The 214,979-nt window shown below is 54.4% G+C and overlaps 5 protein-coding genes across 15 annotated transcripts; 2 read left to right on the top strand and 3 right to left on the bottom strand.

Annotated features, from left to right (window-relative positions):
- Positions 1-15,288: 15,288 nt before the first annotated feature.
- HDLBP (high density lipoprotein binding protein) lies at positions 15,289-71,578 on the bottom strand. Of its 5 annotated transcripts, none has more exons than XM_065917209.1 (28): positions 71,560-71,578; positions 39,579-39,646; positions 38,561-38,673; positions 36,892-37,049; positions 35,961-36,176; positions 31,333-31,539; positions 30,872-31,087; positions 30,218-30,424; positions 29,983-30,090; positions 29,190-29,294; positions 28,837-28,915; positions 27,381-27,520; positions 26,618-26,722; positions 26,382-26,495; positions 25,557-25,643; positions 25,294-25,425; positions 23,101-23,319; positions 20,935-21,156; positions 20,630-20,848; positions 20,201-20,339; positions 19,143-19,297; positions 18,399-18,503; positions 18,100-18,234; positions 17,128-17,271; positions 16,333-16,518; positions 15,963-16,079; positions 15,753-15,881; positions 15,289-15,666 (listed from the first exon to the last, which is right to left on the bottom strand). In XM_065917209.1, exons 3-28 carry the CDS (start codon positions 38,634-38,636, stop codon positions 15,580-15,582), a joined length of 3,807 nt encoding a protein of 1,268 aa, XP_065773281.1. In that variant the 5' UTR covers positions 38,637-38,673; positions 39,579-39,646; positions 71,560-71,578; the 3' UTR covers positions 15,289-15,579. The 5 variants fall into 5 exon arrangements, with proteins under 5 accessions (XP_065773281.1, XP_065773278.1, XP_065773280.1 ...); XM_065917206.1 differs by lacking the exon at positions 71,560-71,578 and adding an exon at positions 70,890-71,038; XM_065917208.1 differs by lacking the exon at positions 71,560-71,578 and adding an exon at positions 70,890-71,015 and having other exon boundaries at positions 39,579-39,643.
- Positions 70,820-98,509, top strand: SEPTIN2 (septin 2). Of its 2 annotated transcripts, none has more exons than XM_065917213.1 (13): positions 70,820-70,930; positions 77,989-78,018; positions 79,349-79,469; positions 87,058-87,144; positions 87,799-87,922; positions 88,848-88,982; positions 89,127-89,244; positions 91,235-91,336; positions 91,951-92,096; positions 92,523-92,606; positions 93,416-93,473; positions 94,307-94,409; positions 96,729-98,509. In XM_065917213.1, exons 2-12 carry the CDS (start codon positions 78,010-78,012, stop codon positions 94,406-94,408), a joined length of 1,086 nt encoding a protein of 361 aa, XP_065773285.1. In that variant the 5' UTR covers positions 70,820-70,930; positions 77,989-78,009; the 3' UTR covers position 94,409; positions 96,729-98,509. The 2 variants fall into 2 exon arrangements, with proteins under 2 accessions (XP_065773285.1, XP_065773284.1); XM_065917212.1 differs by lacking the exon at positions 70,820-70,930 and adding an exon at positions 71,174-71,269.
- Positions 94,972-95,474, bottom strand: LOC136155467 (large ribosomal subunit protein eL39-like). The gene has a single exon (XM_065917214.1). The coding sequence runs from the start codon at positions 95,449-95,451 to the stop codon at positions 95,221-95,223; it is 231 nt and encodes a 76-aa protein (XP_065773286.1). The 5' UTR covers positions 95,452-95,474; the 3' UTR covers positions 94,972-95,220.
- A 1,414-nt stretch (positions 98,510-99,923) lies between the features above and the next one.
- FARP2 (FERM, ARH/RhoGEF and pleckstrin domain protein 2) lies at positions 99,924-189,871 on the top strand. 4 transcript variants are annotated; one of them, XM_065917215.1, is made up of 29 exons: positions 99,924-99,990; positions 110,992-111,208; positions 138,897-139,001; positions 140,141-140,183; positions 141,314-141,392; positions 143,549-143,646; positions 145,678-145,792; positions 150,371-150,518; positions 157,919-158,014; positions 159,619-159,782; positions 160,101-160,169; positions 160,783-160,840; positions 162,449-162,683; positions 170,159-170,322; positions 171,983-172,048; positions 172,587-172,676; positions 173,246-173,379; positions 178,205-178,286; positions 179,208-179,457; positions 180,212-180,342; positions 183,360-183,428; positions 183,814-183,903; positions 186,724-186,744; positions 186,910-186,992; positions 187,564-187,682; positions 187,905-188,068; positions 188,699-188,806; positions 188,909-189,060; positions 189,297-189,871. In XM_065917215.1, the coding sequence occupies exons 2-29, from the start codon at positions 111,020-111,022 to the stop codon at positions 189,364-189,366; spliced, it is 3,192 nt and encodes a 1,063-aa protein (XP_065773287.1). In that variant the 5' UTR covers positions 99,924-99,990; positions 110,992-111,019; the 3' UTR covers positions 189,367-189,871. The 4 variants fall into 4 exon arrangements, with proteins under 4 accessions (XP_065773287.1, XP_065773288.1, XP_065773289.1 ...); XM_065917216.1 differs by lacking the exon at positions 186,724-186,744; XM_065917217.1 differs by lacking the exon at positions 171,983-172,048.
- Positions 189,872-189,888: 17 nt separating this feature from the next.
- STK25 (serine/threonine kinase 25) lies at positions 189,889-199,529 on the bottom strand. Of its 3 annotated transcripts, none has more exons than XM_065917220.1 (12): positions 199,412-199,529; positions 198,857-198,980; positions 195,083-195,313; positions 194,474-194,530; positions 193,752-193,860; positions 193,068-193,225; positions 192,788-192,973; positions 192,227-192,372; positions 192,002-192,116; positions 191,761-191,832; positions 190,552-190,688; positions 189,889-190,419 (listed from the first exon to the last, which is right to left on the bottom strand). In XM_065917220.1, exons 2-12 carry the CDS (start codon positions 198,884-198,886, stop codon positions 190,380-190,382), a joined length of 1,281 nt encoding a protein of 426 aa, XP_065773292.1. In that variant the 5' UTR covers positions 198,887-198,980; positions 199,412-199,529; the 3' UTR covers positions 189,889-190,379. The 3 variants fall into 3 exon arrangements, with proteins under 3 accessions (XP_065773292.1, XP_065773291.1, XP_065773293.1); XM_065917219.1 differs by having other exon boundaries at positions 199,350-199,505; XM_065917221.1 differs by lacking the exon at positions 199,412-199,529 and adding an exon at positions 199,199-199,249.
- Between the last annotated feature and the right edge of the window lie 15,450 nt (positions 199,530-214,979).

A 214,979-nucleotide genomic window follows, 5' to 3' on the forward strand; every position in this document is an offset into this window, starting at 1 on the left:
CAGGAGCCACCCTGTGCTCACCCACCCCACCTCCGGTGTTAAAGTTTTGGTGTAGACGTGACACTGGTCATCCTGACTCTCTGTGTTGGCAGCCTTTCCCGTGCAGCCTGTGGGTTGTAACACTTGGTGTCACTTAGATGCTCCAGCCGGGTGGAGGCAGCTGTGTCCGGGCTGTGGCGCCCTGCACTCAACCCTCTGCCCCGACCCCCTGGGTCGCCCCCCCCCGGTCCGCCACCCTCCTTTCTGACCAGCAGCCTCCGGTCCACGGGGCAGGCTCTGCCGTCAGAGTCACCGGCCCTGAGGTCAGTCACATCCCTGTGTTTCCTGGTTGTCTCTGGATGCATTTCACGCCACAAAACACAGCTCGGCTTTGTCTGTTTGAACCTGACGGAAGGACTCGGAGCCGCTCCTCCTGACACGGCAGCTGCGAGACCCACGCGCGTCACAGGGGCGGCTGCGCTCGCCCGCGGTCCTGGGTGAAGCACCTCCATCTCCCTCTATCCCCGGGTGCGCAGACAGGGGCTGCTGTGACTGCTCACGGTGCGCGTGCCTGCGGGGCTGGCTCCGGAGGCTAAGCCGGGCCACACGGGTGCCCGGCTGCGCCCCGCTGACAGCGGGAACCCCTGTGGACACTTGCTGGCATCAGTCTCACAGTCTGCCGAGTGAGCAGAGCTGCCGTCTGCAGCCGCGTCTCCCCGAGTCCTAGAGACACGCGACGTTTCTGCTCGCTCGCAGGCTCTGTGTGTCCCCAGGCGTGTGAACAGCCGTCTTGTCTCTTCTGCACTTTCGCTGCTGGGCCATCCACCTTGTTAGCATCAATGCTGGGCGCTTGGGTCCTGGACACTTCTGGCCTGGCCGTCCTGGGCACCAGCATCGCTATGTCCCGGCTGACGGACCATGTGGCATCCCCTCCGCCTCGTGTTGTTTCCTACCCTCTGGAACAGGCAGGGTGCCCCCTCTGCCCACCGCCCCCTGCCCCTGGCTGGCCATGCTCCCTTGCAGAGCCGCATAGAAGCCAGCAGACACGCACGGGGTGAGACTGGGGCTGAGACTCCCCATTGATTGGGACCTACTCAACAGTCTGATGAGGGGAGAGGCTGAAAAGCACCCTGTGTCATGGAAACAGGTGGCGCACAGGTGTGGACACGTGACTTTGCTGGACCTCCCTCCAGACCGCTCGCCCTGAGTGGGCACGGGGGACCCCACGGGGGCGGCACGGGTGGCATCCACCACCCACTGCCCAGCGCCCTCAGCCCTCAGAGCAGATGAAGCCTCAGCCTCAGCACACGTCTCAGCCAGCGGGGACGCACGTGCCCACCTCTGGCCAGGGGCGGGGCCTTGGCCTCAGCCTTGGGGGAGCCCTAAGGGCTGAGATGGGAGCCACAGCTGAGAGTCACTGAGGGGGCCATTTGGGACAGCCGGGGTGCTCAACAGGGACGCTGGGCCCTGGGGCTGAAGGTCCCCAGCTCAGGACTCCGGGGGAGCCTGGGACACCTCCGCACACAGGCACTGGCCACACCCTTCCATTCGCATACACCCCATGTGGACACTTCTGTTGTACGTGCATGATGTCAACAGATGCCCCATGGCTTGTCAGAGGCAGAGACGTGTGGTCATTACCTCCGGAAGCTGTTTCTTGCCCACGAGACCAGGACAGCTGGTGGCCCCGGTGGCCTTGCAGTGACTGTCATTGTTCGGCGGCTTCTAGAGGCAGGTCCACAGGTCAACCTGCTATTTATCACGTGGGTTTAAAATAGCGTGGTGAGTTTTTACCATAGCTACGGAAACACCTCTTTGCTCAGTGTGAATGGACACACACATACACTCATGCACACACACAGTGCACCCACACAGCAGGCATGCACGCATGTGCACTCCCATGTGCAAAGATGCCCGCATATGCCGCGGGCACACAAACCTGTGCACACACGCGTGCACCCCAGGCTCTCACGGAGCCCGCGGTCCCCGCTGCATGACGTGAAGGCCGAGGACCCCGAGGTGCACCACTTCCTCCTGCATGCCCCCGGGCCGTGCTCTGCTCCCACGCGGAGGATCTGCATCTGAAGCTGCCCCTGCGGGCGGCGCCCCCCGAGGCAGGATTGGGGCGGGGGGGGGGGCAGTGTCTGCAGCAGCCAAGGCAGCCTGGACCCCCAACCCGGACCCTCCAGGCCTCCCGCTGAGGGCCCACCCGGCCAGCCTCAGGAGGACAGGCCTGGGGCTTCTCTGCGGCCCAGGCTGTGGGTGGGCCAGGACCGTCGTGGTGTGGGGGTAGACAAGGGGACGCCACCGCTCTCACGCTCCTTCCTGCTGAGATGGTTCTGGGCCTCGAAGCAGCCCTGGGGCCCGGGGCCCGGAGAGGGAGGGGCTCACCTGGTCTACACGGGGTGCACAGCTGGGCCATGGTGGGCGGGAGCAAAGCCGCACACCCCCACAGCACTGGCACCCGAGTCCCCTCAGGATGGGGGGCAACCGACCATCCCTCCCAGGAGACGCAACTGGGCCTCTGACTGGCCGGCCGCCTGCTGGAGTGGCTGGGCATCCCCAGCAGCCTGCTGAGGCCATGCCTGACGTGCCCCAGAGTCACACTCCTGCTGGTTCAGTGAGCAAGCTGTCCAGTAAGGGGGCTCCGCCAGTCCCCGACAGCCTCAGGCGGGGCCCAGGGAGTGGAGGTGAGAGAATCACCAAGTGGGTGAACCAGAACCTGCCGCTCTCCCCGAACTCTCCCCCGGACACTAGCCCACCCCCGCCCAGCTCCGAGTCCGCAGTGGGCGGGCGGGCGACCCGGGACTTCCTCTCACACAGAAAATCCAAGAGGCCGCTCCACACTGTTCCTGGAGTCCTTCCCTTGGCCCATGACTCCCCGAAGCCGGTCACAGTCTCACCCAGCATGCAGGTTATGGTGGCACCCAGGCCTGGGGGGGACCCGAATGGGTGCCCAGCACCAGAGACCCCCACACTGAGGACACCTCCCTTCTGGCTGGGGGGCAGACTCGTGCCCCACCCAAGGGCTTCCCGAGGTTCTGGGTCCGGGGCAGGCCCTGCAGTCAGCCACCGGCCAGACACCTCCTGGAGAGAGGGCTTGGGTGCCACGCCCGGAGCTCCCGGGCACCCAGACGGCAGTGGGCTCGTCGGCCCAAGCACCGCCACCGCCCTGCCCTGGGGGTGTCCATGCCATCCAAGAACCTCCCGTGACTTCAGGAGAGGAAGAGCCCCACGCAGGAGCCGCCCATGTGGCCAGAGGCAAGGCTGCCCTGAGGGCCCAGCGGAGGCCTAGGCAGCTGGGCTCCGAGTCTTCGCGCCTGCGGGTCCCTCAGGGGGACAGCCGTGCCCCCTTCTTCCCCAGTGCCCACGGGCACCAGACGGTGAATGGGGGTCCCAACCATGCTCAAAGCCTGTGGCCCAGACCCCGGACCCCTAGCAGGGAGCAGAGGCCTCTGTGGACATCAGAAGGCTGGCCTGTGTTGTCCAGGGCAGGGAGGCCCCACAGCTGGGAGCCCGTCCCCACCTTGCCGCTCCGGGCCCACAGGCCCCCAGAGCCCCAGTGGACATCACCTTCAGGGACTGGTGGGACTTGCCAAAGCCACGGTGCCCGCGCAGGTGTGGGTCCAGCAGGTCAGTGAGCACGGAGGCCAAGGGGGCAGTGTCCCTGAGAACTGCAAGCAGGGCCGGCCGGCAGCAGGGGAGGGCTGGGACGGGTCTGCCCAGGAGAACTGGCCCCTGCAGACCAAAGGGCATGGCCACGTGGGCTGCCCAGCAGGGCCTGGGCCCCCCTCCCGACACAGGCCTCCCGTCAGGGGGACGGCTGCCCATGGCGAGGGGCCAGCGCAGGCTGTACTTGGAGGGGCATGGGGTCAAACCCAGACTAAACCCCGCGAGCCAGCCTCCCGGCCAAGGCCTGCCAAGTGTGAGAACACCGCCGCCGGGGCCTGTATTCGGAGAGTCAGGGCCCCAGGAGGCTGTTGTGGGCTCAGCCCCTAGACAGGAGGACCCGCGAGTCCCTGCCGTGCCATCACACTACCCGTGACAGACCTCCCACTTGACCCCCAGCTGCGCGAGACCCAACCCTGAACTCCACCACCACTGAGGATGATCCCTAATTCCCTGAGAGGAACCACCTGCACCAGGTGCTGGCCAGCTCAGTGGTGGTCCTGACAGTGGTGAGGGTCCCCACTGTCGGGCGCTGTCCATCAGGCCACTGTCCTCCGAGCCTCAGCGAGCAGTAGCACCCCCTCCCCACCGTGGGGCAGGGCGTGATGTTGTCTCTGGGACCCAGGAGGCCCTCGCTGTCCTCAGAAAGGCCATGGTGTTCCTGGGCTCCAGGGAGGGGCTGAGCTAGGGATCTGGGCCCTAAGAGGCAGGTGTGTGTAGGGCAGGGGGCTGGGGCATGCTTCAAGCACAGGTCCCCTCACCCTGTCTTGCCCTCTAGTCACAGGGACTTCTTAACTGACCCCCTTCGGAGATCTCAAGAACTTCCAGGTTCACCTAGTGAGATGGGGGCCGGCTGACAACAAGGCACAGAGGCCCCTGTGCCGCCCAGAGGCCGCAGAGTCGCCTACCTCTAAGTCTAAACGACTGCCCTTCCCGCCTCTCCCTGCCCAGCCACCTCCTGCTGCCCAGCAACCCGCCAGGAGAGGCTGGGCGCACAGCCTGGTCTGGGAGTGGAACAGCATGTGGCTGTGGCCTGAGGGTGCTGGGGTGTCAGGCTGCAGCCGCAAGGCTCACGTACCCGCTGCCCCGCAGGTGGCCGTGGTGCTCTGTGCCAGGGGTCCATCACTGTGTACTGGGCCATCCTGGTGTTCGGGTCGGACAACAGCGTCCTCGCAGCCTGGGTGAGCTTCCATCCCTGCTCCTGCCGGCTGGCTGGGTGGTGGGCACTGGTTCCCTCCTCCATCACCCTGCCGTCCCCCATAGGCTTCCCGCATCGCCAGCCTCACGGGTCCGTGGTGCACCTCGTCTTCATCCTCATGCTCTCCAAGATCTACGTGGCCTCGGGCACACGTCCTGACGAGATGTGATGAGTACTGACAGCGCTGGGCGCCGGCCAGTCAGATCCTTTTCTCATGAGTGAGGCGCTGCTCGGACGCGTCCCTTCCTCCCTGTGAAGCCCCTTAAACAGCAGTGAGCGCGGCCTCGGCGGGGGCGGGTCGCTCCCCCTTCGGTGACCCCCCTTCCGTTTCCCAAGACAAATCCATCCGTCCACGAACTGCACAAATAGCAGCCCTGGTGTCGGGACGGGACAGAGCCCGGCGCACACCGGGGAGACCGGGGTAGGGTGCGGGGGAGACCGTGCGGGAGGCCAGGGACAGCGCCCTGGGGAGCCGCCCGCAATGTCCCTGCGACGGCGGGGCCTGGGAGTGTCCTCCAGCCGGCCTCCGGGGGCCCGCCGCCGTCTCGGCGCCTCCTTGTCGGGCACCTCTGGCGCCCAGCGCCCCAGACCCGTGCCCAGCCCGCTTCCGGAGCCGCATCGTGTTAATTCCTACCGGCACTTGCACTGCTCCTCCCCTACGCGGAGTGCTTCCAGAAGGCCCTGAAGTCAGAGCTTTGGGAACGCGCCCTCCGCTGCCTCCTGAACGGATCTCTTTGAACGCCCGGCGGCGGGCTCTTTCCTCACTCCCTGAGCCGGGGCGGTGCCTGACGCAGGCGCCCGCTGTGCCCTAGAGGGGCCCCCACGTCGAGTCTGAGCGCACTGTCACCCGCAGGGCGTCCATCCTCCAGTTCGTCAGCTTCCACTCGCCGGTCTACACATTCTTCTTCAAGAGCAGGTTAGCGCCTGCGCCGGCCACACCTGCCAGCCCCGCCCACACCCCGCCCACACCCCGCCCCGGTCACACCCACTTCCGATTAGCCACGCCCCTCCTCAGTACGCCCCGCCCACGCCCTCTAGGCCCGCCCTGGCCACGCCTCCGCTCCTCCTCAGCCCGCCCCCCCATGCCCCGCCCACGCTCTCCTGGGCCCGCCTCGGCCTCACCCTGATCCGCCTCAGCCCGCCCTAGCCCCGCCCACTCCCTACTGGCCCGCCCCCCCCTACTCAACCCGCCCCTTCCCCGCCCGCTCCCGGCTGACCCCGCCTCGGCCCGCCCCTGCCCCGCCTAATCCCGGATGGCCCCGCCCATCCTTAGCCCTGGCCCCGCCCCTCCTCGATCCCACCCGCCCACAAGCATCGGCCACGCCCCAGTGGCCAAGCCCCGTCGCTCTCGCTGCGCCCCACCACACGTGGCCCGGCCACGCCTCACACGACGGTCACGCCCGCGCCCCGCCCCCTGTGGCCCTGACACCGCCCAGAAACTCGGGGGAGGTTGGCGGGCACCGGGGTCGCTCCCCGATCCCCGCCGTGCCCCCACCCCGCCGTGGTTCCGCCAGGTGGGCCTCGGGCGGCCGCGGGAGCGGAGGCTTGGCTCTCCCCAGGTTCGGCGGCTACCCCGGCAACTGCCACACCTTGCTCGGGGTCCGCAATGAGGAGGTGAGCGCGGAGAGCCGGCGGTGCCCCTCCCCGGACCCCACTCAGACAGCCGTCCACAGAAGCTCACAATCCGCTTGTCCCCGCTGGCACCCCATTCGCACCCGAACCCAGCCCCAGTCACTGGCATGGGCCATGAGCCGCCGTCGCTGCCACAAGCTCGGTCAGCAAGCTGGAGGTGCAGAGGCTGACGGCCCCCCACGGGGCTTCTCCCCAAGGCGCCGCCGCCCCCCGTCAGCACAGGCAGGCTCACCTGCAGCTCTGAGAGTCAGGGGACCTGTTTTCTGGATAGCGGAAGCTGGTTTCCTGCGGGATGAGCCCTCGCTGCTGTGCGGGGTCTCCAAGAGCAGACCCCAAGGAAAGGCCCAGCTTCAGTTCACTGGTGCGGATGCCACCCTGGGAAGCATGCAGGGGGCAGGGGCTGTGCAGAAGGAGGTGCTCCTAGCAGCACTTGAGTGGGGGCTCACCACTGTGGGCTTGTGAACTCAACTCTGCCCCAACCCGCCTGAGACACTGTAGAAGAACTCTCAAAATGACCATCTGGTCCCTTCCTGGCTGAGGGCCAAGGAGGCACAGGTAGGGGTCCAGACGTTGCCATGGAACATCTCCCCTGAAAGCCCCTCTGCTCCCATTAGTTGCAGGAGGAGGGAGAACAGCAACTTTCCATGGGTCAGAGCTGTGACCCAGCCTGACATTGCCTGCAAAGGGGCTGTCCCTAGGGACCCTCTCCAGGTTCACACTGTCGGGGAGACAGAGCAGATGGGCTGACACTCGGCCCAGGAGTGTGCATGGCACACAGCAGGCAAGCAGGCGGTATGCGGTTATCAACAGGAAAAGCTCCCAACTCAAAATGGTTCCAGCAAAAAATGCAGTTTCGTGGGCTCCTCTATTGAAAATACAGGACTCTGTGAGCTCAGGTATGGCTGGAACCAGGTGTTTGAACAATTTTGCACTGCTTTCCCCAGCACTGGCTGTGTTTTCAGGCAGATTTTCCTCTCCTGATAGGGAAGACATCTTGCTTCAGCTGTGGGCTGACGTCCCGAGAGCTCAGGACAACACCCTCTACTTAATACCCAGCACAAGGTACGTCATCCCACAGGTCCCCCAAGAGCCCCGGGACCCGCCTCTCACTGGCGTCATCAGGTCCCTGCTTGGTGAGGCCTGCCTGCATCCTGGGTCTGCCCTAGATCCACAGGCTAGGGTCAACCCCATGTGACTCCACGTGGTTCCCCAAAGAGCCCAGGGTGCCACACGGCCATGCCTCTGATGTCCTGTAACATCTGCCCACTGGACCTGGGGAAGACTGTGGGGGCTTGAGTGAGCTCAGGAGGGGGAAGGAAGGGAAGGAGGGTCTCTGCAGTCAAGATGCCCCTGGCCTATCGGAAAGGGCGTGGCAGGGGCCACCTTGGAAGCCTGGAAAAGAATGGACGCCTTGAGGCTGGTCCCTCCCACAAGCTAACCTGAAGGGCGGGCGCTGCAGTGTACAGCTGGGGACTGCCTTGCCGAGCTGGCCCAGGAGCTCCTGGTCACCATGGTGGGCAAGCAGGTCATCAAGCCATGCAGGAGATTCCTGTGCCTGTGCTCCCCGGGGTGAGTCTCCCACCCCACCCCACCCTCCTGGAAAGCATCCAGGGACTATGGGACTGGGGAGTGTCTGGGGCAGCCAGCCCCGCCAGAAGTTGTGGGGAAGGCGGGTCCCGCCCACCTGGACCCCAGGGACTCAGGCACGTCCAGGGGGGGCTCGGCCCAGCTACTGACCCACAGGCTCTCCGACGCCCCCACCCTGTGTCGCTGCTGCAGGCGCACACTGGGGTCTCTTGCCCCGAGGCTGCCTCTGGAGGGCAGGAGGCCTGGGTTCCTGGGCGCTGCCCCAACCACCGGTCCATCCTGTCTGTAGCCCACTGGGGCTGGGCCAGGCGTTCTTTGGGGAGGGAGGAGCAAGGAGAGGCCCTAGGCTTCTGGTGCCCTTAATGGGGACACTGGGATCCCATCCCCTGGTTCCACCCACTGGCACCACTGTGGCTGCAATCAAGGCAACCGGGACCCACCCCCCCCCCGCCAGGCCAGAGCCCTCGCACTGCCCCACCCAGGGATGGCCTCACATCCAGCCCAAGGCGAGACCCAAGCTGACCTTCAGCAGCCCCTGCACACCTCATCTCCCCGGAGACTTCCCGGGCACCACAAATCACGGCTGTCAGACCGTAGCCCAATCACGTGCCCTCTGTGGCGTGGTCCTGAGTCTCAGGGCAGGCGGTGCTGGGAAACTGAATTCAGGATTACAGCAGGCAGGGTGTAGCCAGACGAGTGCAAGTGTGGGCAGAGAAGCGCGCACACGCTCGTGTCCGGGATCCTCATCCGCTCCCTCCCTGACGTAGCTCCTGCCACCTCCTCTTGCCCAAGGGAGCTTGGGGGGGAGGCTGGCACCCTGCCCCACCAGGGGGATGTGGATGCTGAAGGCCTGCCCCTCGTGCTGCACACCCTGGGCCCCAGGCCTCCAGCTCCTGCTGCCTTTCCCTGCAGGGCAACCAGGGGAGGGCTCAGGAAAACAGGGCCATCTTCCTGATGTTTCCTTTTTGTTTAACCCTGGTGTTTCTGTCTCCAGGAAGCTAAAGTCCTGCTGGCAGGGGTTCCGGCTCCATTCTGAGAAGAGGAAGGCAGCGGTTTCCCTGGCGGCTAGCCAGGTGCTCTGGGAGGTAGAGGCGGACTACCAGCTTTTGCCCTTCGAAGGCCTGTTTGACGGGTACCTCAAGATGGGCAGGGGCCGTGGTAGGGGCTGTCACCACCAGCACCGTGGGGAAGGGTAACTGCACCACCAAGGGGCCTTCCAGCCTCAGCATTCCTGCCTGCATCTGCCTTGAAATACGATGTAGGGATGGGTGTGACAGGGAGTCCCTGATGGAGCCTGGTGGGGGGAGATCAGGAAACGAATGGTGGGGCCATGGCGGGGAGCACTCAAGAAAGGCTGGCTGAGGGCAGGAGGGGCAGCGCTCCAGGCCCAGTGACTCAGAGAGGACCTGGGGCCACTGACGGGGCTCGCTTGGAGTGGCCTTCATCTCCTCCCAGCCCCGAACGCCAGGGCCAGAGTCTGGTGCAGGACGTGAGGAGAGCAGTGAGGGTGGTCAGGCCTGGGCGAGGCTGCACGGAGGCGGCAATGGCCTGGAGAGCTGGACTTCTCCGGACAGTTTTTCGATGCCCACACTCTTTGCTGGACCCTCCAGTGCCCTTGCCAGGAGGGGGCCTGTGTCTGGGGCTTATCCCCCGCATGGATGTGGTGATTGCACTTTTTGAGGCCAGGGTCTGCATCTCATGCGGCCTTTCTGTTTGATGACAGAGGGGAGAACCACAGCACAGTCAAAAGTGCTGCATCTGAGCAAGGCAGGCATTGCTCTGAGCTCCTGGCGGCCAGAGCAACAGGGGTGACGGCAGTGGCTTCGTTCTGTGGATGAAGAGGGCAGAAAGCGCACAGGGAGGGACATGCTTCCTCATGATAACGTGAGCGGGTGACCACTGGACGAAAGGCCTCCGGGCCCCAGGCTCTCCTTAGGAATCTGACGTAAGAGCCAGAAGCCCCCTTCAAGGAGCCCCTTCCGAGAATCTTGCCAAGAGTTCACAGGGCGGGCGCGGCACTGGGAAGGACAGTTAGAGTCCCAGACCACAGGCAGCAGGGGGAGGCCGGGGATGGCCAGAAACACACCCAGCGCTGTGAGAGCAGATCGGGGAGGCTTCCTGGAGAAGGGGGCCTTGCCTTGGAGCCTGCGGGATGAGTAAAAGCAGGGCCTGTGGGCACAGGCAGGGGTGGGCCCCCGGCCTCCCTGAAGGGCGTGGTGAAGTATTTACTGTGGGCAGTGTCTGGCCACTGGTCGCAGGTGCGCGTGGTCCTTATCACCGGATGAAACCAGGCGGGCGGAAGTCAGGGTCACGCGCCGTGGCCACCGGAGGGCCTGGCGGTGACCCTTATCCCCGCAGTCCCGCAGTTCGGCTTCATTACCACCTTCGGGGCCGCCTGCCTGCTCGCGCTGCTCTTCGCGCTGCTCAGCAATTGGGTGGAGATCCGCCTGGACGCGCGCCAGTTCATCCGCCTGGTGGCCGAGCGCGCGCAGGACAAGGGCATCTTGTTCCACATGCTGGAGGCATCCCGCACCTGGCGGGCATCAGCATCGTGAGCGCGGGGCCTGGCGGGGGCGGTCCCCCGGGAGAACTGGCCGACCGGGGCGCGTGGACCTGCGCTCACTCGCCGGCCGCCCGGGTGTTCCTGCTGGCCTTCTCGGCCCAATTCCTGCCGCGTGCCCACTACCAGTCAGCTTCAGCGCAGCGCGCAGCCGCCTGTGCGGGTGAGGGCGCCGGGGGCGGGGTTCCCAGGGAGGGGCGGGGCGGCATCCGCAGCGGCCAGGTTGGGAGGGCCCGGCTCCCCGAACTACCGCCTCCGGAGCTGCATTGCGGGAGGGGATCAGCCGGTGCAGGGACGGCACTTCCAGTGCCCGCGGGCTGAACTCAGCGGCGGGGAGCGGGTGGCGGGCTGAGAGGGGCGCTGGCACCTCAACCTGCCCCCCACCGCCGCGTGGCTCCCACAGGTATCGGGCCTTCCGGCAGGATGATGCACATTATTCCCGGACCTACTGGACTCTAGCGCCACCTGTTCGGCCCTCGTCACGGTGTTCGAGGTGCCGAGGCCCGCAGGATGCTGGGCCCTGCTCCCACCCCAGGGCTCCGCCCAAGGTCAGTGCGTGATCCGCTGGGTGGGCATGCGGGAGGCCGCAGGCCAGCGCCTCTGCTGTCCTCCTGCGGGCAGAAGGCGGCCCTCTGTGTCTTCGCCTCCCGGCCTGGCCTCTGTCCAGAGTACCCTGGACACTGCAGGGTCCGTGGAAGCTGGGGTGGTCTGCTTTGCGGCCTCTGCCTCTTCGGGAGTTTCCTTTCCGGCACTGATGCTTGATGTCCAGCTCAGCCCACGCCTGCAGAGCCCTTGCCCACCTCTGGCCCCACTCTGGCACGTGTGCCGAGGGGTGGGGGTGCGTGGCCCCCCACAACCCCCCTGCTGCCACCCAGCACGTGGGGTTCTGCGCTGGCGGCTCCTCGACCTGGTGGAAACCGACATCCCTGAGTCTGTGGTGATCAGGTGAAGCGGCACTACAGCGCCAAGCAGACGCTGGTTGAGAACTAGGTGAGCCCGCACGCCCACCCCCGCCCGCACTGCGCCGCAGTCAGAGTCTAATCACGGTCCTCCTCTCTGTCCTTTCCTGAAAACAGGCTCTCTGTGGAACAACCGGAGTAAAAGAGAACCAAGTCTTGGGCTCAGAGACGAGTCCGGGCCCAGATCCTAGCTTGCCAGGAGCTGGAGTCACAGCTCGCCCCACAGAAGGCGGCTGAGGGGCCTGGAGGCGGGGTGGGGGGTGATGCGTCAAAGGCTTCCCACCTCAGAGGCCACCGCCCCGCTCCTGGCCCCTCAGGCCTGTCTGCCTCCCAGGCCCTGGCGTGGGCTGGCCCCATGGCCCGCTGACCCCAGTCAGGGCTCCTGGAAGGTGGGGCGCTTTCCCTGCCATCTCCCGCACAACCTCACCTCCCCCCTTACCCAGCGGGCGGGGCGGGATGGCTCCATAGCTGAGGTGCTGCCTCCCCCGCCTTCGCCTGCCCCCCCTCGCCTGGCCTCGCAGGCAGGCACGGGAGGTGGCCTCCACCAGCTTCACACGTCCGCCCCCCTTAGCCCTGGACGGGGCTCATCTCCCCGCAAGCTGGTGGGCTTGGGGTCCTCCGTCTGGCCCTCCCTGTACCTGCTGCCCCTCAAATGGTGGCGCCCCTCTCCAGCCAGCCCCGCAGCTTCCTACCCGGTCCAGGTGGGGTCCAGCCTGCCCCTCACATACCCCAGCTGGCAGCCCCAAACCAGACTGTTCTGGGCCACAGCCGCGAGCCTGCTGACCCCGCCCCCGGACCCCTGCAGCCCCCTCCTCTGACAAGGCCCGCAGTTCCACCTCCTCACTGCTCCCGGCGCCTGTCCACAGCCTCCGAGCAGCCCGTTCAGCGCTTCCTGTGGCAGCGCCTGGCTACCACCAGCCTGGGGCCAGCAGCAGCCTCCCGGTGGCGAGCACCTTGATGGGGAAGGTTTGGAGGGAGAGTGAACTCTATTCCTTGAAGCCCTCAGGGGAAAGGACATTCACTCCCGTGACGCTTGGTGGCTCTCCTTCCGCAAGTCTTCCCGTCTATCTGCATGGGATTATCTTCAGGACGGGGAGCTTCACGGCACCTGCAGCTGGACTTCACCACCGCCTGTCTTCGTGAGCGCCCTGCGTCCGCCTCCTCTGAGCTCCGATTACACAGTGCCCCCAGCCTCGCCGGCGGCTCACTGCCCTCTGCTCCGTGGCGGCAAGTCCCGCAGTACAGACGCCGGGAGACGGTGCCCGCTTTTGACTCTCAGGGGAGCGGTCCTTGAGGTCACAGCACTGTCAGCAAGGACACATGGTCCTTCAAGTGCTTTGACGCGCCGCAGTCCGCCAAGCTTCTCCTCAGAACTGCCAGTCGGCGCCTTTGTAACACCCACAGATCCGGGCCTCGGGAAGCCCCAGGAAACTCGTGACCAGGGAGGGGCTGAGACCAAGGGGCAGGTGCTTGCTCGCCGTCGAGAAAATGAGCCGTCCTTCTCTTTGTGGGCAGCGGGGCTGTGTGCACCATGTCCTTGTTACAAAATCCACAGGCAAGTTTTCTTCCAGATGGTTGTTTCTGTTGTCTCAGACTTTTAAAAGCAAACTCAAGGAAACATAAGAAATCTTGGGTTTGCATGAAGTGAGCACATCAGCGTGACGAGCATTCATACAGACACAGCCCCGGGCACTGGGGTGGGGTGCCTGGAAGGGCCTGCCCACACCGCCTTCCTTTCCCGCCTGGAGTGGTCCCACCTTGGCCTCAGGGACGGGACCCCGAGGTGTGACCTCCTCTGCGGGGCGCACCACCATGAGCCTTCCCGACAGCGCTGTGCTGTGTGACGCCCCCTGAGTGAAGACCACTGAGCCATCCGGCCTGGCTGCCAGGGCTGACCGCGCTGCCATCAAACGTCCACACCCCCTGGTGTCCTGGAAGATGTCAGTCACCGTCCGCCCCCAACACTGACGCCTCCCGGCACCCTGGCTCCTGCGAGGCCATTAGTCCAGGGCTGAGAACCCTGTGCCAGCTGGGGGGCCGCACCAAGCGTCTGTGGGGTGCGCAGTGACCCTCCAGAGCATGCCAGGCATGCCTGGTTCCCCGAGGCTGAGCTCGGCAGGGCGTGATAAGACGAGTCTCAGCACACTGTATCCAGTTTGGGTTTTATTTTAGAATTTATAAAATTCCAGTGTCATCCATATTCATGAGCCTCCACACATGTTTGCATATAATCTCCAGATTTCAAAGTTAAGGCCAAGGGATGGATGGTAGCTACGGACACATGTGACACGGAAGACACTCGAAGAGGGCATGGGGCACACGCCCCGTCCCGCCAGGTGCACGCAGCCCCGGAGGCCGCAGGGCAGTCACCACGCGACCTTCAGCCACCACCAGAGCAGACACAGTCAAGGCCGGGGGTTCGCAATGAACGCACATGTGCGAAGCCTCTCGTGGGAATTTAAAAAGGCCCCTTTGGGGAGGGGAGGGTGGAGGCTGCAGAGGACCTTGCAGGAAAGACGGAGGAGCTGTGGGCAGACTCCCCGGGAGCCGGGGGCCAGCGGGAGGGAGCTGACCGCGGAGAGGCCCTGAGACCCTGCAGGTGGAGGAGGGGCTCCCAGGGACGGGCCACCCTGGGGAGGCAAGAGGGCCCCCTTCCGTCCTCCCCGGCCATTGGCTCTGCCTCGTCTGGGGCCGCACACACGCCCCATCGGCCATGCCTGTGGACGGGCACATTCAAGGCCGCGTGGGCCAGTGGGCACTTGCAGTGGGGAGACTACTCTTGGTCTGTTCAGGAATTAAAGTCAAGATGACAGCCTGAGTTAATAAACTGAAAGAAAAACCTCCCATGGGGTGGAGGTGGGGGAGAAGGTGGGCTAAGCAGTGGTGACTCTCCCAAGGACACAGTCAGCTTCTCCAGGAGGTTGGGGACCAGAGACCGGACAACTCAAGAGTGGCCCGTCACCTCCGTGGGGACAGACGGCCCAGGGCCCAGGGCCCCATCTTTCCCCTCACCAAGCACCCTGCCCTGCGGAGGCCTGGGGCTGACGCCCAGACCATCCTACCAGACACCTGGGCAGGACCAGGTCCTCCGCCAGATGGGACAGCAGCTTATCGCTCACACATGCATCCACGGACGCCCGGGGGGCTGGCCTGCGCACCCCCAACTCTGGACACTGGGGGTGGGGCAGGGTGCGGCCTGGAGCCCAGGGTGCCAGCTTCTGGCCCCGAGGCCATAGCGAACACCAGAACCCAGTGGACTGGGGGGCCAGGGGCGGGCAGGGGCGTGGGGCACAGCCGCTGGGCGCCAGAGAGCTGAAGGTGGTGCAGAAACACAAGCAGGCCTGCGGCAGGGAGCGGGGCCCTCTGTGGAGGAGTGGGGGGCCCAGCTCCCTCACCCCTGCCTGCACTCCTCAGAGCCCTGCCATGCGGCCTTGCCTCTGCCTGCAAGGCTGGGTGGTCTGGGGTGCAGACCCTGACACAGAGGCCGGGCCGTGTGAGAGCCGACCCCCGTCTGCCATCGGGTCCTTGGGCAGCCCCGGGCTCTCAATTGGGCCCGGGACACCCCATGTGTGCGCAGGGCCTTCCCCCTGACCTCAGGGTCTGGGTCGGTGGGGTTTCCAGCAGCTGGAAGAGGCGGGTGGTCCTCGGGGAGGAGGTCTGCAGCAGGCAGGGGAGAGGGACGTGGGAAAGGACGAGGGCAAACGTTTGGCTTTTATAAAGTCAAGGAAATTTATTTCCTGAGGTCATGACAGGAAGCAGGCGTGGCTGCAGCTGCGGGCTCTCCCGGCGGGGCGGGAGCTTGGCCGCTGTGCGGGGTGACTCCGAACCACGGTCTCCTTAGTGTTCACGAGGTGCCGAGTGCAGGGCCAGGCCGGGCCGGGGCCGCCGGCTTCGCCGTGAGACCTCAGGGCGGGCGGGATCGACATGTACGCGGGGTCCAGCTGCTGGGTCAGAGTGAGGCGGACCCTCGCGGGGCAGGTGCTGCTCCTTGGTCATTATCGCTTGGGGCCCCACGGAAGTGTCTTGGGGGCCACCTGAGCCCCGAAGCTGGGGAACTCCTCAGAGCTGCTCATATCGGGAGCCTGTGGGGGAGCACATGGCTTGAGGGACAGCGCCCTACAGCGGCCCCGGATTGCACGAGCGCGGGTTGCTAGGGGCAAGGCCTCACCTTCTCGCTGCTGCTGGCGGTCCAGGGGGCGTCGCGTACGACAAAGCCCTTGGACGGCGCCTTGGACTCCTCGTGGGCAGGGGGCTTCAGGTACAGCTGCAGCGCCTCGCTGTCCACCACGTCAGCCAGCTGTGGGCACAGGCGGCGTCAGTCTGCGGCAGGGGCCCGTCACCCCGGCCCATCGGGGCCAGCTGCCCCTGCAGGACTCACGTATTCCTCCTCCAGGTTGAGGATGTGGTCGATGGCCTCCTCCACGTTCTCTGGGAGCCCCGTCACAGTCACGCAGTTGGGGTCGGGCGCCCCGCTCTGCGGGAAGCGGATGTCCACCTGGACGCAGAGCACACAGAGCCAGGGTGGGTGAGGGCCCCGCCGTGCGTGCGCCAACGGCCCCTTCAGTGGAGGCCTCCTCGCTCCGTGGGCGCAGAGCCGCCTGCCACTCACTGCCCTGTAGGGTCAGCTGCCCCGCTGTGACCCACAGCGCCTCACTACCTGAGCCTGGGGTCTCCAATGGTTTGGGGGAGTCCATCTCCCCGCCTACTCTGAGGGCGAGCCATGCTCCAGGCTCAGCTTAGGGACTCACCTTGAACTCATCCATGATTTTGCGGATGGCTTTGCCACGGGCACCGATGATGCGGGCGTGAACGCGGTGGTCTAGCGGAACATCCTCAGAAACCATCTGTTCAAGCTCACCCACGATCTTCAGGATGGCGTCCCGGGCAGCCTCTGTGTTCTTCTCATAGCCTGTGATGGTGATTTGGTCCTGTGGCTGAGAAAGGATCTGGTCAGAAGAGGGTACCCCAGGGACACCTGCCTGCGAGCCCCGGCCTGGGGGCACCCTCCACGAGCAGCAGATGCTCGCTGGCGGGCTGAGGGCCAAGCGCGGACGCTGTGCCTGAAGGGGAGACTGGCGGCCCGGCAGGGTGGCAGCACCCTCTCCTTCCCCCAGACTCCCCGAGAAGGACAGTCGCCACCACGGGCTGAGGGTGCAAACACAGACGAGCTGACGCTGGATGGCCAGGGCGCAGGGAAGGCCCTCCACTGGAGACTGAGGCCTGCAGAGAAGGTGCAGACGCCGCGGCTGGCACCCCCACCCAGAGCAAATGTGACGCCAGACCCGTAAATACCAGCAGAAGAAATGGGAAACTCAAGGCAGAAAGAAGGAAAGTAGAAATTCCAACTCGAGGCCATGCCCCTCAGAACAGGAAGAAATACAACCCTGGAGAAGGGCACGTCACGATGCCAAGGACCCGAGGACAACAATGAACATCTGGGCATTAGACAGAGGAGCAGGAACTGAGAGCGGCCCCAGGAGAGGGGCCCTCCCAGGAGAGAGGAGACTCTAGGCCACATCAGGGCAGGCCCTCCGGCCCCCTACCTGGCTCCCGTCATCCTTATCAGGGAACTGGATGTTCACGTCATGCTCCAGGCGGATCTGGGTGATCACCGCCCCCTTCCTCCCGATGATCTTGGGGTGGTATTTGGGGTCCACAGTGACACTCAGCTTAAAGCTCCGTAAAGCCTGCCAATGAGGCAAGGCGCAGTGAGGCGGGAGCACTTCCACCCCGGCCCTCACCACCGCCACCGCGCTGTCCTCTGCCCACAGGCATCACGTCACCTCTGCACCAAGAACGAGGCTCAGCTTTGCAGCTGAGCTCTGCCGCCCTCCCCCCAGCAACCGAAACAAGGGGCCGAGGATGCCGCTCCCGCGAGCACAGCGCCCGCCCGGCTCCACCTCCTGAGCCTGAGATGCAAACAAGTGAGTGTGCAGAGAGCTGGGCTTAGGGTGGTGGGACGTGAGCAGGCGCCAAATCCCCAAACCAAACAGAAACTGCAGACGCATGAAAGGGAACAGAAGTGCAAGGGAACGCCCACAACTAGAGGCCTGGGCAGGGGGGACCCCAAGGCCGGCACCGCGGCCATGGCCGAGCTGAGGTGCGCGGGCTCCCGACGGCCCCACACTGTCCCCGCCCTGCATCACGCCGGCTTCTCGCGTCCCCGACACCAAGGAGACAGCACCCAGGGTGCTGGCGGGGCCTGCCCGAGTCCAGGGGCACACGCTGGGGGTCTCTCCTGGAACTGGCCCCCAGGCCTCCCCAGCCGAACCCTCCCAGTAAGGCTGGCAAAGGTCTTCCTGTTTACTTAAGACACAGCTAACAACACAAAGTCCAGCTCTCGCCGTTTTGGTAAGAGGGGGCCAGGCGCCCGACACCACCTGCGACGGGCGCTCCCGGCCCGTGGGACCCTGGGCTGGTGACGCAGGGTCACCCAGCCCAGTCTCTGCCGCCTCACTTCCCTGCTGAGGGGCAGCCTGGGTGTGAGGGGCTCGGACCGGACACCTGGCCCTCACCCGGTCCTCCTGCTCAGCCTGCAGCTCCTTCACCCGCTCCAGGAGCCCCGCCTTGGCCCGGTCCAAGTTGGCAGCCAGGCCCGTGATGGCGATGATGTCAGACTGCAGCTCCGGTGCCGGGACGTGAATGTTCACCTGCGTGGAGACAGGGCAGCCTGCTGCAGAGGGCATCCGTGGGACACGGCCCAGCCTCGGGGTGAGGAGGGTGGGGGGAGGGCTCAGCTCGCAGAGTGTGCAGGAGCATGGCACCCCTCCCCAGCACCTGGCGTCCAGCGAGACGACCTGCAAAGTGGCTGTACCTCAAACTCGTCCATCATCTTGCGTATCCCACTTCCCTTCTGGCCGATGATGTAGCGGTGAAGGTCATAGGGCACCTCCACTTCAATGGTGACAGGAACCAGCGCCTGCAGGACAGGGCTGGGGTCAGGCCTGAGGGTGGGGTGGGGAGCCCGTGGGCTCAGCAGCAGGCCTTTCTGGGGCACAGGAGAAGAGTTGTATGGGAATGAGATGCTCTCTAGAACCTTCCATGCTGCCCCAGCTGGGCAGAGCGCCACTTTCTATGTGAGGGGACGCGGGAAACGGTGTGGGGTGCAGCCATCCCTAGGAGAAGCAGAGACATGGAAGCCCAGGGCCTCAGGGTCTGGGAGCCCCCCTCTGTGGGGGCTGGGGCCACACAGAGGCGCACCCTGATCCCGGCCGCGCAGAGACCCTAGAGAAGGTCAGAGCGACGGGATGCCGCCTGGGACCACGGCCCCCTCCTGGGGCAGCGCTGACGACCCGACCCGTGCCGCCTCTGCAGCCTGCTCACCCTAGGTGACCCACTTGTCTCTCGCTTGTCCCCACATCACAACAGGCCCCCATCCTGCCCGCTGCGGGGGGCTCACTGAGCGCTGACCCTCGGGACCCTGCACACCGGGGGTGGGGGGGGTGCTTGTCCATGGCCCCAGGCCAGCAGCTCTGCCCAAAGCAGCGGTGCTCAGGTCTCAGATCTGCATCTGCTCCTTGCTGAGGACCAGGGGCGGGGCTGGGTGGGGCATGCGCACCTCCAGGGCTTCCTTGGCCGCCTCGCACTTCTCCTTCCGGCCCGAAATGACGATGATGTCGCACCTCCTGGGGGAGCCGGGCTCGGCCTCCTTGGCTTCTCTCCCCTCCGCGGCATCCTCGCCGTTCTCGTGGACAGGGGGCTCCATGCTGTGCCCTGGGGAGATGGAGGGGCAGCTCAGGCTGCGCGCGCCCAGGGCTCAGCACCTGCCTCGGGGGCTGCGGGGGAAGGCGGGGCAGGGCCCGCTGTGCCAGAGAAGAAGAGACCACCGCCGGGGCGGAGGTGGCTTGAGAAGACAACTGAATGGAGACGAGGTAACTGCTCTCATGTCAGGAAGACAGCAAGCAAAGTGCAAGCACGCGGGGCCAGAACTGGCTGGATGGTCCAGTCAGGCCACGTTTTCCCAGTATGACCAAAACAAACCAAACACTCATGGAGCAAGACAGCGTCCAGCAGAGCAGAACACAGACGCAACCGCCAAAGGCAGCAGTGACCCGGGAGGGGCTGGGGCGGGCCTGGCAGCCGAACCCACAGGAGGACCCCAGGACTACATGGCTCTGAGCTGACGGGTCGCACGAGCCACAGTCACCCTGACGACCATCGAGTGTCCTCGTACTTGTGGGGAAGCCGTGTGGGTAAGGGGTGGGCCTGAAGCGGACACTCAAGTGTGACTCAGAAAGAACAAGTGTGCCCTGTGTAAGCCAGGGGGTGAAGGCAGGTGTATCTTTACATCAGCCTGTGCAATTCTTCTTTAATGTGAAACTGTTTCAAAATTAGAGAGTAAACATTAGAGTGTGAAACATAAATGCAATAAATGATTTAACTTGTAGCCCAAGCTCTTCATAGGAAAATAGGAGATTCACTTCCTCCCCACATGGGAGGCTACAGATGCTCAGCTCTCCAGGCCAGTTCACCAGCAGCTGGGAACCCTGAGGACATCTGAAGGGCCCGTCGTCTCCCTGCGACCACGACATAGCCCGCTCCGACAGACCAGGGACCCTGAGCCTCTGGAAGCCCCCGGACAGCCAAGAGCCGCCACCTCCCCCAGCCAGGACCCACCTGGGTTCTCCTCTCTGTCTGGGAATTTAATCTGAACGTTATAGTCCCGGGTGATCTGCTGGATCTTGGAACCTTTAGGGCCCATGACTGATCGATGGAATTTCTGGGGTATGGTGCATTCTATGGTCACCTGGGCTTCCTGGGAGGAGACAGAGCAAAACGGAGAAGTAAAGGCCAAGGTCAGTTGCTCAGGACCAAGTTCACGTCCGCACCACGTCTGTCTCCCTCCTCCAAGGCCTCTGGTGGGAAGAGTGGCGGGGGGCAGGGCCACAGGGGAGGCTCCCCGCCCCCCGCCAGGGGCCCTCAGAGGCTGGGCTCTTGTCTGCCTGCCCCCCTGGAGGAGGGAGGCCCCCGCAGAGAACCCGCCCGGCCCCCCCAGAGAGCAGCTTCTGCGTCAGGGCCTGGAGTCCGCCGAGCCTGGGCGCCCACCAGGTCCTCGATGATCTCCTGGATGCGCTTCTTGGCTGCCTCCACGCAGTCCTTGGCGCCCTTGAGGGTGACCTTGTCGCTCTGCGTGCCGGAGCGTGGGAAGCTGACCATCACCCCGCCGTACTCCTCGGCAATCTCCCGCAGCACCTGGCCTCTCCGGATGACGAAGTGGCGGTGGTGTTTGGGGTCCACCAGCATGCAGTCTTCAACCACGTTGTCCTGGGGCGTCGGGAAGGTTGCTGCGTGAGCCCCTGCCCGCCTGCCTCCCGGGACCAGGCCGGCCCAGCCCCGCCCACCTGGCTCACCAGGTTCTGGATGAGCGCCTCCAGCTCCCGCTGGGCCTCCCTGACGGCATCCTCCTTCCCGATGATGGTGATCAGGTCCTGCTCGCGGTCCTCAGCCGCCGGGAAGACGATGCGCGCCCCGGTGCTGTCCCGCACCTTGCGGATCTTCCCACCCCCTTTGCCAATGAGGAACTTGTGATACTCGGGCTTGGCGCGGATGTCCACGGTGAAGCTCTTGGTTTGCTGCAGAAACCAACCAGCTTCGTTGGTCTGGAGATACCTGTGCAGCCCCAGGGACAGCGGGGTGGGCGAGTTCTCCTCACACTGCCACCCACGACTGTCCAAACGGGGCTGCTCGGATCTCAGCACGGACCCAGACCAGGCAGCACGTGCACTCCCTTCCCTCCACAAAGGAGAACCTCAGTCCTGCTCCGACAGCAGCCTGCGCCTCTGTAAGCTGTTCCCACCTCCCTCCGCAAGGGGACGCTGCGGGGACGGCGGCACCTGCCCAGACCCTGTCCAGGCCTGCCTGGGCGCCCCCACTCCTCCCAACCCGGGCCAACAGTGCCTTGTGCAGCACTCGCTCCCAGGGCTGCAGGCGACCCAGGCACCCAGCTCAGAGACAGCCAAGCCAACTGAGGCCTTATCTGACCATGAAACCAGAGCACAGCAGAGGTCATGGCCCAGTGACCTCTGCAGAGAGATCCTCTGCAGTGGGTCTGCAGCACTCAAGGGGACACACCCCCAGGCAGACAAGCCCACCCTGGGCAGTCTCTCCTTTTTCTTGTCGTAAAGCCTGTCCCCAAGCTGAATAGCAAATAACTGAATTGTTATCTGTTAAGTGCTGGTTTCACAAAACACCAGTTGAGAGTCTTCAACGTTTCAGACGCTCAAACAGCAGCATTTAAAAAAAATTTACAAGTCAGGGAGCTCATCCCTGCAGTGTGATAAAAGGTGACACATCATCACCAGGTGGGCCCCTCCAAAAACCTCATGGGCGGCCAAGCCCCAAATCAGCTTTGTATTTATATTAGAGAGAGACCAGGCAAGCCTCTCAACAGACCGCACGCCCACTCCTCATAAAACTCTCTGCAAACCCAGCACAGAAGGGAACTTCCTCAGCTGGAAGAGCTGCCAAAGATCCAGCCCGCCTCACACCATGGCGGGGGACCCGGCCCACCTCACACTGCGGCGGGAGACAGAGGGCCTCCTCGAGCCCCCAGCCAGCCAGGCTGTCTGCTGGCCATGCTGCCAAACAGCACACAGGAAGCCCAAGCAACACCATGAAAGGAGACACGCAAGCGCATGTGTCAGCAAGAAAGAACTGCAATTGCCCATTCGCAGATGGTGTGCTTCACACAGAAAACGCGTCAGAATCCACAAGCAAAGGTACTGGCACTAGTAAGTGGGCTGTAGACCAGAAACATGGCCCACACGCAAAAATCTAGTCTACTCCTGTATGTGGCAATAAATGGAAATGGGTAAAAAAGTGTCATTTATGACACCACTGAAAATCAAAAAAGACATGAACCAAACATGATGAGCAAGATTTTCACACTAAGAATGACAGAGCACCAGTGAAAAATCAAGCAGTGTAAACCCTGGAGGACTCCAAATTGTAGGGGTGGCAGTCCTCCGGGATCTGCTCTTCACACTCAATACAGCTCCAGTCGGAATCCCAGACACTTTCCCCCGAGAGACTGACGGGCTGGTTCCAAACGCACGTGGGAAGGCAAAGGGCCGGGAGCAGCCAGAGCACAACGCTGGAGGACCCTGAGCTGCCCCGTGAAGTCAGCCGTGCCCCGCCATGCTGCTGAAACAGAGCGGAGGCTGGCAACAGCCGCAGGGGGCTGTGACAAAGGGCAGAGGCGAATGAGGTAGTGGAGACCCACGGGAAGCAATGCCTGCCAAAGGACTTTATCTGAGTGGTGGTCCCATGAATGTAGGCCTGTTAACTCAGAACTACACACGGAGACTTTCTGTATACAAATCATACTTATGAGGGAAAAAGCCCCAAATAACGAACCCAACAGCAAATTTTCTCCACTGAACATGCAGGCATTTGGCCTGGAGAGGCCCTTCAGTAGACACGCGTGTGTGCACAGACGTGCTCTAACCTGACGCAGAGACAGGCTGTGCAGGGCCTCCGGCGGGACGTGAGGACAGACCGGCCCAAGCGGCACTCACCTTCTCCTCCGCCAGGTGCAGCAGCTGCTTCCGAGCTTTCTCCACGTCTGAGGACGGGCCCCTGATGACCACGGTGTCGCTGCCTGAGCCCTCCACGGGGAAGTGAATGTGCACCCCGCCGCACTCCTCCATGATGGAGCGGATGAGGCGGCCCTTGGTGCCGATGAGCGAGTTGTGCAGTCGTGCAGGGATGGACACCTCCACCTCGGCGATGTTGGCCTGAAATCACACACAACACAAGGGAGCAGGCCTGTGTGGCCAGAAGGGCAGGCCCGCCGCAGAGCCCCAGGGCCAGCCTGCCCGAGTGCCCTGTAAGCCAGGACCCTGCCCCGAGTTAAGGTGGGACTGCACCCTCCTCCGCAGGGCGTGGTGGCAAGATGCCGGAGGTGGAGCCAGCAGGCCGCTGCCGGACCTGCTCCTTGCCAAGTCCCATACCAAGGACACAGTGCTGCCATCCAGGGGGCAGGCAGCTGGGGCCCTGCAGGCTCCCGGCGGTACGTGCAGGGAGCCCGGCTGCGCTGGGGAAGCCATTGGCTCTCGACTTGGCACTGTGACCCCACCTGACAAGTCTGAACAGCAAGCCCAAAGGGAGCAAAGTGTTGTGAAATAACTAAACAAAGCTTGAAGATCCATGATAGGAATGCAGAAAATACCTATTATACACCAAAGTAAACTTCATAATATCTGGCATCCAATAAAAACAAACAAAAAAGAACAAACAAAAAAACTGGGCATGCAAAGAAATAAAAAACAAGCCATCATGGGAATGAATAATGGAAAACAACCCGAAATGAGATGTTAGATGTTAGAGCCAGTGGTCTAGGACACTAAAGCAGGTATTTTCACTAGATTGCACATGGTCAAGAAGCCAAAGGCAAGGATGATCGTGTCAAGCATGAAAACAAAGGATTGAAACTGGACTTACAGAGGTGAGGACAACAAATGGAAAGTGACTTTAAACATTACTGATTCTTTGTTTCTTAGGTTGGATTTCTTTTTTGGCCACTCTGCGCGGCATGTGGGATCTTATCAACAGTGCCCCAGCCAGGGACTGACCCTGCTCCCTCCATACTTGGAGTGCAGTCTTAGCCCCACCAGGGAGGTCCCCAAATCGTTCCAGATTTCAGGACAACTCTAAACTCACATATCCAAGAAGTCTGAGGAACTCTAAGCAAAGAAACATAAATGAAATGACACTAAGACACATCAGAACTTGCTAAAAGACTGGTATGATCATCAAACAAGCCAGAAGAGCGAGGATGGCAGCTCTCTTATGAACCACACGAGAGACACGCAGGCAAAGGACGGAGCGAAGCCTGCCAGCCTGAGGTGTGGAGGCTGCTGGGGACGCAGGTGGTGCAGCCACCATGGGAGACGCTCCTTACAAGAACACGCACTGCTCTTACTACACAGTCTATCTTACTGCCAAGTGAAAAAAGCCAATCTGAAAACGGCACATGTTATTCCAACTACATGACATTCTGGAAAGGCCGACCGTGGGGCCAGTGAAGGATCAGGGTTTGCGTGGGCTGGAGGAGGCAGGGATAAATGGCTGGAGCAGAAGGTACGTTTATGTGCTAAGTACGTATGTACTGACTTTTTGTTATTATTTGAACCTTCTAAAAGATAACTGAACATTTAAAAGCAAAGGTTAAGGAAGCATGTTGGGCTTACAACGTGGGGACCGCACAGCAGTTGGTCCTCACCCTGCATCCCAAGCAGCACTGAGTCACCTGAAGGTGCCCCAACCCCTGGAGCAACCACCGACACCAAACAAGAAAACCCACAGGTCACAAAGGGGGTAAACGGAGCCACGAAACACCAGTCACAGGCCCAAAGTGGGGAACGGAGCCACCGAACACCCAGTCCAGAAGAGGGCTGGAGAAAACAAAGCAGACGGCAGAGACAACAGACAGAACAAATCCCAACATGCTGCGGGCTGTCGCCAAAACAAGGGGGGCAGGGGGGCAAGGGTGTTTGGAGAAGGCCAGCACATGCACGGGACCCACACGGACACTGTGGAGGTGACCCCCGAGGAGCAGACATACGCTAAAACTTAGGTTGCACTCTTTAAATCTGCAGTTTCTTGCCTTTTACTCTCAAAAAACCCCCCAAAGAGAAAGAAAGTGCGAGCTTCCCGGTGCCGGGCGACAGGTGGCAGGCTGCTGGGCCCTGCCCGCGCACACCCCTTACCAGGTCCTTCTGGATGGACAGGATGCGGCTGCGGGCGGCCTCGCAGTTGGCCCGCTTGCCAGTGATGACGATGGTCTCCGAGTTGCTGTTCTCTGCCGGAAGGTCGATTTTGGTGTTGCTTTCTTCCCGAATCTGCAAGGCGAGAGGACTGTGAGAAGGTGATGCCACCCCCCTGCTCCCGCATTAAAACCTAGGCCAGCTTGGGGCAGGGCTCAGGGCAGGGCTCGGGGCAGGGTGTGCAGGGGCGAGGCGTGGGCGGTCACCTTTTTAATGTTTGCACCTCCTTTCCCGATGATGTTCTTGTGGAACTGTTTGAAGATCGGAACAGAAATCGAATAGCTGTTTTCCACCTTAAAATGAGGGAGGCACAGTGAGTCGAGTGACGTGACCCTCCGGCCCGAAGGCGAGACTAGAGGATGGGCTCCTGTGACGCGGACAGGCCAGGGCCCACCCCCTCCCTGTTCGACCCTGAGGTTTGCCAGGAGCCGGGAGGTAACTGAGCCCACAGCCGACTAACCAACCAGCATGCCCGGCCGGCTGCCGCGGGCCCTTGCACAGGCACCCGCCCCCGTGGCTCACAGCCTGGACAGACCCAGAGGCCGCGACTCCAGCCCGGGTGTGAGTGCAGCACACGAGGAGGGTCGCGGGACTTCCCGCCACCGGGCAGCACCTCCTGAGGGGGTCACGCCAAGCCCCAGAAAGCCCCTGGGAAGCCCCGGGGCCCTGGCCGCCCACCCCCACCCCCTCGCCACTTTCCAGGCCACTTCTTCACGTTCCAAGTTTTGAGAAAAATGACCAATCAGTAAACGATGCCTCGTGCAACTGAGCAGACCCCTCTGCTTCCTGGGTAGGAGAATTTCTCTCTCAAGGTATCTGAGGACCCCCCAGGAAACAAAGTAACCTGCATGGCAAGGTGGCCCCCCACTCTGACCCCACCGGACAAAGAGCTTATGACCCTTTCTGTGGTCTGAACGCTGAGGGCAGGTTGCCTCAATGCCTAAGTGTCCTCCCTGAAGTGGGTTTGGGCACCCCCAGGTCCACACCACCCCAGACACTGTTCCTACAGAAGACGGAATGTGCCCCCTTACCAAGTCTGCCACCATCTTCTGCATGTATTTTGTACATTTTTCCACCTCATTCTTGGGCCCTCTGAGTTGGACAATATCGCTTTTTTGTGCTGGGTCTGGAAAGTTAATGATAACCTAGAACAAATAAATGGGAGATCAAGTTTGATAATCAACAAGGACTAGACATCATAATACTGAACCCCTTTTTCCAACTGCTGATTATACGGCAGTAAAGGGCGCCGCTGGGGACGCTTTACCTCTGGGAATTTGTCCCGAATTTCACGAATCCGTTCACCCTTCTGCCCGATGATTGTGCGATGAAATCTCTGCTCAATGATTAGATCCTTGGTACGCTCATTTTCCTAAAAACACGACAGACCACACTGAGGGGGGGGTCAGGAGCAGCCCCAGGCGTCGCCCTGGCAGAGCGCCCCTACAGGGCACCCGCGGTCTCTACCAGCGGCCACACCGCACACCCCTCTGGGAGCAGAGCACGGGGCGAAGCTGAGCGGGGCCCTCCACCCGGCAGCGTGCCCGCAGAGCTCATCAGCACGTCTGCCTGCAGTCAGGAGCTGGGCTTCCCGCAGTGAATGGCTCAGACGTTCCCCTGCGTTGATAACCACAGGAGAGGCCGCAAGCCGGGCAGCCCACGGCCTCCTCCAGGGGCCGGCTCCCCCGTCAGGGGAAACCGCACAGAGAAGCAAGCAGAGCTGGGGCACGGGGACACGCCAACAGCCAAGCAGCCCCCGCCCACAACGCCAGGGTTCTGGATCAGACACGCAGAGCAAGGAGACATCCGTCTGCTCCCGCATGGAGGCTGCAGCTTGGTCTGGAGGACGGGAGAGACGTGCCACCCCACCCCCGTGCAGACAACACAGGCCCTGAGCCTCAACCGCAGCTGCATGATGGAACCACCACATAGGAATCACTGGGGCGCCAGCACAGCCCTGCCGTCACACGCTGTGGCGGGGAAGGCCGCAGACCTGCTGCAGGGGCGCAGTGCAGGCCGGCCAGGCTTACCATGCGGGAGGCGAGCTCCAGCAGCTCCCGCTTGGCCTGCCGCACGCCCTGCGGGTCGCCCTCGATGCGGATCAGGCTGCTCTTCTCACTGTCGGGAGGGATGCGCACGGACACCTTGCACTGGTCCTTGATCCTATTTACTGGGGACACAGACGGCACGCTGCACGCAGGGCCTCCCGGTCCCGACCCAGCAACCGCCCCACAGGGTTCAAGGGCAACGAGGCCTTCCCGCGCCCCACGAGGAGCTGGGGGTGACCCCACCCAGGGGAACCACACACCGGTGCCTCCCTGGGAACTCTTCACGCCCAGGGTGAGGGCCCCCCAGCCCCCGATACACAGCTGGGTTGGGCATGGCTGGGGCGTTTCTAATGTTGACAGGGAGCACTTTGGCAACTCATATTCCAGTTAAAAAAAAAAATACTGTCAAAAAGGTACAATAAAAAACAAGCCATGAAAACCCAGAAGATTCCACATTACCTGAAGAGCACCCCCACTGACCCCCATGGAGCCCCATGGGGGCTATGCTGTCTGGACAGACTCCACCCCTCACTGTCTTTGCAAAACCAGTGTGTTGTTCAAAGCCCTCCTACCCCCCCTCTCAAAGAGGCCCAGGTGGGCCCACCAGAAACAGGGTCAGCCCTCCGCACAGTGGACAGTAAAGGGGACCCAGACCCTCAGCGGGGCGCCGGGGGGCTGTGCACACACAGACACAGTGGGAGCGGCCCGCCTGGGGCGGCCTCTGGGGGGGCGCGGCTGCCCTCGGCTGGTCCTCGCAGGACAAGCGCCAAGGGCACCGCAGGCAGGCAGCAGAGTTCACAGGAGAGAAAACCTAGGTGAGCAAGGGAGCCAGGAGGAAGCAGGCCAGACACCAAAGCGGCCTGTCCTTCCGGGAACAGACCAGGCGTCAGGGTCAGAAATTCCTACACCTCCTGTGGAAGGTGAGCGCGTGGGCTGAGCAGCAGGCATCAGCGTGGCTCCTGTACGGAGCCTGGCACATGGGCTTGATGCTGAGGAAGCCACGGCAGCGACTTGCCCCCATGGACTCTGAGCAAGCAGGACTGCACAGTGGGGAGCTCAGGAGGGCAGGCTCACAGAGTGCCCGGGGTCACGGCCAGTGGCAGGCTGCCCAGGGCTGGAGAGCACCGTGGGGCCGTGTAGTCACACTGAGGGGAGGAATAGATTCTAAACCACGCCGACACCCGTGGACGCAGGCCGAGCGCTCTCTGGGCAGCTCCGAGGTCACCGCTCAGGGCTCTGGCCTCAGCTGAGGCCGCTCGCCCTGCAGGCGAGTGGTCAGCGGCGCCTGCACGAACTCTGGTGGGCAGATCCCAGCCCTGCAGGTCTGGCTCAACACAAGGACACGGCTCTGAGCAACTTCAGTGCCAGCCTCAGGGGGGAGCCTTGTTCAAGACTCTGCAGGGGACCCCCTGGCGCCTTGGAGAGCCCCCTCACTCACTGTTGGCTCCGCTCTTCCCAATGAGGTGTCTGTGGAACTTGTGGTCGATGTTGATCTCCACATAATCCATCCGGTTAATCTGTGGGGGGAGCACAGAGCAGGCCATGGAGACCGGAGTCCACGACATGCGCCCAGATCTCCCCACAGACAGGCAGGCCACCAGGATCGAAGTCTGGAGGCCAGTGGCAGCCACCGCCCTGCTCCCTCAGTTGCAGGCCCCCCGAGAGACCCTCCTTCTGGGCACGGGCCCTCTCCCCAGGCTGTCCTGAACTCCGGGACTTCCCCAGTCCCCTGAGGCCTCGTTGGCTGTGCCTGCATGGCCAGCGCTTGGGGCGTGGCTGGGGACCCCTCACCAGGTCCTTGACCATGGCCTCGATCTGCTCCTGGGCCACGCTGACGTCCTCCGTGGGGCCTTCCAGCGTGATCTTGTCCTCACCCTCCGTGAACTCGATGTGGACCTGCCGCACCAACACGGGCCTAGCTGTGAGGACAGCACGGCGCAGAAGCCCCTCCGGAGCCCCGGCTGCTCTCGGGGGCTGCAGCCCACCCACAGGCTCCAGGACAGGTGAGGGGGGCGTGCGGACGACTGCGGCTTTGGTAGGAAACACCCTGTGCCAACAGCGTGGCCCACTGCGTGTCACCAGAACCACTGCAGAAGCACCCAACACCGCACTGCTCACGCCGCCCCGCGGGGACCAGCACTCTAAGCAGAACAGGAACAAGTCACCATGCACAGGGTCCCTGCCAGGGTCGCTGGATCTCCTGCAGCCCCGGAGCACTGAGGACTGGAGCACCGAGGGGCCTCCCCGAGCACTGGGGACTGCCGGACGGAGGGGCCCTCCTCCGCCACCTCCACGGCCCAAGCACTTGCTCCGCACCACAGGCTTCTCAGGCGTAACTACTCACAAGTCACAACACCGTTCACAGCTAAATGAGACGCTTCTTGAGACACTCTCCCAAAGGAACATGGATGTTTGAAAAAAAAAGTGTTCTGCTCTCCCTAGTAACCGAGGACCAGCTGACAATCACACAACAGCTCATCTCTAAAACTCGCCGGTGGTCTTCAGAGGCACCCCCAGGACAAAACCAGTGCCGGAGAGGGGACGACCCCATCCACCAGGCACAGCAGAAAACAGCCCCCCTCACCTTTGGCATCTGCTGAGTGATTTTGGCCAGGTTCTGCCCTTTCTTGCCGATGATGAATCGGTGGAGCCAGGAGGGAGCAGAGACGGAGGAGACGGTGAAACTGTTGGCCTAGGGAACCAGGAAACAAACCCATGGGCCTGCAGAGTCCGGTCCCGTGCCCACCAGGCCGCGGGGCTTGCCGGGGTGAGCGCTCCCTGCACCCCCACCCCGGTCCTGTAACCGCTGGGGAGGTCACCTTGGCGTAGACCTCAGTCAGCGCCTGCCCCAGCTTCTCGGGCTCGCCTCGCAGTATCACCGTCTCGGAGGCGCTGTCCGAGGGCGGGATCTCCACAGAGACCCCGGTTCTCTCCAGGATCTCCTGCAGGGAGTTGCCCTTGGGACCAATGACATACTTGTGCTGGGACTTCTTCACCTCCACTGCGATGGTCGTGGTCTTCTTTTTCTAAGTAGGAGCACCGTGCACAAGGGTGTTAAAGTGAGGGGCAGGGAGCAAGGCACAGGGACCCGACTGCAGTGACTGAGCCCCCAAAGTGAAGATGATGACCAGCCAATCCCCGGAAACTCTGCTCATCATCAACTGGGTCCTCTCCTCAGAAGAACGACTGCAGAATTTAAGTCAATCTGACTAACCATCGCAACTAGGAAGAAACAAACAGGCCACATCCTCTCCCCAAATAAAGGAACCAGCTTCAGACCCCAAAGCCCACTGTCTCGAGCTCCCAGCTCCCTCAGAGGCCTGGTCAGCCGTGGGCAGGGAGCCCTCCACACGCAGTGCAGGGGAGCATAGGAGGGGATCGCCCCTGGGAACCAGGGCAACTGAAGCTGAGCTGGCATCACTAAAAGGCCTGGCCATGGCCAGGGTGGGCGGTCCTCCCTCCCCCGCCGCTACCTTCTCCTCATAAATCTTCTTGACACGAGCCACGGCCTGGGCCAGCTGCTCCTTCTCGCCGGTGAAGACGATCTCGGTGCGGCTGACGCTGGGCGGCGGGATGTTGATGCGTGTCCCCGTCTCCTGCATGATCTCGCTCACCAGCCGGTTGTAAGGCCCCGCAATGAAGGGGTGGAAGGCCTTCTCCACCTCGAGCCGCTCTACAGCACGTTTGTCCTGGGTGGGAGGGGCAGATGTGAGGGCCCGCCTGGGAGTGGATGGGGTGGGTCTGTCTCTCTCACACACACACACAGGTGGGAAGGGCAGGCGTGGGGGCCCAGCTAGGGGTTGGGGGGATCATACCCACACTGTGATACACCCACAGCGCACACACAGGCGGGAAGGGCAGGCGTGGGGGCCCGGCTAGGGGTGGTGGGCTCACACCCACACTGACACTACCCACACACATGGGCCAGCCTCACCTGCTCCGCGGAGATCAGCAGCACCTCGTGGCGTGCCTTCTCGATGCCCTCCTTGGTGCCCGTGATCCTGATCTGATTGCTGGCGTCATCCGGGCGTGGGATCTGGATCTTGGTTGCAGTTTTTAGCTCCAAGTCTTGCAATTTCTCTCCATTTTTGCCAATAACAAAGCGATGGTGCTCTTTGGGAATGGCAACGGTTGCGGAAGCCTATGGCAAGAAAAGGACCAAAGAAAACAAAAACACTTGGAGGTTCCAGAAAAGCCGCTTATCCACGGCACTCTCCCTTGTCAGGATGCCCATCCCGCTGATGCCTGCCTCACCAGCCCCGGGCCCTGCTTGAGAACAGGCTCGGCTGAAGCATCCCCTCTGGGCAGCGGGCCCCAGGGAGTGAGGAACAAGCCTCCCAGCTTCAGCTATCGGTTCTCCACCCGGCCCAGCTCTGAGCCAGTTCCCGGCTCAGTGGCGCCGCATGCCTGGCGGGCCGCAGCCGGAGAGCAGGCACACGCTGACTAACCAGGTTAGCTTCTGTTTCTGCAGCAGGACGCTCCTCCTGTCAGACATGAGCCCTGCATGTAGTTATAAACTCTTCCTCCCTCTCTCTCACAACCGGTTAAAACAGATAACTCATGTGGGGAAACAAAATGAAAATAATCGAAATCCTCAAACTGCCAGAAGTTCAGCAGCTTTCTGAGGTCACAGGGAAACTCTGGAAGGGGAGAGAGGTCTCCAGTGTTTCTCAATCTACACAGAAAGCAGTCATCAGTCAAGAGGACTTTGAAAAAGAATAAAGGAAAAGAATGGTGCAGGGTTCCCGACACTAGAGCAGCAGGAAACCCCTGACCAGCCAGCCTTCCTCCTCCTCCAGGGGCTCAATCTCAGAGAAGAGTGTTCAACAGTTACAAAAGAAACGTCAGATTCTATCACAGGCAATATCAAGATCCTCACTTCCCAAATGGCACACAAAGTGGTGAGCAAATGAGGTTTATTCTAAAAATGGCTCAATATTAGAAAATCCACTTATATAATCCATCATGTTTCTAGATCTAAGAAGAGAAAAACCAATCAACCCTGTAAAATTTACATCCTCTCATGACAAAAATTTGCAAGAAAACAGAAACCAGAGGATACCTATTTTTAACACAAAGCACAGACACATGCTCGACCCTGAAGCTGCACTTGGAGGAGACATGCAGGTCAAGGCCCTGCATGCCCACCCTCTGCCCAGAGTGCTTCCCTCGAGAGGAGACACGACAGAGCAGCGCAGATGCAGGCCGGACAGAAAGAGGTGCAAGACTGTACACAGGGATGGTGGGAGAGACCACGACTTCACCCAACTCTCATGACTGCAGCAGGAAGAAAAGTTAGCTCTCACTCAGACTGACAACACACGGTTAGGAGACGCGACAGGAAGACCACTCGTCTCAGTGGCTGGACACAGAACAGAGGCGGCGGGACACGTGCCTCCCAGGCCAGAGCACAGCCCTGGGGAGTCTAACACCGCTCGGGGCAGAGAGTAGATGAGCACACTTGCAGGGCAGAACAGAAGGGAACAGAAAGGACATCCTGAACAAGAGCAGTGACTGGACTCGATGCTGCAGTCTAAAACCATTACCACTAAAACAAGCAACACGAGCACGTGGAGGGACAGGCTAGCTCAAAACCCAGGAACAGACCCAAGTCAGCACAAAAATTTAGGGCTTGATGAAAAAACTGCCACTGCAGAAAAACTTTTAATTCACACAAATTCCAAACAGATCAGGAACTGAAATACAACGTCTTTATAATCATCTAACAAAATAAGAATAAACTTCCTTACAACCCAAAAGTAAAAGGAAACCTTCCTAGCAACAACTAAAAAAAAAAAAAGAAGAATTAATGAATTTGACTACGTAAGAATGAACCTCACACAGCAAAACATACCAAGATCAAAATACAGATGGCAAACGTGGACACACTGGTAACGTACATTACTGATAAAGGGCTTTCAAGAGCACGTCAAGCCAGATGGACAACTTGAACGTGACAGCAGAGGGAAGAGAACAGACCGTGCACAGAGAAAATGTAAATCAAGAGTATTAGCAGCCTCCTTTCAGAGTCCAAAGCCTGAGCACTTGATGGCCTGGCGAGGCTGTGAGAAAGCCAAGGGGCAGATACACGCACAGCGCCGAGGGGAGGTGTGTCTGCTGCTTCAGCAAAACCCCAGATGCAGCCACCCTCTGAACCCCTCTCACTGCTAGCAAAGCTCCCCCAAGACACACTGAGCGAAACAGCAAACCGCATGTGCACGCAGCGCTTGACTGGGACACAGTCCCACATGTCCACGCACATCTCAGCACAGCCGAGTCCAGGCAACGGTCTAGGGGACGGGAGCCACCGCCCGCTGCTGTGCGCACCACCCAGGACCCGCTGCACCGAGAGGCAGCCTCCTGCCTCAGCGGAAGAGCACACCCGCAAAGACCAAGCATGGCCCCCCGCAGGGAGAACAGGGCCAGGAGGGCTTATACGGCGCTCTCTCGGCAATCACAGGTTTAAGCACTTTTTAGAAAACTGAAAGCTTCCCAGGTGGCTCAATGGGTAAGTAAAAAATCCGCCCGCCAATGCAGAAGACTCAGGAGACCTGACTTCAATCCTTGGGTTGGGCGATCCCCTGGAGTAGGAAACAGCAACCCACTCCAGCATTCTTGCCTGGAGAATCCCATGGACAGAGGAGTCTGGCGGGCTACAATCCATGAGGTCACAGAGTTAGGCACAACTGAGCACGCAGGCTTAAAAAATGTAAATAAACTAAAAACAAGTGAACCTAACTATGTATCAAGATAAAAGCATAACTTATAAAAAAAAAAAAAAAAAAAAGCATAACTTATGTATCAAGATGATAGCATAACCTTGATAGAGAATTATTTCAGTGATCTCAAAGCGTAAACATCTTTCATCTTAAATACACACTTGAGTTTGAACTCATGCAACTTCCCACTATGAACCTCCAGGGCTCTGGGATATTCAGGTCTGTGGGAGCAGACAGTGAAGATCAGGTCACACATCTCTCTGTGTTAGAAATAAGGAAGTGGTTCAGATGAACGCTTATGTCAGAAAGCGGCAGGGTGCCCACTTGAAGGAGCTCCCTCATCAGAGATGAGGCAAGTTCTGCAGAAAACACAACTAATCAACACCCCAGAAGTTCACAATGACACTAAAAAGATGCACAGACCACCAGTGAAGATGCCAGAGCGCCAATTTGGTCTAAAAAACCAAGGGGAAAAGGACCAACAACGGATTGCGCGTCTCTCACCTCAAAGTCCTGTCCTGACGATTTGGGAGCCAAGGTCTCCGAACTGCATGAACCTGGGCAGCAATGAGCAAGGCTGACAGAACGACTAGACAAGAGAATGGCCAGACCACCTGAGGATGGCAGCAGGTACAGGAGCACCACCCACGTTTTCTCGCCGTATAAGACAGACTTGGAGCAGCCAGGCCCCAGATCTGCCCCCACTGCACAGGAAAAATGTGGGGCAGCGGGACAACCAAATCCCTGTGTGTCCCCCAAACAGACCAGCGGCACTAAAAAAGAGGTGAGCGGGGCCCTGCTGAGGAATGAGCGAGCAGGCAGCTGCATCTGGACACGGAGGAAGAACCCAGCAGAGAAGGAGTGTCTAAGATGAGCGGGAAGACCTCACGCTGCCTGGGCTGACGTGGGGACATTAGGAAACCACTGTCGACTTTGAGAAGTGAGTTAACGACACGTGGTTATGTTCAATGAAACAGAAGAGAGGGAGCCCACACAAAATTATCCGCAGGAGAACGTGTCTGGGATTTGCTGTAAAGTAAAAGTGGGGGGCAGGAGAAACGCCTCAGATGCTCAATGAAAACCCACCTCAACGCTCACCAGCCAGCAGAGCCGCCGGCACCAGCCACAACATGCAAAAACGTATATACATTTTCCACTCCCTACACTGGACAGCTGACAAATTACCTGAACGTGCCCTTCAGCTGTGAGTGTGAGGGCCCGGGGTTCCACAGTGCAGTGCTCCCACTAAGCCCCCCATGCATCAGACTCCCATCTCTGAACCCCTACACTGAGACTAGCTCCCCCAAGGCTCAACAGACTCAGCAACAGGTAGAAAGAACCCTCATTTCTAACTGAGCCCACCTAAAGCTCCGTCATACATTTTAATAAACAGTCACTGCATTCACTTCAGTGTAACTCATCAATCACCGATTTACTTCTTTATGACAATACTTCCCCAATCAACTCCAAGTTCTGGTATCAGATGCCTAAGGACTATGGCACTGGTGATTTCCCAAGCCCGGGGCGGGGAGTGTGTGTTTAAATAGCACACGTGCTTGCTGGCCCTCAGAGCCGGAACTGGCTCACCTGGCTCATCGACACACGCGTGTCCTCACCCCACCGTCTGGGCATTTAGCTCTTAGCTTCCGCACCTGCAGAGCAAAGCCAGCGGCGTCCTAGGCCTATGACCGAGCCACTGGTTTTCCACTAGCAGAGTCAGGAGGCCCTGAATGCTGTTGTCCTACCTGAACCCTCCAGCCCTGCCCACTGCGGGAGAGAGCATGACGGAGCCGGAGCCACAGGGCCAGACGCCCTTCCGGGGAGGCCCACTGGGAGCACGCACCTGAGTCTGCAGTCGGGCCACAATGTCCTTCCGGGCTTTCATGACAGCGTCCAGCTTCCCCGAAACCATGATGGAGAGGCCCTGGTCTTTGGCGAGAGACAGCTCCAGGTGAGCGCCGGTTCTCTGCATGATCTCAAGACAGATTTTTGCTTGTTCACCTTCTCCAAACTGGTTCATGTCCTTGTATTTCCTCTCCTCCAGCGGTACATGGAACACCTGCTCAGAAAAGGTCAAAAAGGGAAGGTTAAGAGGAGACAGAAGTGTCTAGGAACCGCGTAAAGAACTGTCACCCCTCCTTACTGCTCCAAGGTCTAGGAGGACAGTTAAGAGACCAGCAGGAAGTGCCCCAGGGCAGGAGGCTGCTGTCCTAGTGAAGTGGAAACCCCCCACCCCAAGTACAAATGAAGACATGGGGCATCACACAGCAGGAGGCAAGGTCAGCAAAGGAAGTAAACTGGGAGGTGGGGCGGCTGGGGCGTGAGCCAAAGGGAGGGCCCGGCTGGCCACGCAGGGAGGCGCCAAGTGGAGCAGGGGCGTGCGCAGCAGGGGGGGACTGGGAACAGCGGGCGCGGACCCCTGCCCACCCTGGGCTGGGACGAGGAGACGGGGCAGGGTCTGCAGGAGGAAGAGCTCTGACCTATGTCCCGGGCTGGGCCCAGGGTTGCGGGGGGAGACTGCCTTAACCCAGAGGCCCCTTTTCACGCCCAAAGCAATCTCATATTTGATGTTCAAGAACCCTCTCAGGATTTCCCTGGTGGTCCAGTGGTCAGGCTTCTTTCTTTTCACTGCCAAAGGCCCAGGTTCAACCCCTGGTCAGGGAACGAGGAGTCTGCAAGCCTCTTGGCCAAAACCAAAACCAACCAAACCGCCTCCCATCAGCTGCCACGGGTTCCTACTTGGAGCAGCAGGTGAAGTGGGACGGAGCATTTACCTGAGTGATGACTGAAGCCTTGATGGGCCGGATCTTGTTACTCCAGGCGCCAGCCGGCTCCTGGGAGTTTTCCAGGCAGGCTGCTTTCTCGGGGAGAGGGGGGAAGGCATCCTTGTAGGTTGGAGGGTCACTCTCCTCTTCAGAAGTTAAAGTGGCAACTGGACCGGCCAACACAGATCAGGAGTATTAGATGGAGAAAACACGAGGAGTGCTTTAATGCCAAGAAGAGACAGCACTAGCAGCTGAAAACGACCCCTCACTCGGCCACAGGGAAGGGCCCCCAAGGCCAGCAGGCCCAGCACCCTCAAGTTCAGCGTGTGCACTGGCCAGGCCACTCTGGACCTGAGGGCACCCCAGCCCCTGCACAGCCTCCCCAGGAGTCTCAGCTCAGACCCTGGGCCCCACAACTCCCTGTGGGGTGAGCTCCTGGAAGGCAGGCCGTGGCACAGATTTTTCATCCCTCAAGATGTTCTAATCTTGTATTCTTAAGAAAAAAATCCCTCCCCCCCCCCCCCCCAATGCCTGGCACATGGCCAGCTCTTAAACCTGCAGGAGAAAACAAGGCTGCGGCCCAGACTACCCATGAGGACCTGGAGGCAGACTGCAGCCAGCACCCAGCGTCACAGGCGATGCCGGAAGGGCTCTCGTGGGAGCGGCCGTCTCTGCGCCCCCGCCACCCACAGGGAATACCCGGGGGAATCAGGGTCCCTGCACCCCCAGCTCCACCCTCAGGCCCTCACCGTCCACATGCTGACCCACCAACACCACAACGCCAGCGGGAACGTGTCTGGGTCATGCCTGGGGGTCCTGGGCTGGGCAGGGGCCAATAGCAGAGGGACGGCCTCTGGGGTCAGGCAGGCCTGTGTGCACTCCGAGGTCACCACTTCCAGCCATGTGGCCAGGCTGCCCCGGAGGCCAGGAAAGGTTCTGTGTGAGCAGCTGCTGGAGCCCAGCAGGGCTTGCTCCCTCCCCGGGCGGATGTGGACCCCACAGAGTCTTGGATCACGTGGCAGACCCAGCCTGCAGGCACTGAGGACCAAAGCAGGCGGCTAGTTCTGGTCTCCATTGCCTGGAGATGAGCCACTCGAAATGCGGCTGCTGTGACTAATGAAATACATCTTTAATTTTAATTAAACTTTAGAACTGATACTCAATTCCATTACTGGAAAACTTTAAGGAGTGTTAGGAACAGCAAAGAGTAGAACAAGGTACTCATTCAACTGAAAATTTTATAAAATCTAAGCCCAGATGAAGGGCTTTGGATGAACCTGGAGCCCTCAAATCAAGCTGTCCTGCAGCCATAAATACGCATCATATTCTGAAGGGACAGAAAACACTGTCAGGCGGATGTCTGAATGCCTACACTAGACGCCAAAAAGACGTGGCGCATGTGTCACGCCCGGGTCCCATCTCTGCCAGCCACCCCGAGTCCAGTTCAGCAGAGTGAGGGAGAGAGGAATGCTGAAAGAGCACCCGTTAGTCCCCAAGGCCAGGTCCCTGGCTTGCTACACTGTCCGCATTCTGAGTCTCACTGTTGTTGATCCGTCCGCCACCCATGGCCAACCTCACTCTGCAGACGAGGGCAGTGGAAACAGAGCCTGCGGCGCCGCGGCTCAGGGCACAGGGCGCAGAGGCACCTCCGCAACCAGCAGAGTGCGGGGGCGCTCACCTTTGATCTGTTGCGGAACCAGCCCACTGCGGTGCTCAGCAAAGCTCTCCTGGGTCAGGACTGCAACGGAGCTCATGGTTGGTCTCAGGCCGCCACTCGATCCGGGTGAGCCACTGCAAGGGGCGAGGGGCAGAGGCAGGCCCAGGGCGGCCACTCAGGGCGTGCGCAGCTAAGGGCGGCCGCTCTACCGCGCGGCCGATGGCGGGGGCCCCAAGACTCAGACTAGGGTGCCAAACGGAGGACCGCGCCCCTGCCCGAGACGGAGCAGATCCAGGCTCCGGCCGACAGGCTTGGTGCAGGGGCCCCATCCGAACCCCCGCCCCACACGGGGCGCCCCGGCCCCAGCCCCAGATCCACCCCAGGGGCTCTGGTAACAGCTGTCTCAGTTACTTGGTTAATCTGCTGTCGCCACACCTCCTGCACGATAGGACAGGAGCTACTAGGAGACGCGGGAGAGTAGCCTGCCTGCTCTGGGGACGAGGGTGACAGCACGGGTGGCAGTGCGGGCACCTCCCAGCTGTGGGGGGACTTGGGCACACGGCTCTCAGAGCCATAGCGCCCGTGTGGAATGGGGCTCAGCGGCACGGGGGAGCCCTCCCCAACCCCAGGTGCGCCCCCACACTGCCGCAGAGAGGAGCACCCTGTGCTCACAAATCTCACCCCCAGGGTTTCTATGCCACCGAGGCAAAAAAATCTGAGTCAAGTAATTTTTAGTGAGTTTTTTCCATCCCTTTTACAATTCAGTAAGACCCCTCCCCAAATTAAAAAAACTAAGCTCTGGAAGCAAGGTCCAAGTTCAGATACCCTCAGCAAACACAAAAGTAGAAAAGATTAAAAGCAGATGGAGACCGGATGGGCCATCCACCAGAAGGGCACAAGTGCACGCTCGGCTCCACACTGGGAGGTGAGCGACAGGGCTCCTCTCTCAAGAGCGGCTCGCAGCTTAAGGACCATACACAACCAAAGAGGGCAGACACACAGCCCAGGGCCAGGAAGCCTTGAGACAGGACACACTTACCAGCAAAACGGTCAGTAGCCAGAAGGTCCGTCCTGAGGCCGCCTCTGTCAGCCTGCCAGCTTTTGCTGCTGTGGGGCAGGAAAAGAGAGGGGAAGGAGAAAACCAGAGAAAAGTTACTTATCTGCATCCGACAACCCAGATCCTTTTGCCTCTCAACCAGAAAAGGTCAAAGTGGTATTTACACTTTGGCTACTAACCAATACTAGGAAAATTTCTTGGGGCCAAAAAAAAAAAAAAGAAACCCCAAAGGAAGAAGCCCTTCCCGTAGGCCGTGTGCTTCAGACACACTGCAGCAAAGCCTGAGCTAGAACTGCAGAGGAAGCTTCCCGGGGACCCAAGGAGTGATCCCTTAACTGCCGCAACTTTTACACGTAACCACTTCGAAGTAAAACTCTCACAAAACTGATGTTTGCTACCCTTGGGGGTAAGTGTTTTTTTCTGTCCTCCTCTTGCTCATCTCTGCTGAGACAGAAGGAAGAGGGTCTGCAACACCGTGTCCTGACGGAGTGAGCGCAGCCGGATAGGGCGCTCCTCCTCAGGGAGACGGAGGGCTACTATCTAAGAGTGCCCCTGTCTCTGGCAGTTACTTTGTTCTTGCTGTTATCCTGGAAAAGTTCTTCGGTCCCTTATAATCCACTGGGGGTTTAGAAACCAGGCCATAAAACAGCAGGGCCGGAAAGAACTTTCAAAGGCCATCCTGGGAGAACCAAGAACTGCTCAGTCAGGAAGGAGGGTGTGGGTCACCTGGCCGTGGGGGACCTCAGGATGGCGAGGCTGTCCGATAGGTGACTGGCCGCTGCACGCAGGCCGCCACATGCACTTGACAAAGTGGACGTGTGGCATGGGTGGGCACGGTCCAGAATGGGAGAATTCAGTGACAAGAGTGCCCCACCGAACTGGAGAGGAACACCTCCTCCAATCTCGCTCATAATGCAAGTGTGCTCAGGAGCTTGGAAGCTGGTGCACAGCCCTTGCGGTTGCGCCAGTGACTCTGGATTTAAAAGGTCTCAATGTCCCAGCTGGGCACACAGACCTGTGGTATTTCAGGATTTAAAAAACACAAAACCCCAAAATCCTCTCAACGTAAGGACTTGAGTCACATGGGGGAAGTTCTGTGAGCCAGAGGCCAGCCCCTCTCTGCGGGCCCAGTCCCATCAAACACACACGACATGTGATCCTCAAGGGGTAAGCGTGGATACAAAATGACTGAGGCCATTTTATTTAAAGACAAATTCTAACCTGCAGGTCTCAATGACTAAGGCAAGGAAGAAGGAAATCCTTTCCATTAAATCACACCGTCAGGGACGCACGTCCACACCGGGCCCCAGCAGGGGTGAAAGGTGAGCTGCCCTGGGCCCCCCGGGCCCTATCAGCCTACACACGGCCCACCCAGACAAGGACATGGGTGCTCCCGGGGAAGCGCCACAGCCGCCAGGACCCAGGGTCCCACCCACTCTCCTGGCAGGCCCGCACCTGCTGACCTTCCACCTGAAGAGCCTCCCACACCGGGTGCCGACAGCGTCTCAAAACCCACTCACACCCGCCCTCTGAGAGGCAGGTTCGTGCCCCGAGACCACCCCAATGCCAGGCCATCCCCCCGGCCTCGCGCCGACAGTCCCCCTGCCTTCCTGGACAGGGCAGGCTGCGCAGCAAGGCAGCCACGCCACGCCCGCTCCAGCCACAGGGCTGTGCCACCCCCACCCCGCACCTGGGGTCACACACCAGGCCGGCTCCCGCGGCTCCCTGCTGAGGCCGCTAGTGCTCGGTCCAAGCCAGCTGCCCTACTGACCCTCAGTCCACGTGGCTCGTGGAGGAACAGCCTATCAGGGCCCCCAACACTCTCACATGTGCACAGGCCCTTGGGCACTTAAGTGCACAGAGTGGACCCACAGAATACTCCAAGCTGGTTTGACAGGATACACTGGTCTGTAGTCTCCGCATTTCGAGCAGAGGTTTTCACAGCTGGGGGTGAATGGACCACGGTGAGCCTCAGATGAACATCAGGGCTGATCTCACCAAAGCAGGCTTCTATTTTTCTTATAAACGTCTCAAGATCCTGTCTTAAGCATCCACCTTAGAGTCGACCTGATAAGCCATGTGCAGTCCTCAGTCCTGAGGCTCTGGGCCATCACCAGCCCTCCTGCTGTGCCCCCTCCCAAGAAACTGTCCCCTGCAACACGAGGCCCACCCCCGGAGGCCTTTCAACCCCCTCTGAGCCTTCCTGGAGGAAGGCTGCCTCTATCTGGGTGCCCTCACCAGCCATCTCAAGTCCCAGGAGACCTTAACGAGGAGCAGAGGCTAAATACAGCTGTCGCAGCTCCTCACTTGGCTTGATGCTGCCGCTCCGATCAGGACTGAGAGAGACCCTAATGTCTGAGCAATGCTGGGGCCAGTTGGGCCGCTGCTCCCCCTGGAGCTGTCAGAACACCCCGTCTGCTGCTTCTTCCCCCAGAGAACAGGCCCACCTTCCCCACCAGACTCCTTCAGGCACGGGAAGCCCATTTACCACCTGGCCATGACTCCCTTCATCATTGGGGTGCTCTCAATGCCTCCAAACCTGCCCGTCCCTCCATCACTGTGGGCACTCTTAATGACTTCCCCCGAGGGAAGCATTCAGGCCCACCCAATGCAGATCTCAAACCACCCTCAGCGTGGACTTTAGTCTTGTTTCTCAGAATATAAATACCCGCAGCAAAAACCCACATTTCAAAGTGGAACTTTGTAAGAAGCAGAACTAGAGGCAAAGAGGGAAGGCTAGACAGAAGCAGAGATGCTTCTCTTCTGCCCCCGCCATCCCAGAGCAGGCTAGTGCCCCCACAGGATGGATGGTTAGGGACTGGCCTCCCCATGGGAAGTCATGGCATACGTAAACATGCCACATATGTTCGGTCCTAACGAAGGTACAACAGACAAATTTTTAAGAAAAGGATTTTGTTTTTTCCTTGTAAACAAGAAAATTTAAGTTGATCCCCTTGTATATTTTCAATTACACATTCAAAAGAAAGTCTTCTGCAAAGGGAACTCAGGAGTGGCAGTCCAGAAAAAACTTTTTCTCCGCCAACGAATGCGACCTCAGCGCTTCCTGTACCTACTGGGCAGGACAGCGCGGAGGGCACCAGGAAACCCGGGACACCCAGGGCTTCGGTCCTCCTCCTGCAAAGTTACGATTCTCTGCTCTAACCCCAGAGCAAGCTTGTAAGGACAAGACTTTCAGAGTGCTTTCAAGAGACAGAGCAAACTTGAGAGGAAGCAGCCCGGCTCGCACGGCTCAGGCCGCGCTCCAGCCGCACCGGCCGCGGGAGGGACTCGCAGATGCCACCTCAGCACGGCCCTCCCACCGGCCACGCGGGCCCGCGGGCGGGGACAGGCTTAAAGGGGCAGCGCGCCGGCCGCCCTGCCTCCCGCCCGGGTTCGGTACTTTTCCGTGCGGTCCTTCTCGTCCGCGGGCCCCGGGACGCGTCCGAGCGGCGCTGAGGCCGCGAGGGGAGCGGCGCGCCCGGCCAAGCAGGCCGGCGGCCGCAGGTGGAGGTGAGGCGGCGCGACCCGGCCCGCCGCCCAGCCGCAGCCCCGGCCCTGGCCCGCCGCCCCCGCCGGGCTGGGGGAGGGGCGCGCCGGCCGCGAGCGGCGGGGGAGGGGGCGGCGGGCCGCCCACGTCACCGGCCTGGCGCAGGTTGGGGCGCCCCGCGGCTCCAGGGCAGGGGCGCAGGGACCGGGCCGCACACGCGGGGGACGGCCGGAGGGCGGGGGGGCGGCGGGCCGGCGCGGCGGGACTCGGGAAACTTTCTCGCTCGGCCGGTGGCAGCGCCGCGGCCCATGCGCACTGGTGACACGTAGCCGCCCCTCCCCGGCCGGCAGGGGGGCGCCCCGTGGGGCCAGGGGCCGTGGTGGCGGGGGCGGTGGGGGGGGGGGGGGGCCGCTGTGCGGCCGCAGCCAGGGCCCCCCACCCCCCGCCTCGCCCGGTGCTCCACGTCGGCAGCCGGGCGCCCCAACGTCCCGGCACGGCACCGGCCCCGTGCCCCGGCCTGCTCACCCCGCGCGGCGCCTGCCCGTCCGTGCGTCTGTCCGCTCGCCGCGGGAGAGGCCGGGACCCCCGCTCGCACGCCGCTCCCGCAGGCAGGCTCCTCCGGTAGGCGCCCGGGCCCCTGCGGCTATATAGGGCGGCGGCTCCAATCCCGCCCGGACACGTCAGACCGCGGCCGCCCCGCCCGCCGCCGGCCAGCGCCACCCCGCCCGCCGCGCTCCGCGCCTGGAGGCTACCCTGCTCCAGAGGGGCGTCGGGGTCGGGCACGACCACCACCTGCACAAAGCGCGGGCAGGGGCGGGGTCTGGCAGCGGGGTCCCCGACACCGCACCCCCCCCCCAAAAAGAAACAGGACACCTCGAGGGACAACACAAAGGGAATTAGCTGCCGGCCCCAACCATTTACAACTTCCAAAGGCCGGACCAAAAGCGGGCCTGGCCAACTCCGGAGAAACAGCGCACCGTCCCAAACTGTGGACCCAAACACTCTCCCTCTGTCCTGCGCTTGTGTGAAATACCCCTCCTCGGCTCCGTGGCTCCGGGTTTCATTCCCTACAGAAACGCAGGCCCTCCTTCCTGTAAGGACTCTACCCCAGTTATCTCTGCCGCCTCACAGGCAACAAGCGCCTGCCTGCGAGGCGCCAGCCCTAACAACAGGAGGAGAACGGAGTCCCTCCCCTCGGGGGCTGAGGGCAAGCCAGGTCTGCACTCCTCTGTAATATGCCTCCACAACAGAGGCTCCTTCTTTTAGTCAGGGCTCCAGCTTCCCTTGTGTCTCAGATGGTAAAGAATCCACCTGCAGTGCAGAAGACTTGGCTTCAATCCCAGGGTTGGGAAGATCCCCTGAAGCAGAGGCTCCCCACTCCAGTATTCTGGCCTGGAGAATTCCATGGACTGTATAGTCCATGGGGTCGCGAAGAGCTGGACAGGACTAAGCGAGTTTCACTCCAGGCCTAGACAGAGGGACATGCAGGAGATCACGCAAAATTGGCCCAGAGGTGAGGGCAGGCACCAGCAGGAGGGGCAGGTAGGCGCAGAGGCACTCCCCCCGCCCCCCGAACTCTGTCAGTATATACAGAATGGGGGGGGGGGTCCTCACAGCAGCTGTTCATTCAGTCTAAAGGTGACTACAGCTTTCCGTTATCACTGGCAGTGGAAAACGCACTGAGCGGACATATTAGGCCAGTAGCACCAGAAGTTCTCTATTAACTGGAGAAGGCTGAAGGCCATCAACAGAAGCCAAGACAGGCAGGGAAGCTCTTGCGGGCACTCACTGAGATGGAGGGCCTGAATGTCTACACTGCTAAGGCGAACTGTGATGCAAAAACTCAGATACAATGTCTGACATGCCCACTGGATGGCCAAATGGGGACCTAAGTAGGCAACTGCATATACGAGGTGAAGGCCAGGGAGAAGCCCAGCACAGTGGACCGCAGCACTTCATGACCTCACTGGGGGAAGAAGCCACGGAGCTGAGGACATGGTCATCGGAGCTGTCCCCTAAGACCCAGGATGGTACCTGGGCAGGCGGTAAAAGACTGCAAGTTAAAAAAAAAATCAAGAGATGGAACAAATCAAAGAGGTTAAGAACTTCAGATAAGAGGATGAGGAAGTCCAACACACGTCTAATAGGCAGTCCACAAGAGGAAACTACAAAGGACAGAGAAGAAATATTGGAAAAATACTGGAAAAAATTCTAGACTATAAAGTTATTATATTTCCCTCTCCTCCTCAAAAGAGAACAGGGGCCAGCAGTGTTTTGGTGTAGAACAGTGAAGTCTCAAAAATGCCCGAGAGTAGATTTTAAAAGCAACCAGAGAGAAGTATCAATAACCTCAGATACGCAGATGATACCACCCTTATGGCAGAAAGCGAGGAAGAACTAAAGAGCCTCTTGATGAAACTGAAAGAGGAGAGTGAAAATGTTGGCTTGAAACTCAACATTCAGAAAACTAAGATCATGGCATCTGGTCCCATCACTTCATGGCAAATAGATGGGCAAACAATGAAAACAGTGGCTGACTTTATTTTGGGGGGGCTCCAAAATCACTTCAGATGGTGACTTTAGCCATGAAATTAAAAGACGCTTGCTCCTTGGAAGAAAAGCTATGACCAACCTACACAGCATATTAAAAAGCAGAGACATTACTTTGCCAACAAAGGTCCATCTAGTCAAAGCTATGATTTTTCCAGTAGTCATGTATGGATGTGAGACTTGGACTATATAGAAAGCTGAGTGCCAAAGAATTGATGCTTTTGAACTGTGGTGTTGGAGAAGACTCTTGAGAGTCCCTTGGACTGCAAGGAGATCCAACCAATCTACCCTAAAGGAAATCAGTCCTGAATATTCATTGGAAGGACTGATGCTGAAGCTGAAACTCCAATACTTTGGCCACCTGATGCAAAGAAATGACTCACTGGAAAAGACCCTGATGCCAGGTAAGACTGAGGGCAGGAGGAGAAGGGGACAACAGAGGATGAGATGGTTGGATGCCATTACCGACTTGATGGACATGAGTTTTAGTAAACTCCGGGTGTTGGTGATGGACAGGGAGGCCTGATGTGCTGCAGTCCATGCGGTCGAAAAGAGTTGGACACGCCTGAGCGACTGAACTGAACTGAGAAAGAAATGACTGGTAACTTATGAAACAACACCTAGAAATTGTGCTGAAGGAAGTAACTGTCAACTTGCAATTCTTTATCTTATTTAAGAATGACACAGACACATTCAGACAGAAATAGAGCAATTACTATCAATGGATAACTGCTGAAACAACTGGTAAAGGACATATTTCACCAACAATAAAATGAAAGTCAGGTTAATTTTAGTCCTTGTTAAATGAATGATAAAAATTACATCTATTAAAACAGAAACAATTTTTAAACTTTCAAGCCAAAAATCAAATTCTCATTCAAATGGAAATGAAGTGTTAGTTGCTCTTTACAGCCCCACGGACTGTAGCCCACAAGGCTCCTCTGTCCATGGAATTCTTCTGGCAAGAGTACTGGAGGGGTTGCCATTTCCTACACCAGGGAATCTTCCTGACCCAAGGATTGAACCTGCATCTCCTGCGTCATAGGCAGATTCTTTACCATCTGAACCACCAGGAAGTCATTGGCAATGTTCTAGAACTTGGATCAGACTGTAGGTTCAGAAATAATCATACATTATTACTTACTGGTTGTTATTTTGTATTACTAATTCCCAAGTAAAAGAGAAAAAAGAAAACCCTGGGAAGCAAGAGAAGTAAAAAAGAAGCAATTTAAAAGCAAGGTAAATAAAGCTTTTATGCAGGGGAAGAAATGAATCCAGATGTGGAAGTAATCTAATGTTAGTATATACTACTACCCAGTTACAAAGTCCAGATATAAGCTATTTAAGAACCCCAAACTACAAGGACACAGACGCTTAAAGTGAAAAGATGGACGTGGAAGAAGTACTCCAGGCAACTACCAACCAAACTAAAGCTGGGCAATCTGGGTCATTTTCAGATAAAACAGACTGTAGGATAAAAGGCATTAGTGACAGCAAAGAAGGTCAAGAATAAAAAAATCAACTCTGATAATGTATGTATCCAATTGTAGCTACAAAGTATATCAAGTAAAAACTGAAGGTTATTATAAATTGATATAGCCAAGATTACAGGGGAAGACTGACTCAACTCTTGGTTAACAGATTATGGAGATTAAAAATGCACAGAAAATTAAAACAATGCAATTAAAACCTACTTTATTGGACTTATATAATCCTTTGCCCAATGACTAGAAAGCACATTCTTCCAAGAATACATTTAGCTTTTTACAAAATCGACCAGGAACTAAGGCCAAAAAAATTTTTTTTCAACAAATGGCCAAAAAATTACATATTCTGTGACCACAACACAATTAATTAGAAGTTAAAATGTTTGAAAGTGTAGAAGTTTTAAAACTTGCTCCTAAATAACTCATGGATCAAAGAAGATCTGAATAGTATCTTAGCCATCATACTAGAGAAGAGGAAAATGTAAAAACTAGCTAGTTAACTTCTTCTGAAATTAAAAAAAACAATAAACCTAAAGGAAATAGGAATAAAGAAATCAATGGACACACAGCACAGAGAATAAACTGAGCTAAATCTAAAAAAGCTAGTTAGATCTCCAGAAAAAATGATCAATTAAAAAAAACAGAATAGGCAAAAATAGGTGATAATAAGAATTCAAAGAATTTAGTTTGCTAGATTATTTTAGCAAATAAAAACTAAAGAGCCTTTTGATGAAACTGAAAAGAGGAGAGTGAAAATATTGGCTTGAAACTCAACATTCAGAAAACTAAGATCATGGCATCCGGTCCCATCACTTCATGGCAAATAGATGGGCAAACAATGGAAATTGGCTTTATTTTGGGGGGCTCCAAAATCATTTCAGATGGTGACTTTAGCCATGAAATTAAAAGATGCTTGCTCCTTGGAAGAAAAGCTATGACCAACCTACACAGCATATTAAAAAGCAGAGACATTACTTTACCAACAAAGGTCCATCTAGTCAAAGCTATGGTTTTTCCAGTAGTCATGTATGGATGTGAGACTTGGACTAAGCTGAGTGCCAAAGAATTGATGCTTTTGAACTGTGGTGTTGGAGAAAACTCTTGAGAGTCCCTTGGACTGCAAAGAGATTCAACCAGTCTACCCTAAAGGAAATCAGTCCTGAATATTCATTGGAAGGACTGATGCTGAAGCTGAAACTCCAATACTTTGGCCACCTGATTTGAAGAGCTAACTCACTGAAAAATATCCGGATTCCGAGAAAGGCCGAAGGCAGAGGGAGAAGGAGGCCACAGTGGAAGAGATGGCTGGATGCCATTACCGACTCGATGGACATGAGTTTTAGTAAACTCCGGGCGTTGGTGATGGACAGGGAGGCCTGGCGTGCTTCAGTCCAGGGGCCACAGAGTCGGGCACGTCTGAGTGACTGAGTGAACTGAAGTGACTGAAGAATTCAAAGGGGGGGGTCAAAAGCTCCAACTACAGAGACTCTGGGATATCAAAAACTTACATGAAATGGGCAATTTTTAGGAAAATAAGTTACCCAAACTGAATCTGTTAGGAAAAGAAAGTTTAAATAACCAACACTCTCCAATATTTGAAGACACAAACATAAAAGTCACAACAAAAAGGCAGACCCAGATAGTTCTGTAAGGAAGCTCCAAAAAATTGTCTTCCCAACTTACTCACAAAGCCAGGGAATTTCAATACCTCCCAGATGAAAAAATGTGTGAATTTCATCTAGGTACTTAAAAACAAAAGCCTAAAATAACCTAGCAAACCGATTCAAAGATGTAAAAACAAATGTATTAATATATAATAATAAAGTAAAGTTTAATCCAATTATGCAAGGTGGTGACAGTATCAGGAAAATAGATTAAAATAATTCACCACATTATTAGCACTGGAGCAGGAATGATTTGATCATCTCAAACCATTCAAATAAAGAATGTGGTTTATTTGAGGATAAAGAATAAAGAGATAGTTTGCCCACTCCTGATAAGAAGTAGGAATGCAAGGACACATTCCCTAACTCAATGATGGGTACCTCATCAGAGGCACTCATCCTGGGAACACGAGGAGACAGGCTGTTGAGCTTTTTCTATTCAAACCTGCAGAGGGAATCTAACCAGGGCAGAAAGGTAGGAAGACAGCAGGCATGACTGGACATAAGGCTGCCAGTGTCAGACAGTACAGCTGTCCAGTACAAGATCCAGGAGGGTCTATATGAACACACTGTTAGAGTTAAACCAAGAACTCAGTAAGTTTTCTGGAAACAAGATCAGCACACAAAATCAATTATGTTCCAAAATGTCACCAACAGACTGTTAAGAATAAATCTCCAATAAATGGAGAATACTGTAAAAACCTTTGTCAAAATACAGAAAAAAACAAAATAAATGGAGAAATGACCTGCTCATCTATATAGTAAATCTAAATTAAACATACAGACTGCAATTCTCTAGTTAAGTAGAATAACTAGGAAAATAATTTCTATTTTTCTGCATAGAAATTCAGTGCAAACCCTACTTAAATCCCAAGAGGGCTATGCACATGCATGTGTGTATAATTTTGTAATCAGATTTTATATAATTTTCATTTATACAGTATTTCTATATACATGTACATAAATATTTTATAACTGTCATAAAACCATGTGTACATATATACACTTTTGCAAAGTCTAAAATACAGTTTTTTGGAGACAGTACAATAAACAATGTAAAACATTAACGACTTTCTGTTGATTACACGTGGAAATGATAATATTTTGCATTAGGTTAAACAATACATTGTCAAACTTAAATTTCACTTGCTTCATTTCACATTTTTAAAGTGGATACTAGAAAATTTTAAATTATATATGTAGCTCTTATGAACAGCAGTGCTACACTGTTGGTTTTCCAAACCAAGGCAGAAAGAAACATAACCTGACAAAATATTTTTCTTATTAATAAACTTTGTAAAATAAAAAATGAGTATTTGTCTTAGTCATGAAAATACCTCCTCTACCACAAGCACCTGAGGGGCAGAGGGTAGAGTCTCAAAGATCTTAGAAAGAAGTGACTAAGTGGTTTACAGTACTTCTTCCAATCACTCTAATAGAGTCATTTTTTTAAAAAAAGGCAAAAGATACAAAGATCTTTCATAGACATGAAGGAAACATTCAATTTGTAATTAAAAAAAAAAAAGTTTGTAGGATGAGACTGTATATTTCACCTCTCAAATTGACAAAAAAACAAACAAAAAAAACCTTTGAGGCCAGCAATGGTGTGAGCACACTGGTGTGGCTGGAAGGAGGACCGAGTGGCCTCTCCGAGGACCAGTCTGATCACACATTGTAATTTAAATGCAATTTCCCTTCTTCTTAGAGCTCCTACATATACCCAAAGATACAAGTACTGTTTGCATTCTCGCAGGAGTGAAAGGCTGGCCGTCTGTGTTGATCCTAGCAGGAGGAGAACGGTAGCCTCCTGACTGATGTCCACACACGTCTGAGTCTCCATTCTCCCAGCAGCTATGCCTGAGCCACTGCCTCCACGACCCCCTGATCCCAGCCATGCCTGCGACACTGCACGCACGCTCCCCACCACGCTCATGCCAGGCTTGCTTCTCATTTAATCACCTCATGTAAAAATACCACCAAACAAGGAAACAAAAGCAAAAAGAAATGTTTCTTGAACACCTGAACACTGCTTCCCACCCTGACGTGACTGTCCTAGACGACGCGTCAGGAGTCCGGCTCACCTAAGGCAGGGCTGTGGAGAGACCCTCCGCAGGCGCTCAGGGACCCGCCGCCCTGGGTCAGAGGACTGGTCGGCATCCGTGCAGCAGAGGGGCCGCTCTCCACTGTGCTGATGCTACGTGACCAGCTGTGTCAGAGACACGTCTGTCCACATGAAGCACCTCTAGGACACCCGGGCGCACGGTCGGACGCGGAGCGGTGGAAGAGCCGGGCCACGGAGGAGCGCCCTCACGGAGGTGAAGAGACAGCAGGTTTGTGGCGCTGGGAGGGGAGCGCACAGAAAAGCGCACACTCCATACGCCTCTTACAGAGATGATGGACGGACACCGGCTACAGACGCAGGCGAGTGCGCACTGGGAGAAGCTCCAGACCACACAGCGCGCCTCACTCTCCAGCGGGGACCCCCGCCTGGAGGAGGTGGAAGGGCTCTTCCACTGAAGCCGCTCAGCTACAACAGGAGAGCAGAAGCCAGGGTCACAGGCCTTTCTTCTGTGGTCTCAGACCATGTTAAGAGCAACAAGCCTCGTCCGCGGTGATGTCTGAGTGAGAGGCTGCTGAGCAGAGAGGATGAGGCTCTCCCCTAACCCCGTGAAACCTTGGGGATCGAGAGGCACCAGAGCGCAGCCTCTCCGTGTCTGGAGGACACAAGGGCCGAGCCCTGCCAGCAGCACAACCAGGCGAGCACAAACTCCCTCCGCCTCGGGCCATGGGGCGCGCCCTCGGGGCCTCGCGCTTGGTAACAGGGGCAGGCCCTTCCCGGGGAGACCAAGACGCCTCCCCACGCCTCACTGGGCGACCGTCTGCATCAGAGGACTCCTCTGTGCTCCACCTTTGATTGTGTCATTAGAAAAACCAACACCTGCTTCCAGGTGCAGGCCATGCTTCAGAGCAGCCTTTCCACACACAGGCGTTGGGGACTCTGTCTGGAGGAGTAGGGGCAGGAAGGTGCGGCTGCAGGAGGGCTCTGGCAGGCTCCCCCCAGTCCTGCGATTAAACTACAGGAAACAAAATAATCCCACATCTGACATAGGGCAATATACTTGGAGGTGTTTTTCTTCCTACAATTCACATACAAAAGTTCCATGAGCTAGAATGAGCTTAGCTCAAGTTTATAAGAAACTCTGCTATGAATATAGAGCCAGCTAAAGCTACACTTGAATATTTAAGAATTAGAACCAGTTCTGTCCAAACAGAAATGGAATGCTTTTCTACAAAGGAAGGAACAGAAAAACCTTGTCTTCAGATTTTCTCCTCTCCAGGAGTAGCCTTGGTGGGCACTTGTCTGCTTGGTGACCCTAGGCGCATCACACCCTTCAAAGGCCATGTTTTCTCATCTGTCAGGAGGAGATGGAGAATTCTGTCAAGCCCAAACTAAATGGAAATTTGAAGGTGCAATGTTTGGTGGAGAGGTGGATGAATCAGAACTTCCCAGCCAGGCTGAAACAGTTTTTGCCTGGTCATCAAAGGAGCATACGGTCTTGGTTATCCTGAGGGAAGATTTATGCTGGACGCTTCTCACCAAGTGCTGCTTTCAGTTGGTTTAATCTGGAGCAGGACTTATTGGAATAATAGTTTGGTTTTCCAGAAGGAGCTCACAATAGAGGACTTTCCCTTCCAATCTCACCATATACACATCACTGTCACTGGATGAGGATCGGCCTGTGGTGTGGTTGGTGGTACTTATCTCACTTGCCCCACAATCTCCTCCATTCCACATTATTGTACAGTATCCACTTTTCATTGCCCTTCAGTTTGTTTTTAAAATGGAGAATTTTTGTTACATTTAAGTAGAGACCTGCCTGCAGCAATAAGGTGAAAAAGGTGTTTTTTTTCTTCACTTAACTTATATAGAACCTAAAACATCAAGCTGGTGCAAATGATTTTCAATGCTTGATATGGATGTTTCAAGTATGTCAGCTATCTCCAGTGTGGTATAACATTGACTGTTTTCAATTAATGTCTTGATTTGACTGCTGTCAACTTCAACTGGTTTACCCGACCAAGGAACATCGTCTAGAGAGAATCTCCAGCACCAAATTTTGAAAACCACTTTTGATACATTTCATTAGTGACAGCACCTTCTCCATACACTGCACAAATCTCTTTTTGAGTTTCAGTTGTGTTTTTACCATTTCTTTAAATAATAAAGCCTAATATGGCAAAAATGTTGCTTTTCTTTCATCTTCAATATTAAAACGGCTACACAGAAATTCACCAATTTTGGTTTTTTAAATGCACATTGAAAGGACAGCTGTCACAGTATAACCTAACAATTGTTTCCAACGAAGTTAGACAATTAAGTGCTGCTAGTCATCATACAGGAAAAAACGAGCTAACTTTTTGGCCAACCCAATACCATGATTCTCTTTGCCTCTACTGTTGTTCAGCAGCAAAGTCATGTCCGACTCCTTGTAACCCCATGGACTGCAGCACACCAGGGTTCCCTGTCTTTCACTACCTCCCAGAGTTTGCTCAAATTCATGTCCACTGAATTGGTGATGCCATCCAACCATCTCATCCCCTGTCATCCCCTTCTCGTCTTGCTCTCAATCTTTCCCAGCATCAGGGTCTTTTCCAGTGAGTCGGCTCTTCACACCAGGTGGTCAAAGTATTGGAGCTTCAGCTTCTGCACCAGTCCTTCCAATGACTATTCAGAACTGATTTCCTTTAGGATTGACTGGTTTGATCCCCTTGTAGTCCAAGGGACTCTCAAGAGTCTTCTCCAACACCACAATTTGAAAGCATCAATTCTTCAGCACCCAGCCTTCTTTATGGTTCAACTCTCATATCCAAACATGACTACTGGAAGAACTACAGCTTTGACTGTATGGACCCTTTGCCTCTAGAACCATATAAATCAGAGAAAAATAAACTCTAAAAGCAATTAAGTCCTGCTTCTTTATCTTGATGCTGGTTATATGGGAGGTTCAGATACTGTTCATGGCTCCAGTGAATCTTCACTAAAGATTTGCATAGTTCTCTGTATGTTTGCCGTACTTCATTAACATTTTTACTAAAAAAACTGGAAAGCAACCTAAATCACACGGCATAAGCATCAGAGAAAACACAGCCTTAAAACACAGTAATGTGACAGCATATTCCAAGGGGGATATAACCAGAAACATTAATTACTGTTGTTCTAAAACTATTTCATATTGTTGGATAAGGTCATCATCCTTAAAGCCAATTTCCAGCATGCAGATTGTTACCTGAACTGGAAACACCTAAATTCATCACTGCTTCCCAGGCCTGTCTGCTACGAGAGGCAATGCGGTGCCTGAGCACACCGACCGTGCTCCTCAAACACCATCCCCCACTCCGAGAGAAGACGGCTGCATCCCAGCCCCAAGATGGGACAGTGTGCTACGGCAGAGAGCAAGGATGCATCACACACCAAAGGGATCACCTCCAAAGGATGCGGAAGTCAACTTGCAGGAACAATCTGGACATCAAAAGAACTGTTTCAGGATTTCCCTGGTAGTACAGGGGATAAGGCAAGGGACACGGGTTTGATCCCTGGTCCGGCAAGATCCGGGAGAAGGAAATTGCAACCCACTCCAGTATTCTTGCCTGGAAAACCCTGTGGCCAGAGGAGCCTGGAGGGCTGCTTCCATAGGATCGCACAGAGTCGGCCACGACTGAAGTGACTTAGCAGCAGCAACAGCCGGCAAGACCTCACATGCGCAAAGCACCTAAGCCTGTGTGCCACAACCACTGATCCCACACTCTGGAGTCCTCGAGCCGCAACTGACGAGCCCATGTGCTGCAACTACTGAGGCCTGTGGGTCCAGAGTCCGTGCTCCACAACGAGAAGCCACCGCAGGGGGAAGTGCGTGCGCCACAGCAAAGAGCAGCACGGCCCACCACACCAGAGGAAACCCCTGGACAACACTGAGCGCCTAGCAACAAAGATAAGATGAAGAAAACACCGCTCCAGGGGCGGAGAGACAGCTGTGCATATGTTTTATATATGTGTGTGTGTATATACACACACACACAAGTCTATAATACTGGGGGAAGCAACAAAAATGCATTGTTGCTTCAGAAGTTGCTCATCCAAATATACTCTAAATATGAATAAATGAAAAGAAACAATTTCTCCTTTCTCTCCAATAGGAACTGTATTTCAAAGTAATCAGAATTAGTAAAAGAAAACTTCATATAAAAATGCCAATAAATAAATGCAGAAACAAAACTAGAAAAACCTTCATTTTGCAACTGTCAACTGTAGGCTAGATCATGGCCCTAAAGACATCCAATGTGCACAGCCCTGGAACCTGTAAATGGAAACCATGAACTACCTTAAGAGCACTGAGATGGGAAGATTATGTAACAAGGGGCACTCACACATGCAGGCGGGTACAGCAAGCTGTGAAAATCAAGAAATGGATTCTCTCCAGAACCCCCTGAAGGAAGCCCTGCTGACACCTCAATCTGACCCCATGGAGGCTGAGTTCAGCCAAGTTCCTGGTGACTTGTTACATCAGCAACAGGAAAATAATACACCAACCAAACAGGGGAAACAAGCAAGAGGGCTGTTGAGCCATTAGATGATGGGCGATAAAGAAACTTCATGAGGGGCAGAATCAGCCTGCTGACACTGCATTCACTGATCAACTGTAACACAGCGAACAGAAAGACAGCCAGACACCACGCCTCCTGGCAGAATGCACATGCGCTACCCAGCACAATCCAGGCTGTGTTCTTGACACCCTCCCTACTCCGTCTTTGCAAAAACAAACAAAACCCCCAAACTCGAAACACCCCTCCCCAGTGAATTAAGCATCCAGATCTAGCTACCAGTTTAGAGGAAATAATGAGGGTCAGAGGACACGCCACCACGACAAACAACTGACCCAGTCCAGAATGTGGAGACCTTGTAAAAGCAGTTTCTGACATTTGGAGAAAACTGAACACAGAATAGATACTGGATGATAGTAACAAAATGTAGCTAATTTTGTTAGGTGTAATTACTTTAAAGCCCTCATCTGTTGAAGATACATGCTAAAGTATTTATAACTGACATGAAAAGTGGGCTTTGCCTTAAAATATTCAAAGTTCACAAGTGTGGAACAAGCAGGGAAGATGAATAACAATGGCAAAACGCTGACCACTGTTGAAGTTGTGACAGGTATATGAAGCTTCCACATCCTCTGTTATCTGGGGTGTGTTTGAAGCTTTTTCTAACAACAAGGGGTTCAGAAAAGGAAAAGGTCAAAGAGCACTACTTAGCAGGGTGCACAAAGCTACTGCGGGTGAATCACACTTGAAAATTCTATAAATTTTATAAATGAAGATAAACGAGCCAATACGCATTTAAGATGGCAAACAAATATCAAAGAAAGTACATGGAATAAATAAAGAGTTGGTGAAATAGAAAACAAAAACAAGCAAAATACAGCTGATATGGTAAATCAAAACCAAAATCAGAAAAAAAAAAAACAACTAAAATCAATTTCCCTGAAAAAAGCAATTAACTCTTTCAAGTCCGTCCAACAAGAGAAGTGCACACACAAGACAAGCTCACAATGACAGGACACTCGGTGCCTAGTGCTGAAATGAGAACGGGGCTATAAGTGGCAGTAATTATATCTTCTGGTAGCTCCCAAAGAAGAGCTTCTTTGCCCCATGAGAGCTCCAGGAATTACTCTTGTGTCCCATTGGCATTGGTTGGGTTCTGAGCCCGTCAGGGGCCAAGGGGATGGAGCACGTCTGTTAGCTACAGGTAACCAGCGTGCTCCCACAAACTGAGCCACTTCATCCCCAACACATGGCCTGCACATGGTAGAAAGGGTGGCTCCCCCAAACAATGAAAGGATGCTGCAGAGAAAAGACTACCAACTACAAACCAGTTTACAAACATAAAATTTAAAACACCAGCCCTATAAATCCACTCTAAAATTCAGAGAACAAGGCACCATAAGCAGGTCTGTGCTAGGGATGCAGTAAGGATTCATTATTAGGTAATGTAATCTCACATGCAGAGCTCAGAGGAGGCGCACAAACATATATACAGAACTGAAAGATGGCCATTTAAAAAAGCCCAGCTGGCTGATGAAACTCAGCATCTATTCCTTACTTCCTAAGGAATATAACTTCAGGAAGGAAATCGCCACATGAAGAACATTTCCCAGAAGTAAAACATACCACATTTACTGAAAAGCCAAAATTATCCTATTAAGTAACAAACCAGCAAAGATGTCTATTAATACTATGGCCAAACACTGTCAAACATGCAACTTAAGATGAAATAATTAAGCTAAGAGACAAACGCCACTATCTGCAGATGACCACCTGTTTAGAAAACCCCTCTGTTATAATGAAGAGCTAGGAAAACTGAAGGAACTTTCAGTGTTAGCAAATCAAAACACACACTAGATGCCTGAGTCATGGAGCAATTTCATCATCGAGGAGACTTCACCACCGAGATGTCTCTTTTCCCCCCAAGTTCATCTACACCCCCAAAGAAATGCCAAATAACATCTGTGGTCAGCAAAGTATGGCCACCCAAAGACACCAGGTCCTGCTATTTGGAATTTAAACGTTACTTTACCTGGAAAAAAAAGTCTTTCCAGAAGTGACTGAGGACTACCCTGAATTATCTGAGTGGGTCCATTACAAGTATCCTTCTGAAAGAGAGGAAGAGACAACACAGAGGTCAAGGCTGACACGCGGATGGAGGCAGAGCCGGGACACACAAGCCAAGCACACAGCAGTAGCCACGAGAAGCTGGAGGCAGGAGCCCCAGAGGGACAGCAGGCTGTCAGGTTTCAGATTCCAGCTGCAGAACTGAGAGAATAAATTTCTGTTGTTTTAAGCTATTACATTTGTCGTAACTTACTTTGGCAGCCATAGGAAATGTAACACAGGTCCCAGCAGGTTTTTAAGTGGGGGATTCAACCTAAAATTAGCAAAGCACACCATAAAGCAAGAGTCATTAGTACTTGGGGTTTTGGCTAAGGAAGAGGAAAATGGATAAATGAAACAAACTCAGGTGTATCTGTGAGTTTAGCATCTGAAACAAATGCCACTTCAAGTCAGCAAGGAAGGATGGACTAGACAATCAACAGAACTGGGTCCATTTGCAAGCCATTTTGAAAAACATATAAAGACTGATCCCCACCTCACAATAGATGCCAAAGCAAATTTCAGCTGGATTAGAAACCTGAAGGTAAAGAATTAAGCCTGAGGAACAGGAAGACTGGGGAGGAAAGCCTACTGATGATCCAGACTACAGAGGCCACAAAGGAAAATACGGACTCACTAGAGTTTATGAGAGCTTCAGGGTTTCACACAGTGAAGGCGATCTAATGCAGAAGTCAGGGTACACAGGGTTCTTCTCTGGCTGGAAAACATCTGAACATATACCTCACAGAAAACTAACACACACTACATAAACACATGAATTCATGTGTTCATCCTCATTTAGTCCTTATGCTATGAGGTCAACAAAGATGAACAAAAGCGATGCAACTGGTTCTGAAACGGTAAGGAAAACAGGCTCCTAGATCACTGAGGATGTGTAAAATTACAAGCAATTTAAAAACATATAACAAACAACAGACACACACAATCAAATTCAGTGGTAACATCCAAAGAAGCTGCTCACCAGAAGCAGCAGCACAGAACACAGGAGTAAGAAGGCTCACAGGAGCACCGTGACATGCAGAGAACGGGAAAAACACGTGTGCACCGTGGGAAAGTGGTCACGGACTGCACAGTGACACGCCAACACCATACAGCAGGTGTCACCACCAGTGAAGCAGCGGCTCAGGCACCAGCCTCAGGAGGGCAAAACGGCAGTGCAGAGAAGGCTGTTCTTAAAGCTGGGACAGAGCTCCACGTAAGGGCATGCAGAGCTGCACCAAAGAGCAAGAGCTACACGCAAGCGGTGGGGACTCACCGAGTCAGGACACGGGACCGCCTTTAAGAGGCTTCCAGTGGCCAAAGACAGGACCACACGAACACCAAAATAAATAACAATAAAAAATAACAACCAGCTGAATAAAATGGGAAACTCTTAGCCTAGACTGATAGAAATAAACCTGTAAACTGAGAGGACCTGATAGGAAGAGATACCTAGTTTCAAAAGCACCCCCCCCCACACACACTTGTTAACCACAAAGACTTCACAGCAGAGAAGCCGGGCAGACACCACCTTCACCCAGTGACCCGTCCCCGGGAAGCGGACAAACGGAAACTGTGCCGTTGGACGCAAGGCCAAGAGAAGGCCCAGCACGCCTTCTGTGCCGTTCCAGCCGAAGACGCAAAACCTGAATCTAACCAAAAGAAAACCGACAAGCCCACTCTGACAGACACTGTGCAAAATGACTGCTTGAGACCATTATGTGTGAAGGTCAGGAAAGCCAAGGCAAGATGGAGCAAATGTGAACCGGTCTGAAGGTCGCTAAGGATTCATGTCAGTGGTTGTACTAAGTGTCCTGTTTGCATGAAACACACTGAAACGGCCAGGGTTTCACGTCCCCAAGTTACCTGCAGGTGGTTCAGAAAAATTTGTTTTGCACCATAACTGAAACTGCCCTGAAAGTATGAGTTAAAATTTTTTTTCTTAAATATTTAAATGGAGAATAGTACTACTTTTGTTATTAGAAAAAATAAACACCTTAATTGGAAACAAACACACTGATGTAGGAGAGGGGTGGCAAATAACACCATTCAACTCAAAGTCAAAACCCAATTTTAATTATATACATTTAACTATGTGTTCACTTCACCAACAAAGGTCCTATGGTTTTTCCAGTAGTCACATACAGATGTGAGGGCTGAAACATAAAGAGGGCTGAGTGCCGAAGAATTAATGCTTTTAAACTGTGGTGCTGGAGAAGACTCTTGAGAGTCCCTTGGACTGCAAGGAGATCCAACCAGTCCATCCTAAATGAGATCAGTCCTGAATGTTCATCAGGAAGGCTGACGGTGAAGCTGAAGCCCCAATACCTTGGCCAGGCGATGCAGACAACTCACTGGAAAAGACCCTGATGCTGGGAAAGACTGAGGGCAGGAGGAGAAGGGGGCAACAGAGGATGAGGTGGTTAGGGTGCACCATTCCCTAATGGACATGAATTTGAACAAGCTCCGGGAGACAGTGGACAGAGGAGCCTGGCGTGTTGCAGTCCGTGGGGTGGCCAAGAATCGGACACGACAGTCACTGAACAACAGCTGAGCTCACCTTATTTAGATCAATGCACTTTTCACCCACATTTTATGCAGCATAACAAAGTCTCCAGCTTAATGTGATATACTGTGACAATACCAGAGCTTGTTACATGCTATTTTTTTCAGAGTTCCTGAAAGTGGACTTTTAAACCATCAGACAAGGAAGCTGCTGACAGTACACCTCCACGTGCTAAGCAGCACACCTCAAACAACGCCAGGGTCCCCACAGTGACTGCCAGTGGGCGCCCTCAGAGGAGGCAGGAGGCCTGACGGGGTCCAGAGGCGCTCTCAGAGCTTCTCAGACACCACGTCCAGAAAGGATGCACCCTTGGAGCCAGCCACCAATCACAGTCTGCTCTCTGACCAAGAAGCAAAACTGAGCCAGCAGCATGGAACCAGCCACGCCGCGTGAAGGGAACGTCGCCCAGGGAGAGAGCAGAGACATTCAGGCTGGGCAGGGAGGCCGCCCACCCTATCAGCAACGGCTAAAAGAGGAGACACGGCACCACCACTGCAGGACTGGGGTGAGGAGACCAGGAGACAAGAAAAGGGACATTGTGGAATTAAAAGAGCCCCGTTATAAGCCTCCTAATGCATATAAACAAGTTCTTAATAGGGTGAAACAAAAACCACACACCTTCAATGAAGCCACAGACTAACAGATAACAGGAACCCAGTAACTACCCACGTGAGTCTGGGCGGGAAGCCCTCCCACGCTACGTCTCCCTCAAAGGTTTAGTCCCAACACGACGCACACAGTGTGGAGCCATCCAGAGGAAGTCAGGACTGTAGCTCACGCTCGGGTGCTCCAGCCCACGGCAGCGCTGGCAGGCAGGCACACCTGAAGCCCCAGTGACGGAGGACAAGAGGCCGCCACACCTCACCGCTCCAGGAGCGAGCGCGCCTCCCGGGCCGGGGGGAGCCGAGGGTGTTTCCAAAGATCACGGAAGGCTGCCTCTCCCAGCAGCACCATCCCATCGCCTCTGCCCCATCTTTCAGAAAGAACCACACGCACCAATCTCAAGGGTACGCGATCCTCATCTCCAGCACCTGTGAAACTACGGGACAGCCCCCAACAGCAGCAAGTCTGAGGTCACTCTGCCTGCAGCTGGACCTGGTCTGGATGCTGCAGAAACCGCCAGGCTGACTGGAGCGGCCCAGGGGCCTGGGTCACAGGCAGCCTGGCAGCTCTGCTGAGCTCACTGCTGCGGTGACAAAGACAACACAGAACTTTGGTCTCAGGGGCGGGAGAGTCAGCTCCAAGCAAAAGCAAACGTGTCAAAATAGAAGCCTTGTTTCTAAAGGAAAAAATTTGTTCTTCAAGGTGATCTCACACACACTGATTCAAGCCAGGAGCACCTAACTAATCTTATACTCAGGAGAAAAAGTCAAAACTGCCAATATAATTCAGTAATTCTATCTGAAAGATATTTATAAATGAGCCAAGTATTAATGAAATGAGAAAGCTACCATGTAACAGTGAAATGAATAGTTGTTGTTGAGTCACTAAGTCGTATCTGACTCTTCGCAACCACATGGACAGTAGCCATCCAGGCTCCTCTGTCCAAGGGGCTCTCCCGGCAAGAATACCAGAGTGGGTTGCCATTTCCTTCTCCAGGGGATCTTCTCAGACCATGGATCAAACCTGCATCTCCTGTACTGGCAGGCAGATTCTTTACCACTGAGCCATCAGGGAAGCCAGTAACACATACAAAATAAAACCAAGTACGATAATGCATTATCTTTGATTTTGTTCACAGTGGCCAGCAAACCTGGGAGTCCACCCCAAACTGTCATCACCTAACACCCTACGTCCAAGGGTCAGGGCACCACCTCACAGTGGTTAAGAGCGAGTTTACAGCCCCAACAGACAGTCCATGGCCTCCTATTCACAAGCAACAGGACACCACCAAGAGAAGCATGGCTGTAACTGTCAGAAGAACACATCAGAAAAGCAGAAAGAACAGAGAACACCTCATCCTCCTTATCCTCCTTTATTCTTCCTTAATTTTAGAGAGAGTTAAAGGAAGGACGAGTGCTCTCGGCTCTACGTTCTAAAGGCATCAGAACCCACACCCTGTCTGCTAAGAAGTGAGCCCTGAGGGGCAGAACCGCTTCTCTGAAGTCACTCACCTCAACCAGAGTCTCAAAAACAGCAGAAAATGCCAAACGCACGCCACCTTTTCCAAACTGGTTTCTAACTCTACACTTGCACGGCTGTCTCTGCCCCTCTGGTCTCTCCTGGCGCTGAGAGGCCGGGCCCTTCTGAGGGCAGCAAGTGCTGCGCTGGGCCATCTCCCCCAGGCTGTCTGCTGTGGCAACCCCATCAGGAGGGCTCTCCAGGGGTCTGGGGGGCCTCCCGAGGGGCAGGGAGGTTGCCAGGCAGGCGGCGCTCCCCAGGCACCTGCGAGCGGCCTGCTCTCCCCCCGGAGCACATGCCCAGGGTCTGCAGGACAGATGCAGGGGGCCAGGGCAGAGCCCTCCCTCCCAGCCCCCTTCTCTAACCCCAGTCGCCCAGGCCACATGATACCTGGGGGGCGGGAGGGGCCCACCTCTGTGTCTGTGCCACGGAACTTCCCTGGAGGGCACGCCGGTTTAAGCATCAGAGCCAACACTGCATGCAGACAGCCCCTGACCAAAGTTGTTTCCTCCCTCCACAAAGAAACCAGAGGTAGCCTGGGCCAGTCCATCCTGTCCAGAAGCTATGAGTGGGGGTGCTGACCTGAGGCAAGCAGACAGTGCACCCTGCCCACCGAGAGAGCGGCCGCCGCTGAGACACAGGGCCCTCCCTGCCCATCTCGGCGAAGGCTACTGCCCCACCTCGGGAGCTCCGTCCCCACGCTCAGCCCCACCCCAATCAGCACACAGGGCCCTCCCTGCCCATCTCAGCGAAGGCTACTGCCCCACCTCGGGAGCTTGGTCCCCACGCTCAGCCCCGCCCCAATCAGCTGCCAGATTGCGGAAAGAAAGCAACGGAGCAGATAAGGGTGGGAGAGCAGAAACATCGGGCCGCAGGACACTCGGCTTCCCGGGGTCCAGTGGCCCGGGTGCGAGCTGACCCGCCACATGAGGCCGTGCGCACTGGCCCAGGCCCACACCTGCCCGGAGGAGGCCGCTCCGGACCCTTCTGTGCAGGCAGAGCCCACACCAGCACCTCCAGGGGTGGTGGGGCCCGCGCGCCTCGAAAGCTGCCACGGCCTGCAGCAGCCCCTGCAACTCAGCAAAATGAGTCAAGGACACGGTGCAGAAGCCACACTGTCCCCCCTTAGGTCACCCCTCTGAACACAGGGCGCCAGCTACCGCCCAGGGTCCACAACTAGAACAAGCCTACCAGCGGCTCCTCCTGCAGCCCAGATGAAGCTGGGGAAAGCCAAGAGGGGGCGACCCCACAGCCTGCGGAGTCTTAAGGTGATGTCGGGGGGTGGGGGGGGGGGGCAGCCACGGGCGGTGAGCTGGGCACAGCAACAGAAGGTGGAAGACGAGTCCAGCAGCGTGGAAAGAGAGCCAAGCCGACAGGGGCCGCGTGTCACTGCAGGCGCCGGCCCCTGTGCGCTCAGTGTATGCAGGCCTGGGGGCCCTGATTTGTTCACTTCCTCCCAGGAAACCTGCTGACAGGTATGCACTTTGTGAAAAATAAGTGCCTGAAGATGGACTCGATGATAATCAAAATTCTAAAAGGCACAGAACAATTTTCCAGTGTCTACTTTGAGGCAGAATGCCTACCTTGTTGCAGAGGCCTGGCGGGCCCCAGTCCTGAACGCTCTATCACCTCTGGAGATACTGAGAGGAAACACGAGCTAAGGTGTCTAGGCTGAATGTTTAAGTGTGCAAACTTCTGAGACTGAGGACCAGGGCAGACCCTGAATCCTTGCGGTGTGCTCATCCCTGAACTGCAAAGGGAGCAGACACTACTACCCGCCCTCTGGTGTCACTGTGAGGATTACAGGACCTCACACGCAGAGCGCTTAACCCGGCCTGGCAGAGTAAGCTGGGGGGATTTTATGTTACCAGGGCCTCCTCGGTGGCTGTGACAGCAGGACTCCAGCAGTGCACACGGTGTGGCCTTAACTCAGCCACGCTTCCGTCTAATTTTTTTCATTTATTTATTTTTTTAATCTTTTTTTTAAAAACTCAATCACTGTTGCCAGGGGCTTCAACCCCCAGGCTCCTCTCTCCTCGACTGAAAAACCCAGACATCACATTAAAAAGCAGAGACATTACTTTGCTGACAGAGGTTCGTACAGTCAAGGCTATGGTTTTCCCAGTGGTCATGTATGGATGTGAGAGTTGGAACATAAAGAAAGCTGAGCGCCAAAGAATTGATGCTTTTGAACTGTGGTGTTGCAGAACACTCTTGAGAGTCCCCTGGACTGCAAGGAGAGCCAACCAGTCCATCCTAAAGGAGATCAGTCCTGAATATTCATTGGAAGGACTGATGCTGAAGCTGAAACTCCAATACTTTGGCCACCTGATATGAAGAACTGACTCACTGGAAAAGACCCTGATGCTGGGAAAAATTGAAGGCGGGAGGAGAAGGGGATGACAGAGGATGAGATGGCTGGATGGCATCACCGACTCAATGGACATGAGTTTGGGTAAACTCCGGTAGTTGGTGATGGACAGGAAGGCCTGGTGTGCTGCAGTCCATGGTGTCGCAGAGTCGGACACGACTGAGCGACTGAACTGAACCGAGCTACTGAAACACTCCACGACATCTGGGTGTACCTGTACCCCTCACTCTCATCAACTAAAATGTTCATGTTTATTTTCCCCATCTGTAGGGGAAATATGATTTTAATGTCATCTTCAATCATAAGCAACTAAAATCTTGCTCTGCACATTGCCATGTGAACTTCTTGACTGTGAAGACTGACCTATTCACAGCCTCCATCCACGTTCCTACCAGGGTGCTTGAGTACACATTTAAGACAAGGTAAAATGCACAGCTGGGCTACAAACAATGGAGCAAACAGAAGAATAAGGAATATAAACAAAACTCCAAGTTGTAAGCTAAAATAACATTGCTAAAGGATGCCCAAACAAAAGTAGTAAGGAAACACTATCAAAAAAGACCATTTTTTGTTTTGCCTCTCAGGCCTCTTGGCTGAAGGCAGTGGTTTTTTCCCCCTCTGGAAAAGGGAACCTGAATCCCTGCCCTGGGGACGCCAGAAACAGCAGTGTTGGAAAGTCACTCTGCAGGCAGGGGAAGGAAGTTCCTACACAGCCATTGCTGAGGTCCTGGCCTTCTCCTCTCACTGGAGGCCCCTTAAAGACAGGAAGCCAGGCAAGAGTCTGGGAGGTGTTTTTCTGGAGAATCCAGAGAGACCCGAAGAAGCCAACAGGGTGCTGTACGGAACAGCCCAGCCAGGTGCCTCCACAGTGAGTGTCACAGTAGGCAGGCCCCAACCAGCCACGAGGCCAGGGTCCCTCTGACATGTAAGCAGACAAGCAAACTTCACTGGAGAGCCCAGAAAAGGCTCTGACCCCCTGAAAGCCAAAACCCCAACACAAAAAGCAACCAGAAGCAAGCGGTGACTTCAGGGAAAACTCTCTAATGTCCTCAGAGAGAACAGAGAAGATATTACATCCATGAAACAAAAACAGGAGGTTATAAGATAGGAACAAAAAGATTAAAAGAAAGTGCTAAGAAATAAAGTGAGAAAAACTCAATACAAGGGCTATAAGAATGTTTCCAGAAAGAAATGGGAAGTCAAAGGAAATCAGACTGCCAATCCAGAAAGTCCAATAGTTGAAATTCTAGAAAGAAGTGAGAGAACGGAAAGAAATCAAACCAATCAAGAAAAACACCCAGCACTGAAACTCAGAAGTTTCCAAAATAAAGGAGCCCAAAGGGCCGGCAAGACATTAGATGAAAACAGACTGCAAGAGACATGAATGCACTGTGTATTTTGCATTTCACACAAAATCCTGCAAGCTTCAAAGAAAACACAGTCAGATATAAAGGCTCAAGAATCAGAACTTCTAACACTTCAAGAATAACACTGAGAAATGGAAAATGGGGGCAACCGATGTCCAACCTCTCACTTGAGTACAAGGGCCGAACAACACACTCCAGATATCCAGGCTCTCAAAATTTTATTCACCAGGCAATTCCTTGAGGAAGTGCTCCATCAAAATGAGAAGGGGGAGAAAAAAAATCAAGAATGAGAAAGACAGGGGTTCCAAGAAACCAAAGGCAGTGAGGCCTGCAGTGAGGTTCCAGCAGGCAGGAGGCCTGGGCCAACAGAGCCTGATCAGATGAAAGCCGGAGTCTCTTGAAGGAGATTTAGACAACTGGTGAACTGAGGGTTTAATTTTAGCAGCAAATACATAGAAAACTAAGAAAACAACCAAAACCACTCATATGAACTTTAGGGAAAACAAAAACTCCAGAAGTCTCATCATACCATTTGGCACAGCTGCTAATAGTATACCAGTAGTCATGAATACTAAATACCCAACAAGCAAATTAAAAGTGCACCTACTTTGGGCATTTGTCTGCGCAGAAAAGGCAGAGGGTTGAATGAAAACAAGAAATGCTGCATCTCCTGTTAAGTGAAGAGACGATGTGTGGGACAGAGAGGGAAGAGAAGTAAGTAAGCAAGTCAGGCACGGATGGGAGAGGTGGCATAAAAAATGGGTGTCCTGGAATATGAGCCAGTTGAAATGAGGTAGATGAACCTAGAGCCTGTTATACACAGTAAAATCAAGTCAGAAAGAGAAAAACAAATATTTTATATTTACATACACATATATATAGAATCTAGGAAAATGGTTCTAATGAGCCTATTTGCAGGGCAGGAATAGACACACAGAGGTAGAGAACAGACTTGTGGGCACATTGGGGGTGGGGAGGTGGGTAGGACAAACAGAGAGGACCATTGAAATATATACTATATGTTAAATAGGTAGTATGACAACATTTATTTGCCAACAAAGGTCCGTATAGTCAAAGCTATGGTTTTTCCAGTAGTCATGTATGGATGTGAGAGTTGGATCATAAAGCTAAAGAATTGATGCTTTTGAACTGTGGTGTTTGAGAAGACTCTTGAGGGTCCCTTGGACTGCAAGGAGATCAAACAAGTCAATCCTAAAGAAAAGAAACCTGACTATTCATTGAAAGGACTGATGCTGAAGCTGGAGTTCCAATACTTTGGCCACCTGATGTGAAGAGCTGACTCATTAGAAAAGACCCTGATGCCAGGAAAGACTGAAGGTAGGAGGAGAGGGGGATGACAGAGGATGAGATGGCTGGATGGCATCACCGACTCCATGGACATGAGTTTGAGGAAGCTCTGGGAGATGGTGAAGGACAGGGAAGCCTGGTGTGCTGCAGTCCATGGGGTCGCAAAGAGTTGGACACGACTGAGCGACTGAACAAGAAAAACAGCTAGTGGGAAGCTGCTGTGTAACACGGAGCTCAACCCTGTGCTCTGTGACAACCCAGAGGGGTGGACGAGGGCATGAGGGAGGCTCAAGCGGTCAGGCCTACTTACGGATACTGACCTATGACTGGTTCACATTGCTGCTGTTGTATGACAGAAACCAACAACACTGTAAATAAAGCAATTAGCCTCCAAATAAAAATAAGTTAAAAAGATAAGGACAGGTGTTCTGCAGTGGAGGACATGTGATCAGAGGAAGGAAACAGATAGTTTTTCTTTCATTCATGTCTTTCCAGGTTTATTTGACCTTTTAAGAGGTGCATGAAGATATAATCCTGGTTTGAAGTAAAATTAATGTTTAACTTTAAAAACCATGGGTGCCAATAAACAGTATTAGGGGAGAGCATGAATGGCCAATGCACTACCATCAAACTAACAGCAAGCATCAACAAGATGACTAACACAACAGTGTGCCTAGACAAGCCTGGCTCATCAAACGGTATCAAGGAACGTGCACTCGCCTGGTAAACAGCAGCTGACTAGAAATATCATCCCTAAAATATCTCTGATATTAAAATACAAAAAGGTAAAAAGAGATGAAAATCTTACTTCAGCTCAAAACAACTTATATAATTGAATTTTTTTTTTTTATAATCGAGTTTTTAAACGGCATACACATGAAAAAAGTTTAGTTCTTTTCTTGGTCTTCAAATATTCAATGTTGTGGCACTTTTATAATTCAAGAGAAAAAATACATTAAGGTTCTTTCTATACTTGATCAAAAAGTTTTACAACATGTATCTTGGACTTTTTGCCACCAAAAGTCAGCAACTGAGAGTTGAGCAGTGTGTTGTTTCTTCCAGGAGCTGGGTTATTTCTTCATAGGAAAAGAAAGTGCCCTCCTCTGATCATCAGCCCTGTGAGATGAATGTGTGCTGAATGGGTCACACCAAATATATAAATATGTAAGTACCATGTGGCACTTTATAAAGGGTTCTCAGTCATTAACAGTGAATCTGTGAGATCCAGTTGTGACTAAACATCACCAAGTCATTTTGGGGGACAGTGTAATCAGTTCTAATCCTGTCCAAGTCAGAGTGTTCACCAACCCTGTGACACCAAGTCAGAGAGCTTAAAACAAGCAGTATACCAAATTCTCAACCTCTTGAGAGTATGCCACCTCCAATACCAGCTGCTTGTCCCCTTTTGCATAAGCTAGTCCCTTCTAGCACAGTCCACCTGGAAAAACTCCTATTCATCTTCTAAACCCCAGTTTCAGCACAATGTTCTTCTTTGTGAAGATTTTCCAACAGGCAATCCCTGCCCCCTTTTCCTACTTTCACGAAAGTGAAAGTGCTTGTTGCTCAGTTGTATCCAACTCTTTATGACCCTATAGACTGTAGCCCACCAGGCTCCTCTGCCCATGGAATTCTCCAGGCAAGAATACTGGAGTGGGTTGCCATGCTCTCCTCCAGGGGATCTTCCTGACCCAGGGATAGAACCCAGCTCTCCTGCATTGCAGGCAGATTCTTTACTGTCTGAGCCAGCAGGGAAACACCTTTCCTACTCCATACCTTGTACATACTTCCATTGCTGCACTTAGAACACTGTAACCTACTCCTTTACAAGGCAATCTCCCCTATTAGACCACAAACTGCCCGAGAAAAAGAAAAAAAAAAAAGTCTATGTCCTCCTTACCTACGCATCCTTAGAAATCTTAAGAGTATGGCACACTGCCATTTCCAGTAAGTTTTTAAAAAATATTTTCTACCCTTGAAGTCAAGTCATGAGGTGAAAGTCAGACCACCAGAAATCCCAAACAATAAAACCCAAGGAGAAACAAAATACTTGATGGTTCAAGAAGAAATTCTCCCATCAGAATGCTGAGAGGTCAACCTGGCCCCTTGGAGGGCACACTGTGACAAGGAGCCAGCGGGGTCTCGAGTGCCCAGGAATGTGGGCCAGTGACATCTTAGGAGAGCTTTCCTTCACTCAGGTGACCTCAGTCTGATTAGAGAGGAGGTAAGCCCTGAAAGGGCATGACACAGACGGAACTAACAGCAGTTACAGGAAGTTTCATCTTCAGTGTTTCCAATGGCTTTCAAATGTCCTTCAAGACTTGAAGGGGTATACTCAGTTTTCTCCAAACCTAAAATTCTGGTGATAAGCGGGTGGTTAATGTCTCAGATCCGGAGAACTGGGAGTTCAAACAACGGAAGCCATTCTGAACCAAATAGCTTCTGAACTACTTTAGGACTCTAATATATTAAACCGTACTTCTTGAGCTGAGCGTTGGGGTGCTTCGTGCTCAGAGTCATCAAACACCACCCTAAGCACTAGACTTCGTCCAACGTCTCATTAGCCCAGGTTGCTCCCAGAAACCCACATGGAGCTTGTTCTGTAGAAGAGTACTAGCAGCTGCCTCAGACAAAATCCTAACTGTGACGCACCCCGTCGTAACAGGGCCTCAGAGAGCCACCTGCCAAGGAAGCGCCCGTCCCGTCGTGTCCTGCTGCGGGCACCGCCGTAGGTGCCGGCGATCCTGAAAGCAGCCGAAGACACGAACCGAGTACCTCAAGGGTAAACCACCCTGTTCCTGAGGATTCCGCTAAGATTCACCTACATTCCTTCGGACCGTGCTTAATGACACAGAGGCCGGCCTTCCACCGGTTTTACGTGGCGCCAGGACGCCACGCAGGGACTGCCCTCCCCGTCCCCAGTGGGCCGGGAGGGGACGCCCGGCCCTGAGCGCTTCACTTTCCAAAGACGTCTAGTCAGGACGCCCTTCGGGCACAACACCTTCGGGCTCCCCGCGCCGCGAGGGCGCCCCGCGGAAACTCCAGAGTTGTGTTTACTGACAGTCGAGGCATTCGCGCCCAGCCTCCCGGCCAGCTCCCGGGCCTGCAGGTCGCGGGAGCCGGGGCAAACCGGCCAGACCCGGCCGGCCCCCGCCGGGCACGTCGCCCTCCCGCCCCGAGCCGCGCAGCCGCAGTTGGCTCGGAGGAGCCCCCAGGCCTCACCTAGCGCAAGACAGGGGCCGCCCACCCGCCCGCCCTCCCGTCACGAGCGGGCCCCAGCCCTGGGCTCAGGAAGGCCACGTCCCCAGGGACGGGCGCCCAACTCTATGGTCCGCGCAGGAGCCGCAGGCCCACGTGACCCGCGGCAGCCAATGGAGGCGAGGGCCGATCACCGAGACGACGGCGGCCCGGGGCTAGAACAGCCCCGCCGGGCCGCTCGCCGTCCCTCCCCGGCCCAGCTCCGGCATTCCCTGCTCGGTGCTGCCGCCATCTTCCTGGAGGAGAGACTCAGAGGCGAAGGGTCCCCCCCTCCCCGTGGTCGTTCCGAACTCTTACGGCCAGCGGCCCTGCCCCCGTCCGCCTCTCTCCTCTTCCTTGGTCATTAAGCTCCATCTAAAGAAGCTCTCTTCCCCTCATTCTAGTTACCCACAAGGCAAAGTGTTACATTACCTGTTCCTCTCTTATCAGCGTAAGGAAATCAAGCTCATAAGGTAGGAACTGTGGCGAAACAGGGACGAGCCGCCATCTTGGTAAAGGAGAAGAGGCTACGCTTGACCTCCCCCCCACCCCCCAGCCTCTATATGGCCAACCGCCGTGGGAGGGGCACGGCGCCTGCGCAAAGGCGGAAACGGGGGGCGCCGAGGCTGCGCCTGCGCACTTGGGAGCTGGCGGGGAGGGGCGGGGAGGAAAGCGTTGGCAAGGGGGCGGGGCGGCGTGATGACTCAATCCGCCCGCGCGCGCGGCGGGGCGGGGCGGGGCGCGAGCTCGCGGCGGGCGCTGGGCGGGTCGGCGGAGCGGTCGGTCGGTCTCAGTTCTTCTGCGAGTCGGCGGTGAGTACGTCGCCGTGGGGCCTGGTCGCCTTGGAGGCGCGAGCTGGGGGCCGACGCTGCTGGGCCGGCGCCCGCTGCGGGCCGTGGTCGCTCGGGGAGACTCGCGGGCGGAGGAGGGGCGGCCGGCCTGGGCTCCTGGGCCCTCTCGACCCCCGGCCTCCGCCCACCTCCCCGGGCCTTCCCCCGGGCTACCCGCGCTCCCCGGATCTCCCTGGGCCTCCCCCCGCTGGATCTCCCTGGGTCTCCCCCCACCCCCCGGTCCTCTCCCGCTCCCCGCCCTCCCCGCTCACCTCTCCCCTAGTCGGTGCGAGTCCCTGGCCCTTCGCGTCCCCGGGGCCCTGGCGCGGGCGGAGGCGGCGGGGTGTGTCCGCGGGGAAGCTGAGTGGCCCTCGCTAACCCCGGGGGAGTTGTGCGGGGCGTGGTCAGCAGTGGGGCCCGTGCACCGGGCGCTTGCCGGCGAACGTGGTCCGGAAGGGATAGTGCTGGTCGGGCCGACGTGGGCGCTTCCCCCTCCCGTCCGCCCTGGCCGACAGGAACCGTGCGGGGCCCCAGCCGCGCCTCCACTCGGCGGTGGACAGGACTAGGGGGAGAAGGCCGGTGCAGCGCGGACTCCGGGGGCGGGCGGGAGCGCTGGATGGGGGGGGGGGGGGGGGCGTCTCTTCTCCTGCAGGCCCGAGGTGGGGCCGACGTGTGGCTCCGTAAGGCCTGAGGACCGCTGGTTGGCTTTCCGCCAAGTTTTCGTCTCCCCCACCTTGTTTGCGCCCCCCAGACGTGGCCGCGGGCCCCTCCACGCTGACTTGTTAGTTCCTGCTGTGGTCTTCCTTGTCTGCCCTGGTCCAGAACTTGCCTCGTGTCTGGGGCCGCTTGTCTCCAGCGTTCACTGCCTGGTGCTGGCTCTGTTGCCCCGGGTTCGGCCCAAATTAGACTTTCCCCGAAGGAGGTGTTGGCCCGAGGTCAGCCTCTGCTGCTCCGTGTGGTCGCTGTCCTACGAGGGGCAGGTGCGCGGACCTGCCCAGCATTACTCGTTGCCTGGCACGGTGACCCGCACGCAGCCAACTTTCGGAGCTCTCTGGAACGACTCAAATCGTCACGACACCTCCAGACAAAGTCAGGGCCCAAAGGAGTCCCCCATCCTGGGGGGATATGATAGCGATGGTGTGGGGTCATGCAGACCCTCTCCTCCTGTTTGTAGTCTGAGTTTCTTTTCTTGCCGGTTTTGGTAGCTCCCACTCAGGCTTTTTTTGCATCACACAGCCTCCTAACTCTCAATGAACCTTGGCAGTGATCTCCGCCACATTAACTTTATCCTAATATTTATTTTTTTCCATTCTTTTGTCCAATTTGCATTCTGACAGTTCCTAAACTAACAGTGACCTACGGAAATGGGGATGGGACCCATAGGCACGAACCTCCCTGTGTGGTCTTTAATAAATGTGATTCAGGCCCTTTTTGTACTCAACTCTAGAGACAAAAACTGCTGGAAAAGAAAAAGTTGGTTTTGTTTTTGTTTTTTTTTTCCCAGAGAGAAAAGAATGTGAGAAGTCATTTGGCGGCAGAATTGGGATGAAGCCATTTTTATCGTCTTGGTTGTCTCATTTTGTGCTAGTAGTCATAATGTCATTAGAGAAAAGGCATTTGATTGGGGGGTGCTGCTCTTGTGCTATGAAGAGCTTTTGTGGTGTACTGTCAGACCCAAAGGCTAAAATGCTAAGTGTTCCAGAGACTCTGCATGTGGGATTACAGACCCTGAGGTCCTCCATTGCAGGATCGTTTGTACATTAGGATAATGTATGGAATTATAAGGATGACATGTCAGTGAAGGGTGATTTGGAGTGGTACAGTAATTCACATAAATGCCGCTAAGCAAAGCAAGTTTATGTTGCCAGGAATCGAGTTTTAGCCCTATGTTCTCTGTCTCCATTTGCTTTAGAAGAGTTGACTTCTCCTGTGTTTTGGCATGCTATTGATGTCTGGAAGAAGGAAGCCTTGGGTCCAGGAGAGAACTTTAAGCGATTTCTGTTATTTAGAATGAGAACAACCTGAGTGCATAAAGTTTTCCTTTGACCAAATTTCTGAGGTTTGGGGATCTGATTGATCTTCTTCCAAGGTTTAAACTAACACACAGTGCTTGGCATTTTTTGTGTTGCTGGATTGAGACTTTCTCACTGATAAGCAGCTACTTAAGAAGTTCAACAGAAGAATGTTGAACTTCTTTCAACTTTCATCTTAGAGCAATCAGTTAATAACTTAAACTGTTGGGAAATCATGGTGCATCCAAATTATATTTCAGGGGGAAAAATCGTTAGTATTGTATGAAAGGAATGCATTGTGATAAGAGAAACTTGGTAAAATTAAAAATAAGACAAGTGTTTTTAAGAATTCACATCCTGTTCCAGATAGTAGTCTTCTCGTTTTCCCCATGCGTGTCCATCAAGATGAGTCTTAGTGGGACGTAACTGGTAGGGGTGATGGTCCCCTTCTTGCCTGTGGGGCAGCCCTAGTCCTGGGCTCACGTGTGCTCCAGCTCCTGGTATTATCAGGGTGCTCCCTTGAAGTTGGTCAGAGCACAGGCAGGGGCCCCGAGTTCAGTGACAACAGGCGTGCGGAAGCTCCAGAGAGACTGGGTAACAGTCCTCTGCCACTCTGGGTTGGCTTGAATCAGATGCCTGTGATAGCTGGTCTTCCTATCTGTCCTCAGGCGTTTATTCTTCAGGTGAACTTGAAAGTCATTTTATCCAGTCATTAAAGGGAAAAAAACATCATTAGGGAGTCCATCTGGGATTAGACCACGTTTATGTACTAACTTAGGAAAATAAAAATGAATTAATTTTGCAAGGCCTGTTTTCTTTCTAAATTTGTTGCTACATTTGTTTTGTTTCTACTCTATTATAAATGGCATTCCCCTCCCCCCTGCCATTTCCATTTCTTGGTATTCATCGCTAGTACAGAATAGAACTTTTTAGAACTATCTAGTATTCATAATCAAGGATGGGAACAGTGGCTGATGGGATATTTGAGGGTGTTATGTGGGGTTTTGTTCTATTTTTGTCTATGTTTGGACTTTTTCATAAGTGCTTTAAGATAACTATGGTGGTAATGGGCATCCCTTCCCAATTAGTGGTTGTAATTTAAATAATTTAGCATCTATTGTTTAGAGAATAACATTTGCCGTTGGTTTCTGAAAGGTATTTAAGCAGGTTTCTCACTTAGTGTTTTTATTAGAGTTGGTTGCTGAATTTTATCACCTTAGTCTTCAGCATATATTCACGTATGGTTTTCTCTAATTTGTTGTAACAGCTTGCATTGATAGCTGCTGTTGGTCCATTTCTGGGTTATAATTGGTAGCAAGTATTTCATTGAGGATTTTTGCATTCATATTCTTGAGCGAGATTGACCGGCAGCCAGCCCACTTGCTCACCATTTCTTCATCTGATTTGTTACTGGAGTTGTGCTGTCTTCGTAAAATAAATTGGAGTGCTTCCTCTTCTTCTGTAGTGGCTTAGGTCACGTAGGCATTTGTCTGTTCAGGTTTGGATGAAATTGAGTTCTAATTTTGTCCGGTTGTGGTCCCTTTGTCATTGGTAGATTCTTTATTCTGCTGTTCAGTGGTATTTGTCTAGTCAGGTTTTCAGTTCTTGGTTCAGTTTTGGTCATTTACAGTGTCTAAGAAATCATGCATTTCTTTGGATTTTCAAGTTTGTGGCCATCTGCATGCCTATAGTCCCTGTAAGTGTGATTATACCTTCTGTTCCATATTTTTTTTCCTTAATGGTACTTTTGAGGAATTTGTTGCAGAGAACAAGCTTTGGATTTGTTCACTCTTCTATTGGGTTATTTTCCAGTTCTTTATTTTCACTGTTCTTCAGTAATGAAAATACGTAAAACCCGGATCCCGTCTGAGTCTGTGAGAGCCTGTGCTGTGTCCCGTTCCTTTTGCATTTATTTTCTTTCCTTGGCTTTCTAGATGACTTAGGGCTTTGCTTTTGTTACCCTCTTTGACCCAAGGGCTATCCAGGAATGTTCTGAATAACTAGGAGTTCCTTTTTCTTTGTTTTAACCGAGTATGACCTGTGAACACTGACTAAAAGTAACAGTCCTCTGTCCTTGCTCATATTGTGTTTTACTAGAGCCTGTCCAATTCTGGGAGAAGCTGTTAAAGCCTTCCACCTGAATTGTACTTTCATTAAGTTCACACAGTATTTTCCCTAGTCTTTGTTCTGTGTATTTATCTGATGTAAGTGTTCATGGGTACAGGTTTATGAATGTTTTATTTTTATAAACTGTTCCTTTTATAAATGCCACACTTTCCTTTAAATCCCACCCTGGTTAATACTAACAGTATCTCTCCCTGTTCTTTGTGTTTGTACTAGCTTCATATCTCCTCCTTTGTTTTCAACATTTTTTTTTTTAAGCTCCTTTTTTTGAAGCGTGTTTCTTCCATGTAATGTACCCTGGTTTTCTGGTGTGTCACCCCCCCCCCCCAACCTGTCTCCTCTTTTAAGGAGAGAATTCACATTTAAACTGATGACTGATACTCTTGAATTTTTCTGTTTCTTTTCCATATTTTTTACCGGTTTGATGAAGTTGCTCTTCCATATTTTTCTCTTAATTTGGAAGGAAGTTTTTTTTTAGTGGCTGCCTTCCCTTTTCTTTCATTATCAGATGCTTATCTCTTTATTATCTAAAGCAAGATGTCAGCTGCTGCTTCTGCCGGGACCATCTGAATTCCATCTGACTGCTCCCTTCTCCCTCTTAAAGATCTTAACTCTCTGCTCTTACTCCTGCCCCCAACTCTGAGGTTTTGCTGCAGAAGTTTCATATTTAAAATTCTGGACTATCAACAGTATTCCCCTAGGATGCCCCTTCTATTCAAGAGATCTTAATTCAATCCAGTGTTACACAACTCCAGGTAGACCCTGGGCTTGCTCTTCTTGGGAGGTTTTTCTTCTGTTACTATTTTCTTTTCCTCCGTCGGTCCCTTTTAGTTACGGGAGGAAGTCTTGCTGCTAACAAGTACATTTCCTCGCTGTCTCCTCTGAGGCTGTCCTCTACCCACGATCTCCCTCTCTCGTTTGCCTTGTGCTCTAAGGTGTATTATATTTAGTCTTCCATGTCACATTTCAAGTCTCTACTGTGACCTTTCATTCCGTTCAGCTACCATAGTTTGAGTTTGGAAGTCATGGATTTTAGGTCCAGAAAGTGTTATTTGGAATACTGTAATTTGAAGCTCCAAAACTTTGGCCACCAGATGCAAGGAGCCGACTCAGTGGAAAAGACCCTGATACTGGGAAAGATTGAAGAGATTGAGGGCAGGACGAGAAGTGGGCATGGATGAGATGATTGGATGGCATCCCCGACTCAATGGACAGGAGTTGAGCAAACTTCGGGAGATAGTGGAAGACAGAGGAGCTTGGCGTGCTACAGTCCATAGGGTGGCAAAGAGTCGGATACAACATAGTGACTGAACAGCGACAACTTGCATCTTCATCACAGTGATGCTGTTTTCTTGGTTCAGATCGTTCTCCTCCCTGTTAAGCTCATCCTGGAGGCAGGGAAAGAGGGAATGCTTAGGGGGACCCCTGTCTTCTTACCCTGGGGTCCTCACACCCACGATCTGTTCCCAGGCTCTTCGACGATGCCTTTCTGGTTCTCCCTTCCAAGGAGCTCTTCATCACCTGCTTCTCTGGTTGCCCAGCATTCTTCTGTCTTGTAGGTTTGCGTTAGTTCTGCTGCCCTGGCTGAAGCGTTTTGGGCCGCCTGGATGGAGCTTTACCTGTCTCCTTGGTCAGCAGTGGTCCTTCCTATGTGCTCGGCTCACCCAGCACTCCCCCGACTCTCAGTGATGATCTGCCCTAGGAAGAAGCACTTTACATCCTCCTCCTCCCCTCCAGTTGGCTTTTCAAGGGCACCTGGAAGGGAGAAGCGAGGCTCTGCCCTTGTCTTCTGTGACATGGCCTCGGAATCAGAGTTGCAAATCCTAGCTGTCTTAACCTCACTTAACCATTTTTTCCTGGCTGGTTGGGACCATTTCCATTCAAAACGGAAACTTTGTGCAGTATTCAGACATGAATGTATCCATCTGGGTAATATGGAGAGGCAGGAAAGTGAAAGGAGTTTTCTGAGCACCGGAAGGAATCAAATGGGACTGCATTCACATCTCTGACTTTGTTACCAAGGCTGGCCAACACAGTCCATGTCTCCCAGGGTTCAAACCCTCAGGTATCTTCGGTCCTTTCTCCTTTACTTATAAGTGTAGCTGCTGGCTCTGTGTGCACCAGGGTCAGAGTCTAGTCCGCGGAGCTCAGGTACCCTCCCCAGCAGGCAGCAGACAGATAGGCTCCAACAGGTATCTCCTCCGTGTGCAAAGTTTTCAGAGAGAGAAAAGAAATTACACAATTCCAGAGGGTGTGGGAATTTGTCTTTTTCTCCTACTGCATATGTAGTGCCTTATGTATAAGCAGTACTAAAAAAGGCATTCTTGAGAACATGGAAGATATATATATGTATACATGCATATAAGTGGTCACTTTCGTTAGCTTAATTTTTTATACCTAATTTATATAATGAGAGGTGAAAATTTCATCATTTCTGGAAAAGTATTTGATGTAATGAGAAGCTGAGTGAAACAGAAGCTGTTAGCGCCTCATGTGTAATTGCATATCAGTTCATACTGTATTAAATATGTGTGTATGTATGAATGTACTTTTTTTTTTTAACAGATTGACGAAACTTTACTAAAGATGTCTAAGGTAAGAGATCATACTTCATCATGTATCCACAGTATAAGGAGAAACTGCTTTGTTTTCAAACCTTTTATAGTCAAGATTTATATGATTCATTGTATAACTAATGTTTGATTCATTAAGACAGTTCTAGTTTAACTGTCATCCTAAAAGGTTTGAGGTTTCTTTTTTCAGATTTTTAATTTGTTTCTAAAAGCATTAATGATGATCTGTTTAGCCTCCTTAGGTTATACCTAGCAGACTATTCAAATAATAATTTTAAAATTGTAATAATTTATCATGATGGAATTGATGTGGTTGTCAGACTTGATAAATTGGCTTATGTCAGCTCTTACAAATTAGCCCAGAGCCCTGAAAGAAGTTGATTCTAAAAGACATGCTGAGGAAAGCAGAATTTGTGGTTAAAGTTGCAAGATTATTGTTTCTCTTTGCCTTTTATTTTTAAGTCTTTGGGTATTTGTTACTGTGATACAGAAACATCATAATAATTTTCATTTTTTATGTAGGCATCAGTGTGGATCTTTGATAAGCAAAAAAGAAAATAAAAATTAGCCATAATTCCGTTATTCAAAATAACCACTTGTAACATTTGTGAATATTGTTTTTATATCTGTGTGCATGCACATGTGAATATGTTAATATATCTCAAAGGAAATACCATTCTAAATCTTGCCTTTTGCGTTTAATGAGTCTCTGTTGCTGTATCTTGATTTCTTGCCACGTTCAGTAAGCCGCAGCCTAGACTCCTCAGTGTCCCGCCCTCGCTGTGTGGCGTCCCCTCGTGTCAGGCTGTCGGGCGTCCTCTCGGTTTGCGAGTGGGATTCCCAGCAGGGCGCCCCTTGGTGGCCTGCCTCCCCCCGGGCTCCGCTCTGGGGAGCTGGCCACCGCAGGAGACAGGGCTGTTTCCTGCTTCTCCTCTCGGATGCGCCGCTCCTGACACTGGGAGTCTTTATATTGGGAAGCTGCTCTTTAGCTGAGTGTGATGGACGAAACCACTGTCAGTGGGGCCTTACTTTTAAGTTTGACTGACTCTCCTTTCACTCTGTAGACAGTTTCTCACGTCAAGATTGAAATTGTACTGAGATGAGTTAATGTATCTTTGTGTGTTGCTTAATTGCTTAACAGAAATGTTATTTAAGGTTGGCCTGTAGGTATGAAATGATATTGGATTGGTTTTTTAAATGGTTTTAAGCTTTCTGATAGCAGTGACTTTTTGGAAGTATTGATTTATGTGTATAGTTATTTGATTTGTGAAAACTAATGATATCTATGTTTGTCACAGGTTTAATAATATCTTAAAAGCAACTAATAAGGTGTTTAATTGTTCTTTTTTTAGCAACAACCAACTCAGTTTATAAATCCAGAAACTCCTGGATATGTTGGATTTGCAAATCTTCCCAATCAAGTTCACCGAAAATCAGTGAAAAAAGGTTTTGAATTCACGCTGATGGTGGTCGGTAAGAGATTCACTTGTGCCTTCAAGTTGTTGAATCTGTGGACGCCTCGCTTTCCTCCCCTTGGGTGTGACAGTGTGGCCTCCAGTGTCACAGGATTCCTCTGTGGACAGAGTGAAACACCTGGAGAATTTGGGGGAAAATTCTGTAGAGAATTTTCCTGGAGTAGAAAAGGAAAGTTGTTCTATCATTTCCTTGTTTGTATGCAGTGAGAGGGTTTGCTCGCTGTGACAGCCTCTGGAGTGCCCCCGCCCCATCCTTGCTGCCTGCTGTCCACAGCGTTTCTAGTCCCTCCCCCATGGAGCAGGGCTTCCCCGGGCAGCCAGTGGGACGTTGCAGACATGAAGACGCGTGACCTAGAGAGACTGGCCTGTGCCTCGCTTTCTCTGAAGCAGTCCCTCGGGGGGACAGTCAGTACCTTGTGGAGAAGTCCCACAGGCAAGGCATTGAGGCTCCCATCTCAGAAACGTCCTCGCCCCAGTTAGGCCTGCTGGTGACCGCCACTCCTGGCTGACATCACTGTGACCACAGAGAGACCCTCAAGCCAGAAGGCCCCACCTTAGAAACTCCCGAACTTCCAACCCAGAGAGTCCATGAGATGATGAGTGTCGGTGGTTGGTTTAGGCTTCTGAATTTTACAGTAATTTGTTGTACCTTAAAAGTAACATATATTTAACTAGAAGTGTGTTTGTTTATTTAATACTCATAAAAATAACTCTCGCTTTTTTGTGGTAGATATATTTTAAACAAGGGACAATCCTTACTCTACACATATTTTTAAATGAGTACTTACAGTCCTTTGAAATTGAGTGCTTACCTGAAATTTCTTCCTGTTATATCAGAATTCATTTTATCATGGATTATGGCATGTATATTGAGTTTTAGCATGTCCATAACAAAGTTAACTTGATGAACAGTTAATTCTCTTTACTGTATCAGTTTTTATTTCAATCTTGATAACTGCAGAATTCTCTCCAAATGCTAAGATGCCACTGGAAAAGGATGGGGTGGTCATGCATGAATGGGACAAGCGATTGTTTCCTGGGATAAACAGTTCACAAATCTGAGATGGAAAAAGAAGTGTGGGACCCTGGGCTCAGACAAGTGAGTAGTGACACGTTTTAGGAGCGTAATTACATGATGATGATGATCGTGCAGACTCAGGTATCTAGTAGGAAGAGAAATGTAGTGCAGCCTGTGACACGGTTCCTTTGCTTCATTTAAGTCAGGCTGTTCCTTGTATTTCCGGCCCTGATGGAATAACTCAGGGGTTGACAGACTTTCTGCAAAGGGTCAGAGAGTGAGTATTTAAGGCATTGTGAGCCTTACAGCTTTTGGTGAAACCGTTTTGTTTACGAGCTAGTGGGCTGGATTTGCCAGAGCACTGTAGTTTGCTGAACCCTGAAATGACTGTACTAGACCAGTCCTCCTGGTGCGAATAACCAGATGGCTGGGCAAGATATATGAAACAGCCCTTTTAAGACTTTGAACAGGGATGCAGGACTTGGATCCTTGAAAGAAGGAAAAAATTATATGAACTGTAAAGTTATCCCAACTTTCTGCCAGCCACCTGCCTTCCACAGGGAGGAGTGAGCCTAGCAGAGCAGGTGATCTCGGCTGAAGAAGACCACAGTTCGGGGGCTGAGACACAGGCAGAGTTCCAGAGACAAGACCACCTCCCTCTGCGCCGGGGCTGCCTCTCCCCTGGGGCTCCCTCTCGCCCTGGGGCTGCATGGTCCGTGTGCAGGTAGAGGGTGGGGAGCTTCCGGGAAGTCTGGCAGAACACAGCCACCAGCAAGGAGCAGAGCTGAACTGGAGACTGCCTGGAGTTGGAAGACTGGAAAGGTATCGGGAGACGTTGGAGTTCAGCCAGCCAGGGGCGAGAACACCTGTAACACCGAGGAGAGCCCTCGAGTGGGAGGAGGGGTAACCTCACGGAGAGGCTGGTCTACACCCTCCCTATCAGAACTTCTTAATGAACCATAGAAGGATCAAGTTCATTTACAAATGCTCTAACTACTTGCCAGGACAAAGCCTATCACTTATTAAAGGACATCGATGTCTAGACATCTGCAGTATAACTCACAATGCTGAGCATCTGGCAAAAAGTTGTTGGATCTACAAAGAAGGGAGAAGAAAGTAGCCCATAGCCAGGAGACAAATCAAGCAGTAGAAATAGATCCAGAAAAGAAGAAAAGGGAACTTGTAAAGATTAAAAATATATACAGCACCTGAGATGAAAAATTTTCTGATGGGCTTAACAGGTAATTCACTGCAGAAGAAAAGGGGTAATGGAAAGCATCCAAAGAACCAAGCATAATAAATAGGAAAGTGCGCCAGGACCCAGGATCAGAAGGTGAAAACCACTGATAAATGGGACAGTCTTAGAGGTAGCCAGAAAAAAGAAAAAGAGTACATGCAGAGGATCAGAGGTAAGAAAGACCACTGATGGCTCATCAGGAATAATGTAAACCCTGCAGAAGGATGGTTTAAAGTTCTTAAAGTAAAAACAGCCAAGAATTCTGTGTTCACCAAAAATAACTCTTAAAAATGGAAGTTGGAAAGAGAAGATAAAGACATTTTCTTGTAAATTAGTGGAAAGAGTTGATGAGTATCAGACTATACCATAAGAAAGGTGAAATGAAGTTTTCAGGTTGGGGGAGGAAGGGGAGAACTGGACACGGCAGGCGGGGTTGGTAAGTAGAAGGCTTCTTGCTTTCTGTTTCTTTCAGAGATAATCGATAGTGTGTGACCTGCTCGGGTCAGATGAGCAGGGTCACACAGTGGGCAGGGGGTGGATAAAAGTGTGCGGCTGTGAGCTTCCATGATGGGTGAGGTGACAGAAAGTGCTCGAAAGGGAGACGCTGGGTTAACCCTGCAAGCTGTGAACATCAGAGTGGCCACTGGAAAAATGAAGATCTGGCTGGCGGCCAGTCGGTTTGTTAAAACAGAATGTAAACAAGTCTTTAGTCCAAAAGAGAGTGGAGAAAGATGAAAGCATAGAGGAGACGAGAAGCAGGGCGGCATCCGGGCCCATGGACAGCAAGTGGGAGGCGGGCCCCACGGGCCCAGGAAGGCCCTTTCTGTGCAGAAACAAGCGAGACACAGAGGAACAGGCCTTACCACGCACACCCCGCTCGTGAGAAAGCTGAGGTGTCTTCATTCCCGTCAGACAAAGCAGACTCTAAGCCCCCGAGTAATCCCAGACATGAGGAACGTCCTATCCTAACGAGAAAGGGGGCTGTTCAGAACAGCACCGTCTTAAATATGCCTGATGCAGGACCTGACCTGGCAAGAGAGGTACGAACAAGTTTCGAACACTCCTCACAGTAACTGAGGAAGCAGATAGAAAGTTGGTCACGCAGAATGTTTAAATTATACCATCAGACCGGTGTGGTGCAGCTGCCAGGACTGCCGAACAGCTGCAGGGTAGACATTCTTTTAAGGCACACGGAACGCTGCGCAGAGACGCTCTGGTGATAAGAGTGTCAGGCCAAGCGCTGCCCTGTGCAGACGACTGCAGAAGTGGACTGACTCCTCACGAGTGCAGACCTGACACCTTAGTAGGGTGGTCGCAAGTCCTGCGCTATGAAATGGCTTGTTGCACTCAGTTCCAGTGTGATGCGGTGTACGCCTGTTCTTCAGCAGTCGTCATGCTGCACACCCATGCGGCTCGTGGGGAAGCGAACCCGCTCGGAGCCTTCCTCTACCACACGGGAGAACAGTGGTAAAAGCCGCCTTCATTTTCCCGTGGACTCTCTGAGACGAGCCCCAGAACCCACGCTGGGAAAGTGGGCCTCGGCCGGGTGCAGCTTGCATGTTGCTGTGGTGGTGGAGGGGTGCTGCCTGAGGACCCGGGAAGCGGCTGGCCATGGCCTGTGGCTGGACGGCTGAGCTGGGTGCTGTGGGAGCACTTCCCTGGCTGGTTCCGCTGGGTGGACTTGGTTTCTCATCATGTGTAAGAAATTGTGAGGTTTGTATTATGTGGAAGTTGTTCCCTAATATATCCATTGTGTTGGAACAGATTGTCAGTTTCAAAGCAAATGTTATATAGCAAGACTGCCTGTACATCCTAAACAGAGGGGGTTTTATTACAGGAATGTGTGGTTTAACATCAGAAATCAGTCACTGGTTCTGAAGGGGAAATACCTGTAGTTAGCAGTACTCTTACCGATAAAAAACTGAGAGAAACACGTAAAATCTCCTTAATTACAAATGACTTACTTGTGTATGTTAAAATCATAAGAAAACTACATAGCTACTAGATCAAAATAGTTTAGCAAGATTGCAGGTTCCCAGTGGGAATATAAAAATCAGCTTTATTTCTGTATGTTACCAACAAGTAGTTTAAATACAAGCTTATAAATATAATATCAAAGGCAGTTGCACTAATAAAATCTTTTTAAAAGACAGTACCATTTACAGTAACATGAGGTACATACTGCTTAGGGATAATTTAACAGAATGTGTGCAAGACCTAGACTGAAAATTTGAAAGCACTGCTGAGAGAAACCAGGGGAAGGCTGAGTAAGTGTGAGCTCTCACCCGCTGCCCTGGCGTGTTGCGGTCTGCGGGCGTCCACCCTCCCCAGATTGATCCATAGAGTCAGTACAGTCCCAGCCAAAATAGCAGCGACTTTTGACAACAGGAATTAACCATTTGATTCTAAAATGCAGTTGTAAATGCAGAGGGCCCAGAATATGGCAGAAACAGTCTGATTTCCAGCAGCGTCCATACAGTGTGTAAGGCAGGCGTAGAGGTGCTCAGCTCGTGGTGGACAGAAGTGCCAAGGTAATTCTGCATGGACACAGGTTAATCTTTTTCACAAGTAGTGCTGTAACAACTGCATGATTGTTTGGGAGAAAATGAACTCCAACCTCTACTTCATACTGAACATCACCTGTTCACTCAAAACCACTTGTTGACCTAGTTGGAAAGCTATAAAAGTCTAGAAGAGAACAGCTTTAAAAAGGTTTATGACTTTGGAGTAGCAGATTGCTTAGGACATGAGCAACACTAATCACAAAAGGAAATGATACATTGTGCTTCATTCAAGATTTGCTTTCCTCAAAAGGCACTGATAAGAAAACGGGCCATAGACCGAGAAAGCGCTTGTAGTATCCGTGACCCAGGATTCCTATCTGGAATATAAAAGACTTCCGCACGCTCAGTAAGAAGCCAAGTGACCCAGTTACAGAGTCAAAAGATGTGAACAGACATTTCACAGGGGATAAGCAGATGGCCAGCAAACGCACGAGGGTGTCGTCCTCTCGGGTCGTCAGGAAAGCGCCCCCTAAAACCACACCTGGACGGTCCCTTGCACCCACCAGATGGGTGCCGCGCTGGGCGGGCCTCACCGCGGGCGCAGTGGTCGAGCATGGGCTTTGTTAACAGCAGCGCACTCGCCCGGAACCCCGCAGTCCGCTCCCAGATGTCTGCCCAAGAGGACTGGCGGCACGTCGCAGACTGTGAATGTTGTGCCCACTTCTCTGGACACGCGCAGGGGTCTGCCCAGCACCAGGCGGGCTGTGTCCGCTTGTGGAGCATTGCTCGACGGTGCAGAGAAGTGGGTGACCAACCTCAGGAGCCGAGTGTGCACTGAGCGAGAGTGCCAGACTGCGGGGCGCATCCGTGCGCTTTCTGTTAGCGTGTTTGGGTGGCGATGGATTTACGCTGGTTCGCACCTCTTCTGTGTATCTGGTTTGCCCATCTCCAGGTACCTGTTAGGGAAACTCCCAGCAGAGATGGAGATACTAGTGAACGCGGGACAGAACAGGGCTGGGTGTGCTCAGAGATCAGCCCGAGGGTGGCCTCGTCCTCTGAGTTAATGAGCAGGTTGTAGATGTCACCCAAAAGCTATTCCCAGTGAAGTAGTCGCTTACACCCTTAAAGTGGAGGCTCGGCACCTAGAATCGGCCATGTGTGCTCAGACACCTGGGTTCAGTTGTCCTCTGCCTGGTCCCCTTTCCGCTGTGTTACTCAGAGCTGTCGCCGCCCAGTTAGCAACAGGGTGGCTTTGTTTGTCCGTCCCCTCGCTGCTGGGCTGCAGAGCCGCGCGGGGGCAGGGCCTCGGGCCCCCTGCTCGCTGCTGTGTGCGCCCGTGCGGCGCCCATGCGGCGCCCGGAGAGGGCGTGGCGCGCACTGGTCAGGGCCCCTGCACCTGTGGTGAGCGGGCGTCGCTGGACTCTGTTCAAAGGGTAGCTTACCAGGAGAGCATGTATTCAGTCGTATTCTTACTCTCGTGTTTGGAAAGGTTCCATATGTGATTCTGGTTTTGCCCCTTTAATGTTCCTTCTCATCTGTGAAAACTGCAGTCTAGTCAAAGTACAGTCCAAATTCCGTGTCTGCCAATTTCAGATTCAGTTTTTTGTTCTTGATATTCCCAGAGGTAATTTTCAAATCAGATGTGCGCTCCTTCCCTGACTGTGCAGGACCTGCAGAGAGGGGTTCGAGCTTAGGGCCCAGGGGCAGTCAGACAACTCAGCCTTGGGTGATGGCCTCCAGGAAAGGGATGGTGTGTGTGTGTTCCTCCTTGGAATATACATTTCCACTTTTTGGTATTTTACATCTTCTTTGAAGTTAAGTTTCAAATATTCAGAATACGTAGTTGGCAGTGGTTGAAGAGGATTTTTTTTTTAATTTTTTAAATTTTATTTATTTTAATTGGAGGCTAATTACAATATTGAAGAGGAGTTTCTAACTCACTAACTGCTTGAAGGGACGTGTGCTGCCTGCCATGGGATGTGACACCCGCAGAGGAGCGGAAAGCCGCCTGCCCTGCGTGTGGCCGCCACAGGTGGCCGCCAGCAGGGGGTGTGGGGCTGTGAGTGAAACAGGAAGGGGGAGGAGGCCTGCTCCCGCCTTGCTGGCCGGCCAGTCACACGACAGGAGTCTTGGGTGTCCCTGCGTCCCTGCCCCACCTCCACAGCTCAGGAAGCTGGGTGCCTTTGACATTGTTGTGTCTGTTCAGCTTTCTGAAATGTGGGAAGTTTAAAGGTTAGCAGAGCCCATACGTAAAAATCTACTGTGCATTCTGTTTATCAAAACATAAGGAGCCACCTCAAGTCCATTCCAGGTATTTGGCAAGAGGTCAGATGGAGTTGGTTTTCCCTCGTAGCTCAGTCAATAGAGAGTCTGCCTGCAATGCAGGAGACTGGTTTGATTCCTCGGTCGGGAAGATCCCCTGCAGAAGGCAACCCACTCTAGTATTCTTGTCTGGAAAATCCGATGAACAGAGGAGCCTGAAGACTACAGTCCATGGGGGTCACAGGAGTCGTACACAACTTAGTGACTAAATCATCACATATGGAATTATGGTCTTATGATTTCTTAGATTTCTCCAGATTTCTCTGGATTCCAACTAAGGCCTTACTCTGGACAGCAGCCTGAGCATGCAGGCTACTGACCTCAGAGTCCTTGTTCCCCAATCAGTGGGACCAGGGCGGTTGTGCCAAATCCATTGTGGTCATATGGGATGCAGAGAAGGATGTCTGTGAGGTGCTTAGTCCAGGGCAGGCCTCACGTAAGCACTCAGCAGGCAGACTATGTCGCACAGGTAACGTCATGACATCACGTTCCTTTTCATTTCAAGGTGAATCGGGGCTGGGAAAATCGACGCTCATCAACAGCCTCTTCCTGACCGACCTCTACCCAGAGAGAGTCATCCCTGGAGCCGCAGGTAGGAAGTTCCCCCGCAGCAGACAGCGCGGTGTGGTCAGGATCTTGTGCCTTAGCCTTGTTTGTGTGACTCTGGACCCAGGGCACACCTGTCGAGTAGGGACGGGGCTGCTCTACCTGGCGTGCTTGGATGCACCGTGGCCCGTCTTCCCCAAGCTTGATTTCCTTCTCTACAGGGGGTAATAGTTCCTGCCTATATTACATGTTGAATGAGGATCAAGTGAAAATGTTTGCTCGTGAAGAAACCTGCATATGGAGAAAGTTTCTGTGGGCATAGGTGTCGGCTGACCCCTGTCCCTCGGATGTGTGTCCAGCACTGACCGCTGGGCTTCATGAGGCCGCTGAGTGAGTGGGCTGTGAATCCATCAGCCTGGGCCCTAAGCCCCCACAACAGGACTGCAGTCCCGGGACAGTCTTTAATGATTCATTCATTGTTCTTCCTGTCCCAGGAAGAGAAGTTGCAATTTTCAATATTGATGTTTTTTTACCTCCACAACTGCCCTTTAATCTCAGCTACAGTGTTTCTCTTGCTGACCCTGGGTTCCTTTTTATGCAATCTTCATGTTACCTTCTGAGAACTGTCCTTAAAGAGAAATAACTACTTCTGAGTCACTTGTTTAATAATAAGAAAGTAACACGATTGCTTCTGTTTTAGAGAAAATTGAAAGGACTGTCCAGATTGAGGCTTCGACTGTTGAGATTGAAGAGCGCGGGGTGAAGCTGCGTCTGACGGTGGTGGACACCCCGGGCTACGGGGATGCCATCAACTGCAGGGACTGGTGCGTCCCCAGGGCCCACAGTGACGAGGCCATGCCCCTGCCAAGCATGTCTCCGTGTGTTTCAGTACATCATGTTCACTCACGGTTGTTGGGTCTGGGGTCACTGTGTGTGACAGAACAATAAGACAATTTAAATCATTGTAATTATAGCATTTTTAATGAGGAATTTCACACGGAATGAGTATTTTTTTCTCTTAAGAGCATTCTAGTGAGATCTGATATCATAAAGCCAACCAAACAGCAAATGCTAACATAAATAAAGCACCTTGATTTGGACCATGGCTAGTGAACAAGATATCATAGCAGTTCTTCCTCCTTTCCATATTCAAGAAGGTGAGCTCTTTTAAGAGAGTTGCTCCAGACCAAGTTTGTCTTAGCTGGCTGCTTGTTGGCGATGTTTGCACAGTGAGGAAGTGAGGAAGTGGACTGTGAGGGCCGTCTGGGCCGTGCCCCTTGGAGAGAGCACCACCTTCACTGTACAGCCTCTCCTGGTTCTCATCCCACTAACACAAGGCAGCAGCTTTCCAGCACTCACGAGGAGTGTGGGAGGGGCAGAGGGCTTCCCTTGTCTTTCTCCTCCGCCTGGGGTTCTTCCCTCCCTCCTGCAGCCACCTCCCCAGCTCATCTGTTCTCCACCTGTCCTGCTCCCACTCCTCCCGCTCCTATCTGTCTCCTGTCAGTCTGCTCAGGCTCTCTGTAACCTATTGCATCCCGGCTTTCGACCTTCAGTACTTAGAGGAAATGATTCTTGGCACAGTTTCCAGAGGCCACCAGGTCGCAAACCCAGGAGTCAGTTTGTTTCCATCCTGCAGCTGAGGCAGTAAATCACATCTGCTCGAGGGGCGGGGGCTGGAAAAGCTTGTCTGTCTTTGCAGTCAGGGGTGCTGCCTCTGGTATCCCGTGATCGTTAGCATCTGTGTTTCAGCTTTAAAACAATCATCTCCTACATCGACGAGCAGTTTGAGCGGTACCTGCACGACGAGAGCGGTCTGAACAGACGGCACATCCTCGACAACAGGGTGCACTGCTGCTTCTACTTCATCTCCCCCTTCGGACACGGGTGCGCGGGCGTGCCCCGGGAGCCGGGCCTCCGGGGCGGGGCGCTCTCCTCACACGCTTCCCCCCGGAACTGTGTGCTTTACTTTAGAATGGAAATTTTGAGATGATTCTGAGAAAAAATTCTCCCCTTAAACATGACTTTCAGACTGAAGCCATTGGATGTTGCGTTCATGAAGGCGATCCACAACAAGGTGAACATTGTGCCTGTCATCGCGAAAGCCGACACACTCACCCTGAAGGAGCGGGAGCGCCTGAAGAAAAGGGTGCGCGCTGGGCTCCGGGGGGCGGGCCGGGGCCAGGGCCGGGAGCCGTGGGCACAGAACAGGCCTGCCCGGGGGCGGGCCGGGGCCGGGAGGGGGTCACCGCGCAGGCCTCCCTGGTGCTGCTGCTGCTGGCACCAGCACGCGTCTGCGTTCTCGTGGTCGTGTAAACTTAGAAAGGAGATCGATGTGCACTGTACTTTTCAAAGAGTCTACGTTTCACTCAGACGAGTTGGTAGCCGTCTGCCTCTCTGGAGCCTGGGTGTGGGCCTCCCCTCCACCCGGGACGGCTCTGAACCATTGCGTGTTTAGGGTAGCCATCTTCTGAGATGTGGGGGACGGTGTCTCGTTCCAGTTTGCCTTTGCCCAGTCGCTGGTCTGAGTCTCTTTATGGCACTTGAAGTCCATTGGTGCGTTCTCTCGGGTTTTAGAGCCTTGCTGCTCTTGATTGCATTTTTACTGACTCATAGATACTCCTGTATTTTTACACGTTGATTATTGTGTTCTAAATGATTTCACCTAATGTGACCTTTGTGTTTTTGTGTTTCTCCTGATGTCTTCTGTCAGCCTTCTCCTTCATTGTCTTATATGCCTGCCACTTTTTTAGAAAATATGCAGGCCCTTGGAAAAGCACCTGAAAACTTAGGCATTTTTATCCTTGACAGGAAATAGTTTAGTCACTCACACTTGAGGGAACTTCACCTTCATAGGAGATAAATTTCAGACATGCATTGGAGAGAGCTGTCAGGGTTAGAATGCCTTATATCTCTCTCTGATTATGTGTACAGAGCTCTTAGGTCTTAATCTCAGCATCTGAAATAAAATGTAATCTCGGGCTTTTCCAGTCCCCTCTATTCTGGCTTCTCTCCTGTGCCTGTCCGCACGCTCCTTTCGCTGGTCTGAGAACCTCTGTCCCCAGACCTCTGTCTGCCTCTCCCTCCCTCTCAAAATGGCTCTTGTCACCCAGACTGAGCCCGCGCGATTAGTGTTGATTTATCACTTTCTTACTCCTCTCTTCCAGTTCTGGGTGGCCTGCTTACTAGCTTTGCTCTGTCCCATCCACAGCGTCAGCCTTGTCTTGTGGGGCGGAGGGCAGAGCAGCTTCCTGCTGCCTGCTCCGCTTCTCCATCTCAGCGGGGAGGGAATTAGCAGTCCTGAGCAGACCAAGGCCAGGATGCAGGGAGGGCCTTTCCTTAGATCCTGACCTAGTGTGGACAGTGAGCTCATCTGAGGTCTTTGACCACGCAAGGCCCTTTAGTCGCATTAAGGAGGAACAAGTTTGGGAGTGGGTTTGAAGCAGAGCTGCTTCCTGCTGCCTTGGCCTGTGTTCTCTTCCGTTGAGGGCCCAGATTCTAGCGTGAGGGTAAGCAGAAGGCCAGCCTGCCCGAGACCTGTGGAGTGCCCAGCATCTGCTGGGGCTTGGGGGCTGGGTTTCTGGGAGACGGACGGGTGAATGCATGGCAGCTCCCACTCCAGCCCGGGTTTTCCCCTGGGCAAGTCAGCCACTTGGTTGGTAGTTGAGACTGTGAGCACTGAGCACTCTGCCTGTTAGATGAAATCGAGCCCCTTGAGCCCTTCCCGACATTGGGAGCTGTCCACTTGTCAGCCCGTCACGCTCGGCCCTGCCTTCCAGCCCTTCTGGATGCCTTGTTGCCCTCTGGCCACTGGCAGGTGTCCTCCCAGCCCCGCCGGGCGGTCCCCTCTCCAGGCTGCTTGCGTGCAGCACGTCTGCGGCTGCGTGGGGACGGCCGTCAGTCTGCAGACGCGGCAGGGCCAGGGCGGGTGCGTTCCTGTTATTATTCTGGGCAGAGGATCCCTCGGAGTGCAGGCCAGCCTTTCCAGCGGTTTGTAAGATCATTTGAAAATGGTTTTCATCAGTAGGATTCTTACTGACATTTGGATAGTTCTGACTTGTTTCTAATCTGATGTGTTAAACTTGACTGAAACAGTCTGCGGTTTGCTACAGTTGCTCCTGGTTTGGTCATCCTTTCAGATTCTGGATGAAATTGAGGAACATAGCATCAAAATCTATCACTTACCTGATGCAGAGTCGGATGAAGATGAAGATTTTAAAGAGCAGACTAGACTTCTCAAGGTAGGTACTTTGTTTCCAGATGCACAGGGTCCATCACTCTTACTTTCCTGGTGTTGCTATTTAGTCGCTAAGTTGTGTCCAAGTCTTTTGTGACCCCTTGGACTGTAGCCTGCCAGGCTCATCTGTCCCTGGGATTTCCCAGACAAGAATACTGGAGCGGCTTGCCATTTCCTACTCCAGGGGATGTTCCTGACCGCAAGATTGAACCTGGGTCTCCTGCATTGACAGGTGGATTCTTTACCTCTAGTGCCACCCGGGAAGCCCCGTTTCCTGCAGTCACTGCATTTAACATGGAGACAGCTAGCAAAGGGCCCGGTTTCTAGGGGCTTGACCTCTGCGGTTGCCCGGGCAGGTTCAGTTACACGAGTACTTTTGCTTTTGGCATATTTTGGCATAGCTGTCATCTAAAGCGTAGAAACCTTCTGAAGGTTTAGTTCCGTACACCTGTCCCCCGGGGAAATAGCTGCCACTTGCAAGTGGAACGTGTGCCTTCGGTTTTGCAGTGAGCCCTGCGGTTGGCGCAGTGCGCACGTTCTCTGCTCACGACCCTGTGTTTCCACTGAACGTTGGGGTTCCCTGTGTGGAGCCAGTCTACCCCGTGTGTCTCCTTCTAGGCTAGCATCCCTTTCTCTGTGGTTGGATCCAATCAGCTGATTGAAGCCAAAGGCAAGAAGGTCAGAGGCCGCCTCTACCCTTGGGGTGTCGTGGAGGTGGAGAACCCGGAGCACAACGACTTTCTGAAGCTGAGGACGATGCTCATGTAAGTACCATCTGTTTCCCGTGGCGGCGCCTGGCCTGGAGAGCGGGTTTCCCTGCACTCCTGCGGCGGGCGGTCCAGCTGGTGCGGAGGCCCGCCCGCCTCTGACTGCCGCAAACTGGCCTCTCCCTCCGGGGCCTGCACTCCTCAGGCCCGGACACCCTGATGGTTTTCTCCGCGGTGACAGTGACGCCTCCCTCTGGTATAAAGGTTAAGCTTGCGGAGTCAGGAGTGTAAGTCCCTTCGGAGGAGTGTGCTCCGATTGAGGCGGCGCTTGCCTCGGTGGCTGTCCCTCTGACCACGGGCGGTGGTCTCCTGTGGGAGGTGTCCCGGGGTCTCGTTCCTGGAGTGTGCGTGTGTGCATGACCAGGGGTCGCCCGCAGGTGGCAGGCGCGTGTGGCCCAGCCCGGCGCCTCTCTTGTCTTGCAGCACTCACATGCAGGATCTCCAGGAGGTGACTCAGGACCTGCACTACGAGAACTTCCGGTCTGAGAGGCTCAAGAGAGGCGGCAGGTCGTTGCCCCAGCCGCGCTGTCCCCTCTGCCCTGTGCGCCCCGCTCAGCTGACGGCCAGCATCACCATTTGGTTTCCTGCCTAAAGCTATCACCACATACTTGTTGCTAGTTTAATCACTCGTGGGGCTGGGTTTGTTTTCTATTTGTTTTGCCTATTGAAAGGTGTCTCTAATCATTTCTGTCAGGAACAGTTCTAGATAGTAAGACCAGAGACTTGTGTTGGGTCCTTTTTCGATAGAAGGTCCTTTGTACCCACGTATGAGGTGCACTTTAGAGATTAAGGTGTTTTTAATTTGGGGACCAGACATTAAGAAGGGATTTAGAGGCAGCAGGAGCATGCTGTCCAAGGACCGTCAGGCCGTGCGCCGTGCAGCGGCCAGCGGACTTGTGTCTGTGGGCTCAGAGGCCTCCACGCCCGCTTCTCTGCCTGGACACTTGTACATGTTCCTTTTACAGTATGACGGCTGTAGTCTTTGTTCAGAACTTATCTTAGAAACCTACTCTTCAGATAAAATCCGCTATTTTTTGACTAAAGTTGGAAGTGTTACACCCACCCACCCCCACCCCAGCTTAGAATAAGAAAAATGTCTTGAATTTTCCATTTTGTGTTTTCTTTTTGATCTTTTTTTTCCCTATTCATTCATGTTGTTAGTCAGAAAAATAGTTTATATGATTTCCAATAGATTTTTCTCAGAAGTTGTATTTCTGAGAAGTTGTAAAGTGAAATTTTACTTTGGGTATCTCTCATCAGAAATGACCACCTATTTTTGTCATAACATTATACTTGTAATTTCTTTCAACTCTTAGGAAAGTAGAAAATGAGGACATGAATAAAGACCAGATACTGCTGGAGAAGGAAGCTGAGGTAAGTAGAAAACTATTGTCGTTTTTAATCTTCTATAGCAATTTAATGGAAAAACTTGGAAATAGAGTTTAGTAACATGACTGATTTTTATAAGGTTTAAAAATCAGCAATTTTCATATACACAATGAAAATATAACGACTGAAAATGTCACTCACCGTCATTAAGAAAAATTTAAGGAAGACGTGTGACTCACACAGGGAATGAGACAAGAAAGCTGCCCTGAGAAGTGAATCCAGAGTCCGAACCGACACGAAGCTCTAGGAGGCAGGGTGCAGGCGAGGACCGCGGTCTCTAGCGCAGCACACTCCCTGCAGAGCCTGTCTGCCGAGTCCCCTGAGGGCCCGTGACAGGGCGACTGCCCGTCCTGGAGACCGGGTGTGGAGGCGCAGGGCGCTTGTGAGGGGACAGCGGGATGGTCCCCACGGGAGTGGCCAGGCCTCGGGCCCCTCGGGGGTGTTCCCCATGGCGGGGCGGCAGTTGTTTCCCGCCTGTCTAGGTGAAACTCTCTCATGCTGTTTCTCCTTTCTTGTTTCTTCCGTTTCTTGGTCACTTTTATTTTTCATTTGAATTGCCTGTTCTTATTGTGTGCTCTGTGTTCCGTTGAGACCTTGGTCCTTTCACTGGCTGGTCAGAATCGCTGGGAGTTAGCTCACGGTGCTGTAGTCACGGGCCGGTGAAGGCCCCGGGCTCACACTCCCCTCTCGGGTCTGCACAGTCCAGGCCCTGTGAAGGCCCTGGGCCCCGGCCCCTCTCGCCCCATGTGTTCGCTCGCAGGGCTGCAGTCACAGCCCCATGAAGGCCCTGGGCTCACACGTCCCTCTTGCATCTGCAGCTCCGCCGCATGCAGGAGATGATCGCGCGGATGCAGGCGCAGATGCAGCTGCAGCTGCAGGGTGGTGATGGTGACAGCGGGGTCCACGGGCACCACGTGTGAGGTACGACCCGGCCCGGGTAGCATCCGCGGGCCCCTGAGGGAGGGTGGCTCCCAGGAGACCGCGGCTCCCCACCCCCTGTTCTAGTGAAGGGCAGCCGTGTTTTCTGAGCCTGGAAGCATGGTCAGCAGCTGGAGTGGGAAGCTGAGCTGGTCCTTCCTGTGTAGGGAAGAAGGCCGCTCTTCCCTCCTGGGTCTCCTCTACCTGGGACACCTCACTCCTGCTCTCAGACCTGTGCAGATCCCCCACCTGCCTGGAGCTCACGTCTGACCCTGCAGCACGGGGCTCAGTCCCAGCCTGGGCACAAGTCTGCCCCCACTTCAGATGCCAGTCACAAGTTGAGGTTGTCAACTGCACTCTGACAGACTGGCTAGAGATTAGAGGTTCCCACCCCACTCATACCCCTACAGGAAAACCTCCGAGTTCCTAGATCACATTTATTAAGGGTAAAATACAGTACACAGATGAAGAGACCTACAGGGTAAGGCCTGAAACGAGTGCGGAGCTTCTGTCCCCGAGGAGCTGGGTCTATCACCTTCCCGGTAGGGGTGGATTCACCCCCGAAAACTCTCCAGACTCCTACTTTAGAGACTTTAATATCTCAACAATAGAAGAAAAATTGTGTATTAAAGTAACTTTTATTGGTCACACAGTTTGAAATTTATTAAAGCTCAAACTATTTTCAAAGAGATTTTTGGCAATAAAAGCTTTCCCGTGTTTCTCACTGAGCCGCATGGACCGCTAGTGAGAAAACAGGACGCATCCGGAGCCAGGCGTCCGTCTCGCGTGCACTGCTGAGATGGCAGTGACGTCCTCACTGCGGGGACCGGGCGTTGGTGTGCAGCTGACGTGACACAGCACAGTGTGTGCCAGCTCCCGTGCGAGGTTCTAGTAGACCCGGCTTGGCGCTCCTCCAGGGTCTTCTCTCGGAGGTGTACCCGATCTTGTTAGCAGTTTTCACTCGAATCCATTGAGGAATGGGACGACTCTGCTCTTGTTTCTTGGCCAGGAATCTCTTGATCCTGAAAGTCTTGTGAGAAGACATGGTGAGGGGCAAACTCAACCGCATGTAGGATGGTGGAGAAATAAGCCAGCGAGAACTTACTGGAACAGCTCAGGCAGAGCAGACGCAGAGGCGGGCCGAGGGGTCCCCCCGAGGGAGACTGCTGGTCTGGCCCTCGCCACTGCTCCGCCCTGCCCGCTCGTCGTCAGTGGGTCCAGGGGCGTGGCCGGGCTGTGCACCTCCCCGCAGTGTCCTCTCCCAGCCCCTTGCACAGGGAACGCTCAGAGCTGTCCCGGCAGTGACTAGCTAGCTCCAAGAGGAGGGAGTGGACGTAAAGTCAGAGCCCAAGGAGGAGGAGTACGTGGGATCGGGGGGAGGCCAGCCTGGAGGCCAGCCCGCTCCCTGGAGGAGCTGACCAGGGCCAGACAGAGTGCCCGCTGGCCCAGGTCTAGGGAGAAGCTGGGATTTGGGCAGAGGGTCTCCAGTGTGGTTAGGGGCCTGGGAGTGTAGAGGCGTCACTCACGTGATGTGACGACGTGAGCAACTGCAGGCTGAGCTGCCACATTGCTGGACCAGTGAGAGAGAAGGCAAGGGGCCCTGAGGTTGAGCCCCTGTCGGGAGTCTCCACAACACACAGGTGATGAAGGACCTGGGTGGGGCAGGTTGGGGCACTGATCACCGCATAAAGCCCTTGCCCTTGGTGGCTTATTGGGAGAGGTTTCAGTTGTGAAATAGCCGCACAGAAAGACAGGAGTAGGCAGGAGGGTGCGAGCGCTCACTTTTAGAGGGAGCGTCCAGGGGGCCCACCTGGGTCAGGGGATCTGCTTCTCCTTGGTCGTCACGTTGGAGCCTTGGGAAGGTCCCATTTCAGCAGTGAGGACGCTGGCGCTGTGGCCACGCCTTGTCAGCTGGCGGGCCTTCTGACGCCACGGGCAGTGCTGCCCAGGCAGGTTTGCGCCTGCCTGGGAAGTGGTGGGAGGAAGAGGGGCCACGGAGCGCCAGGGCTCACCTGGGGTGGGAGGGAGCCATCAGTGTTGGCTCACGTTCTCTATCCTGCTGGTTCTCTTTCTGAAGCTTTATGGAATCATGAGAATTCCACTTTGGGTACATAAAACCGGTACATTTCTGTGTACTTTTCATCCCGGTTTCCAAGAACTTTGTAAGTGAGGTTTTGCTTTTAGTAGACACTGTGGTTCTCGGGCCCACCGTCTGCTCAACCTTTGCCCTTTGTTAACAGAAAAATCCTGCTGGCGGTGGTCTGAGCAGCGGGCAGGGCATCACTCCCATGTAAACGTGTTTGTTGTGTTTTGTCTTTCCAGGAATCCCTTTGCAAGATAAATATTCCGATGAGTAACACAGCTGCGTGTTTCAAGACTGTTGGAGGGGTGCCTGTCCACATTTCACAGTACCTGTGCCTGAGAATTTAATTTTTTAAAAACTTTCAATGTGTTATTTTGTATGAAGTACCTTAACATTTGCATTCATTGTTATGTTATACTTTATATTTTGTGAGGTGAACTGTCCATTTTCCTTCTTCTTGCATTTTAAGTAACCACTGACGCTAGAACTGATTCCCAGGGACCAGTCAGCACATATAGTTAATAGTGGAATTTGATTTGACTGGCCTAACCAACTAATCGTGATTTACTTCTAGAACATTCAGATTTCCGAGAATGTTCCTGAGCAGTAGAGATGAACACAGAAAGATGAGCTGCCTGGGTATGAGGCCATTTCTCACCAAGCCATGGCACCTGCTTCCCTGCCTTGCTTTTATTTGACCACAACATCCAAAACCAGTTTTGCTGCTATAACTCCATACTGTTAATTCATCTGCACATTATCTGTTTACCAAATGAAAAGATACCTAATTAGATACATGTTTATACTTCAATAGCTTTTTTACAAACAGGCTGTTAGGGGTTAGTTTTTTAACAAGTCTTTGAATTCTGAGGTCATTTTTTAAACTGCTATGCAGAGAACTCGCCACAAACCACGTTCTATAGAGTTTGCCACGAAAACCCATGAGCTGCAGTTTCCATGTCACAGCTAAGATTCTCACCTATGTGGTGAGAGTCAGTAAACTATTTGTACTCAACTAGATTTATAGCATAACTTTTTAAGGAAAATTAACAGTTGATCTGTGCAGAAGCCTGCCTTTTTAGACTGCACTTGGCATGTTTTCTGTGACTATGGTGTGGAAGATGCACCTCGGCAGGGGCATCACGGTTCCCAGCGCGGTTCTCCTGGTTTGGCTTCACTTGGACTGACCCCGTTCTGAATGGTTTTCAGGCAGATAGCAGCGTGTGACCTGTCCCGTCCATTTTTAGCCGCCGTGGTTTCCTTCCTTACATGTTACACAGACTTGTCCACAGGGGACTTGAGAGTGACGGCTCTTGCAGACTTGCTCCGTGGGCTGGCTGATGGTCAGCACTGTGCCGCCTGGTTTCCTGTGCCCGCGGTTGATCGGTCATCAGAAGTGACAAATGGAAGGAGCCTGGAGGGAGTGGGTGCTGGCTCAGCATTCTCATTCCACTAAAGCACGAGGGGCTGACGTGGAGAAGCACTGAGCTCCAGGGCTGAGGACACCCAGAGAGGAAAGGGAGATGGTGACAGTCGCCAGGTGCACTGCAGACCGTCTGGTGTTCTCCCAACTGCCCTTTCACTGTTGCCTAATTGCGAGTGGTCAAGAGCTATAGGTTTAGGTACAGTTTTTACCAAGAAGTGTTCCATGACCTTAGGGGTACTTCCATGCAAGGCCAGTTATTTGGGTTATTTTGGCATTTATTAACTATGCTAGTAAAAGCTGTTTTTTAAGGGGGGCGGGGTGGCAGTAAGTGGTAGATGTAATAAGCCCAGTATAGTCTGCATAGGGCCAGCTGCCACCTCATGGATGCCTGGGTGTGGGTGGACCTACACTTTCAAATTCCCTTTTGTTTTTCTGCCCCGTCTAAATACTTTTGCTAATAGATAATTGCTCTTTAGTTACTAAGAGAGAAAACTTTACCTATAAAAATGTATTTTGAAAACTTATTTTACACAGCAATTTTGTATCCACTGAAACTAACCTTTTACCAATAAAGCACTATTGTTTAGATATTAAGTGAGTAATTCTCATTATTGGCTCTTTACAAGGTAAAGGTGTAAGATTTTCTCAAAGACTCAGAGAAACTTCTGCATTTCCTGTGTATAAGAAATGGGGAGGAATTATTCGCAGGAACATCAGTACATAACAGCGCTGTACTGGCGAGCCCAGCTGGAAAGAGGGAGCCACGAAGCCTGGGAAGAAAGGATTTACCAGGGAACTGATGGTCTCCTTATAGTGAAGGTCTGATAAAAAGGGGCTCTAGTGAGAGCTTGATGATGTCTGCCCACCGGGCAGAAAACGCGAGAAAAGCAAGGTCTCGTTCACGGTAGGGACGACGACGGACTGACCGGGAGGAATGCTGAGAACCTGACCTGGGGGTGGCAGCCGGTCCCCTAGCCCCTCCACCCAGGGCCGCCTGGGCCCCTTTCCGTCTGTAGTTCTCTCCAGGCCCGTCCCTCCCTCGGGTGTTGCTTCCAGCGTGCGCTCCTTGGCCTCTCCTGGCTTCCCGGCCGCTCTGACCAGGGTCTCCCTGTGTGGTCCCCCTGGCAGTGTGCACCTGTTGGGGGTTCTGTGCCCTGGGAGCGGGGTGCGGGATTCTGTGCTGGGGGCCGGTTAGAGAAAAAAATCGGGTGGGAATGATGGGGGCAAGAGTGCCCTTCCGAGGCAGCCCCGCGGAAAGCTACTTGGGTGAAACGTGTTTCGAAGGCCAACCAACCAGGATTCTCCAGGTTGGTTCGGGACTTACTCCCTAGATAGCCGCGCGGGGGCGCTCCTGGCCTGCCCGCGGGGACGGCGGCGGGGGCAGGGCTCCCGGGGCAAGTTGAGCTGGATCTCCAAGAATGCAAAGGAGCTTCCTCAACTGCTCGAAGGAGGGCCTGGGGGCTCCGGAGATGGTGCCACGTTTCCATTCCCCGGTAGGGGACCGCGAAGGCTAGGGGGACGCTGGCCTCCCAGCACGGCCCGTTTCCTCTGCAGCACACCTTCGCCTGGCCCTCGGCGCCCCTAGGCCGACCCCGGAAGCCCCAGGAGAAGAGCACCTGGTAGCAGGATCCGGTAACAGGAACGCAGGCGGCCACGGTTCAGGTCAGCACCAGCCTGCAGACGGATCTGGGCCCGAGTCGCGCCCCGCCCCCCGAGCCGACGTCCCGCCCCCCCAGCCGTAACCACGCCCCTCCCCCTGAGCCGACGCCCCGCCCAGAACCGCCGGCGGCGCTGCGAGCCGAGCTGGCCGAATGACATCTGACTCTGCGCGTTCCTTCTCGCCCTACAAATCCGCCAATCAGAGTTCTCTGCCGCCCTTCCAGGCCGCGGCCGCGAAGGCCCCGCCCCAGAGGCCGTCGGGCCAATCGGCGGCGCATCCGCGGGGCGGGGGCGGGGCCCCGGGCGGGGCGGGGAAGGGGCGCGGGGAGCAGGGGCGGCTCGCGGGCAGTAGGGAGCGGGCGGAGCCGGCGCGGACTCGGAGGCCGCTGCGGGCGACAGCTCGGGCCGGGCAGCCGGTGAGGGCGCGGGGCCGCGCGGCAGCGGGCGAGCAGGGGCCAGGCTGCGCCTCGGGGGCGGGCGGCGGAGGCCGCGGGCCGAAGCCCGAGGCAGGGCGGGCGCCTCCAGACGGCGAGCGGCCAGAGGAGTCTGCTCCCGGCCTGGGAAGGCCTTCGGGCGGCGGGCCGCGTGTGCGGAGGGCGCTGTGTGGGGAGCCTGTCCGCTGCGGGTCCTGGGTGCGCGTGAGGACCCCGCGTGGGGGCCCCGGGGGGCGCGTGAGGACCCCGCGTGGGGGCCCCGGGGTGAGCGGGGAGGGCCCCGCGTGGAGGCCTGGGCAGAACCACAAGTGGAAGCTCCGGCGACTTGTGGCCATGCCCTTTTTGGCCTTTCCTTAAATGATCTTAAGGCTGGTATTAGGTGTTAATGCTTTTACTCCGGGAAACCTGGAAGGGCTGCCAGTCAATCCTAGGGGGAATCCAAAGGCCGCTCAGAAAGCTGGGACCCGACCATAACCAGTGATCGCTCAGGCCGGGGTCCACACCCACCCTGGAGGCCGCAGCCTCCGGAGGCCTTCCACGTGCTAGTCGGTGGTAATTGCCGTGAAAACAGAAATTCCCAGGAGGTGCCCTGAAGGAAATAGTGTGAGTTCACAGTGAAAGGAGAGATTTACATCTCGGGGTGGCTGTTCCCTGTGCCTTTGCCTTTTCTGTGAGGGAGCTTTGGGCAGAGCACTCTGGAGAGCCTGATGGCCTTCAGGGGCACTGCACCAGAGTGCTGGTGGTGTGGAGGGATGACGGAGCACCTGGGAGCTGGGCAGGCATGGAGTGGCTTTGCTTGCAGGCAGATCTAAGGCTCTCTCTGCTGCTCTTTGAAATTTCTGAGTTCCTTACACCAGAGACTTAACTCTCTGTGAGGGATTATGAAGCCCTTCACACCTGGTATTTGTATTTTGTTTTGTTGTTCAGTCTCTAAGACTAAGTCATGTCTCTTTGCAACCCCGTGGACTGTGGCACACCAGGCTCCTCTGTCCTCCACTGTCTCCTGGAGTTTGCTCAAACTTATATCCATTGAGGGACTGTTGTCATCCAACGGTCTCCTTCCTCTGTCACCCTCTTCTCCTCTCCCTCAGTCTTTCCAGTGAGTAAGTTCTTCGCATCAGGTGGCCAAAGCATTGGAGCTTTAGCATCAGTCCTTCCAATGAATATTCAGGGTTGATTCCCCTTAGGATTGACTGGTTTGATTTCCTTTCAGCCGAAGGGACTCTCAAGAGTCTTCTCCAAAACCACAGTTTGAAGCATCAATTCTTCAGCGCTCAGCCTTCTTTATGGTCCGTCTCTCACATGTGTACATGACTACTGGAAAAACCATAGCTTTGACTGTGTGGACCTTTGTCAGCAAAGTGATGTCTTTGCTTTTTAATACACTGTCTAGGTTTGTCATAGCTTTCCTTCCAAGGAACAAGCATCTTTTAATTCATGGCTGCAGTCAGGTTGTCTCAAACTATGCAGAGATGATGTGGCCAGGCCCCGGCCCCATTTGGAAGCAGAGTGGGTGGCCAGTACTGGATGTCGCCTGGACCTGCTTCCTGGGGCGGGACTCCTGCTTTGCTGCAGACCCTCAGTGAGCACTAAGCCTTCTGGACCAGAGGCTGGCAAGAGCTGCAGAAGTTTGCTGGCTCGTTTACCTGCTTGGACCTCCTCTCCTGGTAGACTTCCTGCTTCCTTCTGTACTAATTCCTTTCCCAAAAGGGGAGTTTATATGATACATTCACGTATCTCTCCTCAGGCTCCTTATCAACAAATGAGGTTGCAGTTTACCTGCCTCATGGACTTGTTGTGAGGATTAAGCATCAGTAGCTAGATGCCTGGAACCCACTAAGTGCTTAATCGGTGTTAGCCGTCATGTTATCAAGTAGAAGAGCAGTCTGAGTGCACAGTCCAGAGAAAAGGAGGCAGAGTATTTAAGCAGATTGTCCTGCTTGGGGGAAGGGTATGCCCTGTGTTGACAAAGCAAAGATGGAGGCATGGATAGTTCTGTGCATGTGCTTTTAAACCCATCGGGCCCCTCCTCTCCTCTCCAAACACTTTGCCTCTCGGCACATTAGTGCCGCCTCTGTCCTGAGACAGTAGCAGTTCCTGCTGCTTATCCTTTCAGGTCGTTCCTGCTTTTCCTTCACCCACTCTCTTGTAAGCCTTGCTCCGTAGGTTGCAAGTTTCCTGCACACAGCTTGGCGTTCTTTGCAGGAAAACCGCTGTAAATTTGAGTGCTGAGCCGAAGTCACCCCAGTCTTGCTCTCTGAGATCCCATGTGTGGAGCATCATTGGACTGCAGCATATTTGTCAGTTCCAGGCTTTACCTTGGCAACAGGGCGTCAAAGGTGAGGGCTCCACAGAGCGTAAGATGATAGAGGCCAGAATGTGATGGCTTTCTAGCGATTCTGCAAACTGGTCTAACCTTTCTGGAGAGCAGCTAGCAATAAGTGATAAAAGGTTTTGATTTTGGAATCCCGGTTTTGAAAACAAACTTGTATACACACTGCATGTAAGAGTGGTAGAACACTCTGCAGCCCCCAGACATGCTTCGGCAACCCCCTTCTAACCCTTCCCTCCCAACAAAATTTGAACCATCATGATCCCTGGAAATACGTTCAAAAAGATATCTTAACCAAAAAGGCGAAGCAGTTCGTACACAGCAATTACACTGATTTAAAAATATATGAGGATGTGGACAAGGATCAGAGGAGAAGGTGGAGTGATGTATGTAGTTTTATTTTAGGGTCATTTTAAAATTCAAGACCAGAAAGGCCCTCTGATGCTGTCGGGTGCAGTGATGAACCTGTCTTCACCCATTGCTCCCAGCTGCAGAGTACCAGGTGGTGAGATTCCACCCAGACCTCCTAGGTGGGCTCTCAGGACCCCCACAGCCCAGCACAGCCCCGTGGGCGCCCTCAGGGCCCCGCCCATGTGCACCGCGCTTGCCCAGCCGGTCCTCCGTTCCCCCATGGGCCCAGCTCCACTCCGTGCTGGAGAGTCGGCCGGGCAGGACCAGCCGCGCCCCCTCCTCTGTGTTCCTGGTGCTACCCGCACTCCGCCATGTGGTCCGGGCCACTTCCACAGGCATCTCCGCTTCTGGCTTATCCCGTACTCGACACGTGGGGTCCCTTAAGCCCAAGAGGGGATGGCACATGGTGAGATCGGGGGTGGGGGGAAAGCTGAGGTCACGCGCGTTGCAAGTCACTAACCTAGAATTCTGAGCCTGAATTCCTTGTTTTGTGTGGCAAGGCTTGTGAGCCAGGGGCGGGCATGGCGGCCACTCGGGACACTTGGGGGGTCTGACGCAGACACCCACCTTTCGCTGAGGCCTCCTCCCTCCCTCTCCACCCACCAGATCCCTGGCGGCTTCTGGCTTCACCTCTTGCAGCTCTTACCAGCACTTAGGAGACTCTCTCCTGTGTCTTCCCCGCTGTGATGGGGGAGGTTTTCTCCTCTCAGAGGCTCCTGTGCTTATAGGGTCTTGGAATTGCTCTGTTCAGAAGCAAGGTGCTCGCTGAATGTTTGAATGAGTCAGGTTTCATCAGGGCAGAGTGAATGGCAGTTTTTATGGGACCTGAGATTTACCCAGTGTGGGGGAGGAGGCCTCTTTAAGTGTTAGAAATAAAAATTAACTTGGAGTGCAAATATTTATTTAGAATGAGAAAAAGTAAATGCGTTACAGAGTTGACAAAGCTGACATTAATACAACAGTCAGAAAAATCCAGAAAAATAGCATATTTGTTAATTATCTGACACATCTGTTTCCCAGTGGCTAAGTGGTAAAGAATCCGCCTGCAACACAGGAGACCCAGGTTCAATCCCTGGGTCAGAAAGATCCGCTGGAGAAGGGAATGGCAACCCACTCCAGTGTTCTTGCCTGGAGAATCCCATGGACAGAGGACCCTGGTGGGCTACAGTCCATGGGGTCACAACCAGTCAGACACGACTGAGCAAGTTAACAGCAGCGGCAGCAGATAAGAGTTGGTATTGTCTTGAGCCCTAGACACACACCTCTGTACCACTTTTCACTTGGCCATGTACTTTTGAATTAGTGTGACAGAGAATAGAATGAGTTCAGTGACTCCTCCAGCATGGTTGATCAGAAATCTTTATTGTTGACTGTTAGGAGATATAAAACATGGTTTCACGCTTGTTCTTTCTAGTACAGCTACAGATTGTGTCTTGGAACAGCAGGAGTTCTGATAAATTCTGTTTTGCAGAATTCCATTCAGAGCAGGTAAAACTCTGTGGCGTATTTATAAGCATACCGCTGCAGTGTAAATTCTTTTCACTGACAGGCGGGCGGTGCAGTTTTGACCACTGAGTGCCACGCTCTGCTTGCCTTCCCACGTGTCTGTGATGACTTTGCAGCGTCTGGCCCCCTGCACTGCCAGCCTTGCTCCTTCTCCAGGCCCACACGCCCCCTGCACCTGGCGCTGCTGGGGCCATTCATGTTGCCACGGGGTCCGACCTGCACTTTGTCCCCTAGCCCCGGACCCGAGTACCCCTGGCGACAGCGCCGCTCCCGGAGCTTGGCCTGCGGCGTAGTGGCTGGTGATAACCTCGGTGTGAAAACGGAAATGTGTCCCATTAAACCCGAACTCAGCGTGTCTCCTGCTCCTCGTGCAGGTAGTTGGGTGCTGTCTTGAGCCACATGACCTGGGGAAGGAGAACGCAGGCAGGGTCAGGGTGGGAGGGGCAGCAGTCTCTGTTGATTGCCATTGGAATATATGTGCGAACTTCCTAGAAGGCTTCGCAAAGGGCCCCTTCTTAGGACCTTGAAAGGGGCCGTGCCAGCGAGGAGCCCAGAAACAAGGCAGATGGGTGCCAGAGTCACATGGCCACACAAGGGCAGGGTGTGGCCAGCACCTTGAGGGTGCCTGGGACACACGTGGTAAGGGTGGTAAGGATGCTCGGCACCTCTTCCGACAGGTGGTGGGGCGTGTTTGGAAGGAGGAAGCAGCTCTGGGTCGTTCCACAAATCACTGGAGTTCTTCTGTCTCACGCGTCCTTCAGATCCCAGCTGCCTTGGTGACAGTTAATAAGATGCATGTTGGGGGAACAAGTCTCACTATCAGAACAAGAAACCCGTTCCAGAGACTGTTGAAAAATGATCATTTGACTTTAACTGAACTGTTTGAGGAGGAGGAGACACAGGGTAGGTCCCCTGCTTTCTCCTTGAAGGTGAGCCATGCTCCGCTGTGGGACCCCTGCTGTCCTCTGCCCAGCAACCATCTAATTTCAGAAGTAACGCGTGTTCATCTCTGGAGGCAACTCCAAAATGACAGACCTCGGAAGGAAGGAAATAAAAATCAACCGTCTTCCCAAAGAGCACCATGCAGATGCGCTCTAGATGCCCAGGGGTCGAGTTCTGTTTCTGGGAAGAGGCATAAGCCCCCTCGGCCCCAGCTCACCCACCGCCCTGGGGGCAGAGCTGGATGGTTGCGCGGAGCAGCTGTGAGGAAACAGCGGCCAGCACTGCCGCACGAGCAGTGAATCTTCTGTTCCTCCTCCGCCTCCCCCAGCTTCCCCAGACTGCTCCCAGGGCAGCCAGAACCCAGAGATGGGCTCCAGGTGCAAACCGGTAGGGCTGCAGGAGGAGCTGCCCAGTTTGGGTTCCAGAGAGACGGGGAGACAGCCACCATAGCCCCTCCCTCTCCCTGTCCTCCAGCCAGGCCTGTGCAGCAGGGCCTGCAGACGCCTGTGACTCCGGGGCGCTCTTTTCTCTCTCCTGCGGCCGGGGCAGCCCCCAGCAAACAGGGCGTCAGCTGCAGGCTCCTGGCTGGAGAACTGAGGAGTAAGCCAGGGAGCTGTGGACAGGGCGCCGAGGGGCTGATGCCCGTGGAGAGGGGGCGACCCTAGTGGAGGGAGCCTGCGGGTTGACCTCCGTGGAGAAGGGGCCTGAAGGGATGACCGCAGAGTTGCTGATGAATTTGTGGGCCCAGTGCTGAGCTATGCCTACATGGGGCCAACTCTGCACCACTTGCCCGTGGGAACTCAGTGGGGGGGACCACAGCCTGGGAGCCAGGCGGGCGCCAGGGAGGGTGCAGCCTCTGCAGGTGGGGCTGATGCTGAGGCCTCCACCCGACCCTGGCAAGGCCAGTGCAGCTAAAGCAGAGATGCCACCTTCTCGTGGGATTAAGTGACACCAGAGACTCACAGTGCAGTGTTTTGCTTACGTTGTTTACTTATTTGTGACCACACTGGCTCTTCGTTGCTGCTCAGGGTCTCTGGTTTGGGCCAACAGGGGCTGTTGTTCATTGTGATGTGTGGCTTTCTCACTGCAGGGGCTTCTCACAGAGCACAGGCTGTGGATGCTCAGGCCTCAGACGTTGCAGCTTGTGGGTCCTGGAGCGTGCAGGCTCAGTAGTAATGGCTCAAGGACTTAACTGCTCCATGGCATGTGGAATCTTCCTGGACCACAGATCAAACCCATGTGCCCTGCATTGGCAGGTGAATTCTTACCCGCTGTACCATTCCAACACAGTATTTTAACTCTCCAGGATACAATCCAAAATTACCCGACATACATAGAACTAGGGAAATACCAGCTCACAGGAGAGAAGACAGGCTACAGCTCAGATGATACGGATATTGGAATTACTAGACAAAGACCTTGTGGTCGGCAGAACTTGGTCCCCCAAGGCCATCACGGCCAGTGTTACTTCTGAGAACAGGTTCTGTTATGTGGCAAAAGTGCTTTGCAAATGTGAGACCATTGACGAGGTTCCCTACTTGAGCTGAGACACGAGCACTGCAGACTCCAGAAACAGGGTTCCCAACGCTGCCCTCCCAGCACTAGTGTCCCGCCAGAGGCGGTTGTTTGGGTAATTTATCCTCCAGCGTGCTTGTTTGAATGGAAGCAGATGCGTGTGTTCATGGTCCTCCTCTTAACCAGAACTCACGTGCCACACACCTGCTTTGCACCTGGCTTGTATCCACCTTCACACCAAAGAAACACATAGAGACCTTCTTCTCGTGATAGAAATTTCAGCAGCTTCCTCTGCTGTGGACAGAGGGCTGTGCTTGCTAGTGAGCCACATGCTCATTTTCCAGCCAAGGGGGAGGCAACTTGGGAGCAGACCATTTTTTTTTAATAGACTTTTTGTAGCGTAATTTTAGGTTCACGGAAGCTCCGAGAGGAAGTTCCACAGATTTCTCACATGCCTCCTACTCTCGACACGCACAGCCTCCTGCATCGCCACTGCTCTGCCCCAGTGGTACCTCTGTTACAAACCTGCGTCGACACGTTGTCACCCAGAGCTTCGGCAGACTTTTGAGCTGAGTTGTTCCAACTTTAGAATGGGAATTATACATCACAAGGTGGTTTTGAAGTTTTTTTTTATTAAATGAGAATATATAGGAGCCAAGTTTGTAACACTAGACATCAGTGGTGGAAACTATATCCAGCCACCAGAAATAGTTTTAGGAATGAGACTGCAAAACATTTTGATCACGTAGAAGAAGGAAGGAAGGAAAGTGAACTGGAGTTCCTCGTCAGTCCCTGGATTTTGATTGATTCGCTCCAGGTCTCTGGAGAGGGTTCCCCTGAAGAGGTCCCCCTGGAGAGGGTCTGTGGAGAGGTCTGTCTCTGGCAGCAGAGGAGCTGCCTTCTGCCCGTTAGAGCCTGTAGGACTGGGAAGCGCTTGCTGTGTGTCTCATCTAGTTTGCATACTCTTGCCTTTTTAATGTTTATTTATAAGCACACAGAGCAAGACAAAGTAATTTCTGTTAGGCTGTAATTTATGTAAAGCAGATTCAGTGCATACATTTTTCCTTTCTTCCCGTGGTCAGGCTAGAGGAACAGTCAGGCTGAGGCAAGACTGTTGAACAAGCAACTTCAGCTCCTACAGGGAAAGTTCTGTCACTGCTGCTCACTCCAGAGTGAGACCAAGGTCGACTGCTGTTTGCAACATGGTGGTTCTGTCTGATTTTCCAAGTTCCTTGTTTCCTGAACTTTCTTAAGCTAAAAGATGAGTAGTCGTTAAATAGGAGGTATGTGCGCATTGTCGATGCGTGATAGCAAGTAGAGCTCTCCTGGAGCGTCCAAGGGAGGGTGCCCTGTGGGCTCGGGTCCTCTCAGTAGAGTCGTCCTCTCCTGGAGCATCCTCAGGAGGGTGCCTGTGGGCTCGAGTCCTCTCAAGAGAGTCCTCTCCTGGAGCGTCCTCAGGAGGGTGCCCCGTGGACGTGGGTCCTCTCAGGAGAGTCATCCTCTCCTGGAGCGTCCTCAGGAGGGTGCCTATGGGCTCAGTTCCTCTCAGGAGATTCGTCTGGTCCTGGAGTGTCTGCAGGTCCTCTCAGGAGAGTCCTGGAGCGTCCTCAGGAGGGTGCCCCGTGGACTTGGGTCCTCTCAGGAGAGTCATCCTCCCCAGGTGAGCCTCCGGGATGTGAGGGTGTCTTGTGGTCCTCAGTCTTGGCTTCAGCTGGGTGGGTATCTCCCTTTGACCAGGCAGAAATTACTGGGACAGAAGCTTGCTGCTCAGAAGACATATAAACCTGCAAAGGCCATGTTTTAGAATTCCTTGATCTAGGAAAAGTGTTTTTCCATTTATCTAATATATCTTTTGTTCTTAGGAGAGATGAAACTGTCGTTGATTAACTGTGCTGTTGAAACTGCGTGAATCAAACGCACAGCCTGATGAGCTGTGAGTGGACAGTGTGCAGTCGCGCCGTGGAGCTGCGCTGGCCACACCTGCAGCCCCCCTGTGCCCTCCCCGGGCAGCCCCCACAGGGACCCAGCCCTGACTCTCTGGGACAGCCTCCCTGCACGTTCTTCGTGCTGCTCCTCACCTGAATGAGTAGAGTAGCTTAGTCTTGCTTGCTTTGGGTTTTTTGTTGGTTTTTGTTTATTTTTAAGAAGTAGGTGTTTAGACATGGCTTTCTTTTTTTTTTTTCATGACTTTCTTGTAATAAGTCAAAGGGAAGAACCTGAAGAAATTTTTTCCATCTAAAATTTTTATGAAAAAATATAAATGAGAATTATGGAATACACAACAGAAGTGATTCAAAAAAATATCTTGGTTGTGTATATTGCTTCAGAACTGTAGCTTTACTTAAAAGGGAAATGATCATTTGGTGCCCACAGCTTGTTCCAGAAGGGCCTCTTCTGGTGGTGGGTGAGCGCCGTGAGCCGACCGCGTCTCCCTCTCGCCTGTCTGCACACCGGGATGGCTGGCAGGTGGGCTCGTCCTCCTTCACACCCTTGCTTTTGCAGTGGCTTCTCACGTTTGTGAAGCTGGAATGAAAACGCGCACATTGATGGTTCTCAGCACCTCACGGGTCTCAAACTCAGCGACGTGGAAGCAGGTTTCTGCCGCGTTGATCGTGGCCGCGGCCTCTGCAGCGCCTTGTGTCATGACGCACCGCGTGCTCTTTGACGCCCGTGACGTTAACCGCAGTGAGAATTACTTCTCCCAGGGCCATGCAGCCGGGAGGGAGAGCTCTGAGGACAGCGGGTGACCGCCAGCCTGAACCGCCCTCGCGGCTCAGGTGACCTGCGTGCCCATCCACGCGCGGGGTCAGCCGTTGCCTTGTGCGGAGGCCGGCTGGGAGCCGTGTCCGGCAGGATGACCAGCCGCCTCGTCACTGTTCTCGGGCTGTGCACGTCTCACTTTCCCGGCGGTCTTGGCTCATTTTCCATTTGCTTGTTGATAAACCAAACGTGCAAGTCAGTTCTCAGCCGGACGGTTGGGAAGGCCTTACTGAGTAGGTCTTAAGCAGGAGGCGCTTGGCAGCAGGTCACTGAGAAGCTTTTCAACCTTAATTCAAGAGATAAAAAGTTCGTGAGTTAGTTTATCTTGATAACAAAATTAGGTTGAAAGAGAGAAGGCGGCCAGGGAGCTCAGCAGTGAAATCTGCGTGAAACAGAGAGGACCAGGAGTCTAGTGAGATTAATTCTGCAAAATATTTATTGCAAGCTAGTCGAAGATTTTTGAAGATGATTAAGCAAAATAAAATAATTTTTGTGGCATCTGCATTCTTTCTTGATTAAACATCTGGCATTTGTTTTTGTCTTACCATGTTTAACCATTAAGTGTGTTTCCTTAAATTGACTTTTGTACATAAATAGGCATATTTAAGAAGGGAATTTGCCATAAGTAGAAAGTAACTTTATTAACAAGGACGAATGAAAGCAAGCCTATTTTACTAGATTCTAGCAGATACTTAGCCATTCTTTCATTGTTAAAGACCATGATGTGATGGGCTCTGTTCAACTTAATAGCTTAGGGTTGGAGACCTTTCCCCCACACAGCAGGGAGGGTTGGAAGGGAACAGGTACCTCCCGGGGCACCTCTGACCCTCTCAGACCCTCAGCGTCCTCATCGGTGAGGAGGGTGCCGGGGTAGCGGGCGGTGGGGGGTGGGTGGCAGGGCAGCAGGCGGGGCTCCCGTGGCGTGTGCCACGCTGCCGTCCGGTGCTGGGTCTGGAGCTTCCTCTGAACTCCTGGCGACGCCTCTGCAGCCTGGAGACGCAGCTGAGAGACCAGGGCTTGCAGGGCTGGCAAAGGCGGCCCCGGCATCTCCATCCACCCTCCTTGCACTGTCCCCTCCGTGTCGGCGGGGTGGGAACCTGTGACCCAAGCTGTGCGTACCCACCTACCTTTGCTAGAAGGCCCTAGGCCGTGCACACAGCGTGTGGGCGGCACCTGAACCTCTGGGCTGGGGGTGAGAAGAGGTGGCTGGGAAGGACAGGCAGGTGGCTGGGGGCCGCCCTACTCCAGGGGGCCCCTTCGGAGGGTCTGCAGGTCCGCTGGCGCCGCCAAGGCTACACACCCCGGAAACATTTGTCCCTGGGCTGCCTCTGGCTGGTATCTGTGCTCCACCCGCCCATGTATGAGGAGAAGATAAGCTTTCTAAACTGTTTCCAGGTAGTTTAAGACTCACGGAAGTACAAATCAGTGCTGAGAATTCCGGTCTACCCGGTAATTTTCTTATGTTGTTTTAAAATTGAAATAACTGAAGATAATTGGGGGTTTTTTATTTGTTTCAGCACACTCCTCCCTCTCAGCTGCTGAGGAATGGGGGAGCTGGAAGGAACATACAGAGTCCTGCAGACCCCAGGGGCACGCCTGGGCACCGCAACCCCTGCAGGCGTCAGCACCCTGGAGCTTGGGTTGGGCCCCCCGGCAGGGGCGACGCGGCCAGCGACGAGGACGCAGCTCCGCGTGCAGCTGCTGGACGACTCCATCGAGGTGTTTGACGTCGAGGTAAGAAGCCCTGGGCCTGTGCCTCGTGTTCGCTGAAAGTCAGGTGCCGAATTCCACATTGCTGGTAGACTTTGCCTGTTTATCAAGTTGCCTTAAGTGGGTGGGTAACAAAACGCTTGGAAACACTGAGCCTGGAGAATAACATTCTCCTGACTTTCCTTTAAGCTTCTGATGCAATGTGGGCGTTGGAGAGGCTGGCTGAGTGCCGTTTTGTGCGGGCGGGAACCAGCTGGCCCGCTCCGGAGTCTTGGTGGCCAAGTGGCTGCATGAGAGGCGCCCCTCAGTCTCACCGTGTGTCCTCTTCCTTGTCTGCATGGGGGGCGACTCCAGGCCCTGCTTCTCAGGGTGCTGGGTGAGGGCTGAGCCTCGCACATGAGGAGCCTCACACAGAACTCGTTTTTCTGGTTCAGCAATAAGAACACTTTTACTTTGAAAGTTCCCTGTAGTAGCTTGCACTGATAATGTTGGCAAAAGCAACTGAATATAGCAAATGTTTGAAAACAATTTTTCTGATTTTCCAAATAGCATTAGAATGAATGGTCTTTTTAAAAGTTGCTTATTTTCGTAGTGTGTGTGTATGCTTAGTCGCTCAGTTGTGTCCTCCTCTTGGCGACCCTATGGACTGTAGCCCACCAGGCTCCTCTGTCCATGGGATTCTCCAGGCAAGAATGCTGAAGGGGGTTGCCATGCCCTCCTCCAGGGGATCTTCCTGACCCAGGGATCAAACGGAGGTCTCCCGCACTGCAGGTGGACTCTTTACTGTCTGGGTCACCAGGGAAGGCCATGAATACTGGAGTGGGTAACCTATCCCTTCCCCAGGGGATCTCCCTAGGAATCAAACTGGGGTCTCCTGCATTGCAGGTAGATTCTTTACCAGCTGAGCTGCCAGAGAATACAGAAATATATTATTTTTTCTAGTATTTTTTATTGGTTTAAAGTAATACCTTTGGCAGCATTTCCCTGCTCTTAACGTGACGAACTAGAGAGAGAATGAAGTCTAACTTGGGCAGAGGCTGCTTGTGCTTGGGGGGAGGTCGGGGGCTGCACAGAAAGTGGGCAGGCAGGAGGGGCTGGAGGAAGCTGGAGCCTGCCTGCAGAAAGCGCTGTGAGAGCAGGGTGAGGAAGGAGGTGAGCGTGGGGAGCAGGCAGGGGGGCCAGCTGGGCTGGGAGGAGGGGAGGTGCCCACACCCCAGCTCGGAGTCCAGGGCCTACCGGCCTCTCTTGCTCACATCTTCTGGGGCAGGTATCCAGTGCCTGTGTTCCTAGTGTCTGGACTCCAGGACCCTGCAGGTCTTTAGGTCTCACCCGAGGAAGAAAGCAAGTATCACTTAATCGGGCAGGTAACTGAAACTGGCAGGACCTGCCCGTCCACTGTCAGCAACACTCCTATGTTGCAAGAGGCCGGCTTTGCAGGACAGGGAACCTGGAGCAGGCGACTTTGTGCCCCGGGGAGCGGGCAGCTCTCCGTTTCTCTCACCTTCTCACCATCCTCTGATGAGTCACCTGGAGGAACTGGTTACAGTCTGGGAATTAGCTGGGCTCCCAGGTCTCTTCCAGCCCAAAGTCTGGAAGAATCTCCACCACGAAGCTGCCCTGTGGTGAATGCACTTGCTGTGGTCCAGGCTTCAGAGGGGCTCCCAGGTGCTTAGTGGTGAGAAGCCCGCCCGCCAGTGCGGGAGACGCGGGTTCCAACCCTGGGTCGGGAAGGTCCCCTGGAGGAGGGCATGGCTTCCCACTCCAGTGTTCTTACCTGGAGAAGCCCATGGACAGAGGAGCCTGGTGGGCTACAGTCCATGGGGTCACAGAGAGTCAGACACAACTGAAGCTACTTAGCATGGAAGAAGGCTTAGAAGAGGTTCAGATTTTTTGAAAGAAAGGAAGTAAGGAAGGAAGAAGAGAAAAGAAAAGAGTTGCATTATTTAGGCTTTACTTTTGGAGAATCGTTTTTTTGGTCCTGGTTAATAGTCTTTATCAACTAAACCTAGGCTCAAAAAAGGAGAAAAGCAGACATTTATTGCTGAGTCACAAATAAGGTGTGATTCTTCTCTGGGAAATTCACTTGTAAATCAGAGACACCATTGGGTAAAGGTTCAGAATATATCAAACTTGTCAAAGTTTTAACAAACTGAAATTGCTGTTTCCTTTAATCAGATAGAACCGTCATGTTTGGTATTTTGAGATACTTGGCAGAGTCCAGAAATTAAAAGAGTCAAATTGTTGTTGCTCATCATGAGTTGGATAGGGTACTTTTTAAGTTGTGCCTGAGGTCACTGCTATCTGCCTTTCAGGAGCAGCTAAAACTCAGTATATATTTTTGTAAATTAGTTGTATTGAAAGTGCCCTATCCTCCACAACTGTGTCAGTTAGCCTTGCTGAGTAGCAAACCACCCCCAGCCTTGATAACCTGAGTGAACCTTTAATGCTTCCTGCACGTCTGAGTGTTGGCTTGGAGGGTCTCCTGGCTTGGCCTGGCTCAGAGGGCTGAGGGGCTGGCACAGCCTCACTCCTGAGTCTGGGCCCAGCCAGAAGCTGTCTGCCTGTGGCCCTCGCCCTCCAGCGAGCTGGCATAGCCGTGTTGGCGTGGGGATGGGCGTGCGAGGCGGGAGCCGTGAGGTCCCGGCTAGGGCTAACCCCTGCAGCTTCTGCTGTGCCCCCCTGCCGGCCAGCGGGGCTCCGGGGAGCACTCGCCAGCCCTTCCCAGCAGCCGTTGCTGGTGGCCAGGACCACGGTCTCTGCAAAGAAACTGTCCCAGAGCTCTGGTGCCGGTGTCACATCTGCTGACACACCTCTCGGCTGCTCGGGAAGGGCTGCAGAGAAGGCGTGCCCACCTGCCCCCGCCCCCCGTGGGTCCCGGATGCACGGAGGAGGCTGGCTTCTGCCCGGGCCCCCTCCCTGCCCCTCCGTCACCACCCGCTGTGTCCCCGCCAGCCCCACCCCCTCGCCCAGCAGGCTGGCACTGAGAGGCGTGCTGTGTCCCGGCAGTTGCTCTGCGCTGGGGGCTGGTGTGGACGCGGGTGCCTGGCGGGAGGTCCCTGGCCGGTGGCCGCTGTCGGTAGCTCAGAGGAGGTCTCGTGGGCCTGGAGCCAGGCTCTGCTGCTGAAGGCAGCTCAGGGCAGCGAGGCTGCGTCCACGTGTGGCCCAGGGCCGGGCGGGGCGCGGACGAGCTAGGCGGGGGGCGTGCTCTCTCCCAGAGGGTCTTTGTTTCTCCCCGTGCGGCAGCGTCCCCGGACCTTAGGGACTCACTGGCTGTTTGTGGCGGCTCTCTGGCCACCCACGCCGAGCGTGTGCTCGTTTGGCTTTCTTCCCCCTGAGTGTCCCACGGTCGTGTCCGTGAACCCGCAGGCTGATGTGCTGGCCTTCCCTCCTGGTACAGACGGTGGCGCAGCGTGGCGAGGCCCACGGCGACACAGAAGGTTCCGTCTCAGGGGCCGAGGATGCAGTTAGTAGTGTGGTTACTTCTGAAGCACTGTCTCTGCCTCTGTGAGAAGCCCCCCGGGCTGAGTGTGACAGGCAGCCCCCACCCCGCCCCCTGCCCCCAGGCCCCAGCTCGTCCCCTCCCCCCAGAGCCCCGGCTCCGCCCACCACCCACGGGGCCCCCGCACAGCTCTGGACCCCACGCTGCTGCCCGTGCGCCCCACAGTCAGCCGCTCCGAAGCTGGGCCTGCTTTTTCCGGAGCAGCGTTGCACACGCGTAGCAGCTTCACTGGGGTGTAACGTGTGACCACATGGCCACCCACGGAGAGCGTACACGGCAGAGGCTGTAACGTGGCCACAGACATGCACTGCCGTCACTGCGGTCAGCTGCCCAGTGCCTCATCCTCACGGGGACCCCCACGCCCTTCAGCTGCCGCCCCCACCCCACCAGTGTGCTCCACCCTCACCCTGCCCCGAGCGTCGGGGACCCGAGACCTGTCCCCGCAGACGTGAGTCTCCGTCCTTCCCCCCGAGCGTCGGAGACCCAAGACCTGTCCCCGCAGACGTGAGTCTCCGTCCTTCCCCCCGAGCGTCCTGTCCCCGCGGACGTCTCTGTCCATCCCTCTGAGGGGCTGCGCGTGGCCTTCTGTGGCTAGCTCCCCCCAAGCAGAGTGTGCGGTACTGTTTCCCTTTTGCTGGAGGAATCGCACTCCGTGGTGCCTGTGGGGAGAGAGAAAAGTATCAAACGGCGACAGTCAGGCTCTCTGGCCGCCCGGCTGTTCTCGCCCACTGTTTATAAAGCTGCGGCTGTGTGTCAGCTGAGCCCGCTGCCCCTGTGCGTGCGTGTCACCACCTTCTTGCTTGGCCGTGGGCCACGTTTGCTCTCTAAACACGTGTAAGCCCCGCCTGAGAAGCCCTGTGTTGCCTTGAGGCCGTGTCCGCTGCGCAGCCACGAGAGCATGCAGCGCGCCTGCCGTCCCTGCGGCCCCTCGACTTTTCTTCCCGTTTCCCCGCTCGTGCCTGGCCTACCGTGGCTTCAGCGAACCGTGTGAATGGCGAGACGGTACCGACAGCCCCGTTCTCTCCTCCACTGTCAGCTGGGGCCGTTCCCCCGGGATGCAGCGGACACTGCTGCTGTGACCGTCCATGTGCACGTCTTGGGGGCACCCATGTCCGTGTGTCTGGGCCAGATGCCCACGTGTGAGCGCTCGGGGCGGCCCACTGCCTTCCAGGGGGCTCCCCATCTCCCTCCCACCAGCAAAGCTTCCGGTTTCCCGATGTTCTCACCTGCAGTATTACCTGACTTTTTGAGTCTAGCCGTCCTGGTGGGTTTGAAGTGGTGTCTCATTGTGGTTTGAGCTAAAATTTTTAAAATTCTTAATGGCTTAAGAAAGGAAAGTTTTGAGCCCCAAATATGAGAATTGTACCATTAAAAAGTCCCTTTGGGGGATGGTTCCTTGGATTGATGGTGAGTCATTGGGAAGCTCAGCATCTTGCTGAACCCCTGACCTCACATGGAGTGAACGTCTCTACACCCCGGAGTGGTGAGGACCGCCGGGGACACAGGCCAGGGGCAGGGCCTGCAGGCCTGGGCACTGAGGCTGGCAGACAGCGGGGGCCGCCTTGTGTGATATCTGAAAATACTGAAGTTCCATTTAGCGTGGTCATGCAAATTTATAGAAGCAGGACCGTTTACTGACTCTGCATTTTCAGCTTCTGTGTCTTATTATGAGTAATAGCTGCCAGTCTGTGAGTAGCTTCGCACATGTGCAACAAACTTAAGCTTATTACAGTCAGGTAAGATGATGGAGCAAGATGTGGTTCTTCTTACTGGTCACTAGTTCAATCACTTCTGTTTCGTGTGGAAGGGCAGGCAGAGGCGGCAAAAGTCTGTCTGACGGATGCAGGGTGGAGCTTCAGCTGTGACTTATTTTAAGCGATGTTGGGCATTTATCAATGGCATTCTTGGCTCCCCAGTTGGTCAGCGGCCAGGTTTTTGATCTGGCAAAGTCATGATTTGTTTTCAGTTAATTAAATGAATTCCATGGTTTTTAAATTAGAGATCTGGCCTCAGCTCCGGAAAGTCTTTGTTCTGATCCGTGAGAGAAGCCGTCTGGAGGCCGTGCCGGCCCCCTGGCCCTGCGCACAGAGGCGGGCAGTGGAAAGCGTCCAGCTCCCCGCTCTGTTGGCGGGCGCCCCGCAGGGCCATGCCGGGCCTGTGCCGCCTGAGGGGCCTCCCCTGGGCCGTGGGCGCGGCGTCGGGGAGGGGGCACGTACTGGGCCCTTCTCTGGCCGGTCAGGGACTGAGGTCGGCTGTCGCTTCCCTGCGGTCTGGTCTGTGGACAGGGCCACTTGGTGGCTGAAAGAGCCGTCTGGAGCGCGGTTGGGCAGGGGGACCTCTCCCCGGAGTGAGTGTCCCGCCTTTGCGGCCAGGTGGGGGTGGGGGCCCGCTTTCCCCGTTTCCGAACACACTCAGAATTTCCAGAATGGGCTTCCTTTTCTTTTCTGTGAATTGCAAAAGCTTTGGCTTGAATATGGGACAAGTAGGAGGACAGACCCTGGTCATGAAGTCCCATTCTGGAAGACTTGAAGTTGCTGTTCCAGTAAAATCTTAATGTTTTCTTTCTGGCCAGAAAGACATAGCCAAAATTCCAGAAAGTATCATAGCCAGATGTCTGTCGCCACTCCCGCACAAACACCCTAAATATGGCAGAGAAACCGCCTTGGAACTTATTTTGGTGTGATCTCAGGAGAAGCCAGTAATTCAGCTTCTGAGGTGGGGATAGCGCAGGCTTCGCCCAGAGCCCTGCGCCTCCAGCCCACACAGCCTCCGTGTGATCCTGCCCAGCTCTGGAAACCTGTCATTTGGTTTTAGAAAGTTCGTCTCTGTTTTTGACCCTGAAGCCCAGGAATGTGGCAGGATGAGATGGGCCAGGGGTGTGGACGTTTCCCCAGCTGTGGCATCGAAACGTCCACACACGCATGCACACGCCTGCACACGCGCACGCCTGCGGGTTGGCGTGTGCAGTCCTTGGATGAGCCAGCGAGGACGACCGATGACAAAGGGAAGAGGATCAGGAAGCGTCACCGGGGAAGCCCGTCCCCGCGCGGTGTTCTGGAGAACGGCCGCTGTCTCAGGGTCTCAGCAGAGGGTCCTAGGGAATACACATGCTGATGGGCAGTCTGCACCTGGGAGCCGTCCCCTGAGAACCTGAGACGCCCGGCGGGCTGTGTCCTTGGCTGCCCTGGCAGGAGGTGGGCCACCTGGCGACGTCTCTGGCCTTTGACACCCCTACCACCGCCGCTCCGCACACCATGCCCAGAACCGTCACTCCTAACCACATGGTGCTCTCATTTCTGACCAGGAAGAGTCTGATGCCCTCTGATCCGGGGAGCCCAGGAGAGCTGAGCTGATGCAGTTCCAGATTGCTCTCCGAGTGGCCGCTCTCTTCAGCCTCCACCCTGCCCTCCCCAGCCACCCACAGGGAGGCCCTGCCCGCCTGCCCCGGGTGGGCACCCCGGCCGCCTGGGCCTCCGCGGGGTCACTTGGCCTGCAGCTTGTGCCCCCACAGTTCCCTCTCCCCAAGGGGGGCAGGCTGCCTTCTCTCTGCCTCAGGACGCCGGGTGGGGCAGCTTGGGACCAAGTGGTAGGTCTCAGCCTGGGTGGCTCGAGGCAGCACATGTTCCGAGTCTGGGCGCAGCTCTGCGCAGGGCCGTCCTGACGTGTGGGTGCCTGTCTGCTCCTGTGGGGGCCACGTGGACCGGCTGTGGCAGGAAGGCCTGGGGTCACCCCACAGGCCTCTGCTCAGCCACCCAGCACCCTCCCCCCGCCCCCGTCTGAGCTAGAGCCTGCCCTGCTTGTGGTGGACAGTGTCTGGATGTTAGGAGCAGGGCTGCTGCGGAAATTCTTGTCTGTGTTGCACACAGGTGTGCACGTGCGCAGGTTTCCCCACGCTCTGTCCCCAGCGTGGCCCCTGTGGCTGTGGGCTGTGCCCGTCTCCGCCCTGCCCAGGTCCGTGAATGCTCTGGGAACGGGCTACACCGTTTCCCTTGCCATCGGCTCCCCAGGCGCTGCACGGCCGTCCTCTGGGTCTCTGGCTGTCCTGCTGCGGCGTCCAGGGGGCTGCTGCTGGGGCCGGGCCGCCTCCTGCCTGCTTGTCCTGATTCTACGCCCGGCCAGGTCGTCTCTGCTGAGAGCACTGCCGTGTTCCTGCTCCCCACGCAGCCTCCAGTGGGCCCTGCTCACCTCTTGCACATCCGGGCCGCCAGGGGCACCTTTAAAACCTGCTATGTTGCTGAGGAGTCCTCAGGTGACTCTGGGCAGGATGGGCAGCCAGCGGCTTGGAGAAGAGCCACCAGGTTCTGGAATGTGCGCCCTCCCGAGCGGGCTCCCTCTGCGGATCCATCCCTCCTGACCCCCATTTCTCCCTGAGCCCATTCACGCAGTCCTTGAACAAAACAAGCACAGCCTCCCTCCCACCCCCTCCCTCCACACCCTCCCCTCTCCTCCCTCTCCCTCCCCCAGAGCTAAGGTTTTCCCGGTGGTCAAGTATGGATGTGAGAGTTGGACCATAAAGAAAGCTGAGCACCGAAGAATTGATGCTTTTGAACTGTGGTGTTGCAGAAGACTCTTGAGAGTCCCTTGGACTGCAAGGAGATCCAACCAGTCCATCCTAAAGGAGATCAGTCCTGGGTGTTCATTGGAGGGACTGATGTTGAAGCTGAAACTTCAATACTTTGGCCACCTGATGCGAAGGGTTGACTCATTGGAAAACACCCTGATGCTGGGAAAGATTGAGGGCAGGAGGAGAAGGGGATGACAGAGGATGAGATGGCTGGATGGCATCACTGACTTGATGGACGTGAGTTTGAATAAACTCCGGGAGTTGGTGATGGACAGGGAGGCCTGGCGTGCTGCAGTCCATGGGGTCGCAAAGAGTCAGATATGACTAAGCAGCTGAACAAGCACCACCACCCCTCCCTAGGAAGGTGCAGTGTTCTTCAAGCTCTGCTTCTAGGTGGACTTTTCTAGGTCATGCTGTGCCCATGATCTGTTTTCTGTCTTTAGGGACCTACCTCTGAGTCACTGATCACTTTCAGTTGAAGAAAGTCACAAGGTTCTCCAGAAAGCTGAGTGCAGAGTGGCAGCTGGCCGTGTCCCTTCACAGAGCGCATGCTGGGTCTCCACTTGTACGGTGTTTTTAACTTGTGGTTTTCGAGTTCCTCTCACTGTTTCCTGACCAGCGTGTCCCCCAGGATTAACCTTGAACCCTAGCCTCACCCCACTGAAGCGCTCACAGCTGGCACCTCGGAGACCAGCCAGGACGGCATGCTGGGTTCCTGACACTGCCTGTTTGGGTCACAGCCGAGACCAATTCATGCAAGTCTTATGTGTTTGTTGTAGAAAAACAAAGGCTGTTGAAAGGCCCACAGCCAAGGATCGCCCCAGGCCGGGGGCAGCCACACAGTGTCCTGGGTGTCCTGCCAGCCTCTTCGTATACGTTAGCTCATCATGCCTGGAATCGGACCACACATGCTTCTAGTAGTACAAGCGTGTTTCTGTGTAACTTCTCCTGAAGGTTGTAATGCCTTAGGAGCTTTCTGGCCTTCAGTTTCTTTAATGAATCTCCATGCACGCTCCGAGTTTTCCCTTTAGATCAGTATCTGGAGTGGGGGTTCTGTGTCAGCCAGGGGTGTGTGGCCCCTGGGGCCACAGAGGGCAGGAGCCCCTCTCACAGCCCTGCCCAGCGGCGGGTGCCCGCGACGGTTCTCACACGATCTCCAGTGTAACAGGCGGAAATTGGGTTTGTAGACACAGTTTTATCAGGCTTAGCCGTTGGGTTTTTGTTTTGAGGGATTTTGTGTGTATGTGTGTGTGTGAGCGTGTGATCAACACTTGTTTTTCAGTGAAATGCATACACCAGAGACATAGCACGCCCGCCGTGTTTCAGCACACAGCTTGGTGGACGGGTCTGTGCACACCGCTGTCGGCCCCGTCACGCCTCTTCCTGTGACGCTGAAGTTCTGTCCCCAGGAAGCGCTCACACACCCCTGACCCCCCATCTGTGATTCTTCTCCTCGGAGCACCTCGTGAGCATAGTGGAATCACACATTTGTTCTCGAGCATGTGGGGTCAAGATTCGCTCCGTTCACGGCTGATGATGTCCCCTGTATGGATGGACCTCACTTTGCTGAGCTGGTCAGATGCTGAGGGACAGTTGGGCGTGTTTTATCCACTGTGAACATGGGGTTCAGATGTCACCTCGAGACACTGCTTCCATTTCATTTGAGGGTTTCCCCCATGTTGGGAGTGCTGGATTGTGTGGTTCTACTGTAATCATTGGAAAGTGAAAGTCGCTCAGTCCGACTCTTTGTGACCCTAGGGACTATACAGTCCATGGAATTCTCCAGCCAGAATACTGGAGTGGGTTGCCGTTCCCGTCTCCAGGGGATCTTCCCGACCCAGGGCTCAAACCCAGGTCTCCCGCATTGCAGGTTGGTTCTTCACCAGCTGAGCCACAAGGGAAGCCCAAGAATACTGAAGTGGGTAGCTTATCCCTTCTCCAGCGGACCTTCCCGACCCAGGAATCGAACCAGGGTCTCTTGCATTGCTGGCGGATTCTTCACCAAGTGAGCTACCAGGGAAGTGTTGGAGGGACCTCCATGCTGGTCTCCACAGTGGCTGTGCCGTTTCGCTTTCTCAGCCACAGTGCACAGGGTTCTCATTGCTCCACGTCTTTGCCAGCACTTGTTCTTTACTTTTACTTTCAAATTTTTCCTTGCATTCTTTCTCTTCTCCTTCCTTTTTTGATAGCAGCCATCCTGACAGATCAGGGATGGTATCTCACTGTGGTTTTGGTTTGCATTTCCAGTTGATCAGAGATGCTGAGCATCTTTTCATGGACTTATTGGCCATTTGTGTGTGTGTGTGTGTGTATATGATATTATTTGTGTGTGTATATATATATATTATTTGTGTGTGTGTATATATATATATTACTTGCATGTATATATTATTTGGAGAAATGTCTATTCAAGTCCTTTGCCCGTTTTTTAATTCAGTTGTTTGGTGTTTTGTTGCTGAGTTTAAAAGTTCTCTATATATCCTGGGTCTTAACCCCTTATCAAATATGTGATTTGCAAATTTTTCTACATCATATTAGAAGTTAAAAAAACAACAGGAATTTGAGGGTTGGGGAAATACTAAATATATTGTATTTGAAGTAAAAGAAGAAGTCAAGGGATGTTGGAGACACAGTAGCCGACCCCATATGGTGAAGAAACAGGAGTGGAGGACGGAACACGCACGGCGTGCCCGCGCTGGGTCTGGCCGCGGGCTCTCGGTGGCGATGCTGTGGAAGTCTGGATGCAGGCTCTCAGTGGGCAGTGAGCTGGCCTTCTTACTGCTTGTGCTGCGGCAGGGGCTCAAAGATACACTGGGGAGGCTGAGCCCTTAGAGCTCAGGAGAGAGACAGGGGGCATGGGGCAGGGGTGTGGGGCCCCTTCAGAGGGACTGGGGGCGGGCCACACTGTGGGGCCTCGGAGTGTGCACGGGGCGCCGGGGCGGGTCCCCGGGGAGGGCCTGGCCCTCCCAGGTTGGCAGCCCCCGCTCCTCGCAGTCAGTCGTCCGGGCTGTGGGCCCTGCAGGTCGCTTTAAACCCCGCTGCTCCTTGACTCCTGGGTCGCAGTAATGATGGGCTTGTATTTTTAGCGAGATTTTGACTAGTCATTAAAGAGAGACATAAAGAACACCTGCAGGTGCCTCCACACTGTTGTTGTTGGACTGCCGTGGGATGTTCTTTGCACACGTGTTGTAGTTTTGCATGTGTGTGTAGTTTGTGTAACTGGGGTATTCTTTGCATATGTGTTGTGGTTTTGCACATGTAATTGTGTAGTTTATGTAACTTTGGGGTGTTCTTTGCACATGAGTTGTGGTTTTGCGTGTATAATTCTATAGTTTATGTAATTTGGGGGTATTCTTTGCACACGTGTTGTGGTTTTGCACACGTGTTGTGGTTATGCGTGTGTAATTGTGTAGTTTATGTAACTTTGGGGTATTCTTTGCACACGTGTTGTAGTTTTGCGCATGTAATTGTGTAGTTGATAGAACTCGACTTGATTTTGCCACCATGGCCATAAGGAACCAGCCAGCCCGCGGGGGCTTTTTTCTGGTGAAAATCAAACTGACATTTTCTTGTTCAGCCCTCGGTCCCAAACCCCCTCCTGGGTTGAGCTCTCTTCAGAAGGCTCTGTGTAGACTTCCATCCCAGTTTCACTGTCCAGCCTAAGATCTTTCTCTAAAGTAACTTTTAACATTCCTAATTATGAAAAATACATCCTTTCTTACTGTTCTAATTTTAGACATTTATAGTGTTTTCTCATAATTATATTTTTTGCATGTTTAATCCACTAATATGTGACATTGTGCTTTTTTGCATTTGATATTTGCAAAATGCATTTGCATTTTGATATTTGAATCTGATGAAGTTAAATTTTTGTAGCAGAAGAAAAGCTTTTTTTTTTTCCTCTTGAAGTAATTTTCAGTGAAGACAACTTAAAATGACTTTAAGGCTCTAGATGTTGCTTTCCTTCTGGAAAATATGTTGGAACATGGGCCCCTTTAAATCAAGCATATTAAATCAAGTTGGACTTGTTAGCATAGTAACATAAAGAGTAAAAAAGACATCTCGAGAGATTCTGGTACTCTTGCTGAGAACACAGGTTCTGCTAAGGAGCTTCAGTTTTTCCTTATTTAGTGGAATCAGACTGGGAGAGACCTAAGAGTGTTGGAGGAGGACAAATGTGTTTCAGGAGAAAACAAACTTTTTATTGCTGTGAATTTTTACAGTTTAGAATTAATGCTCTTATTTTTTAATCATGCAGGTCAACTGAATTTGTAAAGTAATAGTGTTTTCTTTTTTTGCATTTTCCACTACAGGAAGTTTTTTATATATTTTTTTCAAATAATAAAATGAATCCATGCTCACTGTAAAAAATTCAGTCAGTTCAGTACAGAGGGAAAGAAGTTAATTGTATTTTTCTCTTACAACCACGAAATAATGTCTTTGACATTTTGGCCTGTTGCCCATTTCACCTTCCAGGTGATCAGCTGTGTGTGTGAGCGTGCAGGCTGACCGTGACGTCACACGCTGGCCACCAGGCATCTCCCCGTGTGCACATGTTTACACCTCTTTCTCCTTTCACCTCCTGAAGTTTCTGTGTTACTGATGTTGGTGGGCGTAGCGCTGTACTCCTCTTATGAAATGTGCAATTCTTTTTTGTCTCAGTCGCCTTTTCGGTCCAAATTCAACCATGTATTCTGTAACGTTCCCTTCCTTTTTGTTGTTATTTCCCACATTCCTGGTACAACCATGTCATTCTTTTACTTTGAACCTTTCTGTATCATTTGCTTTTGCTGCATTTCTTATGTACAATCTAATGACCAACACTGAGTGTTTACCACCTTCTGAGTGCGTTCTAAAGCACTTTGCACATTTAATTTCCCACCTAACCATTACTATTAGTTTTTGTTTTATAATTGAGTAAACTGAGGTACAGGGAAGTTTTAAGTTACACACTACTGGAAGTTCCAGCCAGGACAATTAAAACAAGGGAAAGAGTAAGAAAAAGTGAAGTACGGGAATCCATATTGGAAAGGAAAAAGTGAAACCATCTCTTGTTTACAGGTGACATTTTCTTTAATATGGAAAATTCTAAGGAATCTACCAAAAACCTGTCAGAGCTGTTTGTTGTTGTTCTGCAGTTGTTCAGTCATGTCCGACTGTGACCCCATGGCCTGCAGCACGCCAGGCTTCCCTGTCCTTCACCATCTCCCAGAGCTTGCTGAAACTCATGTCTGTTGAGTCGGTGATGCCATCCAACCATCTCATCCTCTGGCGTCCCCTTCTCCTCCTGCCTTCAGTCTTCCTCAGCATCAGGGTCTTTTCCAAGGAGTCAGTTCTTTGCCTCAGGTGGCCAGAGTATTGAAGCTTCAGCTTCAGCATCAGTCCCTCCAATGAGTATTCAGGATTAATTTCATTTAGGATGGACTGGTTTAATCTCCTTACAGTCCAAGAGACTCTCAAAAGTCTTCTCCAACACTACAGTTCAAAAGCATCAATTCTTTGGTGCTAAGCCTTCTTTATGTTCCAACTCTCACATCCATACATGACTACTGGAAAAACCATAGCTTTGACTATGTGAACCTTTGTCGAGAACAAAGTGATGTCGCTGCTTTTTAATATGCTGTCTAGGTTGGTCATAGCTTTTCTTCCAAGGAGCAAGCGTCTTTTAATTTCATGGCTGCCATCATCATCTGCAGTGATTCTGGAGTCCAAAAATATAGTCTCTCACTGTTTCCACTGTTTCACCGTCTATTTGCCATGAAGTGATGGGACCAATGCCATGTTCTTAGTTTTTCGAATGTTGAGTTTTATGCCAACTTTTTCAGTCTCCTGAGTTAGAACTGCTAAACAAATTCATTAAGGCTGAAGGATACGAGATCAATATACAAAGATCAATTATATTTCAATGCATTAGCAATGAACGGTCCCACAATAAAATTAAGAAAACAGTTGAATTTACAATGGTATCAAAAAAGAAAATTCTTGGGGAAAAATTAAAATAAGCTCAAAATATGCTCCTTGGTGGTCAACTACTAATTTCTTAAAAAGGAAGTCTGCAGTTTTAACCCACAAAGTAAGAGTTGTGAAAAGCCTGTGCGGGGCTTCCCTGCTGGTCAAGTGGTTAAGAATCTGCCTGCCAGTGCAGGGGACACAGGTTTGATCCCTGGTCTGGGTGGATTCCACATGCTAAGGGGCAGCCGAGCTCAGCACCGCAGCTACTGAACCCGTGCTCTGCAGCCTGGAGCTGCAAGTGCTGAAGTCTGAGCATTCTAGAAGACCCTGCTCAGCAACAAGACACGCCACCGCAGTGAGAAGCCTGAACGCCGGAACAGGGCGCCCTCGCTTGCCATGACTAGAGCAAGCCCAGGGGCAGCGCCAAAGACCTGGTGTAGCCAAAAAATTTTTAATAAATTTTTTTAAAAATTGCAAATTCTCAAGCACAATAAATCTCTAATTAAATTACCATCCTGTGATTTTTTTTAAAATTCATATGGTCAAATTATTGTCGCTTTTGTATTATCTATCCATTTTCCTATATTTTAAAACTTAAATCACACTGGTATTTATGTTGAATCCAGCTATAAAAATAGTCATCATTTTTACCATTGGATTTTTTTCCTAAAAACTAAACACAATATGTGTAACATCCTAAAACAATTGACTCTGTCCATTTGCATTTGCGTTTGTCTACTAGAAGTACTGATTTGTAATAGAATAAGAGTGGAGTTTTCTCTGAAAAGCTCTATTAATTGTGGGGCGGGAAATGCCTGCATGCAACTACAAACAATTCAATGAATCTCACTCTGTGTCTCTGAAAAACATGATCTTTAAAGATGAATTTTAAATGCCAGAATCAAATGTCAGGAGAAAATGAGTTGGCTTTTCTTTTTGCCTTCAATGAATGGCTAAAGATTAAAATTAAAGATTTGGTTTAGAGAGCATATTCACTGGCCTTGTATTAATAGGATGGTGTTTATTACAGTGTCTGCTTATTTGCAGCTCTTCCTGGTGCTTCTAGCCAAAGATAGTGAAAGGGAGCTTGCAGCTAAGCTGTGGGAGCCTGGGGGTGCTGCCATGTATGTCACCCCCGTTACCCATCCCCATTTGGGCTGAGCTGATCCTGACGATCACCAGGGCCAGCTCAGCGCAGTCCCAGATGCATTGGAGCTGCAGTGAAACTGGTGGTTAAAAACGAAACAAAGCCTTGGGCACTGAAAACTGTAAGACCACGGAAAGAAATGAAACACCTAAATAAACCAGTGGAAAGATCCTCCATCTTCATGGATCAGCTGACTTACTACTGTTACACGAGCAGTACCCACCGATGACCTACAGATTGAACGTGACCCTGCGAAACCCCCGCTCTTTCACAGAATTTGACAAGCTAGTCTTAAACTCATGTGGGAATTCAGAGACCTAGAACACCAACAACAGTCTCGGGAAAGAAGAGTTGGAGATCTCACACGAGTGAGAGACATGTCACATGGCTGCAACAGCAATCCAGGCTACGCTCTGTGTCTGCAGATTCACCCGACCAGGGGCAAACCCTGGACGCATAACCCGCAGACCCGGGGGGCCCCTCGGGGCCTTGAGCATCTGCGGATCCACAGGGCCCATGGATACCTGGGACGATGGCATAGTCAGTGGAATAGAATTGACAGCCCAGAAATAAATCCTTCCGTGAAGTCAGACCTCTGCCTCACACCGCACACGAGAATTCCTCAAAATGTGATCTCAATGTCAGAGTTACTAATAAAACTGTAAAACTCTTGGGAGAAGACCTAGAAGTAAATTTTCATGCCCTCAGGTTAGACAGTAGTTTCTTAGACATGACACCAAAATCACAAGTGACAAAAGAAAAACAGATAAATTGGACTTTGTTTTTCAAAAAGTTGTGCTAGAAATAATGCTACTGTGAAAGTTAAAGGAATTTTCTTTCTTGATTTTCAGTGATTCCAACAAGAGGCTGAGGAGATGCCAGTCTGCTCTGCCGTCCTCAGGAGAGCGTTTCCCCACTTTCCCCTCCTGCACATGGCCGTGGGTGCTCACTCGAGGCCCTGAATCTGAGCTGCATTCCAGATCCGCAGGCATGCCGTGTCTGTCGTCCACGTGAGGTCCACGCGGGCCTCAGCCGTCCGGTTCAGGCTGCCTGCTGACCTCTAATTTCTGGAGGAACTTTTATTTTCCCTTTTATTCCTTAGTTGTTTTTCTTTTCTTTGAAATCTCACTTTATAAATACATCGACATCTTCCATTGACCTTTTGGAGGATCTTCTTTTTTTCTTTATGTGAAGTTGTTCTGGGTTCGGTTGCCACCTCTGCTCTGTTCATCGGGGATTCGTCTGTCTGCTTCCTCGGGCCACACCTGTTTCAGGCCTTTGGCGTTAAGCGTCTGCTCATTCCTGGTTGTCGTGCCTAAGTTCCAGGCTGATCGGTATCATTCCAGTGACCTCTTTAAAGGCCACAGTTGGGTACTGCAGGCAGGCCTCTGCTCTGCGGGTCTGTGGGGGTGAGCAGAGTCCTGGCCGGGAGCAGGTGGGCTCCCCAAGTGCACTCACATCAGGACAGGCACACTAGCTGGACCTCCATGGACGCGGAAGAAAGAGGAGGAGCACCCCAGGGACTCACTGCGCCGGGAGATCCACGGCTGAGCTAAGTACACCCTCCGTCTTATTTTTCCCTGATGCCGAGTTAAAGAAAAGGAATAAAAACATGGCAGGTGGATCGCCCAGCGACTGAACCCCATCAGAGAGACGGCAGGTTGCTTCCTTGGCTGCCGCCGGTGGCATAACCCGTGTGAAGATGTCGGGGAGCACGGGCCTTGTTCACCGCCTCCCCCCCCCACCGTGTGCTGAGCCTCTGCTCAGCTGGGGGAGCGGGGACGGGCCTTCCCATCTCCTGCAGGGAGAGGGGCTCCCCTCTCGCTCCTCTCTGCCCCCACCGCAGCCCTCCACCCTCGGGGACCGGTCAGGAGACCCAGCCCCACCCCTGGTCCCCAGGCCGCCACGCCTGCCCCGCTCGTGGCCGCTGCCGGGAGGTGGCTGGGCCGGAGTAGGGACCTGTGCACCAGACATCTGAGCGGGCCAGGTTTAAGCCTCACCTGGGCCAGCAGCGTCGTGCTGACGTCTGCACTTGGACTTCGGCGCTTGCTGTGGATCTGGTTTCCCCCAGTGTAAGCACTCCACTCTAGGCTGTGCTGTCTGGGCGCCATCCGCTATTTGAGCTGGGAGCCGTGCGATAATTCAGTAGTACTGCAGACTAACTGGGAAGGGGGAGGGCGCGTGGCAGAGCCCAGGGCAGACGGCGGCCCACCCCACCCCATACACGTGGCCCCCGATGCAGAGCCGGGCCCTCTCCCTGTGCGGCCCCCGGCGGGTGAGAGGGCAGGGCCTGCAGGTCCATCTGGGTCACAGAGCAGGCTGCGGGGTGCGGGCTGGGAGCGGCCCAGCGGCCCGGCTGGAACTCACAGACGAGTAGCAGGTTCGGGTCTGGGGTCTGGAGCCCATCTCGCTGAGTGGTTGGAGGAGCTGCCAGAGGAGGAGCTGGGGCATCAGCGGGCCCACAGACACGAGAGCTCTCGGGTGGTCTCTGAAGACACGCGTGGCTGGCCTTAGAGACACACTCTCCCCCTGAGGAGCAGGCAGGGCCGCCCTGTCCTCACGCTCCAGCGGGGCTCCAGGCCTGCAGCTGTCAATGCAGGGAGCAGGGGCCCTGAGCACATGGCGCCTGAGGAGCCCGGAGACCCTCAGGCCTGAACGGGCTTCGGAGCAAGGACCCAGTGCCTGACAGAAGTGCTGCTGGCCTTTCAAAGGGTCTGCAATGCGAGGGGCTGCAGTTGCCTCTGGGTCACGAAGTCACTGTCGCTGCACCGTGTGATTTGCAAGCAGAAGTCTGGGGCTGATCTAATTATTAGATGGAAAAACCGTCCATCCTGAGGCTCACAGTGGAGATGTGGGTTTGGTGACAGGAGCAGAAATGTAGGTCCTGTCATTCGGTAAATGAGCTGCAAAGGACACATGGAACAAACAAGTGGAAGGACGGAGTCAAGCATTTTCTAGAAGCATTTTCCCACACTGCGCAGACAAAGAATAAAGAAGTACTTTGTTAGTGAAGCTTCTGTAGCTCATTTCCATCCAGACAGAATCTTTAATGGTACTTTTGTTGATGTAAAGTTTTAACAATATGCTTTATGTCTAAACTTGGAGACGAGCTCTGCTGCGGGGACCAGTTGAGAAAATGGAAACCCTGCACCGCACACTTGTGACCTGTATTTTCTGTGTTATGTTGTTAGTGCCTTGTCTCTCCAGCTTGGGGTTCGCATCCCAGTCCTGGTTCAGGCTGTGAAGTCAGGCTCGGTCGTGTCTGTTGGGGGTGCAGGTTCTCGGGGCGCCTCCATGTGGTCAGACAGCCCTGTTCCCTCTGACCGCCCCTGTAGGCCCAGACTGTGGGGACGCACTCCACCTGATGGTCAGTGTCTGCATTTCTAGGAGCAGAAGGTGAACCCTGAGTGCGGAAGCTGTGAGAGGGCACAGCTGGGTCTGGGGCTGGCTGCTGCTTCGGAGCTGGTCCAGCAGCACACCAGTTATTTTTCCTTTCACTGTCTTGACCGCTGATGCCAGGACAGAGGGCGCTCAAGCGTCCGGGAGCGGCCTGGATGCCATGACTCTGCCTCCTGCTTCCCTTTCCTGGTCTCTGTGTGGCCTGCATGGTCCCTCACACGTTTCTTGTCCTCTTGTTCGTGGTGGGTTATCCCATCTATTAACAAATGACATTGGATTGGATGTCAATATTTATGGTCAAAACTGAAGGTTCTCAAGGCAAGAATAAGGAAGTGGTTTGCCATTCCCTTCTCCAGTGGACCACGTTTTGTCAGAACTCTCCACCATGACTTGTCCATCTTGGGTGGCCCTACATGCCTTGGCTAATAGTTACATTGAGTGAGACAAGGCTGTGGTCCATGTGATCAGTTTGGTTAGTTTTCTGTGACTGTGGTTTCCATTCTGTCTGCCCTCTGATGGTTAAGGATAAGAGACATGGAAGCTTCCTGATCCCCATGAACAGTATGTAAAGGCAGAAAGATAGGTCGCTGAAAGATGAACTACCCAGGTTGGTAGGTGCCCTATATTCTCCTGGAGAAGAGCAGAGAAATAACTCCAGAAAGAATGAAGAGACGGAGCCAAAGTGAAAACAACGCCCAGTTGTGGATGTGACTGGTGATGGAAGTAAAATCCGATGCTATAAAGAGCAATATTGCATAGGAATCTGGAAGGTTAGGTCCATGAATCAAGGCAAATTAGAAATGGTCAAACAGGAGATGGCAAGAGTAAGCATCACCATTTTAGGAGTCAGTGAACTAAAAGGGACTGGAATGGGTGAATTTAATTCAGATGACCATTATATCTTGTGGGCAAGAATCCCTTAGAAGAAATGGAGTAGTCCTCATAGCCAACAAAAGAGTCCGAAATGCAGTACTTGAGTACAGTCTCAAAAATGACAGAATCATCTCTGTTTGTTTTCAAGGCAAGTCATTCAGTTTCAGAGTAATCCAAGTCTATGCCCCAACCAGTAAAGCTGAAGAAGCCAAAGTTGAACAGTTCTATGAAGATCTATAAGACCTTCTAGAACTAACACCCATAAAAGATGTCCTTTTCATTATAGGGGACTGGGATGCAAAAGTAGGAAGTCAAGAGTCACCTGGAGTAACAGGCAAATTTGGCCTTGGAGTACAGAATGAAGCAGGGCAAAGGCTAATAGAGTTCTTCCAAGAGAATGCACTGGTCATATAAACACCCTCTTCCAACAACACAAGAGAATACTTTACAGAATGGACGTCACCAGATGGTCAACACTGAAATCACAGTCAGCAAAAATAAGACCAGGAGCTGACTGTGGCTCAGATCATGAACTCCTTATTGCAAAATTCAGACTTAAAGAAAGGAGGGAAAACCACTAAACCATTCAGGTATTACCTAAATCAAACCCCTTATGATTATACAGTGGAAGTGACAAATAGATTCAGAAGATTAGATCTGATAGACAGAGTGCCTAAAGAACTATGGAAGGAGGTTCACACACTGTACAGGAGGCCGTGATCAAGAACTTCCCCAAGAAAAAGAAGTGCAAAAAGGCAAAAGGGTTGTCTGGAGAGGCCTTACAAATAGCTGAGAGAAGAAGAGAAGGTAAAGGCAAATGAGAAAAGGAAAGATATACCTATTTGAATGCAGAGTTCCAAAGAATAGTAAGGAGAGATAAGAAAGCCTTCCTCAGTGATCAATGCAAAGAAATAGAGGAAAACAATAGAATGGGAAAGACTAGAGATCTCTTCAAGAAAATTAAAGATACCAAGGGAACATTTCATGCAAAGATGGGCTCAATAAAGGACAGAAATTGACAGAAGCAGAAGATATTAAGAAGAGGTGGCAAGAATACATAGAAGAGCAATACAAAAAAGATCTTCACGACCCAGATAATCATGATGGTGTGATCACTCACTCACCTAGAGCCAGACATCCTGGAATGTGACGTCAAGTGGTCCTTAGGAAGCATCACTGCGAACAAAGCTAGTGGAGTTGACGGAATTCCATTTGAGCTATTTCACATCCTAAAAGATGATGCTGTGAAAGCGCTGCACTCAATATGCCAGCAAATTTGGAAAACTCAGCAGTGACCGCAGGACTGGAAAAGGTTGGTTTTCATTCCAATCCCAAAGAAGGGCAATGCCAAAGGATACTCAAACTACCATCCAATTGCACTCATCTCACATGCTAGCAAAGTAATGCTCAAAATTCTCCAAGCCAGGCTTCAACAGTACATAAACTGTGAACTTCCAGATGAGTCAAGCTGGATTTAGAAAAGGGAGAGGAACCAGAGATCAAATTGCCAACATTCCTTGGATCATAGAAAAAGCAAGAGAATTCCAGAAAAACACCTACTTCTGCTTTATTGACTCTGCCAAAGCCTTTGAGTATGTAGATCACAACAAACTGTGGAAAATTCTTAAAGAGATGGGAATACCAGACGACCTTACCTTATCTGCCTCCTGAGAAATCTGTATACAGGTCAAGAAGCAACAGTTAGAACTGGACAAGGAACAACAGACTGTTTCCAAACTGGGAAAGGAGTACGTCAAGGCTGTATGTTATTACCCTTCTTATTTAACTTCTATACAGAGTACGTCATGCTAAATGCCAGGCTGGATGAAGCACAAACTGAAATCAAGATTGCCGGGAGAAATATCAATAACCTCAGATATGCAGATGACACCACCCTTATGGCAGAAAATGAAGAGGAAATAAAGAGCCTGTTGATAAAAGTGAAAGAGGAGAGTGAAAAAGCTGGCTTAAAAGTCAGCATTCAAAAAATGAAGATCATGGCTTCCGGTACCATCACTCCATGGCAAATAGATGGAGAAACAATGAAAACTGTGACAGACTTTATTTTCTTGGGCTCCAAAATCACTTCAGATTGTGACTGCAGCCATGAAATTAAAAGACGCTTGCTCCTTGGAAGAAAAGCTATGACCAACCTAGACAGCATATTAAAAAGCAGAGACATTACTTTGCCAACAAAGGTCCGTCTAGTCAAAGCTATGGTTTTTCCAGTAGTCATGTATGGATGTGAGAGTTGAACTATAGAGAAAACTGAGCACCGAAGAATTGATGCTTTTGAACTGTGGTGTTGGAGAAGACTCTTGAGGATCCCTTGGACTACAAGGAGACGAAACTAGTCAATCCTAAAGGTCCTGAATATTCATCGGAGGGACTGATGCTGAAGCTGAAGCTCCAATACTTTAGCCACTTGATGCAAAGAACTGGCTCATTGGAAAAGACCCCGATGCTGGGAAAGATTGAAGGCAGGAGGAGAAGGGGACGACAGAGGATGAGATGGTTGGATGGCATCACCGACTCAATGGACATAAGTTTGAGCAAGCTCTGGGGGTTGGTGATGGACGGGGAAGCTTGGCGTGCTGCAATCCATGGTGTTGCAGAGTCGGATACGACTGAGCATCTGAATTGAACTGAAGGTGTTTTCCAGTTATTGTGTGATTTATTCATTTACAGACGTCTGAGTGCCTGTCATGTAAATGACTCTACACAGAGAACCCCGTGGCAATGCTTTTATAATTTAAGTGTCAGGAACCGCCCAGCGTCTGTCCCCACAGAGAGCCTGTTCTGTTGGAAGCCCGCGTGTGTGGTGAGTTGTTAATTGCTGAGCACGAGTCAGAGTGCGGCTTCTGCTCTCTGCGCACCTGTGGTCTAAGGAACCTCTCTGTCCCTCATGTCGAGCGCTCGGTGCTGTGGCTGTTACAGACTGGAGGGGACTGGCGTGTGCCTGGGTGTCATCCTGCCCCCGAGACCTGTCTCTCAGCTCATAGCCTCCGGGGAGTCCGTTCTAGGTGGAGCACCGTGCTGGACCTGGGCTTCTTGGGTGCGCTGTGCTCTGGGTCACCTTTCTGCAAGGGCCCTTGACTGGAGGAGATTGATCAGGGCAAGGTTTAGGGAGAGGCCTGGAAGTCATTCCAGGCAGTGTCCAGCGGTGCAGCCAGGTGCCTCGGGCGCTATACGTACGTCCTGACACCATCGGGCAGAAGTGAAGCCTCAGAGCATCTCTGGAGGGATCAGTGTGAAAGGTGAAAGGTCGCTTTCCCCGAACTCCCAGAGCTGTTTGAGTCCTGCTGCCCCTGTGTCGACCTTTGCACTGAGGAGTCACCTACACACTTGGGCGCACGGCCCCTTGGAGTGCAGCCTGGTGAGCCGACGTGTGTGCACGTGCCCCCTCCCCCGGGAGCCGGCCAGAGGCCCCCCTGTGCCCTCACAGCCCCCACAGAGCCACTGCTTTGATCTTCAGACCGTGAGCGGTTTTGCAGATCCTCAGCTTGCCACGAATGTAATCGTTCGGCGGGGGCACTGACGTCTTCAGTGATCGGCATCGCTGCTCAAAGTAGTGCTTTCTTTTGTTTCATCGCTGGGTCATATTTCATTGTGTCAACAAAACCACGTATTATTTGTCCACCCTGTCTGATGTTTCCGTTTTTGCTGTAAATAAAGCTGCTGTGGACATCCGTGCTCACGTCTTCTGTTTGCATTGACAGACATTCCTGTGGCGTGTGTGCCCGGGGCTGACCGTGCAGTCACAGGCGTGTGTGGGACTTCAGAGGAGCCTGTCCGTCACTTTCCCCAAGAGACCCGCAGCCTCACATCCCCAGCCGTGTGTACGCGCGTCCTTGCCGGTCGCGGCACCGCCGGGCCTCTTGCTTTCAGAGTCCTGGGGGCTCTGGTGTAGCATGGGCAGTCACACGGCGCAGCTCTTCTCTTCGTTGGTGGTGTTCAGTCGCTCAGTCGTGTCTGACTCTGTGCGACCCCACAGACTGTAGCCCACCAGGCTCCTCTGTCCGTGGGATTCTCCAGACAAGAACACTGGAGTGGGTTGCCATGCCCTCCTCCAGGGGATCTTCCTAACCTGGGATTGAACCCCCGTCTCCTACATTGGCAGGCAGGTTCTTTACCACTGAGTCACCTGTGAAGCCCCCTTCTTACTGTGTATTGGCCGTTAACTATGTTCTTTGAAAGTGCCTATTCAAATATCTTGCCCGCTTCTCTTCAGATGAACTGTCTACTTTTCCCTTATGATTTGTGGACCATTGTTGGACTCTCGTGTTGCAAACATCTAGTTTATGACTTGCCGATTTCATGCCTTCCCAGTGTCCTCTGATGTATAGAAGTTTGGTTTTCAGGTGGTCCATTTACCCAGCCGTTCTTCTGTGGTTTAAGTGTCTTTTCTGTCACGTGGCCCGGTTCTCCAAAACCAGCGGTCATTGCTAGGTCCCTGTGCCCCTTCCGAGGAGGGTCTGCGGCCCCCCGCAGTCCGCACGTGTGTTTACAGGCTGTGTCTGTCGGTGCAGCGGCGCGTGTGCTGTTCTGCAGCCGGCTGTGTTCTCACAGTTCGCCTTGGTGCTCCTCTCACTTCCGTGCAGAGAGCTGCCTAGCGGCCTGGCCTGTGCTGCAGCTTTGGGCTGCGTTAATCGTCTGCTATGAGAAGCGCTGTGGTGACGAACGTTCTACACGCGTGGCTCAGCAGCTGTGAAACGCGTCTTTTGGGGCCGCACCGTGTGCCTTGCGGGCTCTTAGTCCCCTCCAGGTACGGCCCCGTGCCCCTCAGCGGTGGCGCGCGGAGTCCTCCCCACCGGGGAGTCCCGAGGGACCTCGAGGAGTGGGGGCTTGAAGAGCGCGGCGGACATCTCGGTCTTGGTAGCTGGCTGCCGCGTGGGCTCCGGAGAAGGTCTGTTTGCTCCCCCTACCCCACAGGGGGCCTTTCCCCCCACTCCCTGACTCGGCGCCTTCAGACCCCGCCCGGCTGATGGACAGAAGGTGGGTCTCCGTGTAGTCCATCTGCGTTCCTCTAACTCCGTCTCAACGTCACCTAGGTTTCTGTTTGCGTCAGCAGCCTGTCCTTATGCCCATTTTCTATTCGGCTGCAGTTCGCGTGTTTGAGAGAAGTTAGCCCTTTGTGATGTGCGCTCCGAAAGTTTCTCGTTTGTCTTGAAGACGTCTTCTGACTTCACAGTGCTCCCTTGTGTGCAGATGTTTCCGTGTTAGTGTTCAGTCTCTCAGACCCCCTGTGATGGCTGTTAGCTGCTGCCGTGGTCTTCTCCCACACGGAGTACCAGACAGATACTGCAGGCCTTACGTGGGTAGGTGCTTATGTGTTTAGAGATTTTATTCATCTTGAACTTAGCGTGTGAGATAAGGATACACCTTGTTTTTCCAGATGGATAACCAATGGCATTTATGGAATAGTCTGTTTTCTCCCCCTGGTTGATCTGAAATGTCACTGTTACCAGACGTTCACCTGTTTTACGTTTTGGGTTTATTTCTTCACCTCTCGCTCTGTTCCCCTGAGTCATCTGTGCGGACGTGCACCAGATGTTTTCATTAGTGTGGTTTCTCAGCAATTTGACTATCTGCTAAGCCTCATCCTCTCTTACTTTTCTTTTTCAGAATTTCCTTGACCATTCTTGCATTCTAAAAAAGTAACACATCCGCTGTGGAATGAGCCGATCCTTTCCTTAAAGAGCCCTCTCGGTACTTTTACTGGGGCTGCCAGGAGTCTGTGGGGCAGCAGCAGAACCGACGTCCCTGTGGGTGTCTCTCCAGGATGGTGGCTGCTGTCCACCTCTGCCCCTGATTCTCATAATCATGTGTTCAGACTTTCCTCCGTAAGGCTCTCTTTTGTCAGAAGTTTATTCCAAGATATTTCAGCTCTTTCATTGCTGTTCCAAACGTGGTTGTTCCTTCGTCTCTGTCCTAAAAGGGCCACAGATATCTGTACAGTAATTTCCCCATCTCCTGCATGAATCCCATCTTTTGTGTAGTGAGTTTCTAGTTGACGTAGTGCCTTGAAGCTCGTAGGGCGGACGTCACAGGACCTTGACCCGGAAGGCCTGCATCTGTGTTCTCTGTGAGCTGTATCTTCAGGGAGATCACTTTGAGTTCACCTTTCTGTCCTGACAGAGTGCTCATTCCGTGGTTCTCCGTGAGCATCCCTGCTAGGATGAAGGACAGGTTTTTATTCCTTCAAATGACAGTTTTCATTTCAGGAGGCACAGCACCTCCCGAGCACGCAGGGAAAAAATCTGGTGGTTAAACACGGATATGTCCCTCTCCCCCCCCTTATATTTATTATATCTTAACTGTACAAATGACATGCCTGCTGATGCAAAATTTAGACTTTAGTATCTAGGACTAGTTAATAATTGAGGTGAGCGTGGCAGGCCTTACCCCATCCCCTACTTCTGCTCAGACCCTTGAAGATGCAGCACACAGCCTTCCCGATTGTCTCTGTGGTGTGTTAGTGCGCGCTGTCCCCGTGGTGTGTTGGTAGGGCACGCTCTCTCTGTGGTGTGCTGGTAGTGTGTGCTGTCCCTGTGGTGTGTTGGTAGGGCGCGCTGTCTCCGTGGTGTGTTGGTAGGGCACGCTCTCTCTGTGGTGTGCTGGTAGGGTGCGCTGTCCCCGTGGTGTGTTGGTAGGGCGCGCTGTCCCCGTGGTGTGTTGGTAGGGCGCGCTGTCCCCGTGGTGTGTTGGTAGGGCGCGCTGTCCCCGTGGTGTGTTGGTAGGGCGCGCTGTCCCCGTGGTGTGTTGGTAGGGCACGCTGTCTCTGTGGTGGGTGCTGTCCCCGTGGTGTGTTGGTAGGGCGCGCTGTCCCCGTGGTGTGTTGGTAGGGCGCGCTGTCTCTGTGGTGTGTTGGTAGGGCGGGCTGTCTCCGTGGTGTGTTGGTAGGGCGCGCTGTCCCCGTGGTATGTTGGTAGGGCGCGCTGTCCCCGTGGTGTGTTGGTAGGGCGGGCTGTCTCCGTGGTGTGTTGGTAGGGCGTGCTGTCTCCGTGGTGTGTTGGTAGGGTGTGCTGTCTCTGTGATGTGTTGGTAGGGCGGACTGTCTCCATGGTTTGTTGGTAGGACGCGCTGTCTCCGTGGTGTGTTGGTAGCGCATGTTGTCTCCGTGTTGCATTGGTAGGGCGCACCGTCTTCGTGGTGTGTTGGTAGGGTGTGCTGTCTCTGTGGTGTGTTAGTACCGTGTGTTTTATGAAAGGGAGACACAGTGTATAGAGAGAAAACTCCTTTTCTTGACTGAGCTGTTGTCCTGACTCTGTTCCATGACGGTCCATACAGAGTTCCGTGTTCTTCTCGAGGGATGTGTGATTTAATTATGGATGCGTCCATCACTACTAATTTTACAATTCTTTGCCTGTCTCTCCTTGAGTGTTAGCTCTGCAGCTGTTCTGGGTTATCTGCAGAAGGAAGTGAAAGTGGAGTTGCTGGAACAAAGGTGTGTATGAGGTGTTTTCACCTCGTCCAGGCAGTGAATGTGGTCTCCAGGCAGCCACGCCACTCTCTGCGAGCATCATCATAACCTGTTTGATGGGTGAAAGGGATACCTCACTGTTTTCATTTATTTATCACCAGAGGGCTTGAGTTCCTTTGTCTGCCTGAAGCCATGCGTATTTCTTCACACAGTTTGTAAAAGCAGCATGAGACATGAGTTTTTTTCAGCACAATTCAAGATTGTAACTTTGCTCGGTGTCTTTCTTTTCAGAAAATGTTTATTTTTGTTTCATCGCATCTGTCTGTCCTTTGTGCTCTGCTTAGGGGACTCTCCTCACCCGGAGGCCACAGACACAGCCTCCTCTGTTCCTCCAGCCTTTCGTCCGCTGGAACTCATCTTTGTGAGCAGAGGGAGGGCTGCCCTCTGGCCATGTGAGGGGCGGCCAGGCACTGCGTTACAGCTGGGGTCCCCTGCGGACATGGACACAAGACTCACCTTTTTAGTAAATGTCGGGGTCCTTTGATGATATGTTTACTGAGGCTAAAAATGGCTCCTGTAACCTTAAAGTTATGAAAGAATGTAACTAAACGCACTCTGAGAATGTCAGATTGAGGCCTTTTTAGCTGCACTGGGTGTCAGTTTCTGGGAAGGGAGAGCCTGTTTCATCTGTTTGCCCTGTGACAGTTTGTGAGCCTCATCAGAAGGGAGAGGGAAGCAGAAGTTAAAGTAGCAAAGTTTTGCCTGTGGGGAAGGACTCATGCCCAGCGTTGGTAAACCTTTGTTATTGAAGGTCGTGTAATTAATCCTCCTCCTGTTTTCTTTATCTCATCACAGCCTAAGTGTGATGGCCAGGTGTTACTGACGCAGGTGTGGAAGCGCTTGAATCTGATAGAATGTGACTACTTCGGCCTGGAGTTTCAGAACGTGCAGTCCTGCTGGGTACGTTCCATGGCGTGTTTTTGAAAAGAGGCTCCGAATGAGCTGCGGGATGCTGACGGTGGTGCTCCTGGGCTGCCCCGGGACCTGCTGGCGTGATGCGGGCAGGGCACGCTGTGACCCTCAGACTGCACGATTGAAATGTCCTCTGTACGGCTACAGGGCAACCCTTCTGCACAACTGACAAAAGCAAGTAGCACAGATCTCCTGTGATACTCGTTTCAAGGCTTGTTCAATCGCTCAGTTGTGTCCGACTCTTTGCAACCCCATGGACCGCAGCACGCCAGGCCTCCCTGTCCTTCACCATCTCCCGGAGCTTACTCAAACCCATGTCCATCTAGTCGGTGGTGCCAGCCAACCATCTCATCCTCTGTCGTCCCCTTCTCCTCCTGCCTTCAATCTTTCCCAGCACTGGGGCCTTTTCCGATGAGTCGTTTCAAGGATGGATTTGAGCAAACTGCTTTACTAAACTGGTTATACTCATTTTACTTAACAGATGAACCGTCAAAGTGTGGAGCTTTAGTGTTTATAGGTGGAAATGTTTTAAAGAAACCAAATGGCATCATGGAGCCACGGCCATGCCATCACACAGTAGTCCTCTCGTCAGCTTGCTGCTTACAGAGGCAGCGGGTGCTGGCATGTGTATGGACTTAGCAGATACCCCCTACATACACACACACACCACACGCCCACACACACCACACACAGCACACGCCATACACACATACACACTCACACCACACATCACACACACTCACACACAGACATCACACACAAATACCACATCACACCCACACCCCCACACACACCACACACCATACACACACACCACACTCACACACACACCCCCACACACACCACACACCATACACACACACTCACACACACCGCACACCTCCATGCACACACCTACACACACAGAGTTCTGTGTCCACTCTGCCTGGAGACAGCACACTCTGTGACTCAGTGGTTTACAGCCAGCCCTGCAGGACTTGGCATCTTTGTATCAAGATTCAACATGGGGGGGATGTTCCTGCTTTAAATGTTTGTCTTAAATATAAATATTTTTGTGTTTTGTAATATACTGATTAAATAGAGAAGTAAGTTAATGAATTTGATATCTTTTCTTAAATTCTCTTTAGATCTGGCTTGAACCTATGAAACCCATCATTAGGCAAGTACGAAGTAAGTCCTTTTTTGACTCTTTAAAATTCTGTTCACCTGAGATGCTTGTCCTTGACTGTTCAGATACAAGGCACAGCCGGCCGTGGCCGTCACCCCGGGGCGGCAGTGACGCACCACCCGCGGCAGGTGTGCTGGGAGGCCGCTTTGCCGTTCAGCTTCAAGCTGTGAGACGTGGAGGGTGGGGCATCACCTGGCTCAGATGCTTCCTGGTTACCTGCCTCACCTGTGGGAGAAGTAGGGTTTGCTGGTCGGTACTGCTTCAGTTTTTGGCCAATGTGCAAAGTGAGTGTGCAGCTTCTAATTATGAAAGGACATTCAGGGTGACATTAGAACTCACCTGTAACATTTTTAGAGCTAAATTGAGGGGGAGAGGATTATGGGGGGAACTTCTGTTCACTTAGAAGCCAAGGCCATTTCAGTTGCTGTAGCATTTTAGCAAAGCAGTTCCTCTTTTCTGTTGGTGAAAATTACTTGACTGGGTTATTATTAAAATTTCAATAAAGCTGAAATACTTATGAGCTAATATCTTATGCTTTTCCTTTATAGTAATCAGGTTGTCCTCGTTTCACATATTGAATGATAACATTTCTCTTTCTCTAAAGTATATAAGGATTTAAAGAACAATGGCCTTTTAATTTTTTTATTTATTTTTATTTTTTGGCTTTGGCACTCTGCTCATGGGATCTCATTTCCCTGACCAGGGGTTGAACGCAGGCCCTGGCAGTGAAAGCCTGGGATCATAGCCTCTAGGCCGCCTGGGAGCTCCCAGACTTTTTAAATTATTGCTACTACTATTAGTATAAACACTGTAATTTTTTTATCACTTTTTTACTCCTAAAATAAGAAGAATATATTTTAAGATTTTAATGTGCAGTCTTTTTTTTTAGGGTTTCAAACTTTTAGTAACCCCTGCTTAATACAGAAGTTTTTCATTTTTTTCTTTGCTACATGTGACCGGTACTTAGGACTAATAACTTCATGCACAGGAAGGGTCTTAATATCCTCTTACTTGAAAAGACTTGCTCTAACAGTCCGTTTGAAAGCACCAGCTCAGTTATGCCAGAACATGCAGAGAGATAGCAAATACAGAGAGTGACTTATTTGTGGACTGTAAATTTTTCTTTCTATAGGACCAAAGAATGCAGTGCTTCGCCTGGCAGTGAAGTTCTTCCCACCGGACCCGGGTCAGTTGCAAGAAGAATACACACGGTAAAGAGCCCGACTGACAGAGCGCCGTGCGCGGGCCCCGCTCACCCTCTGCAGCACCTGCACGTCCCCTGGGCGCCTGGTCAGGGTCCTCCACACAGAGAATAGCCCAGTGTCCGTGTCCAAGCTGGGACCAGAGTGTCACAGCTAAAAGCAGCATTGTTGGAGCTAACTCCTCACAGACCCAAATGCAAATAGGATTTAGAAGAAAGATCGTGTTATAAATTTGAGAATTCAAAGAGGGGTGTTAGGGTACTGCTGAACAAACATTCCCCGGATGAGCCTAGATTTGTGTGTGCACAAAGCTTGGAGAAGGACATGGCAACCCACTGCAGTGCTCTCGCCTGGAGAATCCCACGGACAGAGGAGCCTGGCGGGCTGCCGTCCACGGGGTCTCAGAGTCAAACACGACTGAAGCGACTCAGCATGCTCGCAAAGAGTTTGTAGGAGTTTTGCCCATCCCTTTACCATTTTATCAACAAAATGACTTTAACTGGGAGAAGAACCAAGTGTGAAAGTCTTTAGGAGTATACGGAGCAGAAATTCTTCAGGGGATCTCTTTTCTGCTGCTTTTTTAAATTCAGGATCAATCCTTTGCAGAAATGATTGAAAGTGTTTGCAGTTGTTTTACCTTGGTATTAAGATTATGGAAGTGGTTTTTTCCCTTGTGTTTTATGTACTGATTTTATCACGAGGAGTAAAGCGAAAATCTAAAAATCAAGTAGAAACCCAGAGTCGGATATAAGTGAAGAGAGGGCTACAGTGACGATGCAGTGGTGACAGAGTAGCTTCCTGACCTGACGTGGATTTGTACCTGAATCCTCTGGGTCTTGGACCGTCTGCGTGGGTCTCTGCCAACTGTTCCATTGTCACAAAGCCACAGGCTGGGCTGCATGGAAGCTTAGACCATGTGGCTCCAGCCGCAAGTCTTCGCAGGAGGGAGGCCGACCCCAAGGACAGCAGAAAATATGAGTGAGCTTATCTTAACGGTGCATTAAATACCTGACATTTACCAAGAAGTCCCTCTTCGGGAACCACTTTTAAACATGTATGCCTCGACAACTGTGGGCAACAGGAAGTGTCAGCCTAATTCTGTCCTGGGGCCAAGTCGAGTTTATGCAGAAGGTCCTTGTTTTATTAATTAAAAAATGACGTATCTGTGGTAAAAGAAAAAAAGCTGTAAAGTTACGTGGAGTAAAAAGTCAGCATTCCCCTCACTGCATGCCACCCCAGCCCCTGCAGGCCCGACATGGGGAGGGGGGTCCGAGTCCTCCAGGTGGAGCCCCCGCGCCGGCAGCCCGGGGGCCTTAAATGAGTGTCTCAGAAAGCAGCGGCAGACGCACGCGCAGAGCCGTGGGCGGCTCTGTTTCTCTTACCTGCGTGCCCACTGGCTGCCACGGGCGTCCTTCCACGCCGGTGTGCGTGGCTGCCTCCGGATTTGGTTAACCAGCCTCATGTCGGTGCAAGTCTGGGTTGTGTCCTGCTGTTCTCTGCTGTAGTGCTGCAGATAAGTCTCCTTCTGCACACATATTCGTGAGTCTGGAAACATTTCTGTAGGAAAAAAAGTTCACGGGGTGGGATTGCTTTAGGAGGGGGACGCACATTTCCGGTGTGAGCCCAGTAGGCGCTGGTGCTGACACTGGTGTGTGAGCCCCAAGAAGGACAGGGCGGCTGTCCTGCTCCCCTGCTGTCTCCAGCGCCTGGAGCAGCCAGGTGCTCGGGGCTGCTCGCTGGTGAGTGAATGAATGTGTAAATGGTGTCAACCCACCCCCTGCTACACTCTCACCACTTAATTCAGGGTGCCTGTGTCTCAAATTCTAGCCAAGACCGGGTATTATCCATCTCTCTGAGACTCGCAGCCACACTTGACGCTCTGTCCTTGTTGGCTCTTTCGGCTACTTCCCACAAAACCGTGCGTGCGGTTGTGTCTGTGTAACACAGGGAGCACGAGTCTGTGAGCTGCCCCCTTGAAAGCGTGGCTCCAGGTGGTTGGTGCCCGGGGTGTGGTGTGCCGCCCGCCGCATGGATGCTGAGCGCTGTGGGGCCAGGCCGCCTGGGCACCGTCTGCTCCGTACGGCCGGGCTGTGTGTCCTCCAAATCACGGGGACGTGTGTCCCAGGGGCCTTGGGCCTGACTTCTGTGCTTCTCCCTCCTCCTAGCTACCTGTTTGCCCTGCAGCTTAAGAGAGACCTTCTGGAGGAGCGTCTGACCTGCACGGACACCACGGCCGCCCTCCTGGCATCCCACCTCCTGCAGGGTGAGTGTCCTCATGCGACCCACATTCATGGGACCTGCTGCGCCCAGGTTCTTCTGAGGGGCTAAAGGTTAACTTCCTGTCTGGGCGGGGGATGGGCCGTGCGAGACCCCAATGGTTTCCCTTGGCCTCAGACCTCCAGTTTGGGCTCCAGGCTGTACCCTGACTCTGGGGTGACATAACTACCCCCACGAAAAGGCAGGCATCAGTCCCTGAAGGACAGAGGAGACCCTCCAATATCTCAGCGGGAGATGCTTCAGAGCATGAAGCGTTATGTGACTTCAGACATGAGCTGGGAGAAGCGCGAGGGGAGGCTGTGGGAAGCAGGCGTGTGCTGCCCCTGTGCAGGACAGGAAGTAGACCCAGAGGCTCCTGGACTGCACCATGTCCTCTATGCAGAATGGGTGCTCTGGAGCGGGGGCGCTGGACCACGTCCTCTGTGCAGAATGGGTGCTCTGGAGTGTGGGCGCTGGACCATGTCCTCTGTGCAGAATGGGTGCTCTGGAGCGTGGGCGCTGGACCGTGTCCTCTGTGTAAAAGGGGCGCTCTGGAGTGTGGGCGCTGAACCACATCCTCTGTGCAGAATGGGCCCTCTGGAGTGTGGGCGCTGGACCATGTCCTCTGTGTAGAATGGGTGCCCTGGAGTGAGGGTGCAGGAAGCAGGGCAGAGAGAGGCTCCAGCATGTTAGGACCACAGGCTATGTGCCTTTCCTTGGTCCTTCCCTGACACACCATCTCCAAACAGCAAATGTTCTCATAGGTTTCCCATCCTGCCAATTGGGTCTTGTTCACGGTTGGCAACGCAAGTGTTGAAGCATGTTTGTTGTTGTTCAGTTGCTAAGTCATGTCTGACTCTTTGCGACCCCATGGCCTGCAGCACTCCAGGCTTCCCTGTCCTTCACTATCTCCCGGAGCTTGCTGAAACTCACGTCCATTGAGTCGGTGGTGCCATCCAACCATCTCATCCTCTGTCGTCCCCTTCTCCTCCCGCCTTCAGTCTTTCCCAGCATCAGGGTCTTTTCCAATGAGTTGCCTCTTCTCACCGGATGGCCAAAGTATTGGAGATCAGCTTCAGCATCAGTCCCTCCAATGAGTATTCAGGACTGATTTCCTTCAGGATGGACTGGTTGGATCTCCTTGCAGTCCAGGGGACTCTCAGGAGTCTCTTAGTTCTTGTTTGTCCTGGGTCGTCTCAGACGGAAGGTAGTCTTCCGTGCACACCGCCATGTGGCGGGACCTCTTGCCTGAGGGCTGTGTGTGCAGCTCACATTTCCCTCAGTGGCTTGTCCTCCTGGGCCTGTGCTGTGCAGACTGGGGGCTGGTGAAGACGCACCGGGCCAGACGTCCTGTAGGGTTCCGACCTGGTCCTTGGCTTCAGAGACACGTCAGGCAGCTGCCAGGACGCACCGGGGCTGAGGTTCGGACGCGGCACCGGGTGGTCCTGATCTGGGTGGTGGGTGCGGGGTGGGGTGGGCAGCTCCTCTTGTGTACACACTTGTGCCAAGGTGTGACCCTGTGCCTACAGCTCTTCTGTGAGTGTGAGACTGTCTCCAAACAGTATATTGCTTAGATGATTGGGCTTTAACCACTGTTTTTCAAATAAGCGGAGCCTTAAAATACATGAACTAGAGAGACAGTCATTGTTCCTTGAGAATTTGAGAAGTCCTAAAGGAAAAAACAATTTAAAATACACTATCCCGAAACAAAACACAGGGCCTTATCCAGGGTGTGATGGTCTTGAGACAGCTGACAGAGAAAGCGTGGATGAAAATGTAGCTGACAGCAGCTCAAGATTTGCCGCCCAAGTTGATCGCCAGCATCTTCCCTGTTCAGGAGTCAGGAGAAATTCCCTTCACCTGCCTGTGTGTTTGCTCCTAATAGCATACGATATCTGGGAAGCTCTAGTACAGAATTTTGTTTGAGGGGTACATGCTTTTATACAGAGTTAGAATAGTGTTTTGCTTTTAGCCCCCGCATTACACCTTGTACTCTTACTGAGCACTGAGGTCACGTGCCGCTCTTCTCTCACCCCAGCGGAAGTCGGGGACTATGATGAGGCGCTGGACCGCGAGCACCTGCGCGCCCACGAGTATGTGCCGCGGCAGGAGCGCGCCCTGCACAGGATCCTGGCGTTTCACCGCGAGCTCGCGTGAGTTGGGCATCATCAGGCTCGGGCGAGACGCTCACCCCCGCCCCTCCCCGGGGCAGACCAGGTCCTGTGGCGGCCACGCCCGGTCCAGGGTCCGGGGTGGGGTCGTCCGTGCTGCGGCCCTGTTGTCCGGCTCCCCGACACACGGCCCTGGGGTGAGGTGAGGGTGACCCGAGGAGGGGCTAGAGATGGGGAGGCCGGCCGGGCTGGAGAGCCGCTGGCGGGGAGGGGTCCTGGAGGCCTGGGCCCTGCAGGGGGCCTGCAGATGCAGACACACCGACGCCCTGCAGGTGAAACTCCACTGCTGTTGGCTCGGGGGCGGGGGGGAGGGGGGGGGTGGCTTTGAGTGACGCAGACCCAGATCAGACCCTTGATGATCCTCTCCCCTTCCTGAAGCACTGTGCTTGTCCATCATGTGTTCTACTGCTCGCAGCCACAGGGGCCTTCTCGTGTCTGGTCGGGTGGCACTGGCTTCCAGAGCTGTCAGTTGTGACCTGGACCACAAAGATGAACCACAAGAATGAACCACAAGAAAGAACAGAAAAGATGAACCGCAAGGATGAACCACAAGAATGAACCGCAAGGATGAACCACAAGAATGAACCGCAGAGATGAACCGCAAGGATGAACCACAAGAATGAACCGCAAAGATGAGCCACAAGGATGCACCCGAGCCAACAGCCTGGAGCCGTACGGGCGGCCAGCACCCAAGGCTCTAGTCCTGCCTTAAGCTGTGGAGCCAGAAAAAGCCTTGTAGAGCCTGAAACTGTGAAAGTCCTGGAAGAAAACAGGCAGTGTGTTCTTGGACATGGACTTTAGCAGTACAGTAGGCCCCTTAACAGAGGCTTGAGCTGGGCACGTCCACTCTCACACGGGCAGTTTTCAGCAGCAGATGCTACGTGGGGTGAATTCTCAGAGGTAGAACCATGGATACTAAGGGCTGACGGGGGGTGTGTGCAGAGGGTTGGGGTCCCTAACCCCGGATTTTTTCAAGGGTCACCTCTATCATTCTGGATCTGTCTCCCCAGGCAAGGAGAACAAGCAGAAATTAACAAATGGGACCTAATAAAACCAAAAAGCCTTTGCACAGCAAAGGAAACATCAAAAAAACAAAAGGCTACCTACTGAATGGAAGAAAATATGTCTGGTAAGGAGTCAGTATCCAAAATACACACAGAAGTCATACAACTGAACACGAAAAAACGAACAGCTTGATTGAAAATGGAGCGGAGGACCTGAAAAGACATCTTTCTAAAGAAGCACACAGACGTGAAAACAGGCTCAGCGTCGCTAGTCATCAGGGAAACGCGCTGAAACCACAGTGAGGCACCAGCGCCCGCCTATCAGAGGCTGTTACAAAACGGACAAGAAAGAAATCAGCAGAGGGATGGAGGGAGATGTGGGGGGGGGCGGGGTGTGTACATGCAATGTGTATATATACACACAATGGAATACTACTCAGCCACAGTAAGAAAGAAATCCTGTTATTTGCAACAATACAGGTGGACCTGGAGGGTATTGTGCCAAGTGAAATAAGTCAGACAGAGAAGGACAAATACTACATGATTTCACTCACATATGGAATCTTAGAAATACAGCAAACTAGTGGATAGAACAAAAAAGAAACGGATGCATGATATAGACCACAAACTAGTGGTTACCAGTGGGGAGAGGGATGGGAAGGGGTGGGATGGGGTAGAGGAGTCAGAGGTAGGAGCTACTGGGGAGAAAACAGATTAGCTACAGACTGTACTATCCACACAGGGAATGCAGCCAGTTGTTCAGTCGCTCAGTCCTGTCCGGCTCTGCGACCCCGTGGACAGCAGGCTTCCCTGTCCTTCACCATCCTCTGGAGCTTGTTCAAACTAATGTCTACTGAGTCAGTGATGCCATGCTACCATCTCGTCCTCTGTCGTCCCCTTCTCCTCCTGCCTTCAAACTTTCCCAGCATCAGGGTCTTTTTCTAATGAGTCGACTCTTCGAATCAGGTGGCCAAAGTATTGGAGCTTCAGCTTCAGCATCAGTCCTTCCAATGAATATTCAGAACTGATTTCCTTTAGGATGGACTGGTTAGATCTCCTTGCAGTCCAAGGGACTCTCAAGAGTCTTCTCCAACACCACAGTTCAAAAGCATCAATTCTTTAGTGCTTAGCTTTGTTTATAGTCCAACTCTGACATCCATACATGACTAATGGAAAAACCATAGCTTTGACTAGATGGACCTTTGTCGGCAAAGTAATGTCTCTGCTTTTTAATATGCTCCCTAGGTTTCTCATAGCTTTTCTTCCAAGGAGCAAGCATCTTTTAATTTCATGGCTACAGTCATCAACTGTAGTGATTTTGGAGCCCAAGAAAATAAAGTCTGTCACAGTTTCAATTGTTTCCCCATCTATTTGCCATGAAGTGATGGGACCAGATGCCATGATCTTAGTTTTTTTAATGTTGATTTTTAAGCCAACTTTTTCACCCTCCTCTTTCACCTTCATCAAGAGGCTCTTCAGTTCTTTTTCACTTTCTCCCATTAGGGTGGTGTCATCTGCATATCTGAGGTTATTGATATTTCTCCCAGCAGTCTTGATTCCAGCTTGTGCTTCATCCAACCCAGGATTTCACATGATGTACTCTGCAAGGAGATCAAACCAGTCAATCCTAAGGAAATCAGTCCTGAATATTCATTGGAAGGACTGATGCTGAAGCTGAAGCTCCAGTACTTTGGCCACCTGATGCAAAGAATCGACTCATTAGAAAAGATCTTGATGGTGGCAAAGATTGAGGGCAGGAGGAGAAGGAGAAGACAGAGGATGAGATGGTTGGATGGCATTACTGACTCAATGGACATGAGTTTGAGCAAGCTCTGGGAGTTGGTGATGGACAGGGAAGCCTGGCGTGCTTCAGCCCATGGTGTTGCAGAGTCGGACATGACTGAGCGAGTGAACTGAACTGAACTCTGCATGTAAGTTAAATAAACAGGGTGACAGTATACGGCCTTGATGTACTCCTTTGCCAATTTTGAACCAGTCCATTGTTTCATGTCCAGTTCTAACTGTTGCTTCTTGACCTGCATACAGACTTCTCAGAAGGTGAGTAAGGTAGTCTGATATTCCCATCTCTTGAAGAATTTTCCACAGTTTGTTGTGATCCACACACTCAAAGGCTTTAGTGTAGTCAATGAAGCAGAAGTAGATGTTTTTCTGGAATTCTCTTGCTTTTTCTGTGATCCAGCAGATGTTGGCAATTTGATCTCTGGTTCCTAAATATATAGCCAATATTTATAACAACTATAAATGGAGTACATAATCTTTAAAAATTATGAATCCTGTTGCACACCTATAACATATAATATTGTACATCAGCTATACGTCCTTTTTAAAAAGACAGGAAATAAGTGTTGGTGAAGATGTGGAGAAGAGGGGAACCCTTGTGCACTGTTGGTGGAAACGTACATTGGTGCAGCAGCTGTGGAAAATAAAATGGAGGTTCTTCAAGAAACCAAAAATAGACTCAGTATTCTATAGTGTATATCGGAAAAGAATCTAAAAAAGAGTAGACGTATATATGTGTGTCAGATTCACTTTGCTCTACACCAAAAACTAACAAAACATTGTAAATCAACTCCAATTTAAAAAATCTAAAATAAAAAAATAAAAAATCTAAAATAAATAAAATTTAAACTAGAGCTACCATATGGTCCAGAATTCCACCCCTGGGTGTTTACCCAAAGAAAACAGAAACACTGATGGGAAGGGATGCACACACCCCCATGCTCACAGCGGCGTTCCTTACGACAGCCAGAACAGAAACACCCCCTCAGTGCCCATCAGGAGACGAGCAGGTGGAGAAGACGTGTACATACCGTGGGGTTATCGCCTCGCTGATGGCTTATTGGAGTGGTAAGCGTCTAGTCAGCTTCAAAGGACGGACATTTTCATCCAAGAATGAAATCGCAGGAATGGCGTCAACCAAGCAGTCGTGTTATTCCTAAAAGATCCCAAAACTCAGGCTTTCAGAAGCAAGAGGAAAAAGAGCTGTTTATGGAAGTCACTCGTGGAGGCTTTGGGCTGTCCTGAGCGCCCACCCTGGAGCCCCTCACTGTCTGGACTGTGTGCCAGGCGAGGATACCCCAGCTATTTTGGTGATTCTATTTTTGTTCATTTTCATAATTTAATTTTTATAAAGATATTCTAATGGTTAGCATTGTACCTTTTAAAGTTTTGAAGTGGGTTCAATGAGATACTAGGGTTATCCGTGCGTTATTTGTGGTGTGTCCCGTATTTAGTATTCGTCTCTGCCTGTAATGTTTGCACATCACTTTGTCCATATTAAGATAAAATTATAAGGCTGAACACCTCACGAGTTGAAAGAAGAGATCCGCCCCTGGGGATTGCAGAACCGAAGGAAGGGGATGGCTCTGTGGCCTGTGTGCCGTGTTATTTGCCGCGGGTGGGTATCCGTGGGGGAGCGGCCAGCCCTCTGGAGATCGGAACCCCTGGGCTGGTTGTGTTCCCTTCTGTTTTCTCGGCCTCTCTGTCTGAGTTTCTGCTCTCAGGAGCGCTGTGAACTTGCTGTCTTTCATTGCAGGGGCCAGACGCCTGCTGAGTCAGACTTCCAGGTGCTGGAAATTGCCCGGAAGCTGGACACGTACGGCATCAGGTTTCACTCGGCTTCTGATCGGGAGGGGGCCAAGATCAAGCTGGCCGTGTCGCATACGGGCATCCTGGTGTTCCAGGTAGGTGGGCGGGGCGCTGTGCTCACCTGCGCTGGGAAGTCTGTGGCTGAGTCACCTCAGACTGGGAGGCAGAGTGTTGCGGACTGTGGGATCCAGCCTGTCCCCCTAGAGAGGTCGTTTCCTAGTCCTGGACTCTGTCCCGGAGCCCGCTCTTCCTTCTAATGCTGTTTGGAAGGTCCCCTGACCCGGAACCTCACCCCAGGGCTCAGAGTGCCCTGCAGGCAGCGTCTCCCCCGGGGCTGAGGGGCCGCTGCCCATGGGGTCTCCGCCACGGGCCACAGTCCCACTGACTGCGGGAGCCAGAGCTGCCTGGAGAGCTTCTGGGGTGGCCCCGTGGTCCTGGGGGTGTCTGCCCCCGTTGGGTGTGAGCGTGGGAGGAGACACCGGAAGGGCCCGAGCTGTGTTTCTGGTGACGTGTCTGTGTGCTGGGCCGGCTGAAGCACCCGGAAGCAGCTGCGGGCGCCGGCCTGGGCTCCAGAGCCCTCCCTGGCATGGGCCCTGCCCGGGACCTCGGCGCCTTGGGGAACGCGGCCGCCGGCTGCAGCTCCTCCCTCCATGGCCAGCTTCACGCCGCCCCCCGAGACGGCCAGTCTGGGCCCGGCCTCCCCGACCAAAAATGCTTCGTTTCACCGTCTTTGCCTTTCTCTTTTAAAATTAGGCATCAAATTTCAGTTTCCTGTCAGAAAGAATGTCAGGCTTGCACTTAGAGTCAGCAGTGTGGCCTCCCCCGAGCGTCCAGGCCCTGCCATGCCCAGGCCCCACACGCACGCCCTCTGCCGGCGGCCCCTGCCCGGCACGCGGGGGCAAGCTCAGCCCTGAAGAGTCGAGGCAGTCATTCTTCCAGAAAAGGGCAAGTCATCTATGACCAGAAGAAATTGCAAAAGCAAAGGATTAAGGAGTTTGGGTTAAAGGCGGCAGATTGAATCCATTTCCACTCCCTCAGAATCCCCACTGGAATGACAGTGAAGGGATTTTTTAAACTTTCCATCAGTAAGACCCAAGGATGGGTCTGAGCAGGGAGCAGGGGCTGTTAGCCGAGTCTGGGAGCTCGGAAGGCCAGTGGGATGACGGCGGGGTGCAGGAGTGGAGCTGAGACCGGCGGGCGGAGGCAGGACAGTTAGAGCGCCGCCCCGCCCCAGGCGAGGGCCTCCCCTTGGAGGTGGAGGTGGAGGTAGAGGTGGAGGGGAGTGCCTGTGCGTGGGCTTCTGAGCCTGCGGTCCCCACTCCAGCCCCGGGAGGTGCCGGCCAGCCCTGCAGAGCCTCCTCTTCAAAGACTCATCGCAGACACGTTCAGACGATCTGAAAGCACTGAGAATCAGAAGAGCACGCAGAGTCCCACATGCTCGTCACACGGGTTCTCGCCGGCCTGTGTTCTCACTCCCTGCCCCCCCACACACAGATCACATATACAAGTACCAGCACGTGTACACATACACAGACATGCAGAACACATGTACACACGCTGACACATAAATATACACAGACCACATCCACACACAGAGACACACATACACATAGACTACATATACACATACACACACCAACACACACAGAGACCACATATACACACATACACACACACAAACAGAGATATATAGATACACAGACAGATCTATGGATACACAGACCATAAACACACAGACATACAAACCACATATACACTCACATATATACGTGATACACATGTACACAGACATACACACATACAGACCACACATACACGGAGACACACACATGTACAGATACATATATACAGAAATAGACCACATACACACAGATATACACACAGAGAGACACACATATACAGAGATACATATATACACACAGATACACCTACAGACACACACACATATGCGCAGAGACACATACACAAAGACACACCATACAGACCACATTTATTCACACAGACACACACAGAGAAGCATATACTCACATAGACATACGACACACACACAGATGCCCAGAAACATGCACATATACATGTATGTAAGTGTGCTAAGTCGCTGCCGTCATGTCTGACGCTGTGTGATCCCAGGGACTGCAGCCCACCAGGCTCCTCTGTCCATTGGATTCTCCAGGCAAGAATACTGGAGTGGGTTGCCGTGCCCGCCTCCAGGGGATCTTCCCGACCCAGGAATAAAGCCCACATCTCTTAGGTCTTCTACATCCGCAGGCGGGTTCTTTACCACTAACACTACCTGGTAAGCTGTACACGCACAGACACATGTATAAACACAGGCACACACCTATATACACACAGAGAGACACATGTATACACTCAGATACACACATGCACAGAGACACACATTTTTATACACACAGGCCACATACATATACACACACACACACACACATTTTTCTGAAGCCTTGAGCGTAAGGTGCCCTCTCAGGGCCCTTTGCCCTGAGTGTGTGCTCCCTAAGAAGAGACCGCTCCCTGTCGTGACTGCTGTGCGGCCGTCACTGAGGCCCCTGACGCTTGAATCTACGGGTCTGTCCCCACTGTCACCACCTGGCCGGTCGCGTCCACGCAGCTCATTTTCCTGCAGGACAGGGTCCAGTCTGGAAGCGGCTGTAGCATTCAGCAGTCATGCTGCAGGCGGCTGTGGTCCAGAAGGCTGGAACAGTGTGGGGGCCGTTTTCCTGTGGCTGGAATCGGCTGGTGGTGCCCAGCTGGACCGCATGCGGGTGACACGTGAGCCCTCAGGGATCGCCCGGGGCACCGCCCGGCCTCCCTGGCGATGCGAACGCTGACCGCTGTGCTCTCTGGTTCTTCGCCTGTATCGTTACTGGTCCTTCTCTTTCAACTCATGCGACGCTGCACCTTGTCCAGGGCCCTGTAGACTAGCGTCCCTGGGCGGTGCCTGGCCAGGGTTTACCAGATGCTCCCTGACTCGGGCACACCTGGGGCCTCCTGCTAAACTCAGACAGTGACAGGGAGAACCAGGAACTTGAGGAAAACCTTCTTTCCAAGGAAGATGGTATTTGCAGGGCAGGTGCCAAACTTGTGGGAAGAAGAGACTCAGAGAAGCAGAAGCTCGGGGCTGGAAGCAGTGTAAAGGCAGGAAAGCCTCTTTACCCCACACCTCGTCCCCAAGGAACAGGGCACAGCTTCAGCACGAGCCTGAACTCTCTCATGGGTTTTGATTCTGGCCTGGCTTGTCATAGTAAAATATTGGTAATTAACTGTTAGAAGGCTGGTTATGCAAGTGGTGCTGCCTCCACGTTACGGGGTAACCAGCCACCTGTCCAGAGGACACTGTAGACTTTGTCCTAATAAACGAGACGGTCTCTGAGATGTGCTGTTACATGGAGAGTACTCAGCTGTGTGTGTGACTTCCTGCCACTTGTGGGGAAGAGAATAAATCACACACACAATTTATTCCCTGCAGAAAAACCGGCGTTGACCGCCCCTCGTATGGTAATCAGTCAGCAAGCTTTCAGAAGAGGGGAAAGGGGAATGCTAAATCTGGACTCATTTTGGTGCCTTGTTAGTATATTACTGTATTGCATGTTCTTTCTTTTTTTTAATTTAAAAGTACATTATTGCTAAAAGTGTTAACCATTATCTGAGCCTTCAGAGAGGCATAATCCCTTTGCAGTAGTAATGTCAAAGATCACTGATGACAGATACCTTAGCAAATATAATAATGAAGAGGTTTGAAATATTGTGAGAATTACCAAAGTGTGGTACAGAGAAGTGAGTGAATGCTCTTGGGGAAATGGTGCTCCTAGGCTTGCTCAGAGCAGGGCTGCCACTGGCCTTCAGTGTGTCTGTGAGACCTTCTCCAAGCAGCGTCTGAAGTAGAAGAAAAGCCCACACCTTGAAGCAAAAGCCGGGCAGGCACAAGGACACGGGGCCAGCGTGGCGCAGGCTGGCGGCAGGAGGCCTAGGAGACGCGGCTGAGAGCTCCGCAAAGCAGAGGGAGAGACGGAGAGGGAAGCAGAGTGAGCTCCAGCAGCGTCCGGGCGGCCCAGCATCCCAGGATTCCAGAGGCTGGACCCAAACGGCAGCAAGGAGTTGTTACAGACGTTCCAGGAGGAGAAGCATCCAAACCTCCAGGCACAGGTTTCCAGATAGAAGGTGCCCACAGGCCTTATTCCAAGTGAATGGAGATGGGGCAGGACTTGTCGTCTGAGACATCAGAACACAGATCAGAGGGCTTCCTGGAAGGAGGCGGGGAGGCATGAAATGCACCGGACTGGACGCTGGAGGATGGAGGCTCTAAATGTGAAAGAAAGTCATTTCCAGTCCAGAATTCTGTGCCTGTGCAGCCGGACTCCTACCCAAGAAGAAAGTAAAAGCATTTCCAGACATGCCGCTTTTCAGAAAACTCAGCCCCGCGCAGCCTTCGCGAGCCCGACGGTGGGGAGAGGCTCCAGGCGGGAGCTGAGGACACAGGGACATGTTGGGGAGGGAGAGGGGTGGGCCATGCTCAGATGCGGAGGACCTGTGTCAGCCGAAGGCATCAGGGGCTCCAGGGAAGACAGCCCAGAGAGAAACAGACCTGGCTGGAGAGTTCCCTGGGGCGCCAGTGGTTAGGGCCACTGGCGTATGTGTGTGCTCAGTCGTGTCCAACTCTGAGACCCCATGGACTATAGCCCGCCAGGCTCCTCTGTCCTTGGGATTTCCCAGGCAAGAATACTGGAGTGTGTTGCCATTTCCTCCTCCAGGGGATCTTCGCTTCCCGTGATCAAACCCGCGACTCCTGTTCGACCCCTGGGTCCCAGGTTCAATCCCTGGTCGGGGAACTGAGATCCTGCAAGCCCTGTGACACAACCAGAAACAAGCCCATCAGTGACGTCATGGGTGAGATCATACTGGAGAGCTTTAAAGGTCTGCAGGGAGGTTTTGCGCTGAACTGTTGATGGGTACACAGAAAATTAAGCAAATGGAAAGAGGCAGTTAGTAACTTTGGGAGAATTACAGGTAAAGGAGGAAAATACAGTTGTAATCCACCCCTGCCCAGTTTGCGAGCAGAACACACATGATCAACAGCACAGGTCAGATTTGGTGGCGCCCGTGGGGAGGTGTGGACGCGGTCCCGTGGTGTGCGGTCCAGGCAGACAGCAGCGGGAGCCAGCTGTGTGGACGCAGGCCTTGGCGGACAGGCCCTCTTTCCGCCTCCCTGAGCCCCGCGTCCAGAGCGGGGAGCTGAGGCGTGGCCTTTTCTTCTGTTGCCGTGTGAACGTTTGCTGGTTTCGTGGATGGAGCTGAGAAGCGTCCAGTGTCTCACTGTGAGCCGCAGGTGGAGTGACTGCCTGTCGGCCGCGCTGGGAGGTGGGATCTGACATTCAATCCAGACCTCAGGGACATCTCTTAACTCAGGAATGCAAAGAATTGAGACGGAATTCACAGAACGTGAAGTCCACCCTTCAGAAGTACAAGTCAGTGTTTTCAGTATTAATACACTCGCAGAATCTTGCGGCCGTCACCCCAATTCCAGAGCATGTCAACCCCACCCTCCCCGGGCCCTGGCGGTCCTGCCCCGCCCGCTTCGCCGACCCTCATGCCTCTGTCCGCGGATGTTCCTCCTCACACCTCCCTGGGACCGGCCTCGGGGCCTCTGCTGTCCCTCCATTCAGAGCACGTCCATGTCGTGCGTGTTTCCAAGCCTCCTTCCTCCTTATGGCTAAAGCGCTGGGCTGCTTTTTAGTATCTCTGGCAGGAAAGCATTCTTCATCTTGCCGTTCCCCCATCCTGAGTTTGTGGGAAAGAGTAAATGGTCACGAAGGCCAAGGACAGAAAAGAAAATGCCAGAAGGTGCTTCCATACATTGAGAGTTTTTATTCTGAAAGTTTTCAAGCTCAGAGAAGTACAAGAAGGTACCGCGAGCGCCTTCGCCGGGCACCCCCACCCGGGTTCCGCAGGCGCCCCCGCCTCATGATTTCAGACACTCCCACCCAAGCTGAGCTGCCCCGCCCGCCAGGGTCCGCGCGTGATCGTCAGCGGGAAGTGCCTCCCTTCTCTCCTTGTACTCATGGCCGCGGTGCCCCGGAAGGGCCGAGGCCAGTCACTCGTGACATGGGCCTGCCCGGCCCGGCTGCTGCTGAGACGAGAGCCTGTGCGGCGAGTCTTGAGTCCCGGACGGGAGGCTGTGGGCGGTGCAGCCCCCGGCGGCACCGTCTGTGTGCGGGGCGGCGCCCGGCACCTGCTCGGAAGGCGCTGACGGGCCTCTGCACAAAGGGAAGTCACTCTGCAGCGTCCGACTCTGTGCGACCCACGGACTGTAGCCTACCAGGCTCCTCCGTCCCTGGAATTTTCCAGGCGAGAGTACTGGAGCGGGGTGCCGTGTTCCACAAGCTGTGTCTTTATTTGTTTGCTGCGCTGGGGCTTTCTCCAGCTGTGGTGAGCGGGGCTCCTGTTCACTGCTGTGCCCGGGTCGGGAGTGGCGGACCGTGGCCTTAGTTGCTTGGTGGCACATGGGATCTTCCCAGACCGGGGATGGAACCCATGGCCCCCGCATTGGCAGGCGGGTTCTTACCCGCTGCACCACCAGGGAAGCCCGCAAGGAGACGTTTTGTCCTCTGTAATTTGTGGAGAGATACTTAAGACTGTGAATCTCCCTCATGGTTGCCAGAGGCTGCTTTTTAAATTCCACTGTTCAGGCTCCTGGAGAGGTTTTCTCATCTGCTTTACTTGGTTGCTGTGGACACAGGGGTTTGTCTCCTGATCTTACTGTTACACGAGTTCTATTTCAGGTTGTAATCTGATATTTGATCTTTAGTCATTATTTCTTTTGATCTTTAAATTTCCCCCTTCCGGGCGTCCCTTCAGGTGACCTCTGTGCCCTTGACCTCTCCCCACCCTTTGTCCTTTCCGAGCCCTTACTTACTTTCTACACAGTAAGGTGGTCAAGGTTCTTGTGTTCCTTGCCTGCCCCACCCTGGAAGAGCAGAGTCCCAGTCTCCAAGGGGGAGGAGAGTGCTTAGAAGCCGGGGTCCAGGCCCTGGCGCTCACTCTGTCTGGACAGTCAGGGGTTCAGCCCCGGCCCCGGGTCCCCTCCGGCACCCCGGGATCACTCCATCCTCCTTGCTCTCCTTCGCTGAGAAGCTCAGCTCTGCTCCTGCCCTGCCCACCGCCCCCAGGCCCCTCCCGAGCACTGCCCTTGCTAGGGTGGCTGTAAAATGTTCACTGTTAACACTGACAGAAAAAAGTTTGTATCAAAGCTTTATCAGAGCAGTAAAGTGTTCTTTCTAAAACAGATTCGTGTGTTTAGTATAGACATTTTAATTGAGTCATACCGAATGTAACAACTGTATAATGAGTTCTAAATATAATTTGCTTCTGAATATAACGCTGTGCTTTTTGGCAAGGATGTAACTCTGTTTCATGGGAAAGCATGTGTGTGCGTCTGGATTACACGTGTGTCGTTACTCAGCATCCATCTCTTGGATTTTAGAGCAGCACCAAGATCAACACTTTCAACTGGTCCAGGCTCCGAAAGCTCAGCTTCAAGAGGAAAAGGTTTCTCATCAAGCTCCACTCGGAGGTCCATGTGAGTGTCATCATGAGAACTCGAAGTTAAGGGAACGTTCCCTCTGCTCAGTTGTTAATGACTTGTGTATCACTTCAGCATAACACACACGAGAATGTAAGGACAGGATCGCTGGCTGGGGCTGGGCTCTGGGGAGACCTGCCTAGGGGGGCCCGCCCGCAGGGTGTGCCGGCAGCCAGAGGTGGCTGAGCGGCCTGAGAGCGTCCGCGGCTGACAGGCTCCCGGGCCGCTGAGAACCGTAGCTTCACTGCAGCTGCTCCTCCTTTGGGTGCCAAAGCTGAGGTACAGAGTGTTTAGCTGTGGTCTGGAGCCACGCAGCAAATCAGTGCAGCATGAACGGAGGGTGTTTCCAGTGTTCTCGTGTCTGTGTCCGAAACTGACCCTTCGATAGTTCTAAAGGAGGAAGCCTTGACTTTCAGAAAATGAATGTTCCTTTCTTTTGTCCATAAGTTAATAAGTAAATTTTTCCATAAGTTAATAATTAAATATAAATTTACTGAAATTAGTAAAAAGGGACAAACGTAAATGTCTATACAGTCTGATGGGAGGAAAAATCCAATACTTGAGACAGTTCTAAGATGTTCATGGTGTTACGTGCCCACAGTGCCAGGAAGCTGGGAGACAGCTCAGCCAGTCGCTGTGGCGGGGGGCCTAGGGGCTGCAGCTCAGCCCCAGCCCGGAGCCGAGAGCCTGGGCCAGTCCGGGAGGGGCCGCCCCTAAGCTTCTCAGAGGCACTGGATTAGCAGGGGCTTTGTCAAACCAGGGTCACTGCGACCTGCAAGTGTGTTTATTTTGTGCAGAAAGTGTGGACAGATAGCTTAACTGTTTGTTATTCAAATATTTCTTCTAAGAATGAAAGAGAAGTATAAAGAATGCCAAGAACACGTACAAATGCAAGTAAAATGCTAGTTTTTTTCTTCTATGAGTTAAAAAAGGTGTTTTTGGCCGTTATTCCACAGAGACAGGGAAATAAGAGAATTAGTGCAAAATTCTGAACTGTGTCTATTTCTACACCTGGCGAGGTTATGTTTTATATCGATTCCTAAACACTTAGATTTTTAGGATTAAATATAGGAGTTAAAGTATTGATATTGTACTCTCTTGTAAGGTAATTTGGTAATAAACATCACAGTGTCCAATAATGTGCATTGTTTTTTAGTTCAGTATAACATTTCTAGGAATTCATCCTAAGGAATAACCATGAGAGATAAGGCAGTAGTTTCTTCATGGTGGTGTTTGTGAGCCTGAAAACCTCTGTGCCCTGCTCATCCAAACACCCTCAGAAAACCCACAGGAAAGTGACTGAGTGACGACAGGTAAATGTGTCAGCCAGCACAAAAAGATGCCTTGGTTTCCTCTAACATGGGAAAAGGTTTCAAAGAGAGACTTCAAAATGTTAGCCCTTGTGATTTAGATGACGGAACTTCACTGATATTTCTACAAAGAAATATACCACTATATTTTTCTCCTCTCAAATATAAATGGAACTGGAAGTCTACACGACTTTCAGAAAGAAAATCTTCCTAGTTTTTAACTGTGGAGTGGCCTGTCTTCCTAGATTTTCTTCCTGCTGCAGTTACTGGAACCTTTGCCTTCACTCGTAGGGGCCCTACCAGGACACCCTGGAGTTCGTGTTGGGCAGCAGAGATGAATGTAAGAGCTTCTGGAAGATCTGTGTGGAGCATCACACCTTCTTCAGGCTCTTTGATCAGCCGAAGCCGAAAGCTAAAGCCGTCCTCTTCAGCAGAGGCTCCTCCTTCAGATACAGGTGGGCGGCCGCATCGCCGTTGGCCTTGTCGTGGCGCTGAGAACGCGAACGTCCAGTCAGGGCGAGGGTGGTTCACAGGCAGGGAACTCCGTGCGGGCTGCAGCCACGGGGGACGCTCAGCACACAGTGGTGGGAAGAGGCCTGCGGACAGCTGTCTGCAACGCTGGTCCTGCTGCTAATGCAAGGCGTGCTGCTTCAGCGCATGTGTAAACTTAAGACACAGGCTGGGCAAGTCTTACTTTTCCTTTGCCTCTGTGAAAAATTAGTGCTGTGTACAGCTGTTTATTCTTTCCTGTAAAATCTAGATTTTATTCGCAGTGGAAGAACTCAGAAACAACTTGCTGATTATGTCAAAGACGGTGGGATGAAGAGGGTTCCGTATGAAAGGTAAATTCTCGCATCTTCGTGACACAGTGTGGGTGTTTAAGTCAGCGTTTTAGGCACCCTAACCTTTGCTTGCGTAAAAGGCACTTCATCTGCATCAGTGTGTGTCTTGACACTTGAGTTCTGTTTCTTCTGTTTCATTTAAAGGTGATGGTTTGCGTTTTACTGTCATTTAAGTTGTTCAGATGTAGATGACACTTTTTGCTTCCAGTCTGCCTCACTCCACTCAGACGTTGCGTTTTTATAGAGGATGGTTTTCATAGTATTAAACTTTGCATCTGAAAATTCATGTTGTTTCTGTGAGTGTGGATCTCTTGCTTAATTTCCCCTCTTCTGGACATGTATTTTTGTTTGCATCCTTTTTTCTGTCATCCTGCCATTTCGAGTTAGAGGCCTTAGGGCGTGTTACAAACCCTTGGCCACATTTTCATGTGAGTCCTTCCTCACGGGTGCAGCACATGCTGCTTTAGAAACGGGGTCTGCACCCTAACGCTGTGTGCTCCAGGAGCTCCTCTGATGATGCGATTTTTATGAAAATGCACTGAAGATGAGAAAACAAAAGCAGTGGGGTCAGGCAAGCGGGGTGTGGGGCTCACCTCCTGTCCTCTGTTTCCAGGAGACACAGCAAGACCCGGATGTCTCTCCGTGCCCTCAAAGTGGACTTGCCACGGCAGGTCAGTCCTTCTGCGTAAACGTACCCGATGTAGGCACCGTCCCCTTTTAGGGAATAGCCTGGCATGGTTGCAACAGGAGTCCTAAAGTTAGTCTCACTACTTACATGGCAGTTCCAGTCCTGGGACCCTGTTTGCAGAAAGGAGTCCCGAGTGAAGAGGGAGCTTTGTGGGTGGACACATGTCACAGTGTTGCTTGTGACCCTAGAGACCCCAGCGACCGCCATCCGTGCTGGTCTGGGTGTGGCCACCTGTCGGGGGACTCAACAGCCACTAAGAATCTCGTTTCAGAAGCGTGGAGCCCGAGCGGGACACGTTCAGGAAGCATTAGCAGCGACACTGGCAGTTTGCACAGTGACCCGTGGAGAACCTTCTTCCTGATTTAAAAAGACAACTGGGTGCTCGAGGGACTAACCCTCACAGCAGCAAATGTTATCTCCCAGTGATGGGCCCCAGGCAGTTTTTATCTTCTGGTGCTTCTCATCTGACTTGGTTTTCTACAGTGGACACAGTGCTTTTTGTTATCAGGCAAACAACTGAGAAATACAACTTTTATAAAAGTGTGAAGTGATGATAATGCCAGCTTGTGGAGGGGCGGGGGCGGGTGGCGATTTGCTCAGTGAAGCTGTGTTCGCTCAGTGGACATTTTGCTATTACGTTAAAGGTAAAAAGCAAGAAGCAAATGTGTGCACCTGAGTGTTTGGCATGACCACAGCTACTAAGCCAGGCGCACACAGGCCCCCACACACGTGCCACAGGTGACATGTGGCCGCGGTGCTGGACGCGAGGCTGGTGCCGCCGGCTCCGTGTCCCGGTCTGCCTCGCGGCCGTCTTCCCCGCCTTCGCGCTTGCCTGCTGACTGCCACATGCCGGCCTGTTTTTACGTAGGAGCTTGCCCTTCTCCTATAACATTATTTCATAGCTCTGTGTGCGCCTGTGTAGTTTCATTTTTATAATTTTTTATTGCTGCACAGTGCTCATTTTTGCTGCAAGTTTATCATTTATACTCTAATAGTACTTACGGAGCTCCAGTTGTAGCTCATGTATTAACACTTCTGTGTCCCAAATTTTTTTTTAATTGGGTTTTGAAATAAAAACATTCTTTGACTCTTCCGGGTATGTTTTCTATTTAGGAATCCCTTGTTAAATCGTTGAAATTAAAAGAACTCACCTTTGGATGCACCCACGCATCTCATCCCCTAGCAGCCCTGGCGGGTCAGGGGCACCTTGCTAGCTGTGAGGGGCGGCTCAGCCCATCTGCAGCCACTGAGCCCCAGGGGACGCCAGTGTCCAGAGACGTCCCAGGGAACTTCAGGGTGACCAGGTGCCAAGGAGACTCGGGACTCAGTGACAGAAGTGGCGTGCTACCAAGCACATAGAGAATAGTGGCGTCACAGGGGCCGTAAGCAGGCACTCCTGAGCCAACCTCAGACCGCATCTGCGTTCACAGAGCTTCGGTTCTGTTACTCATAGAGGAACGGTCTGACCATCGTCCCTATAGGGGCCTTGCGAAGAGCGTGTGGTGGGCTCGTCTGAGCCTGGCCAGCCACGCACCTCTCCGACATGACCTGCCATCTCATGCACTCCTTCTTTCTTCTCATTCTGCCCCAGAGCCTCTCGTTCTCCGAGGGTGTGAGGACTCCTGTGTCGCCGTCGCCCACAGCTGCCTCCTTCTGCTCAGCCCCCGCGTCCCCTCCAGCTCCCCTGGGCCTGCGCAATTCCCAGGTCGGCGGCGGCAGCTCCGAGACAGGGCCCCCCGTGCCCGGCGCCTGGCGGCCGGCTACAGACAAGAGCTCCGTGGTCGCGGCCCAGCCCCCCCGGCCGCCTGCGCTCCAGCCTCACCAAGGTGTCAGCTTCGGTTGGGGCGTGAGGAGCTGTGGCCCCCGCAGTCCTGAGGGGCTGAGCTGCCCCACCTCAGGCCCAGATTCAGGGGGCGCAGGCAGGGGGCACCCGGCTGTGGGGTGCAGTGACCGCGGTGAGGGACCCCTGACCGGGGGCTCCTCCTCCAGGGGGGTGCACCTGTGCAGCCCACTGGGCCGTGGGGGGGTCCCGGTTTTCACATTGACAAGCGCCCAGCTGCAGGTGTCCGAGGAGTTCATAGATGACGACCCTGCAGATATCTCCTTCTTTGCCGGGGGCTCAGAGGCTTTCTCCTTCCCCTACGGCAGCCTGGGCCCAGGCTCCAGCCCATCCAGCCCTGAGGGGTCTTCCCCGGAGGTGGCCCCCGGGGACAGGGGGCACGGCTTTGAGTTTGAGGAGGGCAGCCTCGGCGACGCACACCCCTCGGACACCTCAGAGCTGCTGGAGGTAAAGGCACAGGCCAGCCTGATGCAGCGCCTGCTGAGCCCGTCTGACACCAGCTCACTCCGGAATAACCAGTCTGAGGCCAGCTCGCTGAGCAACGCGCCCCTGCCCAGCAGCCTGTCTGCACACACACCCGGCTCTGCGCCCCCATCTGGGGCCAGCTCCATGGCCAACTTCCCCGCCTGCTCCGTGCGCTCCGAGGCCAGCTCGGCCTTCCAGTTCTCGGACATCGTGGACCAGTTAGAGCAGCTGAGCTACCCACCCACGACGGCCGAGGACTCAAGCAGCTCAGACACAGACTCATGGGGCTCCGAGGCTGCAGTGCCCCTAGACGTGAGCCTGTTCTTCAGTAGCCCCTTTGTGCAGGCCAGGGCGGACAGAGTCATTTTTGATTTGCAGAATAACGTGAAGAATCTGATTCCCGGAGAGCGAATTGACGAGAACGTGCCCTGAGCGCTCCCAGGCTCCCTTCCAGGGCGACCCCCACCCGCCCGGGAGGCGAGGGCTCAGGTGGTAGGCTTTGGTGTAGGAAGCGATTTTGTGGTCACGGCTGGGGATTCTTCATCCCCCCGATTCTCTGACTGTTGCATTTTAAACGTCGAAAAATTAAAAGGTGTGCTTGTTACGGTGTTGAAGGCTGTGCAGCAGAGGTAGGAAGGACGCGTGTCTCCAGCCAGCCCTCGGGGCCACTCCGTCTTTGCAGCTTTATTCTCCAGCGTGTGCTCTTATTTGGCTCAATCGTGCCTTTCAAGTGGTGCTGGTTTGGATTCTCGTTGGCCTTTAATGGAACACGTGCCTTATACCTGTCGCTGCTTTTTAAGTTGAGACGCTGCCCAGGACTAATTAGGTTGTGGTTTTGTCTGATCTGACTGCACAAGACCCTGAGGGAGCCCCCCAAGACCCAGGTCCTGGGACCGGGGTGCTGCAGCCTTAGGGCCCAGGGTGCCTGGAGCTCGAGGAGTCACCTTCGTGACTCTGTCCCTGGGGCCGCTGTGCCTGGGGGGAGGCGGTGGGTTAGCCTGCGATGGAGGCGGGCTGTGTCCTCTCCACCTGCCTGGTGGGGGGCACTCAGTGTTCGGTTCAGGGAAGGCAGAACCAGGCACAGCAGCCAGGGCTGGTGGGGAGCTGCTCCCTGTGGAGACCCGGCACCCACGGCCTCGCTGAGCCGTGGGGGCTCCACCTTTGTGCGAACGCTGGCTCCTGCCTCGGGCCAGGCGCGTGCTGGACGCAGCTGCTCCGGCTCCGACAGAGCCCACCTCCGATGTGTGGTCTTGAGTTCCAGCCGGGCGTGTGCGGACAGTTGAGGGGGCCGCGCCCCACGCCCCGAGGACGTGGCTGGCCACGGGGAGAGACCACGGCGTTGTTTGTCACTGGGTTCGTGGCCGAGTTTTGTGCTCCTTTCCGGCTGCACCTGGTGGAGCAGCCATGTTTACAGGTCAGTTTTCTTCTGAAAGTCGAGTTCCCGCGTGGGCAGGGACCTGTTGGCGGTGCCAGGAGGAGCTGCCCAGGTGTCTCTGCAGGTGTGGGCGCCTTCCAGCGCTGGTGGCACGCTCCCTTCCATCAGCTCTCACGCTAGCCAGGCCGGCTGCGCAGAGGCGGGTGCCAGGCACCCACGTGCCTTCTCGTGTCACGGGAATCCCTGCAGCCCTTCTCCCAGGTAACCTGTGTTTCTAAGACTGTGGTTGGTAATGATTGAGCTGTGGGCAGTAGAAGCTGTGCGGACAGCCTGCTGTGAAAGCCCTTGGCTCTCCCCGCGGTTGTCTCGGCCAAGTCGTGGCGGTTTCCAGCGCAGACACGTCTCCTGACGCCGTGAGGGTGGCTGAGCACCCGGCGGGCTACACTTGATCCTCCGGGCACTCGGGCCATGACCCCGCGGCACGACGCGGACACCAGGTCTGTGTCTGCAGGGCCCGCCCTGTTCACAGAGTCACCAAACCCACCTTAGAACGGGGAGGGACACGGCCAGGTCCCGGTGGTGCCCGACGCGGGCATTCTCGCGTCTATTCTCAAGGCTATGGAGGGGCGCGGGGGCCGTGCCAGCCTCGTCCCGGGCCAGAGCTCCTGCCCGCCAGCTGCGTCCCCTGGTGCCGCATCTTGCATGAATGTGTCATGTCCCCAGGAGTGAGGAGGAAAGGCTGGCGTTTCCCTGTGAATCTGAACTTGCTTATTCTTTAAAGACATGTTGACATTGCCTGGCTTGTGGTTCTTAAAAGTTTGTTTCCCATTGAAATTGCCATTTATGCATTTGCAGATATGTACTGACTCAGAAATCTTTTGTTTACTCAATAAAATAAGGGCGCGTTTGCTACAGGTCTTAGTGCCTTTTTAGCTTCCTCTCCTCTGCTCACCTGTGGTTTGAGTTACCTGCACTGAAGGTCGTCTCGTGTGCCGACCCCACCCCTGAAGCAGCCCGTGTCGCCTCCAGTCCCACCGATGTCTGTCCATCTGTGACTGCAGGCAGCCGGCCCCACGGTGCCCTTGGACTGTCTCACTGTGGCCGTGGGGGGTGATTCCCTACAGGAGGCCGGCGGGGGAGCCTCTCGCCTTCCTGAGCAGCACCGCTCGGGCCTGCATGGCCCCTGTGATCGGCACATAAGGGCAGTGCAGGGAGCCGCACGAGTCTCCATGCTGGGGAGGAAACGCATGGTCCTCGGGCACAGAAGATGTGCTGTTGGCATCTGCTGAAAACGAGGCCGTTATTGCCTCCCCGCAGCCAGCTAGACGCCCCCCCACAATACGATCCTTGGACCAGAGTGAGGCAGCTGCTCAGATTCTGGGCCCCTGTTGGGCGCCAAGAGCTCTCTGCGCCTCCAGGAGCTGCCCCCTCTCCAGCCTCCGGCGTCACAGGCAGCGGATCCTGGGGGCCGGTTGAGGAGAGTGCCCAGCAAGGTGGGCCTTGGGGAGGGGCGCCTCCTCTCTGGGGTCTGGGGGCGCCTGGCACCCAGTGTGGTGGGCTTGGGGGGGCACCGGGCAGCTCTGGACCGGCCCCTGTGGGCCCACACTCCCCGGGAGCCTGCGGCGGGCAGTCTTGGCCTTCAGAGGAGAGGACAGTGGATCACGGGGGCGTGGGTCCCTCCCGTGACTCCGGCCCCGTCCCTGACTGGTGCCTCTGTGCTGGTGCCCCCAGGGGTGAGCCTGGTCAGTCCCCAGAGCAAGCGGTCAGGAGCGTAAAAGCCGTGTGGCCTTGCTCTCCAGGAGCGTCCACTCAGGCCGCATCTCCCTCTCCAGGAGGGTCCACTCAGGCCACACCTCCCTCCCCACGAATGTCCCTGCAGATCGCCTACTGTATGGGAGTGCTTTCTTTCAGGACCTTGCCTCCAGCGCTCCAGTGGTCCAGAGGATCATTAAGTCACAGCTTCTCAAGCTTCAGACAGAAGGTGTCATTTATTAGAGCCTGCTCCCTGGGCCAGCTGGAGTGTCCCACAGAGAAGACCCCGGACAGTCAGCCCAGAGTGGGACTGAGCTATGGGTTGGGGTGCTCGCTTCCCTCAACAAGGAAAGAGTCGTGTTTACTTAGAAGGAAACTCCAGGAGACGCCCCGGGCATGCCTTGCACATAGACATCACCCCTGAGTATCGGGGCCACGAGCAGACTGCAGTGTCAGCCTCGGGAGAAGGACGGACACAGAGCAGGAGGAAGGGGAGCCGGTGCTTGGACCCCTCAGAGCAGCTTTTACTTTAGGAGCCGATTTTGAGCGAAAGTGACTCTCAACACCCTGGGCCAGACGTGGAGCCAGGCCTGGCTTCCGCCAGCTCCCAGGGTCGTTTCCCTGGAGTGTGGGGAGATCGGCGCTCCCCTTCTCTTCTGAGAGGAGTGGCCACCATTCTGGCCACTGAGGTGCAGCTGCTGCTTGCTCCCTCCACCATCTTAACCTTCAGAATCGACCTTGACTTTTCCACACCGGAGCTGACTCTTGTTCCACTATTAGGCACCAGGTTTCAAGATAATTTAATTACCGGGTTTTGAAGGAGAGAATTGAAAGCTATGAGGTGAAAGTAGCTGAGCTTCCCGTCTAAATGTGACATTTCTCTTTTGTCACCTGGTCAGACGGTCAGGAGACGGTTCCAGGAGAGGACGACTGTGCTTCTCAAAACGGCGTTGACACTGTAAGAGGATTCTTAGGAACGACTGGAAATAGAGTCCACAGAGAAAACTCTCTTCCAGAGTGGCTTCCTGCTGACCATTTTAAATGAAAGCTTACATTTTCAGTGGTTTTTTGAAGACACTCAGGCCTTGGCCCTGCAGCTTTGAGAGCAGAACCTGTCGGGACCTCTGGGTGGGCAGCAGCAGTCCGCCCACTCCAGTCATTTGCTTTTGGACCCTGTGATGACATGCCATTTGCAGACGTGGCCCGTCTGCAGGATCTGGGGGGGGGGGGGGGGGATTCCCGAGGCTGCAGGGGGACAGGAGCGCACCCCGTGCGTGAGCAGCTGGTCCTGGAGCAGGACTCCCGTCACTCAGATGCATGTCCCAGCCTGGCAGTTTTCCAGTACAGGACCGTGCACACAGGAGTTGGCATTTACAGGTGTTTAAGATTCTTTACCATGTCAGTTAGGGCCACACACACTCTGTGGAACCTAAAACGTGACGTTTAGCACCTTAAAAATGCTTGAGCTGCCCGTCTGCCTGTTAGCCTGTATACTAATGCAGCTCATCTGCGTGGACAGGACTTTCTACGGTCATGTCATCACAGGGTCCAGAGCAGTGTTCACACACCCCTGGAAATGGCTGGCAGAGCCACAGCCCCATGCGGGGACACCATGACAGGGACAGTGGCCCGCACGCTCCAGAGCCTCGAGTGTGGGTGGTTACACGTTTCCTGCCACGTGCCTGAGAGCAGCTCCCCACAGATGTATTCACCTCATTTCCTGGCATCTGAGTTGACAAAACAGATGTCGGTAGGACCTGCAACGTTTTACTGCAGCTGACAGATTTAATAGAAATAAATGTCCAATGCCAGGTTGTGATGCCTGTTAGTCTGGTCACTAGAGGATGAGCTGGCGGTTTTTGCAGAATAGCACGCACAGCGTTGCCCGGTAGTTACAGGGCTGGCTCCAGGACCCCGAGAGATCACGCCCCCTGCAGGAAGGGCCCTCCTGAGAAAAGGCGTGGCGTTCACACACGGCGCACCCGCGCGCCCAGACACTGTAAACCCTCTCTCCATGGAGCACAGCACCCGCTGCACTAACAGTGCTCTGAGCAGGTGTAAACAGTGTAGACGTCTGCCCGGGCAGCACATTCACAAGTGTGAATTCTTCCCCCGAATAAACTCAGTCCTCGCTGATTGAACCCTCAGATGTGGAGCCCACAGATACAAGGGCGGCCATGCCCACAGCGACAATACCAGATGGTGGCTCTACCACTCGCAGAAGCCAAATGGTTGATTCCAAACGAGCCGCCCGCCCTGAGCTACCATCGCCCGCCTGTCAGCCCCCCGCCAAGCCCACTCCTGCCCGCCCTGGCCCGTCTATAGGAGGCTCCAGTGCCACCACCAGCTCCTCACCTGTCACCTGCTGTTTAAAAATAAAGTCTTTGTGCGAGACTTTTGGTAAACGGCACTACAAGCTTCCTGTGGGCGGCCCCTCGTGGAGGAGGGCTGCGTGGGGCGGGAGGATGCTGGGCCGCCCGTGGACGTGCTCTCGGGACCAGTGAGCGTGAGCGTTGGCCCTCACTCAGGGAACGGCAGGCCTGGGGAGAACCAGCGTTCACCTTGTGAGCACGCTTTTTGGTTTTCTTTGTGATTGAAGAACGGTTGCTTCGCAGTGTTTTGTTGGTCTCTGCCGTACGAGAACATGAATCAGCCGTCGGCATTCATGTGTCCCCTCCTTCTCGAGCCTCTGTTTCTATACTCTCTTCTGAATTTTCAGTGGGTCACGGTGTCTTGTCATACGGTTCCCGGCTAAGGAGGGACAGAAGGGACTCTGGAGTGTGATCCTCACAGCTCGTCTGGGGAGTGAGCCTCTCCTCCAGTCGAAGCAGCTGTGTTTGGGCAGAGGTGACCTCGTGGGCTTGGTGTCGTGGGAGGGGACATGGGGGAAGTCACGTTATTTTAAGGTGGTTTAGCCGATTTTAAACGTGTAACAGAAGCAGATTTTAATAAACTTATTCTAACCATTTCTGTTCTTACGTTGTCAGGGTTTTCTGATGTCAGTGAACTTTTGTCCGTGTCTGAAATCGGTGTGGTATGAGGAGCCCAGAGGTCAGCTCTGCCGTCCGGCCTGGGGAGCCTGTCCCCAGAAGTCCTGGGTGGGGTCCCAGCTCCTGCTCCCCAGGGCTCTGAGCTTGTCAATGTGAAACCGGGCCGCCTCCACCTCAGGCTGCTGGGAGGAGGGGCACGCTGCGGGGCTGTGCTGTGGGGGCTCTCTGCACCCGCCTCCTGCACACACCTGCTGCACACTGCACTTGTTAGGCTATCCTAGGTTGCTTTCAATCACCAGTTAAATATCTTCTCTGAAACCCCTGCTTTAATGTAACTCAAATTTGGCATTTGATAGTTACTAATTTCTCATAGTAAAACATAAATAAACCTTTGAGGATTTTTTTAAATAGGTAAGATAATTTTGTATTACAAAATGTTGGAGGAAATAGAACGGGGTCAAAACTTGGCCGCAATCTAGTCAAGAGCAAACATTACTTGAAGAAGGGAAAAAACTGAGTGTTTCTTCTGCTTTTGTGGTGTATTCTAGAACACCAGATTAAAGTCCTTGTTAATGAACAATTCAGGGGTGTAGAAAACTGTACGGTAACTCTGTGCGACGCAGCGTTCTGGTGCAGGGATAGTGAATTGGCCTCAGCACACCTGTCCTCCTCCTCGCGCACCTGCAGTGCCCTCCCCGCTCTGGGGCGGCCGATCTCCCAGGACCCCGAGCCCCGGGCCAGGCCACCCTGGAGGCTCCCTGGGGAAGCGGGGTCACTTTGAGCCATGCCTGCCGCCGCGGCCCCCAGAAGGGCCTGGTGGCGGTGCCGCCCCTCGGGTCCTCTCTTCCTCATCGCCCCCCATCACCCGTTCACTTCCAGGCCTTTCAGCGGAGAGTCCTCTGCCTTCTCCCTCCACCCAGAGGAGCCCGCCGGGCCTGAGCCCCTTGGGCCCGGCAACGCAGGGCCTCAGCCCCCTCCTGGGCCCCGTCCTCAGTGATGCTGCTGGAGCCGGGATGGACAACCGGGAGGAGCCGAGACGCAAGGTGGGCGCCCCCGGGGGGCTTGCTGCTGGGAAGTGGGGGCGGGGGGGCGGGTGCCCCAGTCTTGAGATCCTCGCCTCACATCTGGGGGTTCCGCCATGATGGGCCTCCCCGCTGCTGTCACGGGTCCTGGCATCCGTCGGTTCTGCATGTGGGGCTGGATCCTGGAGACCTCAGCCTCGCCGCTCCCTGAACTGCTGGCTTCAGTTTAATGGTGGAGGAGCTGGGAGGGCCCGGGGGGTCAGGGGAGCAGGGACTGGCGGCCAAGGTGGTCCTGGAGGGGCATCCTGGGGCTGAGCACGTGGCGGAAGGTGAGGCCCCCACCTGCAGGTTCAGTGTCGGGCAGGAGCGAGGTTGGCAGGCAGAGAGCTGGGGACCAGGGAGAGACGCTGCGAGCGAGCGAGACCATGGCCTAAAGCAGGGGCACCCTGACCTTGGGGCCCCCAAGCTGTCAGCAGGGAGCCCCAGTTTCCCTGATGACTCCCTTGGCAGGGCTGAGGCCGCCTCCATGTTCCTCAGCCCCATGGTGGAGCACACGGTCTGGGAGCCTTGGCATCCACCGGCCTGGCCTTGGGCTCCAGCATCAGCGTCTGGCTGCCCAGCTCGGGGGTAGGGGTGGAGGTGGGGAACTGCCCAGCCCTCTCCCGCAGCACAGTACCAGCTTGCTGCCTGAAACCCCTTCCCTACCAGCGTCTCCCACTAACTGCGAGAACTGGTGAGGCCCCACGGTACTGAGACAGCCTGGAACGGAGCTAGTGCTCCCTTTCTAACGGGTGCTCCTCTGCCTATTGGTGGGCTCCCCTCAGGTTCTGTGGGAATAAAGCCTGGCCCCTCCCTCTGCCCTGACTTGGGCCCTGACCTTACGGGTGTAGCTGGCAGAGCAGCCAATGTTTTGCTTTCTCCCCACTGAGTTTCCTAGAAGCTGCCCTTTGATCTGGAAATCCGGGGCTGGCCCTGGTTACCCAGACTGGCATCCGTGAGCCACTGCTGACCGCCCTGCCGCTGGCAGCCCCTCATCAGTAACTGGTGACGCCTGCTGTGCGGCTGTGACCTTGGCAGTGATGCTGCCGTGGTTGTTTCCAGGCACCTCCACCTCCCAGCGGCGCTCCCTCCTGGACGGGGCTTTTCCCTCCAGGCTTTCTCGTCCTGACTCGCTGCCCGCAGAGGAGCTGGTCTCAGGCCCCAGGGAGAAGCCCCGGCCCCCAGCCTCCCTTTCCCAGCACGCCTCAGACCCCACCACACTTCGTCCCCAAGCTGATCGCCTGCAGCCTTGGACTCTCACCCTTCCCACACTCTTTCACCTCCTCCACCCGCCTGGGCCTGGACCTCCAGGATGTGTGGGGCTCCCCCTCACCCTGGCTCACCTCCTGAGCAGCCCCAGCCCCCAGACTCACCCTGGGGCCAGCACGCCATCATGTGCTCAGAAAGGCCCCAAAGACCCTGCCTTCCTGCCGGCGACCACTTCTCTCGCCTTGTACCTGCCCCCATCCTTGGCCCCTGAGCTGGCCTCGACCGCCCACCCTCCACCCCACCTGCTCCCCGTCATGTGCACTTTGCTGCCCAGAGGGGTCACTTCCTCAGTAGCTAGAGTTGCTTCCTACCTGTTTCCTCCTGAGATGCTGTGCGCTCAAGGGCAGGAACATCTGCACTTGACACGTCCCAGGTACCTGTTGCCACAGTTGAACGGGAGGGTCAGCCCCAAGTCTTCCACCTGGTGGAGAAGCAGAGGGTGAGCGTGCAGGAGTAGGACCGGGCGAGCGCCAGGTGGGAAAGCATGGAGGAGGGGCCGTCAAGCAGACCTTGACTTGCTCCGGGTGGGGTTCAGCCCTGCCCTTCCCGCTCCGGAGGGTTCTGTCGCCGTGGACTTGCCCCTGCATGCTTATTTGATCCACTTTACTGTAATGTTTGCTTTATTGTGGCAGTCTGGAACCCAACCCACAGTTTCTCTGAGGTGTGCCTATATTTGTGTGTTAACCAGCTACAGTCCTGGGAGTGATATCGGAACAATAATTTCATCACAAAATGAGTAATTAATTTCAGTGTTTGCTGCTGTTTAAGCAGCAATTATTTTCTCAAAAAGAATAACATAATATGAGAAAAACATCTGAGGGAGATAAAACTGGGCTTATATTTTTACTCAGAAGTGACTCAGGAATTACATGTGAAGATTACACAACAGTGTTAACTTCAGCAGAAGACATGCCGTGTTAGGACCGTCGGTGACATGGCCAGCAGACATACACTCACACTGTCTGCGCTTTTTGCAGTGCGTGCCTGCGGACGAGGCATATTTCATAGCAAAGGAGATTCTCGCCACAGAACGAACATACCTGAAGGATTTAGAAGTTATTACCGTGGTATGAAACCTAAATCCTTTGTTTTGATTTTCTGACTACTTCTTAAATCTAGGTCAGAGACAGAATCCCTCCCTAAACTGCTCTTGGCCGTCATGAACTCTGTGTATGGATGTCTATGTTTGTGAAGTGTGTGAGGTGTGAAAGTTACTCAGTTGTGTTTGACTCTTTGCCACCCCGTGGACTATACAGTCCATGGAATTCTCCAGACCAACATACTGGAGTGGTTAGCTGTTCCCTTCTCCAAGGGATCTTCCCAACCCAGGGATAGAACTCAGGTCTCCCACATTGCAAGCGGATTCTTTACCAGCTGAGCCATATATGTTCTGTTAAATATATTTGGCTTAAAACATGTCTAATCAGATCAGTACTGGGTCCAATTTTTGTAAACCTGGCAACATATTCCTCTGAAGCTTTTCATCCAGAATTGTTTTCCTATAGTGTGAAAACTGGATGATCAGCCGAGAGGTTGGCTGTAGCTCTGATCTGAGCTGTCCTTGTGGAGGCTCTGCGGTTAGTGCTGCATTTGCTAAGGTGTGAGGTTCCTGGGTCACCCTGAGCTCTTCCGGCAGTGGTTCCGGAGCGCGGTGGTCAAGGCGGACGCCATGCCTGCAGACCTGATGACCTTGCTCTTCTCCAACATTGACCCCATCTACGAGTTTCACAGAGGCTTCCTTCGTGAGGTGGAGCAGAGGCTGGCGCTCTGGTAATGCCCTGCACACCCCCCACCCCCCTCCCCTGACACCTCCACCATCACTGCTCTCAGGAGCTTTCCAGCTTCAGGAAGTATTTCATAGGAGTCATTATTTCATTGAAACAGATGTTAGTAGAATCATAAGTTGCTTTCATTCATCCTGTTCCAGAAAAGAGAATTTTGTTCTTCAGTCACTCAAGTCGTGTCCAGCTCTTTGCAACCCATGGACTGCAGCTCACCAGGCTACTGTCACCCAGAGTTTGCTCATAGTCCATCAGGTTGGTGATGCTATCCAACCATCTCATCATATGTCACCCCCTTCTCCTCATGCCCTTAATCTTTCCCAGCATCAGGATCTCTTCCAATGAGTCAGCTATTCGCATCAGGTGGCCAAAGTATTGGAGCTTCAGCTTCAGCATCAGTCTTTCCAGTGAACATTCAGGGTTGATTTCCTTCAGGATTGAATGGTTTGATCTTCTTGCTGTCCAAAGGACTTCAAGAGACTTCTCCAGCACCATAGTTTGACATCATTAATTCTTTGGTGTTCAACATTTATGGTCCAACTCTTACACCTATACATGACTACTGGAAAAACCATAGCTTTGACTATATGGACTCCCACACCCATACATGTCTACTGGAAAAACCATAGCTTTAACTGTGTGGACCAAAATGTCCTTTTCATCATAGGAGACTGGAATGCAAAAGTAGGATGTCAAGAGATACCTGGAGTAACAGGCAAGTTTGGCCTTGGAGTACAAAATGCAGCAGGGCAAAGACTAACAGAGTTTTGCTCAGAGAACACACTGATCATAGCAAACACCCTCTTCCAACAAAAGACGACGCTACACATGGACATCACCAGATGGCCAATACCAAAATCAGATTGATTATATTCTTTGCAGTTAAAGATGGAGAAGCTCTATACAGTGAGCAAAAACAAGACCGGGAGCTGACTGGGGCTCAGATCTGAACTCCTTATTGCAAAATTCACACTTAAATTGAAGAAAGGAGGGAAAACCACTTGACCATTCAGATATGACCTAAATCAAATCCTTTACAATTATACAATGGAAGTGACAAATGATTCAAGGGATTAGATCTGATAGACAGAGTGCCTAAAGAACTATGGACATAGGTTCATAACATTGTACAGGAGGCAGTGATCAAGACTGTCCCCAAGAAAAGAAATGCAAAAAGGCAAAAGGGTTGTCTGAGGAGGCCTTATAAATAGCTGAGAAAAGAAGAGAAGTGACAGGCAAAGGAGAAAAGGAAAGATATATCCATCTGAATGCAGTGTTCCAAAGAATAGCAAGGAGAGATAAGAAAGCCTTCCTCAGTGATCAATGCAAAGAAATAGAGGAAAACAATAGAATGGGAAAGACTAGAGATCTCTTCAAGAAAATTAGTGATACCAAGGGGACATTTCATGCAAAGATGGGCACAATAAAGGACAGAAATGGTATGAACCTAACAGAAGCAGAAGATATTAAGAAGAGGTGGCAACAATGCACAGAAGAAATATACAAAACAGATCTTTATGACCCAGATAACCACGATGGCATGATCACTCACCTAAAGCCAGACATCCTATAGTGCAAAATCAAAGGGGCCTTGAAGCATCACTACAAACAAAGCTAATGGAGGTGACGGAATTCCACCTGAGCTATTTCAAATCCTAAAAGACGATGCTGTTAAAGTGCTGCACTCAACATGCCACCAAATTGGGAAAACTCAGCAGTGGTCACAGGACTGGAAAAGGTCAGTTTTCATTCCAATCCTAAAGAAAGGCATGCCAAAGAATGCTCAAACTACCGCACAATTGCACTCATCTCACATGCTAGCAAAGTAATGTTCAAAATTCTCCAAGCCAGGCTTCAACAATATGTGAACAGAGAACTTCCAGATGTACAAGGTGGATTTAGAAAAAGCAGAGGAACCAGAGATCAAATTGCCAACATCCATTGGATCACAGGAAAAGCAAGAAAATTCCAGGAAAACATCTACTTCTGCTTCATTGACTATGCTAAAGTCTTTAGCTGTGTGGATCACAACAACTGTGGAAAATTCTTAAAGAGGTGGGAATACCAGAACACCTTACCTGCCTCCTGAGAAATCTGTATGCAGGTCATGAAGCAACAGTTAGAACTGGACATGGATCAATGGACTAGTTCCACATTGGGAAAGGAGTACATCAAGGCTGTGTTGTATATTGTCACCCTGCTTATTTAACTTCTATGCAGAGTACATCATACGAAATGCTGAGCTGGATGAAGCACAAGCTAGAATCAAGATTGCCGGGAGAAATATCAATAACCACAGATATCCAGATGACACCACTCTAGTGGCAGAAAGTGAAGAGGAACTAACGAGCATCTTGATGAAAGTGAAAGAGGAAAGTGAAAAAGCTGGCTTAAAACTCAGCATTCAAAAAATGAAGATCATGGCATCCGGTCTGATCACTTCATGGCAAATAGATGGGGAAACAATGGAAACGGTGAGAGACCTTATTTTCTTGGGTTCCAAAATCACTATAGATGGTGACTGCAGCCATGAAATTAAAAGACGCTTGCTCCTTGGAAGAAAAGCCATGACCAACCTAGACAGCATATTAAAAAGCAGAGACATTACTTTGCTGGCAAAGATTTAACTAGTCAAAGCTATGATTTTTCCCGTAGTCATGTATGGATGTGAGAGTTGGACCATAAAGAAAGTTGAGCACCAAAGAATTGATGCTTTTGAACTGTGGTGTTGGAGAAGACTCTTGAGAGTCCTTTGGGCTGCAAGGAGATCCAACAAGTCCATCCTAAAAGAAATGAGTCCTGAATATTCATTGGAAGGACTGGATGCTAAGCTGAAACTCCAATACTTTGGCCACCTGATGCAAAGAACTGACACATTGGAAAAGACCCTGATGCTGGGAGTGATTGAAGGTGGAGGAAAAGGGGAAGACAGAGGATGAGTTGGTGGATGGCATCACCAACTGGATAGATATGAGTTTGAGCAAACTCTGGGAGTTGGTGATGGACAAGGAGGTCTGGCGTGCTTCAGTCCATGGGGTCGCAGAGTCAGACACGACTGAGCAACTGAACTGATACGGACCTTGTTGACAAAGTGATGTCTCAGCTTTTTAATATGCTATCTAGGTTTATTATAGCTTTTTTTCAAGAAGAAAGCATCTTTTAATTTCATGGTGGCATTAACATCCACAGTCCACCATCCACAGTGATTTCAGAGCCCAAGAAAATGGTCTGTCACTGTTTCCATTTTTCCCCCATCTCTTTGCCATGAAATGATGGGACCAGAGGCCATGATCTTAGTTTTTTGAATGTTGAGTTTTAAACCAACTTTTTCACTCCTCTCTTTTACCCTCATCAAGAAGCTCTTTAGTTCCTCTTCACTTTCTGCCACTAGGGTGGTGTCATCTGCATATCTGAGGTTATTGATATTTCTCCCAGCAATCTTGATTCTAACTTGTGCTTCATCCAGCCCAGCATTTCACATGATGTACTCTGCATAGAAGTCAAATAAGCAGGGTGACAATATACAACACAGCCTTGATGTACTCCTTTCCCAATTCTGAACCAGTCTGTAGTTTTAAGTCCAGTTCTAACTGTTGCTTCTTGACCTGCATATAGGAAGCAGGTAAGGTCTCTGGTATTCCCATCTCTTTAAGAATTTTTCACAGTTGTTGTGATCCACACAAAGGCTTTAGCACAGTCAGCAAAGCAGTTGTTTTTCTGGAATTCTCTTGCTTTTTCTATGATCCAACTATACTTTTTATAATATATTATATGCTTTGGTGCACAGTCAGTCATGTCTGACTCTGTGACCCTATGGACTGTAGGCCACCAGGCTCCTCTTGCCATGGAATTTTCCAGGCAAGAATACCTGAGTGGGTTGCCATTTCCTTCTCCAGGGCATCTTCCCAACCCACGGATCAAACCCACAGCTCCTGTGTCTCCTGCATTGGCAGGCAGATTCTTTACCACTGCACCTCTTGGGAAGCCCTATGATTCAATGGATGTTGGCAATTTGATTTCTGGTTCCTCTGCATTTTCTAAATCCAGCTTGTATATCTGGAAGTTCTCGGTTCATGTACTATTGAAGCCTAGCTTGAAGGATTTTGAGTATTACTTTGCTAGCATGTGAAATGGGCACAATTGTGTGGCAGTTTAAACAAAATTTCTTGGCATTCCCCTTCTTAGGGATTGGAATGAAAACTGACCTTTTCCAGTCCTGTGGCCACTTCTGAGTTTTCCAAATTTGCTGGCATATTGAGTGCAGCACTTTCACAGCATCATTTTTTAGGACTTGAAATAGCTCAGCTGGAATTCCATCACCTCCACTAGCTTTGTTTGTAGTGATGCTTACTAAGGCTCACTTCACTTCACACTCCAGGATGTCTGGGTCTAAGTGAGTGATCACACCATCATGGTTATCTGGGTCATGAAGACCTTTTTTTTTTTTTTTTTTTTTATGAATACCTTTTTTGTACAGTTCTTCTGTGTATTCTTGCCACCTCTTCTTATCTTCTGCTTCTGTTAGGTCCATACCGTTTCGGTCCTTTATTGTGCCCATCTTTGCATGAAATGTTCCCTTGGTATTTCTCATTTTCTTGAAGAGATCTCTAGTCTCAGGAGATGATCCTTTTTTGCCTGGTCAGTACCATATCAAGGATGGTCAAGATATGATAACAGTCTCTGTCAAGTATGGCCTCCCCCTCAAAGCCTCTGGGTGCTGTTCTGAGCCTGGAACGCGCCATCACACTAGCAGTGAAAAGAGCATTTCTCACAAGCTGTCCAAGGTTTTGACCTCATTTGTCCCTCTGCTCCAGGGAGGAATCTTCTAGCACCCAGGCCACAGGCAGTCACCAGCGCATCGGGGACATCCTGCTCAGGAACATGCTTCAGTTAAAGGTAGCATGGGCTTGTGTGAGCCTCTGGGTGTAGCAGCTGGTGGTGGGGACACCAGCTTCCTCCTCAGGACAGTGTTCTCCTTAGAACACAAAAGGCAGGACAGACTTCCCCTCAGGTCAGCTCTGCCCTCAGGTCAGGACACAAGCCCTTCTGAGCTGTATTCCTCTCAGTCAGGACGCGAGACCCTCTGAGGCGTGTTCCTCGGGGCGCTATTTCCACCATGACGGGCTTTCCTCAGGTCCGCGCCCCCTCAGAGCAGAGCTCCCTTCAGGCCAGGTCCTCTCGGAGCTGCCTCCGCCACCCCAATGGCAGTCTCTTCAGGACACACGCCCCTCAGGATCGACAGCGCCCCGCAGGGCTGCCTCCTGCCTGGCCAGGGTTCCCTCAGCCCGCAACCCTCAGAGCCGTGAGGCCGGTGCAGCTGCTCCCGCGCGCTCGGGCCCCAAGACAGGGAGCCCGAGGTACCAGCTTCACCTGCGGCTGCGCCGCCCGCTATCCCAGCGCTGGGGCTCTGGCTCCCGCGTGACACACTGTGCGCTCCTCCCGGAGGCTTCGTGCCCAGACCCTGCCCCGCCCCTCAGGTTCCGCCGGGCTCCGCCCCACCCTGAAGCTCCGCCCCACTTCCTGAGGCCCCGCCCCGCAGTGGCCTAGGCGTCCCTTTTAGGCTTGAGGTGAGCGCGTTTCCTGCGGCCGCGCCTCCGGGTTTTCGGTTCTCAGGGCGGACTGTGAGCGCGTCCCGGAGGCGGCGTGAGCTTAGACCCACACGCGCGCGCACCGTTTGGTGGCGCTTACCTGGCCCGGCGGCCGCCTGTGCGGTCCGCTGACACGCCGATTCAGGGCAGCCCTCCGGGGGCGCGGCTCCGAGGGGCTGGCCGGGCGGGGCCGGGGCGCGCGCCGCCGCTAAGCCCGTCCCGCCCGCAGGCGCTCACCGGCCACTTCCAGCAGCTGCACGACGTCCTGACGGAGCTGGAGGCGGCCACCCGGCGCCTGCGGAGGCTGGAGGCACTGCGCCGCGACTTCGAGCTGCAGAAGGTCTGCTACCTACCGCTCAACGCCTTCCTGCTGAAGCCGCTGCAGCGCCTGCGCCACTACCGCCTGCTGCTGCGCCGCCTGTGCGCCCCGGGGCCCGGGGACCCCGGCCCGCACAGCCAGGACCGCGCCGACCTCCGCGGTGAGTGCCGCCTGACGCCCCGGTCGCCGCCGGGGGGGCCCTTCCCGAGCCTGCCGGGGCAGGGGAGGGCCGGGCAGCTGCTTCTAAACCAGAAACTTGGGGAACACGCTCCTGACCGAAGCATCTGACTCCGTGGACCCTGCCGTTTCTCACCTGTTAAAAGGACCAAAGAATAAACCCTGATGCTTGTGACCTACCAATAGGACTGGCAGTTGCAGGGTAAACTTAGAGCAGGAAATCACTGCCTCTCAGGTCAAGTCACCACTGCCACTAGACATGCCGGAGAGAACTGGGCAGCGCGTCCTCCCACGGGTCTCCCAGTCCTGAGGACAGAACAGATGCTCTCTGATGTACAAGGCACAACAAGGACCCTACAGTGCCCTTCCTCTCCTTCCTGAAAGTGGTGTGTTTTTGCTAAAAAGGAGAGGACACAATTGTCCCAATGACTCTAAGCATTTTAAGGGAAACGTGAAAGAAGAGCCTGTGTCAAATGAGGGCCCAGAACATAAAAGAGCTGTTTCCAAAGACTGTCCTGTCTCTTCACTGAGCCTGGGTGCTGGCCGGGAGCAGTTTGGGCTGCGTGAGTCCAGGTTTCAGGACCCACACTTGCTGTCCCTGGCAATCCTGAGGAGTTTGAGCGCGTTGTTCCTGGAATTAAAACCACCTTTAAAATGTCACAAGCTGGTCGGGGGAGGGTTTTGTCCCCACCCCCAGCCCACCTGCCCTGTCTGTAATGAGGGACCTCTCCACACAGATGCCCTCCAGGCCATCACGGAGGTGACCTCCACGCTCCAGCACAGCCTGGTCCAGCTGGAGAACCTGCAGAGGCTGACAGAGCTGCAGCGGGACTTGGTCGGCATAGAGAGCCTGGTTGCTCCCGGCAGGGTGAGTGGCTTCATTTGAGAACATTTTTTGAGCTGGTTACTTCACTGTTTTTGACTGAGACATAATTCAGAGTGTGTGATTCCGTAGTTTTTTGTATATTCATGAGGTTGTGCCACATCGCCACTAATTCCAGGACATTTCATTCCTTGAAAGAAACCCCACCCCTGCTCGCAGTCACCCCACCCCTGGTCCGGCAGCTGCTAATCGACTTTCTGTCTCTGGATTTCCCCACTGCGGACGTTTCATACACACGGAGCCTCACTGTGTGTGGCCTTTTGTGTCTCCCTTCTTTCACTCAGCACAGTGTCTTCCAGGTTCATTTGTGTTGGGGGGCGGAGGCTTCATTCCTTCTTGTGACTGAGTATCAGTGTTCCATCTCTGGAGATGTCGTATTTTGTCTATCTGTCATCTGCTAATAGACACTTCGGTTGTTTCCACTTTTTGGCCACTGTGAATAGTGCTTCTGTGAGCACCGTGTACAAGTCCTGGTGTGAACATGTGTTTTCAGTTCTCCTGGGCACACATGTATAAACCTAGGAGTGGAATTGCCAAGTCACATGGCCACTCTGTGTTTAACATGTTGAGAAATTGCCAAAGTTGTCCCCAGTGCCTGCAGCATTTTACACGCCCACCAGGAGTATATGAAGGTTCTGATTTCTCCATATCTTGTCTTTTTTACTTAGCCATACCGTTCTGACGGTATGAAGTGGCATCTCATCATGGTTCGGTCTGCATTCCCCTGATGGCTAACATCAAGCATCTTTCCTGGTGTTTATTGGCCATTTTCTGTGCCTTCTTTGGAGAAGTGCCTGTTCAGGTCCTTTGCCCACCTTTCAATTGGTTTGTTTGTCTCTTTACTGTTGTGAGCTTCCCTCTCATCTCTGAATACCAGACCTTTACCAGAATATGATTTGCAAAATATGTTCTCCCATTTGGTGGGTTATCTTTTCACTTTCTTGATGGCATCGTTTACAACATGGAAGTTTTTAATTTAGCTGATGTCTAATTTGTCTGTTTTTTCTTTGGTTACTTGTGCTTTAGGTGTCATAGCTAAGAAACTATTGCCTAATCTAAGGTATGAAAATTTACCCCTGTGTTTTCTTCCAAAAGTTGCCTATGTTTTAGCTCTTAACATTTAGACGTGATCCATTTTGAGTTCACTTTTGTATATGGTGTGAGATGGGGTCCAACTTCACCCCTTTCCGGGTGGGAGTACAGTTGTCCCAGCACCTTTGTTGAACTGTCTTTGTACCTTAGTCAAAAAAGCAGTGGGCCGTGGAGTGAGTTTATTTTTGAACTTTCAGTTTAATTCCATGGGTCTCTATGTCTACTGGGCTGCTTACTTTTTGTCATTAATAGCTTTTGCTTTGGAAAGAATCCACCTGCAATGCAGGAGACCCCAGTTCAATTCCTGGGTCAGGAAGATCCGCTGGAGTAGGGATAGGCTACCCACTCCAGTATTCTTGGGCTTCCCTCGTGCCTCAGCTGGTAAAGAATCCACCTCAACGTGGAAGACCTGGGTTTGACTCCTGGGTTGGGACGATCCCCTGGAGAAGGGAACGGCCACCACTTCAGTATTCTGGCTTGGAGAATTCCATGGACTGTATAGTCCATGGGGTTGCAAAGAGATGGACACGATTTTTACTTTCACAGTAGTGTTTAAGGGTTGCATGGGGATGTTTTCTGCCTCCACACACGCACGAGAGCATGGGTGTGTAAGTCCCGTTTTCTGTTAGCCTTATTAGAAGAAGGTCCTGAGAATATGGGATCGTGACCCTAAGGAACGAGACGGAAACAGGAAGGTCCTGCCGTCCTGGAGCCGGGACGGCCTGTTCCCTCTCCCTCCCAGACCACCCGGCTCCCCAGGGCTGCTCGCAGGGCTGGGAGCTCTTGTTCCTCTGGTTTCTTCGCGTGCCCCAGGAACCTATTCCTAGACGGACACATAAACAGGAGCACCCACAGAGCAAGGGCGAGCTCCCCGAGGATGAGGCCTTGCTGCCGTCATCACTGCTGCTGCGACACAGACCTGCTCTCATCACACCGGGGTGCCCGGCCTCCCCGGAGCGCAGCACGTCCCTACCTGAGGAGCAGGGCTGTGGACTGGATGTGGTTGATGAGGCCCCAGGGTGCGCGAAGCGCCAGGGCGCAGGAATGTGGCAGGCCCGCCCGCCAGCACTGGGGCACAGGCGCTGCAGTTCTGGGGGCGACGGGGCTGCTCTGCGGGCAGGGAGACGAGCCTGCTGGGGTTCCCTCCTCCTCCGTGGGGCTGGCCCCTGGCTTGGGCCAGGATTTCTGGGTCAAGGTCTCCTTCTTACGCCCCCGCCCAGTGCATCTGGGAGCTAAAGCCGGGGTCCTCTGGGGTGTTCTCAGGTCATAGCCCACACTGCCCCCCGAAATAGTCCACAGCAACTGTCCAGGGTCCCTGGGCCGACCCTCCAGCCACGGTGCAGGCCGTCAGGGATGTCTGAGGCCTGTGCCCCCGAGGCAGGGGTGGGGCCTGGCCTGGCGGTGAGGGGGCCCGAGTCCTGGGGGAGTGGGCTGCGGGACCCAGGGGGCCCCACCAAGTTCACACCACTGGAAGGTCTCACCCCAGCCATGGCACCTTCATGGAGGAATCCTCTGGTCAGGCCCCAGGGCGACCGCTCATGAGCCTCCGGTGATTTTTGTGGGAACCAGGTGTCCGTCCTCCTCCCTGCCATTCTCTAGCTGCCCCGCCTGGCTTTCCCCAAAGCTGAACTCGGGTCATCTCCATGGCAGAACTTTCCAGAAGCACAGCAGTGCCAACCCTCAGCACAACCAGCCTACGGCGGCTCAGACATGGGGCACTGGGTTAACCAGCAGCAGGAAGGACGCGGGGGACCCCGGGGAGCAGACAGGAGGGAGGAGGCTGGAGTGGCAGACGGGCTCCCGGGCAGGAGGACGCCGTGGAAGGGCTGCGAGGGGTTCGGGGGCGTGTGGAGGGTGAGGAGCCATCTGCTGGGCACCCTTGGCTGGCACTCAGGACCCCTGTCTTCCAGGAGCTCATCCGCGAGGGCTGCCTCCACAAGCTCACCCGGAAGGGCCTGCAGCAGAGGATGTTCTTCCTGGTAGGTCGGCGGGCACCGTCCGGGCAGGGCTGAGCCACTGGGGCCGTGAGGGACGTGGGGACGCCCTGCTCACGCCAGTCCGCAGGGCCTGAGGCCTCCAGGAGTCCCTCGCGCCCTGCTGGAGGTTTCACCCCCTCCTGCGGGAGGGCCTCTCAGGACCACCCCCCACTCCTCCACTGGCACAGCAGGCGCTGGCCCAAGAGGCCTGCCGTTCACGTGGCTACTGGTCACCTGGTCAAGATGACAACGGCGTGGAACAAAAAGCCCCTTTTTAGCAAAAATCTCCAGCAAGCTGAAAAACCACACACGGGCCCTTGGAGTGAAGCTGGCCTGACTGTGGACACTTGTCGTTAGAACTTGCTCACCTAAAGCTCTGGCCCCTCAGTTCTCAGACATGCTGCTGTACACGAGCAGAGACGCCGCTGGGAGCAGCCTCTTCTGGATGCGGGGCCTCCTCCCGCTGCGCGGCATGCTGGTGAGTGCCCGGTGCTGGGCGGGCTGGGCCGGGCTCACAGCCGCTCCTCGCCGTCCTAGGGGCTCACACGGCCGCACCCCCAATCACGCCCACCAGCACCCGCCGGACCAGGCCCAGGTCCTCTAGGACTCCACCTGCCAATCCCAGGGAGCCCTGTTCCTTGGCAGGAGAGCCCACGGAAAGCCTGGGCCGGGCACTGGGGCCACAGCGCTGCTGGAGGGATGGGGCTGACACCACGTCTGAGAAAGCTAAACCCCTCACCCCTAAGATGCTGCACACTTTACTTCCTTGATTTTATTCGTACATCTCTTCTCTCAAACGGACAGTTTTGGTTCCTTGTGGTGCCATAATCTGCTATTTCACACACACAGCGTTAAGGTGGTGACAGACACCACCACCTAGACAAGTGGAAAGGGGGCCCGAGGCCAGCACTGGGCTCAGGCAGCTCCCGGTGACCGCCTCCGAGTCCTGCTGCGCGGCCCGGTGACGAGGCACACGCCACGTGCCCGCCATCACAGGGTCACAGGGCAACGTGGGGCATGGACGCTGACGAGCAAGGTGCCTCGTCCTAACGCGATGCAGTCTGTCCTCCGCGTGATCACTGGTTTCTGTGGTGAGACACCCCCGCAGACACTTACTCCCCCCCATGTGAACCTCCCTCCCACCTGAAACCCATCTGGGGACCAGCAAACATGGGCGGCCGAGTTCAGGTTTCTGCCGTGAGGACGTGCTGTCGGGCAGCGAGCCCCTCTCGCTGTGGCCCCACCAGGCCCCATCTGCTGCAGGTGATGGGTGGGCTCTCCTGTCGGTCCAGCTCCGTGCTGCCACGTTCCCCCTCGTGGCGTCTGGCCCTTCTTGCCGCCCTCTGCGCGCCGGGCACACGCCACCTTCGAGACAGTGCCAGAACTTCCGCAGATGTCTCTGACATTTGTTCAGCTTTTCCAACTCTCAGCATGAAGGGGTCAGTCTGAATGACCTCACCCGCCATCCCTGGAAGCAGATCCCCTCTGTTTTGAAGTGTGAAAGTAACGTCTTCATTATAGAAAGAAGCTGAAAATGCCAAGTGAAAATCAGTGCTCGCTGTGCCGCCCGGCAGCGAGAACTGCAGGCCTTTGGCCGTCACCCGGGAGCGTGTGCCACAGGCTGGCTGTGAGCAGTGCTGACCCTGCGTGGCAGCTCATCTCAACAGCCCCTGCTTTTCACCACTGGCTCCGGAGTCCTGAGCACTGGACCAGGGAGCCAGGCCCCAGCTCATTTAACCGGTTCCCTGCACTGGACACTGCTGTGTCTAGATTTTCAGGATGAGAAACAGCACCACCGTTTTGTCTTTTGACACATCCTTAGTTAGGTGCTTGAGATAAACCGTGTGAGCTGGGGGCGCTCTTGACCGTTACTGCTACGCGGCTGTAGGAGCAGCTGGCCGGGTAACCTTCCCATCAGGTGCGTCTGCACCTGCCTCTGCCGCAGCCTAGGGCATCGCCCCACCTTCCAATGTGGAGCCCGGTTCGTGCAGTTTGTGGAGTTTCTAAACCCTCCTAGGCCTCGGGTGCTTGCCAAGTCAGTCATTCCTTTCACTCTGCCTTCAGTTTGGTTTTACCTCGGAGAATTTAAACTCCATCCAGATGCAGATCGTGTTTGGCTTGCTCCTAGAACTGCATGTGGCACGGAGGCCCTACTTGTTGAAGGAGTGAAGGTCACCGTTTTCAGTCAGGCAGTCTGTCCATCTTTTCCTCTAGAGTTTCTGCCCTTGCTACGGGCTCAGAAAGTCTTTTCCACACTAAGGCTGTGCTGCCAGCTTCTTTCCTGGTACACTTGTTTTATTTTTCTAACTAATCTGCCTAAAATTTGTTGCTTTGGATGTTTTTAGATTGAGATGTAACATTTTCTTCTTGTAGTCAGCTTTCCCATTATTTGTTGAATCCTTCATCTCTTTCACTGATCCCAAGGCTGCCTTGATCATATAAAACATTCTTGTCTTTACACTTGGATTCTTTCTGGAGGTTCTGTTCCATTTCTGTCTGTCCCAACACCAGTCTACACTGTTCATTAGTGGTGTGGTAAGGGTTAGTCACCACATCAGAAGTTCCTTCTCATATGTGTCCTTCTGTTTAAAAAGTTCTTTGCTAATCTCAAGTATTTAATTCTTCTGAGTAAGCTTTGGAATCATTTGGATGAACTTCTTCAAGGAACACGATTGAGATTTCTGTTGAAATTGTATTAAACTTAGTTAACTGAGAGGAGATGCCATCCTGCGAAGCCTCGTCCTGCTGGCTACCGCCGCTCATGTTAGTTTCTGAGCTGTAACTCCCGCGTGGGGCCCCCCAGTTGGCGTCCCGTGTGTTTGGGGGGTGGGGGTCAGTCAGTTGTAACCGACTAGTCCTGGGGACAGACACGCCGCGCGCGCTCCTGACCGTGAAGCCCTGGCCGGTGGGCAGTCACTCCTGTCAGCACAGCGTCCTCTGCCAGCCTCCGAGAGGTCTTATCAGACACGCAGGACTTTGGCAGAAGCACTCCAGCACATGGAGACGGTCACCCTTCTTCCTCCTTGTGACACAGTGGATTCTGGCAGTTAGCTTCGTAATGTCAAACCGTCCTGCATTTCTGGAACCACCTGGCTTGGTATAGGACGATGTCTTCTCTCTGCCTTTAGGTCCAGTTAGGGAGTACTTTTTTCTGGAGTTATTTAATCCCTTATCATCAAAGTTAGTCTGTGGGCTTTTTCTTTGAGTCTTTGTTAGGTTTTGGTACCACCTTATATCATGATTTGTCTGACTCTTTTCAACAAAATGCTCAACGTCTTTTCCTGTGCTTGATTTTCAGCTAATAGTGCTGGACCCTCCGGTGAGTAGTTGGGTGCCTGAGGCCCTCAGCTCGTCCGCCTGGGTGGCAGGTCCCCCGGTAGCCCCTGGTAGAGTCAGCAGGGGCCTGGTGCACACCTGTATGCAGCCACAAGCTCGGGTCCCACCAGCCCCGCTCCTGCTCCAGACCCCTGCTCTCCGCCCACAGGTGGAGGATCAGGAGAGTGAGTGGTCTGTCCCGCACTGTTTCACCATCTACGCGGCTCAGAAGACCATCGTGGTGGCGGCCAGGTGAGGGCTGCCCTTCCCGTCTGCTCATGGGCTTCTGTGCCATGCGTGTCACGGTCACTGGGACATGTGTCCCAGTGAGCACAGCTTCAGGGGAGCAGCTGCACCCTCCGTGGGAGCGCATGGCTTCTGAGACCGTCTCCAGGACGGCCCGGCACTGCGGGCTGCCCCTGCCCCTGGTCACATCCCCAGGAAGGAGACCCAAGTTCCTGGCGGCCCGTGTGGGCCCTCCGTGGGGATTGGCACTGAGCTGTGCCTGGCCCCACACCTCCCAGAAGAGGGCCTGGGTCCTGCCGCAGCCCACAGGTCCTGGCTGTGTCAGAGCACGGGGCACTCGCCTCCCACCAGGAGACCTTGGTGGCTTAACCGTGACCCAGGCTCCAGGCGCCCATTTCCGCACCAGAGCACCAGAGCCTTAAGATTCCATGATTCAAGAACATAACAATGTGGGCAGCCCCAGAGAGCGTGGTGGGTGAGGCTGGGCCATTAGCGGGACCCGCAGCACAGGATGCCTAGGGGCGGGGCAGGCCCCCCAACTCCCTGCCCAGCACCTGAACCTCAGGCCTGCCCGCAGCACCCAGCTAGAAAAGGCCAAGTGGCTGCACGACCTGAACACGGCCATCAACGCAGCCAAGACAGGCAGCGCCCTGGCCCCAGCGCCCCCGGCCCGCATGCTGTGCCCCCTGCCCCGCGGTGAGTGCTGGCTGAGCTCCTGGAGACCAAGGCGGCTTTCTGGGGGCGGGACTGGGGGGTCCCCAGGCCAGCCCACCTGCTATGCCCGCGTGCCCTCCTGCCACGGGGCACGTTCGGGGGGCAGCGGGCATGGGAGCTCTGGCAGGGCAATGTGTGGTTGTGCTCCCTGCCTGCCGCTGGCTGCCGCTCCCATGTCCTCAGCCAGGGCTGGTCTCTCCCCAGGGTCCCCCGACGAGGCCTCCCTGGAGCCGAAACCTGAGAACGAGGCTGGCGGGGCCCAGGGCTCCGTGGCGGGAATGGGCCAGCGCCGTGCCAACACCACCGTGCATGTGTGCTGGTGCCGCCACACCAGCGTGTCCAGGGCCGACCACAGCGCGGCCGTCGAGGTATGGCCCGGCGCCCCTGCTCTGCTCCCTCCCTACAGCAGCACCCAGCTGGCCTCCGCGCCCCTCAGCGTGGAGCCTGGCTTGTCAGGCCCGTGGGCGCGCCCTCAGAGCAGATGGGGGCCAGGCCGGGGAGCAAGCAGGCGGTGGGCAGCTCATGGGGACCTGCTGGACGGGAGGTGACCTGGGTGCCCCTCTGCTGTCTCTGCCAGCCCCAGGGTCAGAGGCGCAGGGCCCCGGCCTGAGCAGCAGCCCGTGCTGTCCCTGGGCTCAGGCCTGGGGCCATGCCCGTGACGCCCAGAGAGGGACGGGCACCAGCGGGCCGCACAGGGGCCCTGCAGAAGGGCACGCGGGCTCCACGCCGAGCCGGGTGCTGCCCCCAGCCTGCCGGGTGGGTGCCACTGTGGGCCTGTCCCCGCGTCTCACGGGGCACTGGGGATAAGCAGCGCTGGGCTCGGCTGGCCTCTGCCCGCCCTCTGGACCGCTAAACACTGAGAGGGCCGGGGAGGCGCCGCGCCCCTGCCCCGCAGAGCACAGGGAAGCCCGGGGGCGGCGCTGCGGGACGGAACCAGGGGGGCGGCCCTCTGTGGCCGGTGGTCTGGGACACTCACATCCGCAAACGTTTCTTTTCAGAACCAGCTTTCGGGATACCTGCTGAGAAAGTTCAAGAACAGCAGCGGCTGGCAGAAACTCTGGGTGGTCTTCACCAATTTCTGCTTGTTCTTCTACAAAACCCATCAGGTAGGCGGGGCCCCACCTGTGGGCGCTGCGCCCTCACGGAACCGCCTGTGGGTGGGCAGGGGCTGGGCACCCGCCGAGTGACCACGGCATGCCACCTGCCAGGACGACCACCCACTGGCCAGCCTCCCGCTGCTGGGCTACAGCGTGAGCCTCCCTGGGGACACGGACGGCATCCACAAGGAGCACGTCTTCAAGCTGCAGTTCAAGTCCCACGTCTACTTCTTCCGGGCCGACAGCAAATACACGTTCGGGAGGTACCTGCAGAGGCGCCTGGGTCCCCAGTCCCGCCTCGGGACTTTCCTGGGTCTGGAGGGGGGCCGAGTGCTGCTGCCGGGGTTTAACAGGCCCTGCGCCAGCCCTTTTCTCTTTACTTGGGGCGGTTCTTGGGAAGGTGTTGAGGCACAAGCCCGCTGATCAGATGGCCAGAGCGCGCCCTGCCTCCCAGGCAAGCAGCTGGTGGGGTGGCTCTGACCTCTGCACCTCCTCTCAGGTGGATGGAGGTGATACAGAGAGCCAGCGCCTCAGCTGGGAGGGCCGGGACCCCCGAGGAAGAGGCCTGAGGCCCACCCTGCCCAGATGGAGAAGCCGAGCAAACAAGCAGGACCGGCATGCACCCCACGACTGCCCGTCCCCCCAGGAGACTGGCGGTGGCGGACGGGCTTCCTGGCGACACCCAGCAGCGAGTGCTCCCCTGGGACGCAAGCCAGTGCCTGGGTGCGGCGGGGGCAGGCCAGCTCGGTGCGGGTGAGGTTGGCACTGCCCTGCCTCACCCACCTGCCCTCCTCCTGCCGGGCAGGGCCTCCCGACAGGCTGGGTGATGGGGGGGTCCAGGCACAGAAGCATCTCTGGTGACCCCCAGCCCACACTTCTGCAAAGTGGAAAGCAAGCCCCACTAATTTATCATCCCAAGGAGTGTACGGTGCTGAGACACCAAGAGGCTGAGAATAAAGGGTCTCCCCCCGGGTCCCGTGTGCTGCCTCCCCCGCCCGCTCTCCCACCCGCGGCCACACGTGCTCACCTTGGGTGAGGACTCGGGAGCCTGAGCGCGGGCTCTGCACCCCGCCCAGCACCAGCATATCTCAGTTCAGGTCTTTATTGAAAGTGGCGGGAGCCTCTTAAGGTTCTATGAAAACTAACACCTTAACCTCAGAATATTTAGGGAAGCAAGGAAGTTTGGTTTTCTTAAAAAAAACACCAATCTGGCTGACACGAGTACTTAAGAGAAAACACGGTACCTGCTCCAACAGCACAAGGCGAATCTACAGCCTCCAAGGGTGGGCGGGCCAGGCGGGAGGCGGCAGGTGTGCCCCCGCGCATCCCTGCCCCTCCATCTGGGCCGAGAGCACAGCCCCGGGGACCCGCCTGGCCTTGGGGCCCCGAGGAGACCCAGCCCTTGCCTCTGCCGCTGAGTGCGGCCTCGGCCCAGCCGGGAGGGGATGTGGGAGGGGACAGCCCTCTGTGGGGCAAGGGCGCAGCCCGCAGGGTGAGGCCAGGACGGCCCAGGGCCCTGGTCAGCACAGTCCTGAGCGCACGGCTCCCGACGGAGACCCTCCTCCCAGGTGCAGACAGGGCTTCAGCGGGTCGACGTCAGGTGGTTTCTGCTGTGGGAAAACCTGCAGACCAGAGGCCGGGTCACTGCTCCGCCCAGGAGTGCAGGCCAGGCCGGGGGCACGGGACCCGCAGACCTGATCGAGCCCCGCCTGGCGAGAAGGACCCACAGCAGCCTGCCGCCCCCAGGCCCTCACCTCTGCACCCGCTCCACCAGGTGGGCCATCAGCTTGTCCGAGATGCCAGGGCAGGACTCCTCAGCCAGGCTGAAGGCGTTCTCCAGCTCCTCCAGAGCCCCCACGCCCCCGCCGCTCTGCCTGTGCTTCTCTTTGAGCTGTGTGGACGCCCCAGACACCTGACTGGGGGCCAGGCGGGCGGCCTCCCCGCCCCACCCGACCTGTGACTGGCAGCAGCAGGCAGTGCTGCCCCAGGGTCCCCTGAGCACCAAGCAGGGGCTCCCAGCTGGCCCCTTCCCCGGGGCCTCGCTCCTCCAATCACGAACCTTCTCCTGACCCCGGGTCCCAGAAGCCCACAGCCCAGATCTGCGTGTGAGCGGCCCGGTGAGCCCCGCCAGCCTGACCGCTGGGAGTAGGGGCTGATTCGCACCCCCAGCTGTGGAGACCCCACGAGGTGACGGCCTGGCCGGGGGGCTGGAGACGGGTCAGTCTGCTCACCCGGCACACAGAACAAAGGGGCAGGGGACGCACACCTCCCTGGACACCCACCCGGCAGCCTGACCTCAGGCCAGCCCACAGAACCAGAACCCGAAGGGGCCCAGCCAGCCGAGGTGCGGCCATGCCTCCCGCCCACCTCACAGCCCAAAGGTGCCAGCTCCAGGGACCCTGCTGCATGGCTCCAGGAGCCCACGTGCCCAAGGACAGCCCACCCCCATCAGCTCCCCCCCCAACTCCATCCCCTTCCCCACGCCGGCACCGCAGGCCCCTGGGCGGGAGCGCTGTCCACCCCCGCTCCCAGGCTCCAGGGCCAGCGTCACCCTGGGTGTGAACACGGCCACAGCCCACTGCTGGTGACTCACTCCTGGGGATGCTACTGACTGCCCTTGAGCAAGTGACACAGACGCTGGGTCACGTGATCACTGGGGAGTGGCCCTTAAGGGCTCCCTGTCCAGGGCCTGACGCCCAAGACTGAAACCTCCCAGGCTCTCCCTAGACTGTGGATCACCTGGTGTCTGTGGTTCAAGGTAAAAGGTCCCAGGATAGCAGCTCAAGTTCAAAGCCCCCCTGGGGCCCCAGAAGACCCTGGCAGGCTCGGGATCTTGAGGATCACCTGAGGCCAGCTTATCCCAGTCAGCTCTGGTCCTTCCACCCAAAATGCAGGTCCAAGGGGCCAACCTCACAAGCCCCGAGGGACCCAGACACCCTGTGCCACCCCAGCTCGGCCCTCACCTCTCCAAAGACGGGCCGGACCAGCGTGGACAGGCACTGCGACCTCGGCTGCCTCTTGACGGGCTCCACTGACTACAAACGCAGAGCGTGCAGAGGTGAGCAAGGCAAAAGCAGGGGGCTCAGGCAGCTGTGAGCCCCCCACCCCATCCTGGTCTCCTGAAGGGCCACCCCTGGGGAGCGGGCGTCCCAGGAGATGGGCCCCCACAGCCCGCTCCCTCCGGCGCGTCCGGGCCGGGCCGACCTTCTGGGCGCCATGCAGGGCTGCCCCCTTGTGCAGCTTGCTGTGCGGGCTCGGCCGGATAGTGGGGGGGAAGGTCCAGATGGGCCCCTGCTCTCCGTCCTCGGGGTCTCCATCTCTGAAGGGGACGATGGGAAGTCACACGGGGCCTTGGAGTCAGGAAGGCCCCAAAGGCCGAACCCTGCCCCGGGGAGCCCGCCTCGGCCCCGTGGGAAGAGCAGGCCCTACATGTCAGAGTCCTCGGAGCTGGACTCCTCGCCGTGGCCCTCCGACCTCCAGCGCTTGTAGCGGTCGATGAGCTCGGTGAGGAAGGAGGTCTTCTTGGTGTAGCGCGTGATGAACTTGTGCTTCAGGAGCTCCTTGGCGGTGGGCCGCTGCCAGGGGCGCACACGGGTCACCAGGCGCCGGGCAGACAAGTGCTGCCCGGGGAGCCCCTGGCGCTCAGAGCAAGGAGGCCTGGGCTAAGCCGGGTCATCAGCATCGCTGCCCCTGCCGGGAGCCTGGTCAGGGGACCCCAGGGGGGTGGGTGGCTGTACACCGTCCTCCCCAAGGGAAGGGCCTCCCTCCAGACCTGGGCCGGGAGCACAGCAGAGCCCGCCCTGGCACAGCAGAGGGGCCTCCAGCCCTGTCACCTCCAAGCTCCCACTACAGACAGACCGCATGCCCCTCCATGCACGTACGCACACACATGCCCCCGGTGTCCTCTGGGGCGCAGTTCCAGGCGCCCCAACTATGCTCAGCTGTGCAGGCATTCTCACCACTCATGAGCTGGGGGCGAGAGGAGCTTACAAATCGGGGGTCCTTGTTGAGGCAGGCCTCCACAAACTCCTTGAAGGGCTTGCTGTGGTGGCCCTCAAGCGTGGGCGGGCTGTTCTTGGGGATCAGGAACAGGACACGCATAGGGTGCAGGTCAGAGTTGGGGGGCTCGCCCTTGGCCAGCTCGATGGCTGTGATCCCCAGTGACCAGATGTCGGCCTGGACAGAGAGCCACGGGGCCACTGCAGTGCAGGCTGCCCAAGCCCCGCGGCCCCCACGCCGGCACGCCACACCCCGCCGCTGCCCAGCCCACCTTGAAGTCATAGGCTGACTGCTTGATGACCTCAGGTGCCATCCAAAAAGGGGTGCCCACAAACGTGTTCCTCTTGATCTGCGTGTCCGTGAGCTGGCCCGCCACCCCGAAGTCTGCCAGCTTCACGTCACCCTGCTCCGAGAGCAGCACGTTGGCGGCTGCGACACAGGATCGCAGGCGTCACCCTCCGCACCGCCTTAGGAAGCACCCTCCCAGCCTCCGGCCAATCTCCCCACAGGGAGGTCTGCCCTCAGCCCCGAGGCCACGGCACACTGCCAGCGGGTGCCTGTGGGCCCCGCACACGTGCACCCTCAGCCGGCCCCAGTGCCCCCCTGACGGTCACCACCACTGAAGACCCCGGGCTCAGGAACCACCCTCCCTGCCAAATCGCTCAACAGGCAGAGGGGACCCTGACTTCCCCTTGCTCTGCCAATCACGCCCCTGCAGGCTGGCCTGGCCACTCACATCCACCAGCACGGCTGCTCTCACACACCTCACACACCTCACATTCACATAAGCAGGGGCCCTCCTATCCTACGTGCAGAGCCGGCTCTGCTGTGTGCAGGGACACAGCGCTGTTACTGGAAACAGTGGGACTGCCAGGTTTCCGGGGCGGCAGCAAGCAGGGCACTGAGCACCGCTGGCCCGCGCCCACGCCACCTGCCACAGCGTGCCCTGAGGCACCTTTGATGTCTCGGTGGATCTTGCGCTCTGAGTGCAGGTAATCCAGGCCCTTCAGGATCTCCCGCAGGATGGTGGCAATATAGGTCTCCTCCAGGGGGCCTGGCTTCAGCTGCGGACAAGAGGGGCCGGCAGGGCCTCAGGCCTCCCCATGAAGCCCACCCACCCCTTCCCCACCGCCCCAGAGCCAGCAGTGACCCTGAGCTCGCCCACCTCAGTGCCAGGGGCGGGGGACCCTCTGGACGTGGGAGCTTCCTATTTCTTTACCCACTGTGTTTGACCGCATGGGTGTCAGTTACACCATGTGAACTCTTGGTTGCGACACGTGGGATCTAGTTCCTCGACCAGGGATTGAACCCAGGCCCCCTGTATTAGAAGCGTGGGGTCTTAGCCTCTGGACCACCAGGGAAGCCTTCTTTACCCACTTTTGAAATTAAAGTTTCAGATGGCTGTGGGGGAGGTAACAGCTGAGAACCAGGACCTGGCACACTCCTGAGTCTGCCTGCTGGGGGGACTAACCTCCTACCGCACAGGTCAGCAGAGGACCTGGACCCCTCAGCACCAGCTGGCTGAGGAACAGCCAGTCACCAAGACAGCGAAGGAGGGGAAGCCACAGAGGGGAAGCCACAGGAAATCAGGATTCAAGGACAACCCCCAGATAACTTCTTCCGTCTGGCCCTGCCCCAGCCCACCAGGTCCCCCAGCCCACCAGGCCCCCAGCTCACCAGGTCCAAGGCGGAGCCACCACCCAGGTACTCCATGATGATCCACAGCTTTGTACTCTGGGGGAGAGAAGCGTGTCAGCAGGCGGCAGCAGGCAGCGCAGGGCCCCAACACATGCCCAGCTGGGCTGACTCAGCCAGGAGGCCCACTGGGAGCGGCATCAGCAGCCCGCCTGGCTCCCCTCGCCACCCCCCTGCACAGACACTGCAGACGGGCCGTGCACTCGCAACAGCAGCCGAGCCCACTGTCCAAAGCCCCTGGGAAGGACTCTGGGTCCCCTCCCAGGAGGGGCACAAACAGGCCACTGCAGAGCCGGCCACTCCCTGCTCACTCCCTGCCACCCCCGGGCTCCCTCAGGACAAGGCCGGGCCCCTGGCCCTGGGTGCAGTCGTTCCCTGGGGGCCTGGTCCCTGCTGAGCTGGGTCCATGTCCTCCTGTGGGGACCCCTGCCCTGCAGACGAGGCCCAGGGGGGCAGACCCAGTCAGGTCTCCTGAGCAGACAGGGCCCGGCAGCCCCATCCCCAATCTGGCCACAGGGGGCCTGGGCAGCCCCCTCTCTGAGGGGGAGCGCCCGTCATGGGGAGACTAGAGCCAGCCCCCGCCGGCAGCACCTTCAGGTAGGAGCCGAAGTAGCGCGTGATGTAGGGGCTGTCGCACTGGCTGAGCACGGTGATCTCCTGCTGGATGTCCTCGATCTCGTCCTCCGCCTCCTCCAGGTCGATGATCTTGATGGCCACCACCTCCTTGGTGCGGTTGTCGATGCCCTTGTACACCTCCCCGAAAGAGCCCTTGCCGATGCGGTCAAGCTTGGTGAAAAGCTCCTCAGGATCCACTCGCGAGTGCTGGGGACATGGGCGAGCGGCCTGGTCAAGGGCGGATGGCCAGGGAGCCCCCCTAGATTATTTCCTCACTCCTTATATCCCTTTTCATTCAGAAAACCTAAAGTTAACTCCCCACAGGGGCAAATGTCCCCAGAGAGGGCTGAGAGGCCAGGGCTCTCGCCAAGAAACCAGGGCCACGGGGAAGGCAGACCCTCGGCGGCAAGTAATGGGTTAGGAGGGATGAGCACGGGGAGCTGGGGGCAGCTGGACGCCGGGCCTGGGCGATGCTGTGAGCACACAGGGCCAGCCTCGCAGGCTGCTGGCTTCATGGGCAACAGCCTGACCACACTGAGCCAGCGATCACGACAAACTCCAGGGAAGGGTCGAGGGGTGCAAAGAACTCTGTCACTCACCTTTTTAAACTGAAAACTGCTCTAAAAAGTAAAGCCTATTCATCAACGGAAAAGAATAAAACTCAACAGGTATTAACTGAGTTCTCCCTGCACACCTAGAAGCCAGGCCCCTTAGAGAGAGTCCCCAAGACAGCGATGCCCTCACCCTAGCTCGGAGCTGAAAACCCACACTCTCCTGGACGTTCAAACGGACAGAAAACCACCCTCCTGACCTGGTCCTCAGACTGGAGCACAGACCCGCCCAACAAGGTGCGGACCCTCAGGCAGGCTCAGTGCCAGGACACGGCGGCACACAGGCATCCACGGGGCAATCTGGCTTGACCCTCAGTGTCCAGGCCTGAGACGCTCAGTGTGGGGCTGCGTGGAGGACAGCGGGGCATCCCTCACCCCCACCTGCGTGGCCCCGGGGTGCTGAGGTCACCTTGCTCCCCCTCTGCTGGCGCTGAAGACCCAGGACCCCAGTGGCACTGGTATGCTGGCAGGGAGACTGGCATCTAGTCCCCACAGGGGCAGAGAGGGTCTTCCGAGCTCGCTGGGCCGCAAGGCCACAGGACACAGTGTCCTCCAAACTGCAGCACCATCCCCGAGGGCGCCCCCTAAAGCGGCACCACGCCCATCCATCTGTGCAAGCGCCCTGGCACTGAGGGAGCCAGGGCAGCCGCTCACAGGTTCTGAGCAGAGTCCCGGGGCACAGGGCTGCCCCCGCGCAGGGCACGGCTCGGGGCCCACTGGCTCCAGACCAAGATGACATGTCAACCTGAAGCAGCCAAGAGCTGCCTTCCCAGGACTGTCACCAGCAGGGAAGAGCTCACCCAACCTCACAGCGCCAGGCAAGCGGGACAAGGCGCAGGCGGCTGCCTTGGCAGAGAGCCAGGCCAGGGAGCCCGGGATGCCGCCCCCTGCCACCCCAGCCCCGCCCGAGCTCACGCGGGCTCAACCCTGAGCACACCTCCAGTCCAGCCCGTGCTCCAAAGACAGGCTCCTCTCCCTCCGAGGTGGCCTCAGGGCAGACGCAGGGCAGGCAGGCCAGCCTGGCAGCACTAATGGGGACCCCCGTCCCCCCGGCGCTCCCTCGGCCTCCCCTTCCCACCCTCAGGCCTCTGCCAGTGACAACCCCCCCCCCCCCCCCCCGCCCCGCTCCGAGGCCAGCCCAGAGCCGGGTCTGGTCCCTCGGTGTCCTGACCAGAAACGCCCCACACGGGGCACCCAGCTCTCCACAGCCTCAGAGGGCAGACCCCTAACCAGAGGCCAGGCCCGGCAGGGGAGTGGGGAGCCTGACCCAGCTCTCAGTCTCTTTGGGTCCCCAAGGCTGCGGGGCAGGCACCTGAGTGGACAAAGGGCCCCCACGGTCCATCCCGGGACGGCCTGCTCGCAGCCCTGTGGGGGAGAGGAGAGACAGGGCCCGGGGCCGGTTCGCAGTGGCCCTTCCGAGACGCGGGTCTGGACAACCGCGCAGGCTGCTCACCTGGCCCAGACCTCTGTGCACTGAACCCGCCCTGGGGCTGCCCAGTTTCCATGTCCACTTAGCAACACGCCCACCACTAGCATCACTCTCCAAGTGAGAGCTGCCCAGTGGCCCCCATGCACCCCACGACAGGTGGCAGTCACGTGCACAAGGGGCTTCCGCAGCAGCACAGACCCTGGGCAGGAATCAGCCCGGCAGGGGCCCGACGCCCAAGGTTGCCCCGTGCGGAGCAGGCCCACTGCCCCATGCACACAGGGACCGCCGAGCAGGGCCATGGTGACAGCCATCTCAAGGAAAACAACGTCCTGTCAGGCTTCCTGTCACCGACAAAGACCAAGCGTCTCCACCCCTGAAAGGACAAAAGGGGCTTCCTTCCCTTTGGGTCCCTGCCTCAGCTCCTCTGAGCCCCACTCCATCCCCGGGGAAGACGCAGCCACCCAGGCCCAGCCCCAAGCACCACCAGCACCCAGGTGAGGGGCTGCTCACAGCTCCACGTCCACACACAGGAGCCATTCCTATAGCCCTTGACCTCGAGCCAGACTTCCCTCCCAGCATATTAGTCAAGGGACTCGGAAGACACACGTGTCCAAGACGAGCGTGAGCCCATCGGCCCCGTCAGCAGCCCACCTGCAGCCTTGGCGGCACCCCAGGGTTCTCCAAAGAGCCAGGCGTCTAGAGCCGGACTCCAGCTCCTCCTCCCCCGCGAGGACACACACTTCCTGTTCCTCCCAGGCACCTAGTCCTCCCAAACTGGGCTGACGGGAATGAGCCCGAGGGCTCAATTCTCTTCCAGAGGCGCTCCCACCTCACAGCCGTCAGCCTAAACCACACTCGAGCTGACCACTTAAGAGCAAAACCCAACAGCTAGGATGAAGGACCACCGGACTAGCTGGGGGTTTATTCCACAGCAGCTTCCAGTCACACCTGCCAGGCAGTAACAAAAACGGGGCGGCAAGTGTGGACCACAGCCCTGACAGTGGCTGCCCCAGCCCTCCTAACTGCAGCCATCGACCTCAGGCCACACTGTGGAGGGTCCCCTGGACTCAAAGCCAGACACCTCAAAGTGCTGTGGTGTTGGTAATTTCAAGAACCAACCAGCCAAAAAAGAGTGGGCATCTCCCAGGCAGGCCCCCCGGCCCAGTCCAATGGCAGCCCTCTCCACCCCTCAAGAGAAACGCACACGCCTGTCCTCTGCTTTCCCCACACACAGACACTCCCAGCCCCCCTCGTCCCCCTCAGCCCCTGCCAGGGTCGCCGAGGCCCCTGACCCCCAGCCGAGGTGCTCGCAGACCCTGACCTTCCGCGGCCCTCCAGGTGCATAGACCCAATTCCTGCGGCCCAGCGGTGTGCCAGCGTCGGTCTCTGCGCTGACCCTGCACCGGGGCTACACTTTGACAGGCTGGTGGGCTCCGGCCCCACAGGGCGCTGCCAACGGGCGACTCCAGTCAGCCGCGCACCCACTAGGTCTGAGCACCTGGTGACCGCTCCCGCTTTGCCCAGGGCTGCGCATCACGGGGCTCCCACCCCTCCTCCCACACGCGCCTAAGAGGGGCTGCTCTTCTGAGACCCCCGGATCACTTTTCAAATGACAGTCCTTGGTGAAACGGCCTGTCTGGAACTCTGCAGCCGGCGCTCCGTCCCAGGCGAGTGAGCACACCCGCGGATGGCCCAGACGCCCACCCTTACCTGGTTAGCAAATCCCCTGAGGTGAGCCATGTCTGCGCGGCCCTCAGACCATCCGCCGCGCCCCCGGGAGGCCCCGAGATCCCGCCTGGAGGCTCTGGAACCCGCTTCAGGACGCTTCAGTCAACTGGAGGGAGAGCAGACCGGCTCGGGGCTCTGTTCCGGGTACGCGGGGCTCCCCGCCCCCTCGGGGCCCTGCGGCAGCCCCCACCTCCAACCATATGGGACCAGCTAGAGTCAGAAGGATCCCCCCGAAGGGCTCCTGCCGCGTGCCCTCCGCGCCCGACCCTGCCTCAGGCCTCCCCGGTGAGCCCCCCGACACCCAGCCCCCGACGCCGCGCACACCTCCGCGGCCCCCAGCCTTCCTCGGGCCCCGGACCCCGACCCGCCCCCGGGGCGTCTCGCCCCGCCTCACCCCCGGCCCCGCCCCACGGCCGCGCCGCCCGGCCCCCTCCCCAACGGGCCCAGGCGCGGGCCAGCCCGGCGGCGCGCCCACCTCCGGGGGGCTCCATCCCGGCCTCCCCCGGCCCGCTCCGCAGTGCCCGCGAGGGCTCCCACCCGCAGCCTCCACTCGCCCGCGGACGCCTAGGCCCTCAGTTCGCGAAGCAGCGGCAGTGGCGGCGGCGGCCGGAGAAAGCCCGGCGGCGGCGGCGAGGGCACGCGGCGTCGCGGCCCAGCGCGGGGCTTTCTGGGACAGCGAGTCCCTCGCTCGCCCCGCGCCGAGGCGCCCGGGGGCACCGGACTACAAGTCCCGGCAGGCCACGGGCTGGAGCGCAGTGGAGGCCCGCTGGCGCGCCGCAGGGCGCGCTGGGACTCTGAGTCCGCTTTCCTGAGGGGCTCGGGCCTACGGCTCCCGGCAGGCCGCGGGGTGGGGCGGGGCGGCGCCGGGGCGGGGCGGGGCGGCAGCGGGTGGGGCCGCTCCGCCCTCCCGCCGCCCATCCGCACCTGGGCGGACCTGGCCCACGGCTCCCGCCCGGTCCTGCAGACCCCACACCTTGCAGCGTCCAGGCTTGGGAGGGTGGACCGGGCCTAGAAGTGTCTTGGAATGTTATTAAGTCTGAAAAAGGGAGGCGCTTTTGACACAGGTCGGCCTGGGTGGACCTTGACGACGTGGCACTGAACGACAGAAGCCAGACCCAGAGGGACAAACACGGTTTGATTCCACTTGTATGAGGTCCCCAGAGTGTCCAGATTCATAGAGCCAGAAAGGCGACGCAGGAGTGTGGGGGGAAAGGGGTGTTTAATGGGGACGGAGCTTCAGTCTGGGAAGATGCAAAGAAGTCTGGAGATTGGCTGCATCACCATGAGAATGTATTTCACGCTGCTGAAATGTACAGTTAGGATGGTAAATTTTATGTGATCTGTTCCGCTCAGTTCAGTTCAGTCGCTCAGTTGTGTCCGACTGTTTGCAACCACATGGGCTGCAGCACACCAGGCCTCCCTGTCCATCACCAACTCCCGGAGTTTACCCAAACTCATGTCCATTGAATCAGTGATGCCATCTAACTATCTCATCCTCTGTCGTCCCCTTCTCCTCCTGCCCCCAATCCCTCCCAGCATCAGGGTCTTTTCCGATGAGTCGGCTCTTCCCATCAGGTGGCCAAAGTATTGGAGTTTCAGCTTCAACATCAGTCCTTCCAATGAACACCCAAGACTCATCTCCTGGTTAGACTCCTTTGGATCTCCTTGTAGTCCAAGGGACTCTCAAGAGTCTTCTCCAGCACCACAGTTCAAAAGGATCAATCCTTTGGCGCTCAGCTTTCTTTATAGTCCAATTCTCACATCCATACATGACCACTGGAAAAACCATACCCTTGACCAGACGGACCTTTGTTGGTACTGTCTCTGCTTTTTAATATGCTGTCTAGGTTGGTCATAGCTTTTCTTCCACAGAGCAAGCGCCTTTTAATTTCATGGCTGCAGTCACCATCTGCAGTGATTTTGGAGCCCAAAAAAATAAAGTCTCTCACTGTTTCCACTGTTTCCCCATCTATTTGCCATGAAATGATGGGACCGGGTGCCATGATCTTAGTTTTCTGAATGCTGAGTTTTAAGCCAACTTTTTTACTCTTCTCTTTCATCAAGAGGCTTTTCAGTTCCTCTTCACTTTCTGCCATAAGTATGGTGTCATCTGCATGTCGGAGGTTATTGATGTTTCTCCCAGCAATCTTGATTCCAGCTTATGCTTCATCCAGCCTGGCATTTTGTATGATGTACTCGGCATATAAGTTAAATACACAGGGTGATGATATACAGCCTTAATGTACTACTTTCCCAATCTGGAACCAGTCTGTTGTTACATGTCCAGTTCTAACTTGCTTCTTGACCTGTGTACAGATTTCTCAGGAGGTATTTGATCTGTATTTTACCACAATTAAAAATGAAATGAAAAACAAATTAAGTTGTGACATTTGCTACAACATGGATGAACCTTGAAAATGTCATGTTAAAGGAAATAAGCCCATTGCAAAGGAACAAATGCTGTGTGATTCCATTTAACTGTGTGCCCTCAGTTGTTCCCGACTCTTTTGCAGTCCCATGGACTGTATCCCACCAGCCTCCTCTATCCATGGGATTATTCCGGCAAGAATACTGGAGTGGGTTGCCATTTCCTAATCCATCCACTTAGGTGAGGTATCAAGAACAGACCAAGAGATAGAAAGTAGAATTGAGTTTCCAGGGGCTGGGGGAGGCTGAAGGTACAGAGTTTCTGTTTGGAGTGATGAGACGATTCTGGAAATAGATAAATGATCACGGTTTCACAACATGGTGAATTTACTTAATGTCAGTGAATTGTACACTTAAAAATGGTTAAAACAACATTTTTTGTCATCTATATTTTACAACAAATTTTTAAAAAGCAATGATTTGTTGGATTCCATCAAAAACTTAAATTTTCCTTTCAGAAAAACATTTTAGGAGAATGTAAAGACAAGCTATATAGTGGGAGAAAAATGGCAAATCATATCTGACTATATGTACTGAAAATGTATAAAGAGCCCTCAAAAACCAACAGTTAAAACAACCTGGGGCTTGCCTCATGGTTCAGCGGCTGAGAATCCACTGTGCGGTGCAGGGGACACGAGTCTGATCCCTGCTTGGGGAGCTGAGATCCCAGTGCTGCGGAGCCCCCAGGCCCAGGCCGCTCAGCCCCTGAACCTGCACGCCACAGCTAGAGCGAGTCCATGCCCCCAGTGAACGCTCCACATGCCTCAGCCAAGACCCCAGGCAGCCAAATAAATAAATACTTTTTTAAACCCAGTGAGAAAAAGTTGAGAGTAGATTGAGCAGACACTTTGGCAGGGAGACACACGAATGGCAGACAGCACATGAACAGAGGCTCAAATCATAGCTCTCAGGGAAATGCCAGCCAAGTCCATGATGAGATACTCAGTACTCACATGTTAGAAGGGCTAAAGTAAAAACCAGTCTGATTTCAGTACTGACCATCTGGTGATGTCCATGTGTAGAGTCATCTCTTGTGTTGTTGGAAGAGAGTGTTTGCTGTGACCAGTGCGTTCTCTTGGCAAAACTCTTTGAGCCTTTGCCCTTCTTCATTCTGTACTCTAACTCCAAACGTGCCTGTTATTCCAGGTAACTCTTGACCTTCAACTTTTGCATCCCAATCCATTATGATGAAAAGAACATCTTTTTTGTTGTTATTACCAGTTCTAGAAGGTGTTGTAAGTCTTAATAGAACCGTTCAGCTTCAGGTTATTCAACATTAATGGTTGAGGCATAAACTTGGAGTATTGTAATGTTGAATGATTAACTTTGGATATCATTTGCTGAGTGCATTCTTTCATTTTTGAGATTGCATCCAAGTACTGCATTTCAGACCCTTTTGCTAACTATGAGGGGTATTCCATTTCCTCTAAGGGATTCTCGCCCACAATAGTAGATATAATGGTCATTTGAATTAAATTTGTCCATTCCCATCCATTTTAGTTCACTGATTCCTAGGATGTTGATGTTCACTCTTGCCATCTCCTACTTGACCACATCCAATTTACCTTAATTCGTGGACCTAATCATGGCTTCCCAGGTGGCACTAGTGGTAAAGAACCTGCCTGCCAACGCAGGAGATGCAAGAGACGCAGGTTCGATTTTTGGGTCGGGAAGATCCCCCGGAGTAGCAAATGCAACCCACTCCAGTATCCTTATCTGGAGAATCCCGTGAACAGAGCAGCCTGGTGTACAACCCATGGGGTCGCAGAGTTGGACGTGACTGAGCATGCATGCATGCGCAAAAGCGTGGACCTAACATTCCAGGTTCCTATGCCATACTGTTCTTAACAGACCTGGAACTGACTGCGGCTCAGATCATGAGCTCCTTACTGAAAAATTCAGGCTTAAATTGAAAAAAGTAGGGAAAACTATTAGCCATTCATGTATGACCTAAACCAAACCCCTTATGATTATACAGTAGTGGGCTTTCCTGGTGGCTCAGATGGTAAAGAATCTGCCTGCAATGCAGGAGACTCGGGTTCAATCCCTGGGTCGGGAAGATCCCCTGGAGAAGGAAATGGCGACCCACTCCAGCATTCTTGCCTGGGAAATGCCATGGTCAGAGTAGCCTGATGGGTTACAGTCCATGGGGTCGCAAAGAGTTGGACACGACTAAAAGACTTCTGTAGTAGTATTTATCACTCAGTCGTGTCCGACTCTCTGTGACCACATGGACTGTAGCCCACCAGGCTCCTCTGTCCATGGGATTCTCCAGGCAAGAGTACTGGAATGGATTGCGGCCCCTTCTCCAGAGGAGCTTCCCGACCCAGGGATTGAACCTGGGTCTCCTGCATTGCAGACAGATTCTTTACCATCTGAGCCATGGGGATTATACAGTGGAGGTGACAAATAGATTCAAGGGATTAGATCTGGTAGACAGAGTGCCTGAAGAACTATGTGTGGAGGATTATAACATTGTACAGGAAGCAATGACCAAAACCATCCCAAAGAAAAAGAAATGCAAGAAAGCAAGGTGGTTGTCTGACAAAGCTTTACAAATAGCTGAGGAAAGAAGAGAAGTGAAAGGCAAGGAAAAAGGAAAAGATATACCCAACTGAACACAGAATTCTAGAGAAGAGCAAGGAGAGATAAGAAGGCCTTCTTAAATGAACAGAGCAAAGAAAGAAGAAAACAGTAGAATGGAAAAGACTAGAGATCTCTTCAAAAAACTTAGAGCTATCAAGGGAACATTTCATGCAAAGATGGGCACAATAACGGACAAAAATGGTAAGGACTTAACAGAAGCAGAAGAGAAAGAAGAGGTGGCAAGACTACACAGAAGAACTGTACAAAAAAAGTTCAAATAACTACAAATAACTATGATGGTGTGGTCATTCACCTAGAACCAGACATCCTAGAGTGAGAAGTCACGTGGGCCTTAGGAAGCATTACTACGAGCAAAGCTAGTGGAGGTGATGAAATTCCAGCTGAGCTATTTAAAATCCTAAAAGATGATGCTATTAAACTGCTGCACTCAATATGTCAACAAATTTGGAAAACTCAGTAATGGCCACAAGACTGCAAAAGATCAGTTTTCATTCTAATCCCCAAGAAGGGAAATGCCAAAGAATGTTCAAGCCACCATTTGAACAGTTTTGCTCATTTCACATGCTAGTAAGGTAATGCTCAAAATCCTTCAAATGCTAGGCTTCAGCAGTACGTGAACTGAGACCTACCAGATTCAGAAAAGGTAGAGGAACCAGAGATCAAATTATCAACATTCATTGAATCATAGAAAAAGCAAGGGAATTCCAGAAAAGCATCTTCTTCTGTTTCATTGACTACACTAAAGTCTTTCACTGTATGGATCACAACAAACTGGAAAATCCTTAAAGAGACGGGAATACCAAACCACCTTACCTGTCTCCTGAAAAACCTGTAGATATGCAGATGATACCACTTTAAAGGCAGAAAGTGAAGAGGAACTAAAGAGCCTCTTGATGAGGGTGAAAGAGGACAGTGAAAAAACTGCCTTAAAACTCAACATTCAAACAACTAAGATCACGGCATCCTGTCCCATCACCTCATGGCAGATAGATGGGGGAAAAGTGGAAACAGTGACAGATTTTATTTTCTTGGGCTCTATAATCACTGCAGATGGTGACTGCAACCATGAAATTAAAAGATGCTTATTCTTTGGAAGGAAAACTATGACAAACCTAGACAGCATATTACAAAGCAGAGATATCACTTTGCTGACAAAGATCCATCTAGTCAAGGTTATGGTTTTTCCAGTGGTCATGTATGGACGTGAGAGTTGGACCATAAAGAAGACTGAGCACCGAAGAATTGATGCTTTTGAACTGTGGTGCTGGAGAAGATTCTTGAGAGTCCCTTGGACTGCAAGGAGATCAAACTAGTCAATCCTAAAGGAAATCAACCCTGAATATTCATTGAAAGAACTGATGCTGAAGCTCCAATAATTTGGCCACCTGATTCAAAGAGCTTACTCATTGGAAAAGGCTTTGATGAAGGGAAAGGGAAAGATTGAAGGCCAAAGGAGAAGGGGGTGACAGAGGATGAGATGGTTGGATGGCATCACCAACTCAATGGACATGAGTTTGAGTAAACTCCGGGAGTTGGTGATGGACAGGGAGGCCTGGCGTGCCGCAGTCCATGGGGTCGCAGAGTCGGACACGACTTACTGGCTGAACAACAACAACAACAAGATAAAAATCACTGAGAATACCAAGCGCTCACAAAGATAGGGTGGCCAACCATCTTGGTTTCCCAGTTCCAGTGCTGAAAGCCCCCTGTCCCAGGAAACCCCTAGGTCCTGGGGAGACAGGCTGGCCGGTCACTCGGGGCGAGGACGCAGACCTGGGACACAGGCCGTCAATGCTGAGAATGCAAAATGGCGCGGCCACCCCAAAGAGCATGTGACAGTTCTTAAAAAGTCAAGCAGATTCTGCACATGATCCAGATTGCCACTCCTGGGTATTTGTCTTGGAGAAAGGAAAGCTTACTTCCACACAAAAACTTGCATGTAAATGTCTACAGCACGTCTGTTCATAATCAGCCCAAACTCGAAACAACCCAGATGGACTTCAGTGGAGTGAGTACGTTGACTGGGGTCCATCCCCACCATGGAGCGTCCAAGCAAGAAGCAGGGACAAAGCCCTGGTATTTCACCACAGGCATCCTGGCAGAGGAGGAAGCTGGTGCCTAAAGGCTCCGGACCCGGCACAGCGCTCCGTTTAGGCGACGCAGCGCCGAGCGGTGGATGCCGGCCACGGGGGCGCTCAGTGTCCTGCCTGTGCTGCAGGTGACCCAGGTCCATACTCACGTCTGTGAGAGAAGCTCAGAGAACTGAGAACTGACTCTACGCTAAGAAAGACCGTGCTAGTGTGCTTTTTCACTGATAAATTTTCTACATTGACTGGCTCCTTAATATCAAATATAGAGTCCGTGTTCAAATGTCACAGACATGTGTGACCATATAATGTGGTCTCATGTACTTGACCACACGCAGTTTGTTCAGCTCAAGCTCCAGGGAGGCCCCATCTCTGGTCTCCTTTTCCCTTGGCCGTTCCGGGGCCCCTTGTTCTGTGCAGGCTCCCAGGCTGCACTTTGCTGATCGCTTCCCACCTCGCCTGCTGCTGTCCCCTCCCAGGACCTCATGGGGGACTCCAAGCCCCTGGCTCCTGTGAGCAACTGCGGGTCACCCTGATCAGACGGCACACTCCCCCAAAGTGGAGGGGACCCAGTGTGTCCCTCTGGGAAGTCCGGGAGCCCGGGGTGCCGAGGAGCCCCCCAGACTCCCAGCCCTGCTGCCCCACCCAGGCGAGCCCCACCACAGCGCCGTGGCACAGCCCCGAGGCGTGCAGAAGTGTGGCTGGGGAGGGGTGCCCCCGGGGCCCCCTCGTGAGGGACCCCGAGAAACTAGAGGAGAAGATGATGCGGAGACAGAGGAAGCAAGGCTGCCCCAAAGCCGGGATGCGGGGCCCTGGACCCTAGACGACCCTCCCACCTGTGCCCAGACCTCAGCTCAGGAGAGCCACCGCCTCTGGGCAGACTGGCGGCCTCCCGGGCCTGCTCACCTGGCTCTGAGACAAGCAGCCTCCTGATGGACCTTCATCCAGGGCCAGACCTCAGGACTGTGACCGTCCTTCCCTGCAGGACCTCATGCTGCTCGTGGGCTCAGCAATCAGGACCCCAGGCTGGGGAAGGCCAGGCCTCGGGAGACACGGGTCCTACCTGGTCCTTCAGCCTCCACTTCTGTCCAAGGAGCAGACTCACACATAAACCATAACCAGTGCAGGCCCAGAACTGGAGAGGGCTGGCCCAGGTGTGGTCCAGGGCCCACACCATCCCTGCAGTGCCCAACCCGTGCCTCGTTTCTCTATGGCCACACCCAGGGAGGTGAAGAAGGTGCAAGGAGACCCCAGGGCCAGAGCTTGGGGGGACGGTGGGGAAGGGTGGAGGAGGTGCATCCCAAGGCTGGGGATTCAGCCTCCAGGGGAAACTAGGAAACACCGAGGAGCTCCCCAGAGCTTGTCCTTCAATTTTCAGGAGTTTTGAGAGCTGGGCGTTACATGCAGTCATTACAAAAAACTAACACAAACACAGAATGAGTTATATCAAGAATGCATCTCGACTTGATCATTTTTTCCATTTTCCTATTGTCGTCCGTGCCCTGAGCACGTCAGCACGAGGGGTGTCACACCGGCCACCGGGGGCTACACCTTGGAGGGGGCAGACCTGAAGCTTGGAGCCCAACCGGGCCCTCCTCCGGTTTGGGGGCACACAGCCGCTTGGGTGACGGTGACGCGGAAACAGAGTCCAGATGATGGCTGGGTCCAGACTCAGAGTTCAGACCCACAGCCAGGGCGGCTCAGACGGCGGGCATGTATTTCTCACATCTGGAGGCTGGGAGGCCAGGTCAAGGCCCAGGCTTGGAGGCCGCGTTCTGGGGGAGCCCTCTTCTCGGCCTGAAGGCAGCCCCGTTCCTGCTGTGTTCTCACATGACGGACAGGCGCACAGCTGGAGCTGGGGCCCCCGGTGCCTCTGCTTGCAAGGGTGCCGATCCCATCTCCGGGACCTCATCAACCCTTATTACCTCCTCGGCCCATCTCCAAACACTGCCATGTTTGGCATATGAATTCAACATATGAATTTGGGGGACACAGTTTCATCCACAGTATTCTAGAGGAATGTGCTAGAGACACAGAAGCAGAGGAAAAGGAAAGTGGCTGCAGCCAATGGCGGGCAGGGGAGGGGCAGGGGCACCTTCCCTGGGGACGGCCTGAGCCTGTGACGAGGCCACGCGGGGAAGGTGCTGTGGGGTCTCCTCCCCGCCGTCTAGACTGCCAGGCCCGACAACGCAAACTGTTAGGGATCCACTGACCGAAACTGGCCTGAGTCACCTCTCAGTAGGACGACCCATGAGGAAACTCACCAAGAGAATTCAGGAGGGGCCAGAGAGGGAGGGGATGACTGAGCTCCCAGGACCCTCCCCTGGACACCCTCCTGGCTGAGTGATGCTTGCACCACCAGGAGGGACCCTGACTCAGAATGATGGCTGTTGTTCTGCAGTCGCTCAGTCGTGTCCGACTCTCTGCGACCCCATGGACTGCAGCACGCCAGGCCTCCCTGTCCATCACCATTTTCCAGAATTTGCTCAAACCCATGTCCATTGAGTCGGTGATGCCCTCCAATCATCTCATCCTCTGTCGTCCCCTTCTCCTCCCACCTTCAATCTTTCCCAGCATCAGGGTCTTTTCCAATGAGTCAACTCTTCACATCAGGTGACCAGAGTATTGGAGTTTCAGCTTCAACATCAGTCCTTCCAATGAACACCCAGGACTGATCTCCTTTAGGATGAACTGGTTGGATCTCCTTGCAGTCCAAGGGACTCTCAAGAGTCTCCTCCAACACCACAGTTTGAAAGCATCAATTCTTTGGCACTCAGCCTCCTTTAAGGTCCAATTCTCATACCTGTATGTGACTATTGGAAAAACCATAGCCTTGACTATATGGACCTTTATCAGCAAAGTGATGTCTCTGCTTTTTAATATGCTGTCTAGGTTGGTCATAATTTCCCTTCCAAGAAGCCAGCATCTTTTAATTTCAAGGCTGCAGTCACCGACCACAGTGATTTTGGAGCCCAAGAAAATAAAGTCTGTCACTGTTTTCATTTTTTCCACATCTATTTGCCATGAAATGATGGGACTGGATGCCATGGTCTTAGTTTTTTCAATGTTCACTTTTAAGGCAGCTTTTTCACTCTCCTCTTTCACCCTAATCAAGAGGCTCATTAGTTCCTCTTCACTTTCTGTCATTAAGGTGGTATCATCTGCATATCTAACTTTGTTCGTATTTCTCCCAGCAATCTTGATTCCAGCTTGTGCTTCATCCCGCCCAGCATTTCCCATGATGTGCCCTGCATACAAGTTAAATAAGCAGGGTGACAGTATACAGCCTTGACGTATTGCTTTCCCAACTTTGAACCAGTCCACTGTTCCATGTCCGGTTCTAACTTTTACTTCTTGACCTGCATACAGGTTTCTCAGGAGGCAGGTAAGGTTGTGTGGAATTCCCATCTCTTGAAGAATTTTCCGGTTTGTTGTGATCCATACAGTCAAAGGCTTTAGCGTAATCAATAAAACTGAAGTTAGGTATTTTTCTGGAATTCTCTTGCTTTTTCTGTGATTCAATGAATGTTGGCAATTTAATCTCTGGCTTCTCTGCCTTTTCTAAATCCAGCTTGTGCATCTGGAGGTTAGCAGGTTCTGAACATGCGGCTGAGTCTTCCTGAAATCCACAGAAGACGGGGACAGCACCTGGGCCTGCGCACAAGGCCTCGCTCATCAGGGAGGAGTCCCGGGGCAGACGCCAGTGCTGGCCGTCTTGGCGAGGGCCTCGCTGCCACCAGAGCTCGTGTTGTCCTTGGCGAGGCCCAGCCTGGCGGTCCCCAGGAGGCCGTGTGCTTCCCGTTCCTGCTGCCCCTTCCTGGGCTGTCTGGGCTCCCATGGCCTGCGTGACTCCTGCGGCCGGGTGAGTCTGGTGCTGGCGTCACAATTCTGCAGGGGCCCCAGGTCTGGGGCCTCGGGCTGGGGTGGGTGCCCCGTCTCTGCTCCACAGGTTTGCCTCTTCCAGACACACTGGGGTCCCTGGCTCACCTCGGGGTGTCGGAGCAATGCATCCCGGGCGGGGACAGTTGGAGGCCAGTCAGGTCTCCCAGCCCCAGGAGCGGGCCCCTGAGGGAACCGCCAGGCCTAGGGCTGAGCCTGGAGGTGGGCCCTGGTGGAGAGGGGGCAGCAAGGGTGCAGAGGTCGTGCTGCGCGGGCAGCAGTGGGGCCAGCCTGGCCTCCTCTCCCAGGGCTGAACCCACCCCTCTGGCCTCTTCCAAGGATTTGCACAGCCATGGGAGGGGGTGCGGAGGGCTGGACCACGCCAGGGGTCCCCCCAGCACCACCCCCTGGATGTAGCGATGCAGGAGGAGGGGTGCTGTGGGAGCAGAAGGCGGCGTGTGTGGGGAGGGGTGATGCCAACAGTCAGCGCCACGGGGTCTGCAGGGTGGTCCATGTCCGGGGACAGTCTGGGTGACAGGGGCAGCAGGGGGCACCGGGTGGAGTGGCCCCTGGGTAGGCGCAGGATGGAGCCAGGCGGCGGGCACCTCAGGGCAGAGGGCTGCTGGGACCCCTGCAGGCCAGCACACAGGCATCGCGGGCCCCGGGGTCGCTGCCCACCTGCAGACTCTGACCCTGCCGCCCACACACGCCCGCGCTGAGCCTCAGCTTCCCCTCGCTCCAGCGGGATGGTGAGCGGGCCCTGGCCGAGAGAAGAGGTCTGCCAGCTACACGCACCCTGGTGGGTCCCCGCGACTGGAAAGTTTTCTCACTTTGGAGCCCAAGTGCCCCATCCCTCCAGCAGGTTCAAGTCCAGATCCCAGGCAGACCTGGCCTTGCCAAGGGTGATATGGCCCCCGACTCCCAGAGCTGGGGTGGGGGGCAGTGCCTGCAGGGGTCTCCCAGGCAGGCTCGTCTCGTGGGTGAGGCAGGAGCTTCTGGTTATGGGGAAGCCCACAGCCTCCAGGCACTAAAGGGGTGAGGGGAGCTGGCACCCTGAGGGCAAAGCAAGGTTTCAGAGCCATTGGCGAGCGTGTGTGCTGCTGGGCACTGAGGGTGGGTGGGCCGAATACGGTCCTGGTCTCCACGCAGCACAGATCGAAACCTTTGTTTCCGTGCACTTTCCTCGTTTTCCAAGAGTATTTACTGACCAGGATTTACTGTTACAGTCAGAAAAGTATGTTGTCTTTGGCTGCTGGCCGTGACTTTGAAATTTCAGAACAATGCAGACTGCTTCAAAATAGCATATTTGTGCATAAAGAGGGCCTCCAGACCTCAGGAAGGGGGAAAAATACAGAAGAAAAAGAACTTCTGTCAGGAAAAGTGATTGTCCTAAGAGGAGGAAGAGGGCCCAGTGGTTGTCCAGCCCTCTGATGCATGCCCCTGCCGCCGGGGCTGCCCGAGGACCCTGCTGCTTTCTGTGCCGCGGGGGCTGCGGGCCGAGGGCCCCTGGCTGCCCCTGGGCGGGCGAGCCCCATCACACCCCCGGGTCCATGGGGTGAGGGTAGGCTTCACATGCGGACTACCCCCAACCCGTCCACCCTGCTGGCGCCTGGCAGGCAGGTCCACACCTGTAGTTAATTTGTTTATCACAGACAAGAGGAAAATCATCCACAGTTTATGGCCTTGGTGGAGCGGGTGTGAGGCTGGCTGCAGGGTCAAGGTCAGGGTGGGGGGAGGGGGCGCCCTGGTCTCCAGCTCCACAAGGAGGGTGGGCAGCCGGGAGGGGGGCCCTGCGTGCCCAGCTGCCCCTGGGACTGGGGGTGGGGGTCAGGGCCACCCTTCACTGGATCCTCCCAAGTGTGGAAACTTTGAAAGGGAGGGAGGCAGCCCGTGCCCCTGACCCCCGCACAGCCCTGCCCCCGGGCCTGCCCTCCCCGCCCACCCCTGGGCCTCTTCCCACTCTGCAGGTGCCCCAGCTCCTCCTACCTCTAACCCTGCCCAAGGGAGGTGCAGGGGTCACCAGCTGCCCCATGCCTGCCTCCCAGACCCCCTCCTCACCCTAACTGGCCCCTGGGCGGGCGGGCAGAGCTGGGACCTGACCCTCGGGACGCCCCTGAGGGCAGCCAGCCCGTTTGGCTCTCTGGAGCTCGGCCTGGGGTCCTCGTTCTGAGACTGGGGCCGGGCGGGGTCCCGAGGGTAGGTCTTCCCTCCCCCACTGGCCTCAACTGGCCTCTTCTAGGAGCCATTCAACCGGGAGTGTCCCCTCTGGCCAAAGGTCAGCCAGGCTGTGTGGAAGCTCAGTACCTGACCTGCCGGGCCCAGGGTGGCCCTGGGTGAACGTCCAGAACAAGTTGGATGACGGGCGGGGTGCCGGGGGACAGACTGGCCTCCTGGCGACCGGGACTGACCCGAGCCGCGCTCCTCTCTGCCCATGTGGGTGCCACGTCTGGGGCACTGGGGGCGCGCGGTGTGTCCTGAGCCTGCACCCCAGGGAGTACTGCCCCGGGCAGGTGGCCTGCAGACCTGTCAGGACGAGCGGCCAGGACGGACAAGGGGCAAGCGGCCCCGACGGCCACTTGCCTTCTCCAGCCTCAGGCGGCCAGCTTCACCTTCCAACGCTGAAGAGCACTGTTGTTCAGTCGCTAAGTTGTGCCTGACTCTGTGACCCCTGTCCTTCACCACCTCCCAGAGTTTGCTCAGATTCATGTCTACTAAGGCCGTGACACCATCCAACCATCTCATCGTCTGTCACCCCCTTCTCCTCCTGCCCTCAGTCTTTCCCAGCGTCAGGGTCTTTTCCAGTGAGTCGGCTCTTCAAATCAGGTAGACAAAATATTGAAGGATGTTTGGAGATGGTCAAACCCAGTTTGGTGAAGCCGGTGCCTCCTGAACGCTGCCAGTACCCCCTCTCTGTAAGAGATGGTCGGGCTCCAGCGTTCCGTGCCTGCTGGACAGAGCCCCACCTGCTCAGCTCTGTTTGGGCTCAGATTCTGGTCTCAGACCTCCCAGAAGGTCCCACAACACGGCCCAGAGGCGGAACTTTCAAATCATCCCTTCCTGCTGGCACAGGGGCTCTGCGTCTAGGCATCAAGGCCAAGAAAATGACCAGAGACGAACGATTTAGCTCAACCTGAAAAAATGCGAACTTCAAAACCCAGTGACATGACTAAGGGAGTAAAAGGCCCGTCCAGTGGAACGTGGTGCAGATGCCAAGCTGCTGCTGGGACTGGTCGGTGAGTCCCCAGGCCCTCTCCCCTCCCCTGGCCCCTCCCCCGGCCCCTCCCCCTTCCCCAGGCCCTCTCCCCTTCCCCTGGCCCCGCCCCTCAGGCCCTCTCCCCTTCCCCTGGCCCCGCCCCTCAGGCCCTCTCCCCTCCCCCAGGCCTTCTCCCCTCCCCCAGGCCCCTCCCCCCAGGCCCTCTCCCCTCCCCCCTGGCCCCTCCCCTCCCCCTCCCCCAGACCTTCTCCCCTCCCCCTGGCCCCCTCCCCCTCCCCCTCTCCCCAGGCCCTCTCCCCTCCCCCCAGGCCTCTCCCCTCCCAGTCCCGTGGCTGCCCCTGAGCCAAAGCAGGAGTCTTCAGTGCAAAATTTTAACATTTTTTCTGTATTTTCCAGAATGCATCAAATGAATCAGTGTGAGTTTCAGGACTAAGCTCCCGGTAGGCGGCCGGCAGTGCAGGGCTCTAAGCCCCTCCCCCAGCAGGCTGAGGGACCCGCACGGAGCGACAGCATCTGAACGCCAAGATGAAACCACAGTGTGTCTTTTGCAAGTCCTGGGGCCTCAAATCACCACACACTGAGCTCCAGACCAAGACAGGCCAGGCTCATCAGACCGCCAGCCGCGGGAGGAGGGCTTTGCAACTGTCAGCAGGGTCCATTCTGGAGGCTCGGGGAGGGTCTGCTCACTGCCTCCTCTAGTTTCTAGAAGCGCCAGCGTCCCCAGGTTGCGCCCTACCCTGCCTGTGACGGGGTCTCCCTCACACATCCTCCCGCCCTCTGAGCCGACCCCTCCTCCCTGTCACAGGACCCTCGCGACGGCCCTGGGCCCAGCTGACCATCAGCTTGCTCTCCCATTCAAGACCCTCATTCAATCCTGCCTGCTCGGCCCGTGGCCAGGGGAGGTGGTGCGTCTCCACACAAGGAATCTGCACAAGGCCGCCCTGGGGGTGTCGTTCCACCAGCACACGGAGCCCTGGAGTGAGGTCAGGATGGCAGGAAACACCAGCTCCCCAAGCCTGGGAAACACAGCTGACAAGCGGCCAGGGGAGGCCCCGGGAGGCGGGAAGCCCGGCGGAAGGAACTGTGACTCTGCAGTGAACACGCCGGGGCTGCAAGAGGCAGAGCCCAGAAAGCATAGTCACGGGACGTGGAGGACAGGCGCCCGTCCTTCCAGGAGGAGGCCGGGGCAAGGCCGGGTCAGGGAGGCACCCCGCCACACTGGCAGAAGCTCCCCCCAGACTGAAGGAAATGTGGGCCTTCAGGTTAGAAATGCTTGACCTGACACGCAATAGAAAAATGTCACAGCTCCAGAGATAAAGACAAATCTCAGAAATGGAGGACAGGGCTTCCCTGGTGGCCCCGGGGTTAGGACTCTGCCCTTCCAATGCAGCGGCATGGCTTTGACCAGGTGGCAGAGAACTAAGATCCCACATGCCAGGAGGCTTGGCCAAAACATTTTACAAAGTGGAGATGGGTGCCGTGGATTGGAGGCTGTACCCCCAAGTAAGCTGCAGCCCTGGCCCCCCAACACCAGTGGGCCTGACTTCACTCGGAAGTGAGAGTTTGCGGATATGACCCAGTTAGGATGGGGTCGCCCGCCCTGACGTCCTAGATGCAGTGATTGGCGACTTCGTGCGGAGGACGCGAGGGGCCATGGGATGAGCCGGGCGGACAGGGCAGTGATTCAGTGCCAGGCCGCAGCAGCGGGCACAGCACACCCTCGCCCCACTGCCCGCAGGGGCACAGCCCTGTCACGCCTGGGGGTCTGGACGTCCGGTCTCCAGACCTGGGGGAGAACAGGTGCCTGTCGTTCTCGTTCTCGGCCAGCAGTGCCTGCTTTGTGAAACTGAGGAAGGGGTGAAGGGCAGGGCAGGGTGGGGGCGGGTATGAG

The sequence above is a fragment of the Muntiacus reevesi genome, chromosome 1 (genome assembly GCF_963930625.1).
Source record: "Muntiacus reevesi chromosome 1, mMunRee1.1, whole genome shotgun sequence".
Lineage (NCBI taxonomy): Eukaryota > Metazoa > Chordata > Mammalia > Artiodactyla > Cervidae > Muntiacus > Muntiacus reevesi.

What these genes read in the sequence shown, in the direction of transcription:
- HDLBP (XM_065917209.1), bottom strand. Translation starts at nt 38,636, where the DNA reads ATGAGCTCCGTTGCAGTCCTGACCCAGGAGAGCTTTGCTGAGCACCGC. An exon ending in GGTTCCGCAACAGATCAAAG is followed by an intron (nt 37,050 to 38,560) that starts GTGAGCGCCCCC and finishes TGGCCGGTCCAG; the next exon opens with TTGCCACTTTAACTTCTGAA. An exon ending in TGACTGAGGTCTACGCCAAG is followed by an intron (nt 30,091 to 30,217) that starts GTGACCTCCCCA and finishes CTGGTTCCCTAG; the next exon opens with GCCAACAGTTTCACCGTCTC.
- SEPTIN2 (XM_065917213.1), top strand. An exon ending in ATTCACGCTGATGGTGGTCG is followed by an intron (nt 79,470 to 87,057) that starts GTAAGAGATTCA and finishes TTTCATTTCAAG; the next exon opens with GTGAATCGGGGCTGGGAAAA. An exon ending in GGGAGCGCCTGAAGAAAAGG is followed by an intron (nt 89,245 to 91,234) that starts GTGCGCGCTGGG and finishes TCATCCTTTCAG; the next exon opens with ATTCTGGATGAAATTGAGGA.
- LOC136155467 (XM_065917214.1), bottom strand. Translation starts at nt 95,451, where the DNA reads ATGTCTTCTCACAAGACTTTCAGGATCAAGAGATTCCTGGCCAAGAAA.
- FARP2 (XM_065917215.1), top strand. Translation starts at nt 111,020, where the DNA reads ATGGGGGAGCTGGAAGGAACATACAGAGTCCTGCAGACCCCAGGGGCA. An exon ending in GAGCAGAGGCTGGCGCTCTG is followed by an intron (nt 173,380 to 178,204) that starts GTAATGCCCTGC and finishes CCTCTGCTCCAG; the next exon opens with GGAGGAATCTTCTAGCACCC. An exon ending in AGCAGAGGATGTTCTTCCTG is followed by an intron (nt 183,429 to 183,813) that starts GTAGGTCGGCGG and finishes CTGGCCCCTCAG; the next exon opens with TTCTCAGACATGCTGCTGTA.
- STK25 (XM_065917220.1), bottom strand. Translation starts at nt 198,886, where the DNA reads ATGGCTCACCTCAGGGGATTTGCTAACCAG. An exon ending in AGTCAGCCTATGACTTCAAG is followed by an intron (nt 192,974 to 193,067) that starts GTGGGCTGGGCA and finishes CTCTCTGTCCAG; the next exon opens with GCCGACATCTGGTCACTGGG. An exon ending in CCCTGCATGGCGCCCAGAAG is followed by an intron (nt 191,833 to 192,001) that starts GTCGGCCCGGCC and finishes CTGCGTTTGTAG; the next exon opens with TCAGTGGAGCCCGTCAAGAG.